General features: G+C 40.0%; 2 protein-coding genes and 1 long non-coding RNA gene across 10 annotated transcripts; 2 read left to right on the top strand and 1 right to left on the bottom strand.

Moving 5' to 3' along the window:
* Window positions 1-3,644: 3,644 nt before the first annotated feature.
* On the top strand, window positions 3,645-65,757 carry LOC123576119. Of its 2 annotated transcripts, none has more exons than XR_006701176.1 (3): window positions 3,645-3,749; window positions 64,236-64,610; window positions 65,560-65,757. It is a non-coding gene; the product is annotated as an uncharacterized LOC123576119 (long non-coding RNA). The 2 variants fall into 2 exon arrangements; XR_006701175.1 differs by having other exon boundaries at window positions 65,455-65,757.
* Window positions 65,758-132,060: 66,303 nt separating this feature from the next.
* On the top strand, window positions 132,061-214,490 carry PLAAT1 (phospholipase A and acyltransferase 1). 7 transcript variants are annotated; one of them, XR_006718423.1, is made up of 7 exons: window positions 132,848-132,865; window positions 133,028-133,146; window positions 141,025-141,163; window positions 146,655-146,923; window positions 164,705-164,881; window positions 166,002-166,132; window positions 214,111-214,490. XR_006718423.1 is itself a non-coding variant. In XM_045502581.1 (6 exons), the coding sequence occupies exons 3-6, from the start codon at window positions 133,831-133,833 to the stop codon at window positions 155,827-155,829; spliced, it is 561 nt and encodes a 186-aa protein (XP_045358537.1). In that variant the 5' UTR covers window positions 132,061-132,221; window positions 133,028-133,146; window positions 133,602-133,830; the 3' UTR covers window positions 155,830-155,976. The 7 variants fall into 7 exon arrangements, 5 of the variants coding, with proteins under 5 accessions (XP_045358537.1, XP_045358538.1, XP_045358536.1 ...); XM_045502581.1 differs by lacking the exons at window positions 132,848-132,865; window positions 164,705-164,881; window positions 166,002-166,132; window positions 214,111-214,490 and adding exons at window positions 132,061-132,221; window positions 133,602-133,881; window positions 155,728-155,976; XR_006718422.1 differs by lacking the exon at window positions 214,111-214,490 and having other exon boundaries at window positions 166,002-166,773.
* On the bottom strand, window positions 159,385-288,125 carry ATP13A5 (ATPase 13A5). The gene is given in 31 exon segments (XM_045502579.1): window positions 159,385-160,082; window positions 162,012-162,092; window positions 164,419-164,507; window positions 170,081-170,283; window positions 172,717-172,891; window positions 181,210-181,282; window positions 183,275-183,371; window positions 186,622-186,731; window positions 188,436-188,478; window positions 196,168-196,247; window positions 197,610-197,686; window positions 197,689-197,728; window positions 199,923-200,083; window positions 200,901-201,025; window positions 204,511-204,628; window positions 206,602-206,758; window positions 207,347-207,430; window positions 209,966-210,116; window positions 211,700-211,761; window positions 215,689-215,877; window positions 218,590-218,747; window positions 220,921-221,091; window positions 228,531-228,659; window positions 229,468-229,540; window positions 238,449-238,583; window positions 256,247-256,316; window positions 260,104-260,184; window positions 260,284-260,354; window positions 260,621-260,767; window positions 261,440-261,613; window positions 285,585-288,125. Coding segments are annotated over 31 exon segments (3,648 nt in total). The 5' UTR covers window positions 285,648-288,125; the 3' UTR covers window positions 159,385-159,821.
* Window positions 288,126-288,358: the final 233 nt, after the last annotated feature.

Below are 288,358 nucleotides of genomic sequence, written 5' to 3'. Positions count from 1 at the left end.
AAATGCTTGTAGCAAATATTAAATTTAATGATGAAATATTAAAAACATTCCCCTTGAGATATAAAACAGCACAAGGATGCTGCTATCACTTCCACTTAACATGGTACCAAAAGTTTTATCCAGGGAAAGACAAGAAAAACATAAAAATTTATATATACCTAATAACATAACTTCAAAATATAGAAAGGAAACTTGATACTACTAGAAGGAAAAATGGAAAAATGCACAATTATAGTTGGTGCTTTTAACATACTTTTCTTAGCAACTAATGGAACAAGCAGATTTATTTTATTTTTAAAAATTTTTTTTTTCAACGTTTATTTATTTTTGGGACAGAGAGAGATAGAGCATGAACGGGGGAGGGTCAGAGAGAGGGAGACACAGAATCGGAAGCAGGCTCCAGGCTCTGAGCTGCCAGCACAGAGCCCGACGCGGGGCTCGAACTTACGGACCGCGAGATCGTGACCTGGCTGAAGTCAGACGCCTAACCGACTGCGCCACCCAGGCGCCCCTGGAACAAGCAGATTTAAAAAAAATAATAGAATAGAAGCGATTTGAACAACATGATTATTTAATCTGATAAAACTGACATTTGTAGAAATTGCATCCATCAACTGAAGATACACATTATTTTTCCATGTGCATGTGACATTCTTACCAGAAAGAGACCATATGTTATGCCCTAAAACAGGTCTTAACAAATTACAAAGGTTTAAAATTAGGTAGAGTATATCTTTAGACAACAGTAGAGTTATAATGAAAATATGATATATCAAAATTTGTGTGACAAAGTAGGAAAATATTTAGAGAGAAATTCATGGTTCTTGATGCATATATTAGAAAAAGATTAAAAATATGTTTTTAGCTTGATAAATCAGGAAAAGAATAGCAAACAAAATAGGGGCACCTGGGTGGTTCAGTCAGTGGAGTGTCCGACTCTTGATTTCAGCTCAGATCATAATCTCATGGTTCGTGATATGGAGCCCTGAGTGGGGGCTCAGTGCTGATAGCTTGGAGCCTGTTTGAGATTCTCTCTCTCCCTCTCTCTCTCTGCCCCTCCCTCACTTGTGTTCCCTCTCTCTCTCTCTCTCTCTCTCTCAAAATAAATAAACTTAAAAAAATACCTAAACAAAATAGAAGGAAGGAAATAATAAAGATGACAGCAGTAATTGATGAAATAGAAAATAGATACACAATAGGAAAAAAAAGCCAGTAAGTTATTAAAAAAAAATGCAACTGATAAACTTCTAACAAGACTGATCAAGAAAAAGGGAGAAAATTCAGGTTACTGATATTAGGAATAAAACATGAGGGCATGGTTATAAATCCTACAGATAGTAAAAAATAGTAAAAATATTATGAACAACTTTATGCTAGTTTGACTATTTCATTGAAATACACAAATTCCTTGAAAAATATAACTTGTCAAAACTAACCCAAGAAAAATGAGAACATATGAATTCTCATATCTGTCAAGAAAATTAAATTCATTTTCAAAAGGTTTCCCACGAAGAAAACTACTAACCCTGATGATTTCTCTGATAAATCTTCCAAACATTTATGAAAGAAATAACAATCCTACTCAGCATCTTCCAGAGAACTGAAAAAGAGGGGATATTTCCTATCTCATTTTAGTGCAAGGATATTACAATCAAAGAAATGTACAGCTAATCTCTCTTATAAATATAGAAACAAAAATCTTAAGTAAATCATTAGCAAGTTGAGAGAAAAAAGATAATCATAACCTAGTAGGATTTATTTCAGGAATGCAAGGGTAGCTTAACAACAGAAAATCAATCGATGCAATTTACTACATTAATACAATCACAGAAGGAGATTTTAATACATTTTAAGAAATCAATAACTCAGAAAGAAAAAAAAATAGTAGCACTGTAGTAATATGAATAATGCATTTAATTAGCTTGATCCAGTACCTATATAGAACTTAGCATCAAATAGAAGACCTGAATTATTTTCAAGTATACACAAAATATATTTTCCCAAATAATAGCACAATGGGACTCCCAAAAGATTCCAAAGAATTGATATCATACATTGTGCATTCAATTACCAAAAACAAATAAGAAATTAATTGAAAAGTTTTAAAAAAGAAATTTATTCATGGAGCGCTTGGGTGGCTCAGTCGGTTGAGCATCCAACTTTAGCTCAGGTCATGATCTCACAGTTCATGAGGTCAAGCCCCACATTGGACTCTGTGCTGACAGCTCAGAGCCTGGAGCCTGCTTCAGATTCTGTGTGTGTGTATCTCTCTCTCTACCTCTTCCTCACTTGTGCTCTGTCTTTCTCTCTCGCTCTCTCTCTTTCTCAAAAACAAATAAACATTAAAAAAATTAAAAAAAAATAAATTTATTCAAAAGCAAGGCGAAACTTAACAACTGATAAGTTAAAGAAGTAATCATAATTGAAAACACAAAATATTTTGTTTTGAATAAAACAGAGGAATTGCATATAAAATTGTGTGATGCTGTATTTATTTAAACAGAATAATGAAAATAAATGGGATAAGGTTTCAAGTCAAAGAGCTGAAAAGAAAAAATTGGGGCAAACAGAGAGAATATAGGAAAAGGATACAAATTAGTGAAATTAGTGAAATAAAGAATAAAAGAGAAATTACCAAAAGTAAAAATCTGATTATTTTGAATAATAAAACAAACAACTCTGAAAAAAATAACTGAGAAGAGAAAGAAAATCACAAGTAAATAGTGAAAGAAATATGAAAGGGAAAACATCACAAATAGAATTGAATTTTTAAGATTCATCAAGAGAATACCATGAGCAATTTTTGCCAATAAACTAAAAAATTTGAATGAGGTGAAAACTATAAGTAAAAAACAAAACAAAACAAAAACAAGACGTTTAAAAAGTAATAGAATGGAAACCTAAAAATTGGATTAATAGTAAAAAATTATGACAACATAAGGCAGTTATATAGGAGAAATAAATCATCTCTTTCATATGCAAACTTTTCAGAGAATAGAAAAAAAGAGGTAAGTTACTGAACTCATTTTTAAGGCTATAATGATAGTCTAATATTGTTAATGAACACAAATACACAAATTATAGATGATATCATATAAACAATTTAACCCAATACTATGCACGCATATATATTTGAACAAATAAAATTTATTCTAAGGAACAAAAATTCAACATAAAGATTTTATTAATGTACTTTATAAGGTAACAGGTTTAATGGGACTGTAGGGAGATGTGGGTAAAAAGGGAAATTCAGTTTTAAAAATAATGTTTAATTTATTTTATTTTTTTTAAAGATCTGAAGCAACTAAGGCAAAATGTTATTCCATCTAGGTGATGAGTGTAATGCCTTTATTATGTTATCCTCTGCACTTTTCTGATTTTGGAATTTTTCACGTAATTCTCTAGTAGATTACAGCCAAGTTTTCTATGTTAGCAATAGATAAAGCTATTTCTTACTGAAAAAAAGCCCATAAAAATCAACCTCCTACTCCTTTGATTTATTCAATTACAGTGGGGCTTTTGCCTTTGCTTATAAAAAAACAAAAGCCATCTGTGTTGCTGTGAAGAAGAAAATCAGATAAACCTCAAAGGTCATGATTGACGTTCTCTAAGGTTTCTTTGTTCTTAACTCTGTTCAGGGATCTGAACTGATGCCTTTCTGGGGGAAGAGCCTATTTTCCATCTGGGAAAGTGCCTCTTTGTGTGGTGTGAGGAAACAGCAGTCCATAGTACCTCAGGCAGCTTGTGAGGTAAGGTGCCCCAGCTTCACGGCATGTAACTCCTGATGCTTTCTCTTTTAATGTATTTGATTCCATTCGAGGCCACTGGCCTCATATAAAGCTGCCTCTGAGCCAGTGTCAGAGAGATTCATCTCCCCATGATCTTCTTTCTCCTGACACACCATCTGTCTCTCTCCTTAGAGAGACACAGAGGAGAAACAGAGGTGGAATTTAATCACCGAGGTCTCTAGGCTACTGAACTCCCGACTTCTAAGCCCTAGCTCAGCTCTTGAATCCCTCTGCTGTGGAAAGGAAGAAAAGAATCATTTTTACACTTAACTAAAACCATACTTTTTAAAGACGATCGATTCTTCTTTCCATCCTTGTCATCATCAAATTAAACCAAAATGATGCCGTTGATGATACTTTCAGCAAACACAAGAGTGCTAGACTCCTTCCTGTCTCCAGACTGCCCAGCTTTGTTTACGTGACTTGGGTTCCTGCCCTTGACAGGAATCGGCCTGAGGGGGTAGAATAAGGTAGAAGCCTTAGCACAGTGCCTGACTCAGAGTAGGTGTTCAGTATATGGCCTCTAGCCTAGCCCCATTCAAATCCTCTTTGATTAGGAGGAAACCACAAAAGGCAAGATAGAGGATTTGTTCCAGGGTCACTGAGGGATTTTGGAGGAGGAGAGTAGACTTTGAATTGTCTCCATGGTAGTTATAGAAGGATCCGGGTAATTTTGCCCTTAGATCAAAGAGAGAAGAAATCCTGCCTTGAGCCTTAGAGTAGGCATAGGCAAAGCTTTTTTTGTAAAGGGCAAAATAGTAAATATTTTGGGGTTTGTGGGCCACGTAGAGTCTCTATCACATACTCTTTCTTTGTAATTTTTACAAGTTTTTAAAACCACGAAACTATTCTTAAAGCCATACAAAAACAAGTTGTGGGCTGTATTTGACCCACAGGCCATAGTTCACTCATCCTGGCCACCAACCTGTGTGAGATTCTCTAGGGCCAGGGAGGGGTCAGAGGATGTTGTCTAAGGGGAGAGAGGTGAGGGCACAGCTTGGTGTGATGGCCGATGTCCACATAAATGTTTGTGAAGCTGTGTGTGGTTAAAGGTCCACACTGCATGGGAAGAGATGAGGCAGGCTGTGGAGGAGGGTCTTGCAGCCAGTTCTCCACATGCTATCTTGCTCTGATGTAGAACTCCAGAGTATCTGAGAATTTTAAATTTAAAACTAGACTTCATGTGGGGTACCTGGGTGGCTCAGTCAGTTAAGCATCTGACTTTGGCTCAGGTCATGATCTCATGGTTCATGAGTTGGAGCACCACATGGGGCTCTGTGCTAACAACTCAGAGCCTAGAGCCTGCTTCAGATTCTGTGTCTCCTTTTTCTCTGCCCCTGCCTACTTATGTGCTCTCTTCCCCCCCCCTTCTCTCTCTCAAAAATAAATAAACTTAAAAAAAAACAAAACTAGACCTCATGTAAGGTGGATACATTTGTCAACAATATAGATTCCCATTTTGCTGAATAGTCTGTGAGCCTAAATTGGGAACTTCTAACAAATTTAGACCTAGGGTACATGGGCCGCTATTTACATTCTTACTCAAGGCCTCACAAATGTGGAGAGCAAATCTGTCCTAGAATACCCAGTGCTCTCTCTTTGAAAACACAAAAACAAACACAAAACAAAACAGAAAACCACCAGTTCCTAAGTATGTCCCTAATAAACCTGTTACTGATAGGCAGTCCCAGCAGATTTTCCTTTGCATAAGTCACATCCAACCAGAAAGGCTAAGAACTGAGCCAGCATCCAGGCTTTACACCTCTGTCTCACAAGTCCCACCTTGATACAGACAATCTACAGAGTCAGCACTGCCCGATCCCCTAGCTCAGTGCACAAACTCAAATGCCTGCGAGGGTCTGGGTAATTAAATGAAAGAGGCAGATCAGGTGCCAGAAAAGAGTACACACTAAAAGAAGGAAAGGCCTTTCTAGACAGGACAGCCACCACTCACCTCTGGGGTGACCGCTGTCATGGAAGAATGCTGACCCAGTGTTGCCACAGTTCTAATTAAAAACAAAAGGGTGGGGGGCAGGAAATCTGAGTTTCCATATAAAATCTCAGACTTTTAAACATTTGGGAACTAATTTAAAATCTTTAAAAAAAATCCATGTTGGTCAAGAAAACGTGTCTGTGGGGCTGCATTTAGTCCATGGAAGGACAGTTTGCCACTTGTGCCCTAATTCTTTCTAACTGAATATGAGGTGTCCTCAGAGTGGAAGCCCCTTTCCTGTTTGTATTTATCCAGAGTGTAACCTCCACGTACATGCTCTGGGCACTATGGAAATAATGCAAAGAGCACGTGATCGTGAGTCAGGAGACCTGGCCTCTGCGTCCTGAATTGCCTTCCCTATTCTGTGAGATTTGGAGCAAGCTGATTATCATAGTCCTTTGTTCCCTCAGCTGGGACAATTAGCTAGATAATATTTTAGTTCCCTTCCAACTTGCATATTTTAGGTTTTTTAACATTGTAATCAGAGATGTGACCTAAGTAAACTTGGTATAACATTGTATCACCACAAGTTATTATAAACCTGTAATCTGTTTCTATTTTTTCAGATCTACACATGGCAAGAGGAATTTATTAAAAATGTGAGTTTTCAAGGCATTTGCAACACAATATTATTTTTATCAAGTGTCAATAGGAAATACTACCTTTATGTTCTCATTTCACACATATGAAATATCCTTTAATATAAGCAGTCTTTAATGCCCAGAAAACATTATCATTATCCTATTTTTTTTTTCTGTCTGATGAGGAAAATGCCCTAAGGATACACAACAGGTAAATTATGACAGTTCATATTTTGTTTCTTGTATTTTGTCCTTGAAAGTAACCCATGCACAACACCTCCTGATTTCTCTGCTTCTAGAATAAATTGTTGAGTTTCAAGTGATCCTGCAAGTGTAATGGGGTTGATTATATTTACGAAAATGTGGTAATGCCTCACAGGGGATGCTGCCGCACTTTTCCCAACAAAGGAGGAGGCACAAGGTACATTTTTAAAATTCTGAGCTAAGTGCCAGGAGATGCCAGAGAACAGCTTGTGAGGTAAGAGATTTTAGCAGACACACACGAGGCCAGTTTCTATCAGTTATGAGTGATGTCACGAGCTAGTTTTTTTCCAAGGAATATTTTTCTAAAAGCAAGTTATTGAGATATAATTTATACCTCATAAAAGTATCCCATTTTTAAATGTACACTTTAATAAATTTTAGTATATTTACAGAGCTGTCTAACCATCACCAAAATCAAATTTTACAACATTTCCAGCAACCAAAAGAGAAACCTCATGCCCATTCACAGTTACTTCCCATTCCAGCTGCAGTCCTAGGCCAACCACAAATCTACTTTCTGTCTCTCTCTATATGCTTTTTCTTGACATGCTATATAAATGACATCATATATGTTCTTTTGTGTTTGGCTTCTTTCACTTAGCATAATATTTTTGAGGTTCAGCCATTTGAACTACTCTGTTCCTTTTTAATCCTGAATAGTGTTCGTGGATATAGTACCATGTGTTGTTCATCCACTCTTCAGTCAAGGGACATTTGGGTTGTTTCCACTTGTTGGCTCTTGAGAATCATGTTGTCAACGTACATGTCCAAATCTTTGTGTGAGAGAAGTCATTCTTGACTTGATAAAAACCTAAGGTTTGCAGCCACACTGCCTTTTTTGGCCATGATGTAATAAATTTGAGGGAAATCAACAGACATCCATGTAACATCGCTCTCACCCAGTTGCATCCTGTTTTGCAAAACTGAATTCCCAGAAATCACACAGGGAATTTAGAGGAGACTTGCGGGTGGTCATGGGAGTTTGCCGGGCACATGAACATCGTTTGTCAAGTGTGTTGTAGAAGGAAAAGGCTCTAGTCTATCACTAACTCTGCTACACCCGTTTCTTTCTTTTTCTTTCTTTCTTTCTTTCTTTCTTTCTTCTTTCTTTCTTTCTTTCTTTCTTTCTTCTCTTTCTTTCTTTCTTTCTTCTCTTTCTTTATTTCTATATGAAATTTATTGTCAAATTGGTTTCCATACAACACCCAGTGCTTATCCCAACAGGTGTCCTCCTCAATACCCATCACCCATCCTCCCCTCCCTCCCACTCCTCATCAGCCCGCAGATTGTTCTTAGTTTTCAAGAGTCTCTTATGGTTTGGCTCCCTCCCTCTCTAACTTTTTTTTTCTCCTTCCCCTCCCCCATGGTCTTCTGTTAAGTTTCTCAGGATCCACATAAGAGTGAAGACATATGGTATCTGTCTTTCTCTGCATGACATATTTCACTTAGCATAACACTCTCCATTTCCATCCACATTGCTAAAAAAGGCCATGTTTCATTCTTTCTCATTGCCAAGTAGTATTCCATTGTGTATATAAACCACAATTTCTTTATCCTTTCATCAGTTAATTGACATTTAGGCTCTTTCCATAATTTGGCTATTGTTGAAGGTGCTGCTATAAATATTGGGGTATACAAGTGCCCCTATGCATCATCAGCACTCCTGTATCTCTTGGGTAAATTCCTAGCAGTGCTACTGCTGGGTCATAGGGTAGATCTATTTTTAATTTTTTGAGGAACCTCCACACTGCTTTCCAGAGCGGCTGCACCAGTTTGCACTCCCACCAACAGTGCAAGAGGGTTTCCATTTCTCCACATCCTCTCCAGCATCTATAGTATCCTGATTTGTTCATTTTAGCCACTCTGACTGGTGTGAGGCATTATCTGAGTGTGGTTTTGATTTGTATTTCCCTGATAAGGAGTGACATTGAACATTTTTTCATGTGCCTGTGGGCATCTGGATGTCTTCTTTAGAAAAGTGTCTATTCGTGTCTTCTGCCCATTTCTCACTGGATTATTTGTTTTTCGGGTGTGGAGTTTGGTGAGTTCTTTATAGATTTTGGACACTAGCCCTTTATCCGATATGTCATTTGCAAATATCTTTTCCCATTCCATCAGTTGCCTTTTAGTTTTGTTGATTGCTTCCTTTGCAGTGCAGAAGCTTTTTATCTTCATGAGGTCCCAATAGTTCATTTTTGCTTTTAATTCCCTTGTCTTTGGAGATGTGTCAAGTAAGAAATAGCTGCAGCTGAGGTCGGAGAGGTTTTTTTCCTGCTTTCTCCTCTAGGGTTTTGATGGTTTCCTGTCTCACATTCAGATCCTTCATCCATTTTGAGTTTATCTTTGTGAATGGTATAAGAAAGTGGTCTAGGGGCGCCTGGGTGGCGCAGTCGGTTAAGCGTCTGACTTCAGCCAGGTCACGATCTCGCGGTCTGTGAGTTCGAGCCCCGCGTTGGGCTCTGGGCTGATGGCTCAGAGCCTGGAGCCTGTTTCCGATTCTGTGTCTCCCTCTCTCTCTGCCCCTCCCCCGTTCATGCTCTGTCTCTCTCTGTCCCAAAAATAAATAAACGTTGAAAAAAATTTTTTTTAAAAAATAAAAATAAAAAAAAAATAAAAAAAAAAAAAAAAAAGAAAGTGGTCTAGTTTCATTCTTCTGCATGTTGCTGTCCAGTTCTCCCAGCACCATTTGTTAATGAGACTGTCTTTTTTCCACTGGATATTCTTCCCTGCTTTGTCAAAGATTAGTTGGCCATGCATTTGTGCTGCACCCATTTCTGCAGGGTTTGTTTCTGAAGGGACAAGGGGATGTTTCAGTGGACCCTACAAGGGAAAGGCCTTGGGCCCCCAAGTTTCTTTGTTTCATTCAAAGCCAGCTCTTTCTACTACCTGTATTTTCTCTTTCTGTATGCTCAAGGGAGCTAGCATTCTGGTCTCTTCTTTCCACAGATAATACCTAGAGATTCCTCTGTCAACCTTCCAGGCCCACCCACGCCCAGAGACAGTGGTGGAACAGTACCAGCTTTACTCCCTCTACTCATAACTTAAGGGCTTTATTACTAACCCCTAGGAGTGAACAGAATGAAAACAAAGCATCATGGGGCAGTGGCAAAACTTCCTCAGACCTCAGAGTTATTCCCTGATCTACAGTGAAATAGAGGGAATCCACTTCCTGTGCTATTTTGAAGTATCCTTGGAGGCTCAGGCAATCAGTCTTTCCTGAGGTGGTGTCTGGCCAGTGTCCTCATTCTTACTCCCTTTTCCTGGAAGTGGAATATCCCCCTCTCCTCCCATTGTTCTTTCAGCCTTTTACTTCCTAATAATTCTTCTCTTTGAGCACTTAAGACTGAAGAAGATAGAAGTAAGGCAGATGTGGGAATCAGTCTGAGACTTCTCACCTCGAATGGATTTTTAGGATCCTAAACCCACTCCTCTGGCTTTATTGTTCCCTCTGCCCATCTCTGCTACCTCTCTGGTGAAATGTAGGAAAAATCAAATAAGGTCATTCTCTGACTGCAATACAAACATCTTTGCCCATCTGGTTAGCAGCCTATATTGTGAATGTTGCTCGAGGTTACAGTGATTTTTTTTTTTACAGTGATTTGAAAAGCTCAGACTGTCCCCTCCAAAGTCCTTTATTAGGAAGGCTTTGAGCAAATACTGAGTACAGCCCTGATGATATGCGGTGTCTGGGGTCACTGCCCGTTGTTTCTACCCTGTGCTCCAAGTCATTCTAGGCACAACACACAAATCAGAGATTTCTCTTTGCCTTGAAGAACATCAACCTGCAAACTTTCCAGATATTAATGGTCATAGTGACATCTTTAATAGGGCAGAGAAGCCAGTTAACTAAGTATATTTGACATGGCAGATTGGATTTCTTTTAAATCTAAACCCAGACCTTAGGAAGAAATTTTACAGTACTATTATCTCATTACGATACAATGGCATCAGCAGAGAGGTTTTATGGTTCCTCCTCTCTTTTTTCTTATTCATTTAATTGTAGTTCTTTGGTTCTTTTTTCAGCCTGATCTGAGTTTGAACCTTGGCTCTACTTAGCTGCTGCATAACCCCTCTAAGATTCACTAATAAATAGGGTAGCCAGCTGTCGTCCCATTTGCTAAGGACTGAGGGGTTTACTGGGACATGGGACTTTTTGTACTAAAAGTGGGAATAACCGGGATGAATTGGTCACACTCTTTTAAGGGTCGACAGGTAGGCTTAAATAATACCTACCTGAAGGTTGCTGTGAAGATTCTGAGTGAGAAGAAGGCCTAATCAAAATAAAATTTAAATAAATGAAAAATATTTGTATTCAGTTCATTTCAACAGTATTCTTAATTGGTTTTGTCTCCACTTGATATCTGCTTCATTTGTTGAATCAGACCTTCCAGAAAACCAGAATCAAATAGGTATGGATTGGTGCTCTACCTCCTCGCCCTCCTCCTCCCCCTCCTCCTCCTCCTCCTTCTTCTTTAGTGAAGTGTTTTTTTAATATGGAAAAATATACATAACATGAAATTTATCATCTTAACCTTTTAAACTTTATAGGTCAGTAAGTTAAGTACATTCACATCATTGTGTAACCAATTTCCAGAACTTTTTCCATTTGAGTTGAAATTTTGTAAACCACAGCTCTTTATTCCCTCTTCCCACTGGCCTCTGGAGGCTACCATCCTACTCTTTGTCTCTGTGATTTGACTCTAGGTCACACAGTATTTGCCCTTTTGTGATGGCTTATTCTACTTAACGTAGTGTCCTCAAATTTCATCCATGTTGTAGAATGTGTCAGAATCTCCTTTTCAAGACTGAATAATATTCCATTTTAAATGTATGTACCACATTTTGTTTATCCATCCCTCCACTAGTGGATGCGTGTTCCCACTTTCCAGCTATTGTGAATAAAGCTGCAATGGACATGGGTCTGCAAATATCTACCCACAAGTAGAATTCTTGGGTGAGTTAGTACTTCTTAAGCTTTAATGCACATACAAATAACTTTGGAATATTGTTGAGCTGCAGATTCTTATTCAGGAGTTCTGAAGAAAGACCTGAGTTTTCAGAGCTGCCAGGTAATGTCAATGCTGCTGGTGGGCATACCACTTTGAAGTACAAGAGCATAGAGAAAAGTGAACTAACTTAGGTGTGAGGGCTGACCATTGGTAAGTTACCTAATTCTCTGGGTCTGATAGGCAATTTTCAAAAAGGGGGGTTGGACTAGATGACTTCTAAGGTCATTTCCTTCTCTGATATTCTGTGTTGTCATGTCTACTTAGGAGAAGTTTATTTCCTCCTACACTGCTTGTGATGGAATATATGGAAACCAGTAACTCCTGTGTTGCAGAACTGGAAGGATTGCCTGCAGGTTTGGAGAGCCATGAAAATTAGACCAATAAATCTAAGAGATCAATAGATCTAGAAATTATCAGAACATTGATCAAATGAGGGTAAATAGACTTGCATAGAAAGTGAAGCCTTCTCCTCAACTCATAAGTAGGCCCCTATTTATGAAAGTATTCATCAACTCTTATGGCAGCAGTAGTACTAGTCTTTTATATTTCTATTAAAAGAAGAGGAAGCAGAGAAATTTCATAGTAAACAATAGGAAAAAAAAACTGTTGAAATGATATTAAAAGGAGAGTGCTTTTAGTTACACAGAATTTGACTCAAGGACAAGGAAGGTGGAAGGGAAATGAACAGAAGGCCAGAGTAGCGGTGTGCTGGTAACAGTTCACGGTCAGCTGGGGAGGGACACCCTGATTTGCAGTATTGGCCAATGTGTACATGCTCCTATGTGACCACTCAGTCTACTAATGTGATACTAACTGGCTAGGAAACTTTCTGAAATTTCGACAGTTTTCTTGAGCTGGTACAAGCCAACTATAGCACACCACAGAAGAGTTAAGTTTCCTATAATTGAGTTATTGGGATTAGATAAAAGAAACTGTTCCAATAATCTCTTCTTTCCCTCTATTGCAGTGGGTTTCAGCTCTAGCTGCATATTAAAATCATCATGGCAACATTTTCACAAACACCAATGGTCAGGCCTCCCAACTCAATTAAGTCAGAAATTCTTGGGATGGCGGCACAGGCACTGCAAAGGTTTTAATGGGGAGCTAGGGACGAAAGCAGCCACATCCTGCTATTGATGCCATGCCAGCAAATGATCTCATTAAATTCAGTATCTCGGGTTCTTCCTCCTGCCAGGAGAGTATTAACAGAGCCAAAGAGTAAAATCTGTAGAGGTGAATGATGCTTTCTCAATCTATCAGCTCAATTTTGTGTAGGCTACAGGGATTTCAAACCCACTGAAGGATGTAATATCTGGATTAAGCCATGGCTGATCAAATGTGCTTGGCCAGGCTGTCAACATTATTTTCAGGCTGAGCAACCAATAGGAACCTGCAGGTCAAAAAAGGTAAGACCCGAAGAGGCTGGTGGCAGTTTTATGTCCATTGAATGTCTACTGGGATTGTCAAGTGAGAGGGGAGGACAAAAGGAGGCTGTGATTAAAGAGGTGGAATTCACAATGACAAATTCTAGAAATCTGTTGCATTCAGGAAATGATTTGGAACTGAGTGGGGGGTGCTAGGGTATGGAGTGAGGGATCACTGGAGTAATAGGGTCATCCAAGGCCAGAGAAGTCGATGGAACAAATGATGTATGAGTGGTGGGCATGGCAGGGGATTGGGTGGAGGAAGGAAGAGGGTGAGAAAGAGAATGATGATACAGTTTGCAGTAAGCAACTACCAGGTGCCAGGTACATCAGGAGGCACTTTGTATTTTCTCATTCAATTCTCGAATCAATCTTATGAAGTAGTGACTAGTATTATCATTTCTGTTTTATAATCGAGAGACTGAGGTTTAGGAGGTTGAGTATCTTACCCAAACGTGATTATATGTTAAAACTGTAAGTTCTTTCCAAAATCAAGTCTCCTGACTCCAGAATCCACTCCTTGAAACCTCCCACACCACTGCCATTTGTTGAACATTGATCATGTACTTGCCATTGTGCTAGGTGGATTATGTCATTGAAATCCTACAAAAATTCCAAAATTTTGTTGTCCTCATTTATCAGAAAGGGAACTGAGGCAGCAGTTAAGTGACTTCCCATGGTTAAAATAAATAGAAATAGTGCTGATATTCAAAGTTAATCATGGCTTTAAAGACGATGTTGAATCCAAAAGTCCTGGTGACAAAGTTTTTGAGGGTTTCAGAGAATGCCACAAAGGTCAGTAGATAATTGTGTTAAAATGGGAAATCTGTGTTTAAAAAATGGATAGTATTGCTTTCAAACAGGGGGAGCTGTCATGGAAATTATTTGTCTGTTGACCCTACACTTTTACTCACCTGAAGACTCTGAAGATCTGAAAACCTCTAAGTTCTTTCTCTGAAGTTCTCTGTTCTCTAGTACTCTGCTTTTTGCACCCTAGCAACCTTAGCCTTCCTATAATCCCAGCCCAGAAAGTTCATGAGACTCTACCTGGATTCACCCACCAGTGCTGCAGTCTGGAAACTCTTTCTGGGTTTCCATTCTGTAAGATGGGGGCTCATCTAATTTTTTTTTCCCATTCTCAGGAATCACTGTCCTTGGTTGCCTGATGTCTAATTACTTGAAAACCATTGCTTCACTTCTTGCACATATTTTTTCCTTTTTCCCCCTTTTTTCCTTTAAAAAACCTTTAAAAATTTTTTATTTATTTATTTTAAGAGGCAGAGAGGGTCAGAGAGAGAGGGAGAGAGAGAGAATCCCAAGCAGGCTCCCTACTGTCAATGCAGAGCCCCATACATGGCTCAAATCCATAAACTGTGAAATCACGACCTGAGTCAAAATCAACAGTTGGTCGCTTATCCCACTGAGCCACCCAGGTGCCCCTTTCTTTCTTTTTTTTTTTTTCTAGGAAAAAGAATAAACTGGTTTCTATTATTTCATCTTGGATGTTAGCAAAGGTCCTCTCAATATGTGCTGGATCAGAATTGGATCTTCTCTAACTTTCCAGCTAAGTCTCAGTTAAGCAACCAAATGACAGTGTTTTCATCCCTGGGGCTTCTCACAATCTTACAGTTTGGTTGAAAGTAATTTTGTTACACAAGCCCCCTGTTCTAAGGTGAGTATGTGTCTGTGAAGGCTCTTCGTTCTGACTGCTCACATGTTGCTTGTAAGTGGTTATGCTTTCTGCCTTGTGTCTGGTACAGCAACAGGGTCTACTCAGCATCAGACTGTGAGTACATGGTCACTGCCTAGTGACTGTGTTCCTGTCCTAGTTTCTAGTTCTAGTTCCAGTCCTGCCTTTAATAAACAGCCTGATCTTCGACATTTTTCTTCGCCTCTCTCAGCCTCAGATTTCTCATTTATAAAATGGCTTGGGATTGGGTGGAGTAATGGACTTGAATTTCCTTCCAAGGATAAGATACTTTATTTCTAATGTGTGTCGTGTCTCAATCATTTTGATGTAGGTTCTGAAAAAATGAGGACCCCAGTCATCTCAATACTCTTATCTGCCATGAGCCCAGGCTGACAGTTTTTGAAGGACGCTGGGTGATTCAATCCATCCTTGTTTCCTGTACTCTCTTCTGCTGTCTGCAAGGAATTGTGGTTTATGGCAGCTTTTATCACCATGGTCCTCTGGGGACAGAAACAGGAGAGGCCAGAGTTATCAGGAAGGATCTCTTTTGTGGCCTGCTTCATTGAGAGTGACGGGCTCTCCATTTGTCTTTGTTGAAAGAGCCAATCAGCAGGCTTAGGACCCTGGGTTTGTTCACATTCTTCCTTGGCTGATTGGTGATTCATAGAGTACATTAAAATGCCTAGATGACCGAGAGCTCAATTTTCCCAGATGAAGCCTGTTTGGCAGCAAAGAGGCTATTTCTCCCCTTTAGCAACCACTGACGAGTCAGCATTTGTAGCCTTGGGGGAAGTACATCTCAGCACACTATATTAACCTCTCTGGCACTGCCTGGTGGCCCAAGTCCAGCCTAGCCAGCCAGCATTAGGGTTTATGATTGCTCAGGCATTGGTAAGTGACCATGCTGATGGTGCAACAGTGCTTATGAAGGAAGCTTATTACTTCTAGGCTCTCTAGGAGAACACGTGAGAGCTATTTGTTGTGGGTCTTTTTCCCACAGGTTGGAAATCTGGGCAACTATATGCTTTCTTTTTCTAATATATGGTTAGAAGTATAGTGAGGTGATTTCTAAAACATGAAGGTTACAAATTTATAGATCAGTGGGGTTTTCTGGTTTTTCCATTTTCTAAATAGTGAGACTGTGGGCATAATATGGTCTTGATGATGGGTCTACCTCACCCCAAATTCACGGTTGTGAATGTGCTATGAACCTGTAAAGTCCTCATGTGAGTGATCAGTGTTACTGCTGACTTCCCTACTTTGCTATATTCCCTAGTTTCTGATTCTGCTAACAAAGAATTTTCATTTTATTATCTTACCATGCCTGGTGCCATATTCAACTCCATTTCTTGATGTTGATTTGATTTCCCCCCTTCTCTGACATTTCCACCCCTGTCACCTCAGGGCTTCGGCTTTAACCTCTCCTTTCTGCCTCTTCTCTGCCTCCATGTAGACAACTCCATCCATCTGTAGAGAGATGGCTTCTGAGAGCTCCCCAACTCCATTGTTCTCTCGTGCTCAGCTGTCACTTGCACAAGAACACCAGCTTCTGGTCTGTCACTGCTGACTTGTTAACAGCTCAATTCTAGCCACATACTGACAACAGCAATAGCTGTTGTTACCTGAGCCCCAACCATGGATCAGATCCATGTGTACCTTCCCTCTAAACCTTACAAACAACACTGTGGGATAGGTACTCTGAGTATAGTCATTGCATAAACCAGAAAACAAAAGCTCGGGAAAGTTAAGTAGCTTTCCTTAGGACACAGAGTTAGTAAACAGCAGAGCCAGAATTCAAGCCAGAATCCATTAGCTTCCAGAGCTTACTGGACTTCCAAAGTGTTTCTGGAGGTGGACATTTTGTATCTCACAGATTAGTAACCAATTATCTACACCATGGTAAATAAGAGTGGGCCAGGGAGAAGGAATTGTAACTAAGAAATATCTTCATAGGGGCGCCTAAGTGGCTCAGTTGGTTGATCGGTTGATCAACCGACTCTTGGTTTAGGATCGGGTCATGATCTCGTGGTTTCTTGAGTTCGAGCCCTGCTTTCCTGCTTGGGATTCTCTGTCTCCCTCTCTCGCTGCCCCTCCCCGACTCATGTTGTCTCTGTCTCTCACAAAGTAAATAAACTTAAAAAAATAAAATAAATATTAAAAAAGAAACAAGTATCTTTGTAATAAAGGTAAAACTATTTTCTGAACAAAGATAGCAGGCCTAAGGAGAATGTTCTGTATAGTGAAGACAAACTGGGATTTACTTCACTTATTTTCGGCATAGTTCTCACCTATTTAAACATAAAGTAAATCCTAACAGAATGTCACTGGCTTCTGTGAGCAAGGCCAACAGTGTGGAGCCTGCTAGGGATTCTCTCTTTCCCTCTCTCTTTCTCTGCCCCTCCCCTGTTTGTACTCTCTCTCTGAAAAGAAATAAATAGATGTTAAAAAAAATATATGTACATAATCAGATGAAAATAGTGCTGTATATGGGACACACAATATCATTCAACAAAGGATACTAATTCAATCATGTTTCAGCAGAAGGTACAGAAAATTTTGGGTGAAAATCCACAAATACAGGAAAGATTTCATCATTTAAATAACAATCACTAAGTAACTTGGTCAAGACACTGAAACCCTGTGACTTTGATGACATGTTTTCTGTTCAATAATTCAAGTAGACTTTAACCTCTATTCTAAATTTTGTATATACATGAAGTGTCTCAGAAATACGCTATTAATAGAGCAAGGGCAATGATAATGAAATCTACATAACTATATTTTTATGGCACCTTTCACAAAGGCATTTTTGTTTTCTTAGAGGAGTGATTATTCAGGCTATTTTGGAATAGGTCAAACTCTCTTCACAAAAGGGCTTCCAGAGGTGAACTCCTCAGTGGAAAAGTTCTGATAAAACTGTGAGTTTCTTTTTGACATAAATTTGACATTATGTTATAACCTTGATTCCTAATGCCACAGGACAAAATTTGCTGAAGAAGGTAAAATGTTTAATGACTAACATAAAGATGTTTACTTATTTGAAGGGTGCATAGTATCTAATAACATAAAGTATTTGCTTTTTCTGTTACTATTATCCAATGGACATTTCCAGAAAGTCATCAATAACATTCAAAGAGCTCTTTTGTACTATTCTCTGTGGATATAAAATAAATGTTTTGGGTTTTGCTACCCTATGCATTGCTTTGCCCTGGATATAGAGCCTAAACAAAGACATTTTTCTTTAACCTTAACCTAGCAACTGTTTAATTAATCAAGTACAATGGTAATATCCAGATAAGATTTTTGAAAAACTTTGATCACTCTATAATCTCTGCCATCTTTCTCAAAGCCATTCTAGAATTAAAATTCTAGGAAAAGTAGTGCGTCTGCTATACAAATTCAACAAGACCAAGATTGAAAAGTCATTTTGTTATGATATAAATTCTGGAACTGCTAGCAGTCAATCATCTCAGATGTATTTATGCTTTTGAAAAGATTATTAACATTAACTTAGTAATAATGTAGTCTTCATTTACAATCAATATGTCTATAGAGACATAGCAGCAAGAGCAGTCTGTAATTCAAAACCAAAATATCCAATGTAGTAAGACAGAAGTCCTAAATCATCATCACCTATACTTTACTCTGGCATTCAAAGCTCTCCACAGCTGACCCCAATCTGGTTTCTAACAACATCACCCATGTTACCACACATCCCACACCCTAGTCATAATAGATTAACTCAGCACTCCAAAAATAGAGCTTATGCCTCCTGACCTCTCAGCTTTCACCATTTCTGTTCTTTCCACCTTTAATATCAGTACCTGTTGAACTCTTGCCAGTTCTCAGGCTCAGTTCCAAATCTACATAAAGTAGCACCCAACCCTCTTCCTCTCTGTGTTCCCTCCCCTAACTTTAGTCTGTTGAAATTAAATGCCTCCTTCCTTGGAGTTTTATTCTTTGCTTGTAACTTATTAATTTCCTTGGGAAAGAAATTAATATGATTTATTTCAGAGTATTTCTACCTCTATCACTAGATAGTAAGTTCATTGAGGGCAAGGAGACTGTCGTGAGAAATCTCTTTATCTCCACCCCCACCCCAGGCCTGAAATCAGCTGGTTAAACTGTGTTGAATTGATATAACTTCCAGTGGAAACAAATTCCTTAAGAAGCACTCACAGATAATAGCACAGAAGTATAAGAGCTTGGCAGATTACCATTGGTGTGTTAGATGCTTTTTTTTTTTTTAAATGTAAACCACAAAATCTGTAAAGTCAGTTTCCTTCCTTTGAAAATTCCATAGTAAATATGATAATCAGATAACTCAAATTGGCCTGTCATCGAAAAGGTCACTTCAAGAAAGGAAACCTTTATCATAATTAACTTTAATGAGGCTTTATTGCCTTCTTCTGATTTGCTCTTTCTTTAATTTGTAATATTATTTAACTCTTAAAAATACAGTTTTAGCTCTGCTGGTCTTTTATAGATGAAAGCTTCTTATTGGCAATACTACTCTTTAACCTAGTTAGAGCTAAAAGGGACTTTAATTCTTACTCTTCTAAGTGGAGCTGTGGTTTGTTGGAGGTTAAGTACCCCATTGTCAGGAATGTTTATTTTGCACTCTCCTTTTAAGATTTAATCATTTTTCTCAGATTCTTCCTTGATTCTCTTGGATCTTTCCTCCAGTTCAGGGGTTCCCAACTGGGAATGATTTTGCCTGGGTTTTACTATCTCTGGGATTTGTTGCAGCCTCTCCTTTCTTCCTCTTCCATGCCTCCATTTTGTCAACTCCATCCACCTACTCACTAGATGGGTGGTTTCCATGAGCTCTCCATCTGAATGTTCTCAGGCAACATTTGGAGACCATTTTGATGGTCATGTTGAAGTAATGTTACTATTGGCATCTCATGCATAAAGACCACAGCCAGCATCCTACAATGTACAGGAAAGCCCTCCGCAACAAAGAATTATCCAGTCCCAAATGTCAATAATCTTGCTCTAATTGGACCTTCTATGATGACAGGAACCATTCAGTCATTATCTGTAAACTTTCTTTACAGTAACTATTTTATGGTGACTATTAGTGTCTGTCTTTCTGTCTGTCCATCTGTTTAATATTCTTAACAGAATTTCTAATAAGGATGACAGCTTCTTATAATTCCTACCTAAAAGTTATGGCTTTGGTCCTATTCTTAATATTTATAACTTTTTTTGTTACAAGTGTTGAGGTTTCTTCCTAATGGGTTCCTTGAAGGTAAAAGTAGCAATCCCATCACATGTCACTTAAACAAGTATACTTCCTACCTAAAAGCAATTTGTTATAGAAATAATACCATATGCTGATAGTTTCTTACTGTTGTCCTTTAGACTCACTATACTTCCAAAGAAATCCCTCTTTTGTTGCCTCTGGGAGCCTATGGCCAGTCTTGCTGTAAGTAATCCCAGTGATGCAATAGCAAATATGTAGCAGGGCAAGAATTTCCTAATGTGTTAGTGGGTATACTGAATGCTGGTACTGCCCTTCCTCACTCTAAGCAGAAGAAAAGTGTCCTCATGCATTGTTGGGCAGGCTCAGGTGCTGAGGTGATTCTCCCTCAGCCCAAAGGGAGAGAGCCAGGTCTCTGAGCAAATCTCGTCCAGCAGATTTCATGTTCTGCATTGGCTGCATTGATCACTGAAGTTGCATGAAAACTAGAGCAGCAATGGAAGCCATGTCCACTCACTTGAATTCACATTTGATCTTTATCCATCACTTGGCTTGTTGTTGGTTCCTGGTACACTGAGACAAATACAATCTCAAACCAAGTCTAGGCCCTCATTTGTTAGATTCTGGGTCCCAGGCCAGGTTTTGCATTCTGTCCTAGACCAGCTGCTCTGCATAGACCACTTGGAATGTACATCTAATCTCCAGAGCACAGCCAAAAAGGACATTCATATTTCTAGCACTTTTATTTAGCGATCCCAACTCCTTCATTTGTATGAGCCAATTTTATAAATTTTGCAGAACTAGTAGTTGGCACTCTACAGGGTCCTGGAATATTTTCTTAATGCCATCTGTTTAATACCAGAAACAAGGTTCATTTCCCTCATTATTAAGTCTCAACTAATAGCATGAAGGCCATGGTGGAGATGCCTGTCGGGATTCATGAAGGGAAATTCCACCCTTGCATGTGTTATGTGTGCTGGTGTGGATGCTTTTGGAGAAGGATTTGAAATAATGTGACTTCTTTTCTCAGGATTACAATAAACAGCTTTAAGTCCACCCCGCCCCCCCCCCCCGCCGCCACACACCGTATCCTTAGAGTTTCTTTACCCACCTGTGCTTTGTTCATAATACTCAGCTACCAGAGAACTACAACAAAATATCCGCAGTGTTCTCCTTGAATCCAACTATCTTTTATTATTCTTGTGTAGAGTAGACTCTTATGAATAAGTTCTAACCTCTGAGTCCAAGGGTAAATCCTATATGATTGAAACTCGATTTCCCTAAAGACTAGTTACTTGTTTAATAATCTTATTTGCTAATTTTGTTTTCATCTTAAAGCATGCCTGTGATTGAACTAAAGAATTTTACTTTCATTTGAGAAAGAAGCAATGACTCATTGGCACTCAAAAGAAAGAGGAATAACCAAGAATTCTATAACTTTACCCCAGCCCTTAATTTCTGCCTCACACCACTTCCCTGCCCAAGTCCTCAGACCCACAGAGACATTATGCATACTTTTAATTCTATATACCAATCTTGTTTTAACTTTCTGTAAACAGAATCATGTAGTATGTATTTATTTGTGCCTGACTTCTCTGACTGAGTCAAATAAAAGAGCCATTCATGTTGTTGTTGCGTGTAGCTGTAGTTCATTTATTTTCATTGGGTGTAATATTCCAAGAAATAATTTATCCCAATGTATTTGTTTGCTCTATTGTAAGTGGACCTTTGCTTTGTTTCCAGTTTTTGTTTCCAGGTATTATGAATAAAGCTGCTATGGTAACAAAGTGGAAGACAGTTATGAAAAGTGCAATAAGTCAGTCATAGAAGAACAAATACTGCCTGATTCCTCTTCTATGAGACATCCAAAATATGCAGAGTTACAGAGATAAACAATAGAATAGTGGTTACCAGGGGGTGTGGAGGAGGGGGACATAGGGATTAAGACCCACCACTGCTGACGTTAACTTGGATCACTTGGTTAAGGTAGTGTTTTCCTGGTGTCTGCAAAGTTCCATGTCTTTCTAGCTTCCGTTGTCTCCACTGAGAAGTCAAATGCTAGTCTTTTTGTAGCTCCTTTGAATGTGATGCTTCCTTTTTCCTTTATTTTGAGGGGTTTCCCTTTGGTTTTCAGCTTTACTTTAATGTATATATGTTTAATCTACAATATATTTAACTTGATTGGGTTTCTTAGTGCTTCTTAATCTATGATTTGATTTTTTATCAATTTCAAAAGTTCCCATTCACTATCTCATAGTTTCTTTGCCTCATTCTCACTCCTTTTCTTCTGGGATTCTTCCCCCCTACTCCTGGCATTTGATAAAACCTTTTTTTTCTAGCTTTGCTGAGAAATAGTTGACATGAATCACTGTATAAATTTAAGGTGTACAGCATGATGTTTTGATTTACACATATTGTGAAGTGATTACCTCAATAGGTTTAATTAACAGCCATCATCTCATATTGACACAAGAAAAAGAAAAGAAAAATTTCTTCCTGTGATGAGAACTATTAGGATCTACTCTCGTAACAACTTTCCTGTATATCATGCAGCAGTGTTAGCTATAGTCACATCTCTACTGCTTAGTTATCTTGTAACTACAAGTTTATACCTTTGGACCACCTCCCTCCAGTCTCCCCTCTCCATAACCCGTACTTCTAGTAACCACAAACTCATCTCTTTTTTTATGAGTTTGGTGGATTTGTTTTTGTTTTTGTTTCTTTAGATTTCACATAAGTGAGATCATACATCATACCGTATTTGTCTTTCTCTGTCTAGCTTATTTCCTTCAGCATAATGCTTTCAAGCTTCATCCATGTTGTCTCAAATGGTAGGATTTCCTCATTTTTAATATTCCTGAGTAATATTTCATTACTTTATTCATTCATCGACTACTGGACACGCTTTTTCCATGTCTTGGCTATTGTTAATAATGCTGCTTTGAATATGGGGGTGCAGATATCTTTTTGAATTAGTGTTTTCATTTCCTTTGGATATAGTCCCAGAGTGGGAACCCTAGGTCATATGTTAGTTCTATTTTTAATTTCTTTAGAAACTTCCATGCTGTTTTCCATAGCGGTTGTACCAATTGACAGTCTTACTAATAGTATACAAGGATCCCTTTGTTCCAATGCTTGTTATCTTTTTGATTACAAATAGGAGACATTTTCCTCTCACAGCTCCAAACAGATCAGCTTCCTTGGATTGGTGCAAGAAGATATTTTAATTCTCATTTCACTGAGAAATAAGTCACCTATGGTGCTATCTTGATCTCAGTTGCAGCTCCCCATCTTCTGCCAGTTTGTTTATAATGAGCATTAAAAACCTATTCCCAAGAAATTACAACTTAAATCAAGATCCAACTTGGAGTTACAGCTCACAAGCTTGCTTTTGACAATATTGAACTTCACCAGAGCCTTGTGCTTGTGAAAAATAGGTAATTGGTAAAGAAATCCCCTCCCATTTGTTTCCTGAGGAATGGCTAATCCACAGAGGATGCCCAGCTCTCCCTCATTTAAAGATTAGACCTAGTCTAAAAGGTGGAGACCGTTTCTCAGTGACTCAGATAAGCCCCATCTTCATCCTTTCTTATCATTCTCATAAGACCCTGGATGACTCCTTTGTTAATCTGTATCTTCCCAAGCCCTCTTTATTTTCTTTGAGGTGATTCTCATTAGTGAACATTCCAACAATTACAATAGCCTGATTAAGATCATCTCCTTAACTGCCAGGTGCATTTTATCTTTGAGAGTTTGGTACTGTGACTCAGATGAGATTGATCCTCACCTTTAGATCCCTGCTTACTCCATCCCTGTAAATGGGTCTTCTCAGAGACCTTGGCATTCCGTTCCTGACTGGTGGTCTGGGCTCTCCTGGTGTCTCTGATATCATAGTAAGGATTTGATTTTTATTTAGAGTACTCACTTGATTTCATGGTCGGACCACTTGGTGATTTCTGTAAATGGATTGATGGTTCATAGAGATCTTGTTTCTTTTATGTGAAAGACAATAAAAAATCTAATTTGTTAATCTCTTTTGTTTGCTTGTCCATTTGTCTATTTTGACCTCCAGTCAATTAAAAATTCATATCCACTAGGAAAAGAAGAGTTTGTTTATATAAAATCATGAACTTTGTCTATGTTTGTTCTTGATCCAGGACTGAAATTTTGTAATGAAAGCATATGCACTTCACCTGTGTATGTCTGTGTGTCTGTATATGAAATTCAGTGATGTCTTTACCTTTCATTGTGTGATTGTGTAATATTTTTCTATCGCTGGATGGTATTAATAAATGAATTAAATCTCTTTACAGAGTTTTATTCTGATAGACTAAAGACAAATAAATTGTATAAATTGAATATGCCCAAAATTACTGTAAGTTAAGAAAATCGAACTTCCAACACTTTTAATGTGCTAAAAAATTCTTATAGAAATCAACGCAAATGTTTTAAGAAATCAAGATTACATAACTCTGGAAAATATTTCCTAATAAACTACTTTAATGATTTGGTTTAATAAAAAAACTACTGATTTATCAGTATATATTATACATCGATATTTTATTCTACTTGGGTATGTTTTCCCTAAACTTTTACAAGTTTACTGGTCAGATAAGGTAACATAACTTCTTTTTAGTGCTTAAGATGATGCAACATGTGTATTTGTGCTTAATCAAATGGAATCATTATTCTGACAAATTTTATTTCCTTTTGTAATTTTTTTAATTTAAATTTCAGTTAGTTAACATACAATGCAATATTGGTTTCAGGTGTAGAATTCAGTGATTCATCACTTATGTACAATACCTAGTGCTCCTCACAAGTGCCCTCCTTAACACACAACACCCATCTAGCCCATCTCCCACACACCTCCCTCTGTCAACCCATAGTTTGTTCTCCATTCTTGAAAGTCTTAAAGTCTCTTATGATTTGTTTCCCTCTCTTCTCTTTTCCTCCCACTTCCCATATGTTCATCTGTTTTGTTTCTTCAATTCCACATATGAGTGAAATCATAAGGTATTTGTCTTCTCTGATTGACTTATTTTGCTTAGCATAATATATTCTAGCTCCATCTGTGTCATTGCAAATAGCAAGATTTCATTCTTTTTGATGGCTGAATAATATTCCATTGTATGTGTATGCCACATCTTCTTTTTTTTTTATTATATAAAATTTATTGTCAAATTGGTTTCCATACAACACCCAGTGCTCATCCCAAAAGGTGCCCTCCTCAATACCCATCACCCACCCTCCCCTCCCTCCCACCCCCCATCAACCCTCAGTTTGTTCTCAGTTTTTAACAGTCTCTTATGCTTTGGCTCTCTCCCACTCTAACCTCTTTTTTTTTTTCCTCCCCCTCCCCCATGGGTTCCTGTTACGTTTCTCAGGATCCACATAAGAGTGAAACCATATGGTATCTGTCTTTCTCTGTATGGCTTATTTCACTTAGCATCACACTCTCCAGTTCCATCCACGTTGCTACAAAAGGCCATATTTCATTCTTTCTCATTGCCACGTAGTATTCCATTGTGTATATAAACCACAATTTCTTTATCCATTCATCAATTGATGGACATTTAGGCTCTTTCCATAATTTGGCTATTGTTGAGAGTGCTGCTATGAACATTGGGGTACAAGTGCCCCTATGCATCAGTACTCCTGTATCCCTTGGATAAATTCCTAGCAGTGCTATTGCTGGGTCATAGGGTAGGTCTATTTTTAATTTTCTGAGGAACCTCCACACTGCTTTCCAGAGCGGCTGCACCAATTTGCATTCCCACCAACAGTGCAAGAGGGTTCCCGTTTCTCCACATCCTCTCCAGCATCTATAGTCTCCTGATTTGTTCATTTTGGCCACTCTGACTGGCGTGAGGTGATACCTGAGTGTGGTTTTGATTTGTATTTCCCTGATAAGGAGCGACGCTGAACATCTTTTCATGTGCCTGTTGGCCATCCGGATGTCTTCTTTAGAGAAGTGTCTATTCATGTTTTCTGCCCATTTCTTCACTGGGTTATTTGTTTTTCGGGTGTGGAGTTTGGTGAGCTCTTTATAGATTTTGGATACTAGCCCTTTGTCCGATATGTCATTTGCAAATATCTTTTCCCATTCCGTTGGTTGCCTTTTAGTTTTGTTGGTTGTTTCCTTTGCTGTTCAGAAGCTTTTTATCTTCATAAGGTCCCAGTAATTCCCTTTTGCTTTTAATTCCCTTGCCTTTGGGGATGTGTCGAGTAAGAGATTGCTACGGCTGAGGTCAGAGAGGTCTTTTCCTGCTTTCTCCTCTAAGGTTTTGATGGTTTCCTGTCTCACATTCAGGTCCTTTATCCATTTCAAGTTTATTTTTGTGAATGGTGTGAGAAAGTGGTTTAGTTTCAACCTTCTGCATGTTGCTGTCCAGTTCTCCCAGCACCATTTGTTAAAGAGACTGTCTTTTTTCCATTGGATGTTCTTTCCTGCTTTGTCAAAGATGAGTTGGCCATACGTTTGTGGGTCTATTTCTGGGGTTTCTATTCTATTCCATTGGTCTATGTGTCTGTTTTTGTGCCAATACCATGCTGTCTTGATGATGACAGCTTTGTAGTAGAGGCTAAAGTCTGGGATTGTGATGCCTCCTGCTTTGGTCTTCTTCTTCAAAATTCCTTTGGCTATTCGGGGCCTTTTGTGGTTCCATATGAATTTTAGGATTGCTTGTTCTAGTTTCAAGAAGAATGCTGGTGCAATTTTGATTGGGATTGCATTGAATGTGTAGATAGCTTTGGGTAGTATTGACATTTTGACAATATTTATTTTTCCAATCCATGAGCAGGGAATGTCTTTCCATTTCTTTAAATCTTCTTCAATTTCCTTCATAAGCTTTCTATAGTTTTCAGCATACAGATCCTTTACATCTTTGGTTAGATTTATTCCTAGGTATTTTATGCTTCTTGGTGCAATTGTGAATGGGATCAGTTTCTTTATTTGTCTTTCTGTTGCTTCATTGTTAGTGTATAAGAATGCAACTGATTTCTGTACATTGATTTTGTATCCTGCGACTTTGCTGAATTCATGTATCAGTTCTAGCAGACTTTTGGTGGAGTCTATCGGATTTCCATGTATAATATCATGTCATCTGCAAAAAGTGAAAGCTTGATTTCATCTTTGCCAATTTTGATGCCTTTGATTTACTTTTGTTGTCTGATTGCTGATGCTAGAACTTCCAGCACTATGTTAAACAACAGCGGTGAGAGTGGGCATCCCTGTCGTGTTCCTGATCTCAGGGAAAAAGCTCTCAGTTTTTCCCCGTTGAGGATGACGTTAGCTGTGGGCTTTTCATAAATGGCTTTTATGATCTTTAAATATGTTCCTTCTATCCCGACTTTCTCAAGGGTTTTTATTAAGAAATGGTGCTGGATTTTGTCAAAGGCCTTTTCTGCATCGATTGACAGGATCATATGATTCTTCTCTTTTTTTTTGTTAATGTGATGTATCACGTTGATTGATTTGCGAATGTTGAACCAGCCCTGCATCCCAGGAATGAATCCCACTTGATCATGGTGAATAATTCTTTTTATATGCCGTTGAATTCGATTTGCTAGTATCTTATTGAGAATTTTTGCATCCATATTCATCAGGGATATTGGCCTGTAGTTCTCTTTTTTTACTGGGTCTCTGTCTGGTTTAGAAATCAAAGTAATACTGGCTTCATAGAATGAGTCTGGAAGTTTTCCTTCCCTTTCTATTTCTTGGAATAGCTTGAGAAGGATAGGTATTATCTCTGCTTTAAACGTCTGGTAGAACTCCCCTGGGAAGCCATCTGGTCCTGGACTCTTATTTGTTGGGAGATTTTTGATAACCGATTCAATTTCTTCGCTGGTTATGGGTCTGTTCAAGGTTTCTATTTCCTCCTGATTGAGTTTTGGAAGAGTGTGGGTGTTCAGGAATTTGTCCATTTCTTCCAGATTGTCCAATTTGTTGGCATATAATTTTTCATAGTATTCCCTGATAATTGTTTGTATCTCTGAGGGATTGGTTGTAATAATTCCATTTTCATTCATGATTTTATCTATTTGGGTCATCTCCCTTTTCTTTTTGAGAAGCCTGGCCAGAGGTTTGTCAATTTTGTTTATTTTTTCAAAAAACCAACTCTTGGTTTCGTTGATCTGCTCTACAGTTTTTTTAGACTCTACATTGTTTATTTCTGCTCTGATTTTTATTATTTCTCTTCTTCTGCTGGGTTTGGGGTGTCTTTGCTGTTCTGCTTCTATTTCCTTTAGGTGTGCTGTTAGATTTTGTATTTGGGATTTTTCTTGTTTCTTGAGATAGGCCTGGATTGCAATGTATTTTCCTCTCAGGACTGCCTTTGCTGCGTCCCAAAGCGTTTGAATTGTTGTATTTTCATTTTCGTTTGTTTCCATATATTTTTTAATTTCTTCTCTAATTGCTTGGTTGACCCACTCATTCGTTAGTAGGGTGTTCTTTAACCTCCATGCTTTTGGAGGTTTTCCAGACTTTTTTCTGTGGTTGATTTCAAGCTTCATAACATTGTGCTCTGAAAGTATGCATGGTATAATTTCAATTCTGGTAAACTTATGAAGGGCTGTCTTGTGACCCAGTATATGATCTATCTTGGAGAATGTTCCATGTGCACTCGAGAAGAAAGTATATTCTGTTGCTTTGGGATGCAGAGTTCTAAATATATCTGTCAAGTCCATCTGATCCAATGTCTCATTCAGGGCCCTTGTTTCTTTATTGACCGTGTGTCTAGATGATCTATCCATTTCTGTAAGTGGGGTGTTAAAGTCCCCTGCAATTACCACATTCTTATCAATAAGGTTGCTTATGTTTATGAGTAGTTGTTTTATATATTTGGGGGCTCCGGTATTCGGCGCATAGACATTTATAATTGTCAGCTCTTCCTGATGAATAGACCCTGTAATTATTATATAATGTCCTTCTTCATCTCTTGTTACAGCCTTTAATTTAAAGTCTAGTTTGTCTGATATAAGTATGGCTACTCCAGCTTTCTTTTGGCTTCCAGTAGCATGATAAATAGTTCTCCATCCCCTCACTCTCAATCTAAAGGTGTCCTCAGGTCTAAAATGAGTCTCTTGTAGACAGCAAATAGATGGGTCTTGTTTTTTTATCCATTCTGATACCCTATGTCTTTTGGTTGGCGCATTTAATCCATTTACATTCAGTGTTATTATAGAAAGATACGGGTTTAGAGTCATTGTGATGTCTGTATGTTTTATGCTTGTAGTGTTGTCTCTGGTACTTTGTCTCACAGGGTCCCCCTTAGGATCTCTTGTAGGGTTGGTTTGGTGGTGACAAATTCCTTCAGTTTTTGTTTGTTTGGGAAGACCTTTATCTCTCCTTCTATTCTAAATGACAGACTTGCTGGATAAAGGATTCTCGGCTGCATATTTTTTCTGTCTAGCACACTGAAAATCTCGTGCCAATTCTTTCTGGCCTGCCAAGTTTCAAAAGAGAGATCAGTCACGAGTCTTATAGGTCTCCCTTTATATGTGAGGGCACGTTTACCCCTTGCTGCTTTCAGAATTTTCTCTTTATCCTTGTATTTTGCCAGTTTCACTATGATATGTCGTGCAGAAGATCGATTCAAGTTACGTCTGAAGGGAGTTCTCTGTGCCTCTTGGATTTCAATGCCTTTTTCCTTCCCCAGTTCAGGGAAGTTCTCAGCTATTATTTCTTCAAGTACCCCTTCAGCACCTTTCCCTCTCTCTTCCTCCTCTGGGATACCAATTATGCATATATTATTTCTTTTTAGTGTATCACTTAGTTCTCTAATTTTCCCCTCATACTCCTGGATTTTTTTATCTCTCTTTTTCTCAGCTTCCTCTTTTTCCATAACTTTATCTTCTAGTTCACCTATTCTCTCCTCTGCCTCTTCAATCCGAGCTGTGGTGGTTTCCATTTTGTTTTGCATTTCATTTAAAGCGTTTTTCAGCTCCTTGTGACTGTTCCTTAGTCCCTTGATCTCTGTAGCAAGAGATTCTCTGCTGTCCTCTATACTGTTTTCAAGCCCAGCGATTAATTTTATGACTATTATTCTAAATTCACTTTCTGTTATATTATTTAAATCCTTTTTGATCAGCTCATTAGCTGTTGTTATTTCCTGGAGATTCTTCTGAGGGGAATTCTTCCGCTTGGTCATTTTGGATAGTCCCTGGAGTGGTGAGGACCTGCAGGGCACTTCCCTTGTGCTGTGGTGTATAACTGGAGTTGGTGGGCGGAGTCGCAGTCAGACCTGATGTCTGCCCCCGGCCCACCGCTGGGGCCACAGTCAGACTGGTGTGTGCCTTCTCTTCCCCTCTCCTAGGGGCGGGATTCACTGTGGGGTGGCGTGGCCCGTCTGGGCTACTTGCACACTGCCAGGCTTGTGGTGCTGGGGATCTGGCGTATTAGCTGGGGTGGGTAGGCAAGGTGCACAGGGGCAGGAGGAGCAGGCTTAGCTCGCTTCTCCTTAGGTGATCCACTTCAGGAGGGGCCCTGTGGCAGTGGGAGGGAGTCAGATCCGCTGCCTGAGGTTTGGCTCCTCTGCAGAAGCACAGAGTTGGGTGTTTGCGTGGAGCGAGGAAGTTCCCTGGCAGGAACTGGTTCTCTTTGGGATTTTGGCTGGGGGATGGGCGGGGGAGATGGCGCTGGCGAGCGCCTTTGTTCCCCACCAAACTGAGCTCTGTCGTCGGGGGACTCAGCAGCTCTCCCTCCCTTTGTCCTCCAGCCTTCCCGCTTTCTGAGCAGAGCTGTTAACTTATGACCTCCCAGACGCTAAGTCGCGCTTGCTGTCGGAACACAGTCCGTCAGGCCCCTCCGCTTTTGCCCGCCAGACTCGGGGGCTCTGCTTATGCCACATCTTCTTTACCCATTCACCAGTCAGTGGACATAATAGCCATAGTTTGGCTACTGTTGATAATACTGGTATAAACATTGGGGTGCATTTTACCCTTCCCAATCTGTATTTTTGTATCCTTTGGGCAAATACCTAATAGTGCAATTGCTGGATCATGGGGAAGTTTTCTTTTAGTGTCTTGAGGAACCTCCATACAGTTCTCCAGGGTGGCTACAGCAGTTTTCATTCCCACCAACAGTGCAAGAGTGTTCCCACTCTTGTGCAAAATGTGTTCTCCACATCCTCACCAGCATCTTTTGTTTCTTGTGTTGTTAATTTTAGCCATTATGACAGGTGTGAGGTGGTATCTCATCATGGTTTTGATATGTTTTTCCCTGATGATGAGTGTTGTGGACCATTTTTTCATGTGTTTGTTATCTACCCAACTGGATGTCTTGTTTAGAAACATGTCTATTCAGGTCTTCTGCTCATTTCTTTACTGTGTTATTTGTTTTTTGGGTTTTGAGTTTGATAAGTTCTTTACAGATTTTGGATACTAACCCTTTATTAGATATGTTGTTCGCAAATATTCTGTAGGCTACCTTTTAGTTTTGTTGATTGCTTCCTTCCCTATGTGGAAGATTTTATCTTGATGAAGTCCCTTCACATTTGCTTTTGTTTCCCTTGCCTTTGGCAACATGTCTAGTAAAAGGTTGTTCCGGCTGGTCAAAGAATTTGCTGCCTCTGTTCTGTGGTTTCCTGTCTCACATTTAGATCTTTCATCCATTTTGAATTTATTTTGGTATGGTGAAAGCATGTGGTCCAGTTTCTTTCTTTTGCACGTTGCTGTCCAGTTTTCCTAACACCATTTGTTGAAGAAACTGTCTTTTTTCCATTGCATATTCTTTCCTGCTTTGTTGAAGATTATTTGACCATACAGTTGTGGTGATAAATTTTCTTTCAACATTAATTATGTTTTATAGCCTGTTAGCTTGAAGATAAGTTCCAAAATCTTTAGGTAATTTAAAGTCTTAGACTGAAACTAAATTGAATTAATTTATCAATATTCTTTACATAGTTGGATCATTTCTAAACAAGATGGAATATTTACTTAAATATATATCAATTCTAAGCATACTTTTGAGCTTATACTTTCTGATTCTTGTTTTTATATGGTTCAGAGAAGACATATATACTTGAATTTGTTAACAAAAGTGTTTATTTTTGCCATCCTGAGAAGTTGTTCTACAAGGGATGTGCATAGAAAGCAGTAGGAGGTTCATGGAAAGAGAACTTTGTTATGGTCAAAGCTAAAATTTGATAAGGTTATTTGTAATAATTTTTATTATTTTTTTACATTTTATTTATTTTTGACAGAGAGAGAGGGAGACAGAGCACAAGTAGGGGAGGGTCAGAGAGAGAGGGAGACACAGAATTCTAAGCAGGTTCCAGGCTCTGAGCTGTCAGCACAGAGCCTGATGCGGGGCTCAAACTCACAAACCAATGGATCGTGACCTGAGCCGAAGTCAGATGCTTAACTGACTAAGCCACCCAGGCGCCCAAGTTTATTTTTAATATTTTCAAAAAAAAAAAAACGATAATAGCAAGTATTACACTACACTAATGGAGTTTGGTTTTCTTTCTCTTGAAGTGATCTTTTCCCTGGAGTGTTGGTCTATTCTTACTGAAAGGTTATAAAAGATTATTTTCTTATTTTCTATAAAATCTGCCTAAAAAGCAAAGATTCTGTGTCTGACTAGGATCATTTCTATGGTCTGTATTGATTTTTTTATGTTCTTGATTATTTAAGAAAGCAAAAATTTTTCATGGTGAAAAAACTAAAATCCTTTATAATCATATTACCTACTGGGTTTACTTTTAAAATATTTGATTGTCACTTAATTTAATAGGTAGCTAAGTATTGTTTCTCAATCATACAGGGTTCTTTTTTTTTTTTACTTTAATTTTTTAAATTTTATTATGAGAAGACCCATGATCCTATCTTCATCAAGCTCAAATAAGCTGACAATCTTGATATTTTGCCTTTACAAAATTGATTCTAACTAATGTCTTTTGGACCTAAAACTGTCTCTGATAGTTTCCAGAAGCTTCCAGAATCACAAAGGATTTGTGCTTCCACCTTATAGAGAGAGAGATGCTAGAAATAATTAGGCTTATTTGGTAAGTTATTATTGATGAGTTTCATGGGAAAAGTTGCCAAATCAGGAGAGATGTTTAGCCCTCCCAAGGTCAAATTTATATGGGGAAAAAATGTTGTTAGTATGAATATTTCAGAAATTGTATGCTGTGTGGTAATTTCCTAGATATTTGTCCATCAGTGATGTGCCATCACTGTGCATGATGTTTCCCTTCATCAGAACCCTAGTGCTGTGTTCTCTGATAACAGACAACAACAATGTAATGAGTCATCATTTTAGTTGTCTTTTAAGATGTTAACTTGATTTCAATTTATTTCATTAATTTGAATATCGCATCTTCCAGGCTAGTGGTTTTCAATTGGAGTTCACAAACTTATTTAATATACAGATGTTTAGGATTCAGTCTAGACTTAGAGAATCTCTTCACTTGACATCCTTGGTATATTCACTTGATATATTTCTTGTGTATTATTTCTCAGGATTATTATATGTTATCTCTGAACCTATTTTTCTCTATAAAAGATTATATTCATCCATTTTAATAAATTAGATGCAATATTCACTCTTCTGTAGAAATAAGGTTAATCATTATGCGTTGATATATTTTGTCCAAACTTTTTATTGATTTTATTATCTTATTTTGCATGCCACAGAAACAACCAATTTTCCTTGCCAGATGCATTATTCTTGAAACGAACACTCATCAGATCTTTTACTTTTGAAAATTGTCAGTAATAAGCACAGCTGTTTTACATCTTTTGTCATCTATGGGCAGTCTTTTGTTTTATTCTGATGCTTCCCTGGAATCACTTGCAATCAGCTACAGGCCAGAGGGCTTTGTCTTCAACAAAGAAAGACTTGCTTAGAGCTAAATGGAAAACGACTATGCCAGAAGATACTTCTGAGTCCAGGATTCTGGTGATATCCTATCACTTAAACAACTTTGGGACCATACCAGTGGACTGAGTCAAGATTTCCAGAACTTTAGTCAAGAAGCAAGTGGGTTCACAAGACTGCTAACCCAAGAATAAGCAGAACAAGAATCAATTCATGTCAGTGAAGTGATAAAGGATGACTATGGGTTTTGTTCGGAATATTGTTGATGTTTTAATGTTTTATTTTCTGGATATATAAGTAATCCTTTAATCTTTTCTCTTTATGTATAATTTATAACAATTCAGTAGACTAAACTTCTATAAACTGAAAGAAATACTTGTAAATGTTATCTTTTTCTCCCTCATTGATACCTCCAGGATTTGGAAGTTTTCATTCAGTATTTTTTTTTCATGGCCAATATACTTATTTGCATAAGTTCTGCAGAAGTCTGATCTCCTTGTTAGCAGGTATTGGAAATACTGGTTTTGCCACCAACGACTTGCTTGAAATATCATAGTTAAGAACCATGCTCATTTAATTAGATATGACCAGTTACTTAGGAACTGAAGTTGACACTATGGAGTCAGTACTTATAAAGCCCCCCTTGGAAAAACTAGACTGGTACCTGACTCACAAAATTTCCTGAGTTATGGATGAATAAGGAAGGCCATTTCCTCAAAAGCTCAGGAATCTTAGGACATGTGGGGGACTTGAAGAAGAGAGGTATATACCCCAATTTATAGGTACCAATGGTGAAATCTGATGATTAAGTTCATGACTTGACTTCATAATCTCAAAAGGCATTTAAAATTCAATTTGAAATTCCTTTATGAACATTTCCAACAAAATCAGCTTAAGATGGTCTATATGCTGCACCTATGTAAATAGTGAAGCCAAACAAAATGAAGCTAGTCTCATTTTGTGACCAAGAATAATCTTTCTTTGACATTATTTTTGATCAAAGGAGGGGAAGCTATGAAGAGAAATTTTGTATTTCAACAGAAAGTTTTCATTAACAGCATTAACAATCTTTCAAGTTGTCAAATTCTAACTGTTCACTCTGAGTATTTTTTGCAACCTTTTTGAAATTATGGTAAATAATGGATGGATGTGTGCATTCTGTCATCTTGTCCAATAAAAATTTATGCCACTTTCCCCACCATGAGAAAACAAATTTTGGCATCTATGTGTAAATTAGACTACATGCACATTGCTCAAATTGTTAATCCTTACCAAATTTTCAATTCTTCACGTTTCCTTCAATAGCTGATCACAGTCCTCCAAGATAACATGTCTAATTTCTTTTCCTCCTGCTTGACCCTATGTCATGGAGGACAAAGACTAAAACATGACTCAGATCCTTCTTGGGACTCTAGATTGTCTTGAAGCTTGCCCTTTTCCCCAGGATCTGAAGAGTCCCTATGAACTGATGTCTGAGAATGGATTATAAACTTCACTCTCACAGCAGGCCTTACATGGGCTGGATGTCCCTTTGAGCAAGCAACTGGCTTAGCCACAAAGGAAGTCCAGTAAAATGCTTGGGGCTTGCAAGCCCTCATGTAAGAGGTAGCCAACATTGTGGACATGGTCAGTGAGAACATGGACTTTTAGCTCAAGAGAGTCAAGAAACTCTGTGATATATATTGCATAAATGAAAGATTTTTCTCCACTGACTTCTTGGAATCCGCTATACCAGTTACCCTCAGGGTTAAACGCCTAGCTCTTACTTTGAAACAACCTTTTATGATAATATTTCTCCTTTCCATTGTGGACATCCTTCTTTTAAGATGCCTGATCAGCAGGACTCTAAAACAACTGACCTTTGCCACAACCTCTAAACAGCTAATTCAACTGATTTGCAGGCACAATGCCAACAGCCAGAGACTATTTGTTAGACCCTACTTCCTGCAATCAGAAGGTTTCTGATTACTTCTGAGTTGTTTGGAAAGGGAGTGCTGACAAGGTTGAAATTTGCCCAGCTCTGAGCTTCCAGAAAATAATTACAGTTAAGAAATCCTCCCAATACTTTTATGTTCTGAGAGAAAAGTCAACCCTAACCAGCTAACCACAAAAGACTGGCAGCAGGTTCTGGCATAGTTCAAGATAAAACCCACCTCCACCTTTCATCAATGATTCAGATTAGAGCAGATTCCACCTTCTCATGACCCCCATAAGACAGGAATAACTCTTTGTTTATGAGCTCTATAAATCCCCGATGTCTTTCCTTTCCTTTCCTTTCCTTTCCTTTCCTTTCCTTTCCCTTCCTTTTTTTTTCCCAAGATGCTTCCCATAAATGAACCTTATTCCTATCACAATAGCCTGAATAAAATTCTCTTCTTAATTGTCTGATACATTTTGTTTTAGATACCCATCTTATTTTAAGTTTTGTCTTTGTTTCTGAATGTTGGAAAGTACACTTTCTTTTTATCAAGTTCAGGTAGATATTAAAAATGTTATAAATTTATATAACATTTTTATATGATTTTAGCAGGAAAGAGGCCCTCAATATCCCAGTCTTTCTTGTGATAGGAAACTGATGCCACCTCTATTCCCTTTTCAGTCTTTTGTTGGTGGATATATTTTGTGCCCAGTTCCATTAGATCTTTGCCTTTTGATTCACAAAAACTTATCTTTCCCTTTAAAATATAAAGAACCAAGCTTTGGCTTTCATAATTATTGCCTCTGAAGTAGGCATCAAGAACCTCTCTTGGAACTCAAAATCTGAGTACCAACTCTCTTTGCATTTCTGTTACAATTATATCAATTTCTCCCCAAAGTAATGGATGCCTCTGGTGAATAAAGGGAAGATTTTGTATGAGGGAATGTAAAGGAAAAACACCTTGATTCATTTCAAGAAGTTATCTCAATATAGTTTCAATCATTCATACCTACCATCCAGCAGAATATGCTCCCTAAAAATGTGGTACTTGGCTTCCCATTGTGTGTGTGTAGCCACAGATCAGGGCTCCCTTTCATACACACTTTTCCACAAGTCCTGAATCTCTTGAACTGACCCACACTTCAGGCTGTGTCTCCTAAGAGTTCATTAACTTTGCTATTTCTGTAGTCTTTGCCTTGTTTGATTCACTGTGTTGCCCCTGTGTTACAATTTTGATTTCTCTCTTATGTTATCCGTCTTTAGACAATACAAATAAGATCAGTCTTTGTTGGCCCACCCCTAGCACAAACAAATCCAAATATTTCCACCGAATTCACCTAATAGTATACCTGGATTAAATAAACAAAAATGTTTAATAGATCCTTTCCAGGGAAAAGATTTTGAATGGCAGAAGGGAAGTGAGATCTAAGGTTAAGAAAGTTGTCTAAATGCACATGTGTCCAGTCTCTCCAGCTCTGGAAACTTTATATGTGTATGTATATGTCTGTGTATACACACATATACAAAATTTTCCAGGCCAAGTGGCAAAAAAAAAAAAAAAAAAAAAAAAAATTGGCGTTTAGCTTTTCTTTAAAAAGACAAATTTTAAGTACACTAACATTTTGCTTACAGGAAATAGACACTGATGAGTCATTTAACATTTCACATAATTTTTTTTGAATCTTACAGCAATCATATAAAGTAAGCAAAAAAACCATAATCAGGGCTAGTTTAAAACCTTTCGGATCACTATGCTCTCCATGATTCAGGTACTTATCAGTCCCTCATCCTCATGTAGCCTTCGATGTGAAAGCATTTCTAAATATAGGCTAGGTATAAGAGAGTCTAACAAGTTCTGAATTGTCTTGTAAGTGCGACAATTTTCTTGATAAAATCAAATATTTAAATTTTCATCTCTCTCTCTCTCTCTCTTTGGCGTTTGGTAACCTGTGAAGGCATCTTTCCTTTGCTGTTATCTCAAGTACACGCAGTATTTGAGTCTGTGCGTGGCACAGAGCCGGCAGTGGGCTATTTTAGAGACTGCCATTTTAGAGACTATCAGAGACTGTGAGAGACCCAAGCCCTAAGCAGACTTGCCCACCTGGCAAGAGGTAAAGTGGAAGCAGATGGGGCTTCCACTTTTCCTTCCCAGGGCCACTCAAAGCCTGTTCTGCAAGTGACAGTAGACAAAGTAGTTGTTCCTGGTCCAGGGTATGTAAGTGTAGAAGTTGAGAGGAAGTGCTCAGAAATGTTTATACCAGTTTGACTTTGCTCTGTTACCCAAGCATATGGGTGTCAATAAAGATATTGATCAGCTGTCCTACTCAGTGGGGAGTCACACAGGTGCAAGCTATTTCTGGCTGTGCACAGTCATTTCATTTCTTCAGGTATTGTTCCATGATGGACTGGGGGTTCCATGATGGACTGGGGGGAGGAAGGGGTTTGTCCCATAAAATTCAGGATGCCCAGTTAAATTTTCATGGCAGATTACAATGAATAACATTTTAATATCATTCTATGTCCCAAGAATTTTTAGAGCCATATTTCTCCTAAAAATTATCTCAGGTTTATCTAAAATTCAAGTTTATTTAAGTGTCCTTCATTTTTATTTGCTAAATCTGGAAACCCTTAATGGGGGTATTTGACAACTGTCCTCCATCACAGCTAATGTGAGAAGCATTGCTCTGCTCTCCTTAGGAGCTCGGGGCCCAGAATGACTCCACATCATCGTGGGTGTAGGCTGAGACTAGATCCTTGGTATCTTCCTCTGCTGCACTCACTTGTTCTATCGCCCTGTGGATTAAACCCATCTGTGCTCTCTTTTGCTAATCCCCTTAGTTTTTCAAATCTAGATATTCACAGTGATACTCTCTTTTTCTTGGCTTTCAGTCGCTTTAGGAAAGTAGATGTTTCTGAGTAACATTTTTGGCCTGTTTTGAGGATTAATAAGTTAATGCCTGACAGCACTTTAAGAGATGCAAAAGTGCTTTCTCCACAGTTCACTAAACAATAAAATTGTTTCTGGTGTGCCTTATTGTTATTGTCACCTAATCTGTTTTGCTGTGTTTTCCATCATTATTCAAATCCACCTTGGAAATTCTCTACTTAAAGATTTATGAAAAAATACCCACTGTACCTTGTCCAGCACTTTGTGTACAGGCAAAATGAGCATGTTTTGCTTAAAAAGGATATTTAAGCCCCTCAAAAGGATGAGTTACCTCAATTTGCTCATTTACAGAATTGGGTTGTTCAGCGAGGTGGTCCCTGGGGTTCTTTGGCCGCTTGAATGTTCTGATTTAAAAAGCCACCAGAGAAAAACAAACCTTTGTAGAAAGGAAGGGCAGTGGATTGCCTACTTCCTTACTGAAGGGAGAAGATGCACAGGCTGATAAATGCCCATGAACATCAGCTGGCAGAGATGCTTCCCTGTCTACTTCGTCTCTAAATCAGCTTCTCAATATAAAGCTCTCCCAGGTTATGGACTGCATCGAGTTGCATTACTGGAAGTATTGGACTGGGAATCAGGAGGACAGAATTTGAACCTTGGCTTTGCCACTTACCAACCATATGATGAGGGAGCAATTCCTACATCAAATGATCCCAAGTACTTCTGCCCTCTACAAGAATGGCACATTCCACGTCAAGATGGATAAATTCTATTGAGGAAAACATCTTGAAGGTCTCAATAGGCCTTTTTGGTTATAAAAGGAGGGGGTGGCTGGTGCTAGTTTGAGGGTTGCCTCAAAAAGAATTACCTGCTCTTCAAGACGGAAGACAGGAATGCTAGATTTGTTTGCCAGAGAAAGAAGGAAACTGGAGAGCAAAATTTATAAGCATTCCTGGAGCCCATGCTGGTACAGAGCTGAGTCAGCTGATGTGTGAGGGGTGATGGCTCTACAGGAGCAAGTCCTGGTGTGGCCACCACTCACTCCAGCCAGTCATCACCATGCTTAGGTGGGACATCAGCAACCTCAGGTCTCCCAGTCTTCCAGGGAAAGTCAGAAATCTGAAAAAAAGCTCCTCCTTTTAAAATGTTGGAAACTAATTAAAATTTTATGTTATTTCTGTCATGGCCAAACAAAACGTGCCCATGGACTGACTGCATTCGGGCCATGAATTGCCTGTCATTTTCGAATATCTTGCCTTGGGAGAGAAAGGGTCTCAATAGAAGAATAAAAAATAATTTTGGTTAAGTCAATCCTTTCCTAAGTGTTTGTCATAAAGATCTTAGGTTGCTTCCAACTTTCAGTAGAATTCGATACATACAATAGCTTGAATTTGTGATCTTTTTAGAGAATAAAGGAAGAAAGGTGTTGCTTACATGGGACAAAGTGGTATAAAAGGGAACAGCGATTGCAGGAGTGATGTAAGATTAATAATTGAGAGTTCAAGGGAAGAAATTCAAAGACATGAAGAAGAGAAAGCCTCCCAAGGACACGGACAGAAACGTAAACCCCTCCTGAGAAGAATATTGGTGTGATGTCCTAGGCTTTCAGAATAAATGGAATGGTGGTCGGGGTACTTGTAGTTTAATGTGAAAAGAAAGAGTGATACCAGAAAGCTGGAGAACTTGTACATATCCAGCGGCAGACCCTTCATTTACCAAAGGAATAAAATGATATAAAACCTCTCAAAGAGTAATGTCATGCACACAAATATATCTGCTGCTGGAATGTTCTGAGGGTGTGGGAGACTAGAAATGAAAGGCCATAAGGTTTGCTTCTGAGAAGCACTGGGGCAGGTAGAAGGAGTTTTGGTGGCACTCCCACTCCCAAGTTGGCTGCCTGAGGGAAAAAGGAGAAGCAGTGTGACTAACAAGGCTGTAGGGCAGTTCCAGAACCGCATGTCCACAGAAGCTCAGAACAGCTAGGGAAAACCTATAGTGATCAGGGCAGAGGCTTGAAGAACCTGGACAGGAGAAATGAGGAAGAGTTACGGAGGCGGGTGAAAAGTCAGGATCTCCAGGGTTTCAAGGCAAATCATTGTCTTTTTGACTGAGAGGTATGTATGCAGAGTTAATCATGTATTCATGACATTCTGGAGAGGTGAGGCTGTGACCTGAATGACTGTAATGAGAATTCATTTCCCTTTCCTTGGGGATTGTTTCAGGTATTCTGCGACTCAGCAGCTGGTTCCTCTCTTTGTTCTCTTTCCTTTTGCGTAGAACCTGGGGCATAACATTATTGACACTCCCAAAGCCAACACGGATTTTTCTTTCTTGTGTGATATGCGTTTCAGCCTAATCAAGCCAGAGTATGTTCATGGCTAACAAATTCAGAGAAAGCAGCATTCCTGTTCCCTGTGCAAGTGTCAGGGGTCGAGATGGTTTATGGAAGTGCTGTGTTGCTCAGCACATTTGTACAGAAGGAGATAAATTTTTCTGCCGCAGTGCCTCACTGCCAGAGAAGAGACTATTGGCCATATCATCTTGCTGGTCATCATGTAATTAGCATGCCCTGAATGGAGGCTGTGTGCTCTGCACCATTCTAGGAAGCTGCAAGAGTGCCCTGCCTGGTCAGGGCCATTTAACTGGACAGACACCAGGAAGAACAAAGGATTGGGATCATTGGAAAGCTAGTACTTTATTGCTAAGATTTATAGAGCACCACACTGAACGCTTGACATGAATTACCTTATTTTTAATTCCCCATATCTCAGTGAGATAGAAATGGTTGCCATCGTCATTTTATGGATGAGGAAACTAAGGTTTGTAGAGATTAGGTAAAATGCCCAAGGCCACACAGCTAGTCAGTGACAGAGCTAGGACTTGAATGCAGGTCTTTCTGACCCAAAGCCCAGGTGCTTAAGTCCCTGGAAATGCCATGGGGGTGACCACTGACCTGTACATGGCTAAGGTTATCGGATTCAAGTCTCTGTGGAAGCAGAGATGCCAAACCCACAAGGCACCACTCTGAGGACAAAGGCTGCTCTCTTAATTGATCAACAGGCCATTAAAATCAACTTCATGAAGCTAGAGCTGGGCCATGACCAAATGACCCAAACCCCCGTGGGTCATTTCTTCATAACTCCTTGCAACCACATGCAGAGTGTTAGGATTGGTGTCCACACTGCCTGGACAGCCAGTCTTGGACTTCTACATGAGCACTGAGATGAACTAGAGCTAGATTATGCCCTCTTCCTAATTTCTGTGTTCCCCACACTGTCTGTGTTATCACCTCTATCTACCCTCTAACCTCTCCGGCCCACATGCTGGGCTGGACTAAGCATACTATGTTAAGAAAAAGGACCTAGAGACATAGGCATTTGGAGAAAAATTCATCTGGTGTAGGTGCCAGTCAGAATTTCCTCCTAAATATTCATCTCTTCTATTTTTTGTATTTTTAAATTACTATTATTAAATTTTGTTTTTACCAAAGAAATCCATGCATCCATTTGAAACAAAAATGAAATAATACTGACATAATCTTGATGAAGAATGCTATCTTCTACCCTATAGCTGCATACTCCCAAAAGGCACCATCTTACTCTTTTTAGTGATTTTTTCTAGTTGTCACCTTTATTTTTGTAAATATGCTGACATTGCATATCTCTTAATTTCTCTATTTTAAACATTAACTCCTGACTTTCTGTTATCATAGATGAGTTTGGTACCGTCTACCTCCTCCCAACCCTATCTTCTTAAGGTAGTTTTATCACTGATTATGGTTAAAAAGTAATCATTATTGGGCACCTGGGTGGCTCGGTTGGCAAAGTGTCTTTCTTCGGCTCAAGTCATGATCTTGTGGCCCATGGGTTCAAGCCCCACATCAGGCTCTGTGCTGACAGCTCAGAACCTGGAGCCTGCTTCAGATTCTGTGTCTCTCCTCTCTCTGTCCCTCCCCCATTAGTGCTCTCTCTCTCTCTCTCTCAAAAGTAAATAAACATTTAAAACAATAATCATTATGACTATTTAAATTTTGATCCATACATTAAAAAAAAAAAGCTTTCAAACATTGTGCTGATCTGACAGTATTCCATTCTAATGAGCCCCAACTCCCTTATTTCCTGCAGACCATCTTCCAGAGCTCTCCTTCCTCCCCCAGCATGGAGCTGCTGGTGCACAAGGCTCGCTACACCACTGTTATCCTTGGACTTTCCTCTGTTCATCTCCTGATTCTTAAGTCTTGCTTATCCTTCTTTCTCAGTGTTCACCCTTGTTTGGTGGTAGACCATCATGCAGTTTCTTAATGCCATCTCAAGAGGAGCATGTAGTCAGACTTTCAAATTTAAGCAAAATACCTCCAGTGACAGGGAACTCACTCACTCTCTGTCACAGAGACATTCTGTTTATTCCACCTAAACACTAAAATGTTATTCATTCATTCATAATACCAAGGCAGTTTAAATCACCAGTTTCCCAGAAATCTGTTCCTATGTGTCCTCAAGTTTTCTAGATTTCATTGTCAACTTTACACATAATATCCAAATGAAAAGGCTGCAGTTCCCATCTGGCATACTGTGGCAAGCCCCTTATGGTCCTTGGCTGCCAATATCCTCCAAGTTAGACTCTGTCTCAGCCTTACACTATCTCAGCTCTGGATAATGAACCTCCGTTCCTCACAGGCTATTCTGATTCCTCACCTGGAGCCAACTGGGGGTCAACAGGTTGGTGTGCCAATAACCTTCCCCCTGTGGATTGGTGGAGTTGCAATTAATCTCAACACATGAAGTTCAGTAGCTCTCTAAAGTAGAAATCTCCCCACTGCTGAAAAATTCCCATGCCTCCTTCTGTTCTAGTCTCTTGGGAATGTGGGTTTTCTCCATTCCCTCCAAAGCACTGGGGCCTAAAATGAAGGACTATCCTCTACCCAGATCAGTTGTTGTGCATCTCTACTTTCACCTTACTCCTAAACCCCAATTCCTATCATCTCCCCTCATGCTTAGATGGAGTCTTTGAGTGAACCAATTTCACCCCATATTCCTGAATGTACATCTTTTATCCCTATCCTCTTCCCATAGGCTAACCTCTTCTTAGTTCTTGCCTCATGCCTTTGAACCAAACAGGATTCATGAACCAATTCTCTTTGAACATGATGTCTGCTCCCTCCTTTAAGATTTGTTCCAGTGCCTACCAATTCTTCCTTGTCCTTGGCCAGGGCCAACTGGTGGAATGCTTTAAGCTCCCTCCTAAAAATCAGCTGTGAATTTAATTCTCTTTCCAGAAACTCCTGAGGATGGAATCAGAAAGTCTCTCATGTTAAATCTTATAGTCTTTCAGCAAAACTTATTTCGATATGAACAAAGTGTATAGTACTAGTTGGTGTGTATAATTTTAGGGGCTCTGGAAGAGCCTTGCCCAAAGGAATGTTAATCATTCAGTATTCACAGTGCTCCAAAACCCAAACAGTTTTTAACCAGACAGTGGTTCCCAACCTGGCTGAAATTCTGAATCTCCTAGAGAGGTTTTAAGCAATGCTAATACCCAATTCCATACCATGAGATTTAGATGTAATGAAACACAATGGGGCCTGTACATCAGTAGAATGATATCTGGTGATTCTAATGCATACTGAGGGCTGTGAACCACCTAACTAAAGGATAAGAGTAAGGCTTAAAATGTCAATCTCTTTTCAATAAAAAAATACCCTTCCAGTGATGCTAAAGTACAAGTAACTGATATCTCTTCTGGCTGAGGGCTACAAAGGAAAAAAAAATGGGAAATATCATGAAGAACAAACTTGGCAAAGGGTGAGTCCTAGTCTCCACCTAGAAATTACACATATTTTCTTAACCATTTTAACTTATATGGCTTCGGGGTACTAGCTTGGGAGGAATCCTGTTATGAAGCCAAGGAAGAGGAGAATGAGTTGGAACTGAGTGAGGGGTAAGCATTGCCTTAGGACTGTCCTTGGGGAGGAGAGGGTCTGGCCAGGAGCTTGAATATAACCTCTGGAGCATGACAACTTGTGTAGAATCTTGACTTGCTTTGTTAACCAATCTGTAGGTGATAAACTATGTTCATCAAGCAGGGCGGCAGAGTCTTGATTTATGATTCTAAGCAATAGAACATTTTTGAAGTAGGATCCTGGCATTGATCATAGATTCTCAGAGCTCCAGCAAGTGGACTGGAGTTTAAAGATGGTGCCAGTCCCAACATGGAAGTGGAGTACAAATGGAGCAGAGCATCCCATTGTCTTATGGATGGGGCAAACCCAGGAAGAGGAAGAGTTACTCTGAGTATAGGATGGTTTGGGGAAGAGGAATAATAGGACGTGGGATGGCAAGACAAACCAGAGTAATACTCTCATAAGCTTCCCCTTACTTTAAAATGTCCATATGTATAGAATGGGTCTCTCCACAGTTTGAAGTTATAGTAGGTCTAGTGGTTTTTTCTGCACTATGTCTCAATTTCCCTCAGCATAAAGTGATGACATATTCAGATAATCTCTAAGACTCTATCAAATATAGCAGTCTCTGAATCTGAGTGTTAGCAAAACAGAATGGCAAATGCATGGAGAAGGTTATAGTCATGATCAGTCCTGGCTGTTCACAGACTTCTCCCATTCAGCTGTAATTCCTTATTATCTATGCTTATAGCTTCTTGCTGGTCCCTTTTTAAACCACATAATGCAATAAAAATACCCATAGTATACATAAATTTTGTTGGAGAGGTATCAAGGACTTTGGCTTCCTAATTCAGGAGAGAAAGCTAAGCAATCAAAAGACCAATGAATCATAGTTAATTGCAAAGAAAAAGAGAGGAATTCTAAGTAGTAAAGGTGATCTTGCCCTCTTCTGGACAAGAGCCACGGGAGTGCTGGGAAGCAGGTTAGGCCAGAAAGAGGAGGGAAACCAATTTCAGAGGAAAGATTTTGCAAGTGAATGTGTGGAGGCAATTAGCTGAAAATAATGAAAGATAATCAGGACAGGTCATTCTTTAACATGCACAAATTAGAGACAACTATGGGACCATATCTGTGTTTTCTCTCTGATGCCTCTGAGGATCACAAAATCTGAATGGCAACAAATAATATTCTTAAAGGGATGAGGCAAGACACAAATTATACTTTCCTGCTTTACCTGCAACACTTTGGGTACAGATGGAACCATTCAGAGGGATCTGTGACCTCTGGCCTGCGATAGCCCTAATATCCCAGGCTATGTGATACTGCCATGCCCACACCTCACCCAACCCATAGCACAGCAGATATTCCATAAATAAATGAATGAATGAATGAATGAAAAACTAATCCCATGAAGTTTGCCTTAGGGAGGGTGAAGAAAAGGGAAAGTTTGACTATAATTATATTATGGGTAATATATGAATGAGCTAGATTTTAGAATATGCTGGAGGCACTTTTTCAATCGTAGCCACATGGGTGGATTACCATCCATCAATTTGCTGTGTGGGGTGGGAGCCCAAGGTAGGAGAAGTTGGAGCAAAGCATGTGACTTGATGACTGTGACACTTCCTCATCCCCTAGTCTTTGGTGTTCACTGGCTACTTTCCCAAAGCAATCTGTCAAGCATGTTAGACTTCAGGAGAAATTCAATAATGCTAAATATTCAATAGTAACTTCAAAAAAATATTTGTCTTAAGGCTAACCCAAAGGCTTTCAAAGATTTAGAGTCTCCTTCCAGATGGGCCCAAATAGTTGTAGGACTTCCCATAACGGGGGAGCTCTTGGGTGCCCCAGGGAACTCATCTACTATACTCATGGGAGTATAATAGTCATCTGCTGCTGTAGTTTCTTCCTTTGTGTGTTTATTTCCAGTTCCACCTTCAGTAGAGACAAAAATAACCCTAGACTAGGACCCTGAAGACTGGAATCTTGCTGCCATATATCCTTAGGTAAATCTCCAAACATCTTCAAGTTTGATGATTTGCAAAACAAAGATAACATCCACCTCACAGGTTATTGTGGGAAATAAAATTTCTTAAAATCCTTCCAAGTCATCCCATAGCAATTAAAATATAATCCGAGCACAGTAGCCTAAAAGGCCCCTTTTGATCTAGCCCTTGCTAGATCAATTGCATCTTCCATATCTCTCTTCCCACTCATTCAGTTCATGTTGTATGGGCTTTCTGTCTATTGCTTACATATCAATATGTCTCTTACATCAGGGCTGGAGTGATCTTCTCTTTGACATCCCTCGCTTCCAAGTCTCAGCTCATATGACATGTTAAAAAAAAAAAAAAAAGCTTTATCCACCTTATCAAATATTTCGTTACCCCCCCCCCATACACTCCATTTCTACCACCAACTGGTCGTGGCCTTTCACTTTATTCTATTTAATTTTCTTGATAGCAATGATCATTATTTGAATTTATTTTATTGATTTGTTTGCTTCATTAGTTGCCTCCCTGCAACCAATAATCTGAACACTAATAGAGCAGGGACCTTATACCACTTGCACTGGGAATAATGTCTGACAGGCACATAGTAGATGGCAATAAATATTTGAATTGAAGTAGAGAATTCAATAAAGGTTTGAGGTCAAATATTTTAGTGAAAGGAATTTATAACTGAAGTGCTGTGCACATATAAGGTGGTATTTACTTCCATTGAGAGGGTACTAGAGGGGAAAGAGCAGAAGGTAAGGGGTCAAAGAATACTAGATTTACATTTCTCCCTTACTGCTTTTTGGTTGTGTAGAGTACAGCTAGTCACTGTTGGGCCTCTTAGTTTGTGGGAGAGGTAGAGCTCCTCCCTAAGGAATGTGGTGGAGGCCTTCTCAGAACAAAGGAAGTCAATGTGGTCCAATCACCTCCTATACACGTATGCATAGCTCTGACAGGGCTCTGTAACTTGGACTGTGTCCAGACTGTATGTCTGTATGTTGCCATGTATGGGAGACAAAGTAGTAGAAATTGTATAAAAGGCTACACCCTGCTGTACTCAGGGCTCAGCCTTTTGGGTCTTAGCCCACTGAGCCTGTGCTAGCATGAATAAAGCTCCTCTCTGGAAAGGAAGACCTCAGTGTCTCGTCCCTCTGTGCGAGAATCCTGCTGCAAGTCCATTGGTTTCCTTATCTGTAAAAGGAGGAAGGTGGCATTTACCTCCTGGGTTGTTCTGAGACCCAGATCTAATGTGGAGAAAATCACTGTGCATACTGAAGATGTTCATGTAACTTTTTTAATCATTCTCCAGGGTAGGATCCTAAACTAGAGGAATGAGAAGTTCTTACCCTTTTTTTTTTTTTAATTTCAAAAAAGCAAGAGTTTGGGGAGGCATTGGTGAGAAATTGTAGAGGGAGTTTATTTTACCCAAACTCTTCCCCAAAGCATCAAAAATCTGTGATCCATGGCTTCATTTGCATAAGTATATTTGCATGTCCTAATTAGAACCTTTGGCAAAAATCCGAGGGAAAGAATTTAGGCTTTTGCCCTCAAGGAAGAAGAAAATTCTTTCCAAAGCAGCCGCCACATTTTCATTCTGCAGAAGATAGGTGGCAAATGCATTAATGTAGCTTACAGAAATTAGACTGAGCAGTCGGATTAACATCAATTTACAAATGAAGCAGGATAAGCCCGTTCAAACAAAGCCCATTATATTTTATTTAGCAACAACTCCTTGCCTCTTCTAGCTCTGTGTAATGGCTGTTCTAATGCTTTCACAAAGAAGCCTGTCTGAACAGAAGGAAGGAAAGAGGATGAATAAACCCATACTTGATCTGAGTATGCACACTGCACTTCTCTGCCAAGGTCCAGAGGCTCTTCAGAGATAGCAAACCCAACAAAAACCTTCAGGTCCACCCTTGACTTGGGAGCAGGGGGTGAAATGAAGGGCTTGATTGACTCACAACCTTCCAAGTACAGGGCGTGGAATCAAAAAGTCTGGGCTTGGGTAGTGAGGCTGCCATTTATTATCTATGTGGGACCTTGGGGCTGACCATTTTACATTCTCTTAGCCTTTAATCCTTCTGCTGCAAAAGGGAGATAAAATTGACATCTGCCTCATGGAGCTGTTGCAGGGATTAAATAGGATCCTACGTGGAGCAAACCCTTTGTAAAGGGCAAAGTGCTATATAAATGTCCCACATTCTAAATCCTGTCCTTCTTCGTCCCTGAACCTTCTGCCACAAGGAATTATTATGTTGTTTCTCTTGGTTGATAAGTTTGAAACATACACGGCCCTGAGTGCTCACCAGAAAGGTATACAAATGGCACAGGTACAGCCTTTCTCCTTCCTGTACCTGTAGCTAGCTTTGCTAATGAAGCACAATTTTTCCTACTGAGTCTGGGCCCAATCTCAAAATCCCCACTGTGACTTCCGAGCAGCTACCATCAACTGTTGGATTTGGGTATGTGACATAAAGCTGATTGTCCATCCCTCCGAAGCCTGTAAGGCCTGTGGCCAAAGCATCCCACACTCTTCTATTGTCCAGATCGAGTTAACACAGAATGCAACACAAGTTCATAGAGATGACATCCCGCGGGGACAGACCCCATTCTTAGTACACACATACACAAAGCAGCACCGGCTCAAACATTCGTTTCTTATGTCTGAGTTAATTTCATAGTGGAAAAGAAAAACAAATGTTTGGGGAAATGTTGGCAACAGTACAATTTGTGATAAATCAAATCGCCTGAAGAGATGAGTAAAAGGATTTTGGAGAGAACAAAGACTCTGAGACTGAACAGCCAATGTCAAGTTAGTTATATAACTGTGTAACTGGATCAATCCCTTAATTGCTCTATGTTTTCCTATCAAATAGGATAATTAGACATTTTGATTCTCAGTTGAATCAATTCTTTCCTTAGGCTTTGAGAAGAAGTGTGTCTTACAGAGACTCCAGGTGTTAATATTGAAATCTCTTCCTTCTGAGATCCTGAAGGAAAGGTGTAGTTTCATTCTGTGGATGTGATCACAGGTCTGTCCTTGATGATCCAGATGTCAGGTGGCAGTCCTAAATGAACCAAAGTGGACCGGAACATATCAAGCTCCCCACTTGCAGACAGAAAACTATTTTTAAAATTCAGTCCCAGCATGAGTTTGCTGGATATGAGCTGACCTGCTCTATTATTTTACCAAGGTCAAGCAGTCTCTCATTCTGTGGGAAGCGGCACTGGTCCATCGCCCAAGCTCTCTGCTTTGTGTCATCAGGGCTTTGGCCAAAGAAAGACATATATAGACATGTTTTCTTAACTAAAATAAGAAAATGAGTTTTGCATGCAGAAATACAACCAAAGTCTTACACCTTCAGCTGCCTAATTTTCAAAAAGGCAATTACGATGCTAACCAATATTTCTTTAAGTCCTAGAAGTAAAAAAAAGTTCATAATAAATCATACTAAGAACAAAAGTGGCAAAATCCTGGTTTTCCTGAGCCTACAGACTGTTGCTTCCATTTGCTTTAAGGGTTTGGCATCAGGGTCCAATTCAAGAAATATATCTTAATGGATCTTTGTTTTAGACAAGGGAGAAGATGATAGCTCCTTTTCTTACTTGCTGACCTTTTTATTAGCCATCTTTCATTTCAGTTTTGAATGGCTAACTTTACCCTTGTAGTTTATATTCTTCTTTTTTGGGGGGCATTTTTTGTGTCTTATTTGATCCTCATATAATAGTTTTAACAATATCAACACCAATTTTCTGAGGAAATACAGAGACTCAACTGGGTTAAGCCACCTAGCCAAGGCCACATAGCTGAAAAATATAAAAATTGGGATTTGAATCCAGATAAGCTGACTCTGGAATGATGTTCTTTACTGCCACATGCATATCTCAGGAATGATTTAGGACAGGGATTATGTTTTCCATGAAGCTAGAACAAGGGATTTTTAATTTATTTTAACCTAATAGAAACTCCTGGGGCTGAGACAGTAAGCCAAGATGAGGTCAACATGAGAAATCTAAGAACTAAATATTAGAGAGAATAAATCCAAAAGAGCCAAAGATGCAAATTTGGGGTTGGGTGAAGGTGACCTGAGAATGAAAGCAGTTGAGAATAAGCAAGACATCAATCTGCATATCAGCTGATATTTGGAAACCAGAAGCTTTGTGATACCTGTGTTAGTTGTTGATTTCACAGGCCAGAAGCAAAAAGCGCAACTTATAGTCTGCCCAGGCTGGTGGAGAAGAAATACCCGAAACCCTTATAGGCTGGACTTCTACTGGTTCTGTGGTTTTCTTATAATGGGCTGGATGACATATGTAAGAAACTGAACAGGTCAAGGGCTGCTGCTGAAGCAAAATGAAAGATGACACATGTTAGTTTGTTGTTTCCAATAATACACTACATATCATCACACTTAAATTCTAGTTGGCAAAGAAATGGGAACTGTCCATCAGGACTGATCATGTTTAAGAATGAAGGGAAAATGTGTACCAGTAGCAGAGGAAAGTAAAATAGTAAAGGAAGCCACTGCCAGGACATGAAACAAAGGGAACAACATATACCTGCAGCTGACTCATGAAGAAAGACAGCCAGAGACTAGCCCAGTAGAAAATGCTCAGGTCCATCATAACAGTAATTGCTATAATTTAGTGTAAACTTACTATGTGTCATGTACATATATAGTGATTTCTAAGTATTCTTTTATTAATTTTCAAAATACCAGGAACTGGTTATTGTTAAGGACATTTTTGTAAATGAGAAAGCAATGATTCAGAGGGAGTTAGTGGCTTGTTCAAGGTCAGAGAGTAGAAAAGCCTATACCCTTAGCCACTATGCTGAACATCCCTACACCTAGTGGTTGGACAGTAAGTTGATTATGGTGAACTGCATTTAATCATTTTGCTCCAAGTCATTTTTAGTTATGTCAACTAGATACATTGGACTTTGCCAAGTGTTTTATGTTTATATATTGCCCTTCTGGGTTTTAGCTCCATTGGCAACAATTGCAAAGCTCCTGTCCTTCCACCCTGAGTTTTAAGGACCTTCACTTAGTAGCTGACAACTCCCTGGGTACCAGTATCTAGCTAGCTTATATAATCTTAGGATATTTTATTGACCTCCTAGTGCTCATTGAGCATCATGAGAACAAGCAGTTCAATGTCTCAAGCATGGATCTAAGGCGAGATCTTTTGTAAAGATTTACATAGGCTATTGTCCACACTAAGACATCTTTAATACTCCTTTCCAACTCATTCCCCTCCCTCAACCACAACTTTCTACATCTCATGAGGGCCCAGACAAAGGAAAAAAAACAGCCTGAAATTTCAGCTGTAATTGATGGCCGGTTGGAAGATAGCTATCTTGGGGGGTCTCATTTTGATCTGTGTATCTTTCTGTGGCTATTTGGCATCACATCCTAAAAAACCTTTAGATGACTCTGCCTGCTTTCCTTACACTGAGGCCAAAGATATACTGCTTCGTTAATGTCTAGTAAACCCTAGGATTATAAAAATGTTAAGGCATTTCTAACTACTCCCCCCTCCCTGCTAAAAGGAGGCTGTAATATATTCTAGTAGAATGGGAATTTGGAGATCATCATCATTTGCAGGATTTTACAATGAAGAGCACAGGGAAGGGCACTACAGGCTGATATGTCCTGTGTCCCCTAGGCTCAGTTTCTAATATAGCTCACTGTAATTCTTTTTGATAAACTCCATCCTACCCCAATAGTAATGTATTTGTGGTTGGAAGAGTTGTTATTAGAGTGTAAGCAGTATTTTAGCATTAGTCAGTGTTTTCAGTTTTAAGTAAGAAAAACTGAATCTGATTTTGAATCTAATTCATAAAAGAAGAAAAATTGGGGGAATTAACAGGAAGTCTGGAGAAGCTGACCCAGAACAAAATGTAGTCTGGTGAGGATACTGCTGCTATGTGGGCCACAGATGGTGCTAGAATTCCTCTTCACTATGGTCACTGGATCCCAGATGCAGCCTCTGGCCAGCCTGCCACTGCCACCTGTGAAATGGATCCTCCCCAGGTTTTACTCTTTGCATCCCTGGTTCCTGATCTGAATTCTCACGTGGGTGAACGTGACTGGCCAGCCTACATTATATGTTCATAGTCTAGCTGCAAAGGAGTCTGGGAAAATTACTCTCTGGTCTTATTGGCTTATATAGAGAAAGGCTAGCTCTGCTTTCCTTCAAAATTCATAAAATGAGAAATCCCCCCAGTCATGGACTTGGAGATGCTATCTAGCCAAAATTGGGACACACTTTGTCTATGCTATCTGCATATTTTCCAAATGACATTATCTTCTTCAAACTCTGACATAGACTTGCATTTAAATATCATTACTTGTTTCTTTAATTTTTTTTCAGGTATTTAAAAAAAGTCTCTAAGATTCAAGATTATTCTTATACCATTCTTAAAATCCATTTAAAGACTTTTTCTGGGTAATCAGCATACTCTTAAAGCTAGGTAAGTCAAACTCCCCACCCAATAAACTTTATTTTTGTTTTGGGGTCATTTCTCTTTTAGCTCAAGCAGTCAGAAAAGTCCACACTTGCTAAAAATAAATAAATAAAAAATAAAAAGAGCAAGCAAGCAGATACAACTGACAAGATACCAACTACTTAAATATCTACTACACAGCTATCCCTTTGTTTTGAATTGCAGCTGTCTTGCAATAAATAGTACAAATATAAACAAATCCAATAGAAATTCCAGAAAGAAATTGCTTAGAATAGCAGACACTGTGCTCTTAAACAATCCCCAAAAGTATCATTCAGAGTATGCTACTTTTTGTTCAACCCCATGGAATCTGTTTAGAATCGAGCTTCTGATTAAACTCCTGATAGAGATCCTGATTCCTCTGCCTAACTGTTTACACTTTGGTGTAGAAAGAATTCTGTTTCTCCCAAGGAGTTAAAATTAGCATACACGTGTGTGTGTGTACAAATAAATACAGGAAGGGAAAGTAGTGGAGAGCAATGGGGCACAGGGTGGTGGGCAAGGAGAGTTGTTTTATATAGCGTATCATGAAAGGATCGAGTCACCTGCATGTACATGTTATTAAAACCAGGAAGTAAATAAGACTACATAAGGAGAGGGAGGTTAGAGAAGAGAAGAGATATTGGGGGGGGGGGGGGCTGAGTCCTGTTTTAAATAGTTAAAAAAAATTTTTTTATGTTTTATTTATTTTGGGGAGAGATAGAGACAGAGTGAGAGCAGAGAGGGTCAGAGAGAGGGAGACATAGAATCTAAAGCAGGATCCAGGCTCTGAACTGTCAGCACAGAGCCCGATTCAGGGCTTGAACTCACAAAACTGTGAGATCATGACCTGAGGCGAAAATCGGATGCTTAACCAACTGAGCCACTCGGGCGCCCCTAGGACTAAATAGTTAGGTGAAACATTTAGACAAAGCAAATAAACAAAACAAAAACATTTAGACAAATAGCTACATGTTTTTAATAGTTAAAATATTTAGAGGTTGAAATGAGAGGTAAAAGAGATGGAGAAGGAGACATTGCATCCAGAAAAAGAAAAGGAAGCTCTAAAGAAAAGAATATACAGAGCATAAAAGTTCTGGTAAAAAGGACTTTTGAAAATTAAAAATTGATAGCAGAAATAAAAAATTCAGTAGAGAAGTGGGAGATAAGGCCGGAGACTGTCAGAGAGGAAAACAAAAAGAAAGAAATAGGAAAATGTGATAGAAAAAATCAGGAATGTAGACAATCAGATCAGTGGCACCAATGTCCATGTGATATAAGTTGCAGAAAAAGAAAGCATAAGACAGACAATAAATAAATAGAAGGAGGAGGAAAATGAAGAGAAGATACAATGAAATGTCCCAGAAGGCAAGACACAGTTTGCAGACTAAAGGGATCCCGGTGGGTTCCCAGCACACTTAATATGTATATCTGGTTGGGAAGGATCTCATCAAAGTAGCAGGGATCAAATGACAGTAATTATCTCAACAACAAACTGGGGAGAAAAGAAAATGGAGTAGTGCCTTCAAAATTCTGAAGGAAACTGAAATGTGAGCTAACCCACCCGTCAAATGTGGGGAGAAGAATAAAGACAATTGTAGCACAGGAAAATTCTTCCTTTCTTCCTTTCTGGCTTCTTTGGCTGGTCTAACCATTAAATTGACATAAGACAGGATCAACAGGGGTAAAAAACCAATTCGACTTTGTATGTATAAGAGCTCATAAAAAGACGAGGCACAAAGAAGTGACCAAAGCAGGCAGCTTCTCTATCTTTTAGACAACGAAACAAGGCATTTATTAAGAATTGACAAGATAAAGTAGCTTGGGCTTGGGGTAGCAACTTAATGAAGTCACAAGGCTTGTTCCTATAGCCATCTTGGCCTTGAATTCCCTATCTCTGGTGATGAGGATGCCTTTTATCCTCCAGGTGTGGAGAGGGTAACCCTTCACATAGGGAATTTATTTCTTGCTTTCAGGGAGAGAAGGGACAGTCAGCGCATCCTTCTTGTATCAGCTATCTCTCATGTAACCTTAATTCCAAATAATATGCCAAAGTGGCACAGTTTGGGGAGGCCTTCCCTGAACCCCATCAATATCATCAGACATGTAAGACCTCAAAAATATTACCTTTTTCACAACACTACTGGCAGATTTGTTCCAACAAAATTGGAACATAAACCATGAAAGTGGAAGACATTGGACTCAGGAAACAGGGACCCATATATAAGAGAATCAAAAGACAATTTCAAAATGATAGTGAAGGGACATTTTGCATACCAGGTGTGAGCAGGTCTAGCAGGCAACATGCAGAGATTAGAGAGAGAGGTCAAAGGGCTCCAAAATAATGTATCTAAAGGGAAAAAATGTGTAATAGAATACCTGATATATAAAACAGATATTAACAATTCTGTCAGAGTTTCGGGATAAGTTAATAATAAGTAAATAAAAAGTAAATTTTCAAAAGAAGGAAAAATTTTAAATTATACAAGAGAATGTAATCTAGAATAATATCAGATACTATTTACTTAGTCTCAAAAATAAAACACTGAATATTGATTGTATGTGACCCAGTTTATACGGCTCTAGATTTGTTCCTCATCTCCTCCCACCCCCATACCCTGGCTCCTTGCTCAGTGGAGAGCACTGGCCACTGGCCACCAGGTTGTCACCTCATCTCAGCCCGCCCCAGGGGGAGAGCTGGGCATCACATACCTCTGTCACATCCCTCCAGGAAGGCCTGAGTAATACAACCTGGCAGCATGGAGTAGTGAAGACCCATCTGCGGAAGCCTCGATGACCCATGAAAAACAGGAGATGAGAAAGAGCTAACAAACTCTTTACCCTTCCTTCTCTAGAACAGACAGTTCTGAGGTTAAGGGGTTCTCGTCAACCATTCTGGAGGGTTTGTATAGGGTCAAGCAATTGGTTAGTGTTCTTGCAAGGCTTAGCTGCTCAGTAATGCACCAGCCCTTATGTTTGCTTCCCTTGTTTGTAACCCTGCCTCCCCACTCTTGCATCTCAGGGTTGTACCTCCAGTAAAGTATTAGCCTATCAACTTTGCTTTAGGTACTGTTTTCTGGGAAATACAGACTGAGACATTTTTTGAACCAAAAGCAAGGTCCTAAAACTAACCATATCAGGGGAGAGAGAGAGAGGAGAAAGAGAGGAGAACAAAGAATAAAATTCTTGTCTTACAGGAAATCAACATATGTTAAAACAGAAATATCAAGAAATAGCACCCTAATCTCATGGTTTAGAAAAATGGAGATATGATCTAAAATAAATATCTAAAAAATTAAAAAAATTGTTCTCTCTGGAGAGTGAGATCAATGTGTGGGGAGGTATTCAGGAAACCGATTTTATATATGTGTGTGTGTGTGTGTGTGTATGAAGGAGGTACATATATACTATTAATTAACTATACATTATTAACTATATGTGTTTATAACTATATATTATACTAATGATATATGATATATATTATATATAAGCTGAGAAAATAAATGGGCAAAGATTATGTTAAAAATGAGACATAAGCTTGTCAAGCTGAAGAACTATCAATGAAATAGAATGATGGATGAAGGGAGTAATGGAATCCTTCACGTCTGTGATTGGTGCCCAGACTTGTTCAGTCAAACATTATTCTGGGTGTGTCAGTGAGGGGGTTTCTGGTTGAGATTAACATTTGAAGTGGTAGGCTGAGTCAAGCCGGTTGCCCTCCTTTTTGTGGGTGGGCCTCAACCAATCAGTTGAAGGCCTAAATGGAACAAGAAGGCTGATCCTCCCATGAATAAGGGGGAACTCCTCTTGTCTGATTGTTGAACTAGGACATTAATCATTTCTTGCCTTTGGACTTGGAGTGGAAAGATCAGCTTTTCTAGGGTCAGTTCTCTGGGTCTCCAGCTTGCTGCCTGCAGATCTGAGGGCTTCTCAGCCTCCATAATCATGTAAGTCAGTTCCTTGTAATAAATCTCTTCCTTCTTCTTTCTCTCTATACATTATTTTGCTTCTAGTTCTCTGGAGAAGCCGGACTAATTTAATGTCTAATGTCTATTGAGTTAAGTCAATATGTATCATTTTCTTTGTGACCCATGGCCACTCATGTGTTCTGGTATACAACCTACTTGTCATTATCATTCTGTCTTTATACATTGTTCTAAACAAAAAAACACAAACTCTAACTTCCTGTATTTTCAAGGGTAACACTATAAAAATACTTCCTGTATTTTCAAGGGTAACATTCACAACTGTGTGAATAAATGTCTCTGACAAACAGATATTATCCTTACCCAAGCTGTCTGGAGAGCAATTTGGACATTGGCAGGATAAATAGCTTTAGTATATCCATTCAATGCATAATCAGACATTTAGCAAGCACCTACTATGTGCAAAGCATTATGCTAGGTTTTTCGGGGAGTTCTGAGATGAATCATCTCCTATGTGTGCCTGTGGGCCACTAAGGCTGAGAATGAAGAATTGGATATTATGATGAGTTATGCTGCACTTATTTTTTTGACATGCCATCTTTATAATCTCTTTTCCAATGCATATGGCTGAGGCATGATTAATAAATGTCTTTCTTCTCCAGAAAAAAAAAAAACAGCCTTTTTGTGAAAGGACAAAGAACTATGAGCATCAGTTTCAAAGTTAAAAATGTAGATATCATGGGCTTGTGACTGCAGTCAATTTTTATTTGCTGGAAAATGTCCTAGTTTCTCCAATAGGCTTATAATAGTTATGAGTAATCAAGGAAAAAAAAAATTTCCCTTAGTTACAATATTTTCCGACACACACAAAAATGAGAACCTTGATTTTGCAATTTAGTAAGTTAGTATCCATCACATAAAATATTGGAAAGTTTACAGTTGTAAATGCAGCCAACCAACCCCCACCCCCACATACAGGTCATGGGCTCATTCTCCATGCCATAATGCATTTTGGAATTTCTTAGGTTCCCAGTCAGAGTAAACAAAGTGATTGTGTGATGGCTAATGTTGGCACCACTTGATATTTTTCTCAGTACCTGAATATTTGGTTAAAATATATACACACTAAAGAAATTTGAGTAAGTCTAATTAAAATAAAAAGCAAACAAAACCAAGAAACATAGATAAAGGAAAATATAACAAAAGAAGCTGAATTCTGTTCTTTATTATGTTTTATTTGGCTTCTGGTGACTTACAGTTGGAGTTCAGTATCTCTTTAACCCAAGGGTATAAAATTGGTACAACCAGAGCACCAAATTCAGGCACTGTTGACCAGTCAGGCTCCAGCCTGGTAACAGAATACAAAGAGAAAACTGAATTAGGGTGGGGAAGTCCCATTTCTATTAGTCACGCTATGTGTATATCCATCTTAACTTTCTCAACCAAGCTGTAGGCCTTTATCTCCCAAATGTAGACATGACAACAAATATTTATCTCTTTTGTTGATTTTTAATTTTAATATGCATTTTATGCACAGGAGGGCAATCAACACAATGAGACATCCCTGGTAATAGTTTTCTAGGTATATTGAAAAATGGATAGAGCTATTTTCTACTTTTTTAGCAAAAGGAATTTTTTTCTTTAATAAATAATATGGGGATAATTCTTGGACAGTGCGTGGCTCTCACTGAATCAATCCTACTAGCATTAATATTTTTGTAAACCACACTCCATGCACAAGGCATCTTAATTATCAGTAGATTTGAACATGAGCATCATTCACTTATATATAATTCTGCATGCAGGTGTTCTGCCTACCTTAAAATAAAATTAAACCTTTACATACACACACACACACACACACACACATATGTATGATATGTGAATATATGTGTAATTTATATAAGATATATGTATATGTGTATATAGACATGTGTATATATGAGAGAGAGAATAAATTGATACAGATTTCCAAAGCCTTAAAGTTTTTATTAATATCCTTAAGAGGGATAAAGAGTGCTAGCAGGAAGAATTAATGACAGGATTCTTTCCATCTCGTGTTGTCGTTCTTGAAAGAAGATTTATGCTACAGTATTGGTTATTTCTTTTGATGCCCTCTAATGTCACACATACAAAGTGTGTCTTCCTTTTCAAATTGTTCATGTCTTATTATTAGTCTGTGTATAATGCCAAGTATGCTAGATTTGCAATCAGAATACTGTGTGACTCTGGAAGAGATCTTTAGCACTTCTATTTCTCTTTCTTTAGGAGCTGGGGATAATAACTCCTAACTTTCAGGGTTGTTATGGGACTTGACTGAGTCCATGAGAGTGCTTTGTACATCTCAAGCAGGTTCTAATATAGTTAGAGATATTACTATGAATTTTCACGGTGGTAAGTCATCTTGATCTATTTATGACCAATAATAGCATTGTGTAGGTTAGCATCTTATGGGCTAGCTATTACCCCAACAAGCATGGAAAATAGCCTTTTGGATATTTGCATCTCTTCACTGTTTGGGGCAGAAGAAAATACAGACAAGCAGTGAAAGGGACTGATTCAGAATCAGAAAATTCTAGGGACCTGAGAGGTTATTGTGTCTTTGGCTCTAGAGTAACAGGCAGATGATTTTGAGAGTGGCTACTTATAAGGCTGTGACTTCAATTCAGATGGAAAGTTTCTAGTCATTGTTATAATATGGGTAAAGAGCCATTTTAAAATATGATTATAATTTTTTCTTCTTTTTTTTTAGATGAAAAAATGTTCTAAGCAAATAGCCTCAAGATGCCTTCGTTTCCACTTTCTCATACCACCTCTGTCATTTTCCTACCCCATCTCACCCCTCTGTATGGAATGTGTTGTATGTTTCTTTACCACTGAAAGAACACTAACGTTGATTCAAATCATAAGTAGCTGGTTGCTGGATCTCATACTTTTCATAAACTTTTCAAGATTATTCTATAATAATGGGTAACTTTTATTTGGAATGAACTTGAGTAAAATTAGTTTCTAAGTAATGAAAAAATGAAGTTTAAATAAAAGTTACAATTTCAAAAATATTTCACAATATAGCTATAGAATTGTACTATAGAAATATTAAAGACCGTGTTGTATCCATCATGAAAAATACAAGAGTGTAGGGAAGCTTTGAGCACCTGGGTTCAAATTATGCCTCTACCAATTCCTAGCTTTGTGACTGTGGTCTCAAGTCTCCTAACCAGTGCCAGTGATAGTTAGTCTTAGAGTCTAACAATATATAGGACCTAACTGACAAAGCCATTGTGAGGACTGACTGGATTAATACAAGCACTAAGAAAATTATAATAATTCGTGGCTATTTACCCTAATCCCCTCCACCTCTTCCTTTTTAGAAAGAAAATTCTTTTTAAATCCCCAAAATATAGGGGTGCCTGGGTGGCTCAGTCGGTTAAGTGGCCGACTTCGGCTCAGGTCATGATCTCACGGTCCGTGAGTTCGAGCCCCGCGTCGGGCTCTGTGCTGACAGCTCAGAGCCTGGAGCCTGTTTCAGATTCTGTGTCTCCCTCTCTCTGACCCTCCCCTGTTCGTGCTCTGTCTCTCCCTGTCTCAAAAATAAATAAAACATTAAAAAAGATTTTAAAAAATAAAAATAAATCCCCAAAATATAGACTAATCGTCTTATTGAAACTTTGGCCAGCTTTTTTTTTTTTTTCCTCCACAAATTGGTTGAGTTTCAACCAAATAACCTTTTATATAAATAAGAAGCCATTTCAGGGGCACCTGGGTAGCTCAGTCCGTTAAGCATTCTCTTGATTTCGGCTCATGTTATGATCTCACGGTTTGTGAGTTTGAGCCCACATCAGACTCTGCACGGACAGTGAGGAATCTGCTTGGGATTCTGCCTCACTCTCTCTCTGCCCCTTCCCAATTCATTCTCTCTCTCTCTCAAAAATATATATAAACATTAAAAAAAAAAAAAAGAGGAAACCAGTTCAATGACAGGAACACACCTACTGATCAGTTGCACTATGTCCCAGCACACTGAGAAAACAGAGTAATGGTCTTGGTTCGTTAATCTAGGCAATGTTTACAAACTCAAAAGCAATATACTGACTTGTCTTCAGCTAACAAAAACATTTATGTAAAGGACTCAGACCAGGAATAGGGCCTAGCAAATAAAAACTGGAGTACCAGGCAGTCTGAGAAGTAAAAACATAAGCAGATACCTTGTACTGTAGGGAAGTCAACAATAGCAACTATAAAGAGGATAGAGTATTGAACATGAGAAGTACATGGATACCAGGGCTCATTCTGGGGGCCCAGAATTTTGGGTCCATCCATGAGGTGCTAGGAGTTTGGGTACACTACCTCAAGTCTGATGGGTCACTAAACAGCCTTACACTTTCCCTCCAGACCTGTCATTCTGTGCTCCTGTGTTCTGTGCTGGAGAGGTAGTCAGCATTGCACTAGATATGGCTAGATATGGCTCTACATCAAATACAGACCTTAGGCTAAATGTCAAAGGCAATATGAACTCTAATCCAAAGCTGAGGCTGCATCACCATCATTAGGGTGACCAACTCATTCCAGAGGGTCCTGGACTTTCCTGATGTTAGCACACAAATCCCATGCCCGGGAACACCCTCATTTGCAGGAAAACCAGCGTATGCTGGTCAACCTAATCATCACAGAATGGATATCATAGAATAATATGTTACAATCAAATCTTATAAAATTTGTAATGGTTCAAACTTTCAGGAGTCAACCTTTAAGGGTGTGGGACCTAGTGTGGGAAAAGCAATTTCTCAGCACAGATGTGTGGTCCCTAAACTGCACATCTGGGCTGTGAACAGATGTTTATTTTCAGTCGAAGTGAGTAGAGGAACAAAGATCTTGGTGGCTAACTCTGCCAGTTTAGGCAACAATTCTAGGTGGCATGACAAGGTGTCCAACTTTATCTATTTTCTTACAGTGATGACAGAAGTGAAGCTTTCCTTCCTCTTCAGCTCCTGCACTTAATAATTTAGTCAAGGATGATGAAGCAATCTCAGTAAGTTAATCCCATGAACTAAATACTTAACTATTTGAAAAACCCTTATTTTATGTATAAAATGAACATGTTGTTCACAATCACCATTCATTATTGCAGCAGCATCCTCTGAACTCATAAATAAATATTTATACTTCAACTGAATCACAAAGAATCTCAGAAACCAAAACACACAAGGAAATTTTAATCGCACTTACATCTAAAATGCTTTACTTGTATGTGAAAGTGAATATTCTGACAATCACAAGCCATCTAAATGACATGCCCCTGTTTATGCAACTGATGTTGATTCATGGATTAGACCCAAGGGTAACTTACCCAATCTCACGGTCACTGATCACACACACATTGTTTCAGAGACACCAGGAATGACACTACAGTTAGGCATTCAGTTATTTGGCCTTCCAAAGGCTGAGGCTGAAGTCAAAGCAAAGAGCAGATATTAGCTAAATTTGGAGATCAAAGTCTAATGTTGCACCTTGCCTATTTGGAGACCACCAAACACAGGCTTAAGGAGGTGCTGAGGCCGAGTGCAATGAGCTTGCATTGGCCCTGGCCACTCTTGATTGCTTCTAGTGTTGCTTCTCCCATTGACTTGTCCACTCACACATCATACCTGAGGGCATGCAATAAGGCATGTCCTTGTCCTCAAGGACAAGGCTAAATGAGCGAAGGCTGTACTAGGTGCAAATTCCTGGGGCTATTAGGATTGAACAATTAGGCAGGAACAATATGCATGTAATGTCTGTGTGTGTGTGTGTCTGTGTATGTGTGGTAAGCATGTTAGCAGGCATTCGAACAGATCAGATAGGGTGCTCTACTCAATACAATAACTTTAGATTATTTGTGGAACCCTTGCACCTATGGCTGGTAGTTTGAGCCAATATTTATAAGGAACTGAACCCTGTTAACTTTCCTCTGTCTTCTTTTGCCCGTCACAACTCGATTCAACAACAGCTTCTGTCTACACTCTCAGGGATGATCTTTTTTCCTTTAGGGGATGGGGTGGATATTAACATCTCTGCAGTCACTCCTCCCACACCCCACCAGTCCCAAGTCACTTTTTTTTCTTTCTTCACTCTTTTTTTTTTAATGTGCTACAATTTGCATAATATAAAAATTTATCAGTTTAACCATTTGCAAGTGTATGGGTCAGTGGCTTTCAGTACAATCACAGTGCTGCATAATCGTCACCATCATGTATCTCCAAGACTTTTTAATCTGCTCTCACTGAAACTCTGTACCCATTAAACAATAACTTTCTTTTTTGTTTTAAGTTTATTTATTTACTTTGAGAAAGAGAGAAAGAGCAAGTAGGGAAGGGGCAGAGAGAGAGAAAGAGAGAATCCCAAGAAGACTCTGTGTGGTCACCACAGAGCCGGAGGCCGGGCTCAAACTCATGAACTATGAGATCATGACCTGAGAAGACGATAGCCGCTTAACCAACTGAGCCACCCAGGTGACCCTAAACAATAACTTTCTTTTTTTTTTTTAATTTTTTATTTTTGAGAGAGAGAGAGAGAGTTAGAGACAGAGCATGAACTGCAGAGGAGCAGAGAGGGAGGGAGGCACAGAATCTGAAGCAGTCTCCAGGTTCTGAGCTTTCAGGACAGAGCCCAATGTGGGGCTCAAACTCACGAACCATGAGAACATGACCTGAGCTGAAGTTGAATGCTTAACTGACTGAGCCACCCAGGCGCCCCTAAACAATAACTTTCTATTCCCCCTCCTCGCAGCCCCTGGCAACAACTCTTCTACTTTCTGTCCCTCTGAATGTGACTATTCTAGGTACCTTATGTAAGTGGAATCATTTGGCATGTGTCCTTTCATAACTGGTTTAGCTCACTTAAAATAATATCTTCAAAGTTCATCCATCTTGTAGAACATGTCGGAATTTCCTTCCTATTTAAGACTGAATAATGTTCCATTGTATGTATTCGGCACCTTTTGTTTATCCATTCATTTGTTGATGGATACTAGGTTGCTTCCACCTTTTGTGAATAATACTGCTATGCTATGAACACGGGTCTAGAAACACCTATTTGAGTCCCTGCTTTTCATTTTTGGGGGAGCATATACCCAGTGGAATTGCTGGATCCTATGGTTCAACTTACCGTTGATGAAACTTAGAATTGTCAGGTTCCTTTACGCCAGGATGTAGGATCCCAGACAGGATTAGTGGGCTCTTGCTCTGCTTTGTCTCTTTTATAGAAGAATCTGCCACGTTCAGGAAGAATTCAGGGGTATCCTTGTGTACCCCAAATTTAACTTTTTTTCCCTTCTCTATGATCTCTCTCCTTGAATCCCATCCACAGGACCAGGCTTCTTAGCAGATCAAGTTTTCACTCCACAGACCTGCCTTTCTGTCAAGGAACCCCTCCAGAGTGGAGCCCCACCCTTCCCAGCTTGGGTTGATTCGTTGCGTGATTCTGCAGGTGGATTAGCAGGAATAATGGACTTAATAGCCACCACCTATGTGCAAGGGTCTTTGGGACTGCGTTGGACTGATTGAAGTGCCTACCTCAATCGGCAAATGCAAATTGCAATCAAGAAAAGAATCCAGAACTCAGGGCAAGAGATGCAGAGACAAACATCAGAACAGAGACATGAGGCAAAACCAGGTATAAGAAATCATTCAAGAAAGAAAAGAGAAATCATTCCGTGTCAGAAGCCAATATCATCAGAAGCAGGTGAGTCAGACGAGTGAGTGATGAGTTGAGACAAAGAACTGAAAGGCCTAACAAAGTCAAGTTTTGGGGGGTCTGGTTTTATTGGGCTCTGCCCCTGTGTCTCAGCTCAGGCTGCTCCTTTGAGCTTTGTGCTTGCTGACATGTCCCATTTCTGTTGTTGGGGGTGGGGGGGATCTTACTACCGTGAATGCAGGGAACTCTCTAGTGACAACTGCTCCCTGCGTGATTCCATTCCACAACTTCAACCACTGCCTGACACTACTGTTTCTGTAGTCGAAGAGTATCATTAACATAACTCAGTGACTAGAAGCATCTATCTTAGGCCTGCTTCTGACTGGAAAGAAGTCTGCCCTAAGCATTAGTAACCAGTGATGTGGACCTTACCTGGTTCAAATGTATGCCACCTCTGTAGTCTGGACACTTTCAACTAAAAACTTAGATTAAAACATTAGTCCGGGCCTATAATTACCCTTTGCAGAAACAAATGCAAAATCTCAACCTGGACTACTCAAGATTCCTCACTGCCAGCAGGTGATGTTCAGTGAGACAGTGGCCTGAGAGATTTCAGGATCTGAAGAAAGCATTTCAGATTCACAAAGAACGATATTTTCCACTGCATTGCTAAATGTGCCACATAAGATTCCCACAAACAAATATAATCACAAGGGGAAAGTCACCACAGACAAGCTTAGAGATCTTTTGTGTCCCCCACCCAAACAACAATGGTTATATTGTCTTTTTGTTTTAGCTACCAATGATTTAAGCCAAACTCTTTTCTCAATTACAGTTATTAACTCCTACCAGGTAATGGTAACATCTATTAATCCTGTTCTTTTCTTCTTAGCTCATATATACTGTGTCGTTTTTCCCAAGGAAGGAACCATGAAGGAAGGGGAATGTCTGCTTGGGATTGGAGCTCTTGATATTCCTGTCCCTTCTCATGTTTAAGGTCCTGGGACTAAGATCTGAGACTGCAGTCCGGGCCTCAGGAAACCTCTCAATATGTGGATGCAGTCCCCACCATGTGTCCTAATTGTCTTGCTCTGGTGACCCTCGTTACCTCTCTGCCTCTTCACTTAGATTCTTCAGGTCAGTTGTCCAGCTGGACTTTCTATGTGGCTTTGTGCATAATAAACATGGTTTGTGTCATATAATTTTGGGATCTCTGATTTAGTATATCCTGCTTCAGCCCAAAAACGCTAATATCTAGGTGTTTATCAAAGAGGAGAGTTAAAGTTATAAAAAAGAAATGACAAAATGAATAGAGGATTGATTACCTCCTTGTTACGTCCTTAAAATGGTTGAATGCATTTGCAGAGTCACACTTGCAGTTATCATGATCAGCGGCAGTTAAAATGGCGTAATGAACCCACAACTTTATGACTGTAGCTCCAGATGAACACGATATATCACCCTACTGTACAAGAAACAGCACCCAATTCAGCTGTGGTTTCCACTTACAGAAATCTTCCTCAGAAAAGGAGCGGAGTCACTGCAGGGAAATGCCATTAATGCTCACCCAAGTGAGAAGAATCTATATCATGGGGAGGGAAATAGCCACAGAACACCAGATGTTTGCTAATTATTTTCAAATGAAATTGACTAGACTAAGTTTTAAACAAAGATAATCTGAGAGGGTAAAATAATGTTATTCTTCCCTTGACTTTTATAAGTAGGGGTAATTAATCTAGCTGCAGTATTGCCTCTGTCCAGTCCTATCTCCAGTAATTAAATCCTTGCTTTTGACACAGGAGTTATATTCAGTGTCTGTATGGCTGGGTACTGGTTAGCTCGGGAGTTTCTGCAAAGCTTCCCTTTTCTACCTCCCCTCTGTTCTCCCTATGTATAAGCTGTTCCCCATCTTACCTCCTTCTTCTTGGCCTGCTATGTTTGAATTCAATGTAAAGTGGCTTAGAACTTCCCACCTCAAGACTGATTGAAGGGCACATCAGATGATGTCTCCAGGAATCTCCAAATTATTTGAGCCTGCAGGCCTCTAAAGGTTTGGGCAAGAACCCAGCAGTTTTGACAGGTGCATCTCTACTCTTCTTGGGTTATAAGCTAATTCTGGAAAGCATAGACCTTCATTCACGAGGAACAATAAGTGAAAACACTGAAGCAGAGCAAAATTAAAGCTGTGTTTCAAAGGAAATGGAGCTCACAGGAGAGTTAAGATGGCTCTCCACCTAAAACACACAAACCGCGAGAAACAGACACATGTAGAAACTATTTTGTTCATGTTCTAAACACAACTCAGAGGGGTGCTCTACTTCTAAATCTAAAACAGACAGGAGTAAAAAGGGAACCACCTGATATAGGTATGGAAGTATAAATATGATTTCCAAATTAAAAACTGTGTTGCAGACAATAATATGAAATGGATCCTGCTAAACATTGCATTTATAAAGTATGAAGACAAATACAAGAATATATTCTCTTGATCTCAAGTATGACTTGGTGTGGCATAGAGTTTGAGGGATATAATATTTTCCCTTATCAACTCTGTTGACATTGTCCCAAAAAGTTAATATCTTTTCTATATAAAACATTCATGGAAAACAATGAAAACAATGACAAAACCAAAAAGGTACATCCAAAGAATGGTTTACAGTTGCCTTAGCCTCTTAAAACAAAGGCAGGAATGGGAATTTTGTGTCCCCAAATAATTTATTTGGGGGAGAGGGGATGAACGCAGAAAAGAGAAGTGAGGAGCTGAGCAGATTAAACTGGGGGAGGAGGAAAAGCTAATACAATGATGTGTGGTTGACTTGGCCACCACCTTGGGCAACTGAGGCTGGATCCCACTGGGATATTCTTAGGAGTACAGAGAACATGCAGAATCACCCACCCAAGGATGGCTGGGGAAAAGCACCCACTCACCTTCTTCCATAGCTCATTGGTTGAAAGTTGTCCCGGGGCTGCTAAATGCCCCACACTTCTGAGCTGGGCAGGCTCAGAGAAGAGAAGAATCCCACCAACACACTGAGAGGACTGCTGGGAACAGGACCACAGCGGGTACTGAGTGCCAGGTGAATTAGTCCCTTGCTTACAACTTCCACATCTGAAGTCAGAGTGAGGCTGAGAGGCATCTGGTACGATACAAGATGGAAATTCTGTGAGAAAAATACACCAGAAAAGTGTTTACCTTCACTACTCATCAAAGGAATGCAAATCACAACAGCAAATCTCTTCCTCAGATGAATTTAAAGTGATTTTTAAAATGATCACTCTTTTTTTACTCAATTTTTTTTAATGTTCACTTTTTTTTTTGAGAAAGAGAGACAGAGTGTGAGCAAGGAAGGGGCAGAGAGAGGGAGACACAGAACTTGAAGCAGGCTTCAGGCTCTGAGCTGTCAGCACAGAACCTGTGTAGGGCTCAAACTCACGAACCGTGAGATCATGACCTGAGCTGAGGTAGGATGCTTAACTGAGCCACCCAGGCACCCCTAAAATTGTCATTCTTAATGTTTTAAAGATGTAGTGACAGAGGAAAATTTTCTCCCCCACAGCTAATAGAAATACATTTTATAAACTTTCTCGGACCAACTTATTGTTATAGATTGTTATGGGCTGAATTGTGTCCCCCCAAATTTCGTGTGTCCTTAACCCCCAGTACCTGAAAATGTGACTATATTTGGACACAGGCCTTTATTTTATTTATTTATTTTTAATGTTCATTTATTTATTTTGAGAGAGAGAGAACGTGAGCAGGGGAGGGGTAGAGAGAGAGAGAGAGAGAAAGAATCCCAAGTAGACTGTGCACTGACAGTGCAGGGCTCAACCTCACAAACCTTGAGATCATGACCTGAGCCAAAATCAAGAGATGGACACTTATTGGACTGAGCCACCCAGGTGCCCCTGGACAGAGGCCTTTAAAGGGATGCTTAATTTAGGAAGGCTGGGTGGCTCAGTTGGTTAAGTGACCGACTACAGTCAGGTCATGATCTCACAGTTTGTGGGTTCGAGCCCCACGTCAGGTTCTGTGCTGAGAGCTCAGAGCCTAGAACCTCTTTCAGATTCTGTGTCTCCCTCTCTCTCTGCCCTCCCCCTGCTCATGCTCTGTCTCTCTCAAAAATAAATAAACATTGGGACGCCTGGGTGGCTCAGTCGTTTAAGCAGCCAACTTCGGCTCAGGTCATGATCTTGCGGTCCGTGAGTTCGAGCCCCGCATCAGGCTCTGTGCTGACAGCTCAGAGCCTGGAGCCTGTTTCAGATTCTGTGTCTCCCTCTCTCTGACCCTCCCCTGATGCTCTGTCTCTCTCTGTCTCAAAAATAAATAAACCTTAAAAAAATAAAATAAAATAAAATAAAATATAAAATAAAATAAAATAAAATAAAATATAAAATAAATAAACATTAAAAAATAAAAGAGAGATGATTAATTTCAGAATCAGTTAGGGTGGCCCTAATCCAATGTGACTCGTGTCCTTATGAAAAGAGGAGACTTGGAGACACAAAGAGACACCAGGGATGGGCACACATGGAGGAAAGACCATGTGAGGACACAGAGAGAAGGCGGCCATCTGTCAAGGAAGGAGGCCTCAGAAGAAACCAAACATGCTGACACCTTAATCTCTGATTTCCAGCCTCCAGAACTGTAAGAGAATAAATGTCTGTTGTTTAAGCCACCCAGTCTGTGGTATTTTCTTATGGCAGCCCTAGGGAACTAACGCATAGATCATAAATTAAAAAAATATCTTCATACATGGTGGCTGCTTCAGTTAGTTCCTTTCAATATGCATTTCCTGCTCCTGACTTTTTTATTTGTTTGGTTTTTTTTGGCGTTGTTTTTTTTGGCAAGTAAAGCATTCTACCCAGCACCTGGACCATGATTGGTCTAAGCCAATTCTGAAAATCCTGTTCTTTGTTTTCCCAGCATCCCCTGAAAGTAGGGTTGAGCACATGACCAAGTTCTGGCCGGTGAGACCAAAAGAAAATCTGCAATTGGGCGTCTGAAAAAGCTTTTGCTTTCATGGTAAAAAAAAAAGACAGGTACGTCCTCACCCCTTCTCCTACGCCTCAGATACAGATGTGATGTATCCACATTTGCAAATCTCCAGCCTTACATTCTGCTAGCTTGGCAATTCCAGTGCGTCAAAGGGGCCTCTCCACAAATGGTTTTGGGCATGTGCCCTTGGAATCAGTCTCACTGGCCTTGTTTAGGTCACATGCAAATAACTAAACCAATCATGAGGACCAGAGGCATGAATTGCTCTGATGGATGGGATCTGAACTATGCTCTGAACCCTGGAGTGTGGAATTGACATCAGCCCTGTCCACACCACATGGTTGGAAAGTGTGGGGGTGGGGAGGTAGTTGCCCAAAGGGAAATCAGGGAGCTGTACCCAAAAATGTAGGAACGGGTGCTGATCGACAAAATGACAACCAACATCCCCTCCACCTTACTCCTGCTTATCCTTCACGTGTCAGCTATGCAATTACTTTTCCTGCAACGCTTTCCTGGCCATGCCCATGCCAGCAACTCTAGACAAGTTGCCCCTATTCTTCATTCCCAGACCATCTGAACTTTCTCTATCACAGGACTTTACATTGTATTGTAATCACCTATGTGCTTCTCTTTATTTCTCATTAGACAACAAATGCCATGAAGACAGGGAACCTGATTCTTTTTTTTAAAATTAATTTATTTTGAGAGAGGGAGAGGGAGACAGAGCACATGAGCAAGGGAGGGGCAGAGAAAGAGGGAGAGGGAGGGAATCCCAAGCAGGCTCCGTACTTCCAGTGCAGAGCCTGACATGGGGCTCAGACCGACAAACCATGAGATAATGACCTGAGCTGAAACCAAGAGTCGGACCCTTAACTGCCTGAGATACCCAGATGTCCCAACATGAAACTTTATTCTTATCCATTATTGCATCCCAGTGTCCACCAGAGTGCCCCCCACATAAACATACTTGATAAATATTTCCTGAGTGAATGAATGAATGAATGAATGGATGAATGAAAACACACATCATGGAAGACAAGTATAATTGAAAATGCTTTCAAGCACATGAATGTGATAAGTACTGTGGAAGTAATAGGCACCTTAGTCTCCTCCTACCACGCCCATATCCTTGTTAACCTCTCTCTTTTGAGGGAAAAAGAGTTGAGACATTGGTTAGAGGCTAGAATGTTCATTCGGCTGCATTTATCTATATTCCTTAAATATTAGCAACTCTGCTGCACTCTATTTTCCTTTGGTGGATATAAAGGGGCTCTGCATCTTTGGTATAGCCCTAAGTAGGTTTCTTTCCTCTTTTCTATCCCTTGGAAATCAGTACCTGAATAGTAAGTATGTCAGGGCTTACCTGCAGATCTCTCCCAGTAAAGTATAAAATTGATCTCAGGGTTTAGAGTGAGGGTAAAGAATTAGAAGCCCCATCCTTATCTGAAAATCAAGATGTCCTCCAGAATAGCTTAGGAGAGGGCCCTGACCTTGGAGACACTGAACTCTCACATATCTGTAAAGAAAGCAATATTTTGTTTTTGATCTGATAATGTTCTTTGTATATACTTTTCTCTTTGGGAAAGCCTGTCAGTAGAAGTAATCATGAAAGAATAGAATTTGGACCGTTCTTTATTTGGGGATGTAATGAGCATTACAAATACCACCCTCACCTCACACTGATTCCTAAGAGGTACCAGCTCACACAGCATTTTTCGTTTCCTCACACAGTCCCAACCAGCACGAACGAAACTCTTCACTGAGCAGTATAGACTAGATGAGTCTGGCCTGAAACAGAGATTATCCTATTTATAGGGCACTGGTTTTCCTTAGTTTATACTGTTGGTGCCCAATACAGCGTTTTTCCTAAGAACCGTGACACTACTCCCATTAACTACCGAGAACAATGTGAGAATCACTTAGCCTTCACAGAGATAACAGATATGATTTTTATTTGAAAAATAATTATTTATTTATTTTGACAGAGAAAGAGAGAGAGAGAGCATGAATGGAGGAGGGGCAGAGAGAGGAGAGACAGAATCCCAAGCAGGCCCTGTGCTATCAGTGCAGAGCCTGGTGTGGGGCTCAAACCCATGAACCATGAGATCATGACCTGAGCTGAAACCAAGAGTCAGACACTCAACCAACTGAGCCATCCTGGTGTCTCTATTTGAATTTTTAATATTTCAACATGGCTTTTGGTATAGCTTTAGTGAAACTTCATTAAGTAACTCCTGTGTAGAGACTCGTGGCATTAAAATTGTGTAGGAGCCTAATAGCTGTCAATTGGTTTATTCAACAAATATTTACTGAGAACTTACAATATACCAGGTCTAAGCTAAAAAACTAATAAGATATGTCGCTCTAATGTTGCAAAATAGGTAAACCATGATCACAGTTCTAGAGGTGCTAATATTCAGATGGAGGAGAAAGACACTCAAAAAAATCATTAACCATACAACGTGACTCTGGGAAATACACTCAAATTTGCCTCCACCGGGATTGCTTGCCTTAAAAAAATCCTGCAAATCCTCTAAATCCAGCTCAAATCCTACTTCCTTCAAGAATCCTTAATCCTTACTCTGTTCGGCCAAAATAGGTCTCTCTTCCATCTCTCTTCTCCTCCAGTTTATGTAGTAACTAATATTTATGTGTGTATCTCTTTCCTCCATTTGATTTCATCTTCTTGAAGGACAGGCGCTGTATCTTATCCATCTCTCTATTCTCCAGTCTGGCTAAGACAGTCATTTTCATGTAGGAAGCACTGAATATGTATTGAATTGAAATAAACTTTACGACATTAATTAGATTAGTTCTCACTGAGTTTCCAAATACAAGTTTCTTCTCTTACAGAACAGGAAGAGTAACAGATGCAATAATAGACTTCTAGTTAATAGTCTTAATTTTGGTGAGATATTATTTGCCTGGACTCTGAGAAAAGATGATATGGAGGTTTTAATTGTAATATTATAGTAAGGGTATCTTATTTCCACTGAAAATGAGGAAAATGTAAAGATTTTTAGACAGGATTCATTGTCACTTGAAACTTAGAGCATGGATTACTCCACACTACCTATAAATAGAGTTCAAACAATACTATAATGTTAACAGAGTATTTTAATTATTTTTTAAGTTTATTTAGTTATTTTGAGAGAGAGATAGAGAGAGAGAAAGCACAAGGAGGGTAGGGGCAAAGAGAGAGGGAGAAAGAATCCCAAGCAGGCTCTGCACTGTCAAAGCAGAGCCTGACAAGGGGCTCAATCTCACCAACTGTGAGATTGTGACCTGAGCCAAGATCAAGAATTGGATGTTTAACCTGAGCCACCGAGATGCCCATCTACAAACTATTTATTACTGGCTGCGTCTGGGGAAGTGTGGGTGGGGTTACAGTATAGAAAAGCAGGAATATCAGGGATAGGAGTTGAGATCATGGGAAGTAAAGATGGAGTAGGAGAGTCGTGAATGGGAGGAAGATTTGGCACTGGATGCAACATAGAACAGGAGCCAGTGCAACTGGTCATTGAAAGGTCTAGCTGTCTGTGGTTACAGCTCTTTCATGTCCCCTTCGTGGGCCATAGTTTGAAGTGAGGTTAGGCTTGGGACAGTGCCATGAAGACTCTACACCGAAATTAATCATTTTCAAAAATAAAATGGTAAAAATATGTTCTGGGAAAACAAATAAGCTAACCAATGGATTAAAAGGAAGAGAGCTTGGGACAAGAAACACAGCTAGGAGCAGCTCTTTCTGTTCCAGTAAGGCGGGGGGGGGGGTGGCAAGGGGGTGAAAGTAGATAGTAGGACAAAAGAAAGGAGAAGGGACGAGAAGTTCAAGCCCCAGACAGCTGAAACTGCTCCATTGGCTGAGAGGTCAAGTGCCCTCTGCAAGCCTTTTCATTTACCAATGACTCTGGTGCTCCTTTGGATGGTAAACATGCTTTGATGGGGAGGGTGCTATTCAGAGTACTGAGGTATGAAAGATTTCTTCAGTACTTTGCAAGAGTTTCCACACAATGACCGGAAAACATGTTTACATGGTGCCCGAGCCAAAGGCTTTTAATCTTTGGCCCAGAAAAGCAAACGAGGGATATCAAATAGTACCTGAAGAACTGGCTCTTCCCTTCTAATGAGGGAGAAGCAATAGAGACCTAAATGTTCTCACCACGTTTTGTAAATTTCACATTTTAGTACCAGATGGCATTAACTTGCTAGAAATGTCTGAGCTAAAGTTCATTTGAGGTAACGTTTTTGGATTTATTTCATTTTAGTCCATTCCTTTGTTTTCAGAAAACAAAAAATATTGAAATACATGGAAAAAAAGAGAGAGAGAATATTCAAGACAACAATAAAAAAAACAAGCAGCTGCATTCAATTTTGGAATTAGGATCTTAAAAAAGACAAGCTGTTAAATTCTAGTTGTTTTTCTAATGTAACATGTTGAGAAATAGAGTCTGGTCATTAAATCCAGAGCTAAAATTATTTTCAAATAATTATTCTTCCACTATACACAGTTCACTGAAAATATGCTTTAAGCCTGATATTTCCCTGGTAACAAAAGGTAAAATGGTAATATTCAATAAAATGTGATCCTGAGGAGTATCTAAACAGAATATATTGGCCTCACCATTGAGGGCTTTTTCTTGCACACCAATACAATTTTCCTCCAGCAAATATCCTTTGTCTGGGTTGATGGAACATCATTCTGCCATTTTTCATGAGTTGCTAGGGAGTCCGTTGAAGCACACAGACTGTATTGTGACAGACTCGTGTGACTTATACAACATATAAATTAGGGAAATTGTAGACTTGGGCATGTTAAGATTCCACAACCCATTACTAATTCATCCTTATTTCTTCTCCATTCCAAAGCCAGTACTTTTCCTTCCACCAAGGTTCAGGCTTAGTTTGTATTCAAATTGTCCCAAATTCATGGGAATTTGCTTTTGTGGAATCGCCTCTTAAAAATCTTGAAGTTTATAAATTTTTCAATGATAAACGGTCCCAGGTCCTGTTCCCTTTGGCTTTCATACACGTTTTTCCTATTCTGAATCTACTATTTCCCTAAAAATGGCAAACATTTTATAAGCTTTCTTATAATTCTCTTGCCAACTCTTCTAATCCCCCATATTGAATACATTTTCCTTAAAAGGACTGTTTGACTTCATCTTGGTAACCTATTATGTTCTTTAGAAGCCAAAGAAACATAAATGTAAGCATCTTAAATTTCAGTTACTGCAACCCAGAGGACTCTGGTGAACTTTATTCCTGCAACTCAGTTTGATCTCACTTGGCATTGCACAGCCCATCCAAAAGCAGGCTAACTGTCCTGTCCACTCTAATAGCGCCAGTTCAGTGTGGGTTAAAATATTATCAGTTCAAGATTCTCCTCTCCTCTCCTCCTCCTATGGGGATGGCATTTGGACTTCAGGAGAAGTTCACTACAAGGAGCACTGAAGGTGAGCTTGTGGTCCGTGACAACATCCCCATGGTATCTTTTACTAACATAACACATAATGTGTCCTCTCCCGCTGGGTCTTTTACGGTGACCACTCTGTGGTGCGTTGATACCTAAAAGATTTCAGCGCCTCTGTACCCAGCCAGTGGCTGAAACCACACCTTTCTTTAGTGTATGTTTCTTCACTTCTTTGAAGGAACTTTTTGGCAGATAATGGCTCTCGCTTTCAATAAATTTCCATATTCTATTCATGAGTATGAAATTTTGGATCTCTTTCTTACTGTTTGTGAGATACCAGGAAAATTTAGGAAGGGGCTGTCCTCAGGAATCTGCTGTCTGTATTCATTTCTGTCACCTTATTGCTCCCTCCCATGGCCAGGTGATAAGGGGACTGTTGCCAGAAAGGAAATTGTTCTCAAAAATCTTCAGCTGGAAGCCGGTCCTGGGATTCCCCAATTTTTAATTTGTTTTTTTTTTTCAATTCTGTTATTTTTAATTCTGTTATTTAAGCACCTAACCCTCTCCTCGACTCTCTGTTAGAAGGTGAGGAAAAAGTAACAGAAAATAATTAGTTCAACTGGATGCAAACTAGTTTAAAATCTCCACCTCACATCAAAATCACGGACTGTTTACCAAAAACTTCTCCTTCCCAAATTTGATGTTTTTGTCATTATTCTTGGCAACTTCGTTGTCATCCATCATAGGGGCCCAAGTGCTTCTGGGTTCAAAGGAGAGAGGTCATAGAGGAGAACTGCATGCTAATTAGTGTAGTCAGAATGTATACTCTGCTCCCAGCTGGGGTTTCTAGTAGAATTAAGGTTGAGGTGCTGGTGGTAACAATGGAGTACCACAGGATTCAACTGAATGTCCGAGAAAGTAAAAGTTTCTCAAGGTGTATGATGAGTTTTGACTGCACTTGGGCCTAATTAGGAGAACATAATTGTTGTTTTGGGGAGCTAAACTGTGTCTCATACTTTAAAATGTCAACCAGTGTAAGCTGTTAATCAGGGAAGTAGGATAGCATTTTGCGTAGAACACCAGAGCAGACTCTAGCCACACAATGGCAGAAAGACTGTTTGCATGAGAGGACATCATAAATCCACTAGGTACTAATAGCATGCGAAAACTCCTTTCAGAAGAGCCATTTTGCACACAAAGAGCCCCGAGGGAAGAGATGGAAATGGAAGCATCCATCAAGTAAGGAAAGGGTGTTTAGAAAATTGCTCTTCCGACTTCATCTATCATACTATCAGAGACTGCTGTGTTAATCCATTTACCACCACTGAGTATGAGCCCAAAGACGAAATGCAGAAATGCTCCTTGGGAAGAGCGTTCAGCAAAACTTCTGCAGAGGCTAATGTGGACAACGGGGATCATCCCCATATCATATCCAAGGAGTATTGACTGCAACTTACACACCAACATGAAGCTGTGGGTGGTTTTTCAAATGAGTCGTTTCTTACTTCTTTGGCTTAGGGAGCATGTTTTTGAATATATGTGAATACATATATTCATGTGAATACATGCTGTAGTTCTATCCCTGACTCTTCAATGGTGTTTGAACTTGTTAATTCTCCAAGGGTTAAAAACCAAATAAGGTCTTATTTCTCTGAATGCTACTGTGATGTATTAGTTCTCCATGTGTATATATATATATATATATATACATATATATATATATATATATATATATAAAAGAGTGTTAATTAGAAATGCTGCAATGATTATGGAGAAACTTTTACAATATTACTCTCTTAGCTTTTATAATTGCCCAGAGGAAGAAAAACAAATGCCGAGTGCTCACTGTGCTGCTATATGTTACCAGTTTCAATATTAACACCTTGATAATGAAAATAATGTCTTTTGTTTTACAGCGCTTTTCTCTTTCTGTAGCGATTTCAGAACTTTTATCACATCTGGTTCATTTTTATGAACATTCTGAAAGCTAAACACTTCCTTACCCTATTAACTATTAGTTCATTCAAATGATTGAAGAAATCCCAGTTTTTGTGAAGATCATGTGAAATTACACGATGGAATCTGTTTTTAGGCCCATTATGCTTTGGTGGTTTCATTGGAGCCTTAGTGACGTGTGATTCTGAATGACAAAGAGGCCATCCCCTGTGGAATGACCAGGAGTTGCAAAGGCAGCTTAAGAGAGCAAACTGTGCAGCCAGTGTTACACTAAGAGGGATCATTCCCTATAGACAATGGTCTAGGAGAGTCATTCATTTATGGTGAGTGTTGATGACCAAAAAGGAGACTTAGCTTTGAATCTCTTCAGGAAATGCATACACTACTACAATTCACTTGTGATAAGTATTACAACACACGTTTATGTTAGTGATTTCAATCTTTTCTGAGTAGAGCCTGTTTTGAACATAAAATATTACACAGATGGGGTGCCTGGGTGGCTCAGTCAGTTAGGCGTCCAACTTCGGCTCAGGTCATGATCACCTTCCTGAGTTCGAACTCCGCGTCGGGGTCTGTGTTGACAGCTCGGAGCCTGGAGCCTGCTTCAGATTCTGTGTCTCCCTCTCTTTGCCCTTCCCCCGCTTGCACTCTGTATCTCTCCAAAATAAATAAACGTTAAAAAAATTTTTTTAAATATTACGCAGATATAATAATGCTTGCATTTATATTATTTGGACCCAAGTCCAACGTTCTCAGGGAGAAGGACCACATCTTTTTAATTCAGCGATCCATACCTTCATAAATATTTGGGTTTTTTAAAATCATCACACCATCATCTACATACACTTTAGGTAAAAGTACCGTGTCTTTGGCTATGCTAGGTTAACATGCAGATTCTTATTATAGATCCAAAGACCTCAGAGATTTTCGACTCATCAGCTCAGAGCCTCTATCGTTCAACATCAAGTTTATATCCACAAATCGCTTCATGTATTTATTAATGTGTTCTTTTCACAATTTTAAAGCATTTCTTTTTTTTTAATTTTTTAGTGTTTATTATTGTCAGAGAGAGAGAGAGAGAGAGACAGAGCATGAGTGGGGGAGGGGCAGAGAGAGAGGGAGACACAGAATCCAAAGCAGGCTCCAGGCTCTGAGCTGTCAGCACAGAGCCTGAGGCGGGGCTCGAACTCACAGAAAGCGAGATCATGACCTGAGCCGAACTCAGACGCTCAACCGACTGAGCAACCCAGGCACCCCATAATCTTAATGTATTTCACATGATATACTTTGCATTGCATGAAATTGGATGCCATGGAGGATAGAAATTGCAGATTTAACATAAATGGGGGGAAAATCAGTAAACAGCAAGTAGAAAAAAATATTCAAATGCTTCTCAGAGAGAAAAATAGAAGTTCTGAGAGTGTGAATAAGTGATATGGAAGAGAGTGAACAATTTGGCATATGTCTACCTGAAGTTATAAAAGAAGAGCATAGACACAGCAGGAGAGAGTCAATATGTGAGGACTTAGTGTCCAAAAGTATTCCAAATGTATTAAAAAACTAGACCTTATTTCAGAAAACTGAACAAATGTTGAGGAGTATAAATAAAGATAAAAAGAAATCCACAAGTAGATGTAGTACAACAGAAGACAAAGACAAAAAGAGAGAAGACAGATTATATCCCTATAGAGAGAAAAGGCAGATTTTCTAAGAGGAATTAGTAGTGAACTGGAAGCAGCTGGAAAATTTATACATATATATATAATATCTTCAAGGTATTGAGAGCAAAAAACCTATCAATCCAGAATTGTATACTTTATAAAAGTATCTTGCAATTTAAGGGGTAAAATTAAATAATTTTAGGAAAAATTCCTGAGAAAAGGTGCCAATAACTGACTCTTACTAAAGACATTCAAAAAGATAGAAAGTTTAAGGTGCAAGAAGGAATAATGAGCAAAGACAGATAAATATATGAGTAAATCTAGACAAAAATCAACAGTATAAAATAATAGTTATAATGTCTATTTTGTTGAGTTAAATAGGTAAAATAGAACCAAAATTCTGTACAATAGTAGCATGTAAATTGGGAGCAGCTGATCAGCGTTAAAGTCATCTGAGGTCCTCGCATTGTTTATGAAGAAGGAAAAAATCATGACTTACTTTAAACTTTGCACATTGAAGTTTTTAGAGTGAGCACTAACAGAATAAAAGTATAACTTTCAATTGCTAGAGGGAGAAGTGAAATGAAAGAAAAAATACAGCAAACCCCAAACATTTGTTACTAGCTATGTAACAAATGATCCCCAAATGTATCCCCTTAAAACAATCATTTATTGTCACTCATGAACCTGTGTATTGCTCATCAGGCAGTTCTGCTAATCGGTGCTAGTTTAATGGTTCTTGGGTGGGATCATATATGTGACATCACTGGGGGCTTGGTCTCTGGGGGCTGGCTAGTGCGAGCTGGACTTATCCAGGACAGTTCATCTCTGCTTCACATGGACGCTCATCTCCCAGTGGACTTACCTGTTCTCATACACATGGCAACTGGACAAGTTCCAATAGAATGAGTGACAGTCCTCTTGAGACCTAGACCACAGGTTGGCACACTTTTTCTGAACAAGTCCACACAGTAAATATCTTAGGCTTTGTGGGCCATACTACTGAAGAGTTGGAACTACTCAACTCTACTATTTTTCAAGAAGCATTCATAACCAATTCGTAAATGGATGAGTGTGGCTATGTTACAATAAATCTTTACCTACAAAAATAGCATGGCAGATCTGTCCTATGGGCTGTAGTTTGCTGACTCCCAGCCTAGACTTAGAACTGGATTAGTTTCTCTTTCACCTCGATGGAAGGAAATACAGTCTTACTGCCAAAGGGATTTGCATACAGGAAGAGAAATAATTGCATCCCATTTTTAACAACAGCAACAACAAAATCCACCATAATGTCAATAAATCAGAAAGAAATCTAGGAAAGAGGGGGAAAGTCCACAGAAAAAGTAAAATAAGACAATATAAGGCAATATAAATAAATCCAAACATCATTATTCACAAATTCACAATGAATGTGAGGGGAATCATCTCTCATTTTCAAGCTATAAAGCGAAAATTGCTAGAACTGCAAAGAGGAATTTTAAAATTCATCATCACTGCGGGAGATTTTAGCTCATTTCTCTCAGTAATTGATTACGCAAATGACATTATGGAGTGCGGCTGAAAACATACACCCTGCATAACTCTGCAGTTCTTGTCCCAGATATATATTCTGAAGTTATTCTTATCTGTGTTCACCAAGATTCATGTACGAGGTGCCCCACAGAATCAGTGCACGTAAAGCAAAATAACTGGAAAGAACCAAAATGTCAGTCGAGAGGAGAAAGAACGAAGAAAATAGGCTTCAGGCCGAAACTAGAATCCTACATGCTAGGAAAAATGAACTTCACCGCACAGATGAGTCTCAGGAACTAAGACTAGAGTGTCCAAAGCACGTTGCAGAAGAACACACACTATCTGACGTCATTTACCTAATGTTCGGAACATGCGAAACCAAACAATGTATCTTTAGAATTAAACACATGTATGACAAGACTATTAAGATGGCGCCTGCCTTTGTAGGTTAGGGATGGGAATGGGATGGGGGGGGGGCATGTAGAAGGCTTCAAATACCTCTTAAGGAGAGGATCCATGTTATATTATCTCTTTCCAATATAAACCAAGTAGGTTTCTCTGAGTTTCCTCTCCTCTCATCCATTACTTCATTTGCATAATACAGACCCTGTGAGGCTGCACTCCTCTTACTGAAGGAGGCAGAGAAAGAGGTTATGTGGCCTGTGACAGATGAGACTATGGGTTTTCATATAAAAAAAATTCTCCTTCACCTTGTAATTACATTATCCAGAAAGTAGAAATTCTGCTAAACAGAAAAACTTTAAATACCGTTTTTCAAATCTCATTACAAATTATATTTACGCTCAGTAAAATATAAGTTGATTTTTATCCGTTGTTACTTCTGGTCTTTATATTTGACTTTAATAAATACGCGTTTATGAATTTTTGTATGACTTAATTTAGACTCTTCAAGCTAAAGTTTACCAACCACGTGTGATTGTTTAATCTACCAGGTAAAGTGTGTTACTGTAAAATTTACTCTGGTGTGGGTATTTTCCCTAACCTGATGCCATTAAATCAAGTGGTCCACCTATGAACCATGAATCCTTTAGGAAATAAAATTGAGTCTTGGGCACGCCAGCCCTCCCCCCTATTGTTTGTCTGGAATCCTCTTACTCACTCACCTATTTGAGTGGGGTGGAAGGAGAGAAGGAAATTTTTCTAATCTCAACCAAGCCCTCCCTGCAGAGGTGACACCTAGGGAACAGAGGGACAGGGACCACTGTCCTGAGAGATGATTGAGTTCACTCCTTCCCTTGTTTTGTCCCTAGTACCGACACAGCTTTATTTTTTTTTTTTAATTTTATTTTTTATTTTTTAAAATTTACATCCAAATTCGTTAGCATATAATGCAACAATGATTTCAGGAGTAGATTCCTTACTGCCCCTTCCCCATTTAGCCCATCCCCCCTCCCACAACCCCTCCAGTAACCCTCAGTTTGTTCTCCATATTTATGAGTCTCTCCTGTTTTGTTCCGCTCCCTGTTTTCATATTATTTTTGTTTCCCTTCCCTTATGTTCATCTGTTTTGTCTCTTCAAGTCCTCATATGAATGAAGTCATATGATTTTTGTCTTTCTCTGACTAATTTCACTTAGCATAATACCCTCCAGTTCCATCCACGTAGTTGCAAATGGCAAGATTTCATTCATTTTGATTGCTGAGTGATACTCCATTGCACATATATATACCACATCTTCTTTATCCATTCATCCCTCGATAGACATTTGGGCTCTTGCCATACTTTGGCTATTGTGGATAGTGCTGCTATAAACATGGGGGTGCATGTGTCCCTTCAAAATAGCACACCTCTATCCCATGGATAAATGCCTAGTAGTGCAATTGTTGGGTCATAGGGTAGTTCTAGTTTTAATTTTTTGAGGAACCTCCATACTGTTTTCCAGAGTGGCTGCACCAGCTTGCATTCCCACCAACAATACAAAAGAGATCCTCTTTCTCCACATCCTCGCCAACCTCTGTTGTTGCCTGAGTTGTTGATGTTAGCCATTCTGACAGGTGTAAGGCAGTATCTCATTGTGGTTTTGATTTGTATTTCCCTGATGGTGAGTGATGTGGAGCATTTTTTCATGTGTCGGTTGGCCATCTGGATGTCCTCTTTGGAGAAGTGTCTATTCATGTCTTTTGCCCATTTCTTCACTGGATTATTTGGTTTTTGGGTGTTGAGTTTGATAAGTTCTTTATAGATTTTGGATACTAACCCTTTACCTGATATGTTATTTGCAAATATCTTCTCCCATTCTATCAGTTGCCTTTTAGTTTTGCTGATTGTTTCCTTCACTGTGCAGGTTTTTATTTTGCACAGCTTTAAACCTTGTGGCCTTGACCCTAGTCCCGATTCATGCTTGCCTGTGGGAGTTGACATCAGAGGTGAATTTCCTGGGCTTGCTGTTCAGCACTCACTAGCCCAAAGTTTTCACCTGCTTCGGGCTCCTTCTGTATGAGATATTTCGAGCACCACCCTGCCTGACATGGATCTCCCAGTGAGTCAGAGCTACTGAGAACCCCTGCAAGTGAAGTTTACATAATATTATGGTTAAATCTTCATTTATTTGTTCACGCATTAAATTACCACGGATGGTTAAGAATGGTGCCTCTAGAGCAAGACTGCCCTTGGGTCCCAATCCTAGCTCTATTACTTATAGCTGCGTGATATGGGACAGGTTTTCATGTCTTTGTGCTTTGGCTTCTTCTTTGTGAAATGGATAGAATAAAAGTACCCATTTCATAGGTTTTTATGAAGGGATTAAACTAGTTAAAATATTGTAAAGCATTTAGGGCGTGCCTAGAATGTAGTAAACACTCAATTAGTGTTCACAATTCTTACCATTGTGTTTTAAAGAAAGTTCTAGGTACAAAGGGGATTTTATATCTAGAGGTCAAGTATGAATTTGAGAGCGTTAACATTAATACTGAGCAGTAGTTCTCAAACTTTTCATCCCAGGATGCTTCACATCCTTAAAAATTATGTAGGATCCAAATAACTTTTGTTTTTGTGAGCTATATCTATTGACACTTATCATTAGAAATCAATACAGAGTGATTTTTAAAATATCTATTATTTAAAATATTAATAATGCCCTTTGTATAAACATAATGTTTATTGGTATAAAGTAATAATAACTGTTTTACAATAATTTTGTAAAAAGTAACTGTTTTACGGGGCGCCTGGGTGGCGCAGTCGGTTAAGCGTCTGACTTCAGCCAGGTCACGATCTCGCGGTCCATGAGTTCGAGCCCCACGTCGGGCTCTGGGCTGATGGCTCAGAGCCTGGAGCCTGTTTCCGATTCTGTGTTTCCCTCTCTCTCTGCCCCTCCCCCGTTCATGCTCTGTCTCTCTCTGTCCCAAAAATAAATAAACGTTGAAAAAAAATTAAAAAAAAAAAAGTAACTGTTTTACAAGGCAAAAATAACACAATGGTAAAAGTGTCATTGCTTCCCATTTTTTTTCAAATCTCTAACATCTGGCTCAGTACAAGACAGCTGGATTCTCATACCGGCTTTGGAATCAGCCTGCTGTCGTATCACAAGTCCTGTCGCCTTTGGAAAACACGGTATACTCGTGAAAGAATTAGTATGAAAAAGAAAAAAATAATGACTCAGCGTTAGTATGAAAAGTGTTAAGACCTTGTGGACTCCCTGAAAGGGTCACAGGGAACTCTGGGGTACACAGATCATACCTTGGAAACTGTTGTGCTAGAGCATGTAAGAGTAGGGAAAACAAAAACAAAACAACAAGCTTAAGGGTTGGTCAGAAGTGCTGTAAATCCTGGGGCTTTTCTGCTTTGCAGCCAAGGGACCTCAGGACTATTGTGCTTACCGGAGCCTCCACCTGGCACATTCCACTCTTGCATCTTTGCATGGAGGTCCCCTTCTCTTTCTTCTTCGTAGCTTAAATACCACCTCCTTAGGGAGATGGTCCCTGACTGCCCTACTGAAAGAGATCCCTTGTTATTTTGTAGCATAGCACTCTGTTGTTTCCTTTTTAGTACCGATCACAAACTGTAATCACGTATATTTGTTTGCTGGTTTATTGGCTGCCTATCCCACCAGTAGATAAACGCCCTAAGGTCAGACCCCTGTCTGTTCTGTTCATCATTATAAGAGACATCTGACCCCTCTCTTTCTTCCATATGTCATATTCAATCCATCAACAAATCCTGTTGACTCCACCATCAAACTATACCCGGAATCAGGTCATTTCTCACCTCCTCCATCCTGCCACCCTAGTCCAAGTCCATGACCTAGTCGTGATCTGTTAAATAGCCTTCTGAATGAACTCGCCCACCCCTTTCCTTGCCCCTTGCTATCTTATCAGCACAGCCAGAATGATCCTTTCTAAACAAAACTCCCTGCTCTGCTTAAATCTCTCCATTACACTTAGAGTCAGATCTAAAATCTGAATCATGTACTATAAAGTCCAACCTGATCTATTTCTCACTTCTTCCTTTACATTAGTCATACGTTTTTCAAACACATCAGGCATACTTGGAGTCATTGTACTTACTGATCCCACTGATAAAAATACCATTCCTCGAAATGACTAATTGCTTCCCTTCCTTTAGGCCTGAGTTCAAACTCAGTCATCTTATTAGAAAGATCTTTCACAGCTACTCTCCATAAAGCAGCAACCCACACTCCCCAACCTTAGTCTATATACCTCTTCACCTGTTTCAGTTTGCTTATTAGCGCTGGACACCCAGCATGTTATTATGCTTTTGTCCAAATCTTTCCTCTCTCATTAAAATGTAAAATCTCTGAGCACAGGAATGTTATCTTTTTTTCATAACTACCTGTTTCCTGTGCCAAGAACAGTGCCTGATTCCAGTAGGCCATCGCATTCTTTCGTTGCATGCATGAGTGAAAAAGAGGTCGCTTGAATGCTATGACACTTGATTTCTTGTTCTACGCGATGCGGGAAGGTCAAAGGGGTCTTGTAGTTTTTGTTGCAGAATCAGGACAGAGAAGTCATTTCGCTCACCTCCAGGTCTGGGTCAGAGGTTCCCCGAAGATCTCCCCCCACATTCTGTTTGTGGTGACATTTGTTACAAAGAGCTTGCTTGCTTTTTTCTGAGGACTGTCATAGCTCCGGTGCCTAGCCCAGGGCCTTAGCACATAGTGGATGCTTAAACAGAGTTTGATAAATGAATTATTGCATGAGCAAATAAATAACATGGAAACCAAGGTTTCTAAAAGTAATACAGGTAGCATCTGACTCTTGATTTCAGCTCAGGTCGTGATCTCACAGTTCATGAGTTTTAGCCGCATATTGGGCTCTGTGCTGACAGTGCGGAGCCTGCTTGGGATTCTCTGCCTTCCTCTCTGTCCGCCTCTCTCTCTCTCTCAAAATAAATAAATAAAGCACTTCAAAAAAAGAAAAGTAATACATGGTTCTATGCATATTTAAGCTGTTGTATGAGGAAAGAGGGCTAACCTCTAAAATCAGACTCAAACTGGGGGAAGTAGAGGAGAAACAGAGACCATAAATAACAGCGGCAGTCGCATTTCAACTGATGAGGACTGGAGTAGAAAACAGAACAAAACACTTAGTAACTACAAACTATTTCTGGTCCCAGTTACATAGCTGATCTATAGCAAGTGCTATCATACCATGAGTCACAATTGTTCTTTTAGGAGCAAATCATATTACAGTTCTTTTAGTTTTTACTTGTTATCGATAAATAACAAATTAAAACCCACAGCAACATCGCTTGCTCTCAGCAATATATATTCTTTCCTAATGAACTGAACTGGCTAAGGAAGACTCTCCCCCCACCCCCCGCCACCCCAACCTGTGCAAGATGGCTCTGTGAACACACTTCAGTGAGAAAAATCTGGCTGGATCCAATGTAATCTACACTTCTTTATTGAGAAGAGATCATACAATGTCCTCAGTCGGCAGTTCTTAGCCTACCAAACATGTCAGATTTGCTTTGATTCTCGTAAAAACAAAAAGGCATTTTAAAAATTTGTAATGGAAAACCTACTAATCCTGGAGAGAATGCTCCTGTCTAGGATCTGCGATTTACTAGCCATGTGACCTTGGTTAAATTATAACCGCTCTGACTGTAATTGCTTCATCCAAAAAAAAAAAAAAAAAAAAAAGAGGAATTGTAAGAGATAACTCCTGTGGGTCTCTGGCCCACCAGTTCCTTTCCCCAGCACCTAGAAAAGTGCCTCAGACCCAGAGCAAGCTTGATGAATGTTTCAAGAGTTAGGACATGTGATACAGAGAAACTGTGATCTTTCATCTTGTGAATTTTCAGAGTATCCACCCCTAGCACATCAGTGGAGCTTAGAACATGTTTATTAAAAAGGAAATGATTTTTTAGTAGTAATAAAAAGATTAAGATGATGCAATTCAAATTGTGGGTAATTGAGCCCAAATCATTTTTAAAATATATTATTTGAAAGAAATAAGTAGATGTAGGCAAGTTGGTAAATGTGACTTGTTCTTTCCCAATCTTCCCTTGAGAAGCCGGCCAGGCAGTTTTCAGTAACATGCCTTAGTAAGGGATTTTCTTCACACAGAGCAGCACCCCAAATGAGCTCAAATCTGAAGATCTCAGGACATAGTTCTCAACATGGAAATTGGTGGGAAAGTGAGGTTTTGGGTCACTTGCTTTCGGATTCAATAATACACGTGTCTCATCCACAAAGAAGCTCTCGCACCAGCAATAGAAGGAAGAAACTCCCTTACGAGGTACTATCCTCCTCCAGGAGAAGAGCGACTCCTGTGGCATTGGTAAAAGGCATCTACTGTCCAGACCAACCAGAAACTTGACAGTCCTTCAGGTAGACACAGCACAGCTAGAAGGTTGTGAGCAGAAGCACTAATTAACAGTGGCTTCGTAGATACAAGACTTTTTCCATATATCTTGATCTCTAGATAAGAAATGAAAACTCTGTTTATGTCAATCTGCTACACAAACGTGTTTTCCCCAAGATGACCTTCTCACTCACAGATATAAACCAGGTGGGATCTATGAGGCCCTCAGCACTAAACCATTCATCTTGCTGAAAAAAGAATACTCCAAGAATGTTCTACAGATGAAGCGTGTCATTCTCATGTATGAGAAAGTCTATTTCTGTGTATCCAACTGCTACTCATCATTCAAGGTCCAGCTCTCTGGTCAACCCTTTCTGTGAATCCTCCCCTAATCTCCCAGCTGAAAATGAGTTGTCTCTTCCCTTAGAACTCTGTTTCTCAGGGCGCCTGGACAGCCCAGTAGGTTAAGCATCCAACTCTTGATTTTGGCTCAGGTCATGATCTCATGGTTCCTGGGATTGAGCCCCGATCGGGCTCTGCACTGACATCATGGAGTCTGCGTGGGATTCTCTCTCTCCCTCTCTACCCTTCCCCCACTCTCTCTTTCTCGCTCTCAAAATAAAAAATTAAACATTAAAAAAAAAAAAAGAACTCTGTTTCTCTCTTGTGGCTTTGAGAATTCCTTCTTTTTATTACAGACACTGTGTTTCCTTTTTCCTTCCAGTTTTACTGAGATATAATGGACACATATATTGTATTAATTTAAGGGGAACAGCATAATGATTCAATATTTGTATATATTGTGAAATAAACACCACAATAAGTCCAGTTAACATCCATCACCTCATAAAGTAACACATTTGTTTTTCTTCTGACGGGAACTTTCAAGATCTACTCTTACAGCAACATTCAAATGTGCAATACAATAGTCTTATCTATAGCCACCATGCTGTACATGACAACCTCAAGATTTATCTTACAACTGGAACTTTGTACATTTTGACCACCCTCACGCATTTTGCCCACTCTCCACCCCCTTCCTTTAGCAATCAGCAATTAATTCTTCAGATTTATGTGTTTGTTTGTTTGTTTGTTTTAGATTCCACATTTAGTGAGATTGGGCCTGTGTTTTTATTCCTCCGCTATACCAAGGAGCCTCCTCAGCAGAGCCAATTGCCTGCCAAAGGCCTGTTTAGCATGCAGTTAATAGTGAAAAGGGAATGAATGAAACATTAATCTAATATTCAGAATTAACTATTGCCTTCTCATTTGGATAGAGTCTATTTGATACAGCTTTAGGAACTAATTATACAGAAGCCCTACGGCTTAGTAGCTGAAGTTAGACCTGGAAGTTGGGAGATAATTCTTACTGCTCATTTACTAAGGACCCTTGAGGAAAATACATTACTTATCATTTCTCTCCTGGAATACTAGAACTGAAGATGTCCATAAAGGTTATTTAGTCTATTTCCTAAGACACCCAGAGGAAGAGAGACTTACACAGATCAGCATTGTATATTAATGATCCAGTCAGAGCAGAAGCCTGCTCCAGACCCTAATCTATGCAATACAAAGTGGAGGTTACTTTGGTGAGGGATTGGCTGGTGAGAGGGGCAAGGAAACTATCTTAGGGGACAGAAATACTCTCTATCTTGATCTGAATGGTGCTTGCTGGAATGTATACACATCCCCACAGTTCTACACTGAAGATTTGTACATTTTACCAAGTGTAACATTATACTTCAGGCAAAAAAAAAAAAAAAAAAAAATAAGCATTTTAATGAAACTGCATAGTTCCTCATCCATTATTTCACTGTTGCTATTTACTTCTTTTTTTAAAACGTTTATTTATTTTTGAGAGAGAAAGAGAGAGACAGAGCGTGAGTGGGGGAGGGGAAGGGGCTTGAACTCGGAACGGTGAGATCATGATCTAGACCAAAGTCAGATGCTTAACCAACTGAGCCACCCAGGCGCCTCCCTCACTATTGCTATTTCTTACATGTCCACAATTTTTTCTGATTACAAAATAATACATATTTGGTAAAAATTCCAATGTATCAGAAATGTAAAAACGTAGAAAATGATTACCTTTCAAAGAACCACTCCCCACAGAAAAAACAGAAAACATTGTGTTTACTATACAACCCAGGTTGTATTTTTATATTAAAAAAAAAAAAAGCAGCTCTTTTGAGAGCTTGAAAGTGCTACATGTTGTCACCTGCTCCATAATCTATAGGACATATTGAATAGTTGTGACATGCTATTATCTGTGACCACACTGTCCCCCTGCTTCTTAAGCTTCTTAAACACAGAGCTCCTTTTAATCCTGGACAAGCTTCGGTTTGCTCGTTAGTTTTTCCCCATTTCCAAGATTTGGGGCTTGTTTACTTTTTGGGTGACCTCTCTAGGCTACCTTTTTGTGTGTGTGCCCACCTCCCCAACTCACATTAGGAAAGTATTAAAATGTCACCAATTCTTTGGTTACAGAAGCTCCTAAAACAGATCCGTGTTACTGCTCTGTTTCACAAATTCATTGCCAAGCCCTACAGAGGAATGAACAAAAGGTATAATATAAGTAATCAACCCAGGAACCAAGGAAGTCTCAGGTAGGTGTAAAGACAAGTCTCCCTGATAATAAACATATGGCGAAGTTTTAATTCCCTCATGCTGCCACTCATATCACAGAGGGGAAGCAATGATTCTGTCTCCTTTTAAGTCCTACACATTGGATAAGAGGTAAGGGATATCAAAATTAACTTGTCTGCTTTAGCTGGAAACTTAGCTCTTCCTCTTCCCTCTCTTGAACATTTCAGCCCTGAAACCATTGGGGGGGGGGGGGGGGTTGCTGAGCACAGTGGGTGGCAAAGCCTGAGGCATCTGGTTTTGCCATAAAGCTAAGAGCTCAAGGCACAGTCATATCAAAAGGACACTGAACATCAAAATAAACAATGATAATAGGGACACAGAGCATCAAAACAAGCAATGATAGCAAAGGATTATTACCCACTGAAAAATAGGAATTTGAGTCAATAAATGAGTAAGCCAAAAGTGTGGGGGAAGAACAGGATATTTACATAGTTTCAAAGTAACTCCCCACACAATACCTGTTAATGAAAAAAGTGGGAAGCAGAACTTTACAGACTTCAACTGAGTGATCAGAGTAAACATCGTCAGTAAGCAAACTGAAAATCATATGCAACCTGATCAGAGGCAATGAGAAGAACACGGCATGACTTCTGTGATCTTTCTGCCAGAGATGAATAACCTGGATCTAATTGTGAGGAAACGTCGGGAAACCGAGATCCAGGAATATTCTACCAAATAACTAAGTGCACTCTTCAGGAGCTTCAAGGCCATGGAAGCATTCCAAATAGAAATAATTAAGGATGCAAGCCCTGTGTGATTCTGAACTGTATCTCTTTGCTATAAAGGACATAATTGTGACAATTGGCAAAATCCAAATGGCGCTGGAGGATGAAATAGAGGCCCTGTATTGATGTAAATCTCCCTATTTTAATGTTTGTGCTGTGGTCCTGGGGGAGGATTTTCTTTCTTTCTTGAAAATATGACATGTTAAAAGTATTTGAAGGTTAAAAGGTATCATGTCAGCAACTCCTTCTCAAATAGTTCAAAGGGGGAGTTCTTGTAGCATATGTGAAACTGTCCTGCAAATTTGAGATTATTTCAAAATTAAAGGGAAAAAAATCTTTTTTCTCTTTTTTTAAGTTATTTTATTTTATTTTAATTACTTTGAGGGGGAGGGCAGCGAGGGGGAAAGAGAGAATCCCAAGCAGGCTCCTCACTGTCAGCTCCGAGCTCAATGCAGGGGTCAGTCCCATGAACTGTGAGATCATGACCTGAGCCGGAATCAACAGTTTGACTCAACCAACTGAGTCACCTAGGCGTCCCAACAACAACAAATCCTAATGTGACACAATGATTTAGGTAGTCCCTTCAGATGACATTCTGCTATAAGGCAAAATACCTTACCTGCATCTCCCTTCTGCTTCTCGAAGATTGTATGGGAGTTTGAAGGGCTTTGTCTGAATGGACGGACCCAGATTATGGGACATCGTGATAGTGAGAAAGGCAGAGAAATCAGATCCACAAGTATTCCTTGGACCATCTGCTGGTCTCTGAGGCATTGTCTCGTCACTGGTTGCAGTTAATGTCTATAGTCATCTGTTCTCTGGGTGTGGTTAAACCTAGTGATGCTGATGAAGAAGCATAAAGCAAGCTGACAACCCCTTCCTTGTCACCCCCACAGTGGGATATGTGTGACATTCCTCAGGCATTGCTGGCTACCCAAGAACAAAGGAAAGGGGAAAACCAATGGTTGACTGATAGAGATCACAGTCATGCAGCACATGAGTCTCCATCAGTTTACATTTGTCTTAGTGAATTACAAGAAAAAGGCAATTTTATCAATAGCTTAATCCCCAGAAACCTATAGACTCAGTTTCCTAGAGCCCTAATGTCACCCTCTCCTCCATAGTGATGTGGAGAACAAAGGCAAGGAGAAAATGTAAATAACATTGCATTTCCTTAACCTGCAGCCCACTGACAAATACTTGAGGCAAATACAGAGTATAATATGTCTCCAGTAACTCTGTACTGACTTAATGTTAATGCCTAACTAGAGGGAATGTAGCCTTAGCTTGAAAGTACAAGACCTCCTATCTTATGAATCCTCTTTAGCATATGGAAGTCCTTCTGGAGGCTTCCCTTTTGCCTTTCTCTCCCCCAACTCCGTAGTATATAACCGTCACTCTTCACTGCCCAGTGCAGCTCTTCCTGCCCACGGATCCTGTCCCCATGCTTTAATAAAATCACCTTTTTGCACCAAAGATGTCTCAAGATTTCTTTCTTGGCCATCAGCTTCGACCTCCACCACTCCAAAACCCCATCAATGGTCCCTGGATGTATCCACCTTATTTGAGCTCTCACTAGTATTTCAGACTCTTCTGGATCTCTCCTCTGCCGTATCTTCTCCCTGGCCTCTGAAACAAGCAGTCCAGCCTCTACTATGGAGTTTCTCCTCCTCTTGCTGTATGTCACGTGCCCTGAGAATCAGCCATTTCTGAGATTTCCCTCTAAGAGGCAGTGCAGGTCTGCATGTGTATGGGCATCTGGCCTTTTGAGCTTCTTCAGATCATCTAAAAGTGCTTAACATTTAGGCAGAAATAATGTGGTGTGTTCTAGACCTGTTTGGGGGAATTTAGAGCTGTTTAGGTACAACAAATATCAAGGCCTCCTCTTATCTAATCACGTTGCCAAATTTATTTTGACATGGTTGGTATGGAGAGTTCAGCCCACTGGAGATCTCTTTCCAGAGTCTTATGTGGGAATGGGCCATTTGCCCTGCTCATCTAATGCACCTCCTTTCTACAGCCTGAAGTCCAGAGTGAGAAGTCAGGACACTTGGCCTGTCCACTACCTCCACCCAACTGTGTCTCTGCCTTGATACCTTCCTTTCCCCCACCATCCCTTTGGCCAGGGAAGAGCAGACTTTCCTCCAGGTCGCATTCTTCAGTCGGCCCACTGTTGCCACAGACTAGCCATTCTTGGGCCAGAATCTTTCATCCATGCAGGAGTCACCCCTGGGTTTAGCTGCTAAACCATTTGGTTATAGAGCTTAATTTCCTGCCCTGGGGCAATTCAACTGCAGCTTGATCTAAGATGTTTAAAGCAGCAAAGGAGAGATACCATATATGAGTCTGTTATCCCTGGATGTCAAATTCTCTGTAATTAAGACTTATGGAAATCAATAATCCTGTTAGAGTCCAGAGTCCAGGTTGACCATATGGTGCAGTAAACAAAGGATGGGCCCCATGTTCTAGTCCCTGTGCTATCATTGAACCTTCTATCCTGTCAAGCTGGTTAACATTCCTGAGCTTTGGTTTTCTTACTGGCTAAATGGGAATATTAAGGATAAAAATCTAGATTTACAAAATACCTTTCTCGATAGTCTCTTGTTAAAAAGAATAATTAACTTGAATAGACATTAAGTGATGTATCATGATTCAGTTAAAAAAAAAACTGAGTTGGGCAGTAGGAGAATCATAGTCACCAACAAACTTTGTGACTTTAAATAATCACTTTCTGGACCTTAGTTTCATCATATGTCAATTGGCAAAATATCCATCTGTGCCTATAAGGATACAATAGGATTATGAGGTTTAAATGAAATGGATTTTTTTTTAACATTTATTTATTTTTGAGACAGAGAGAGACAGAGCATGAATGGGGGAGGGTCACAGAGAGAGGGAGACACAGAATCTGAAACAGGCTCCAGGCTCTGAGGGGTCAGCACAGAGCTCGATGCGGGGCTTGAACTCATGGACCGTGAGATCATGACCTGAGCTGAAGTTGGACGCTTAACCGACTGAGCCACCCAGGCACCCCAAATGAAATGGATTTTAAAATGATTTATTTGCCATAATAATATAACATTATTAAATTTACCAATTTTTTCTACAAAATCATCTTTCGGGTCTATGCATAACACTTTGTCTATTGAGAATGATTAAAAATAGGGCTCTATAATACAGATTAAAGCCCCTGGGTAGAGTCAGACCCTTACTGAAGTCTGCTCTAGAGCTAAGAGTATAAGAGGACTACTGCAAATTGACTCTCAGATGTCTGATTAAATTGAGGATGGCCTATGAAAGTAATAAGCAAAATATTCAGGGAATGGTATATGATGTATGTATGTGGTGTAGGTGCAGAGGTTGGGCAGTGGAAGAATTTTAAGACAATATTCAAACCAACCAGAAGTCATTTTTTATTATTACCATGCACTAATGATGGTAAACCATGTTAATGGGAAGACAGTACACCTTTTAGGATGGACCACGGCTCTCCCCAACCCCCCCCCCCGACTTGTTGTGTCTGTCTGTGTTCAAGAATAAAGATAGAGGGGCGTCTGGGTGGCTCAGTTGGTTAAGTGTCCAACTCTTGACTTCTGCTCCAGTCATGATCTCATGGTTCATGAGTTTGAGCCCCACATCGGTCTCTGTCCTGGAAGTGCAGACTGTGCTTGGGATTGTCTCTCTCCCCATGTCTCTCACTGCCCCTCCCCTCCTTTTCTCTCTCTCTCAAAATAAATAAATAAAAACTTCAAGAAATTTAAAAAAAGAATAAAGATAGGACTTCTTCCTGCGAGGAGAATCCACAGGCTAATGATACAATTGCTCTACAGACACCCACACACACACACACACACACACACACACACACCATTTAGCAATACCTGTTTGACCTTCCTGACCCAAGATTTAGAGGACCTTACAAGATTTCTGATAGAAGCTAGTCCATGAAATTTGGAGCTTCACCATACTGACTTGCGGTGTAATACGGAAAGATTAAATCTAGAGAGACAAACATCTCCTGGAAATGTGAAGAACTGGTTTTGATTGAAGACAAAATTATATAAAACTCCTTTTATGTGGGTGACCATCTTTATGACTTGTGCTTGCTTCATATTTTAGTTTTGAAATATTTTCTCTCATTGCTTCTCACTAAGGAAACTATTCTTTTTGACTTCCCATAGTTGAACCAGCTAATGAATCATTTATAACTTGCCATTAACAGCCAAGTTCTAATTTTTGTATCTGTATATAATTTCTATGTCTTTTCCAGTCACACTTACAGGATTTTTTCACTGCTCTAGGGGTTCTTTCAAATCGTCAGAATCTGCAAAATGCAAGGACAAAACCTAAACATGAAGCTGTAAACTTTCTTATAGAAAGTAATTAATCACTAGATGTTTTTAAAGTATTTTTTGAAAGGAATAATATATATTTGCGTGCTTATTGGAGATTTCTTGGTTTTATGTCAAGTATTATATTTTTCAGTTTTTTCCATTTGTTCACTTATCGTGTCCATCTTCCTTTAAATCTATAAACATATGTATGTTCTATAGCGGTTTTTTCTTTAAAAATTTTTTAACGTGTATTTATTATTGAGAGACAGAGAGAGACAGAGCAGGAGCAGGGGAGGGGCAGAGAGAGGAGGAGACACAGAATCCGAAGCAGGCTCCAGGCTCCGAGCTCTCAACACAGAGCCCAACGCAGGGCTCAAACTCACAAACTACGAGATCATGACCTGAGCCAAAGTTGGACACTTAACTGACTGAGCCACCCAGGCGCCCCTGTTTTATAGCCGCTTTAAGCACTCATTTGCTAATTCCAGCACCTTGGTCATCTCTGGGTCTGTTCCCATTGTTCCCCTCCACACCCACCCCTCCTGTTATGGGTCACATCTTTTGGTTAAAAAAAAAAAAAAATATATATATATATATATATATTTTATATATATATATATATATATATATATGGAGAGAGAGAGAAGAGAAAGACATATATTATATGCTGGACATTGGAAATGCTTCATTTTTAAGAGTCTGGATATTTTTCTTTCTGGAAGGAGTGTTGAATTTTGTTATGGAAGTGACTGAGTGGCAGATCAGCTGGATCCTTTGGAGGCTGTTTTTTAAGCTTTGTTAGGTGGGATTTAGTGCAGCCCTTAGTGGAAAATGAGAGTCTGGCTGGCTCTCAAGGGAGAGCTCACAGCCTGCAGCAGGGTCTCCTCAGAATGGTGGAGCTCTAGTCTCCCAGCACTGTGGGAAATCCAAAACCTTCCAGGAGCTCATAGCCACCCCATACCTCTTTTCTTCTGGGGTGGCACTGAACTCCCCGGTGCATAAGTGTTGGATTTGGCCAAGAAGAGGACTGGCCACTAGGTAGATTTCTGGAGGTCCTTCTCTGTGCAACTCCTTCCTTCTGACACCCTCTCCCACAGTCCAACGTGCCTACCACCAAGTTCAGTCTCTACTCCTCAGCTGAGTGAAACTGCTCTGTTTGGGTTCCCCTCCCTGCACTCTGTCCAAACAGGGTCCCAGCCTAAAGGACAGCTGGCCATGGACTCACTTAAAGTATTTTTCTTCTCTTAGGTGTCATACTCCTAGCTGCCTCTTGTCCTATGTCTGAAAACAGTTATACTTCCTATATTATGCTCACTTTTGTATCTATCGAAAGTAGGAGTCTAGGACTGTCAGTATCAATAACAAAGGCTAGTTTTCTTGCCTTTACCTCCGTTGTTTGAAATGTATGCATATTTTTTTCAATATTTGTTCTTGATTTTTTTTAGAAAGTATTACGTATGACATTGTTTTCCAAAATATGTTTCATGAAAAGTTAAAAAGACTCAGCGTTAAAATAGCTTGGGAATGCATTTGTCTTGACAGCAGGACATCTCAGAACCATAAAAAGCTAATACTGATTGTAAATTTTCAAGGGACTATATTATTTGCATTTTTCAAATTCATTTGACCACAGAATCCATTTTTAACAGATTGTCTTATGGGATTACTAGACAATGGACCACTTTTGGGTAATGCTGCTCTGCAGTTGCTATTTATTAATTTTATCAAAAATGTATATGCTTAACTAAAAAGCAATCATTGGTTACAACTATCTTTTAAATGAATTTTTAGATGGCAAATAAGCTTAGCTTCTCCTTCCTCTCCTAATACCCTTCCATCCAAAATTATTTCTGAAAGTCCTCAAAAAATACGTGGATATGTATGTATACATACACGTAGGTTCCCAGTGGTGAGTTTGCAGGTGGGCCCTCCCATATTTTATGTGTCATGAAAAGAATTTTAAAGGGAGAAGTGAAACTGTACATTATGAAAACATGTATTTCATTTTGACTTTTTCCCCCCCAAAAGATAGAGGCAGATAATTTTTTTTTAGACATGGTAAAATAAAGTCAGCATTTTTCATTCTGCAAAGTTATCATCCTATCATGCTGTTTGATAAATGAGATGTCACTAAAGATGCAAGAATGATTGGCCGTCAGTAGCAGCAGCAGCTGCCAGATCTCGTCTTTACCATTAATAATTCAATTATTTTAAGTGCTTCTCGCGAGCAGTCCTCCTCCTTCAACACACTCACACAAAGCTCTGGGTGCAGCTGGTTGGGGGCAACTGCCCACCACCACATGTCTAAGAATTATACGGAAACAGCAGCGAGGCAACAGAAGGGAAGACAATTGACTCGGTGAGACTCCAGGCGTAGGGTGCCATTTGGCTCTTTCATTAATCTCTGTCCAGCAGCTCCCCTCTCTGGACCCTGGTTTCTCCAATGGGACAATGAGTTCTTTGGACTGAGTGATTTCAGTTTCCTTCTGGCTCAGTTCCTGCATTCTACAGTTCTTGTAGAAGAGCACCCCATTAACCAAAAAGTGGTAAGAATGCCATTTCTGTAAAGCATTGCCTCTCTGGGCTGGGAGAAGAAGAGATGTGTTCTGAAAAACAATAGAAAATATGACTGTCAAGCAATTGATGGGTTTCTTTTAGCTTTAGACCTGGGAACCAAAAAATTCTTACCCTTCAAGTTTGGCCTTCAGGGCTTAAATAACTCCCCTAATCACAATCAATTTGTCATCTGTCAAAGACTCACGTTATAGTTCTGGTTGAGTGACAAAGGTGATGGCTTTTCTCCTGGAACTTTATTCCATGTTAGCTTCCTATGGATGGTAGAAGATTATAAGACAGGAGAGAGACATTCTCACCAGAGATACAATGAAATTTTGCAGAGAACCAGAACAAAAAGATTTTGAATCTCTAAATGAAACCAGGAGAAACAAATTAAGTCATTCTGATTTGGGTTGCTAACAAAGGCAGAAAAAGAAAAAGCCAGTTGCTGTGTTACTTCTCCATAAGCCAGGCTCAACACAAAATCCAAAAAGATTCCCTGACACAGCTCTACATTACCTTCCATCGCATTATTGATTTCGATTATAGCAGGAGGGAAGAACCGAAGATCAAAGGTTTTGTTTTACCTGGAGCTTCAAATGCGTCAGAGAGTGTATCTATCTATAGGACCATTGTATATGGACACCCATGGGATGTTTTGTGCTCTTGTCCTACCCAAGGGCCAGGTGAACCTGAAGAATTGCGGGATGTGGTCCCTGGGGTTGTACTACCTTAGGCAATGTATTTACCTAGAGCTATGGAGAGCAGTAATAGAAGGAGGTCCAGATGGGAAACTGGGGCTCTTAGGTGGAAATACAGCACTAGGTGTAGGCCTGAAGGCAAAGCAAATCCATAAAGAGGAAAGGAGTCTAAAGCAAGGAAGATGGGGGTACTTGGGTGGCTTAGTCAGTTGAGCGTCCAACTTTGGCCCAGGTCATGATCTCATGGTTCCTAAGTTCGAGCCTGGAATCGGCTGGCTGATGGCAGCACAGAGCCTGTTTCGTATCCCCTGTCCCCCTCTCTTTCTGCCCTTCCCTGCTCATGTTCTCTCTCTTAAAAATAAATAAACGTTAAAAAAATAACAAAGCAATAAAGATGAGGGACAGAGTGGAAAACGGAATATGAGGTGGGTTAGGGAAGGAAACTGTGAGGCAGATGCCCATTTTTAAGTATTGTCCCGGTTAACTAGTCATGGGCCTTAAGTGGGACTTCCCACTCTTCCTTCTACTCCTGACTTGCCGACCTCTTACTTAGCCTTAGAAGGGGAAGAAGAGATGCACTTTCCTTTTGCTGGGCGATGGGGTGCAGCTTTCTAGTTGTGCAACTTTTATAGAGTACAGTGGCTCAGCACACAGACGTGACGAGATAGCCACTTCCTAACCACATCATCTGGGACAAGTTGCTTAATTCCTTTGAACTTCAGCTTCTTCCGCTGTAAGATAAGGATCATACATTTAATAAAAATCAAAGAGGGGAGGATAATAACCTTCACTATGGGGTGGTGATGAGTATTAAATTAATGAATAGAAGGAAGGCACTTAGCACCTGGCACACCACAGTTAAATGTTAGAGCTGCTATAATTACCTCCTGCTCCTTGTAGCTCTGCCTATGTCCAGCTATCCTGAGTAGCTCCCAGGATACAAGCTCCAGGAGGGTGCAGATCATGCCTTTCAAGTTCATACCTGCATAGCCAGCCCAACAGCATGCCTGGCACACAGGAGCCCTTTATGAATATTTGTTGAGTGGATAAATGATCAAACAAATAAAAAGAACTTCTGATAAGCACTCCCAGGCAGCCTGGCTCAGTCTCTGTGAGGGAGGTTTGGGCAGCCACCAAGCACTAGGACACTCCAAGGTGAAGGGTCTTGACCCTGCCTGGTTTGGCTGGGGGCACTGACACATGCCTGAACGTTCACTTTCTATGGCTCTCGTTAGGCAGGTACACGTCTTTGCTTTTTGTTACTGTCTCTAGCACCTCAGTTCAAGTCTTTTTTATATGTGTGTGGGAGTGTAGCATGTATCCAGTTTTGGTATTCTCACAGAAACATTTTTAAACTCATGGTGCTGGGTCAATAGAGTAGTAATGTTACTTTGTCCCACCTCCCATGTCATTCCCTAAAGAGAGCAATTACAGCTGGTATTTCACTTCATCTGCTTTTCTATAATTGATAGTATATGTACACAGACAACTCATTATCCCGACACACATTTTTCCATCCTGAGAGTCAGCCTCTCAAAATCTGTTTTAAAGCCCTTCCCATGGAATGACTGACACATTTTAATAGATCTCTTGTGGGGTCTCACTTGGTATGCAAGGAAAAGAGGGAGTAGGTGGGTGGATAAAAGGAGGCCTATCGGTGGTGATGCACACAGCAGGCTCAGGAGCTGTGTTGGGGGAGAATGATGTACAGGATCAGAGGAGTCACAGCAATGAAGGAGATGGGAAGCAAGGCGGCTAGTCGCCAGCCCGCTTTCACAACATGCTGTTTCTACTACTTATTATAGCATACACCACATTTTATGCGATTTTCTTTTTTTAGAAGTTGTTCTCCACCACTATATTGTAGACTTGATGATGTAGACCCTGTCTTATTCCAAGAGTCTAGCAGTCTTTGGCGCATAGTAATTCTTAAAAATTTTGAATGGGCGATTGGCTAAGTTGGTGGATGGTTGGATGGGTCTTAAGAAGAGATTATGAGGGGCGCCTGGGTGGCGCAGTCGGTTAAGCATCCGACTTCAGCCAGGTCACGATCTCGCGGTCCGTGAGTTCGAGCCCCGCGTCGGGCTCTGGGCTGATGGCTCAGAGCCTGGAGCCTGTTTCCGATTCTGTGTCTCCCTCTCTCTCTCTGCCCCTCCCCCGTTCATGCTCTGTCTCTCTCTGTCCCAAAAATAAATAAACATTGAAAAAAAAATTAAAAAAAAAAAAAAAGAAGAGATTATGAGAGGGAGAAGTTATGAGAGAGGGAGAAGAGCGAAGGAAGTTATTAAGCAGGAGTCCTCAAAGTATCGAGTACATCTAGCACTTCCTAGGGCTGAGTCTCCCTGTGATAGGACCGAGAGAACCTCTCCCCTGAGACGCAGAGGTTGGAGGGAGACATAACCTTCCATCGGAAGGCTGAAATCAGTAAGATAGAATAGGCCAAATATATCACTGCTTGGGAACCAGAATCAGCATCTAAACCTGGAATTGGAGGCTGTGGCCTAAAATAAAAGCGGGAAGCAGTTCAGGGTCCTTACTGGAAGCATATTGTTGTCTCCTTAGATCTGATGTGTCTGTCTTAGGGCTTATCTTAGGGCTCTTTTTTATAGTCAGGTATGAGGGAGATGCTCTCATTCCCAGAAGCATCTTTCAGATTCATCCCAGGCATCGGGGATGGGAGGTACCAAATTTCAGAGCACATATCCCATCCCACACATTCTCATGTCTAATTTCTGAGGCTGAACATGATTTTGGCAAGAGTCCAGAGGGTCTTTGACAACATATTCAGGTCACTCATATTAGATTCTGGGATCTAGGAGATGTACAGAACAGAGTCTTGACTAAGCAAATGGACCAGAAAGTGGTAAGAATGGGTGGATAAAAATAATAAGGGAGGGTGGTTAGAGTTGCAAACTGTAAAAACATAAGGTTGACCTCGAAAGACTCAAGGTCACAGGCCTCCAAGATTTAACAGGTCCAAGGGCTTCCTGTGTACCATCTCCCATCCTAGATTCTTTCCTGACACATTCCCTGTTCTGTTGTGCAAAGGAGACTATCTTTTACATCCTCTTAAGACTCTCAGGCTACTCTAGGAAATAGCTACTGAAGAGGTGGTCGTTCTGGGCATAGGGAGTTTGGGGGCAGAATCAGTACTTAGTTTCAAAACAGGTAGTCTGTCTAGAGGAGGCCAAGCATGCACGGTCTGGATTGATTGGCCCATCCCATTATCTGCAATGTTCTAGGGCCCTATTGACCATTCCAAGTTGTTGTTAGCCTAGGAGAGGTATGTGATGGACAGGTTAGTATGAATGCACAAGTCTAAGCATGAAGGACACTTTCCAAACCAAGAATTTAAACTGAGGGACAGTGTCGGAGATCAGATAGCTAGGCAGTCTGTGAACATAGATCGTTTTGATATGTCTTTTTGATATAGATGGGTAAGGATAGGGTTTAATACCTACAAAATATGCCACATTGATGAGAGCATTGAACATTATTAGGAAGGTTTCTTGGCCATTAGGAAGCAGAGTATCTGAAATGTATCTTTTCGACAGGGTCCTAGGATGTTTGAGATGAGGAGAAATGCAGGTCTTCAGGCCTCCCATTCCATCTCTGATCCAAGAGAAACTATTTCAAATACTTGTGTGTTTCTGAAGCATGCTGATAACAAGCTACCAAAAGAACTCAAGATCATATTTATAGCCTTTAATGGATTTTTATGGCCTGACTGGTTAGTACAGTGTCACAGCTTCTAGGTGGGGATATCTCTTATTGCCAGTCTCTCCTGAACCCCATCCTCTGGAGTTGCCTTTAGCAGCTATGCATTTACATCAAATACTGCAATACATATGTACAGTGGTTGTCTACTTTGGATGGTCTTGCTTTTTAGAACTGTCATGGGCTAGATGACTACAGAGTATTCTAGAAAAAAATAATTTCTCTAGGTGTGGCAGTCTCAGTCATCTTCCAGTTTGAGAGTTTTTGTAATGGGGTTTCTGTATAACAGGTTTGCTTTGAACAAAGACAATGGAGAATTTGAATCAAAGAACATGGACTGCTTAGGATAGGTGATTTCCATGGTCAATGCCCTATAGTTAAAGACCACCAGAAGCCTAACTGTAGTTGAACAAGTTGGGTTTATCACTTGAAGTGAGGAGGGCTGCCCACCATGAGGAACTGTGGGATGTCTCAGTAAGAGGGTGTCAGAGAGAACTCATAGGATTTGGGCTTTGGTTAGGCAATCTTGGAAAGAGTTTAAGGAAATGTGGGTTTGCTCTGGATTGTGTGTTGTCAAAGGTGGGCACAATTCTGTTTTTCTCTTTCTCACCAGGCTTGTCACAATGTTGCCACAATGTTGCAGGTTATAAGGGTCTTGTTTGAGTCAGAGAGCATAATTCACTCTGATATTTCCAATGAAGAGACTTTAATGAAGGTACTTCCAGACATATGGGCCAAGTTAAGGAAAAAATCAAGTGATGCACCTGGAGACCAGCAACAATGGCAATCCATTACCACCACCACCACTGCCATCCTCTCCAGAGTTGACAGATACAGGGAGTAATTACTTTCACTGAAACCCCATGAGAACTGGGACCCCAGGAGAGGGACTGACCTCTAGAAAGTAGAGTTTGGGAGACATAAAACAACAGTAAGTAATGCTTTAGTGAAGCAGGAGGGCTGAGGGAAGAAGTATCCAAACTTTTTTCTCTCCAGCAAGTGCCAACCAGTACACCAACGATGCCCATCTGTGGAGGAGCTTAGATTATGAAGCCAGAGCTTCCTAGGGCATGTAGTAGGGCATTAAAAAAGCAGACAATCACTATGGGGGTGGAAATGGATAGTAGAAAACCAGAAGAGCTTCCATACCAAGAGATAGCAAGGTGGTGGATTGGGGTGGGCAAGGAATGATCAAGACATAAGTCAGTTTATAAACCATGGGTGTAGATACTGTGGAAGGACAACAGCAGGTATCCTCAGTTGTTGTAAAGGGATAAAGAGATACAGAGAATTGATGAAGGTCAATTATTCAGGTTCGAATGTATGACCAACACTGCCTTGCCAACCCAATGGAATTTTTAAAACATAAACTTTGGGGTGAGGATCAAGTCTGAATATCATCTCCACAAAGTTCTTTCTTATAGAAAAGCTAGGCCATCGGAAGAGCCGGTTGATTACATTTGAAAGGTGCAGGGGATCGAGGGTTCAATATGGCTTCAAGATCGAATAGGAGTATGGTTAGGCCTCAGAGGGTAACTCTTCTTAGAGAAAGAGAAGCACAAAGTGGATGGTTTTGCCCTCATATTTGGGGTATCACATACCACTGGATTGTTAGTTAAAAATATGAGTCTCAAGGGCAAGAACTAGCACATCAGGGAAAGGGGTAAAAGGTGTTAACCTGTGATAGAAATGACAAGGATTTTTGATTCCAGATCTGAAATGGTTTTCGAGGAACAAAACTTTCACTGTAGGAAAAATACCAGAGCATCTTATTTAAGGATATTTTAGGGACACTTGGGATTTGTTTTAATCAGATACGGTAAGAAACACACACATGGAAACACGAAAGAGGAGATTTATTGTATTCTTAGATCCCTAGCACAGAATGGTTAGGATGCCATGCAGGAGGACCACATGGAGAAGCATCAGGGTTAGTCAAGAGGCAGAGGGAGTGAAGGAAAAATGCAGACAAGAGATTTTAGTGTGATTTCTGTAAGAAGAAACAGGTGAATGAGGGTCAGCAGGCTTAGGCTTGGCTAGTTTGAATTTCAGTGAGCTCTGGGATTTAGGAGATGTTTAGTTACCTGGATGTGATAGTTAATTTCATGTGTCAACTTGGCTGAGTCTTTGTGCCTAAATAGTTGATCAGACATTATTCTGAATGTTTCTTATGGAGGGTTTTTTTTCCCCTTTCCTTTCCTTCCTTCCTTCTTTCTTTTTTGGTGAGATTAACTTTTACATCACTGGATCTTGAGTATAGCAAATTTTTCTCCATAATGTGGGTGGACCTCATCTATCCAGTTGAAGGCTTGAAAGATTGACCCCCCCCCCCCCGAATAATAAGGAATTTGCCCACACACTGCTTTTGGACTCAAACTGCAGCTCGTCCTTAAGGGTTCAGCTTGCCAGCCTGGCCTACAGATTTGGATTACCAAGCCTCCATAATCAAATGAGGCAATACCTTAAAATAAAACAAGTCTCTGCCCCTCCCCTCTCTAATACACACATACATCCTTTGGTTCTCTTTCTAGAGAAGTCTAATTCCCTGGACCTTGGGTAATTAGGGCAGATGGGCAGTGGCCAGGAGTGAGAGAGCTCAATAAAGGAGGAGGTGGGGGATATGAGCTCTGGGTTGGTTGGTTTGCATTTGAAGTTATGGGTGTGAGAGGGAATTGGCTAACCCTGGGAACAGCAGTCCCTTGAGGATCAGCAAGGTCCCAGATGTCACAAAATACCAAAATACGGAGAATAAAGACATACAGTTAATATAAGTGAGAAAGGGGGAAGTTATGGGAAACCGGTAGAATAGATTGGGGACCATACATATCTCTAAACAAAAATGCCTCCAAAGTGGGGACGGAGAAATCTCTACCATGGGCAAGACAGGCAAGGCTCTTGCTCTCAGTGCCCTTACATTAGAATGAAATGAATGCCTGGAGACCAGCAGTGGGCATTTTCAAACGTACGAAGTCTACTAAAAGGGTGGCAGAGAAATAAAATGCCTGATCATGGACTGAGGCTGGTAATTAAAGTAGAAGGAGGCTTGGCCAGAGGGATCTAAGCACTCAAGAACTCTGAGCTTAGACCATTTATTTAGAGCAGACCCTTTCGGGGCAGGTGGGACAAAGCACTCTTGCGTGACTCCCTCAGCACCATGTTTATCCAGACCAAGATGGACTTCCTCCAAATAAGCAGAGGAGCAGAGCACAAAAGAATCCCTTGAGATAATGCTACCAGCACAGGGACCATGTTGTGACCCTAGGAGGAGTGAGCCAGGTGGGTTGGGGGGTTGCACCACTGACTGGACACTTTAAAAATGCACTGCCTTTTAATGAATTTATCAACAGCTTCTATTATTTCATCGTGCTTTGTCTAATCTCTGGTACAGGTGGATAACTGTTTACCAAATTAATTTCCTCTAGCAATTAATATTCCTGGGCAGAGTGTGGCCACATTTTTCAGACTGTTGCAGGTACGTGTACCCATATGACTGAATCAATGGAACGTGAGCACAAGAAATTGGTCTTGTTTCTAGGCAAAGGCTTTTAAGAAACAGGAGTGTTTCCTCCATGTTATTTTCCCATTTTATGGCTAACTGGGATGGCACCCCCCAGGGTCATCCTGTAAACCATAACTTGCAGATGGCGAATGCATTGTCAGCATGGGTCCTTGTATGATTGTGTGGAGGACAGCTGATCTGCAGAACAGGAGCACCTACTCTGGACTATTATGTGAACCAGAAACAAACGTCCACTGTTTTAGAGCCGCTGTTTACATTAGGTCCATTTATTATCATGACCCTAACTGATGTAAGGGTAAATGAAAATTATTTTCTCCATTTATAAAGGGCAGAGAAACCATTTCCCTCTTTCTCTCTTTTCTTAGTATTTCCTCAGAGACATGATAATCTGAGTTTTTGCTCTAACCTTTGGAATAAAGATAAATCTCACTAGGGATTAAGCCCAGTCTCCAGATTTTATACTATAGAGATATTTCTAAGGTCAGGAGCCAAATAACCTCTACTTATGTAAAACCGTACCTTCAGAATTAGCTCAGAGGCCTCACACAAGATGAACAGAGACTGTCACAAGCTTCAGCCCCCTTGTCTCTCAAGGAGATAAAATAAGTCTTAAGTTCTCTTTCTACCACTTTACTGTATAATTTGAGTTAAGTGCTGTCCATATTTGGTGGTCACTTTTCTCTACCATGTGTGCATATAAATCTATCCATGGTTCCTAGGTAATAAATTATGTTTTCTCCCTCTATTCTATATTGGTATAAAAGGGTCTGTTGTTGGCAGGTTGAATTACTTCTCTATCACTAACTAGAAATTGATTCTAGAAGTGGGACTTTGCCATAACAAAGGCCTAAAGTATTTAGATTTGACTTAGTGGTCAAACATCTGCAGGGGAGGAAACAGCAGAGGCTAGAAAGACAAAAACACATGTTACACAACGATGAAACTTTGGTAATATTGTCACCTTCAGTAGCTTGGAAGCCAGAACAAGAGTCTTCTAAATCCGCAGGTTAGAAAAAGCCAGAATGTCTGCACATGCATTGTATGTGTTAGTGCATTTAGCAGGGTATTATAAAGAAGACATAAACATGCAAGGATTGGCTGGGTTGAAAGTACAAATAACAGTGATAGGAATCTAGAAGTTTGGGTCTGAAAAGCCCACTGCTTCTGGACTTTAAACAGCAAGAAATATGGGGGCATTTGGGTGGCCCAGTTGGTTAAGCATCTGCCTCTTGATTTCAGCTGAGGTTGTGATCTCATGGTTTGTGAGATCGAGCCCCGCATTGGTCTCTGCATTGACAGTGCACAGAGTCTGTCTGGGATTCTCTCTCTCTCCATCTCTCTCTCTCTCTCACTATACCCCTCACCCCATTTGCACACTCTCTCTCTTAAAATAAATAAATAAAAAAAAAACAGGAAGAAATAAAAAGGCTTTTAGTGAAGAAATTCTATAAAAATTCTGGCTAATCAAATGAAGAATTTCAGTCCTGTAGCACAGATCATATTAAAGATGTTCCTTTCTTGCCAATGCCTACTGTTTTAGAATGCTATTCTAACTTGAACAAATTCAGCAACATTCTTAGGAAGTAAAGAAACACAGCCAACTGGAAGGAAGAATTTTGGGTTTGGTCCTTAGCATATAGAACTGACAGGCAACAAACAGATCAAAAAGAAACTTATTGTTTGTGAGGAAAATGCTTTGCTAAAAAGAACCCCAGGGGCACCTGGGCACCTGGCTGGCTCAGTCAGTTGAGCGTTTGACTCTTGATTTTGGCTCAGGTCATGATCTTATGGGTTCATGAGATCAAGCCCCACATCAGACTCCTTGCTGACAGCATGGAACCTTCTTGGGATTCTTTCTCTCCCTCTTTATCTGCCCCTCCCCTGTTCAGTTGCACACACACTCCCTCTCAAAATAAACAACTAAACATTACAAAAAAGAGAGAGAGAGAGACAGAGAAATGATAAGCCTAGCTTTAAAAACTCTTTGGCTAGAACTCTTTGAGCCTCCAACTTTCCAGACAGCAAAGCCAGGGCATGGAAAACAATATGTTAGGGAGTTCTTCCCAGAAAGCAGGTCCAAGGTTTATTAAGAATTTCCTCCACGAGAGAACAAGAGTTCTTTATAAGACCCATTCAATCAGTATCTCATCCTGGCCACAGACCACTGCCTCTGGAGTCGGTCATATTTCTTTATCCCAAAGGGGAACTTGTATTAGGATGTCCTGCCCAGGCCTTCCTGTCCAAGCCTATATGGTGGTAGGAATTCGTCACCCAACCACAAGGTGCCATATCCAGAATGGCTGGAGAGCACCACTTATCACTAAGGGATCCTGACCTTGGAGATGGTAAGATGGGACTTTGACTTGTCTCCCTTGGGAAGAAGGCAAGTGGAACTTTGAGGAACAGATGGGTCAAGAAAATTTTAGCAAGTTTTGCTCCATGTGTCCCATTCAATCCTACTTTTTTCCTTCTTCAAGTTTTCACCAAATACTTAGAATATTTTTCAAAACTTGCAGAGATGGCTTTGCTTTTATTTTTATTTTCTTCCCCAAACACAAGTACATTTTAAGGCAAGAACAAAAGTTTGGGATAAACTGAGATCAACACATCACATTTATTTGGGCAACTAAGCACAGCATAGGAAAGACACCACTAGTAAAGCACTCTTTTTAAGTGAGCATCATGCTTTAATTTCTTACAATTGGGATTTGACTCTGAGTCCTAATAGTAACTGATCTATTTTCCCCATTTTCTGCTTCCATGAAGGAATCCAGTTTACTCAGTATATACATAGACTGTTATTTATTTTCAATTCCAGTGTATTTATGCAATCAGCTACAGAGCAAAAGAAAGCCACTGTGTCCTCGCGGAAAATGCATTCTGTTCTTCTTCCACTGTGGGGATGGGGCGATCCACAGTTGTGCTGGCTTAATCGTGCCTGCACCTGGCAATCAATCACTCTTCTGGAGACTGCATCCCATCAGGCATCGGCACAAAGAGGACTCTTGCCAGGTAGAATCAGGGGCAGAAAATGCAATTCCAGTCTCTGACAGTGATTGAACATAGATATGCCAGGGCTTTGCTTGGTATCCCTGGACCCGAAACGTGCACAGAAAAGTTACCAAATGCATGGCTCATACTTCCTTCCGAACAAGACTGACATGCTATTTTAAAGTTCTTACTACACAATTTATCCACAGCTAATACATGGAAAAGAAAACTAGAGTTATATGTTCTCTGGGGGAGGTATATTACAATACGAGAAGTAGACTGCAAGTAGACAGTTCAGTGACAAAGAATTGGGCCCTGAATGCCCCACCCAGTGCAAGAGTTTTCTAAGAGGAGAAAATTTTTCACAAATTTAAGCCTCTCCTCCTGTATGTACATCATCCCTCAACTGCCCACCTCATTTTGTCCCCTCCCCAAAATAATTCATGGAAACCTTGGTCCAATCTAAATAGATCCTTCTTGGCTCACAAAATCACAGGATGTTGGCATAGGAAAGCTCCATGAGCAATTTTACTTCATCCTCTTGTAGGACTGGAAAACTAAGCACAAGAATGGTGAAACTATTTATCCAGGTTCAAACAGCTAGTAAGTATGGGATTCGGGATTAGAACCCCCACCTCACATCTCCTGGTCCAGGGCCTTTCTCTTGTTTACAAACACTTTTCCAGTCATATTCAGATTCCTAAATGTTGGTAGACATTTTATCAACTGAATCCATTAGGTATTAACTACAATTCTAAATTTTAACACTGCTGAAAAGACATGTAAGAGGCAACCTCAGTGCTCTGTTTGAAGAGAAGCAAAGAGTGCTCCTTAATTCTGTTATGAATTGCCTCCTTTATACTTGCAGATCTTCCCCAAGCAAAGATTTGTTGGCTGATAATCTGGAATGAGAAGTATTGCCTTGTCAAAAGAAGAAATTTATCATGGAGAGAGGGATATAGTAATTACAGAGCTACACATAAATGACAGTTGTGTGAAGACTGTTAAGGTTGATAATTATTCACCTAGTTATTTCATTCTTCATTCATTTTATATGTATATACCTGTGATGTTTGCAAGATATTGTGCTAAGTTTTATAGGGAACACAAAAGCAAATAAGGCCATGTCTCCCCTCAATGAGCTAGCTTCTGGTCTGCTAAGAAGAATCAAGTAAAGGATATTAAAACATGGTTTTGATTCTGTAGGAGGAGAGAAAACTCTGATGTTTCTGTAGGAAAAGGTTAACTGGCATGTTTTCCCTATGTATCCCTTTAAAAAATAGCTTTATATATTTTTACAGGAAACAATTTGATACATTTTCACATGTGTAGGCATCCATGAAAACATCACCATATTCAAGAGGAAGAACATATTCATAACTTCGTAAACTCGTTAATGCCTTTTTTAATCCCTCCCTCTTGTCACTCCTTGACCCCATTCCCCAAACCCAGGAAAACCTTGACTGCTTCCTGTCATAGCTATAGATTAAGGTGCATTTTCTATGATTTTATAGATAGATTCCATTTAAAATGGAATCATCAGATTATTTTTTTTCTTTGGCTATTGTCATTCAGCATAATTTTTTTTGAGATCCACCTATATTGTTGTGTGTATCAACTAAGTAATATCACTAAGTAATATTCTACTGAATATGTATATTTATATTATTATATGTAATATTATATAATTATTCAATGCAATGATTCTATATCTACATATCTGCATATCTATCTATATCTATATCTATATCTACCACAATTCGTTTATGCATTCATCTGTTGTTAGAAATTTGGGTAGTTTCCAGTTTGGGGCTATTAAAAATAAAACTGTGACCATTCATGTGTAAGTCTTTATTTATGTGGACATATGCTTTCATTTATATGAAGAAGTGGAATGACTGGGTCATAATGTAGGTGGATGTTTAATTGTTTAAGAAACTGCCAAACCGTTTTCCAGAATGTCTCTGCCATTTTGCATTTTCACAAGCAATGTATGAGAGTTCCAGTTGCTCCACATCCTTGTCAACACTTGGTATGGCGAGTCTTTTTAATTTCAGCTTTTCTAAAAGTACCCATTTATTATCCACTGATTTACAGAAAGGCTGATAGCTTCGTTGGGAAAAAACCTTGAACCCCATCTACCATTTGTGTTCAGAAATATATGCCTGACACTGCATAGTAGAGAAACAAGATGCACCATTGGGGGGAAAATAAACTTAACATAAAGGAAAAAAGAGTGTATCACAGCAAAGCAGACTTAGCAACAGAGTCCAAAGAGACTGGCATTCCTGAGAACTATGTGTTGGTGTGAACAGAACTGATCTTATTCTAGTTTTGCTAACATTATACATATGCACAGGGGAAAGAGTTACTGCTTCCCTGAAGTCTGCAGTACCTGAGGCATGCAAGCCAACTTGTTAAGGGTCTCTCCTGTGCCCAAAAATCACAGAAAAGTGTCCTTTTCCCTTCCTAAAAGTGATAACAGGGATCTCTATGGCTGAGCTCTTCCCATTCCACCATCTTGGATATGGTAGTTTCCCAACTCTGCCAGGTCCCATGTGATGGCAGTGGTGTTGGTAGGAGCAGCATTCCAACTCCAAGTGACACCACTGAAGAACTATCGGGCTCAGGCTGGTTAAGGGGATGATTTCTAATCAAGACCTGATTATGGAAACATGACAACAACCTTGAGGGCAATTGACTGTGATTTTCCTGTTGTGTTTCTAAAACAAAGGAGAGGGTCAGAGTCATTGACATTTGGTAGAATAAATGAGACTACCTTAATACTTACTGGATGTTGAGCCTAAGACACTCAAGTAACACACACAAGTAGCCGTAAAGCCAGGGAGAATTAAAAAGATCCATAAGAGATAGATAATGATAGCAGACACTTTGTGAGAATTTAATGATGTGTCAGGTAACATTCAGAGTGCTTTAAGTAGATGAACTCATTTGGTTTCATAACACAGGGCCTTTATATTATGGGTGGCAAAAGCCAAAAAAAGAAGACAAAGTGTCTTCACAGAAAATCTGTGTTCTTCTTCCAAAACTTTGGGGATGTACTAACACAGAGATGTATTCACTTTATCATGACTGTAATTGTGAGTTGTTGTCAAGATTATCACCATTTTACTGGTGAAGAATCTGAGGCTAACCGGCTTAAGTGAATCGCCTAAGGTTATATAGCTAAGAAGTGGCAGAGCCAAGATTAGGATCAGGGCAGTCTGGCTCCAGAGCCCCTGCTCTTCAGCACTCTGCCACATTGATTCTAGAAAGAAATGCAAAATTCTCCTCTCACTTCAGAGAAACGTAACATTATTTTTTACAGAAGAATAAGAATGGCTTCATGCAAGGTACAATATTCTAAATTATCTCTTTGAAGAATTATGAAAGTAGAGAATTGGAAGTTTGTAAGAATTAGAACAGGATGGAGAGCATTTCTGTCTGACATTTCAATTGTGCCAATGATTTTGTATACATCTTGTTCACTCTGAATTTGACCATAATCACAATGGAAGCAACCTGTACATACAAAGCTGGATTGACTTATTAAGGATACATATGTATTTTATGAACTCTTATATAACACATATTTGAGTTGTACCCTTCTCTCTTCTGGCCATTTGAGCCAGCCATTTCTTTACTACAGCATGGTGGGAGAAAGCACATACTAGGGAATAGAACTCCCTGGGCGGGACCCCTTTCTGGCTCCCCTACTTTTTAGCTGAGAGGCCTTAGATATGCTGTTAATCTCTTATTGGAATTATGAGGAGCCTGAGAATTTACCTACTTGCAAGCTAACAAGTTAGCCTGGGACCATTTCTTGGATTCTAGTAGAACACATGAGACTCATGAGTCAGAGACAAAGGACTTCATTACTCTCAGCAATAGCAGTAGCCAGAGCCTCAGCTTTTGTGCCAGGTCCTGAGACCCAGTCCTTATGGGGTGATGCGTGCTATGGGTTGTTACAGGAAAGCAAGCTTGAGTGTAGAAAACCCAAATGTTTTATAAGGGTCAATAAGCCTGCCTAGCCTTTGCCCTGAAAGGGGAGTTACCTATGTTAAACTGGGCGAAAATAAACCTGCCTTTGCACTTGGAGACACTATCCCTATTTTCCAAGCCTGTTTGCTATACAAACGTCCTTTAAAAGACAGTCTGGAAAAATGGCAGCCACTTCCTCTGTTCACAAGATGTACAGGAACACGAGAGACCCATGGAGAGTTGTCTCCCCATACATCTATGTGCACAATTTATTCCTCTGTAAAAGGGGATAATTACCAATCTCCACAGGGTTGCTGAAGAATGTAATCAGATTATATTTGAAAAGAACTTAGAAGGGTATCTGCCATATTTCAAGCACTCAGTCATTGTAGCTCTTGTTGCTATCCATTAGTATTATTCATTAGTATTCACTAGTATTATTAGTGTTATTCATTAGTATTCATTAGTATTATTTTCTCCTCATCCCTTCAAAAAAAAAAAAAAAAAAAGTTGGCACAATCTCATGTGATTGCAAGAAGTCCTGCAAAGGTTCCTGGGGCTTGTCTGTTATCCACCACTCTAAACTCTTGCTCCCGTTCGATTTTCTATACCTTAAATGTTTCCTTCCATATTCTCCAGCCCTCTGTGGCTTCCTTTGTTCCCAAAACATGACCTAGTCCCATCTCATTTGCTCCCCAAAGAACAACAAATGGAATATTCTCCCCATAACCAACTTCCATTGAAGGTTTGGCTAGAATAAATCCTGCCTAAATTTGACTATTGGTCATTGTCATTCTAAAATTCTTCAGCTGTGCCTTTCATCAGAGGATTACTTTCCTCCAATACCAGCCCCTCCCTATTCTACCACCACCAGTGGAAAACCCTTGCTTTTACTTTATTATGCAGGGTAATTTACTGCCTTTTTGTCCCAAGTCTAGCCTGGGGCCTCCTTTTGTAACTAAAGATCCATTAATGTGTTTTCCATATGAAAAAGTGATTTATTCCTCTCAGTTAAATTCTGCAATTTCCCTAGGACATAGAAGTGGTTAAGGTCAAATTAAAAAAAAACAAACTATTTTTCCTTCTAACTCAAAAAGAAGCCATTTAGAATTGCTGCAACATTTTAAAAACAATTCGGAGAGTTTGTTCAACATGTTTAGTCTCAGTCTTTCAAATAAAAATCCAGGGTTCCAAACATTTAATTGATTTGTTCAAGAAAAGTAGCAAATCATAATGAAACAACACCTGGATGATTCATAGCACATACAACACTTTAACTTTTAAAGTTAAAGGTACATAACTTCTAGTTCATATTTCTTTTTTCTCTTCCTTTCTTTAATTTTTTTTTAACATTTATTTATTTTTGAGAGAGAGAGAGAGAGAGAGAGACAGAGTGCGAGTGGCAGAGGGTCAGAGAGAGGGAGACACAGAATCCGAAGCAGGCTCCAGGCTCTGAGCTGTCAGCACAGAGCCCTACATGGGATTCAAATTCACTAACCTCCTGATCATGACCTGAGCTGAAGTCAGCCACTCAACCCACTGAGCTACTCAGGTGCCCCTCTAGCTTCATATTTCTAAATCTAAATAGGATAGAACAATGTCTTCTCTATTTCTTCTTACAATATAATTGAAAGTAAAAATATTACTATTTGGGAATCAAAGAAGTAAAAACTACTTTTTTTATGTAAGGTACTTCTTTGTTATTATTCTTCAGTTACAACTAACAGAATATTAGTGTCAATTATTACTCATTAGTACACTATTTTAGTTTAGTAAAATGCAACATCCATTACTCTTTAAAACGGAATGCTTTCCTTTTTAACTTTCCTATAAAAGATACTGATATTTATTAAGTAGAGGCATTTATTTTGGCGTATTAAGGTTGGTTGAGTTTCTTCATGAAAATGTTCATACCACCTACTCTTTTGAGTATTTAATGAATAAATTTAATTTTTCCTACTGTTCAAAAGCAATCAAAACAAAACATTTTTTACATCACCATTTTAATGAGCTTTGCTTTAATGATTAGTTCAATGTGAAATTAGTCATACTTAACTGAGTTATGAAAATAGAAAATATTCAGATACCTAAGTTAGGGGTTCACTGGTATTCAGGTAAAACAAGATCCTGTTTAAAAAAACTAATCTAATGGTAACTTTCAATTATTTGGGAATCAAAGTATTCATTATATTTGTTTGTTTTGGAAAATAAGGGGAAGGAAGGAGGGACTATTATCAGGTGACTAGAATAAAACAGTTTTAACCTTTATCTTTTGTCCTAATAAATTCTAGGCCTTCTTTAACTAGTGGCATATATATATATATATATATATATATATATATACACATACATGGAATATATGTATATGGAATATATCTATGGAATATATATATAAGGAATATATCTATGGAATATATCTATGGAATATATCTATGGAATATATATGGAATATATATAGGGAATATATATGGAATATATATAGGGAACGTATATATATGGAATATATATAGGGAACGTATATATATGGAATATATATAGGGAACGTATATATAAGGAATATATATATATGGAACGTATATATAAGGAATATATATATATGGAACGTATATATAAGGAATATATATATATGGAACATATATATAAGGAATATATATATATAGAATATATATAAGGAATACATATAATATATATAAGGAATATATATTATATATAAATAATATATATAATATATATTATAAATAATTATATTTATAATAAATAATTATATATCTATATATAAATATATAAATAATATATAAATAATATATATAAATATTTATATATAATATATATAAATATATATAAATAATTATATATCTATATAATTTATAATATAATTTATATTATATAATATAATATATATTAATATAATATATTATATATATTAATATATATTATATATAACATATATAAATTTATATATTTATTTATATAAATACTTATTATATACATTTATTTATATAAATAAATATATATATATGTATATATAAAAGCCACTACGTAAGGAAGGCCCAGAATATACATACACATACACATGCACATACACATACACATACACATGCATATGTACTTTGATAATTTACGTAGACCAGGACTGGTCTCTTTGGTGCCATATTCCAAAGTGGACAATCCTAACTCACCTAAATTTCACATATCTAATAAGGGGCAAATTAATTGTCTACTTTTCTCCTTTTTTATCTTATTTTTTTTTTAATTCCAGTTGGTTAACATACAGTTTTATATTAGTTTCATTTGAACAATATGGTGATTGAACACTTCCATGCATTACCTGGGCTCATTCCAGCAAGTGCACTCCTTAATCCCCATCACCTATTTTCATTCATTTTTCTACCCACCTCCCCTCTGGTTACCATCAGTTTGTTCTCTGTAGTTAGTCTGTTTCTTGATTTCTCTCTCTCTCTTTTTCTTTCTCTTCCCTTTGCTTGTTCTGTTTATTAAATTTCACATGAGTGAAATCATATAGTATTTTCCTCTCCCTGAATACTTGTTCACTTAGCATTATACTCTCAAGTTCCATCTATGTCGTTGAAAATGGCAAGATTTCACTCTTTTTTTGCGGCTGAGTAATATTCCACTGTATATACACACCACATCTAATTTACCCATTCACCAGTCAATGGACACTTGGGCTCCTTCCATATCTTGGCTATTGTAAATAACACTGCTATAAACTTAGGGGTGCATGTATCCCTTTGAATTTGTGTTTTCGTATTATTTGTGTAAATACCTAGTAGTGCGATTGCTAGAGCCTAGAGTAGTTCTATTTTTAACTTTTTGAGGAAATTCCATACTGTTTTTCACAGTGGTTGTGTCAGTTTGCATTGCCATCAACAGTGCATGAGGGTTCCTTTTTCCTCCACATCTTCGCCAACACCTGTTGTTCTTTGTATTGTTGATTTTAGCCATACTGATAGGTATGTGAGGTGGTATCTCATTGTAGTTTTGATTTGCATTTCCCTGATGATGAGTGATGAGCATCTTTTCATGTGTCTGTTGGCCATCTTTATGTCTTCTGCAGAGAAATGTCTATTCATGTCTTCTGTCCATTTTTAATTGGATGATTTGTTTTTTTGGTGTGGAGTTGTATAAGTCTTTATATATTTTGGATACTAAGTCTTTATCAGATGTGTCATTGGCAAATATCTTCTCTCCTTCTGCAGATTGTGTTTTAGCTTTGTTGATTGTTTCCTTCACTGTGCAGAAGTTTTTTATTTTGATGTAGTCCCAAATAGTTCATTTTTGCTTTTTTTTCCCTTGCCTCAGGAGATGTATCTAGAAGGAAGTTGCTATGGCCTATGTCAAAGAAATTACTTCTTGTGTTTTCTTTTGGATTTTTTATGGTTTTAGGTCTCACATTTAGGTCCTTGATCCATTTTGAAATTATTTTGGTGTAAGAAAGTGGTCCAGGTTCTTTCTTTTCCATGTAGCCATCAAATTTTCCCTACATCATTGGTTAAAGAGATTGCCTTTTTCCATTGGATACATTTCCCTGCTTTCTTGAAGAATAATTGACTGTATTGTTGTGGGTTTATTTCTGAGTTTTCTGTTCTGTTCCATTGATATATGTGTTTTTTGTTTTTTGTTTTTGTTTTTGTTTTTGTTTTTTTTTTTTGCCAGTATCAACTTATTTTGATTACTACAGCTTTGTAATATAACTTAAAGTCTGGAATTGTGATGCCTCCAACTTCACTTTTCTTTTTCAAGATTGCTTTGGCTATTTGGGGTCTTTGTGATTCCATACAAACTTTAGAATTGTTTGTTCTAGTTCTGTGAAAAAATGATGTTGGCATTTTGATAGGGATTGCATTAAATGTGTAGATTGCTTTGGGTAGTATACACATTTTAACAATATCTGTTCTTCGAATCCATAAGCATTAAATGTCTTTCCATTTCTTTGTGCCATGTTCAATTTATTTCATCAGTGTTTTATAGTTTTTAGAGTATAGATCTTTTATCTCTTTGGTTAGGTTTATTCCCACGTATCTTATTTTGGGCACGTTGTAAATGGGATTGTTTTCTTAATTTCTCTTTCTGCTGCTTCATTATCAGTGTATAAACATGCAACATATATACATTGATTTTGCATCCCGTGACTTTAGTGAATTTGTTGATCATCTCTAGCAGTTTTTTGGTGGAGTCTTTTGGGTTTTCCATATATAGTATCAAGTCATCTGTAAATAGTAAAGTTTTTCTTCTTCCTTACTGATTTTGATGCCTTTTATTTCTTTTTGTTGTCTGTTTGCTGTGGCTAGAACTTCCAGTGCTATGTTGAATAAAAGTGGTGAGAATGCACATCTTGTTGCACTTGTTGAGAGGAACATCTTGTTCCTTACCTTAGGGGAAAAGCTCTCAGTTTTTCCCCATTAATGATGATGTGAGCTGTGGGTTTTTCATATATGGCCTTTATTATATTCAGGTATGTTCCCTCTAAACCTACTTTGTTGAGGGTTTTTATCATGAATGGATGTTGTACTTTATCAAATGCTTTTTCTGCATGTACTGAAATGATCATATGGTTCTTATCCTTTCTCTTATTGATGTGATGTATCGCATTGATTGTTCGCAAATATTGAACCACGCTTGCAGCCCAGGTATAAATCCCGTGACATCATGATAAATGATTTTTTTAATGTATCGTTGGATCCAGTTTGCTAGTATTTTGTTGAAGATTTTTGCATCTATGCTCATCAAGGGTGTTGGCCTATAGATCTCTCTTTTAGTGGTCTTTATCTGGTCTTTATGCTGGCCTCATAGAATGAATTTGGAAGTTTTCTTTACTTTTCTATTTTCTTTTTTTTTTTTTTTTTTTTTTGGAATAGCTGGAGAAGAATAGATATTAAGTCTTCTTTAAATGTCTGGTAGAATTTGCCTGTGAATCCATCTGGCCCTGGAATTTTGTTTGTTGGGAGATTTTTTTTTTTTAATGTTGTTTCAGTTCCTTTGCTGGTTATCAGTCTCTTCAAATTTTCTATTTCTTCCTGTTTCAGTTTTGGTAGTTTATATATGTCTCTAGGAATTTATCCATTTCTTCTGGGTGTCCAATTTGTTGGCATATAGTTTTTCATAATATTCTCTTATACTTGTTTGTATTTCTGTAGTATTGGTTGTTTGTCCCCTCTCATTTGTGATTTTATTTATTTGAGTGCTTTTTTTTTTTGATAAGTTTGGCTAAAGGTTTATCAATATTATAGGTTTTTTTCAAAAAGCCAGTTCCTAGTTTCATTGATTTCTTCTATTGTTTATTTACTTTCTGTATCATTTATTTCTGCTCCAATCTTTATTATTTCCTTCCTTCTGCTGGTTTTAGGCTTCATTTGTTTTCTTTTTCTAGCTCCTTTTAGTGTAAGATTAGGTTTTTGAGCCTTTTTCTTGCTTTTTTGAGGTAAGACTGTATGGCTATAAACTTTCCTCTTATCTACTTTTCTCCTTTTAACAGGAAATTGGAAATCACTCCAAGGCCTAATAGATACACCTAACACAATCATCTGGGAATAAAAGGAACAGAAAGGGGGATATTTGCAGCTATTACACTTGACAGCTATGTGAGCTCCTTAGTAAAGTTATTATAACTTTTGGTAATTAATCACAGGCCTCTGTAGTATTCCACAGTGATGTTATTTAACCGTATTTAACTACTTCTTTAAAGAATTTAGGAAGCTTTCAGTTTACACACACACACACACACACACACACACACAGAGAAAGATAAACATAAGCACTCACATGGTTGAATATGCAAACACAAATACCATGGAGCAGCTAAAAATAAATTCAGATTAAAATACCAGAAAGTACTAGATATAAGAAGGCAAAGATGAGGCATCAAGAACATGAGTGGTGGTGGAGGTGACAATGATGATGTACTGATGGGGATGATGGTTGTTACTGTTTAGTTGCTTACCACAGTTGGTCATGATACTCAGAAGTTTACCTCAAAGGGGCTTACTACATTTGAACATTACATTTATTAAGCTCTAAGATTCTTGTATCCAAGTCAAAGGAAGGAAATGAAATAGGCCAAAGGTGAATAGAATTTAGAAATTTAAAAACAGAATTGGAATTTGTGGCAAGAAGCAATCTGCCTAAATGTGATTCAAATACCACAGACTCTCACCTTTGTTACTGAATTTTCATAGATATTCTTGAATAGATAGTTCTTCATTTCTTGTTTTTCCTTACAATCACTTATAGAAGCTTTAGTTTTTTTTGTTTTTTAATAATGTTTACAAATTTCACTGGGAAGTGTATCGCTATAGCTACTCATGTTGTCACACCAGAAGTCTACCTTCTCAGAGCACTTTTTAATGAATATACGGTTGATCCTTAAACAATTAGGGGGTAGGGCCACCAACCTCCCATGCATATAACTTTTGATGCCCTCAGAATTTAACTACTAATAGCCTCACTGTTGACTAGAAGTTGACTGATAACATAAGCAGTCAATTAATGCATATTTTGTATGTTATATGTATTAGATACTATATTCTTACAATAAAGTAAACCAGAGAAAAGAAAATGTTGTAAGAAAATCATAAAGAAGACAAAATACATTTATAGTACTATATTTATAAAAAAACCTCCATATATATGTGCACCCAAGCAGTTCAAAGGTCAACTATATTTTGCAATGTTCTATAACATACAAAAGTTGAAGGTGTTTAAGAAATATACTGGGGTTTTAGAAATGTATTGATTTATTCCAAGCCCAGACAAATTCCAGTTGGACATTTTGGTTTCAGTAATCAATCTACACAATCAGGCTCGGCAAGGGTGATTCAGGTAATTTATTACAATAACACAAATCTCCCACCATGTGCCTATCTTGGAGGGCAATAAAGATGAAAAAAAGAGGTTGCTTCCCTTTCTTTTTGTTCAATTCAAATCCAAATGCTCTTGGCTAGTTTATTTTAATTAAAGCTAGAAAAAAACTCTAAAATCTCCAGATTTCATTTTAATCAATAAACTCAACATTTTTTCTACTTAAAATTTATTTTTCTGAGTTTTATTAAAAATAAAACAAAGTGAATGTAATTAATGACACAACTTTCTGTAGTTGGGACACTAATCTAGAGTAACATGTCTGTGAAACAGAGATGAAACCAAAAAAAAAATTCAAGTAATCTTTATGTCAGTTAGGATTAGTTTTGGCTGCTTATGAGAGGAAAACCAAAATAATATCTACTTAAACACTTGGGATTTGTTTTTTTTTCTAATGCAAAAGAAGGTGGAGGAGGTTATCCAGTGTTGACATGAATGCTCCAAAAATAATTAGGATCTCAGATACCTTCTCTCTCTCTGCATATGGCTCTCATCCTCAAAGCCATTGGTGATCCAATCCAACTACTGGAGCTCCAACCTTGTCCAAAACACACATAAAAGAAAGAGAAAAAGCAAAATGAAAGAAAGGTGCACCTCCCAGTGGTGTGAACTCCCTTTTCTGGAAATACCACAAAATTATAATAGGGTAATGCTTCCATTATCATCATATTGCTCAAAACATAGTTACATAGCTACACATAGCATCAGGGGATGCTGGGAAATGTAAGTTTCAGATGGACATATTTCCAGTTCAAATAAGAGTGGGATTCTTTTACTGAGAAAGAAGTAAAGGTTTTTGGATAGGCAATTAACCACTGTATGACAATCTGAAAAATAGATAATCATCCATACAGAATAAATGTACAGCTGAGGTTTCTTTTACCCAAATAACTCTGTCAATAAACCTCTGGGAATTTTAGCTGCTGGTAGACCTCACACAGGCCAGGGCCCAACTGAGAGTTAAGCAAGCACTCAGGCTGTCGAGTCAGGCAGAGTTGGGTTCGCATTCTCTGTCTATGCTCGGTAGATGTGGGAGTTAATTTTCCTCAACTGTAAAATAGGGCTATCAAGGGAACTTGCCTCAAAGGACTGTTGTGGGTGAAGAGAATGTAGGACAATCCCTGAGGACTGTGCCTAGTATAGGGTGAGCCCTCTAGGTATGTTAGCCACTGTTATTCTCTACTACAGTTTTCTTTGTCATTTAACCCATGTGGCTTTTAATGACTTGAGTCAAAATAGATGTCTAGTCCTAATCTAAGCAGAATAAGACTATGTGTCCTATTCTATGTCTGACATAGAGCCATTGCATTGCTCAAGGGATATAAACAGAAGTGTCCATGCAGGTTAGTTACTCACCTCTCTGAGAGGTGCACAGACATTTCTAGAACATGGTTTCTATTTGGCCTATAGTCAATGCTCAGTAATCCTCATGTGGATAAACAGAGTCCAGACATGTGGTCTCACTTATAAATGGTACCAATGGTAGCAACTGGTCAATACGCTTTGGGGACTAGCTTCGAAATGTCCCCGGTTACTGGCGGTAGAGGTTGGTCTTTCATCTAGAAAACAGACTATGTCTGAAGCATTGCATTTAATTTGATCTTCCTGAAGAGATTCCTCTACTTTAGACATTGTATTTAATTTTAATTTCTGGAAGAAAACACAGTTGTAGAAAACCTGAGACAGCCAGGATTAAGGAATAAATAATGCTGTATTACTACCCTCTATCCTCCCCGGTGAATTTTCTATTTTGGAAAGTGATTTCAAATTCTTTACAGCCTCTGAGCTTCATAAGAATCCAGCAAGTTCGGCAGGGCTGGGGAAAGGATCATTTTCCTTGTTTTGCACACGAGGAAACACTCAGCTCTAAGTGGCCTACATTAAGTCATATGGATTTCAAGCTGCAGAGCCAAGACCAGAATTCAGGCCTTCTGACTGCAAGCCAGTGCCTTTTCAGCTCTGCCAGAAAGCAAATCAGCGGGGAGGCTGCTGAACAGCTTCTGAGTTGTCAGAAAGCAGAGTTTGCAAGTGGCTTCTGAAGCAGTACAGGTGACAGCAGGTGAGACGGGGCAGCTGTTTTTATCAGATTATAATTTTGTGTTAGAAGCAGCCATAGAACATCCTTCATTTGCCCTCGAGGAGTTAGCGAGGTACACCTTCCTTTCATTCCTATCTGAGGTCTTACAGGGACATGGTATCAGAGCAGTGTGAATTGGCACTTGTGATTAGCAAAATGACTCCCAGGTGCGAAGTGCCAAGTGATCATAGGGAGACAGAGAATAAAGCAACGGCGAGCTTGTTCCCTTTTTCATTCCTGCAACAATGAATCCCATATGATTAAATATAACCACCCGATACCTGCAATCCTGAGTCAGCCATTAGGGACAGGAATGTGAATAATAGGCCACAAAAGTATCAACCGTTTCGATACTGAGGAGGCCACAGAAGAGAGAGAAGCACTATGACAAGCATTGTTCTAGAAAGTTACCGATAAAGTGGAATGAAAAGAGAGGGAAATGCTGTTCATGTTCAGAATGGTAATATTCGAACTGGGCCTTGAAATATGAGGAGCTTTTTCCATTGAAACAGGAGGCAAAAGGGCATAATGGACATGGAGACAAGATGACATCTGTCATGGTCAGGGAATTTTAAGTAGTTCAAAGGAGCCTAGAACATATGGTGTAGGACTGGAGGTGGCAGGGGAGGAGACGGGGGAAGAGAGCTGGAAATGGGAGGTGAAGTCTGAAAGCTGTAATGGGATCTAATAGCAAGGCCAAAGTGAAGGGCTGGGGAATTTACACTTTATCTCGCAGGTGGTAGAGAAGTGTTTAATCAGGGGAGGGACGTGATCATAACTGCGTTAGAAACAATTCTAAAAAATGGATGCTTCTTCGGTAGCAAAGCTCTTTTTGTATTTCCTTTCCCTTAAATTTGCTTCTACTTGTTTATGTATTTTTTTCAGTAGTTTCCAGGCATTCTGGAGATACCAGTGCTCTTTCAAACCAGTCAGTGAGTTATCTACAATGGTTAACCTGGATTTTCATGACAGACCATTAAATATCAGTGCAAAGAGCACTGGGCCATGCACTATGCAGTCACTCAAGTGCACATGGAGGGGACTGCTTTGCAGCTGCCATGCCACAAGCCGGAGCACTCTCAGGTATGTCCATGTCCCTGGGCCCTCATGGGCCAATTTACTGCAAATAACCTCGCTGTGCTTTATATGCAAAATCCTAGGCTCTGGCCTCCAAGCTGACAGTATTAGCTGGGTAAGACAGATACTGAGAATCAGTAGCAGAAGGATCCTTAAGACTTCTTATAGCAATAAGCTGCAGAGAATCCCTACTCAAAGTTTAACATTAAGAAGCTGTGCTTCAGATGGCCCTGGGAAGAGTAAAGGTTACTTGTTAGGAAGAGGAGGAGGTGGAGGAGAAAAGAAAAAAGGGCTGCTTTAAGCAGCCTAGAAGATAGAAGATACCTGTTCAACTGGTTCTATGGTCCAATTGAATCAATCAGTTTGAGCAGAGAAAGAAATAAGATCAGCTGAGTTAAAATCTTGGTTTCAATGATTTAGTGTCCTGGATTGAATGACTGATTTCTGGCTAAATTTTCCAGCCAGTTTAGTGATGAGTTGAGTTTTATGTACAGTCCAAACAAGACAGAAGTGGGCATCTGTGATCTGTTTTATGCAAGGCAATGTCTGATTTTTTTTATGTTTACTTATTTTTGAGAAACAGGGAGAGAGAGAAAGAGCACTCATATGTGAGTGGGAGAGGGGCAGAGAGAGAGGGAGACACAGAATTGGAAGCAGGCTCCAGGCTCTGAGCTGTTAGCACAGAACCTGATGCAGTGCTTGAACTCATGAACTGTGAGATCATGACCTGAGCCGAAGTCGGACACTTAACTGACTGAGCAACCCAGGTGCCCCGTAAGGCAATGCCTTTTATATATTTTGAGATAAATCGCATTCTACAATGTCTTACTGACGGGGTTTCCTATCCTCTTTTACTTAGAAAGAAAATATCTACATTTTTTCTATGTCCTCAAATCGACATTGTCAAAGTTTTGTTTCCACGGTGTTCATTCAAGTGTCCACTCACTGACCACTTAATCTACTTTGGGCAACAACAACAATAATAACTAAATCTATATAGCATTTGCCAAGCATTACTCTAAGTATTTATTATTTACTAATTTGTTTAATCCTCCCATTAACCTAGAGGATAGGTTTTCATAGCAAATAGGAAAATTGGGGTACAGGGAGGTGAAGGAACCTGCCCCAGTCACAGTGCTATGCACGGCAGCGCTGCAGTATGAAGCCAGGCATCTGGTTCTTCCAACTTCTCACAGCACATCCTGGTCAAAGGTCAGTACATGACAAGCACTAGAAATTGGTGGAGAATCAATTATCTCAAGGGCAACGTGTTCACCTTTATTGTCCAATCTCTTTTGATTTTCTTTTTTTGATAACTCAACTGAAAGCCCTTTTTTAACAGATTGGAGAAAGTGCCAATTTGATGTTAAGATGCACTATGTGTGAACAAAGGGCAACCAGTCTGTGTCCTTATCCCAGATGTCACACGTGACAAAAGATTTCACAGCCAGGGGTGATTTTCATTAATTCTATTTTACCTGTTTCTCATCCACGCTTTGTTGCAAAAGATATCTAAGTGGCTAAGCATTTAAATGTCGTTTATTTTAAAATGTCTGCCTCACATGTCATCCTAAATGTCATGACAAAGAACGTGAAAAGCTCTTCTTCCTCCTTGAAAGGCTACAGAAGGAAACAGCAGGATCACACACTGTCTGAGCGATCACATCAGGCGGGGTTTACGTGTGAGTCTGCTAGTGCTGGAATCTTCTAGGCTTTCAGACATTCTGATTTTAGGGCTCTGGGACTCTGAGCCATTATTCTTTTCTGTGCCAGAGAACTGGAGTCCCGTGGCACAGAATGATTGAGATTAAAAGGTAGGGAGGCTCTCCTGATCTCCTCTCTCCTGACCTGGAGTCCTGTACATGTGGCTTTCTCATCTGCTGCCCCAGACTTCAAAACTACATTTCTTCACTCTGTGGTTGAGATATTAAGCCACTAATACCTCATGAAAGATGTGAAGAGGGGAGTTTATTCGAGTATGGCAATCTTAGTGTCTCTTCCACATTCCCTTCGAACTAGGAGTACACTGTCCCAGGCCACAGCATCAACCTTCCCAGAACCAGGCTTTGGTAAGCTATTTGAGAAGAAAAATAAATTCCTATGGGAAATTCTGAGTGTACGATTTACAACGTTATGCAAAAAGCCAGTCTTGGTTCTTTTGCAAAGCATGGATCAAGGGAAGTGAAATCGAGTAGGAAATTATCCCCTCTGGCTCCTGTCCTCACCCCAGAAACTCCCTCCCTCCAGCCCCGTTAGCAAACAGCTGTGTCAGTCCCTCAGCACAACGACTTTTTCTCAGCTTTTCTTCTTTCATCCTGTTCTGAGGTATGCATGCCTTTGACCATTTTCCTTCATCTGTCTACCCAGTTCTCTCCTTGGTGTACTCACCCATCATTACATAAGTATTTTTCCCAGTAGAATTACATAAGTGTTTTTCCCCATAATGATTTATAAATGTTGTTGTTAATGAAACAGTGATTAAAATGGAAAGATAAGTCTTATAAATGGCTACACTTTCAAGATGTGAAAGGTGGGGAAAGCAGGAGCATGACACAGTGAAAGTACTCTATTGATTGCCTCTGGATCTCATGGTTTATCAGTCAACCATGTGATATAAGCAGGATGTACTAAGCATGCCATTTTATTGGCCTGGTGATTTTATTAATCATACTGTTCTCCCTTGCCTGTCTCTCTCTCTCTCTCTCTCTCTGAAGGCTAAAAACTCCAAATAGTTTCTCAGTATTTCTCAAGTACTGTAGATTGTGGTAGCCCTTGACCCAATTCTAGTCAGTAAAAGTTGAAGGTAGTCTACTGGAAGATTCTAGAGGAGGTACTTGTCTCCATGTTAAGAAAGAAGTACAGAAAGAAAAAGGTACTGTCCCTACTTCTACCTACTTCTCAAGGTGGTTGTGTGATGACATGATGGTTGGAGCAGCTGCAGCCATCTTGCAGCAAGGAGGAGACCACCAAGGGGATTTCAAGATCACTGACAGAGGAACTTAATATCATTCAGTTGCTGAAGTATTTCTTCAACCACCATTTATTGGATGCTTGTGTGTGTGTGTGTGTGTGTGTGTGTGTGCCAGGCACTGTACTAGTGCTGGGATTCATTTCTTCACATATATGAAATAAACAAAATCCCTGTTTACAGGGAACTTAGATTTTAGTAGGAGAAAAGGCAGCCAATACTAAATACATGTCAGCTGAAGTTAAGAGCTGTAAAATGTTAAGAAGAATAAGGGATCTGGAGAGTGATGGGGGTGAAATTTTAGATAGGTTGATAAAGGAAGGTCTGATAAAGTGACATTTGAGATACCCAAAGGAAGCAAGGGAGGTAGTTATGCAGATATTTGGGGCATAGGAAGGAGTGCTTCAGGAAGAGGGAATAGCCTATGCAAAGGCCCTGAGCAGCAGGAAGACCAGAGAGGCCAGAACTGAGTGAGCAACAGAGAAAATGGAGGAATGAAGTAAGAGATGGCTGGCATCTAGATCACTTAGAGGCTAGGAAACTAAGGTAAAGATTTTAGATTTCATTCTGAAGGACATAAATCTTGGGAAGGTTTTGTGCAGGAAAGCAACATAGTACTTATATTTAAGCCGCTTTTTAATATGGTGTTCTCTTACTTGCAGCTGAAACTCTTTGAAAGTATTCCTGATGTAGCTGGAAGCAAAACTACTATTTCTTCATATGTTCTTTTCTTCCCAGTTTTACAAGTTCAAACAGAGTCATTACAGTCCTGAACCACTGTAAACTCTTAGACAAGGATTTATCTATAAAATTTGCTTAATTATTGAAGTCCATTACAAATAGAATAGACTGAAAGAAAACTGAAGCCCAGAGAGCTTAGATGATTTGACAAAAGTCACACAGCCAGTTGAGTATCGATATTGTAACTCAGGTTGTAATCTGAGTTCAGTTTACAGCAAAAGAAGAAGATAGTAATACAAAATGGCTTCAGCTATTTTTCCATTATAGTTGGAAGTGGCAAAGCCAATTCCTAGATACTTAACAGGCTTTGTCTCGAATCCAGTGTTCTTTCCCTGGCAAACTGTGTATCCTGCATGGTTTACCGGGTCTCACAGCGCGGGTGCTCTGCCTCATTGCCTCTCTGGAAGCCAAGATAAAGAACGGGGTCAATTTACTTACTGGGATTTTGCCATGGAGATTTGGATTGGAGAAAAGGATAGAAATCTGGCCCGGAAAAAGAAGGATAATGTAAAGTGATGAGAAACAGATCCCTTGTGGAGACTGTGGATAGCTTCATTAGAGCAGAGCCATCTAGTAGAAATATAACGCTAGCCACATAAGTAATTTTAAATATTTTTGTAAGCATATTAAAAAAGTACAAAGAAACAGGTGAATTAAAGTCATATACTTAGTTTAACTGAATATATTCAAATATTATCATTTCAAAATGAGACAAACCACATTATAAATGCCCAGCGGTTGCATGTGGCTGAAAGCTACCACACTGGACAGCACATTTTCAGAGAGCTAAACATGAAAATATTTTCTTTTCTTTTTTTTTTTTTTCAACGTTTATTTATTTTTGGGACAGAAAGAGACAGAGCATGAACGGGGGAGGGGCAGAGAGAGAGGGAGACACAGAATCGGAAACAGGCTCCAGGCTCCGAGCCATCAGCCCAGAGCCTGACGCGGGGCTCGAACTCACGGACCGCGAGATCGGGCACCCCAACATGAAAATATTTTAAAAGAGAAAACTTCCGTGATGAAACACAAAGGATAAAACACAAAGTCTTTTTAAGAAGTCAGTAATGCGGGGCACCTTGGTGGCTCAGTTGGTTGAGGGTCCGACTTTGGCTCAGGCCATGTTCTCGCGGGTTCATGAATTTGAACCCCACATCGGGCTTGCTGCTGTTAGCCTGTCAGCAGAGAGCCAGCTTTGGATCTTCTGTTCCCCTCTCTGCTCCTCCCCTACTTGTGCTTTCTCAAAAATAAATAAACATTTAAAAAAACCCTCAATAATGTTACCTGTTTCAATGCATTTCAACAAAAACACAGACCATTTCTAAGTCATTAAAATCTAGAATACTATTCAAGAAAGAATCCAGGACTTGGCAGTGAAGAGGAAATAGGGGCTAATAATAACCCATCAAGGTTGATGTAAGGACCAAATGAGATAATATGGATGTTTTCAAAAATAGAACACTGTAAATATGCCTCCATAAATAGCAAAACTTGCTTTTATTTTATTAGAATATTGGTCTTTGTTTATGTAAACACTTCAAATATCTTTAGATGATTCTTCCCTTCTGATATTTTTATGCTCTTTGCTTTTGAAGCACTTATACATTTGGAAGCATTGACCAGGAACGCATTCAAATTCCCAGGAATAGTCAGTCTGGTAAAAGCTTGTAACATTTTCTCCCACCAATCAAGAAATATCTGAATGTGCACACATGGAAAATCTAGAGACTTTCTGAATGTAGCCAAAAACGTGGAGTGGGGGAGGGAAATGCTAATGGTTTCTCAAGTCTTTTCTGGTCAAATATCTGATTTAAGGACACTGTATTCTGAGAGACAGAAATATAAATATATATGTTTATACATATATAAACATGTTTTTTGTCCATAATGTCTGAGATTCTGCATTTTACTGTAATTACGTTTAGCAAGAGAAAAACATCCATGCGTGTTCTGAGCGGCTCCCAGCAATCTGTCAGCTTTTCACAGCGTAGTAACCTACTGATCGCTTCCTCAGCCCTTCAATAAATACGTAGGCTGCGTGCGTGTGTGCTTACAGAACTTCACAGGTTTCCATGGATACAGGAATTTTAGTGCTAAGGCACATTTACTATCGCTTTTCTTGTCACCAAGAGTCCTGTAAACACTTGTGTTCTAAGATTTTGTGCAGAAATTTAGCATTTTATAGAGGACGAAGTCAGAATTACCTTTTCCCAAATGCATTGTCTGATTTCCCCTTAGGGCAAAGTCCCTGAAATCCTTTATATTTGTGGCCTCTTTTTAGTGATGTGCTTTCATTTATTAGACTAATAAAAGGCAGTAAAGGCTTAACTGCATTGTCAGTATCACTTTTAAGTGGCAGATATTTATACTATGTAAATGTTACAATTAATAAATAAGACAACTGGCTCTGAATTGAAAATGGAAGAGGAAAATAGGGAAAGCAGAAATAGGAATATTATGTATATATTAAGCCATTTCTCTGGCTGAATATGGTGAAATTTAAGTGTCATTTCCAAGGATACCCTGGTATATCTATTCACCAAGCATAGTTTGAATTTACTGTTATTTATATTGTTTTTGTATATTTTAAGACCTTTCCACAGATCTGATGATGGCAAGCTATGTGTTATTTTTCCTGTTTTGCACATGTATAGCTCAGGCTTAGAAAGTTTCAGGAACCTTCTGTGTGTACTATGTCACACAGCTAGCAAGTGGCAGAACTGAGATTAGAACCCAAGACTCTTGTCTTGACTCACCGTCCAGGGCTTTTCCATTGTCTCTTTTCTTGGGTGGAATGCAGGCAGCTTCTTCTAGAAGGCATGCCCATTTACTTCCTTCCTTGACACATGCTGATAGGTTTCTGTGCCTCTGACCTGGTCCCCGTTAAACCATTCTTTTCTCTACCCATCGTCTTGATGTCCCCAGTGACTCAGTTCAGCCTAATTTACCAAGCTTAGTCATTTCAAATGCACACTACCACTCAGAAGCAGTAATCACAGACAGATCACATAGCCTGGATGTGCACTACATGAGGAGTCTTTAGGGAAACAAATCTCTAGATCCATTCATACTGACCAAGAATGTACAAGGCCAACTGGATGAGAGGCTTGGGCAATTTGTGTAAAAATCTAGTCTGAGTAGACACGAGCCTGGATATTCCAGTCAAGAAAAAAGTTTTTACTTTAATAGCATGGGTTTCGGGGCACAGGGTCGAAACTATTTGAGTGACTGTCTCAGCTCTCACTTGCCATGCTCATGTAGCCAACAGCCTCCAATATCATCATCTTAGCAAGTATCTCAGGCAAGGCCACGAGATCTTTTTAAGACCATCTTTTTTGCACCAGGCCTCATTCACCTCGTATTTGTACAGGCCTTTTGGTTTTGTGGGGTTTGGCATGTGGGTTTCTTTCTAATTTTATTTTTTTTAATCTAAAAGGAAAACTCTGCTTTTGCTGTCTAATAAAGAGAAAGTCTGGGTAGAGGAAGACCTCTCCACAAACAGGCCTGATCTTGGTCCAATCCCCACAGACACTGAATGAGGAACTTCATGGCTTAGGTCTCAGGGCAACTGCCAGGACCTGAGTAGTCATGGATTTGTTACGAGGATCAAATGTTACAAAGGATATGAAAGTACTTTGCTGATTGTGTGTGTGTGTGTGTGTGTGTGTGTGTGTGTGTGTAAAATATCCACACAGAAAAAAGTTGTCTCGAGCATTCTGTCTGACATCACACAATGCCAATCGGTTTTAGCCTTTATGTATTACAAACGCAAATAATGATTCGCTTTGTCACAGCTCTTTCCCTGGAATGTGAACTTTATTCAACAACCAACATGACTAAATCATCTTCTTTGTAGTTATTTCAACGTTTTTCAACTCTTCCAACCCAGTTAGGCAACAACTGGGGTGCCGTGCACGTGGTGCCTCACTTAATATAACAGCCAAAATAATGGCAAATGGTCCTTTGGTTGTAATCTGACATCTGTTCCCATCGTACACCACGTGCAGCCCGTGAGATCCCAGGATTACAACCCTAGATTCAGGTAAACTTTGGCTATAACTGCCCACGGTTCATTCCTCATTCTTTCTGACTGGAAATTTGAATTCTGGGCTGCTCATCCATAGAGTACCATTAAGTGATTAACCATCACTCCAATCTGTAGAAATGAAGAGAGAACTCCGGGTTCTCCTGAGCTACAGCGCTTTCTGTTTTTCCTACAAATCTCATTCAGATGTCAAATTGAATTTACCCTAAACCAAATGCATTTTCTCTATACCTGGCAGGGATCTGGAAGTAAAATCATAAGATTTATTTCATTTTAATTCTATTATGATGCATTTAATCATAAATACCCCCAAAATGAAATGATAATTTATCATTTTTCCCTGACTGGAGCAATCCTCCTTGGTTCACACTCATGAATCCATAATACAGAGAGGAGACTGGATGATTAAGTGTCCGATTAGAGAAAACAGATTAACCTGGCAAACATAATAAATTTAACTCATAAGCAGGATGGCTTTATAAATGCTCACAATAACTCTCCTGTAGAAAATCATGAACCACTTCCTTCAGTGATGACTCAATTGAAATAGTTGAGGAACATAAAGTAAATGCATGTTTATGGCTTTCTCTCCGAGACCTTAAACGAGGATTGAAAGGCATATCTGATTCAGTTTAGGACTCTAAAAATATATTAAATAGGGAACATGTAATAAAAATATAAGCTCGAAAAAAACCCACAAAGCCACAACCTCCCAAGTGTTCTAGTTTCCACTTTGCCAGTAATTGTACCCAGATCCCTGATGCTTTCGATATCTTTTTTACCTTCTCTATGTCTCCAAAGTTGCCAAACCCAGACTCACTTTCAAACCATGCAGATTCACCCTTAATCTTGACAGAACCTGATTCCTTTATAAAGGCAGCTGCATCTTTACATAATTCTTATCCCACTGTGGCAACACACACAAAATTAGCAAGCTATTTCAGCCTCTGAATCCTGCCTTTCAGCTGAGATTCCATTTAATTCAGAGTAAAAATCTAGGTTCTGACTTGTTTGCAGCAAAGTCCTGTGCAGAGCTCCAAAAAGTTCATTTAGCAGTCCGCCTGGCTTTCCTTACTTAGCTGGCTAGTATTCCTGGCCTCCCTTTTCTTAGCGGTGAGAAAAGGGATACTCTTCATGCCCAGCTTTATTTTTAACTCACACGGTTTTATTTCTGGAAGCCTCTGCTGGCCTCCCAGGCCTGAAAGAGAGTCAGTTAGGCCCTGCTCTGTCACGTGCACCTAAGTCACGCTGAATAAGGGACTTGCAGAACCAGACCTTTGGTAGGGGAAGGGCAGAAGAGGTGAGGGGGAATGAATGGGCTGCCTGAGAGAGAGAGACACTTCTGTCTTTAAGGAAGGCCCCACCCCATCAGGATCCAGGTAAATTTGCCCCTGGGAGAAACTAATACCTGGCTGTAGCGGGAGGGTACACTCTTCTTTCCTTTCTCCTTTTTCTCCCCTTCCCACTCCGAAGTTGATCCTAGGCTAGAGGGTGGTAACAGGGAGGGGTCCAAAGGGAACGGGGTCCATGTGTGTCCTCACAGGCTTTGGGCTCTGGATCAGGCTCACAAGCGCTCACCGTGTGGGTAGGGGTGTGTGTGTGTGTGTGTGTGTGTGTGTGTGTGTGTGTGTGTGGTGGGAAGCCGGGAGGGAGGGTTTCTAAGGCCACTCCCTTTCCCCACCTTTGCTGAGTTAAAGACCCAGCTGCTTTCTTGGGGCGCAGGGACTATGGGTCCTTTCCTGGGTAAAGGAATTTGTGCCGCGCTAGAAGGGTGTGTACAGCTAGCGGTGAGTGTGCATTCATGACGAGTGTCTCCACAAGTCAAGTTCGCAACTGCAGCCCCTAGCACAGCCCTTGGGACCATCAAAGTTTGATGTAGGAGTGTCCTAGGGGCTGGGAGCGGAGGGCTGCAGTCATTGGTCGGATTCCATGCTGGGGCTGCGCTTTGACCGCTGTGTGCCTGTGAGTTACCGCGCGCTCGCGCGCGTACGTACAGATCAGGTGTTCTGTCGGGCTCCTCCAGGTGAGGGTGGGGACCCAGGCGGTGGCGCGGGCGGGTGCGGAAGACTTGAGCGTGCGCAGCAGTGTCCGAGGCGCCGGGACAGCTCCTCGCGGTGGGGTTGGCGTTGGCGCTGGAGGGCTGGCGCTGAGTGGGGGTGAGCTGCTGTGGCCTTGACCTTCCCAGGGAGCAGATGGAGTGGGCCCGTGGCCAGTAGCCGAAGAGGCAGCAGCTGCGAGGCCAGGGAGACCCCAGGACCCCAGCAGCTGCCGCCGGTGGGAAAAACGACCCGGACCCCAAGCAAGGTGTGCTGGGGGTGGTGGGGAGGACCTCTAGGCTTCCAGACAACCTTGTTTGCACCACCTGTCAAATACCCCTCTTTGTTACAAATTGGAGAACTGAGTCCACAGGGAGAGACTCAGTCTCCGAGTCACACAGTTATTAAGTGTCCGAATCATGACTAGAAAACTGGTCCTGCCCAAAAAGGCTTTTTAATTTATTTTTTTAATTTTTTATATGAAATTTATTGTCAAATTGGTTTCCATCCAAAAGGCTTTTTTAAACCCACCGTCCTCACTGGATGAATATGGATTATAATACAAGTAATTAGCATTATAAGATATTAGGTGATATTACTTTGGCTTTCAAGACTATTAATATGATTTATGTGCTGGAAAAACCCAGCCACTCTGTCCTCCCTGGGCTTGGGCTTCTCATTCCTTCATTCATTAGACATTTACTCAGCAGTTATTTGTGCCAGGCGCTCTGCTAGCAACTGAAGGTATAGAGACAAACGAGAACCAGCAGAAGAAATTATTCCCGGGACACCGGTAACTGACGCAGGTGTGGGAAACACAATGGGTGTTAGATAAAACGCACTGCGAAACTCCCAAGGAGATGTCATTTCTGGCCGACTGCAAGAAGATCTTGGAGAGGAGGTGGCATCTGACCTGGATCCCCAAGAGTGGGGCTTTGGGGGGCATTTGGAAATGGGCACTGCAGTCCAGGTAGAAGGTGCAGTGGTAGCAATGAAATCCCAGGTAAGTGTGAGGAATAATGAATAGTTTGGTTTTCCTGGGATGCAGTGATGAAAATATGGAGGCAAGGTGGGGAGTCAGTAGTGGGGAGCCTTGGAAGGATTCCAGGCAGTGGCTGAGGATAGTTCATCTGGTTGGGAGGATAGGTCACTTGGCAGTGAGGTGGAACCCTCAGCTGCAGAATGAGGATGTCTGACCAAAGATCCTTAGAGCTCTGAGGGGCTGTGAAGTAGTCATTCTGAGGCTGCAGAGCTTCATGGAGCCATTTCAGTGTAGGAGGACCAAGGATGGAAAAAATGCAGCTGAAAGTGTTCAAATCACATTGGGAGACTGTTGGACTAGGGATGGTCTGTGGTAGTATTTCAGACTTCCACAGCATTCTTGGGAGTAGTTTGTGAAAAAGTGCTCTTAGTATTCCTGTAACACAGGTGGCCTCATGGACACGAGCAGAAGTTAATCAGCCTGTCCCTATCTGTTCAGGGGGGCAGTTATATCTTTTGGGACCAACAGGGTGCTATGAACAGGGTAGCCTGTTTCTTGTACAAAGATTACAGACTTACCTTCATGCCCCTCTTGATGATAAACTAGATAAACAAATCTGTGCAGATGAACTGTTAAAGTATTTTTTTATCTTAAAGGTGACACACACAGATCATAGTAGAGGACTTCATAAATGTATCTTTAATGGGTTCTGTGTTAACTCATGTTTATGAAGCACAATATTATCTCGTGCCGAAATGAAATGGGTAGACGTGGTCCCTGCCTATGGACTTACCCAACCAGACGGGTTATAGCCATTTCCCTAACGTCTGAGTCTAGGTACCTTCTAGATGCTTCTAGCCCCACCTTGACACCTCTCCTGCAGGACAAGAGCAGGGATTCCCCAAGGTCCTTTTCCCATTACTCACTAGTTCTGCATATAAATGTTTAAACACTTCCTGTATTGTTACATGAAATGTTTATTCTTTGTGCTTTTGCAACTTCTCTACACAATGGGTTTTTGAGAAGAGGGAAAAATGAAATGTCGTTTAGTAATAATTCCTTTGGTTAGTGATATGAATCAGTGGTATAAAGCAGGAACATGCAGTCTTGAATAAGAAGACAGACCTGGGATTGAGCTCTATCTCTGTCACTTACTACCTTTGTGACTTTAGGCCTGATGGTTAACTCATCGGAGTCTCAGTTTCCTTATCTATAAAATGGTGATCATAATAATTAGCTCACAGTTGTTACCTGGTCCAACAGTGTTCAAAAAAGGGCCACAGATGTGTCAGCAATGGAGGCAATGTAGTAAGAATGGGATTAGGAACCTGGTCTTGGAGGTAGGCTTATCTGAGTCCTGGCCCTTTTCCCCTGTGTGACTTTGGGTAAGTTCCTGAGCTGCTGTAAACATCATATGCCTCATCTGTAAAATGGGGGAAATAATTATCTCTACTTCATGGTGTTAATTTGAGGATCACGCCTTGTACAGTTCCTGGGAAATAGAATGAGAGAACATTAGAGTTTCTAAGGGACCTTACAAGGCCTTCTTACTCTAACTATTGTGCCCGCCCACCACCACCATGGAAATGTTATTTTCATCAACCCTTACTGTATTTAAACATTCCCAGTGACAGCCTGCTATCTGCACAAGGTACTCTATTCCATTGTTGGATCACTTTCAAAGAAGTTTTCCTTATGCACAGCTAAAATCTGCCTCAATATAACTTCCACATATTTATCCTCTTCTATGTTCTATATTAAAAAAAGCATTGGTCTGTTTTTTTAACTAATGTGTATGCTTTTAAGCAATTGTAGATTTACATGCAATTGTAAGAAATACGACAGAGAGCCCTTGTATCTTTAGCCAGTTTCCCCCAATAGTAACAGCGTGCAAAACTATAGTATAATATCACAGACAGGTTATTGAAATTGGCATGATCCAGACGAAAACATTTCCATCATCTCTAGAATCTCTCAGGTTGTCCTTTTATAGCCACACCTACTTCCGTCTCACCACTTTTTTAACCCTTAGCAACAACTATTCTCTATTTCTATAATTTTGTCATCTCGAGAATGTTCTATAAAAAGAATCATAGAGTATGAAACATTTTGGCATTGGCGTTTTTCACTCAGCCTATTTATCTGGGATTCCTTCAGGTTGCTGAATGTATCAATAGTTTGTTGCTTTTTATTCCCTAGTAGTATTCCACGGTATGGCTATACCACAATTTATTTACACATTGAAGGTCACCTGGGCTATTTCCAGTTTTTGACTATTGTGAATAAGCTGCTCTAAATTCTCACATACAGGTTTTTGTGTAAATATAAGTATTTATTGTCTTCAGTCTCTGGGGTACGTGTCCGGGAGTACAATCGCTGGATTGTATGGTAGTTAACAAGTTTTTAAAGAAATCGCTGCATTGCTTCAAGAGTGGCTATACCATTTTATATTCTCACCAGCAAATGGGTGATACACTTAGTGTGCATCCTTGCCAGCATTTTCTGTTGTCACTATTTTTTATTTTAGCGCTTGTGATAAGTGTGGAGCGCTATCCCATTGTGGTTTTAATCTGCACTTCCCAAGTGGTTAATGGTGTTTAACATGGCTTACTTGACATCTGTGTCATTTCTTTGGTGAAACGTCTTTGTGTCTTTTGAACATGCTCTAATTGTATTCTTTGCTCTTTTACTCTTGAGTTTTGAGAGTTCTTTACGTGTTCTCAATACTAGTCCTTTCTCAGATATGTGTTTTGCAAATCTTTTCTCCCATTTTATAGCTTGTCTTTTTGAGCTTTTAACAGGATATTTTGCAGTGCAAAAGTTTTAAACTTTGAGGATGTCAATTTGTCAGTTGTTTTTTTCTTTTATGGGTAGTACTTTTTGTATCAAGACTAAGAACTCTTTGTCTCCTCTAGATCCTGGGGAGTTTTTCCTATGGGCTCCCCCCACCTCTGTGTTTTATAGATTTACATTTAATTCCATGATCTGTTTTGAAATATTTTTTGTATAAGATGTGAGACTTATGTGGAGGTTTTAGTTTAGTTTTTTTTTTTTTTGCAATGAATATTCAATTGCTCTGGCAATTATTATTTTTTAATTTTTTAAAATGTTTTATTTATTTTTGAGACAGAGAGAGACAGAGCATGAGCAGGGGAGGGGCAGAGAGAGAGCAAGACACAGAATCCAAAGCAGCTCCAGGCTCTGAGCTGTCAGCACAGAGCCCGACGTGGGCTCACAAACCGTGAGATCATGACCTGAGCCGAAGTCGGACACTCAACTGACTGAGCCACCCAGGAACCCCTACTCTGGCAACTATTGAAAATCTTTTGTAAAATAGTATATGACCTTTGACAAATCAAATTACCTGCCTGTTTCTATTTCTTCTGTCTTGAAAATGAGGGGCTTCTGCTAGAACTAGATGGGTGTTATTCAAGCTCCATTCCTAGAATTTCTGGGGCCCCAGAAAACCTCAGAAGCAGCCGCAGTGAGGAGCAGATGGGGCTCTCATGCTCTTTCCTGACTTCGTCAAGGGCAGAGCTACTTTTATGTTTTATATTTTTGTGGGCCCATCTGATATTTGGTTTAATTCAGGGCTCTGATGCTAAAAACAAATTTGGAGAGCAGTGGATTAGGTAATGTCTAAAGTACTTTTCTGCAGTAAATTGCTGCGATTCTAAGCACTTGGTGCGGGCACTCACTTTCCCCGTACATCTTAGCCTCCAGTCTCTTCCCTTAGTTTCTTGAATGGTAACTCACAAGAAATATTTTCCTTGTTATCTTGTCATCCTTCATTATAAATAGGATAGGCTTCAGGAAATCAATTAGCTTACATTTCATAAATCGGTTTGCAAACCATATGCCAGAATGGAAAATGTGTTAAATATATTAAAAGTGGGCAGTGGAATTACCCATTCCACAACATTATTGTGGCTGAAAGGCTAAGGAACCAAAATCACACAAAAGCCATGAACCACTGTGGCAACATGTACAAAGAGCCACTGCTGTTTTACCGTCCACCTGTCTAGCTCTGGCCAGTTCACAAAGCACTTGTGACAGCTTTTAGCCCGTCCATTTGGGGTTACTTGCCACAACCTTTTGAGATACACTGATATTCTTATACGTGCCTGCAAGGTGGAGAAACTGATGCAAAATATGTCAGTCAGAGAATACAAATAGTGTATGATTTCACTCGTATGTGGAATTGAAGAAAGAAAACAAAGGGTCATGGGGGGAGAAAGAGAGAGACAAACCAAGAAACAGACTCAACTATAGAGAAAAAGCTGACTGTTACCACAGGGGGATGAGTGAACTAGGTGATGGGGATTAAGGAGACACTTGTCATGATGAGCAACGGGTGAGGTATGGAAGTGCTGAATCACTAAACTGTGCACCTGAAACTAATACTACATTGGATGTTAACTAACTGGAATTTAAATTTTTTTAATGTTTATTTCCGAGACAGAGAGAGACAGAGCATGAGTGGGGGAGGGGCAGAGAGAGAGGGAGACAGAATCCGAAGCAGGCTCCAGGCTCTGAGCTGTCAGCAGCTCCAAGCTCTGAGCTGTCAGCCCGACGCGGGGCTCAAACTCACAGACCGTGAGATCATGACCTGAGCCGAAGTCGGATGCCCAACCGACTGAGCCACGCAGGCGCCCCTAACTGGAATTAAAAAAAAAAAAAAAAAAACAGGAAACTGTGACACAGACATTTTGCCCAACTATTGCTATTTTTTTATAGCAAACAGACGACCTGAGACAAGAGCTCACATCTTTAACACCCGTTTCCATTATTCCCCCTCTGTATTTATAATATAAATGGTCCCTGACTCAGCGATGGTTTGGTTTATGATTTTTTTTTACTTAAAATGGTGCAAAACTAATATGCATTCAGTAGAAACCATACTTTGAATTTTGACTTTGGATCTTTTCCCGGGCTAGTGATACATCCAATCCTGTCTCCGGCCGCTGGGGCAGTGGTGCTGAGCTGTAGCAACTACAACTGATATGCTTAGAACCATTTTGTACCCTTATAGCCATACAACCACATTTTTCATTTTCAGTACAGTTCTCCATACATTACATGAGATGTTCAATACTTTATTATAAAACAGGCTTTGTGATGATTTTGCCAACTGTAGGCTAACATAAGTGCTCTGAGCATGTATAAGGTAGGTTAAGCTAAGCTAAGATGTTTGGTAGGTTAGGTGAATTAAATGCATTTTGACCTATGATATTTTCAACTAACGATGGGTTTATTGTGATGTAACCCCAACATAAGTGATCTGTATGAAGCTTTCAATGGGTATTTTCCAAAAGTTGGCATTAGCTACTATATACTTTTTTCTATACAATGGAACGATAACCTAAGTAGTGGTAGGTTTTAAAGAAGTTAAATAGGGTTAATTGCAATAGTGCATTTGAAAAAAAAAAGTTATACTACAAAGTGCTCTCTGTTAAAAGGGTGATTATTATTGTAAGCTTGGCTAGGTCGCTGAATTCTAGTAAGCAGCTGTGTGTGCTTGCTGAATCCCATTCATGGGAAATGTGTTTGTTTATTTCATAGTATATTATCTATTTTTCCTTTTGGTGCCCATGTGGCCAAATTCTGAACCCCATATTAATAAGACTCAAACATATTTGAGAGAGTGGTTAGACTTAATGGTTCCTATAAAGTTGTTTTAATAGTTATTTTTCAACAGATGGACAGCGTACATTTGGCCAGATTCCGGTGACAGTGTGGTGATTGAAGTTTTCAACAGATGGCATACAAATACTTGGGAAAACACCCTTCCAATATTAAGTGTTGTAAAAAAAGACTTTTAGGGTGCCAGCAAAATGATAGTCTGTATTCCCAAGTCCTTAGCCTGTGCTATTATGAATATAATTTAGATGGTTTGGAAATTTCCCTTTCTGGCACTTGGATTTATTTTGTAATTGAGCGTACATATCTACATTAGAGTGAGAGATGATGAGAAACTCTGCTGTCAATTAGAGATTCAACATGGATATAGCACTAAATCTCCTTTTGAGTATTGATGAATGTCTGTAACTTCTGCCTGCTGAGTCATTCTACTCCCATGCCATATGTATGTAGAAAATGTAACCTTTCATAAAAATCGACCATCAGAGACCTATATGTTCTTTCTGAAAAATAGTGACTTAAAAGGAAAAAAAAAAAAACTCACCAAGCTTAGAATTTTCAGACATATTCATCAACATGATGAACTCCCCAACCTTCCAAGTTGTCTCACTTCTACGGTGGCCACCTTAACACTGTTTCTGGAATCAGTAAGTCAGGAATCAGGCAGTAAATGTGGCAGTAGGGGAGGGGTGGAAATCTGTGTGGATACTTGTGATTGTCACATGTCAAAGAGCATTTACTGATATTTAGTGGGTAGAGACTGAAGTACCTAGATTGCACAGCAGTTTGGCACAAGGAATAAATGTCCCGTGTATTACAGTATGACTGAATATGTGACTGGCCACTCCTCTGAGTCTGGAACTTCTTTCTGCTTAAGTTAAATGAGAGAGTAAGTTTTGCAATACAAGGTTTTTTTTTCACGTAATATCAGTGTCAGTCCTCCCATACCCTGTTCTTTGATTTTACTTATTTGAGAGGCTGAAAGGCTTCTCATCTTCTGCCACTGACTGTTGACTCTTTCATGCTAAGTAAGTGCACACTTATGGACACTTTATTGTATCTTTTTGTATAGTCATGGACCGACTATTTACATAAGTAAAATACGTACTATTGTAAATTTACTTCCCCTTTCTGTTCCAATAGGGCACCGTATTACTATTTTTGAAATTTTGTGTATGGGTAAATCATATTATCTATGAATATCTGGATTTAAAGAGAGAACTATAAGATGCTGATTATCGTAAAGGAGCCCTGGGGTTGATCAGGATGAGAAGCATTGCTATAGAAAATTAAACAATTAGCAGAAAAATTCTTTCCCACTTGTTTTTTCACTTTTGCACACATAATTCAGTGTTGGAATCATACAAAGAATGATCATACAAAGGACAGTGGTGTGAGTTTAAGTCTTTAATAAGGAATGCAATCCCAATAAATTCTGTATCCTTATACTTCTGTGGAGGTCTTAAACTGATTTTCTTTTGGCAAGTCTTGTCAGCTAGATCGTCTTTGTGTCTGTCATTGCAGATGGCGTTTAATGATTGCTTTAGTTTGAGCTATCCTGGTAACCCCCAGCCGGGGGACTTGATTGAAGTGTTTCGTTCTGGCTATCAGCACTGGGCACTGTACCTGGGTGATGGTTATGTTATCAACATAGCACCTCTAGGTAAGTTTTGTTTCCCGCAACTCCTGGAGGTTTTGAACTCTCTTGTTATAAGAAGGAATCATGAATGAAATCATAAAAAAAAAAGAAATAAAATGTAGAGAGTAGATAAATCTATCTGAAATAGGTTTAATGAAGGACATAGTAAGACCAAAGTGGCTTTGGCTAAATCACAAAGACCAAGTAACATTAAAATGTTAACCAATTAACATTAGAATCCAGTAAAATCTCTGGATTAAAAAAACATAATTAAAAAGGAAATAATCCACTGGGGAGAATATGGCTCACAAACATAAGCGTCAGTGTCTTTACCTATCACACAAATCATTTCAATTTGTTCAACATCTATTTATAGATTACCCAGTATGTGCCAAAGGCTATTCTAGATGCTGGGGATACATAAACAGCAAAATCCCAACAAACATATGGGTAAAGAACTATGAACAGTATGTAGAAGAAGAAAAGCAGAAGTCAATACCCATCTTTAAAGGGACTGGTCTAGGAATTGTACAACAGAATAACACATTTTATGCCTATCACATTAGCAAACATTTAAAAGTGATAACAGTCAGTGTTGATAAGGGTATAATGAAACCAAAGCAAGGATATTGTTGAAAGAAATGAAAGTTGATAACATCATTCATGAAAACAATTTAATATGGCACAAAAACAGACACATAGACCAATGGAACAGAATAGAAACCCCAGAACTAGACCCACAAACGTATGGCCAACTCATCTTTGACAAAGCAGGAAAGAATATCCAATGGAAGAAAGACAGTCTCTTTAACAAATGGTGCTGGGAGAACTGGACAGCAACATGCAGAAGATTGAAACTGGACCACTTTCTCACACCATTCACAAAAATAAACTCAAAATGGATAAAGGACCTGAATGTGAGACAGGAAACCATCATCAAAACCCTAGAGGAGAAAGCAGGAAAAGACCTCTCTGACCTCAGTCGTAGACCTCAGTAATTTCTTACTTGACACATTCCCAAAGGCAAGGGAATTAAAAGCAAAAGTGAATTACTGGGACCTTATGAAGATAAAAATCTTCTGCACAGCAAAGGAAACAACCAACAAAACTAAAAGGCAACCAACAGAATGGGAAAAGATATTTTCAAATGACATATCAGACAAAGGGCTAGTATCCAAAATCTATAAAGAGCTCACCAAACTCCACACCCGAAAAACAAATAACCCAGTGAAGAACTGGGCAGAAAACATGAATAGATACTTCTCTAAAGAAAACATCCGGGTGGCCAACGGGCACATGAAAAGATGCTCAACATCGCTCCTCATCAGGGAAATACAAATCAAAACCACACTCAGGTATCACCTCACGCCAGTCAGAGTGGCCAAAATGAACAAATCAGGAGACTATAGATGCTGGCGAGGATGTGGAGAAACGGGAACCCTCTTGCACTGTTGGTGGGAATGCAAATTGGTGCAGCCGCTCTGGAAAGCATTGTGGAGGTTCCTCAAAAAATTAAAAATAGACCTACCCTATGACCCAGCAGTAGCACTGCTAGGAATTTACCCAAGGGATACAGGAGTACTGATGCATAGGGGCACTCGTACCCCAATGTTTCTAGCAGCACTCTCAACAATAGCCCAATTATGGAAAGAGCCTAAATGTCCATCAACTGATGAATGGATAAAGAAATTGTGGTTTATATACACAATGGAATACTACGTGGCAATGAGAAAGAATGAAATATGGCCCTTTGTAGCAACATGGATGGAACTGGAGAGTGTGATGCTAAGTGGAATAAGCCATACAGAGAAAGACAGATACCATATGGTTTCACTCTTCTCTGGATCCTGAGAAACTTAACAGAAACCCATGGGGGAGGAGAAGGGAAAAAAAAAAGAGGTTAGAGTGGAAGAGAGCCAAAGCATAAGAGACTCTTAAAAACTGAGAACAAACTGAGGGTTGATGGGGGGTGGGAGGGAGGGGAGGGTGGGTGATGGGTATCGAGGAGGGCACCTTCGATGAGCACTGGGTGTTGTATGGAAGTGCTTCGATGAGCACTTGGGATGAACACTGGGTGTTGTATGGAAACCAATTTGGCAATAAACTTCATATATTGAAAAAAAAAGAAAACAATTTAATAGTGTGTATGAAGAGTCTTAAAAGAGTTCCTATGCTCTGACCCTGTAATTTTACTTCTCTGAGTCTATTCTTCAGAAATATTTATAAAGATGTAGAATAACATTCAGCATAAAGGTATTCACTTCTATCTCATAACAGTTTAAAAAACAGGCAATGGCAGAATAACAAATGATGGTGAGGATGTGGAGAAAAGAGAATCTTCCTGCACTGTCAGTGGGAATATAAATTGGTGTAGCCATTGTGGAAAACAGTATGATATTTCCACAGAAAATTAAAATTTCCTCAAAAAATACCAATGATCCAATAATTCCACTATTGGATATTTACCCAAAGAAAGTGAAAACACTAATTCGAAAAGATGTATGTACCCCTATGTTTATTGCAGCATTATTTACAAGGGTCAAGATAAGGAAGCAACCTAGGTGTCCACTGAGAGATGAATGGATAAAGAAGATGTAATATATATACTCGCACACACACACACACACATGCACACACACACAAATATATATATATACATAATAAGTGATGTATATGTATATACACATACATATATATACATAATATGTAATATATATATAATGGAATGTTAGCCATAAAAAAGAATGTGATCTTTGCATTTGCCTTAACATAGATGGATCTAGATGGTATTATGCTGTGTGAAATAAGATAAAGACAAATACCATGTGATTTCACTTCTATGTGGAATCTAAAAAAAAAAAAAAAAAAAAAAAAACACCAAAACCCACAAAATCACAAAAGAACAAACAAACCAGAAAGAGACTCACAAATACAGAGAGCAAATGGGTGGTTGCCAGAGGGGAGGGGAGGGATAGGTGAAATATGTGAAGGGGATGAAGAGGTTAAAAAAAAAAAAAGAAGCCAACAATGGCTTAGATTCAATAGTGGACTAGTTAAGTGAATTATGACTTTGTCACAATATTGACAGAATTCTTTAGTTGCAAGTAACAGAAACAAAAGTTAGCATAAGCAAAAAGGCAAATTCATTGCTTCACTGAGGAAAACTACAAAAAGGATAAAGATGGTTGGTGCTGGCTTCAAGGATGCCTGGATGTAGGGGTATAAGCATAAGTATCAAGACTCACATCTGCATTTCCTTTCCAAGTATTGTCTTAATTCTCCCAGACTATGCCTCTCTAGGAGACTTAACTGATAGTCATCAACATCCTTAGGCTCTCATTCTTATAGTCTTGTGATCTAATAAGAGAGGGTCAATCCCTGCCTGTTGCAGTTAGAAATAGCATGGAGAACAATCTGATTTGGGCGAGTGTGGATCCCATGCCCATCACTGCACCATCGTTGTGCCCTGGAGAAGGAGATACTGTGATTAGCCCACACAAAATCATTTCCAGAAAGAAAGAGGCAGAGGTGGGATGGGGTGCTAGATAAGCCAAAACGATAGCTATTTAACGGCCATTAAAAATCATATTTCTGGACATGCTTAATTGCTTGAGAAATAATCTTGCATGGTATTTACTTGAAAAAAATCTAGATTAAAAATGCAGTGTGTCATATTATACCTACTTTGCAAAGAAATAATATATACCCATGTGAATGCACACATAGGCATGCTTCAATATACATGTGTTAATAAAAGACATAATAAAAGGATATGATAATATTATCAAAATAATAACATGATTATGGTTGGGCAGATAATGGGTGATTTAAATTTACACATTTATGTTGTTTTTTTATACATTTCCTAAATATTTAGAAATAAGCACAAATTAATTCATTTTTTAAGAAAAAAATGTATGCAAATAACAAGTAGCGTAAAGATTTTTTTTTTCTTCAAGTTACGTTTAGAAAGAAGTTTTAATAACCTTGGTCTTACTATCTTGGAGATGTCTGAGAATTTTTAATGTACTGACTTTTGCAATATCTTGAGATATTTGCCTCTTGTTCTAGAATATTGGAAATGGAAATGGCAAATAAAGTGACATTTACGATACACACCCATTAGTTTCTGCAGAGTCTAGTGATTAACAGTAAGCAATGCTGCAATATCTCTGCAGTTTTCACGTCTGGAAAACAATAAGAGATTTTTCTGCTCTTCCCTTATTTTCATGTGTTAAGCTCCATTTTAACATGGTTCTAGTACTGAGCTCTGATCCTGTAGACTGAAACGCAGTTTTCTGGTTCTATTGTTAACTACTCAGGTGGTATTTTGCAAGCCAGTTTACCTCTCTAAGCTTCAGTGTCCTCCTCTCTAAATTGATAGCGTCAGACTAGTGTAAATAAAACTTTAGTAATTCTAACTAGGAGACCTCTGCTCTAAGGACTTGTACAAGAACTTCCAATGTGTAAGATATTAACTGGAAATGCTGCTTGAAGGAAAAGGAACTTGGAAGGTGGGGAAAAAAGGGAGTGGAAAAGAAAGTTAGCTTTTAGTTATTACAAAAAGGAAGACTCTCTACCCACCGGTTACATGGAGACTCTCTCTCTCATGATTGACTTGAACACATAGCCAAGCATAGCAGTCTTGGGCAGATGGAGAGGGACCAGGGCCAGGTGTTAGAGCTGAACACTGAGCAATCATCTGTCCAACCTCAGATACTGGCAGTAGCAGACCAGGAGACAAAGGTATCTAGCAGTCTAGGCAACTGTTTGCCAACTGAGGCAGTTAAAAGGGAGTTGCAGGGGTGGGACATGTAACAGGTGGGTGTGGCATTGCATGGGGCTGCATCTGGTGGACAGGGCCTACTAGGTTAGATTCAGTTTCAGGACTTAGTTTCTTGGCCTAAAGGAACTGGCAAGATAAAAGCAGGGCCCCAGCTTGACCCCAGCTGACCCCTTGGAGGGGTTTCAAATTGGAACCAAATTGAAGCCAAGTTGAAAGAACAAGTGTAAAAAGCAGAGAAAGGGGTAAGGAGCACACTTAGACAACTAGGACGAGCTTATCAATCACAATGCACACAGCTGAGGCCCAAAGAGAGTAGTTGGGAAGGGTTCAGATGCTGAAAAAAAAGCATATTTTATAGGAAAAAAAAAAAAGGAGACAATGGTTTTATCTGTACTATGTTAGGAACACATACCAAGATCTCTAATAATAATGCCAATTGATAGAGAACTTGTTCCCCAAGAATGGGTAGTTTTCTCACTCAATTTTCTGTACGGGCAGATACAGGTTTCTCTTCTATTTTCCCTCATATAGTATGAAGTGTTATTGATAAACTACCAAGTGAGTTATTAAGCCTGGTATGATTAAGTAGCTTCTGGTTTGGTGCTAAGTTGGGAACCGAGCTGGGTTCAGTGACTCCATCACTTCCAAACATGTGGCATTGCAATACTCTGGCATTGGGGTTCTCTGAGCCGGGTCATCACATCTTGCTAACCAGAATTCTCCTTATAGAGGATGGCATTCCTGCAGCATTTACAAGTGCCAAGTCTATATTTAGCAGGAAGGCCCTGGTGAAGATGCAGCCCCTGAAGGATGTCGTGGGAAACGACACATACAGAATAAACAATAAATATGATGAAACTTATCCTCCTCTCCCCATGGAGGAAGTCATGCAGCGGTCAGAGATTGTTATTGGACAGGAGGTGGATTATGACATACTTGTCAACAACTGTGAGCATTTTGTGACTTTGCTTCGCTATGGAGAAGGAGTTTCAGAGCAGGTGAGTTTTCTTTAGAATACATAGAAGTTTCTTACCTTGGGAAAATAAGCACTACTGACTCTAAGATTCTCAGGCCTAAAACAAAATGAAAAGAATGGAGAAAAGGTGAGAATCCTGAAGGATAAGGACAGGAATTGAGGTGTCCAAGATCATGTAGCAGTTATGACCACATTAATGCGTGAACGTGGACATTTTGAATTTGGGGCTGGAAGGAGCTTGAAGCCGAATCAAGACCATAGCTTTTCTGTCAGTCCTGTTGTGTTCTGTCCTTCAGGCTTCCTTCCTTCCGTTTTTCTGCCATACAGCAGCCTCACATGCTGAAAGGGACATTCTGAAAAGAATGTTGAAATATTTAAATGGAAGTTCATTTGCCAGAAATAGAGATGGTAACTCTGAGATTCTTCTCCATTACCTGACTGAGAGAGGCCAGCTAATGACAGACATGTTTTGGTGGCTTTGAAAATTGTTTCTGTCTCCTTGCAATGCTAGTTTCAGAGGAATCTTGTGCGTTTAAGCAGATCCTTTGATTGGTTGAGATTTTGGATGATTTCTTAAAATGGATCAATTACTTGATTTTTAAAGTAGCATGCAATGTTGTCGTCTCTCACACTATTTTGTAGCGTGGCAGATTCCTAACTAAAAGCATGCTTGGCTCATTTGCCTTCTTTCTACCTATTGTGGCACCAATCCAATTCCAACATTGATGTTCTAACCTAAAGATTTATTAAAGGGATATTAAAGAATGAATAAAGGCTCCCAGTATCCTGAAATGGTTGAATCAGTTACAGAAACATCTGTTCTAAGGAATTAGTTTCCAATTCCCCTCACGGAAGCTTGGGAAGATGGGACAGGGAACATAATGAAAGGATACATTTGTTTTCATTAGGAAATAATTTAATTGGAAATGCATTTTTATTAGGAAATATATTAACATAATGAATGTGCTATTCACATGTAACAATAAATCGCTTCGGAGCCAGAGCACAGAAGATATCCACACAAATTCCTGTTCACCTTCGCATTAAAAACTAAGGGTGTAACTAGGAAGTGGAGTCCATTCCTCTCCTTTGTAAATGATAAAGTTGTCCACTGTGTTCAAGAAGCAATTTTTTTTTAATGTGGCTAAAAAAAAAAAAAATGGGATCAGAACCATCTTCTTGCTTTGGCTCTAATTAACCATCCCTCATCTTTTCCCCTTTCATACCCAGAATCAAGACCCATGAAAAATTAATCATTCCTCAACAACTAGAACTGTTCTCTAGCTGGTTCTGTTGCAGGAAGTACAGTGACAGCCCTAAGAACTCACCTAAGCTTTGAAATTGTGCTTACCTGAGCTACAACCACATCTTCCCCAGTTATTAGGTTGGTGGCTTGGAGAACATTATCAGTTTCCCAACCTATAAACTGAGGCTCTGTGGGGGATTATACTAGATATTTGAAGTCTCTTAGTGCACTGTATTACATATCATCCATCTCAATAAACAATGTGTCTTAGATGAATGTTATTTTTAATTATAGTAATTAAGAATTTTATAGCTCTGTATTGGTATTCCTCGATAAAATTTATGTTGATCTGATAGAAACTGTAGCACATTATTATTATTTTCATTACTATCAACAATTCATAATATTACTACCAACAATAGCTAGTGTTGGATTAGTTTTGGGGTCTCCTCAGGGATTAAGGGCCTTTTTTTGAAAGTGTCAACAAATTTATTTATTTATGTATTTATTTACTTATTTATTTATTTAAATCTAATTTATTGTCAAGTTAGCTAACATCAGCATATATAGTGTCCTCTTGACTTTGGGAGTAGATTCCCTTGATTCATTGCATACATACAATGCCCAGTGCTCATCCCAACAAGTGCCCTTCTCAATGCCCATCACCCATTTTCCCCTCTCCCCCACACCCCCCGCAAATCAACCCTCAGTTTGTTCTCTGTATTTAAGAGTCTTTTATGGTTTGCCTCTCTCTTTGTTAAAAGCTATTTTTCCCCATTTGCTTTCCCCCATGGTCTTCTCTTAAGTTACTCAAATTCCACATATGAGTGAAAGCATATGGTATCAGTCTTTCTCTGAGTGACTTATTTCACTTAGCATAATACCCTCCAGTTCCATCCACATTGTTGCAAATGGCAAGAGGTTGTTGCCTGTTTTCTCCTCTAGGGTTTTGATGGTTTCCTGTCTCACATTTAGGTCTTTTAATCCATTTCGACTTTATTTTTGTGTATGGTGTAAGAAAGTGGTCCAGTTTCATTCTTCTACATGTTACCGTCCAGTTCTCCCAGCACCATTTGCTGAAGGGACTGTTTTCCATTGGATACCCTTTTCTTGCTTTCTCAAAGATTAGTTGGCTGTACATTTGTGGGTCCCATTCTGAGTTCTCTATTCTATTCCATTGGTTTATGTGTCTGTTTTTGTGCCAATACCATACTGTCTTGATGATTACAGCTTTGTAGTAGAAGCTAAAGTCTGGGATTGTGATGCCTCTGGCTTTGGTTTTCTTTTTCAACATTAGCTTGGCTATTCAGGGTCTTTTGTGGTTCCATACAAATTTTAGGATTGTTTCTTCTAGCTCTGAGAAGAATGCTGGTGCAATTTTGGTATGGAATGTGTAGATTGCTTTGGGTATTATTGACATCTTAACAATATTTGCTCTTCCAATCCATGAGCATGGGAATGTTTTTCCATTTCTTTGTGTCTTCTTCAATTTCTTTCTTAAGTGTTCTATAGTTTTAAGCATACAGATCTTTTACATCCTTGCTTAGGTTTATTCCTAGGTATTTTATGGTTCTTAGTGCTATTGTAAATGGGATCAATTTATTGATTTCTCTTTCTAGTGTTTCATTATTGGCGTATAGAAATGCAACTGATCTCTGTACATTGATTTTATTCCTGCGACTTTGCTGAGTTCATATATCAGTTCTAGCAGCTTTTTGGTGGAGTCTTTTGGGTTTTCCATGTACAGTATCATGTCATCTGCAAAAAGTGAAAGTTTGACTTGTTCTTTGCCAATTCGGATGCCTTTTATTTCATTTTGTTGTCTGATTCCTGAGGCCAGGACTTTCAACACTATGTTAAACAGGGGTGAGAGTGGACATCCCTGTAGTGTTCCTGATCTCAGAGGGAAAGCTCTGAATTTTCCCCCATTGAGGATGATATTAGCTGTGGGCTTTTCATATATGGCTTTATGATGTTAAGCTATGTTCCTTCTATCCCAACTTTCTTGAGGGTTTTTATTAAGAAAGGATGCTGTATTTTGTCAAATGCTTTTTCTGCAACTATTGACAGGATCATATGGCCCTTATCCTTTCTTCTTTTAATGTGATGGATCACACTGATTGATTTGTGAATATTGAGCCAGCCCTGCAGCCCAGGAATGAATCCCACTTGGTCATGGTGAATACTTCTTTTAATATACTGTTGAATTCGATTTGCCAGTATCTTGTTGAGAACTTTTGCATCCATGTTCATCAGGGATATTGGTTTGTAATTCTCCCTTTTAGTGAAGTCTCTGTCTGCTTTGGGAATCAAGGTAATGCTGGCTTCATAGAATGAGTCCAGAAGTTTTCTTTCCATTTCTATTTTTTGGAACAGCTTGAGAAGAATAGGTATTAACTCTGCTTTAAATGTCTGGTCGAATTTCTCTGGGAAGCCATCTGGCCTAGGACTCTTATTTGTTGGGAGATTTTTGATAACTGATTCAGTTTCCTCACTGGTTATGGGTCTGTTCAAATATTTTATTTCTTCCCACTTGAGTTTTGGTAGTGTGTGGGTATCCAGGAATTTGTCCATTTCTTCCAGGTTGTCTAGTTTGTTGGCATATATTTTTTCATAGTATTCTCTAATAATTGTTTGTATTTCTGTGGTATTGGTTGTGATCTCTTCTCTTTCATTCATGATTTTATCTATTTAGGTCCTCTCTCTTTTCTTTTTGAAAAGTCTGGCTAGGGGTTTATCAATTGTGTTTATTCTTTCAGAAAACCAGTTCTTTGACGCGTTGATCTGTTCTACTGTTTTTTTCAGATTCTATAATGTTTATTTCTGCTCCCATCTGTATTATTTCTCTTCTTCTGCTAGATTTGGGGTTTCTTTGCTGCTCTGCTTCTAGTCCCTTTAGGTGTGAGGTTAGGTTGGGGATATTTCTTGTTTCTTGAGATAGGCCTGGATCGCAATGTATTTTCTTCTCAGGACTGCCTTTGCTGCAAGGGATTAGGGGTCTTGAACATAGAACAGTTTTCTTGGGGAATGGCTATGTATTTCTCTGAAATTAAAAAACCTCAACTGCATTTAAAAAGATTAGAAAGGTGGAAGGATCATGGTCCATCTTTTTCTTCTTCGTGCTTTTTTTGTGTTAAAAAAGTTAATAGGCTTCCTTTTTTTTTAGAGTAATCTACAGTTCACAGCAAATGTGATCTGGAATTTTAGAGAGTTCCCACATACCCCCTCCCCATCACCCATATACACGGCCTCCCCCACCATCACCGTTCCATATCAGTGTGGTATATTTGTTACAAACAATGAACCAACACTGACACATTATCCACCAAAATCCATAGTGAAGGAAACTAGAATATCACCTCAAAATATGTGGCATAAGGATTATTATTTATTATCAAGAGCTGAAGGCACTTGAGAAGAAGCAGGCCCTGCTCTCCACATATTTGCCTAAAAGTGGGAGATACATTTTGAAAGGTGTCCCTCTTCCCTTTGCTAGCAGGAAGGACAAAAATTAATCATCACAGACAACCAGTAGAGGAATCTAAATAACAACACTTACTGGGGCACCTGGGTGGCTCAGTCGGTTGAGCGTCCAACTTTGGCTCAGGTCATGATCTCGCGGTTTGTGAGTTCGAGCCCCGTGTCGGGCTCTGTGCTGACAGCTCAGAGCCGGGAGCCTGCTTCGGATTCTGTGTCTCTCCGTCTCTTGGCCCCTCCCCTGCTCATGCTCTGTGTCTCTCTGTCTCTCAATAACAAATAAATGTAAAAAAAAATTTTATATAACAACCCTTACTAACTAGCCTTTGCCATTAATTTCCCATGTTTACCTTACTGTGGTCTGCCATCCTTGGCAGCCTGAAACTGCTTTCTTTTGTCCTGCCATTACTCTATAAATGTATTGATCTTTGCTGAAGATGTGCTATGTAAGCCTGAATTCTAAGCCACCTCTTTGAATTACTCTTCCCTGAGTTTCTCCTGTATATGTTTGAGATGTACATGTTAATAAACCTCTGTTTTTCTCTTGTCAATTTGCCTTTTATTAGTGAGCCTCAGCTGAAAACCTAAGATGCACAAAGGAAAAATTTTGCCTCTCCTAAAATAGTTTACATTAGGGTTTAGTCTTGGTGTTTTGCATTCTATAAATTGTAACTGTATAGTGACATATATCCATTAGTACAGTATCATACAGAATAGTTTCCCTACCCTAAAACTTCTCCGTGCTCTGCTTGCCTATTCGTCTTTCCTCCTCTCAAGTCTCTGGCAACTGCTGAGAAGAATGCATACTAAGCAACATGCATTTAAAATTCCTCCATGTCTTTTCATGATTTGGTAACTCATTTTTCTCTATCACCAAGTAACGCCCCATTGTCTGGATGTACATTCAGCAACTAAAAAACATCTTGGTTGATTCCGAGTTTGGGTAATTATGAATAAAACTGCTAGAAACATTTGTGTGCAGGGTTTTGTGTAAATACCAAAGGGCATGATTACTCGATTTTATGGTAAGAATGTGTTTATTTTTGTTAGAAACCATGGAAGGTCTTACAAAGTGGCTGTGCCCTTTTGCATTCCCACCAACAATGAATGGAGAGTTCCTGTTTTTCCATGTCTTCTTCCACATTTAGTATTGTGAGCATTTTGGGTTTTAGCCATTCTAATAGGTACACAGTGGTGTCTCACTATCTTAATTTGCAATTCCCTAAACATGTATGAAGTTAAGCGTCTTTTCATATGCTCCTTTGTCATTTGCATATTTGACGATGTGTCTCTTGAGATCTTTTGCCCATTTTTAAACTGGGTGGCTTGCTTGTTTTCTTTTTGTTGAGTTTTAAAAGCTTTTTACATATTTCGGATAACAGTTCCTTATAAGATTTGCCTGTTGGAAATGTTTTGTTTTTTTCTAGTATGTGGCTTGTCTTTTCTTTTAAAAAAGATTTTAAGTAGACACGTTCCACTGGTATAGTCTTAACAAGGTATTGAAATGTGCCTAGCTTTGTGGAAGATGGCAGCACTCTTGCATAGGCCTGAACAAGCTGATCTACAATATACCCTGACTGTGCTCCAGTGCATAGCACTGTGAACTTAGAGTCTCGGAGGAAAAGGAATTTTGGTAGACCTTGTGGTCATCTGTGACCCAGCTATGCTATGTTACTATACAGCACTCCAGATTCAACTAATGTTTCCCTGGGCATGTTTAGATCCTCAGAATGAGGCTTTTATTATGGCCCACAGTCAGAAAGCCCTGTAAAGGATAAAAGTATGAAGAGTCAGCTTAGGTGACTTTATAATCCTAAATAAGTTGTGAAATAAAAGCTCGTGTTCATATAGGTTCTGAGAACATTCTGAGATGTTACAATCTTGCAAGTCAGATCCTGTTACTCAAAACGCCAAGGGATTGTTCCAATCACACAGGGTTTTGCCATCTAGAATGTAACTTGAAGTAAGTGTTTGGGATTTGGGAAACCGCGTGCACTATAGGAAATAGTTTCCTTGTAATTGTATCTGGCCTGTGTGCTCTCAGGGGATTTAGGTTTAGGATCACATTGCTTTCCCCAGGCCTCTTAGATTTGTGGGATTTCTTTCATCTCTTGTATTTCTACTGGCTGAAAGATACCCAGTGAGTTAGGTCTGCGTTTAGCAGATCCCATTACACAAAACGCCAAAGGATTGTCACAGGATTTTGCCATCTAGAATATAATTTTAAATAAGTGTTTGGGATTTGGGAAGCCCACAGGATCTTCCCCAGGGCTGTACCCTACTGCCATTTGACTCCTCTCTCGAAAGATACCAATTGCATCTTCCTATTTGTTCATTGCCCCACCACCACCATATTTCCCTGTATCAGATCTTGGGATCTCAGCATCTGCCTGGAATTATATGAGAGTTAGGCTTGATTATCCGATTGACTATCCGATTATTGATTTTGCCTTTCTTTGGAATTTTGTCCTCTGTCTTGTATCTGCCTGTCCCCCTGACTCCCCATGGGTAGTTCTGGACTGCAGCAAATTCTGACTCTTTCCCCGGGAAATAACTTAGGTGGTGACTAATTAAAAATTATGAGTAAAATAATCAAGCAACCAAATAAAGTTAGGATTGTAAAGTAAAATAGCATTTGTCATTTGTTCGCCAGCTGCCACTCTCCCTGGCAGCTGGGGATGGTGGCACAGCAGGGAGTTTTGGTGACTGGCCTTGTCCCTGCAGACCCCAGGGTGATATAAATGGAGTAAATGCTCCTGTCATTGGCCAGGCCCTTGCAGTCTGGTTCCCACAGGGAAGCTGCAGGTAGGGAGGCAGCACTATGTGGCAGTCACGTGGGGGTGGCAGGCTCTGTGGTGGAGACCTGTGGGTTAGAGAGAAAGCATGCTCAAATGTGATCTGGGTCAGGCTTTCCAGCATTTGGGTTGGTCCCTGGAATCATTTGGGGAAAATGTTTTGCTTTATTTGAAAGCCTGATTCTTCAATCCCAGAGAACAACTGTTGTTTTCAGAATGTCTGATGACTCTGAAGCATCTGAATATGACCTTTGGGTCATAAAACTGCACGCAATCTCATGCAGATGGAAGGCAATATTAGCTGAGTGCCATGAAAATCATGAATATTTATTAGATGCCTCATCATGATGATTAATACCCTTAAAGCTACAAACGTCTGAACTCCTTTATGGACAACTGAGCTCGAGAGTAGTTTATTTTAGTTTGTCTACATGAGAAATTAATTTGTGACACAATACTTAACATCAGTAGTGACCTCTTTTGAAGTTTGTTTATCAAAAGAGAAATTGTAGCTACCAAATAAGAGCATATAGGTATTTAGTTTAGATTACATCTGTGAATGGGGCGCCTGGGTGGCGCAGTCGGTTGAGCGTCCGACTTCAGCCAGGTCACGATCTCGCGGTCCGTGAGTTCCAGCCCCGCGTCGGGCTCTGGGCTGATGGCTCAGAGCCTGGAGCCTGTTTCCGATTCTGTGTCTCCCTCTCTCTCTGCCCCTCTCCCGTTCATGCTCTGTCTCTCTCTGTCCCCAAAATAAATAAACGTTGAAAAAAAAAAAAATGTTTAGATTACATCTGTGAATTCTTTCTCTAGTAGACATTCTTGAGTCAGGAACACACACACACACACACACACACACATGATATTCACTCTGGTATAGACCAAACTAGGGTGTATTAAGGAGGTAGGGATTGTTTGGAAGGGAAACACATGGTTCATGGCTCAACCCATATCTAAACATGTTGGTGGTATGACCTCAGGCAAATCACTTAACTTACCAAGTTTTTCCCAAATAGGAGTAGCACTACCTCCCAGACGTACTATGATGATTATTAGGAATTGTGCCATAATGAGTTATAAACTATTGGGGGCCATAAAAATATGAGAAATGTATACCTACGTGTATTTAACTATCTCTTTGTCACAATTATAAAAATTATAAATTTATTTATAGTCACACAGAATTTAATTTGGCATGAAGCTTTAAATTTTTCCGGTGTCATTGAAACGGTCTTCAGTTTGCTTGGATTTAGGACACTGAGGTGCCTTTAGAATAAGCTGTGGTGTTTTTTGTTTCTCATTTCTCTATAGGCCAACCAAGCAATAAGTACCATTGGGTTTGTGACAGCTGCTGCTGGTGTCTTCTCACTCCTGGGCTTGTTTCCAAAAAGACAAAGAGCAAAATACTATTAACAATTTACTGAAGAGATATTGGAACTGAAGGAATTTGTGAGGAGGGAAAAAAAACTGGGAATACTTATTTTCGATGCATCATTATTGTTCAAAATTCCAGTGATGGATGGCAGTCTCTTTAATAAATTGCTTACTGATGTTATCTCATTATTGAGCCGTGGAAATATTTCTCCCTACCAGCAGAGATTTGCCGTGGCAGCTTACACAAGAAGCAGTAGCCTTTTGAGCAAGCCAGCGGAAGATCTTAACACAATCACATCATATTTTATCTTTTACCATAAATATTGGTTTCCTTTCTCCTGAGGGTGGGCTATTTTGTACTTGCCAGAGGAATGAAGAGCCATTTGTATGTGGTTTTAAAAGAAATGTTAAGATTCCCAAATTGTTGAGATTGACATCTAACTGAACAGAAAAGAAACTGGGAAATTGATGGGCATTGAGGTGGCCACCTGTTGGGATGAGCACTGGGTGTTGTATGGAAACCAATTTGACAACAAATTTCATATTAAAAAAAAAAGAAACTGGGAAATTGAGCATTTGGTTAGGCAGTTTGAGGAGCTTTGATTCACAATCCATTTGAGGGTGGACTCCTAGCTCCTAGTTCCTGTGCAGGTGGGGGTGGGGCAGATGGGAGCTAGGATCCTTTGCTCTGGTGTTTGGGATCCAGATTTCCCTGGAAGTCACTCATTTGTCAGGAGTGTGTGTCAGGAGTGAACAGCAAGAGTGGGTTGTTCTGTTCTACGGAGCTACATTGTTTCCTTTGAAGCATTTCGGGGGTTTGACCCTTTTAACCCTAACAAGAGATCATTAAATGTAGGTTTGAAATGCCATTTTTAGAAAACAATATCTCGTGTTACTGTTTAAGGCTTTTACTGTAAGTCAAGGAGTGTCATGATTTTATTCTTGCATTTTGTTGATTATATGTTGAATGAAACAAATTACTTTTTAATATGTTCCCAATGCAATTCCTGTTGGCAGCAGGTGGAAAAAAGTGAATGCAGGTCTCGATACCCTAGGATTGTATCAGACATTGTAACATTACCCTACCAACCACACTGCTAAGCAATGATATCCTTCTTATGTCATAATTAAAAGCATGACATTAAAGAAAAAGTTCAATTAAATGGGGGTGAGAGGGTATGATCAGGGAATAAGGAACGCGGTAGATAAAGTAACTAAACAGAAGACTCAATGAATAGATAGGGTCTATGACCCTATCAATGATAGGGACCCCATCTCTCTTCCTTGTTCCCTGTCTAATCCGTTCCCTTCTTATGACACCAGTTCTGTCTCCAGATAACCCCCAAACTCCCTCTTCCTCCACTTGTCCTCTGGGAGGAGTGGGTGTCTTCTACCGGATACCGTGATCCAAAGTCACCCCTTCATTTTTATTCTACATTAAGTTTCTTCTTCCTTTTATGCTCTCCTTTCAAGTAATAGTGAAAAAAAAAAAAAAGAAAGAAAGGAATTTTTCTAATATTGTCAAATTAGGGTGAGATTGGCATCAGCATAATGTGTTACCTTTCCCAGGGTGTGCTTACCTTTTAATAAAGTATGACTGCAGAGGGCAAATTTTACCCAAAGTAGGAGACTCGGGTGTGGTGGGATTACCACGCCAGCCGATGGGAGAGGGAACGAAAGTGGAGACAGAAAGGACCTCCTGAGGATCTTCAGGTCAAACCTTACTAGTGAATTCTAGACCCCTCCACTCCACAAGGCAGTCCTAGCTATGCTGGGTCACAAATGCACTTCTAAATTGAATTCGATGATACCTTTCCACATAGGTCGTGTTCAGGCTCCAGTGGTGTTCACCCTGAGAGGAAAGCTCACAAAGTTAGTCATCAGTTTTCCCATAAAAATGTCCATTCTTCATGAAGGGCAGCTTAAGACTGTCCAGGGTCATGCTCATTGTGCTTTTATCAAATATTTCTTCCAAGACTATTAAGCTCTTCTCTGAGAGTACTTTCAGCAAAGTCAAGCATAGAGTTCAACTTTGTTATGTGCCCTCCCCACACACACACAAAAAAAGGTCTATGAAATAAATATCATCATCTATCAGATAACTAATAGGTTGTTGGAAAAACTGGGCAAGGGAGGCTGTACATTTATTGAATAAAGATTTTTTTAATCTTTTTATGTTATCTAAATGTCATAGTGTGTCGGTTGAATCTTCTGATTCTGAAGGTCAAATTACTAAATACAAATATGCCAGTTCAAGGAATCTGAGCTGCCATATATTTTAGGTTGGCATACATTTCTTAATCTAGAACTCTGCTTTGTCTTTTCATCTTTCATTGGTAGTCACTAAATTAGACACGTTTTAAAATAATCCCTCTCTGGGCGCCTGGGTGGCGCAGTCGGTTAAGCGTCCGACTTCAGCCAGGTCACGATCTCGCGGTCTGTGAGTTCGAGCCCCGCGTCAGGCTCTGGGCTGATGGCTCAGAGCCTGGAGCCCGTTTCCGATTCTGTGTCTCCCTCTCTCTCTGCCCCTCCCCCGTTCATACTCTGTCTCTCTCTGTCCCAAAAATAAATAAACGTTGAAAAAAAATTTTTTTAAATAATCCCTCTCTAAAGCCATCCACCCAAGAAAAGTTTAAAAAACAAATAAAATGTAAATAAAAAGGGTTTGTTTTTATAGGAATTTGCATTTATGCTGCTGGTGTGTATAACAAAGTATATAGTACTATATACAGCAATGCATTGCTGAAATGTTAAAAACATTTTTTCAGCTCTAAGGATTACAGAATTATAAAGGCATTATTGAATGCATCCATCACAGTATTAGGCACATAACTGGAGCTCGTGGGATAGAACTGGTTAGCTAATTGCCTATGAGCCATTAAAGATCTGTTAAATTAGCAAAACTCAATTTATGGTCACAAGGAAAGCCTACTAGCTAATTTAAAAGGTTCACTAGAGATGTATGTCCTCTCAAGGTCACCGAGAAGTAGATATATATTAAAGGTAATAGCATACAGAATATATTTACAGAGGATATACCTTTTCTTGTGGCCATTAGTGCACACATAATGATTGAGTAAAATAATGAAAAGATGAAATGGGACTTGAGGTCGTTCAGCAGCCTGATGCTTGTCATGCTATAGACACAAACCTTAGGATTCCCTTCCCCAGGGTTGTGTTTTAAGATGAGCAATGCTGAGTTTGAACCAACTTTTTGACTTAGAACCTGAGGGTTTCATCTGTCCATAGCAAAAAATAAACAAAAGTGTCATGCTTCTTTAAGTGAAAAGTATATTATAACATTTATCCCACTATCTTTGTGATCTACCACGGACGTTCAGGCTCACTGCCCCCAAAAACAATATACTTTGGGTGATGCCAACATCAGTGGAGTTGGCTTAGATATAAGCTGTGCCCAAGCCAAGATTATAGGCAGTTAACAGGCACCTCCATCATTCTCTACTTAGAGAGTTAATTTTTCTGAAGGAAATCCCAGTTCTTCTTTCTTTATTAAAGCCATACAAAAGAAGCAAAAAGAGGAATTTTGTGACCTTGGGAAAAGATAGGTACATAAATGGTCTTCGCAAGTGAATATAAGGTTCAGTAAACCTGTGATAATTTATTGACAGAAAGACTTTTTCCCCCCACATTCTTTTATTTGTGAAAATAAAGATATATTGGTGAAACTTTCAAAGACCAAACTCTTCTTGAATTTTCCTTCTACTGATGTTCATACCACTAATTTCACTACCATAAAAGCTTGGGCATTTCAGCCAGGATAATGGTATGCAATATTAAGGAAAAAAAAAAAAGACAATCGAGGAAGTCCATGTTTTTCCTCAGTAGTGGAGGATACAGTCAAAATAAGCATATTTAAGGTTCTTTTTTGCAAGGTTCAGTACATCAAGAAATGCACCTTGAATTCTCTGATGGATAAAGAAAGGTAGAGGTAGACTGTCATCACCTCTCCACAATATGTTAGTTTCTGGGAGCAAGGAAATGCTGTTAACCCCATATGACAATAATTCTGATTACAGCCTGGTCCAAAAATGCTGTTCTGTGGTTTGGCCTTCCAATTCGAGTTTCGCTTTTGGAATCTGTTCAGGGCTTTCATAGCCACGGTTGATGTAGAATCCATTTTCACCATCGCCTGAATAATCCGTTCTGTTTGTGGGAGGCCAGGTGGAATCTTCTGCCAGCGTTTTTTGCCAGTGCCTATATTGACTTTTAGAATAGAATCCAAATTCTTTTTTGATCCATAGCCAGAGCTTTCGATTTTGAAGGATGAAATCCTGAGAAATCAGGTGGAGAAAACAATCAAACCATCTTTCCACATTCCCCTGCAGCCAGGGTGCTCACCGCCCGCCCGGGGCCTGTCTCTCAGATGTACTTATTTAAAGCTGCTTCTGCGGCAACTTTACTCCCTGCTGTCCCCACCAAGTCTAGCAGCTCCCTGGTTCTCTCCCTTGAGAAGGCAGTGTGCTTGTGTTCACACCAAAAGCTTACAGACTTTCATTTCTACAGATTTCCTAGTTAAATCCTGGCTGGTGATTCACTTAGAATTACTTTACTGCCAGACTGAAATGATAACAAAATAACATACTCAAAATCGAGAAAAGAAAAAAAAAAATCACTGCTACCTGCCACAGGCCACTTACAAGGTGCCACCTGATGGTTTGTTGAATGAATGGCGGAACTCTAGAAATCAAATGGGTTTTGCTTTCCGTTTGGGGAGGGTTCTCTTTTTATCTATGTTCACATGCACTCACAATATTTACACATTTATAATAGGAATGGTCAAATTTTGCATTCCACTTCTGGTTATGCTAGACTTTCTGTCACATGTAGCCATAGTCTTCTCAATAATCACTTTTAATGATCCTATACCATTTTTTCAAATTGGTGTATAACGATTGATTTAAACAAACAGCATCTCTACTTCTGAACATATAGGTTGAATCTAGAATTTTACCACCATAGGGGTGCCTGGGTGGCTCAGTTGGTTAAGCGTCCAACTTTGGCTCAGGTCACAATCTCATGGTTCATGAGTTCGAGCCCACATCAGCCTCTGTACTGACAGCTCAGAGCCTGGAGCCTGTTTCCGTTTCTGTGTCTCTTTCCCTCTCTGCCCCTCCCCTGCTCACACTCTGTCTCTCTCTCTCAAAAATAAATAAACATTAAAATGTTTTATAATTAAGATAAAATAAAATTTTACCACCATAGATAATACTACGATGAATACCTTCATACATGTAGGCTTTTTCTCCCCTTTTGGATTATTTAAAAATCTATATAGTCTCAGGCACCTGGGCTACTCAGTTGGTTAAGCATCTGACTCTTGATTTTTGGCTCAGGTAGTGATCTCACAGTTTGTGAGATCGAGCCCTACACTGGGCTCTGTGCTGTCAGCAGAGAGCCTTCTTGGGATTTTCTCTCTCTCCCCATCTCTCTCTGCCTTTCCTCCACTCATGTTCTATCAAAATAAATGAATAAAAACTTTAAAAAAAATAAATACATATAAATATATATAGTCTCAAATGGAATTCCTTAGAGTATGAGAAATTTTACACTCATTGTATACAATGATGTGTGTGTCACACACACACATATATTTATATAGATTTGTTTGAACCCTTTTCCGAAGAGATTTACAATACATGAATCTTTTTTTTTTAAACTGTCCCTTAAAAAAAAATAATACCCAGGACTTTCATTGAGTAGGTAAAGTCATTTAATGACAGTGAATAGAAGAAAAATACTATAGGGGAAGACTTTCAAGAGTAAGAATTGACTAGATGAGCAATGGTTTCCTTCCACTCTTAATTAAGGAAGCCCTTCTGAAGACAGCTCTTCACGCTGAAAGGTCTCATTGAATTTTAGAGCTTGTAAGTCACCTGGTCTAGTCTCTACTAGCTTATTGATAATACTAGAAAAATACACTACGATGCCTTCATGGGAGACAAAAATTAGAGTTAATTTGATGTTTTGCCGTCCATGCTAAACATGGATCCTGAGAACATTTCTATGCAGCCTTTAGAGAAGTTTAAATCACTCTCCAAGAGTTTCCCCCAAAGAGAACATGCACAGTTCTTACAAACCGTTAATAACTATCACTTTGGGAGACAAAAACGGTCCATCTAAAAAACAGGTACCTGTTGAGAATGAGACCCTTTATTTGTTTATTTTCCCGGAAAGAGTGTAAGAGATGTACAGAAATTTACCTCTACGAGAAAGGCCACACAGAATTGGGTGAGGGCTGCCACCAAAATCGAAACCCTCCATGATGTCAGTGTTGGGATGAACTGTTAAAAAAAGAATCTTACCTTTATACCATGCAGACCTTAAATTTTGAAAACACACACACATAAACATTAATTATCTTATTTAATTTATGTATTTGTAACAGCTCTCTGAGCTTGGAGGGTAGGCATTGCTTTCTCCACTTCACAGATGAGGTCAGTGCGTTGCCTAAGGTTGTAAAGCCAATCAATATATAGAGCCAGAATTCAAATGAGAACTGACTGCCTCTTGGCCTGTGTTTCCTCCACTGCCTGAGAGTAAACATTCGGTAAAATGTGCCATGGGTCACAGACATGAGACAAAACACTTTGGAACCTGTGTGTCTCTCTTCATTTTTATCTTTTCAAATGGAGGTAAGAGGATGCAGGATTAAGTCATTCATCTAATAATGCTATCACTTCTAATCCTCCCAAAGTTAAAATCTATTTGGAGTTCATTCATTCAGTGAAATTGGCGTATGAGTAAAACATAAAGGGCACAGAGGTTACCAGTTACTTTTGATACTAGGTGGAAACTTTCCGAACCAAGGTTCCCAGCCTTCAGTCTAATGGCTTGATCAACGTTGAACGCAGACAACCCACCCTCTTTTAAGGATTCAAGGGTACCTATTGGCCACCAATTATGATTAAATGATAGGTATTAACACTACAACTTCCCATGCTGGCATCAGTGGCAAAAGACTACTCCCACAACCCCCTTTCTGATCGCAAAGTCAAACATGGGGGCTGAGCTGTTAGGACTAAAACCACAGATCCTCCACAGCATCTGATGGCCCCCTTGCAATTCTCATCCCCAGTCAATTCGCATCCCCAGCGCGTTATTGTGCTTTATTTTCTCCCCTCATGTAGAGACAGCCTTTCTCAGGGTTGTGAGACAGAGCACCTGGGTGCAGAGCTGTCTGGAGACCGTTGTGAGATCTGGCAGTGGGTCAGAGCGTAGTGGAGAACCTGGTCCTTCCCCTCCCTGCTGCTCCTGCCCTGGTCTGAAAGGACTCCTCTCCATCCCTTGGCCTGGAAAACACTTGTCACACTGCTTTGGAATTATCTGCCCACAGGATTGTCTTCCGTCCTAGCCTCTGAACTACTTGAGAGCTGTGCCCACGCCTTACACATCTTGGGCTCGCTAGTGCCAAGCATGCTCTGGAGCTTCATAATGTCTTATAAGTGACTAAATGGTCTAGGTTCTCATTTCCTAACTGCATCTCCTTCCATAGACTCTCTGCTCAAGCATATAGCATCACGTAATTAGGCTGCCATCACGTAATTAGGCTGTCCTAAAAGCCCTGCTGGAAAGCCTGCTCAGATATCTTCATTGACTCTCTGTTGCTCTCAGGAGAAAGCCCAAACTCCCCTGGCCACCTTTGTCCAGCCACACCACGCCTTCCTCACATTCCGCAGCATGTTGCCTCAGGCTTTGCCAATCTTCCAAGCACTCTGTGAAATAAGTCTTGCTTTCGATTTTTATTTCGGCCACCTTACATTCTTTTGCATTTCCAAGGCAAAAGAGATTCTTGCAGCCCTCTCTGTTTGTGCTCAGGCTGTTGTCCTGGTTTGAAATACCCTTACCTCCTACCTAGCAAAATCCAGCCTATCCTGTGGACCCAGATCAAGTTGAGCCTCCTCCATGAGGCCCTCCATGATGGTACAGCGTACAGGCCCCGTGAGAGCTCCTCCTTCCTGTGTTCTTCCCACTTCTCTCTACACCCTCTACAAGCACAGGTGGTCCCAGGTGGCCATGTCATTTCACTCGCATAGGACACAATGTCCTCAACAAAACTATAGACTGCAAGTCAAGAGTCAATCCCTCTCATTTCTCCCACATGCTGGCTCTAAGAATGGGTTCAATGATGTCTTCTTAAATTTTATTTTAACCCACCACCCCTTGGGTTAAGTGATGCCCACTGAAATAAAACTCCCCATAGTCAATGTCTGACAGAACCTGATTGGCCTACAAGTCTACTTTTTCTTACTCCTTACAACTACATTATAAAGGATTTCTACTATATGTTTAAAAAACGACACTTGAAGAATTACTGAATTAGCACATCAATTTATCATATTAGCATAACATGGATGAATAAAGTATCCAAATAGCATTTTTAGGTGTGAATAGGATAAATGTTCTAGATTGATGATACAGATGATATGGGAACAAGCAGAGGTTAGCATATGTGTGATGAGTTATTTGTTCCTCTAGGAAGTCAGAATAGCCTCGACAACGTGAAATGGTTGGAGAGAATACGGTAATACCTGACTTGCAAATTACAGTGCAAATATGGTCCCATTGCACATATGAGTCACTCCAGAGGTGGAAATGAATACCACTTACCTCCATTCCACGATATATATCTTGAAAGTCAGAAAACAGAATGAAAACTGTGAGGCCCAAGGCAGATATCAGCAGAAATGAGAATATATCTGAAGAAACACCAAACGTTATTTTTAGATGCTAAACGAATGTTTCATATAATTTGGCACACACTGCAGAATCAATTATCTCTGTTGGGCAAATATCGGCTATATCTTCAGATGTTTTGATAGATCCTCATATGTTTTAAAATATGTTCTAATGCTTACCAGACAAAGGTGACAGCTTCACATCTTTCCTTTGAAAGGCGTGCTATGGAAAACTGCTGATCTAATACAGGACACTCCATAAAGGAGTCACGTCAGCTGAGAAGTCCAGGAGGGCCAGGACGCCCTGCAGTGACCAGCCTACGTGAAGGGTCACCAGAGAAGCCCCAATGCTTTATCACTGCGTGTCTGGTGAATTGTGCATGAATGGATGAACGGTCAGTCCTCTTAGTATCATTTCATTCTTTGTTGCCTGGAGAATAAAGTCCAAGGGTCTTCAACTGACATTCAAGGCCTTCCTTGAATGGAATCCAATTTCCATCTGCCTTTCTGTTCTAGTCTCTTATTGCTCTTTCTTATGTGTTGGAGGGGGGTTAAATCACAAACCTGCTACCTCCACGGAGGACTTTGTTCACGAAGTACCCTGTGTAGCGGATATTCTTTATGTCTTGGCAGTTTTTCTTAAATTTTTCTTAAAAAGCCCAATTCAGATACCACGTTCTTTTTAAGGACTACCCAGGCCTCTCTCACAAAGTTTTCTTTCATATGGTTATGTAACGCTCTGCTTTGCAAGATCTTCCTTTATGCATCTACTAGACTGTAACCACTTAAAAGTGACTTTGTATGCCCTTCTGTAGGACTCTGAATTGAAAGAATGAGGAGCTATCATGTACATCTGCTGGGTTCTTTCTCTCCAACCTGCCCGAATGGCTTTGCTTTAGGAAGCTTAAACTTCCCAGGATGCACTGTGCCAACACCACTGTTTTTATCCCTCCGGCCCTACCCACATCTGCATCCACAGAGCTTTTACACACTTTGTAGATGGGCCTTACAAATGTTTTCTGATGAGATTAGCACCTTCGGGCCCAAACAATTGGATTTCATCAGTGTTGCCATGATATAAAGGATCCTAACACGCTCTAAAATTTATAAACAAACAAACAAACTGGATGTTCTCTTGTATTCTCTCTACCTCGTTTATTCCAAGATTTATGGCCTGCCAGCCCCCAACTCTATACAGGTCTATACCAACCAAAAATCGGAGATGACAGTGCCTCTGCAGCTGGCCCTATTTTTGTGAAGACATCAAACTGTTTCACCCCTGTGCACCTACACACCCCCTCACATTCATCCAAGCTTCACTTGATATATACAGCTAGATGCCACACCTCCCAGAAGAAGAGCCAGGCTTGCTTGGGAAGGGTGTGAAGCAGAGAGAAGAAAAAGCAGGGGCACCAGGATCACTTATTTCCCAAAATAATGTGTGCAGCTGGGTAAGAAGAGCCCAGGAGATGGCTGTGTGGATTTTTCATTTATGTCATTGTTTCCAGGTCCCAGGGACCCAGATGTTGGGAAGAAGATGATGCCCCAAGTGTCCATCCTGACGAAGGCCTGGTAGTCACAGCAACTGAGTGGAGTGCTGGACACATCACACCGTCCTTAGACTAATGATCTGAAAAGCAGGCCAGGTGGGCACACGAATGACCAGTGTGGAAGGAACATTATAAGGCCTTCATGTAATTCAGCTTTGATTGGAGAACATAATGATGAACGGAAGTGAATGTTGCCTCCCTAGATCAGTTGCTGTTGATGAGGAAGCTTGAAAGAATGGTACTCTTTTTGCACACGTCATTTGGGAAGATATGTCCTGGGCAAGACACTACAGATTGTTTGCAAGGAAGGGAAGGTTTGCAAATAGTCACATCTGTTTCCATAAAGATTAAGTTTGTATTCTTTCTAGATCGTCTCATTATAAAGTTGATCTGCCAAAGGCTATCAAGAAAGATACAGAGTTGAAAATAAAATTGCTTGATATTGTAATAGAAAGTTCCAAGGACTGTTGAGACTAAATGACTTATTAGGAGATTCTGTTGTTAGAATATTTGTTTATAAAACTTGTTTTTAACTTAAGATTTTCAGTTATTTTCCATGTGGACTTGAGTTTACCCACAAGCTTTAAGTCGCTATGATGTAACTAATTCGGTTCTCACTTAATTCAATGTATGTAAAAAGCTTTGTAGTTACTGTTCAAACTAAAGTACTTGCCAATGTAATATATCATATCCTCCTTGTAAAATACATTCACAATCAAAAAAAGGACTATAAGTGATTTACCTTAAAACATAAAGCAGAATCTTGATTTGTTGTGACAAGAGCCAAGGGCATTATCAAACACTGAATCAAAACTAAAAAATACCATAAGAAAATCAGGAAGAAGTTTATAGAAAATATAAAATGAAAGGAAGGTCTTAGCATGCTCTCAAAACCTTTGAAAAAACAGCTGTACCAAAAAAAAAGGGGGTGTGGTAGTGACAATAGAATGGTAAATAATTACTAAAACTAACATAGTAAAGGTATGTTTCTAATTTAAGAATAGGAATGAGGCTTACTTTTCTAATATCTATGACTTATTTAGAAAATTATAGATTACAGGTTATGCCATAGATGGCAAAACTATAGTAAATTCCCCACAGCAGAAATTTTACAGGCCAGGTTCTCTGATCAGGACAATAAAACTAGAAATTATTAACTAAATTTAATGAAAAATCCCTTCTAACATACAGATTTAACACAAAATTCAAAACATCAGCTGGGACAAAAAAAAGCAAATCAAGTCCATTTGCAGACTGTTGAATAAAGAGGACTAGAGGAATGAAAACGAAATCCCTTTCCACTTGAAAAGGAAACCTCTCTATTCTGAAAACTAGGTGGGTCAGAGAAGAAATCAAGTCATAATTAGAGATGTGAAAATGTAAAGAACGTGGCCCAAACTTTAATTGTTGATCTTGAATGATTTTTTTGTTTCACAAGAATCAAAAGAAAATACTTACATTATAAAGTCAATTCAAACATTACAATGTTTTCAGAGAAAGTAAGAAGGAAGAAAAAAAATGAAAAAAGCAAAAATTAATAAGTTAGAAAAGAGAAAGCATACAGAATTTATTAAATCTGAGAACCGGTCTTTTAAAGAAAACCAGCAAAAATATAGTTCTTGTAAGAATATATGAAAGGTAACACATACAGGATGAGAATATTAGAAGAGTTATAAAAGGCAATAAAATTATGAGAACATACGACTCAAAATCTTATGCTGAGACTCAATAATCTCAATGAACTAGAAATATCTGGGGGGAAATTTGTTATGTGAAAACACAGTTTAAAAAGAGGATAATTTGGGGCACCTGGGTGGGTCAATCAGCTAAGTGTCCGACTTTAACTCAGGTCATGATCTCGCAGTCCCTGAGTTTGAGCTCCCTGTCAGGCTCTGGGCAGACAGCTCAGAGCCTGGAGCCTGCTTTGCATTCTGTGTCTCCCTCTCTGTTCCTCCCCCACTCACACTTTGTCTCTCTCTCTCTCTCTAAAGTAAATAAACATTAAAACATAAAATAAAATAAAATAAAATAAAATAATAGAAAGAGGGTAACAAATCAGTCCTTTAAAAAAAAAAAACAATTCTTTCAAAGGAAGGATTTAGAGCCAGATTATTTTACTGGGTTCTTGCAAATTGTCAAGAATAGACCATTTACATCTATAAAGGTTTTTTTTTTCCCCAGGAAAGAAAAAGCCAGAGTTTTCAAGCCTAATAATAAACCTAACAAAACACTACCCACACACACAAAATCAATCCAACAGGAAATGCAGATATCAAAAAGCTATAAAATTTGGGGGGCCTGGGTGGCTCAGTTGGTTGAGTGTCTGACTTCAGCTCAGGTCATGATCTCACAGTTCCTGAGTTCAAGCCCCATCTAGGGGTTTGTGCTGACAGCACAGAGCCTGGAGCCTGCTTTGGCTTTCTCTTTGCCCTGCCCCCTTCTCTCTCAAGAACAAACATTAAAAAAAATTTTTTTAAATAAAGAATGAACAAATGGAGAAGCATAATATAGTATGTCTTTAAAACTGAGGACTTAATTGTGTAAACATTACAATTTCCCCAAAGTATCAAAATTCAAAAAAGGAATTTTAAAAAAGCCTTACAATTTATTCTAGAGTTTATCTAGAAAGATGAACAAGAAAGAGAAGTAAAAAATGTTTGAAAACTGAAGAGTAATGAAGATACATCCATCTAACTGCTTATTAAAACTTATTATAAAACTATAGCTAAATAAATGAAACTATAATTTTTAAAGTATAGTGACAGACCAAGAATAAGCTGGCATGTTAATGAGACAGAAAAGGTAGTCTAGGAACTAATTAATTGTATATAAATTAATATGTAAGTATATAACAAATATAAAACTCACATAATATAAATTATGTATATAATGAAGCCATAAATATACATGAATATGTAGGTATGATAAAGGTGGCATATAATCAGTTGAGAAATAAATGATGAAAAGAAATATTAAGTAATAAAATCTGCTGGGAAAACGAGCGACTAGTTAGATAAAGTAGTTTGATCTCTACTTCAAACTGTATGATGAAATTAACATTAGATTAAAAAACATTAAAAGAAATTTAAAAAACAAGAGAAATGCTAATCTACCTGATTTTGCAATGGGAAAAACCTCTCTGTGCCTAAAGGCAATGGGAAGAAAATCACAAAGGAATAAACAACTCATACAAATAAATAAGAAATAGAAGAGTGACCCTGTTGGAAAAGGATAGATAAAAATGTACGTAGGCAATTCAGAGAAGAAGAGATGGCTAAAATCATGAAAATGTGTTCATCCTCAGTGGTGATTCAAGAAATGCACAGAATAAAGTAACTTGCCCAATGTTGTGAAGCTACAAAGAGGTCAAGTTGTATCTGAATTGGTTAGAAAAGTCTTTAACAAAGTATCTGGATATATATATATATATATACTCAAAATCATTCTTGATGACTCACAACAGGACAGGACTCGTAACTATTTAATAATGCATGTGTGTATCTGCACATAAGGAGTTTCCTGCCCAGGTTTCTACCACTCATGAAAATTATCCTTCAATACTCCATTAGAAAAAAAACATTTTAAATGGAATTACATTTAAAAAATTTTTTTTAACGTGTATTTATTTTTGGGAGAGAGAGAGTGCAAGTGGGGAGGGGCAGAAAGAAAGGGAGACACAGAATCTGAAACAGACGCCAGGCTCTGAGCTGTCAGCACAGAGCCTGATGTGGGGCTCAAACTCAGGACCTGCAAGATGATGACCTGAGCCGAAGTCACACGCTTAACCTACTGAGCCATCCAGGTGCCCCTCTTTTTTAATTGCAAGATAAAGCTGAGAAAATACAGAAAGTGAAAGAAAATAACAAAAAAAAAAAAATGGTGGATAACTAGAGGGAGAGCTTGTAAGAATGAGAGCAAGTCACAAAAGCATTATACAACCATTTGTAGATACTTCATTCCAGAGTTCAGCCATCACTTTACCACTGAACTGCAACTCTGGGGAGGGTGGGGAAATGGAAGGAAAATTAAACTTCATATACTCACAGTTTGTGTAGATGGGTTTTCGAAATGGCTTTCCCTTAGAGAAGATAAACGCTGCTGTGATACAGTTGATGGTGGTGAGGGGCCACAGTGTGGTACTCTCAAAACTTAAAACTGAACCAGGAATCAGCGTTGCATTTTCAGTCCCATTTCTCTCCAAACTCATATTCATTGAGAAATTACTTTGGTTGTCCAGAAAGCACTTACTACAAGAGAATCGCCAACATTTATGGGATTTTCTATTCTATTTTTAACCAGGTGGCCGGAAAACAAAAAAAGTTTATCACTGCCATGGGGTCTCAGCTTTCAGATTGTCCCAGCCAGTAACTACCAAGACATATTTTGTTCACCTCTTGCAATGACAAAGCAGAAATAATATTTAGAACAAGTCAAAATTATTCTTTGTCTATCATTCCATTTAGAACAAGTGATTTGTGTTGAAAGGGCTTGGATGATAATTTTCTATGAAATTCCTTTCAGTTCAGAACAAATGAACCATGGCTGCCCATGTGTGTGCATTCGTGCATGTTGGGGGAGGGTTGTGGTGGGCACATGTGTGTGTGTGTGTGTGTGTGAGAGAGAGAGAGAGAGAGAGAGTATGTGTGTGTTGTTTTCTCTTCTGAGGACTAATATAAGCCTACTACCTTAGGTCCTGAGTATGAATCTGCCTGCTCCATATCACTCTCTTCCTGAGGATCCAAGAATGACCCTCTCCTGTTTCTGAGTGTCAGTGGCTCTATTTTGCTAATAAATTAATGCCAACTTCTCAGGCAAGCCCAGAAATCTTCGAATCCGGCTTCCTGCCCTTATCTTTTGCCAGCCCTCCTCTGCTCCTTATACTCCAAACACACAGGAAAATTTTCTGTTCCCCAAGTACTACAGTTTGCACATGCCTGGGTCGAATACTCTATTCCGTCTCCATCCCTCTGTTGTCTTTAGTTCACTGGAAAGTTTGCCTACTGCTCTCTGTTCTTGCTTCTAGTGCTGTATTTAGCTCATTGTTCTGCAATTATTCATTCACATGTTTTTATTTTCCACCCCTGGGATGAGAGTTCCTTGAATATGGAATTTCTCTTTTGGGTTTACTTTGTTGTGATTTTAACCAAATCTACAATGCCTTAACACCTAGCACAGAAATGCCACAGAATAGTTGCTCAGAAAAACATTTGTTTAAAAGATGAGCCTTCCCAGTCCAGATTGATCTATTTGCAATGTTTATTTTTTTTAATCTCCAAACTCGCAAATTAGTTTGTATCAGCTTTCTTGTTCAGCTTGAAACTTTTTACTCTTGTAACTGTTTATAGATGAAATTAGTTCCCAATAAATAGACTTAAGTCTTAATATCTTTGGTTCCCTAGGGTCCCGCAATGTGTTTGGCATATGGTAGATGTTCAATTAATGTTTGCTGAGTACATTAATGAAACAAATAATCAGTAGTCACAAAATGTTTTTGCACAAAGGGGACAGATAGACCAGAAGGCCTGAATTATAGAGTTTAACACAAAAATATATTTAATCTGTTATACTTACATTGCAGATAAGAGAGTTAAGGTCTAGTGTTACATGGTTAGTGATAAAGGCAGGACTACCTAGCCATCATCCATTTAGCTATCCCTGCTTGTCTCCCAGATTCAGAATTTTACTTATCTGAATATATGCCTTCCAAGGAGGAGAAAAATCTGGTTTTGAGACAAAAATGAATTCTCTACTCCAAGCAATAATACTTGAATTGCTGAATTTAGGGTATAAATGGCAATCTTAGACATCATTCAGTAGTTTTCAATCTTTCACTGGTTGCTGGGGCTCCGGTGCCTCAGGAGCATCATGGAGTCTGTGAAGGGGAGTTTGTCCAAGCCTTACCTCAAAAAGAGCAGCCCCTTTTCTGCCTTTCCTTTTGGAGGTCAGGCAGGCCTTTTCAGAAGAAAATAGTTTGAATACTTATGGTATAGTTCCCCACATTTTACCCTTAATTTATCCTTACAGAAATTAAAACCCGGGGTGGTAAAGATTTGCCCCGAGTCTAGTGTTCAAAGCAATGAGAACAATGATACCATCAACAAACATTTTAATTTTAACATTCTTTTGAAAAACTCAAGCTAATTTAAGCCAATCTCTCTTGTAAATCAGGGGCCAGCTGACTAAGTCCATAGGCCAAATCCAACTCAACACCTCTTTTTGTAAATAAAGTTTTATTGGAACATAGTCACACCTACTTTTTATTGTCTATGTCTGCTTTTCACTACAACAGTAGTACTGAGTAATTGCAACAGACACTGTCTAGTCCACAGAGCCTAAAGTATTTATTGTCTAGCCCTATGTAAGAAACGTTTGCTGACCTCTGGTCTATATGATATCCAAACCACCAGGGAATGAATGCATTCATTTAGTAAACACATTTAGTCTACACATTAACAACCAATGTGACGATCTCCCCCCCCCCCCCAATGACATGGCTCACCCCAGGACTCCACCTATTAACTGTGTTTGGTGTTCTATCCTGACACTGGTAGCATAGAACCCCGGAGACCCAACTGTTGTTAATTAAAAATTTAGGGTGTATGTTCAACCAAGTTGTACAGTGACATTGGGCACTCGTTGTATCACCTTCAGAAAGGAAAACTAAAAAAACTGAACTTTACCTGTATCTGTAGACCTCACAATACCAGGGCTGCTGCTTCACATAGAGAAATGCACAGATTTGCACAATGCAGGTGAAACAGGTGTTCAAAAAGACTGAGAGCAGCAAAGGGGGAGAGAGGAGCTGTCCTGCCGGTCGGTAAGGAGCCAGTTTGGGGTAGGCATGAGTTGAACTCACTGAAAGACAAATGCATTTTCCCCTATTACAGTTTCATTATTGACAATAGAAGATTGAGATGCCTGTTATATTGAGACTTCCGTTAGGATTCAGATTCAGCAAACATGAACTCAGGGTTTACATCTAGGGAAGCACATGTATATAAGCATTGGTGTATATCCAATGCTACCAGCCTTTGCCTCTTCCATGCTTTTGTTTCACCTTCAGAAACAAAAAGTAATGGGTTTAAAAGCTCTATAAATAATACATTTACCATATTTCATGGTGCATATATTTTCTTCACAAGACGACCAGGAAAGGTATGTAAAATAGAAAAGTGGCCTTCCACATGGATAAGCAGTACTATGATCTCTCAGTGCTGGTAGGAAGGCAGAGAGTTTAAGATAAGGACAGTAAGAAGCATCAGACTAGATTAATCTTCATATGCTGGAGATTATTTTTTAAGTACTGATTTTATTATTCATTCATCCAACATTCTCTGAGCACTTCAGTGTACCAGGATAGATGCTAGAGGTGTGTTCTGTTCCCTGCTGGATAAGTGTGTAAAATGGAGAACTGCTAGAGTGTATTAAGCTTGGTTAGGAAAAATAATTCAAAACAGTCTTGCTTCCAGATGAGGGTATTAAATGTATTATAGCTTTGATCCTAGAGTTTATGTATTTTTTTTTTAATTTAAAGGATAGGTGATAGGCAGAGATTAAACAGAACAACAAAAACAACAGACTGCATCCTTCTTAGGAGCCATATGTTCTAACAAGCTATTGAAAATGGAATGTACTTTACTTCTTAGGGCAGTGCAGGGAAGAAGCATGGAAAAGTCAGGAATTAGATACATTACATCAAAGGTTTACACAAGAGTCGTGTTTCACTTCTTGTCTTCATAGCTGATACCTTTCCCTTTTTCATAGCAAATCATTGGTTTCTTTGATATAAGGAAGAAAGTAGAGTGTGTATGCTGAGGTTTGTGTTCATGAATGAAGGGGTAGGGTGGTAGGAGCAGGTGTCCAGTCTGGGATGATAAAACTCTAAAGTAGGTCTTCAGTTTGCTCGGTGGGTTCTTGGGTAATCACCTGAACCCTCTGGTACTTCATTTTTCTCATGTGTAAAATGAATGTGTTGGAATATCTAAATGATCTCCAAAGTCTCTTCCAACTCTTTTACTCTAAAGCTCTATGACTATCTAAGGATTTACCTTTTTTTTTTTTTGCTTAAGTTTATTTATTTATTTATTTATTTATTTATTCATTTGGAGGCAGAGAGAGTGAGCAGGGAAGGGGCAGAGAGAGAGGGGGAGAGAGAATCCCAAGCAAGTTCTGCACTGTCAGCATGAAGACTGATGCAGGTCTTGAACTCACAAACCGCGAGACCACGACCTGAGCTGAAACCAAGAGTCAGAGGTTTAACTGAATGAGCCACCCAGGTGCACCTAAGGCTTTACCTTTACCAATTTAATCAATATTTCCCTGGGACAGTGCTAGGCTGCAAGCTGTGAAGTATGCACAGATGAGGAGGTCATCTCATCTGCCCCAAAGAACTTGAAGTCTAATGGAAGACAAAGACGGGTTGTAATAAAGAATTTGGTTGGCTTTTATTCCCAGTTCCTGGGATGTATCCTCTAAGTTGTTGGGATTTCCTAAGTTGATAGGAGTGTCTTTATTCATGATAGCAATGATGGTTTATGCAAATAAGATGACAGATGGCAGGCATAAAGAGAGTTGGTGATAAAATGATAATCCAGCATATAGATGCCATGACACCAAAGGTTGAGATCAACTTGGGGCACCGGGATGGCTCAGCTGGTTTAAGCATCCGACTCTTGACTTTAGCTCGGGTCATGATCTCGTGGTTCATGAGTTCAAGCCCCACATCAGGCTCTGTGCGGGCAGTGCAGAGCCTGCTTGGGATTCTCTCTCCCTCTCTCTCTGTCCTTCCCCTGCTTGCCCTCTCTCTCTCTCTCAAAAGTAAAACTCAAAAAAAAGAAATTTGAAAAATAAAAAGATTGAGATCAACTTCATGGCAAATGATTCCACCAATCATGTCTAAACAATGAAACCCCAATAAAAACTCTAGACACCAAAGTTCAGGTGGATTTCCTTGTATGGCAGTCCTCTGCATATTGTCACACATTGATATGCCAGGAGGATAAGGCAAACTGACACCCCAGGAAGAGGACAATGGATGTGTGGGGATCCTCCCACCAGACCTCACTCTTCCTTTGGCTGGTTCTGATTTGTATCCCTTTGCTATAATAAAACTGGAATCATATGTATAGCACTTCCCTGAATTCTTTGAGTTGTTGATATGAATCACTGAACCTATGGGGAGAAGAACCCCCCAATTTTGCAGCCAGCTAATCAGACTTGTGGGTGTCATGGGCCCCCCAAACTTATGGCTGAGGTCTAAAGTAAGGGCAGTCTTGTGGAGGCTGTGCCCTTAAGTTGTAAAGTCTGGGCGGCTCACTCTGGATGGTTGGTGTGAGAAGTCATTGCATGGCACGCAAGGAAGGGGCGCCATGTGGACTGTGGTCAATGCAAGGAGACTGTGCCCTGGGGCCACAGAAGGCAGAGAGGCTACAGTGTTTCTAGTTCTTCCCACCTTCCTGCACTCAAGGAAGAAGATGGCCACCAAATGACTAGGCTGTGGATAATGGAGAGAAGTGTAATTGCATCTCTGTGTATTCTGCTCTCCGGTACTCTCTTTCTCAGATGCTCGCTGAGCTTCTGACTTTTCTTTTACACAGAGACAGTGCTAGATTGAATTATTGGCCTCATTGTGGTAGAGTGCACTTTACCACCCTTTAATTTTGGTTTTGCTTTGTGATTTTCTCTGACCGAAGAGATGTTAGCAGAGGTTTGAGGCCTGCTTGCATGGCAATGCTCACTCTCTGTGATCATGCTCAGGTCTGTTAGGCCAGCCTGGCTCCAGAATTAAAACTGTGGAGCTGACTTGAGTGAAACCCCTAACCTGGGGCAAGACCAACTGATCTACCTCCTAAAACAGATCAGATTCAGCTGACCTAGACCAGCTGACTGACAGTCTATCTACAGAGCAATGGTATTGTAAGCCACCGGGTTTTGGGGAGAAGTTTGTTATACAGTAGTAATGTGGTAATAGCTGATTGATAGAGTCCTAACATAAAGAATATTTTAACTTTTCCCATATTAGAAATCCTAATACTTTCTGATAGAGACTGTGTATATCTGACTATAAAATTAACGACTAGCGTTTAAGGGCCCCTACTATGTTCCAGAGGCTATGCTATGTGTCTTATACACATCATTTCTTTTTTTTTCTTAATGTTTATTTATTTTCAGAGAGGGGGACAGAGACCCAATGGAGGGGGCAGGCAGAGAGAGAGGGAGACTGAAAATCCCAAGCAGGCTCTGCACTGTCAGCGAGGAGCCCGATGCTGGGCTCGAACCCACAAACTGTGACATCATGACATGAACTGAAATTGAGAGTCAGACACTCAACTGACTGAGCCACCCAGGCGCCTCTAAACGTTATTTCTTTAAAAATCAATGCAAAATAGGTATTTCATCTCTATTTTACAGGTGAAGAAACTGAGCTTCAGAGAAGTAGGGCCCCTTATGTAAAGACCCATAGTTTGTGAGCAATAGGGTGGTAAAATAAACTTAAGTCTGTAAAGCCTCCCATTCTCTGCTCTATAGCATATTACAGTAGTGTGGATTTCATGAATCAAAAAGGATAAAAAACTTTTCTGAATTGCCCAGGTTTCTTCAAAATGATGTTGATATATGCAATCATGTTGCATGGAGAGAAATGTAAGCTTGTGAAGTGTTATATTTTATTCAGAATTAATCACCCTCTCCTCTGAGAGTCCACAGCACATTACTCATTTTGCTGCCCCGTAGTGAGGATGTCTCAGATTAAATCTAGTCATTGACACATGCACTCAGCAGACTGTGAGCTCGTTGAGGGAGGAAATCTAGTCTCATACCATTTCCTGTCCCTTAATGAAATTAGTATAGGGCCTGCTATGTGGGAGGACCTAGCAGTTTCAAATTTTTATTTTCAAAGGATACTCATAATTTTTCAGCATTATTTGGATATAATGTGGGTGTGATTCTCCTAAATAGTTGGCTTGCTTTATATTTTTTTTTCAACGGTTGTTTATTTATTTTTTTGGGACAGAGAGAGACAGAGCATGAACGGAGGAGGGGCAGAGAGAGAGGGAGACACAGAATCAGAAACAGGCTCCAGGCTCTGAGCCATCAGCCCATAGCCTGACGCGGGGCTGGAACTCACGGACCGCGAGATCGTGACCTGGCTGAAGTCGGACACTTAACTGACTGCGCCACCCAGGCGCCCCTTGGCTTGCTTTATATTGTGGACATTTCAAGTCATGTAACTCAAATTTCCAGAGCCTCCTGAACCCACCTGAACCACATGCAAGATTTTGAATGTGCCTCATGAGGCTTTTAAGGTGAGAAGATCTCTGTCTTCCATGATATTCTCCAAAGGGACCAAGAACCAAAAAAAAAAAAAAAAAAAAAAAAAAAAAAAAAAAAAAAATTTAGGATTCTTTGAAGCAATGTTGGAATTTATGTAAGAGGTGCATTTACATAATGGATGGAGTCCCTCCTATAGCCTTTTTCTCTGGACAGTACCTCCTTCCACATGCTGAAATGGTTGGCCTAAATGGAGCCAAATTACATGACCTCATTTTCATTCACAGAAATGACTGGCTTAAGGTAGACATCTTACTCAAGTTAGGTCAATGAATTTTCTCTCCAAAATATTTGCAAATGAGACACCGAGAGGCTGAGCTAATTAGCTGTGCAAAGACAAACAGAAAGGTTATGGAGATTCAATAATAGAGACACTAGGGTCATTTGCAAGGTGAATGAGTTTAAGTCAGATAAAAACAGAGTGGAAAGGAGAAGAAAGAGACAAAATGGTTTCTTGGAAATAAAAAAAGTGGCCTCTGTTTTTCACTCTTTGGTGTTCTAGTCCTTCTCTGGACTGGGTGCTTCTGAGTTTCTATTCTCAGATTTTTTTTTTTTTGAGAATTATATTCATAAACATCCCCCTATCTCTATTTTCTTGATCTAATTTGAGTGGGTTTTGTTGAAGAGGATAGAGATGCAGCTAGAACAAATTCCTTTCAAAATGGCTCCTATACCTACTAGGGTCAAATTGAGCTTTAAGACATACATTTTCTTAATTGACTTCTCTGACTTCATTTTACTATTCTGCTTAATTTCCCCTTTAATATAGCTTGTCTTATTAGCTACCTTTGTGTTACCTTAAAATCTTGTAAGAACAAGGCAGTATAGGAAAGCAGGTGCGTAAAAATTAAATATGCAATGGTATTGTCATTGTGCCATACTAATTCAGGCTTGAGGTTAAACACCCTAACCTGGGAACCTGGAAAGAAAAGAACCTTGGTGAGAGTGATTTTATATTAATCATCCAATTGTCAATGACTACTAACATCTGCAGATGAATGTCCACAGTTCTCAACCTGGTAGTCAAGTTCTATGATCTGACCCAACTCATCTTTTCAAATTGTATCTCCTGCTGTTCCTTTTCACATATGCTACAGTGTGGTCAAATTGAAAAACTCATGCCCCAGCTCTCTCTTGCTCATGCTGCCTCATTCTACTTGAAAAGCTCTTCTTTTTGGAAAAGATTTTTGAAATCTGTCCATCCTTTCTATTTTGGTGCAAATGTTACTTCTTCCATGAAGCCATCCTTAGTATTTCTCTCTTTTCTCCATTGCCATCTCTGCCTTAACCCCAGATTATCAGAAATAACCTCTCGTTTCTCTGAACTCCCAAAGCACCTGCTGTGTTCTGGCACTCACTACTTTTGACTTTCATTTCCTTCATACGTTTGTGTGAAGCCCCCTCCCCAACTAACTCTATACTTTAGTGATCAGTCTTTTCATGCCCCAGACACCTATGTACCTAACATGTAGTAGGAGATGAACACATCTAAGAGGATATTGAATGGGGCTTTTCCTCTGAGGAATTTTACTGAATCTCATATTTGATAATGATAAATCCCAACTGAATATAAAGAGAGATCATGCCATATCTCTGTTGTACTCACTCAGAGGTATCCATACTGGTCCTTCAAGTGTAGCCATGCCCCTACCCCCAAGCAATTACCTATGTGCCAAATACATAAGAGAAAACCATGCTTTAAAGGAAATTGTTAAGAGCTGCAAGAATTATGGTTATCTTCCTAGCATCACTCCAATCCAAAATTAGGGGAGGTCATAAGAACTACTCTAGGAGAGACCTGAAGTGTCTTGAGGGGGAAGATTGGCTTGCCACCTTCAGTTGCAATATCAGAGGAGAAGGACAGGGGACAGCAGTGAGAGAAAGCTATATATCTATCCATTAGGTGAAGTGGAAGCTATGGAAATTAGCCAGGCTGGGGCTGTGTTGGAAGGAATCTGCCCAGTGGGGGCAGTCTGCGGGGGCTAGGGAGCCAAGCTGTAGAAAAAGTCTTCGTGGTGTTTACCACCAGCAGGCAATTGCTGAAAGGAATCCTGGGGAGTCAGAGGGAGAGAATACCATCCATGTCAGGAAGGAGTCTAGTCCAGAGCAATTCACAGGAATCTGAAAAACCCCCAAACTCACCAGTGATCCCATACCAATTGCCTGAAGTTTAGATGCCTGCCACATTAGAGGGTACTTGACAGGACAAAACTACAATACCCCCAAGTGTATAAAGGGCCATTTGCTCTTGTTCCAAGGTTCCCTGAGCAAGGGGCCCAAGGAAAGTAGAGAGTATGGCCTTCTCTCCCACTGCTTGCTTCAAGGTCAGGTTTGATCTAGAGGAAGAAAAAGTTTGAACTGGATGCAAACACGAAATGTTAATTTACAATACCTAGACTTTTGATGTCTGAAGATGAAATCATTTTAATACCTGATATTGACCAGGAAGTGATGTGCCCGTGGGATGATTGGGCTTGCAGTGATGGAAAAACAATAGCGTTTGAAGGCAGAGGAGAAAAACACAAACACTACTACTCATGTTTTTGGATTTTGAATCAATCAGCCTAGCTGTACGCATTCTAACTCTGTTCAAGGTCTCACTGAGTTAGCCAGTTTTCAAAAGAAGTAAAAGAGATTAGGTGCAGGGTGGTATTATTCATCTTGCTGTGAGTGCTTACAGTGTGTGACACACTGTCTTGTACCCTTCACATGCATTGTTTTGTCTGATCCTCACAACCGTATGAGAACATTTCATGTCAGAAAATTATTTCGTAAATAATTTGCCAAAGTTCTCAGAGATAGGGAGTGGTGAATAGCCATAGCCTTCACCTTTGTGCTACTGCTGCTGGCTTAGCTCCTGGAAGTTCCTGGTGGTTTCTTCTTCTTCTTCTTCTTCTTCTTCTTCTTTTCTTCTTCTTTTAGCATCATCGACCATGTTCACAAGTAAATCATACAAAGTGCTTAAAAATAGCCAACATTGTAAAGGCAATATCATTGACTCAAAATGTTCCAGTCATGTGACTATTAATAATGCACAGAAAAATAGGCTAATGGACTACAAATACACATTTCCACCCTAAGAATCGAAATTGATGTCACTTATGTTTCTGACACTGGTAAATTTTGCCACAGGGTTGATGTATCCGTTTCATGTTTTAAGATGCTACATGAAATTCTTAAGGTTATTAATATCCTGCATTGTCTGATTTTTTTTATCTGTTTTCATAACAGTCCCATTGTTGAACAAGGAAAAAGAGATGACTATGTCATTCTTTTTCTTTGCTCTCTGTTGAGGCAGTCTCCTTTCTCCCTTATTAACAGTATGAAACCCTGAGTTCTTGGATAAGAAATACTTTATCGCAGTGTCATCGCAAAGGAAGGAAATGAGCACTAGCTGCTGTGAGTCACACCTTGCTTTTGAGAGAATTTCTAGAGTTAAATGCTCGCATTTGTTCTCAACATGTCAAAGACCTAGCAAAAATCTGGTTTCATGTCAATGTGAAACATAGCTGAATAATGGAAAGTGACCTTTGGGTTTTAAACATTTCCCTTTCTAGGTTTCTTGTACAATTTTCTATGTACAAGACACAAACCTACAAGGAACTCAGAATACATTGACCATTTTATGAAGCTAAGACTTATTTGCTATCAGGATGTTTTAGTGCCAAATCTCAGGACTTCAAGCCTCCGCTTACTGCCAACACCTCTTTCAAAAAAATCACAAGTAGAGTGGTTTCAGTAGTAAAGGTGTATCTTTCTCAAAAGCTTTTATTTGTATGAGCATTTCTAGAATGTCATGGGTAAATAAATACAAATAATGCTGTTTACTTTGCTGAAGTACTTACTTGTTAAACAGACCATCAAGGTAATGGCTACGTCTTGCATGAGATACTGGTAATTCCCAAAGAGCTGTAGCTGCTGGAAAGGAAATAAAAGTAAATATAAATGTTGCTTCTGCCATTATAGCATTTTTATTATTGCCAACTCTCTTTCTGAACGTAATCAGGAAGCAACTGTTATTTTTCTCTCCTCTTTAAAAAGAAAGTAACTTACCTATGATCTTTAGCATCTCAGTGTAGATAATGAAGCCAGATCACTATTTTCCCAGTGTTTAACTTAATTCCATGTTAGCAACAAGAGTCAGTCTGTTGGGAAACACCCGGGCTTTGGCCACAGTAATCTGACAGCTGTAGTCTCAGCCTGGACATTTGAATTCTCGACATAAGATACCCGCTGGGAACTTTAAGCTTAAACATTTGAAATCCAAGCCTCAAATCATTCAACAGGTGTTCCTCTCCATCCTATCCATGGATTGAGTTCACAAATAGTTCTCTTGGGGTCCATTCACTTTTACAAACTGAACAACTGCCACTATTCCCAAGGAAGCCCATTACAGACTTCAGTCTGGTATGCTTGACTTTCTAAGGTCTGTGTAGACATAGAAGTTGTTTGAAGTTTACATTTATGGAGTCATATATAAAAGTCAGCATATAACCTCCAGAAATTTGCCTTGCAATACCTTTTGCAACCAGGTCTGTTTATGTGCTTCATAGCTGCTGACTGAGCACTAACTTATAACCTGGTCTGAGCCATTATAGACCAGATTTATGCAAATGAGAAATACTTCTGGATTTTTAGAGTGTGAACCCAAGGCCTTGAAGTTTCTAATTTAAGGTCTCTGGGGGACACTCTTTTCTGGGTCTAAACCATCAGAATGAATGGCTTCAGGCTAGACTATCATTCCAATTCTGTGTGTGAAGACTTTGAACTGAGAAATATTTCAGATTTTTAAGAAGATACAAATGATTCCTCATCCTCCATAAAGGGTTCCCAATGGTTCTCATCCTCTAATTCTCTGTCCTCTTTACATTTCTTTCTCACATCCTTCCTCTTCTTTCCCCCTCAGAATGGTGCAGTTATATATAGGCAGGGTGACATGAAACAGGGAGGAATTTTCACAGGCAGCTTCAGTATTTGTTCCGGAAGCAGTTTTCATAGAACTATGGGGATCTGCCAGCCTGACCTCCCAGAGGCATATAAAGGCTTGGCCAAGGGCAAGATCTAGTATGTTCTTAGTGATAAAGGCAGAATTTGAATCTAGGTTTTCTGACTCCCAGTCCAGTTTCTGTTTCTACCCACCTGGTTGCCCCTTAGCCCTCTGTGTCTGATTCTTGAGCATGATAGCCCACCAGATGCTAGAGACCTGTGGTCTTCATTCATGTCTCAAATGTCCCAGGAAAGCAGTATAGTAATAAGTGCCCTCTGAAGCGCTCCCAGAGTCTGTTGGATCATTTTACTCTAGAGCAAGTTATGACTGAAATAATGAAGATTTTCAACTTATACATATCTCTTCCATATAGCTATTTAATTTGTAAGTGATTATTTTTATCATTTAATTGCAAAAGTCTTTTTTTTTTAATTTTTAAATGCTAATCCTTTACTAATGACATGTCTATGTGTCTAACTTCTGGGCAAGTTCAGAAGTAAAGCTCCAATATGTGAGTTTTTCTAGTTTTTGAGCCCTTTAAGGTCAAATTCCAGAACTTCTCTTTCTTTTTATCTCTTCTTAGTCTTTTGCCCATAGTTGGAGACCGACTTCTTGTTGAGTTGTATTTACGCTGTTCTGAAGTTCTCTTCATACTCCAGGTGGAGAACTAAATGCTTGAAGAGGTCAAGTATCTTAGGTTAACTAGAAGAAAACAGCACTGCTAGAAAACTGATCTCTAGCTACTTATTTCTAGCTCCATGCTGTGTGTGCAGTTATGCCAAGTTCCCAAGTTTGCAGACATCTGTTTTGAGAAATGTCATTTATTTACAAAACATTAAATCCTGTGTAGGAGCCACAGCCCCAAGAACAAACCAAGTATGTAAATGCAATTAAAACTGGGAAGAAATTATTTTGGTTCATACCCAATAGAGCAGTGATGCACCAATAAGTTGGATTATGCCATACATGGTCAAGTATTTAAATACCCCAAAGGATGAAACCAGAGCAGCTCGGCCTTCTCTGTTTAAGAAAAGATAAAAATAACTGGTTATGCATAATATCCCAGTCTTTTACATTTCAAAGGGAGTTCAAATTTAATAGCTTGTTGATATACAATCACTTAATCAATGATTCATCGTCTCAATTATTTGTTGAAACACTCTGTTCATTCATTTTCAGCTTCTATCATGACCTCACTCATTCACTCACTTTTATTTAGGGCTTATAAGGTACCAGCATTGTGCTAAGAGTCATGGAGGATATAAATGAATCAGGCACAGTCTTTATTTTCAGTGAATTAAAGAGATTAACACATATGTTAGAAACACATAACATTATGATGAGATACAAAATGTCAAGCATTGACTCAGCTGTGACTCTTCACATCCTAACAGGCTTCTGAGAACTGAAGTGTGTATGTTTTGGAGTCCGGTGGAGACATTAAGCTAAAGGACAGGTGCTTTTGCATGTTAGGAAGTGTGGGTGTGACTCCAATATGTGAGATGAATTGGGTTTTGTTGGTTTCCATACTCCAGGGAGAACCCATGGTAATAATCTGAGCTGGTGTGCTCTTCAAAAGACAAAAAGACAACAGTAAAAACTGCAGGTTAAAAAGTAAATATCCACCCTGCCTTGAAAAATCCTGTTTGGCTGCTATTCCCTTAACTGAGGCTTGGTGTGGTGGTGGGTTATGACAGGCCAAAGAAGACAACAACACGAGGCAGGAACACGTGATAGAGGGATGGTGAATTTGGCAAACAACCCCTCCTGCAGCCTGCTCTCATCAAAGCAGAAGCGAATTCACATGGGGAGCAACCCATATCACCACCACCACCACCCCACATTGACATGGGCATTAGTGCTACTTGAAGCCTTTGTCAATGAAATGGGGACTCGAGAAGGAAAACCTTAAGAGACAAACTAATAACCACCTGGGCTCAGGCAGAATGAGAATGGGAGGGATGGGCCAAGATGCGTTGGGCAGATGTTCTCCACCAGGCTGTGAGGCACTAACATTTGTTTTCAGCACAGAGGGTGCAGCAGCAGACAAGCTGAGAGTGGGGCTGGCATGTGAAGCCTAGACCGTTTTCTGACATAAACTTGGTGGTTTCATCCTTTTTCTCCTTTTGTGAAAGGCTCAAGAAGCCATTCTAAATAAAGTATGGGTCTCCAAAATTACTCCTATAATTATGAATTTTATCCAGTGCTCTGTTGTGTCCAGGTTAGTGCTGGGCACAATACAGAAATGAATAAGGTGCAGTCCTTATCCTAAAAGGCTTCCACTCTAGCAGCAAGTCAGTCATGTTTCAAAAGATACAAATGAAAACCTGTGGACCTATGCATTTAAAACTGTACCTCGCTGCCCCTCTGGAGGATGTTTTCTCAGAAATAAGCATACATCAAGGATAGCAAGGGTAAAATGAGCCTAACAGAGCTGAACCGTATCTAATTTTTATGAATCTAGGAAATAAAAAAGCAAAGAGCTTCTGCCTTGAGTCTTACTAAACCATCTGCCACTAGAGAAATTTTACACCATGATGTGGATCTTAAAACACTGCATTCCATTCACAAATGAATTGGGCCATGTGTGTGAGACAGCATCTGAAGTTCAAATTGCACTGCCTCTCAGATGGATCAAATAGGCACTTGTGCAACCATCCAAGAGTTTAAACTCCCTCCACACCTGTTGCTCCAGCTTACCCTCCATAACTCCCACCTGAGAAGCCTCCCAACAGGAGGTTTAAGGAGGCTGAGAAGCCTGGGCTATTGGGCTCTACACTCTCCAGTTAAAATCCCATTTCTAAATGTGGCTCTCCACTTCTCCCACTTGGAATGTTCTCCCACCTCCTTCCCGTGTACGTACTTCCTATCCATCCTTCAAGTCCCAATTCCCCTCCTGAAACCTTCCTTCTTGGCTTGAGTTACCAATCGGAACTACTGGAACAATTACCATATTGTTTGAGCATTAATTTTTTTTAAACTAATTTGTTGAGCACTTCTCACTGATCAGGCAGATGATTCTCTGTTTTGTGATTATATTTCTATCTCTCTGTACCTTTACTGGAACATGAGTCTTCCAGGACAAAATCTGTCTCATCCTTTATCCACATTTCCAAGCACAATATTTTAAAAAGCTCCATGAGTTGTATTGACATAGGGACAGGGTCCTGGGCACTCTCATTTCGTAGTCACTGGCTAGGAACCAAATTTAAGGCAGTAGAGAGTAAGGAGAGGACTTGGAGACAGTCTCCCAAAGACAATCCAGTAAACCATAATGCCTGCTTGGCTATGGATGAAGGAAGGAGAGAGTTCAGATTGCTCTGAAGTTCTGAGGGCTCTAAGGATCAGATAGTTCTCAGAAGCAGAGAACATGGGAGTTAGGAAGAGGAGTCTCCTGCTCTGGAGGCAGGAGAGCTGCTGATGTTTGAGGGTGTGGAAGGACACAGGGGCAGGCACCCCGAGTTCAGAGAGATGTGTCAAGCTATTTGCTATGCAACCAGACACGGGCATAGAATTTCAAGCCTAGCACCTTTAGGTGAGTAACTCCTGCTAGTAGGTGCCCATTCAGATGCACAGATGCACCAGGGGACATGCTGGAGAACTTCATGTTCATCCCTTTGGAATAAACTTCAAGTTTCAGGGATGTCTTCACTGGCTGTGAAGATGGCCTAAAGTTACCCCGTGGTGTTATAGGGAGCAACAGAAGAGTACGATTTGTGAACAAAATATAAAACCTAACGTTTTATTCTTAACTACATTTAAACTATGAGTAGAGACAAAAATCAGTAATGAGAGCAGAATGGAGGTGAGGGAGCTATCTTGACAAAAAAATGGTCTTTAATTCCTTCCCCTTCCCTCAATTGTAAAAGTCTTGCGATCATTTTGGATATTTGCTGATTGGTATCTTGGAGAGATAACATTATCTGGGGAGGCTATGTGATGGAGTGTTTTCCTTGTGCTGCCTCACCCTTCCCAATCCCCAGGAGGAAGGTTCCAGTAAGCACCCAACATACAAGATAAGGGAGAGAAGTAAGAGATGCAATCAGTTTTTAAATATCAACTCTACCTTTCAACAGCCTCAGCAAAGGTCACTTTTTGTGGTTTTTACCAGCATTTCCAAGCAGCACAAATGGCCCCTTAACTGGTGCTCGGATAGCACTGTACCCATACCTCTGTGTGACATTTATCACTTTAAATCGTGGTTGAATTCTGTACAGAGCCAGACAATGAGCCCATCGGTCATGAGGGTGGAAGGGAACTAGTGGCTTACCTGATGAGATGAGGCACACACGCGATGTTGGCTATTTTCGAGGTGAAAGGGGAGGCCACAGATGCCTCCTGCTCTGACAGTGAAATGCCCGCATGAGCCATTTTCAAAGCCTAGAAGGATAAATCCACGTTACACCCATAACTCCTCGGGCCATGTTCTAACTATTTGAACACCATGAGCTATTCTTCACATTATTGAGTTTATAACCCTGTAACCTTCCAGCCCTGGGTGTCTGTTTATGCTGTCCCTCCACATGGAGTACTATCCCCCTCCAGATCCAGAAAGTCATCAACCAAAGAGGCGCCAGCTAAACGATGCTCCTGGGGCAAAAGAGTGGTGCGTGCGTTCACATGCATGTGTGTGCATTGCTTGTGCGGATGTAGATGTGATAAGCAAAAGGAAGGAATCATTCAAGAAGTCAACTGAAAAGGTGATAGCATTTGGATGGGTATGTGTGGGGGTCTTCCTCATCACAGTTCTTACACTCAGCAGACCATCTTCACAAACGATAGGAAAAGATATCAAATCCCCACCTATCCCTGGGCTGCCTGATATAGCCAACCAGTTAACTGTTGGGACGAAGTACGGGGCTCACAGCATCTTCACTGGAGACAGGGACCGAATCGTACTTATCACACATCCTTCCAGGACCTGTGTTGCCTCACTAAAATAAAGGCTAACTCATTGTCGCAAGACTCGAAACGGCCCAGAGAGAGCATAGAGCAGACAGTGGCCAATAAGCAGGCCAGAGTCAATTTTTTAATCCCATAAGAATTGTATGAGCATAAAATGAGATTTCGTAGTTCTGTAGTTCTGTAGAACCGCAAAGCATCTGTTTACCGTGGCTGGCACATGCTAAATTCATGTTCAATATACATTAGAATATTTCCTTCTCCCTCTATTCTCTCTTAGTATTTTGTATCTCTATTACATATTTTAAGATCATCTGTTTTATGCTTGGCTTAATATATAGTTTTTAATGTTTATTTATTTTTGAAGGAGACAGAGCATGAGCGGGAGAAAGGCAGAGAGAGAGGGAGACACAGAATCCAAAGCAGGCTCCAGGCTCTGAGCTGTTAGTACAGAGCCTGACACAGGGCTCGAACTCACGAGCTGCAAGAGCATGACCTGAGCCGAAGTCGGATGCTTAACCAACCGAGCCACCCAGGGGCCCCTGTTTGGGTTAATATTATGCATGATTCTTTCCACCACTAGATAATGAATATTAGGGGGCAGAGACTATGTCCTTTTTTAGCACTTATTATTTGTTTTGTTCTAATTTCTACACAATTATGGGAATGGGTTTTCATTTTAGGTTTTGAAGCATAGACTAACAACGAGCGTCTTCTCGTGACGCATAAGGTAGAAAAATTCATAATAGATCTCTAAGCGTGAACACAATTTTTCACAGAACTTAGACGAAAATATTTAAAAAGAGAGGAACACAATTACCCAGATCCTAATGATCTAGTAGGCTTTGGAAATACAAAGCAATCCCGTTCCGTTTTGTGCTGAAGATTTTGTACTGAAAATATTTGCTTATGCACATAAATCTTCAAGGTGGGCTATTATTTCAACCATATCTTCAACACTCAGAGTCTAAAACACGTACTGCTTTCTCTTGTGTATGGGAAGGCATCTGCTGAGAATTATTTAATTTAGGCCTCTCTATAGTTTGTCATAGCCACATAGTTTGGTCTGCGATTTCACTGATATGTTATGCATACATGATTTTATACATAATTCAACACTGTAAACCATCAGTTTCAAACGTTTCCTTCACTCGGCCTTTACTACTCATGTGTTCTACTCACCCCACAGTCATTAGCTCCATCTCCGCACATGCCCACGTAGTAACTGCAGGGGACGGATAAAAAACATTAATGCCTTATCGCCTCTCTTGGGTAATTTTCATCACAACCAACTCACACATGATGTATGTGTGTGTGTTGAACACACGTGGCATCAGGCTCGTGGCAAATGACTTGGAGAGAAATATCCCCAGAGGATAAGGATCCCCTTATCCCAGAGGAATAAGGCTGTTGTATTTAAGTTGTTTCCACCATGTGGAAATGACAGTGATTTTGCCAAGGACGGCCACCAAGAAGATTACACATTTCAAAACAAGTCCTGGGTGATTGTATCCATCAGGGCTCTAAGTGTGCAGCCATAATCACAGCACTTCCCACACCTGATGCACCGAATAACCTGATCCATCTGTGTTTTTTGGTGGCTGATGCCACTGCAAGTTTAGACATTAGGATGAGAAACCTTTGGGAAATGGTTGAACAGATAGAACCAAAAGCGTATACACATAATCTTGAGGCATTCTGGAGTGATATGAGAGCGTATGCTCCTAATCGCTACCAGTTTGGTGTGCAAACACCACAGCATGAATAGAAGAGTAATAACAAAACCAATACAGGCAAAAAATAAAGTTCTTGGACAGTTTCCTTATGATTAGCTGACACATAAGAGATGGTCATTTTTATAAGTCAAAAATGGTCAAAAACAAACTCATAAGATTCAACTCAATATTTGGCAGGTATATACGAAAATATTCTTATAAACACTTCATGGGCTCTCATGCATGTCATTGCTGTGTACATTTGCTGAAGTGGGTCCTTTTCTTCAGGCTCAAATCACATATTTAGTCTTTATATCACACAAAGAATCTTACATCTTCAAGTGCTCCCTGAATTCAGAAGACAACTCAGACAACCTGTGTGCATTGTCAGTGATAAAGTCAGGAGGAATAAGATGGGGAAATCGAGAAGACAGTTCATTCCGAGACAGCATATTTTCCTGAATTGATTTTTCTTTAAGGGACTATAGCTTTTCAAAAGTAAGCATATAAATTGGCAAAATTTCTTAGGCATTGAGATGGGTAAAATTATTTTCTTCGGCTATTATCATATAATGACCATGTAAGTAAAATAGTCACTTAAACACTGGCTACTAACCCAGCCTCAAGGCATTATGGGAGTTGACAGGCATTCTTTTTAAAACTTCCCTAAGAGAACTTGCTCGCTCCGCGCAAACACCCAACTCTGTGCTTCTGCGGAGCCAAACCTCCGGCAGCGGATCTGACTCCCTCCCACTGCCACAGGGCCCCTCCTGAAGTGGATCACCTAAGGAGAAGCGAGCTAAGCCTGCCCCTCCTGCCCCTGTGCACCTTGCCTACCCACCCCAGCTAATACGCCAGAACCCCAGCATCACAAGCCTGGCAGTGTGCAAGTAGCCCAGACGGGCCACGCCACCCCACAGTGAATCCCGCCCCTAGGAGAGGGGAAGAGAAGGCACACACCAGTCTGACTCTGGCCCCAGCGGTAGGCCGGGGGCAGACATCAGGTCTGACTGCGACTCCGCCCACCAACTCCAGTTATACACCACAGCACAGGGGAAGTGCCCTGCAGGTCCTCACCACGCCAGGGACTATCCAAAATGACCAAGCGGAAGAATTCCCCTCAGAAGAATCTCCAGGAAATAACAACAGCTAATGAGCTGATCAAAAAGGATTTAAATAATATAACAGAAAGTGAATTTAGAATAATAGTCATAAAATTAATCGCCGGGCTTGAAAACAGTATACAGGACAGCAGAGAATCCCTTGCTACAGAGATCAAGGGACTAAGGAACAGTCATGAGGAGCTGAAAAATGCTTTAAATGAAATGCAAAACAAAATGGAAACCACCACAGCTCGGATTGAAGAGGCAGAGGAGAGAATAGGTGAACTAGAAGATAAAGTTATGGAAAAAGAGGAAGCTGAGAGAAAGAGAGATAAAAAAATCCAGGAGTATGAGGGGAAAATTAGAGAACTAAGTGATACACTAAAAAGAAATAATATACGCATAATTGGTATCCCAGAGGAGGAAGAGAGAGGGAAAGGTGCTGAAGGGGTACTTGAAGAAATAATAGCTGAGAACTTCCCTGAACTGGGGAAGGAAAAAGGCATTGAAATCCAAGAGGCACAGGAACTCCCTTCAGACGGAACTTGAATCGATCTTCTGCACGACATATCATAGTGAAACTGGCAAAATACAAGGATAAAGAGAAAATTCTGAAAGCAGCAAGGGGTAAACGTGCCCTCACATATAAAGGGAGACCTATAAGACTCGTGACTGATCTCTCTTTTGAAACTTGGCAGGCCAGAAAGAATTGGCACGAGATTTTCAGTGTGCTAGACAGAAAAAATATGCAGCCGAGAATCCTTTATCCAGCAACTCTGTCATTTAGAATAGAAGGAGAGATAAAGGTCTTCCCAAACAAAGAAAAACTGAAGGAATTTGTCACCACTAAACCAGCCCTACAAGAGATCCTAAGGGGGACCCTGTGAGACAAAATACCAGAGACATCACTACAAGCATAAAACATACAGACATCACAATGACTCTAAACCCGTATCTTTCTATAATAACACTGAATGTAAATGGATTAAATGCGCCAACCAAAAGACATAGGGTATCAGAATGGATAAAAAAACAAGACCCATCTATTTGCTGTCTACAAGAGACTCATTTTAGACCTGAGGACACCTTTAGATTGAGAGTGAGGGGATGGAGAACTATTTATCATGCTACTGGAAGCCAAAAGAAAGCTGGAGTAGCCATACTTATATCAGACAAACTAGACTTTAAATTAAAGGCTGTAACAAGAGATGAAGAAGGACATTATATAATAGTTACAGGGTCTATCCATCAGGAAGAGCTAACAATCATAAATGTCTATGCGCCGAATACCGGAGCCCCCAAATATATAAAACAACTACTCATAAACATAAGCAACCTTATTGATAAGAATGTGGTAATTGCAGGGGACTTTAACACCCCACTTACAGAAATGGATAGATCATCTAGACACACGATCAATAAAGAAACAAGGGCCCTGAATGAGACATTGGATCAGATGGACTTGACAGATATATTTAGAACTCTGCATCCCAAAGCAACAGAATATACTTTCTTCTCGAGTGCACATGGAACATTCTCCAAGATAGATCATATACTGGGTCACAAAACAGCCCTTCCTAAGTTTACAAGAATTGAAATTATACCATGCATACTTTCAGACCACAATGCTATGAAGCTTGAAATCAACCACAGAAAAAATTCTGGAAAATCTCCAAAAGCATGGAGGTTAAAGAACACCCTACTAACGAATGAGTGGGTCAACCAGGCAATTAGAGAAGAAATTAAAAAATATATGGAAACGAACGAAAATGAAAATACAACAATCCAAACGCTTTGGGACGCAGCGAAGGCAGTCCTGAGAGGAAAATACATTGCAATCCAGGCCTATCTCAAGAAACAAGAAAAATCCCAAATACAAAATCTAACAGCACACCTAAAGGAAATAGAAGCAGAACAGCAAGGGCAGCCTAAACCCAGCAGAAGAAGAGAAATAATAAAGATCAGAGCAGAAATAAACAATATAGAGTCTAAAAAAACTGTAGAGCAGATCAATGAAACCAAGAGTTGGTTTTTTGAAAAAATAAACAAAATTGACAAACCTCTAGCCAGGCTTCTCAAAAAGAAAAGGGAGATGACCCAAATAGATAAAATCATGAATGAAAATGGAATTATTACAACCAATCCCTCAGAGATACAAATAATTATCAGGGAATACTACGAAAAATTATATGCCAACAAACTGGACAACCTGGAAGAAATGGACAAATTCCTGAACACCCACACTCTTCCAAAACTCAATCAGGAGGAAATAGAAAGCTTGAACAGACCCATAACCAGCGAAGAAATTGAATCGGTTATCAAAAATCTCCCAACAAATAAGAGTCCAGGACCAGATGGCTTCCCAGGGGAGTTCTACCAGACGTTTAAAGCAGAGATAATACCTATCCTTCTCAAGCTATTCCAAGAAATAGAAAGGGAAGGAAAACTTCCAGACTCATTCTATGAAGCCAGTATTACTTTGATTCCTAAACCAGACAGAGACCCAGTAAAAAAAGAGAACTATCGGCCAATATCCCTAATGAATATGGATGCAAAAATTCTCAATAAGATACTAGCAAATCGAATTCAACGGCATATAAAAAGAATTATCCACCATGATCAAGTGGGATTCATTCCTGGGATGCAGGGCTGGTTCAACATTCGCAAATCAATCAACGTGATACATCACATTAACAAAAAAAAAGAGAAGAACCATATGATCCTGTCAATCGATGCAGAAAAGGCCTTTGACAAAATCCAGCACCCTTTCTTAATAAAAACCCTTGAGAAAGTCGGGATAGAAGGAACATACTTAAAGATCATAAAAGCCATTTATGAAAAGCCCACAGCTAACATCATCCTCAACGGGGAAAAACTGAGAGCTTTTTCCCTGAGATCAGGAACACGACAGGGATGCCCACTCTCATGCTGTTGTTTAACATAGTGCTGGAAGTTCTAGCATCAGCAATCAGACAACAAAAGGAAATCAAAGGCATCAAAATTGGCAAAGATGAAGTCAAGCTTTCACTTTTTGCAGATGACATTATATTATACATGGAAAATCCGATAGACTCCACCAAAAGTCTGCTAGAATTGATACATGAATTCAGCAAAGTCGCAGGATACAAAATCAATGTACAGAAATCAGTTGCATTCTTATACACTAACAATGAAGCAACAGAAAGACAAATAAAGAAACTGATCCCATTCACAATTGCACCAAGAAGCATAAAATACCTAGGAATAAATCTAACCAAAGATGTAAAGGATCTGTATGCTGAAAACTATAGAAAGCTTATGAAGGAAATTGAAGAAGAATTAAAGAAATGGAAAGACATTCCCTGCTCATGGATTGGAAAAATAAATATTGTCAAAATGTCAATACTACCCAAAGCTATCTACACATTCAATGCAATCCCAATCAAAATTGCACCAGCATTCTTCTCGAAACTAGAACAAGCAATCCTAAAATTCATATGGAACCACAAAAGGCCCCGAATAGCCAAAGGAATTTTGAAGAAGAAGACCAAAGCAGGAGGCATCACAATCCCAGACTTTAGCCTCTACTACAAAGCTGTCATCATCAAGACAGCATGGTATTGGTGCAAAAACAGACACATAGACCAATGGAATAGAATAGAAACCCCAGAACTAGACCCACAAACGTATGGTCAACTCATCTTTGACAAAGCAGGAAAGAACATCCAATGGAAAAAAGACAGCCTCTTTAACAAATGGTGCTGGGAGAACTGGACAGCAACATGCAGAAGGTTGAAACTAGACCACTTTCTCACACCATTCACAAAAATAAACTCAAAATGGATAAAGGACCTGAATGTGAGACAGGAAACCATCAAAACCTTAGAGGAGAAAGCAGGAAAAGACCTCTCTGACCTCAGCCGTAGCAATCTCTTACTTGACACATCCCCAAAGGCAAGGGAACTAAAAGCAAAAGTGAATTATTGGGACCTTATGAAGATAAAAAGCTTCTGCACAGCAAAGGAAACAACCAACAAAACTAAAAGGCAACCAACGGAATGGGAAAAGATATTTGCAAATGACATATCGGACAAAGGGCTAGTATCCAGAATCTATAAAGAGCTCACCAAACTCCACACCCGAAAAACAAATAACCCAGTGAAGAAATGGGCAGAAAACATGAATAGACACTTCTCTAAAGAAGACATCCGGATGGCCAACAGGCACATGAAAAGATGTTCAGCGTCGCTCCTTATCAGGGAAATACAAATCAAAACCACACTCAGGTATCACCTCACGCCAGTCAGAGTGGCCAAAATGAACAAATCAGGAGACTATAGATGCTGGAGAGGATGTGGAGAAACGGGAACCCTCTTGCACTGTTGGTGGGAATGCAAATTGGTGCAGCCGCTCTGGAAAGCAGTGTGGAGGTTCCTCAGAAAATTAAAAATAGACCTACCCTATGACCAAGCAATAGCACTGCTAGGAATTTATCCAAGGGATACAGGAGTACTGATGCATAGGGGCACTTGTACCCCAATGTTCATAGCAGCACTCTCAATAATAGCCAAATTATGGAAAGAGCCTAAATGTCCATCAACTGATGAATGGATAAAGAAATTGTGGTTTATACACACAATGGAATACTACGTGGCAATGAGAAAAAATGAAATATGGCCTTTTGTAGCAACGTGGATGGAACTGGAGAGTGTGATGCTAAGTGAAATAAGCCATACAGAGAAAGACAGATACCATATGGTTTCACTCTTATGTGGATCCTGAGAAACTTAACAGGAACCCATGGGGGAGGGGGAGGAAAAAAGAAAAAAAAAAAAAAAAAAAAAGAGGTTAGAGTGGGAGAGAGCCAAAGCATAAGAGACTGTTAAAAACTGAGAACAAACTGAGGGTTGATGGGGGGTGGGAGGGAGGAGAGGGTGGGTGATGGGTATTGAGGAGGGCACCTTTTGGGATGAGCACTGGGTGTTTTATGGAAACCAATTTGACAATAAATTTCATATATTATTAAAAAAAAAAAAAAAACTTCCCTAAGAATGTTTTGGCAACACAAAATAATAGTGAAAGGCAGTCTCCTGATTTTAGCTACTACTTGTCAGTAATTATCTGAAGTTCCACTACTCTCTTTCCTTTTCGCTTTCTGGAAATATGTAGCTCAGAAATTATAACATTCCCAGAAAATTGTAGGTAGGTCTGGTCTCAAGAAGAACCATTTCACTCTGATGTACATGGTTATCTATATTTTTGAAGGAGATAAAAAAAGGGACTTTTTTTTTTTTTTTTTTTTTTACTTTGGCCTCCATACCCAAACCATTGCCAGGGCCACATACAGTGAGACTATCATTCCACCTCTTTCCTACTGGTCCTGGAATCATTCACATATCTTCTAATGGACCAACCTCAAATAATTCCAGGGGATGATCCACACACTTCCTCATTTTTCTCATTCTGAGATATATAAGCCCCTATTTTTTCTATTCCCCACATCCAAGCAGAGGATCTTCCTTTAAGTTATGCTGTATGGGCCACAGAAGGAATGCTGTATGGGGTAGGCAGCTTCCAAAATGGCTCTATGATTGCCATCTCCTGGTGTTCATGACGTTATATAAAGCCCTTCCCTGGGTGTGGGCTAGACTCAGTGACGTGCCTCTAATAAAGAGAATACAGCAAAAGTGATGGGATGTCTCTTCTGAGATGAGGATATAAAAAATGGTGATCTCTCTCCATCTCTTTTGCTCACTCTTGTGGATGCTAGCTACCACACTATGAGCTGCCTTATGAAATGATCCATGTAGCAAGGAGCAGAGGGTGGCTTCTGTCCAACAGCTACAGGGAACTAAAAAATCCTGCCAACAGCACGTGAGGGAGGCCAGTGGCGGGTCCCTCCTCCTCCAGCACTGAGGTAGCTGCAGTCCTACCTAACACCCAACTGCAGCCTTGTGAGAGGCCTGAGCCGGAAGACTCAGCTCGGCACACCTGGCTTTCTGACCCGTTGGAATGTAAAATAATAAGTGGTGTTATTCTAAGCCACTAAATGTGGGGTTAATTTGTTACGCAGCAATAGATAATGAATACACTCTCCTTTCGTGCAATAATACCTACTTTAATTTCTGAAATTCTTCAATAAGACTAGATTTCTGCCCAGGAGACATTCTTGCAAAAATGGTTCCATTCACCAGGATCTAAAGAGAAAAACAACTACTGCAATAAGATTAGGATGAAGAACACTTTTTTTTAATTTTTAAAGTTTGTTTATTTCTTTAGAGAGAAAGGGACAGAGCAGGGGAGGGGCAGAAAGGGAAGAGAGAGAGAGAGAGGGAGAGAGAGAATCCCAAGCAGGCTCTCTGCTGTGAGCACGGACCCACCATGGGACTCGATCTTATGAACCACGAGATCATGACCTGAACCAAAATCAAGAGTTGGACACTTAACCACCTGAGCCACCCAGGAGCCCCCGAGGACACTTTTTTAAAAAAAAAGAACAGCCCTGAAAGTCATTCCCAGCCACTGTTTGAATATAGCAATAGGTGGTGTGTCGTTAGCCCAAATGTCAGGACAGGGAGAAAGGGGACTCAATGCTTTAATATTTAACTTTCACTTTCATCTCCCATCACAACTTTATGACTTTTTTCCTGGCCATTTTTCTGAGATTGGATAAGCTCTAGTTAATAATAGCTGAAAAGCAGCAGAGTATATGGGACAAACATGCTTAAGGAAATACAGTTCTTTCTACTAAACACTATCACCACAATTGCAGCATAGATAGAGGAAAAATGATAGGTGAAGAGTGGAGACCAACGTTCCATTCTCAGCTCTGGTCCCACTAGCTGGGCAAAGCTTAGACAAGGGACATAAACTCTCTGAGTCTCAGCTTCCCCATCTCCTCAATTAGGTACTGCACTAACTAAGTACTTCTAGGTACTTTCTAGAAGCCTCTGGGGTCTAGATTCAATGGTCTTGTCTGTTAAGGTGACAGAATTTTCAAGAAACTGCTAACAGGTGGTTGCTTGCCCTCAGCTTGTGCTCCACTTATCTCCTTCACACTGACAGTGCAACCCTGCACAGCACTATTTTTAAATAGACACACAGAGGACAAGGTAACAAATGATTTTGAAAATAAACCACGGGGTCTTTGTTTCCTGCTGCTGCAATTTAAGAATCCAGACAGGAAGGGGAATAGAGCTCAACCTGACATGAGTTGGTGGCTTTCAGAGAGAGGCTGACCCACAAAACAGGCAGCACATTTGGAACTATTTGGAGGTCCTCCCTGCTGGGGAGGGAAAGGAGGAGGGAGACTGGGATTGGGCTGGCCATGGGGGGGGGGTGAAGAGCTGTACCAGAGCTCAGACTCTGAAGAGGGGGTTATGTGCATGTGCAGGATCAGGTAGGGCTGGGGAACTTCTGAAGGAGCACCTTTGGGGGTGTTTATTCCCCAAATCTGAGACAACCTCACTGATCATCACCTTCACTATTCTCTTTTTTTTTTTTTTTTTGCCTCACTAATTTGGGAGCAAAACAAAACACTTCATTTCACCAGTACTTACTTTTGGAAGCAAGCTGTTGAAATGCTGAAATATCACTTGGTAGGATTTCCCACTCATTGCAAAATGGTAACACTTGCTCCATCAGGCACCGAACTGTTCCCAATGTTAACGCAGGCTTCCTAAATTCAAAAGGGCATTGTTTCCACATGGGCTTTTAAAGAATGTCTCTGCTTTCCTATGTTTTATGGAAGTGTATTCAAGTTATGCAATAGTGTGAGGGCCAGCAAATACATAATGTGCAATTTGTCCATGGAACCTAGACTCCGATGAAGAAGACACTCAAAATGTCCTTCCCAAATTATATGAACATATGAGACATTGCCAACACAATGCTCAGGATCATGTCCTAGGAGTTCATACATGTATGTCAGTCTGCTGAGGAAATCCTTCCGAGGTACCCGTTAGTGATTCCAAGGAAGAGTAGAAAACATTCTTCCCTCTTCTTTCCTCTCCTCTTCATGCTGACTTTTATTTCCTAAGATCTTTTACCAGTCATTCACTCACCAATCATTCCCCAATTTCTTCCTTGTGAAATAGGCAGACTCTTTCTTCAGAGCCTAGCTCCTTATAGCACCTGCCTTCTCCCCACCTCAACAGGCAACACGTTCCTTCATGGTGTTCCACTCCTCTTCCATGCCCTATGTTCCATTGCACTGGCTCTTTCTCTCCTGCCCTCCACTTGTCAATGTGCTCCCATCACTGCAATCTAGCTCTACCTGGCTTAGCCCCAAGAGAGAGCACCCGATGAATGCACATGCACTCACAGTGTTGACAGCTCATCATGCTTTTCCATGCAACATTTCTCAGGGGTCCTTACATTAGTGTAGAACTCTGAGTTCAAATAGCATAGAAGGTGAGAACATTCTTTTCACTAGAGGGATTCATCTTAAAATTCTGAATTGGGAGGCAAGGAGATACAGCCCTCTCTTTCCACGCCCCTTCTCCCAACTGCAAAATAGCCAACAAAAATATGCTTAAAGCATTCCACATGAGGCAAGGAAAGAATTCCTTCTGCTTTCAATAGAAAGTTGGATACGGAAAGTGTGGTGGGAGGGAGCCAGACTACCCAGCGATGGCCAAAACTTCAGTAAAGGCATTAAATTAGTGAGTGGGTAGTGTGAGTGGACTGTTTGTTAAAAATTAGTGAAGACCTGATTTTTATCACACAGTGAAATGGAGGCAACATGCATTGACACAGAAGCAAGTGAGTTTGCAAGGATATAAGCACCAGAAATCTGCTGAAAGCGCAGATAGAGCTGTCATCTTTTACAGCCAATATGATGGGGTTTGGCCAAGTAGGGGTAGGGTCACTGTACAGTTGTGCAGTTTGTATACTGTACAAGGCCTACTCTACATTTAACAATCCAAAGGGCTGGTCAGCCTGAAGGAAGGGAGCATTTTTGTAATTTATCACCTGGAGGACCATCTGGAATTCAGACAGGCAGAGGTGCCACATTTAATGATGGATGTCAGGCTGCAGCCCATTTTTTTCACAAAAGCACAGGAACCTTGCTATCTCGAAAAGCTTGACACTTGCTAACTTAATGTCACAAACACAGCACAATCTAAATGGCCATGGATCTGGGGGCTCCTGGGTGGCTCAGTGGGTTAAGCGTCCAACTTCAGCTCAGGTCATGATCTCACAGTCAGTGAGTTTGAGCCCCATGTCGGACTCTGTGCTGACAGCTCAGAGCCTGGAGCCTGCTTCAGATTCTGTCTTCCTCTCTCTCCGCCCTTCCTCAGCTTGCAATCTGTTTCTCTCTCTCTCTCACAAAATAAACATTAAATTTTTTTTAACTTAAAGAAAAAGTATTTCTGAAAAGTCTTTAAAAAAATAAACAAGTAAATGCCCATGGATCTGGGTGCTATCAGACAGACCTAAATTTGATTTCCTGCTCTGCAACTTGCCAGTGGTGTGTCTTGGGCAAGTTTACCTTGTTGGACCTCAGTTTTCACATTTGTGAGTTGAACAGTTTGTCAACTGTATAGGCCAACTATGAGATTCCAATGGGAAATATGGACATAAGTTCCCAGCCACATTGGAATCATGGGCTGATGCCAGCTCCCAACCCAGAGATTTGGATTTAACCAGTAAAACCTTGGCACTGGAAGCTTTAAAACTCTTCCAGGTGATTTCTTCATGCAGCCAAGGCGAGAAGTGCTAGTGGAAATGCTAAATGCTTTGCAAACTTCAGAACCTCCAGCTGTGAAGGGTTTTGACTTTGGTGACTTCTAACGCCCAGAGAAGGCTGCCCAGGCCAGGGCTGTATGCCATCAGCCCAGGCCACCAAGGGGCCTTCTAACTTTGCTCACATTCTTCTCCGGTCCATTCTCCTGGTTCTCAACCAGCTGCCAAGTCACAGAGGCAGGAACAAAATCTTCTGGTTCATTGGCTTCAACAAGGATCACTTGGCTTCCTCCAGGAATCATTTCAGAATTCTTTGCCACAGTAATCGCTGTTTGAAGGTTGTCACCTAGATGACAAAGAGAGTCAGCTTGCTTTCTGTGTAAATCTCTCAGCAGCTCAAATTGAGCTCTGCCTCCTCTGAGTGGGCATACCCCAATATTGGTGCTTTTTGGGGGGCATTTCCCACTTTTGGCCTTATTTGATAAGCATTTGTCTGTCCCTCTTGCCCAAGCCTGTCTGTCTCTAGTGGTCAAAAACAATGTCTGCATCTCCCTGCCACAATGGCAGCATGTCTTCAACACTGAATATTTCCAAAACATGCAAGGATGAATAAGGAAATGGTTATGTGCTTTTTGATGAACCCTCAGAAGACTGAGAGCCCCAAGTGGTGAAGATAACACGGGCCCACTCCGATCGCATGGAACCATTTTGGGGATCTGGATTGCAGTCAAACAGAGACTAGAACACTGAGGGCTGGGCCATGCGTGGACTGGATCAGCATATGCTATGCCTGCCCCACAGCCCTGAAGGACAGCTCAGTAGAGTCTTACACCCTTTACACAGAAGTCTCACTGGGGTTCTTGATGAGCACATATACGTTCTTGTGTTTAAACGTTTACTGTGAGCCTATTAACTCTGGACCAAGCCCAAGTAGGGAGAAGGGGCATTAGACAAAGAGAATGAAGTATGGTCTCTGCTACCAAATCTCGCAGTCATCTTGGGGCTGCTGCACTTGTGCCGCAAGAACAGGAGTCAAAGAACAGTAACACATGACAGCTAAGTATTTTTCCTTCTGCCTCAGCCACATGAACCCACTTAGCTCACATGGTCTTTTTCTGATGCCTGGGATACATTGAATGTGTCAGGCCTCCAGAAGTACACACCAGTAATCATCACGGTCCTGATGCAGGCTTCATGCAGTTCCTTCAAGACTGGCTTGCTTTCTTTTTTCAAGCGATTCTCCATTATGAGAAGTCCCAGAAATGTCAAGTCTGACTCCACCTTCTCTCTTGGGATTCAGGAGAAAATATTAAAGCTTATTTATGGAGTCTTGACGGTTGAATTTATTTCTTCCTTAAAAAACTTTTTCTAAATTTTATCAATGTAATGCATGCATATGTTTTAAAAAGAAAAAAGAAAAAAAAAAAAAAGGAAGAAAAGGGGCGCCTGGGTGGCGCAGTCGGTTAAGCGTCCGACTTCAGCCGGGTCACGATCTCGCGGTCCATGAGTTCGAGCCCCGTGTCAGGCTCTGGGCTGACGGCTCAGAGCCTGGAGCCTGTTTCCGATTCTGTGTCTCCCTCTCTCTCTGCCCCTCCCCCGTTCATGCTCTGTCTCTCTCTGTCCCAAAAATAAATAAAAAAAAGTTGGAAAAAAAAATAAAAAAAAATAATAATAATAATAAAATAAATAAATAAAAATAAAAAAGAACCCAAAAGCTTATGATGAAAACCAATAGTCCCTGTCTCCACCCCTATTCACCCCCTCTCCTTCCCAGAGGCAACCACTTTTATATCTTTTAGCAACTTCTTCCATTTTTCAACTCCATTTTTTAAAAGAATGTGTTTATCTACCAACTCTTCTGTTGGTTTTTAAAATTTTTGTTAATCACACATATTTTGTTTTTAATTTCAAAGACCTTTTTTGTGACCTGGTAATCAGTTTAGTTAAGCATTTAGTAAGTCTATGGGATATTACGGTAACAGTTGAATATGGAATAATTCCTTTCAACCTCCATCTGTAACCTCCAGAAAATATATGATATCAGCTAAGCCCTCAAAAAGTTATCAGAATTTGAAATTGGAAGCTTGGAGTCTAACTGGGTTACACTCATTTTATAGGAACTCACCTCAGGAATGGAATAAATCTCAGGTGACTTTTTAAAAAGTCAACGTGGGGGGCCAAGATCTCTTTCTTATCTCGCATTGTTCCTTTTTCTGCCTAGGGAGGAGTTAAGATTGCAGGAGGAGCTGGAGACCTAGGGACCTAACCTTGTTGGGTACAATCTCCCATGTTCAGTCCTGTCCCACGTCTACCTTCCACAGTACGTGATAGAGCTGAGTCTCTGCCTGTCAGGTTCTACAGGGTGGAGCAACTTCCCTCTCACCATCTCTCTCTCTGGCATGGCGTAGACCACACTTCTTCCATCCCTACTGATTCAGACTCCATTCACCGCCCCCCACCTACTTTTCATCTTACAGAAATGATAGAAATCTGTCTGCACTTAATCACCTCTCTAGTTTTCTTTGATGTTATTTATTTTCTATCATGCTGGTAGGACTTGGGAGATAGAAGAAATAAACACACAGTCAGTAAACCTTCTTCAAGAGAAAGAGCAGAGTTGGATTTCTTGATGAAAAATATTACTCAAACTTAGATGGGAACACAGTGAGGAAACTTCTCTCTGGAGTACAGAACAAGGTACTCCATCTTTCATTCAAAAGTCCACTCACCAAATAATCACTCTGTTTTAGACCTTGTATTGGGCACTTGCTGAGTACTCAGATTATCAGATAGGAATCCTGCCTCAGTGATCTCAGAGAATATTATGAAAGACCTATCTTAATACAGAATGTGTTAAATTTCTATCATTTAACTTCATAGCTGTCTATTATACATTGGATTCATATTTTCCCATTAGCTAGAACTAAAACAAAGAATCGTCCCACCAGTTTCTTCCAGTTTTGGTCTCTATTTGAGGACTCTTCCCTTTTTCACCAATTCAGGCACTTGGGCCTCTTGCTACCTTGCAACATTCCCGGCAAATCCCTGTGTCAGGGCCCTTGCACTCACTCTTCTGACTGCCTGCAATACTCTTCTTCTGGATATCCTCATGCCATATCTCTGTTCAAATGGCACCTCTTCAGAGGACTTTCCCTGATCATTCCATGTAAAATGGTATCATGATCTATCTTTCCCAATTAGGATATAAGCTTCTGAGGGCAAAGATTGTCTCACTTCAGAATCTTCAGTGCCTTAAAGAGTATCTCGTGCACCCTCAAACTCAATAGAAATTTGCTAAACCAATGAAAGGGAGAATTTTGACAAAGTATTTCTTCTGTTTGTTAGTGTGGGGTGTTTTATTTTTTCCAAAAAAAAAAAAAGAGAGAGAGAGAGAGAGACAGAAAGAAACTCTTCTACTTCCCTTTTATGACACACCAGTTTTTAAAGAAGTTTTTGATCTTTCTGATTCGAAAACTTTGCAAAATATAATTTGATTCTAAAAAAAAAAAAACCTGAAAACACTTTTCCCTTACTCTGTTTGAAAATAGTAGTGAAATTTTAAGAAGCATAATAGGATCCTGATATTCTCTGGGAAAATCTGAGATGATTGGAAATCTAGCACATTTGATCATCACTTTCTTATTCTGTTATATTTATAATAATGTCTACTCATCAGTGACTTTTAAATGAGAACATCACAGCTACATTAGTGTGTGGCAGCTGGGTGGTGGCAATATTCCTGGTCAAACTACATGAATTTTTTCTTCACACATAACCTTAGCTTTTGTTATTAAAATTTTTGCCTTGAGAAATTACAAAATCCTGTGTGTTATGGGTCTTCGTGCTTGCTCAAGAATAGCTAACACCTTTAATGTTAAATCTGAGAGTGCCATAATTTATTTCATTGATTTCAAAATGAGCTTTGTGATTCTATTTAGAAGATTAAAATGTCATGGCTGAAAGGCTCCTTAAAGATCATCCAATCCTACACTTGAGAGACGAGGGAAATAGACACAGTGCAAGGAAGGGACAAAGATTCTATTAGAACACATGGACATAGCTTGTAAACAGTAACATTGAACCAAGGATATCCACATCTTATGTGAAGGTGCTAATTGTACATAAGTGAGGGTTTCTCTATCAGCAACACTACATCGAAGATAATGCATAGTTTGTTATTCAATGTTCTGCCGTATTTCACTACTCCTTTGTCTTAGACAATTCAAAAATAACCTTTAAAAACTGAGAAACATTAAAAGAGAAAAGAATTTGCAGATTATACTCTAATGAGGACATCTTATCCATTAATGTAATTAAGAATACTGAATCCTATTTCATATAACTCAACTTAGACTCACTACATCTCCAGGTCTGAAACAAGGTTTAAAGCATACTGGAGGTCAGTGTGTCACAGCGCCCACTCTCTCCTTCTCAACCCGTTTGTACGTGGGACCCCCAAGCCAGTCAGCCACATAATGTTCCAAGATTGAACAAGTGTTGGTTATTTTTGATTGGATGATGGACTGCCGGGCAGAGATAGCTCACTGACAGCTGGGAGTCAAGAGATCTGGACTACCATCTTTGTTCTACCTCCAACCAGTCTTCCCCAGTGTGGCTTACGGTTGCCCGGCTCCAAGTTAGGAGATTGGATGAGACGACTTTCCATCTCCAGGAGGCTTCCTCGTGATTGGAGCTGTCCTTCTGTCCATCTCCAGCATTCATTTACTTCACACACACAGAGCCTGCTCTAGTGTCGATATCTGACTTCCTTACCTGGCTAAATTCTCTACTTCTGAAAGCTTCTTCATCTTCAAGCCTTTATGGGCAAAAGCAATGACATGGAAGCCTTGTATTGTGTATTTCCTGAGTTCCTGTGGGAAATTCTTGGGTACTGTCAGGTGAGAGGAAAGAGGTAAAGGTAAGGTCACACTGAAGGCTGCCCACCTCCTAAGCAAGACTCTGGGATCCAGTCACTGTACCTTGTTTTAAAATTCCAAAAAAAAAAAAAAAAATACTTTAATAGAAAAACTACAGCTCTGGCTAAAAGCCACAACTTCATTAGGGTGCTCTTATTATTCTGACAGAAATGAATGCCAAGGATGCACCGGTCATCCCCTGGGTGTCAACTCCACTGGCTGGCTTTAATAAGGATAGACCTCACGACTATGTCTACAAGGATAAAATGAAAACAGCTGATCCTCTGGATCAGGGGTCAGCAAACTAAAGGCCAAATTTGGTCCATTTCTTGTTTTTGTAAACAGTTTTATTGAAATGCAACCATGTCCATTTGTTTATCATCTATGTCGGGTTTGGGGTCACAATGGCGGGGTTGAGCAGTTGAGACAGACACCATGTGGCCTGCAAAACCAAAGTTATTTTCCACCTAGCTCTTTGCAAAAAAGTTCGCAATCCCTGCTATAGAGGACAGACGACACAATGCCAACGTTTGTGTATTTTGGCATGGTAGTCATTACCAATATTACAATATTTGTGAAATCTTTATGGCTCGTAGGATGCCTCGAAGAGCATTAAAAAGAACAGTGTAATGGAAGTGTAGTGGCTTAGGTAGCAAAACACTTGATTTCTAGTATCCACTCTACTGCCAACTAACTCTCTGACCTTGGGCTTGGTAGGTCTCTCTTCTGGCTCCTCAATTTTCCCATCCATAGAATGAGAGGGTGTGGACCTCAATGTCCCCATTCAGCTCAAGCTTCCTGTAATTCTAAAATGATCCAGAAGGTGGGGATCAAGGCATCTCCTAGCTCTCTATTTCCTAAATACAGGGGGAGAAATCACTGAAGTTATTAGCATATGTCAAAGATCTGAGGTCGGGACAAATAAGAATTGGAAGGGCTACCAGAAGGATGAGAGGTGAGAAGTGACTGGCCCAAACCCTTACCAGGGAGCAAGGGCAATAATCACCAGTTAAAATTTCAAAAAGATACTCACTTGCATCTGTGAGACTGAAAAAAAAAAATGTACAGCAAAATATAGGCCATCAGTCTGTGAGGAATAGAGGGATAGAGGGATAGAGTGTTAGAGGTCATGGGAGTTCTGAGGAAGATCAAGGTTGGAAAAAGGGGCTGCTTCTAAGGTAAAAAAGGCTCTAAGTAGAGGGAGAAGTTAAAGCAATCATTTGCCAAATCTAAAATTGTGTGCACAAGTTGATGGCTATCAGCAATCATAGGGAGAATGTAGATGAAAATCAGGAGAAAAAGGCCAATTTTATCCAAATGAACTCATTTGAATGCAACAATATCCTTACAAATCTGGGCTGCCGCTTAGAGGGTGCATATGTTTGTAAGACAAAGAGACAATACAAATCAGCTCAAAATCTGGCCCAGAAAGATGAAATTGCTGTGAAAATGATCAATTGCATTGCTCTAATACCGTCTAATTTGCTCTAATCACTTTGTGTGTGTGTGAAAGATTTATCTTGTCTGTATTCTCCTTCCATTGACCGGCACGAGGCCCTTACATGGTGCCAGCCCCCAGAGGTGTCAGGCGGAGCGCCCGAGTTTCAGGCTGAGTGCAGGGCCCAGACCTGTCCCATTATTCCCTTCACACGTTCCTGGTTCGCTCACCCTGATGTAGCTTCCTGTTCTGGCTCCTGATATTTGCTTCACATCTCCTTCCCTGATACCCCATTGTGGTTGGACTTTTCTGGATCGATCAAAGCCAGATATTTACTCTCTGCCTCACGGCCTTGAAATGGTCACGTCTGTCTTATCAGATCTCCTGGGCCCACTTCTCACTCACTGAGAAAACAATCACTTCTACATTCATTTAGTCTTGTGTGCTTTGTGTGTTTGGGCTTCTAAAACATTTTTACCTCCTGAAAGAGAGAACAGGGTCAATTAGTACCTGTTTCAGACTTGCAGAACTTGGCCAGCATCTCCGGGGCACCCTTCATATACACATGGAAGTGATCCTCCCCTGCCACCTGAGCGACCACAGACATCCTCTGCAGGCTTGAGGAAAATGGAAACTGGCGCAAAATGGCTATGGCTTCCACGGGACTCTGAGACAGCACCAACAAAGGGGAGCTTAAGATGCTTGTGAAATTTCACAGACACATACCAACAAATAGGACTTGCTCTGCAATGAACCCAGGGATGTCATGAAGTGGTATGTTTGTCACAACATTGATACTTTTCTGTCTGCCTCGACGGCGATTCCCTCATCAAGTTGTCTGGTTCTGCAAGGCCTTTCCCTTTGACTGCCTGGAGAAATCCTAATCATCTTCCAGGCCAAGTTCACAGGTCCCGTCCTCTGTGGCACTTCTCTCTCATAAATAGTATTCACTCTCACCTCTGAACGCCTGCAGCTCTTTCTTCAGCCTTTATTATAGCAGTCGGCCCAGGGTATTGCACTGATTTGCACCTATATGGATTTTTCTACCAGCCTCTGTACTCCTCCAACACAGAGCCCCACACATCTAGCTCTGAAATCACTCTATCCCTTAGCACCTAGCGCAGTGCTCTAGCATAAGACAGGTTCATGAATAAATTTAAAAATAGATTCAGGAATGAAGGGACGAGCAAACCAACTGTGGACACTGTTAGTTTCAAGGAGAAAGAGCTGTCTGATTTGAAAAAGCAAGTCATACCCAACTGGCTTTCGGTCCTGGCTTTATTATGTTTGAACCTGGCATCCCAAATGTGCGGTAGTCTGCATCACAATCTTCCATTATCTGTTTCAAAATGAAAACATTCATGATTCCTTACAGCAAAATAGTAAGAAAGAAATACCTCTCATTTGCATAGCACTTGAACCTTTTCAAAGCCCCTTCCACATATTTTCTCTTGTAGGCCAATTATCTGAATACCATCACTGTCAAATTTCTGTTGCGTTATTAAGGACCTTGTTGGAGAATGTCAAAAAGCCAGAAATATTGTGACTACAGTTTAAGTGGTAATTGATGGAAGAAATGCCGGCTACAGGCCAATGACTCTTCCTGAATGGTATGACTAGTAATTGGATGAGAATTTAATATAGCTGAGCACATTAGCCCTCAGTTGAGTTAGGATCGGGTCTTGAGATAAACCTGGGATTAATTCTTATTCTGTATCTACGTTACTAGCCTAATTGGTTAGCTAAAGAGTTAGCAAGTTAGCTGCTGGCAAATTAGAAAGCATATTTGAAAACAGTTTGCATTCTTTGGAGGTTGCAACAGTATAAGTTACACCATTTGAGAAACCAATATTAACCTAAAATATAGGACAGGCAGTCAGATCTACAAATCAGAAAATAGGAGACAACATTTGGCCTCTGCTCCATCACTTACCTGTTTAACGTTGGGGACAATGCCTCCATTTCTCCAGATCTCAAATTTCTTCTGAAAAATATTCTGACATCCCTTGTAGCACTAAAATTATTAGAGTCTACAAGGATATTTCCCCTCCTCCTTATGTTTCATGACAGGTTCCTATCCACCAAAGGATATTTAATTCGAGACTGTTTCTCACCTAGCTTTAAATTCTGCAAATCACCTTGCACTTCCATACTTTGCTTGGGGTGGATACCACTGCTCTTAAAGACAGTTCTTACAGAGCTAATCCTAGCAATTTATGTTCCTGCACAAGACCCCGAATTGTATGTCATTTGTACACATAGACCAACTCCCCTCGATGGAGAAGAGCCACCGTCAGAACCAGGATCAAAGTCACATATAGTAAGAATGACCCTAAGCAGCTCATCATTGTGTCTATGCGAAGGATGCCGGTGAGGACAATGTGTAATAATTACACTGATTCCTCTCCATTAAGATCCAGGAAAGTGATTATCCCTTTGTGTTTAAGTAGAAGATTTCTCCACAGCAAATGCTTAAATTTTAACTTGCTGATATCAAAAATTTCCATGTTTACCAGGTTTCCTCTTTTATTATTTTGGCTTCTAGAAAGCTACAATTTTGCCAGTACACACTTTTTAAAAAATTTTTTATAAGTTTATTTATTTTAGATAGAAACAGTGTGGGGGGGGGAGGGATGGAGAGAGAGAGGGAGAGGGAATCCCAAGCAGGCTCCACACTGCCAGTGGAGAGCCCAAGTCGGGGCTTGAACTCATGAACCCGTGAGTTCATGACCTGAGTCAAAACCAAGAATTGGACACGTAACCCACTGAGCCACTCAGGTGCCCCTCCCCCCACTATAAATCTATACATCTATAAATTTGCCTTCTTGTGAGGTGTTATTTCATGTCCCTGCAGTCATGTGTTTTCATTCCTTTAACATTCTGTTTAAATGCTGCCCTGTAGTTAAGATATCATTGTCAGTAGCTTGAAAACGTGTTTTGTTTTGGTTTGGCTTTTTGGAGAGCAGAGTAATGTAATTAACTAAATAGTGACTGACTGAATGAATGAATGAATGAATGCTTTTCACTTGGTGGGCACTTTACAATGCAAGCAGCCCCTGTAGGCTCATAGGATCAGTGCTTACCACAAGTCGGTGAGTGAGGCGTTATTATCACCAATGCACACCTGAGGTAACAGACTCAGAATCTTGGTTCTGGATTTGGGGTCACACAGCTAGAAAGTGACGGGGTCGAGAGGTCTGCTCACCATGTCATGACAGCCACGAGAATGGGTTTATACCTTTCAACTGTTCATACTCAGCTCAAAAAATTGATCCAGTTGGACTGGGAAACCTTCAGGCTAGTATCTAGACCTATACTGTCTAATACAGTAGCTACCAGCCACCTGTGGCCATTTATATTTAAATTGATTAAAGTGAATTAAAATGGAAAATTCAGTCCTTGGTTGCATAGCCCAATTTTAAGTACTCGATAACCACATGTCGCCGGCTAGTGGCTACTCTACTGAATAGCACTGCTTTAGACCACTGTTTCTCTGTGTTACAGAGAATGTACCATGTTTTGGCCTGTCAAGGTTTTGTGGTCAAGAAGGTTTGGTAAATGCTGCTTATCCTATTCCTTCTTGAATATTCACAATGCACCACAGTATACTAAAGAAATCTGGTAGCCAAGAAATCAATTTTACTTTCTTAAAACAGCAGGTTCCCAATTTGATCACGGAACCTTATTTCAAGCTGCACTCATTAACAGAGTTCTTGGGAGCAGATACTGGGAAATTCAGGTAGAGTCGAACCTTCCTTCAACGTTGTTACAAATCTTCTCTGAGCTTCAATCAAAGTTAGAAAACTTTTCCACTTTCAGTAAGGATTTCTTCAAGTTTTTCTCATTTAGCCAAAACAAGAAACTATCATCTTACCCAGGCAGTGCCTTCAAACATTTTGAGGTCCAGTGGGTCTCCTTGGATGGTCCCATTGAGAAGGATCAGAGAGTGGCAGCTGGCCATGGCAGCACACAGCGGGCCCCATGGCAAAGCCTTGCCTGAGGCAAAGCTATTCACTTCCTGAAAACTGGGAGAGAAGATGATTAAGAAATGAAAGTCTTCAACAAAATCATTTTACACACTCTGCCCCTTAAATCTTGCCAACACAGAGTTTCAATAATGCTTAACCTTTATGTTCAAATCCTTCCAGAGCTCTTCATGCCCCGTATGATAAAGTCTAAGTGCCTGGATATAATCACAGAGACTTCTGTCAGGTCACTTGAGGTCAGTGCCTAGGGTGGCAGTAAGCTCAGAGCCTGCAGCCTGCTTCAGAATCTCCCTCTCTCTCCACTCCTCCCCCACTCATGCGCTCTCTCTCTCTCTCTCTCTCTCAAAAATAAACATTAAAAAATTTTAAAATAGAAAAGCACACCTGGACTCAAATATTTCTCATGACTCAGTCCTTTGCCCTATTTCTAGAAACTCCTGGCATAGATATCCAGCGTCTCATTTTCCTTTATGATGGTAGACTGGTACAGTTTACCATTCTCATTTCCCATCTAATAGCCAAATGATAATTGTAGACAGTGGTTTCTACACCCCGAAAACCTGAGCATTTGGGGAAAGGAAAAGAGAGGAGGGGTGAAAACTCTAAGCATCCTATTCCCCTTTCACTGGTCTGGCCAATAGAAGACAAAGCAGTGCTTGTCCGGACAAAAGCTTGGCCCGGCCATCTGAGCAACCAGGAGCTGAACCACATGAGTAGGGTTGAACCCAAGTATTTTCTGCAACATCGCACTGCCTGTCTGCTGTTATCTCGTGCCAGAGCTGTGCTTGGCCCCATCACTGTGCTGGAGAGCCCCTGCATGACTCAAAGACAGAGGCTCAACCACTGTTTACAGCCAAGGGGGGATATCTAGAGCTGAAGAGTCAAGGCATCTTGTACTTAGACCGAGAGGGCAGATCTCAGCCCTGTGGGGAAGGGGAGCGAGGGCCCTCTCCTCACTATCCATTCTGGGGTAGCATCTCTGTGATTGTTCTCCCCTCTCCTGTGGCCAGCTTTTCACCTGTGTCTGTAAAAATGGTAGCCATATACCCTTTAACGTTCTATCTCAAGTGCTATCTTTGTCAGGTGTTTTTCCTCATTCTGTTCATTTCCAAAATTAATTTCGACCTTTTATCCACTATGTTATTCCAAAATCCAAGACTGTGTATTATATCAAACAATCATTATTATTTTTTCTTCTCTCTTCTGATATGCGTGCCTTAATCATAGCTCTTTCCATGGGCTGTATTATGCGTAGAAGATGAACGCATTTGTGCCTTCCAATCCCATGAGATGTGAGCTACATGAGGGAAGGGAGGGAACTCTTCCTTTCTGGACTCCCCCCCCCCACCCCGCCCAGTCCAATAACCACCAGCAAATCTTTGTGGTTTTTAATTAAGTACAGTTATGATTTCACCCTTTGCTCCTCTTTTTTATTCACTCAGCCTCTTACTCATCTAGTTCGTTCTATTTTTTCATGTGGAGTTTGAAGGCCTATTTTCCACATCTGATTCTGAACTTAGAACCCATTTAAGTTAGAATAATTGGGACACCAGAAGGAAGGACTTGAATAGCACCAAGGTAGCTATACCAATCCCACATCCCATCTTCACTGACGTGCTTACCAGTTGTCAGCAGTAGGGAGAGTCCCCCAGAGGTCCAGCCCATCTTCCGTAAGAGTGCCAGTCTGGAAGAAGTTAGAATTGGTATTAGCATAAGATTTAGAACTTTTGATTACATCATGATTTAAACAAAACCCAACCTCCCAAAACATTAAAGTAGATCTAGTTGTCCAAAGTCCTTGTTTGTAAGCATTAAATTTTGTTTTCTTATTATTTTTAAAAATATGTTTTTAATGTTTATTTTTGACAGAGAGAGCGAGCATGTGTGCATGCCTTGAGGGGGGGGCGGGGCAGAGAGGGAAACAGAGGATCCAAAGCAGACTCCATGCTGACAGCAGTGAGCTTGATGCTGGGCTCAAACTGTGAGATCATGACATGAGCCAGTCAGACGCTTAACCAACTGAGCCACTCAGGCACTCTTGCAAGCATTGAATTTTAAATCAGAGAAGGGTACCTGAAGGAAGAATTCAGCAGGTGACAAATGATTCCTGAAAAGACTGTGTCGATAATGAAATGATTCTAGATACTAATCATTACAATCAAATGTTAGTGTTTTGCTTTTGTGTGTTTATTTTTGCACTTGCTGTTGTTAAACGAGAAGCATTTAGTGAATGGAAATCCAATAAGGACCAGTACGAGTTTGACTTTATAGTTGGCACCTGCTATCTTTCTAAAGCAGAGTTCAGAATTTTTCTTTCTTTTTAAGACTGATTAGTTCATAGTCTGCCATCTGGCTCACAGCAATTTTCTAAAATATGGGTGACATGATGAATGTCCAGATTGATAATGAAATGTTGATAAAGGGCTTTGAGAATTTAGAGAGAAATGAAGTGCTAATAATAAATACTTATTAATGCCCATGAATGGGTTTTATTGTTAGATCAAGAGGAAAATGGTTGGGAGATTTGATTTGCTATATTATGGGAGAGTATTTATCACATAATGTAACAAAGAAAGCAACATGGAACTAAGTACTATGACAGCACTTTGAATTTGCTTATTGCTTCATAGCCCACCATTAATTACAGACCCCAGTGTCTTTATGCAAGAGGCCAACACCCAGTCAGAGTAACCATGTGGCTCCCACTACTTCAGCACTGTCAAGGCTGAGCAGAACATTCCCAAGTGCTGGGGTGTATCCCTTTTCAATACTGACACCCAGGTCTCTGTCATCATTCTTTTTACAGTCATTTCTGTATAAGACACTGAATTTTCTAGCTTCCTATCAAATGACATTTCTTTCATTACAGCACATTAAATTGGCATAACGCTTTATGATGAAGTGCTTACGATGCTTCTAATTCTTACAATCGACTAAATAGGGAAAGGACATTCTCAGATTAGAAGTTAAAGGAGCAGCCTCAAGGTCCAGTGGCTTGCAGGTTGGAGAGAAAGAACCAGAATCTGGCCCATCTAGAATCTCCCTCTAGATGACAAATGTTAAATAAAATTTGCAAAGCATGCAGAAAGACAGAACCCATACTGGACTTCCAATTAAGGAATGAAGGATTCTTTGTTTCAATTTATTTGGGCTTCACAGAAAGCTAACATGCTTTGTGTGAGTTACTCCTTGAAGAACAATAGAAAAAAACCTATTTGCTTCATTTCCCTCCTGCATTTTATGAGGGTTCCAACCTGTGTGTTTAGATTCCAAATCCTCTTGAGTTATTCCATTTCAAAAAGAGTTAGCAGCTTAATTCAAACTGAAATGTTTCCCTGATGATCAGATTATATTTTTACACATCAATATTTTGAACATGAAAACAGAGATTATATGGCAGCAAACAGAAATGGGACCGTGTCATTTCTCTATGTGAAAATGATTCTTATACTATAAAACTAGCCATGAACAGAAAGAAAACTAAATTATAGTTACAGTTGTAAAGGGAATAAGACAGAAAAAGCCAACTTCTTAGCATAAATACTAGCCCAGGCTTGGGCTGAGCTGAATAGATAAGAGAGAACTGTTTCAGAGAACTTATAACAGACCAACATAAACTAGAAATATATGGTAATAAGAAGCACATGGTGAATGTCTTCTAAGTGGAAATAAAAGTAGATGGGGACCTCGATTAATTGTGGGGTGCTTCATTCCAACACCATATTGGTAGAGTTTTACAATGTACAAGCTATAAAGGCACCGAGAGATCACTGGAGTTCAAATTTCTCTTGATTTCTCATTTTGCCGAATCCCAACCCAGTGTTTTTTGCACGATGACATGTTGTCATGCCACCGAGGGTTTGGCCAAGCGTGCCGAGGAACAGTTCCTCAGTTGGTCTAGCAAAGGAGCACATGAGGACGTGGAGGGGAAAAGCTTTGTATGAGACATAAAATGAACAACTGGAAAAATTAGTTTTAGAAAAAGACAAATATGTAATGAACCTAACTTTATAATCTCCCTCTTATATTACAGGCACCAGTGAGGCTGCTGGGTAAATAATGGGAATCCTTACCAGAAAACTTCCAAGGCCGTGGAACTAAAAGAAGCTACTGTTAACCCTAGTGGTTAACTTGAGGAGTGGTGATTGAGGGTTTTCTTTGCCAGAGGAAACTCAGCCAGAATAGAATGGAACTAATTTTAGGGCTGAGCTGCTTCCAGTGTGGAGCCAAGACTTATCAAGTCTACTCATGGTGTCTCTTCAGTTTGTCCTATACTCTCCATTCTTGCCCTCCTTGCTTAGGACAATGACCCATCTCTTCAGTCTTCCCTAGATAGCTTCCTGTCTCAGTCCTACCTCCCTTTTGTTCCTTCTCACCAATTACCCTCGATGGAATAAACAAAACACACCTATATAAATGTCTTTGATCGTCTTTAAAAAAAAAATGGTAAGGCTCCCATTCTCCTTCACAAGGCCCCACTTCTTAGCTTGACACATCAGGCCCTGAGCAATTGGGCTCTTCCTCTCCAGCTACATTCCCTACCACACAGCCCCTGTTGTAGCCACACCCACATGCCACAGGCCATGACATCCCTGTGCTTCTGAACTGCTCATCTCTGAGCCCATTCTGTCTAACAAGCAAAGCCACAGCTCAGCGGTGACCTCCCATCCATGGCAGGTAACTTAACTTCGATGCTTTTCCATGCCTCTTTGAGCATGCATTTCACTGCATTATCATGGTTTACACTTCCATTGTACCTGCTTCCTCAGCTAAGTCATGAGCTTCTCCAGAGCAAGGACCCTCTTATTAATGGGACTCTTGGCCAAGGTAGGTTAATTAAAAAGTGTCAAAGCCTTAATTAATTATTCTAATACAAAGTGAAGACATGGAGGGACCGGCCAGGCCCACTGTGTTACAACAATTAAATTGGCCTGCCCAAGCAGAGGGCAGGATCTGAACAGCAGGTGGATGAGGCTGAGGTCCCTCCAGAGGGACACAGGACCCCCACAGGAGAGTCACAGAAAGAGGTTTTAGACCTGTCCCAGAGCAGCAATCCTTCCCATTTGGACATACTTCTCCCCTGCTACCTCCAGAACCCCAAGCAGTTACAGGACAACATTCTTCTAGTCCTGAGTCCTGATAACCTGGGGGTCAAAGGAGAAAGGAGGGACTGAGTGCATTAACACAGGCACTGTCCCCTCCCTCCCTTTCCTTAAAAGAAGCAGAGGAGAAAAATGGAATATTTTCAATTAAGCACAGGACAAAGTATTTCAGGGAACAGAAATGTTCCTCACAATTCTTTTTGCCTGAAAAAGCCAGTCAGTCATAGAAGTTATTACAATAAGAGATTGTTTTGAAACCCAATACAGGCACAAAAATATTAAATTTCATAGGGAAGAAATTTATGATGTGATATAGCTAAACCACTTCCTTAGGACTCTGCACAGTGGGCTTGTAGAGCATGGTCTCACACTAGCCCACTGTGTGACCTTCTCTGGCCTCAGTGTTCCTATATGTAAAATGAAAGCAGTGAACCAGGCATTCTTGGAGGCCTTTCCCAGCTCTGCTCTGCCTTGAAATCAACCTCCAACCAGGAAAGTTTAGATCATACTTTGTCAAAGCACACGAGGTTTATTTGTCCACACATATTGATTCTCTGTGGGGAAATACAGAAGATTTTCTTTTTCTTCAGCCTCTTTTGTGCATACACGATTCCTGTGGTCAGGGCAGCTGGTAGCACAGGAGGGACAGTCACGGTGAGGAGAAGCAGGGCCATGGTTGCCGTGTCTCTTGGAGAAACCTAGGGAGGGAGGGACATAGAGGTTAGCCTAGCAGCACAGGGCGGCACCCTTTCTAGCACCGTCTCCTGCAGCACTCCAAGAGTTTTAGAAGCTCAAAATATTTAAAGAGAGCTGCTCTCTCCGTGGGGCAGAGAGATCTCTTGGGTGTGCTTAAGGAACAGACAAGTTGTCTCCCATTGTGCACAAAAGAAACTCTGATCCCTTTTCTATGTCCACCCTGCCCTTTTTGACTCTGTTTCTCTTCGCTTGGCATTCCCTCCACCCAGAGTACCATCCTTCCTCTGCTCATCATAACACACCCTCTTAGACTCCCCAGGCACTGAGACCATTTTTGAGTTGTAACATTTCACGCACGGGCTTGACAGTTGGGTTATAAATCTCCCCCAGTCGCTTCCAAACCGCTTGGGTGCAGCAGCTGTGGCTTATACATCTTTGAAGTCCTTTGCAAGTTCATCTTATTCATCTCTAGATATAGAGCCTAGCACAGTTTCTGACACAGGAACTATTAAATGAAAGGTAACCTGATAAAAATGATGACCAAGAGTCTGCTAAAGTCCATAGTAAAAACAGCTTGTTCTCACTGCACACATTCTGGGGTGAGAGCTGGATTAGGCTACATAAATGATTTAGTTACTTCTCACAACAACCTTAGGAGGTAAACACTGTTATTTTCTCCATTTAACAGATAAAGAAACCAAGGTTTAAAAAATTAAAATAACTTCCCCAAGCCATCTGCTAGTTAAATGGTGAGGATCTGAACCCTAGGCTGTCCCACTCGGGGGGCACAAATATGTGACCAGTGTCTTATAGTATCCAGTCAATTCTCATAGAGTCAAGATCCCAGGCGGGTCCACAGAAATTCACATGGCTGATAAGAATGGGGCCAAGATCAAATCACAGCATGGCTTGTTTTATTTTTCACCTTCTCTAGATATTAATGGCCTTACCCTAGATTTTTATGAAATTAACCGTAATTTTAGCCACTAAAGTCCTCTTCTGAGCACTGGAAATACAGATTCAAGTTCAATATCAAAGGCTGCTAGATACATCATTGGTCCAATCTCAGATTGTCATAAAATCCAGCGTTCTCTGTTTTTCCCAACCACGGCCACAAAGTGTTGACCCCGAGGACTCAGCTCTATCTATTCCTGAGACAGTACAGATGGAGGAAGCCAGCAGGGTCACAGGTTATGACCCACAAGAAGGTGGGGTCTACAATTAGTATCGCTGCTTTGGTGTGTATTAGATGTTGAGTCCTACCCAGGAAACCTTCATTCCTAATCACTGTGGGTGCTTCCTGGTCCACAGAAGAGGGCCTTTTGTTTGTTTTCCTGCTCCCCAGATGAAACTGGCACAGTGCCTCAAGTTCCAGTCCCACTTGCTTTAACAGTCTGCCCAGCTCTTTCCAGGGTCCATTCTAGGGGTGCCAATATGCCCTGGCCTCCTTTGCCTTTTCCTGACCTAGAAATGTTGCCTGAAGGCTTATATCAGACTGGAATGACTACCCAGAGCTCAAGTACGAGCGTGAACATTGCTTGGAAATTCTCGTCACTCTGTCCATCAATATTTACCCCTCTCCCTGACAACACACACATAGAATGCACTAAATTTGGGCATTGTAATTAAGTCACCCATACCCAGTTTCATACCTATGTTTGGACCCTTTTATTTACATTTTTTTTTCTTCTTCCCAATGAGCCCACATTGCTAACATCCCAGTATGTCTTAAAGAAGAGATTACACAGTTCACAAAAGAATCACACTCTCAGGACCAGAAAGGACCTCAGAGGTCATTTGTGAGAACCCTTCCTTCAGCCGTCACAACCATTAAGAGAAATGTTCAAACAAACCAAAACCAGACCACTATGAAGTTTAAAAGGAAGTGGGGATCCGTGCAGCATACAGTTCTGTAAAAGTGGAGAGTCAGTTCTATTTTAGAACCTAACAGAACATAGAAAAACTCACTGGGTACATGGTATGTTGGGTATGCCTTAGACAATGTACACACTCAAATATCTCAGCATTCTCAAATAATCCAAATTTCTAGGCACGGCATTCAAGAACCCTTTCAATGTGACCCATTTTACCTTGCTAGATTTAATCTCTCAGTTGCTTGCTGGTTCCAGAAGACCCATCTGCATTTCTTCCTTTGTCCTTTTCTCACTCCAACTAGCATGCTCTTTCTCCTCCCTGATCTGATTGACTAAATCCTCTCCATTCTATCAGACTTGAGAAACACCTATTTCCTCTGAGGATGTCTGGGCTTCGGTATTACCAATGCCACACATGAAGTAACCTCTTATTCGCATCCAAGTGGTGAAAGAAGTCATGAACTTTTCAACTTTTCATAGCTGTGCCATCCAATACAATTTTCACTAGCTACATATGGTGACTTGAATTTAAATTAACTAAATAATCAAATCACTAAATTACTTAAATTAATTAAAAATAATTAAAATGAAGTAAAACTGAAAATTCATTTCCTTGGTCACACTAGCCACAGTTCAAGTGTTCAATAAGCACATGTGGTTAAGGGCTACCAAATTGGACCATGTAGGTATACAATAGTTCCATCATCTAAGAAAGTTCTATTGGACAGAACTGATCCACGGAATGATGGGGCTAAAAGATGACCTTATCCAACCCTTTTGAGTTAGGTGAGGATCCTTGAAAAAGCTATGTCATTAAAAAGCCTTACCCCCAGTACTTACTCCATGGTACATATATACACCAAGGGCATAGAAGAAACCCACAATGCCAAGGAAGGCCAGGAACACTATAAACTTGAAGGCATCATTGTATAGCTTGAAGTTCAGAGGTCGGGGATAGAGGATGGATCTCACCAAGTCCCCTTTGGCAGTATTGTAACCTGCATGAAGGTAATCACAGGTGGAGTAAGTTCCCTTAATACAGTTTACCACGAAACCCAAAATGATTTGCATTGAATTAAGGATTGGTTAATAGTGTCATTTGAATATGGAATGAAGACATCACTGCAAACAGTATATTTACATTTATTATCCCTACAAGTCACTAGGAACAATAAGTGATATTCACTTAACCTTGTTCAATTTCTCTTGCTCTGGAAGTCAGTGCTACAACGGCTCACACAGTGAAGCTCCTCACTCATGCATAAGATTGAGGAAAAGAAGACTGAGGACTGACAGACACAGTCACCAGAGAAGACGAGCTGCTAAGAGAAGACAATAAAGCTCAAGTATGTGTTGAAAATAATAGAAAATGAAGACAAAAGGAAAGCACAAAACAAGTAATTTCTTAAACACATATACCTCTGATCATGTCGTTCTTATGCCCAAACACCTTCCAGAACCCCTGATTTTTTGCAATAAAGTTAAAATTTCTAGACACGGCATTCTAGATCCTGTCAACCTCAGTATACTCCTATGTTGCTAGACTTATCTCTTTACTGCTCACTGCTCTCAGAAAACCCCAAGGCAGTCCTTCTTTTGTGTTTTGCAGAAATAGATTAGCATGTTTTGTTAGCCTTCTGCTAGGACTGGCTAAAGCTTTCCCATCCAATCAGGCTTGGCTCAAAATGCCGCCTCATCAAATAAATATTTCCAGAGTTCTACTCCCACACTTCTTATCAAAAATAATTTCTCCCCCTCTCTGGGGGTCCCTGTAACACTTAATCATGTGACATCTATCATTGCTCTGTGTTTAGTTAGCTCTAACTCCACACTGTTTCCTGCACCAGACCATAATCTTCTTTAAGGGCAAGGAATGTCTCCTAATTTTTTTCTTTAGCCCTCAAGGCATGGCACTTAGTAGATCTTCATTAAAATCTAAGTTATTGGCAACAAAAGGGGGGCTACTAGATATGAACCACTGTTGTATGAAACACGCCTTAATCCCACTGCTTGGTAAATGTATAGTCTCCTCAAACATGGCTTTGTAGGCTTTGGAGAAAAAGAGCAGAGTTTTCTCTAGCTTGTTGCCTCAGCATTTTACAAGCTCAGATAAGGTGGTTCCCATGATTTCCATTCATTAGCTCATGCCCACTGACCCCTTTGAAGCAAAACTTGATGTTTTTAATTTTAAAAAATTGGGTAGAACAACTGAATCATAGGCTAACACATAGAGACAACAAAGTGCAAGGTGGGTTTTGGATCTGTGCATATGTGGGCTGGCAGAAACACAGGTCAGGGGTAGTGTTGGCTGTGTGATGTCCTGTGAAAGACCGGGAGTAAGATTAGTAGTCTTGAAAACTTTTTGAGCATGGTGTGTGTAAACTGCTTCAAAATCTGCTTTAGAAATATGACTTGGTGGCAGATCCAGGGGGAGGTGGAACAAAAGACAAGGCAAAGTATTTGAGGCAAAAGCTGAAAGGGAACAGTCAAGAGAATATTTCTGTTGCAATGGTTAGACAGGAGATGATGAAAGGCCTGGACAAAACACCAACTGTGGAGATGAAGGAAAGGGAGACAAGACTCAGGAGGTATTTGTAGAATTGACAGGATGTGGTGTTCTACTTGGTACGGGAGAAAGTGGGAAGCTAAAGGTGATGTGGACAGACCGGCTAGATGGTGATGCTGTCAACAGAAAGAGGAGGATAAGTCCTTTCGATGCCTTGACTTTGAAGTGTCTGTAGGGAACCCAGAGGGAGGCATCCAGCGGGGACCTGGAAATAGCCCAGCAAGCAGCAGTTTGAAAGGAGAAAGTCCTCAAGTGATAATGGTTGGAACTTTTTTCTTGGGAATCACTTAGAGTTGGTATAGAGGGAAAAGGAAAGAAGCCTGGGGACATAAAACACAAACAAACAAGAACACAGTCTTGCCTTTGAGGCAATGTATTTCATCTCTGTATCATCAATGTATTTCATCTTAGACAAGGGTTTTAACAATGAACCAGTGAGGTTGGAAATGGTGGCAACTTAGAATAAATAAATAAGGATCTGACTAGAAACAAGTATGACTATTACCAGAAGGTGGCAAACTCCATAAATCCTAAGCCAAATTTCCCCAATCCAACTCCCCCACCTCTAAGCAGGGACTACATTTACAAAAGTGGAATCTACTAACCTGTTTGCAAAACAACTGCTCTCACTGGCCCCTGCCCAGACGGCTTGACCTGGATAACTTCTGTCCCGCAGAAAAGGACATGTTTCCGATAGTCCTCCAAGCTGTGGGATTTCCAGGCCACGGTGTTCTCCGTATGCGGCAGTGGCGTCTTTGTGACAGGTATGCTTTCTCCTAAAGAAGATTGTATTTTGTTGATTCTGTGTGAACTCAGGTAGTTATTCAGAGCTGGTGCTTGACAGTTTTGAGAAAGTATACAAACCGTAGCTATTCAGGTCTTAATGCCCATTTCCTGGGTCAGATGATTTCTCAAGGATGCTGGCGATGCAAGCAGTGGTATACTTGGTTATATTTTACATATTTATTTAAGGTCCACCTATATTTTCCATACCTGGTCTGCATGGTTTGCTGTTGTAATTTAAAAAGCAGGCCATTTTAACAAAGATAGTTGTCACCTAATTGTCCCCTCAAGTGTTCTTTAAGCCCAAATTTATGCTAGGTAATTAAGGAGCTATAAAGCAAGTATATAGCTATTGTTATTTGCCTTTCATTTTACTTGTTTATCAACCCATTCATCCATTCACTTGACAAATATTTTTAAGTGCTTATTTTGTGCCAGGCACTGTTCTAGGTGCTTAAAATAATGAACAAGACAGAAATCCTGCCCTCAGAAAGCCCAGGGAGTCAAGCCAGTAAATAGCAGTAAATAAATGATTAAAGTACAATAAAGTAAGGATTTTGGTAGTATTACTGGGTGATCTGAAGATCTAACCCAAACAGAGGACCAGGAAACATTTCCAGAACAACTAATAAATGACAACTCAAAAGGAAATGAGGCCAACTAGATCAAGGAGGAAAGGAAATTGTTCTTGGAAGAAGTGAGAGAAAGATCATGCTGTGCCCTGGGCACTAAAAATGGTTGAGGATGTTTGGGACATTGAGTGTAAGGGTAGAGGTAAGCAGTCCTAGAAGTACAGAGATGAATGAGAAATTATGCCTTCATAAAACCTCTTAAATGTTCTTCATGATCTTTGTGGACCTTGCAGTGAAAGATAAAAACCAATATAACAAGACAGGGCCTCTCTTTTTTCTTTCTGGATGATCTCAGCTCCATTCTCATTAATACATAATTAATTAATTAACAATTAAAGTGTTAATTAACAATTAATTAAATAGCTAGATCGATAATGTCTAATCTTCATTTCCTCTCTCCTGTGCTTTTGTTCTATGTTTCCAAATGGTGGGCTGTTCATCCCAACCTGGATATCCCACTAGCATCCCTAAGTCTACATACCTAAAATCCATACTAATATTTTGTCCAATTTTTATTTTACTTATTTTTTTTTTTATTTTTTTTTAATTTTTTTTTTTCAACGTTTATTTATTTTTGGGACAGAGAGAGACAGAGCATGAACGGGGGAGGGGCAGAGAGAGAGGGAGACACAGAATCGGAAACAGGCTCCAGGCTCTGAGCCATCAGCCCAGAGCCTGACGCGGGGCTCGAACTCACGGACTGCGAGATCGTGACCTGGCTGAAGTCGGACGCTTAACCGACTGCGCCACCCAGGCGCCCCTATTTTACTTATTTTTGAGAGACAGAGTGGGGGAGGGTCAGAGAGAGAAGGAGAGAGAGAATCCCAAACAGGCTCTGCGCTGAAAGCCCAATGCGGGCCTTGAACTCACAAACCGGGAGATCATGACCTGAGCCACAATCAATAGTCGGATGCTTAACTGACTGAGCCATCCAGGCACCTCCGTACTAATATTTTTACCACTAAACATCCTCCTGACTTTTTCTTTGTGGTATCATCTTTTTGCTGAGGGACAGGTTTACAGTCTCGGAATCACCTTTGATTCCTCCTCTTCCCGTGCTCTGCCCTCTCATGGTCTGATTCCCCAATTCCTACTGCTTTTCTCCATGAGTATGTCTCACCAAGTAACTCTTGGACTCTTGCGTTTGGGTCCCAAGGGCTTCACTAGCAATCACTATCTAGTGGTGGCTGCCTTACCAATGGATTACCTATAATTGTTTAGCTCCTTGACATGAAAACCATTTCAATAATAATAATTTGAGTCTACGGTAGAACTAATATTTCTTTTTTATGAAAAAGTATCTCACCCACAATATGCCTTGACCTCTTGAGTTGGAAAAGACCTCCAGTCCTTCCTCCTATGTGTCTCCTTTGCTATGAGGCTACTACTGCACTCACACACTCTTGATGCCGTATGGGTGGGGGTTTTCCCACAACGAGCAATTCCGTGACACTAGCTGGGTGTCCTACAATTCAATTCAATTCAACTCAATTCAATTCAATTCTGACAGTGTCTACCTAGATATAGCATCAGATCCCACAGGTTAAGGACTCAGTCCCACAGGACTGCTCCCATGCCACCTTAGATGCTAATTGCAAATCCACATTGTCAACTGTGCTTCTAATAAATCCAAGGTTCCCATAATCCCCTTCTTGGGTTCAATTAATTTGCTAGAGCAGCTTATAGAACTCAGGGAAATACTTACATTTACCAGTTTGTTAAAAGATCTGGTAAAGAATATAGGTAAATAGCCGGATGAAGAGATACATAGAGTAAGTTTTGGAGGGGTCTCAAGTGCAAACTCTTTTGGTAGATTTTCAAAGCCACCACAATCTGAGCATCACTGGCTCTTTTTCCTACACACTCCAGCTAATCTAAGCCACTTGCATATCCTGTTATACATATATATATATATATGTATTCTTTGATGGTACCATTCCTCTACTTCCCCTGATGGTGGGAAGACAAGGTATTTAAGATACAAAGAAAATTAGCTCAGAGTTCAAAAGGATACATTTCAGAGATAAAAATAAAAGTGCTAATAACTTCCTCACTCCCAGATTTAAAAAGCATTAGAATGAATTTAACATTCCATCAGTCTTTTGCTAAATGTTCAATTAGCAAAATAACATGTCATATTTCTAATTTGGAAATAGTATTCTATTGATTATAGTTACAAAATCTAGGTTCTATCTCTCCTAGGTAATAACTGGTGGCAAGGACTTTGACATATATAACTTTTTATATTCCTCATTTTCCTTGCTGGTATGCGATAGGTTGAAAAGACTTATTTTTGCTGAATGCCTGGATGAACTGAATAAAAACAATTGCCCAGGTTTTCCTATGATTGGTTTTTCAAAACTAGTTTTCTACATGGTGCATTTTTTATATCCTAAGGTGCAAGAAGCCATACAATTTTTATTAGTGATCTTGAATAATCTCAGGAAATTCCTTTAGCCAGGCATTGTCCCTAACTCATTGTCTTTAAAAATTATGATATTTAGCCTTTGTTTGATATTTATCCTTTGTTTGGATTTACCACTTGTGTTCTAAGTGGCTTTGGAAAAGGGATAGGACATTTTGACAAATCATCATACCAAATTGTTTTGAAATCTACCTTTGTGAAAGCAGATACTTAGAGATAATTTCTAATGTTTTTCTGCCTATGAATCACTGAATATTAATCCATTATATATTCATAGACTAATATTAGTGGATAGTTTCTGCACACACAACCAATGACATTCGTGGCAGGCAGACATTCAATCAACCAGGGATGGAAGCCATTTGGAGATAATGTTCCAAAGATAACATTCAAATCAGATATGATTTTACACAGAAATGACTTTCAAGTCTCTTTTACACTACTCACATATTAATAAGGAGCCTCATGCTTGGCCTTTCTTGGAATCTCAAGAAAGGGCAATTTGCCTACAAATCTATGGAGTTCTAAGTAGCCCGGAGAGTGTTTCACAAGGAAAAACATTCATCATCCACTTCACCTGCCTTCTAGGACCCGGAAGTCCTGGTGCTGTGAAGCGGGATTCTCTCCCTTGTCCCCAGTGAGCCAATGCCTCTGCATGGAAGCAGTGTTTGAAATGCCATGCCCTTCTTTGTTTCTACTTCTGAGGCCATTAGACTGTGAGCTGTGTAAGGGCAGCGGCCATCTCTCATTTGTCTTGGTGACTCCAACACACAACACAGTGCCTGGCGCAGAGGAGGCATTTCTGAACCTTTACTGAATAAGTGGATGGGCAAATGAATAACTGAAAGAAAAGGAGAAGTGAGAGACTGGAGAAAAGGAAAAAGGAAGAGGGAAAAGACTTATTAACTCATTATAAGCTTGTCGGACAGGATGTAAATGGGAAATCACCACTTCGGAAAATTTCCGTGTACCCAACTGGGATCTCTGCATACTTCCCCCCACCGCACACACACGTTTCAAATACATCGCTGATTCTATGAGTAGAGGGAGAAGGAGGGGATTTTGTGGCAGAGTGAATGAATCCTGCCACTCTCCGCCATAGTCACCTCTAAGAGAATGAGGGAGCAGTAGTTTCAAGCATAGGCTCCCAGGTCAAAAGGCCTGGGTTTGAGTGTTTTAGCTTCTTCATAGAATTTATAAGCATTGGAAATTCATGTCATTTACCTACTTTCATGTTTTCTTTGTCCCCACTAGAACATCACCTCTATGAGGACAGAATATTATCTGCCTTGTTCACTGTTGTATCCCTAGCACATAGTAGAGCATTCTGGAATAGGAGCTAATATACATTTGTGGAATGAATGAATGAATAAACAAATGAATCCAAATAGCAACTCTACCACTTTTAAGCTGTGTGACTTTAGGCCAATTACTTATCCTTTCTGGCCTTCAGATTCTCCCACCTTATAGAGTCATAGGTTGAAAGAAATAATATATGTAAAATATTAGCACAGTGCCTAATACATATAAGAAATAAGAAAAATTTAGCTTTTGTGCCAAAAGAAAGTTTCCAGGCATTAACATAATTTCCCCCACAGTATTCCCTTTTGCCTCTTGACCACTTTGTGAGGAGCTAGATCTTGAAGGAGCCCATTGCCTCCAGAGGCAAAAAGGATAGAGAAGTTGATAGCTGGCTTCTGGGTTTTACACATCATTCGTAAGTTTGACCATGAATTTTAGAGACTACATGAGAATAAGAACAAAGCTTTCCCATTCACCTGCCTTCTTCCCTCCACTACTTTTCTAGCTACATAAAAATCCCTAGATTGGGAGTTGGAAGAAAATCCAAAGGAAGCTTAGATGTTGTGTGTACTTGAGAGAAGGGGCCAGCACAAAAGTAAGGTAAGACCCTAGAAGTTTGTGAAAACAGAGCAAGAGGCATCAGTAGGCCTCCTTTTACAGGGAGATAAGCTTGGGACATTTCTCAAGCCCAGAGCAGAGTGGAAGCAACAGAAAGGAGGGCTGCCCTAGACCAGACCCACCTCCCCAGTGCCTTGCACAACTTCAGGTAGCCAGACTTGAGTCAGGAGACCTGCCAACTGGTGGGAACTGTCTGACTTGGACCAGATACTTTGCAACACTGCTTACTTTCAAGGATGGCAAGATTTGGAGCAAAAATTAAAAATTAAGTGTAGTTACACGATTACGTTTCTTGCATAGTTGAGCTTAAGGCAGTAGGACGAGGCTAAGGAGAGGAGGATGAAGAAGACCCTACAATGGATGTGTGTTATAGGCAAGACTACCCAGTGGAGAGAAAAAGATGAGGAGGCACAAGGAATGTCAGCTCTATCCCTCTTAGAATCTGCTTCCTCCTCACTCTGGTGGCCCCTCACGTCTCAGAGCAAAAAATACCACCTCCAGCCCTGATACTGGAGGTATCAGACTGCTAGCTGGGCAGTCTGGTCCCTTCTCACCTGCATTTCCTCATTTGTAAATTGGGCATTATAATAATTCCTAATTTGTTTATCCTATGATGAAGTGAGATACAAAAATTATTTATAAAACATTCATTGCTCTAAAGATGTTTGGAGTATTTGCTATTTCTCTTCTAAATAAAGACTTCTATATATACGAAAGACTGGTTTGCACATGGGACAAAAAAAAAAAAAAAAAACCCGAAAAAACAAACAAAAAACCTGAGTCACATTCTTGGACAAATGCTCGAGGAAGACATATGCAGTTTCAGGAATCTAAGCATAATCTTATTGTTCAATCAGGATCCTTTTTACAAATGTATGCGTGAGTGGGCAGATCTATGTAGACTATGTAATAAAGTATTTAGAGTATGATGGTCTTAGATCTTTCCAAAGAAAACAATGAGAAAGAAATATATTTCTGTTTTATGTGTCTGTCTCTAAAACGGATTTTTACCAGTACATAGTTTACACAGATATTAATGCTGGTGACCTTCTTTTTCTAGAAGTAGACCTAAGAAAAGCCACTCACTACTTAAGATCATTTTAGGTCAGTTTTGCACATTGAAAGGCAGCTTTGTTTGCCATCTCTACCATTTCTTTCTCTGAGTTTTCCTCAGAAGTAAGGCAAGAACCAAGCACCCCAGTCAGTAGACCCAGCGGAGTAAACACTGCGATCTCTCCTTCCCTTTTTTCTCACAGCCATGCTCTGTCACCAATGAGAGAAGCCATTCTTCACTGGCAGGCTGCTGGGAAATGTGAGACAGTTGCTGTCTTTGGTTTAGGAGGCCAGTTTTTCTTGGGCTTGAGGTTTGCACGTTGGGTGCTATGGCAACATTCCGGATGAAAAATATCATCAGTATGCAAATCCTCATCACTATCATTATAAGGCAGTTAGATTTCAACACACTAAAGGGGCATTTTGTAATTATACCGAGCATAGTTATGTTTACTACATTTCCTTGTCTCAATTTTAAATTAAGCAGACCCATTTTTAATGTGAAATCTGCTTGTGTTGAACAATTTAGGAATCGATGATTCTCTTTACATTTAGGTGATATTAGAAAGGTGTGTGTGTGTGTGTTTTCCTGTCTTTAGCAACTTGGGAACAGAAAAATACAACAATTTGTAAGCACGAAAGACACATACTTTCTATTTTTGTGTTATTGTATAGTTTCTTCTCTCATCATGATGTCCCATGTGTTTTGGTTTTTGCCTAAAGAATATTTTATAAATAGTGCCTTACTAATTACACAAATTCAAGTGAACTTTACAAAGCGCAAATGAGAGCAAAGACGACAGTTCAAACCGTTGTTACAAGAAAACTGGCTTTCTGCTTGGTCGGATCAACTGGAAACACAATTCTGAAGAACAGAATGTTACACCGACTTTCCTGAAGGTTCAACTCAATACTCTTCCAGCAAAAACTGGGGCTTCGTTTTCCATCTACAGAGAGCAGGGCTGTATAAAATCTCTGCATCCTGCCAATTATAAGAGTTGGTGGTTTCCGGTTGTGTTCTGTTTGGATAGGTGTGTAAACCATGCTCATGTTTATGAAGACATCGTGCATCAAGTAGTCTAACTCTCTCACCGTCCTCTGAACCAAAGGATCTTATTCACCCCACGCATCAGGAAATTAGCCAATCACATATATTAGACTTTTCTTCTAATTTTGTATTTATTATCATTTGATTCTTATATTACGGGTATACATTATATAAACGGGATACATTTTATCCCGTTTGCATTTATGGAGTCTTCACCTGCATGAATAGCCTAGCCATGTCTACCTCACCTATCTTTCAATATCTTAATATCAGGCAGGTAAGGATATGTTGATCTGCTTTGCTCTTGGCCGAGATGTTGGACAGGAAAGAAGCAGCTCCATGGCAACAGCCTACCTGTGAGCATGCCTTCAGTCACCACACAGCTTCCATCAATCAGGATAGCATCACATGGCAATGAAGTTTTTCCTGGAAGAATAAGAGTATCCCCAGGAACCAAGAGATGGGATTCCAGCTTCTGCAAACCTACACAACAAAGTTCCCGTGACTGGCTGACCTTTTCCTGTTTTTACTTAAGAATGGGGGAAGGGGAAAAAAATAAAAAAGTTACAGAAAGGGAGGGAGGCAAACCACAAGAGACTCTTAAATACTGAGAACAAACTGAGGGTTGATGGGGGTTGCAGGGGAGGGGAAAGTGGGTGATGGGCATTGAGGAGGGCACTTGTTGGGATGAGCACTGGGATGAGAACTGGGAGGAGGGCACTTGGGATGAACCACCCAGCCAGTTTCTGCTACTCTGGGCTGCAGCTCCCTGCTCCTTACAGAGAGCCATGGCCACCCCAACCCAGGGTAAGTCAGAGCAAATACTGAGTCCAGTCAGCCATTTACAAGCATTCTTCGGGCCTGGATTCTGGATAACAGATTGAAGTGTTAGAATTCAAGGTCTGTTTGGGATCATTAGTTGGGGAAATCAAAACGCCTCAAGAAAGCTTACCCAGTAACATTCCAGTGAGTGAAATATGGGAAGCAGAGAGAGTTGAAAGCAACTCAGACACTGGGTCAAAAGGGTTCAATCAGGAGGAGGCATGCAAGGTACTCAGGGTACAAAATTCAGTGAGGTGCTCACCGTCTGGGTCCTGGAAAAGCAGGTCAGCGTTTGCCTGACCTTTCCTCCTTAAGTTTGTCATCTTGAAAGTCTTATTTACCTTACTTTAGCCTCCGTCCTGGGTTTCATCAGAAAAGGTTTTCCCCTCAACTAATAATCAATAACAAATGGGACTGATTCCACTCTGAAATATCAGGATGCTGAAGATGGCAGGAACATATCACGTACCTTTGTCCTTTACCATGACTGTAACCTGGACTTTGTTGTGATCCTCCACAAGGTTGTGCAGCTTCACTGATTGCTACCAATTCAAAGTCAACGTTTAAGTATCAGTCCATAACCGGAAAACCACATGATCTCAATACTGTAAATACCAAGCCTGTCACACAGCAAAACCTCCTTGGGCAAAGGCTCAAGCTCTACTTTAGCGTTTCTGCTTCCCTGCCCCAATCCCTACCGCAGCCAACCCCCGACTTATAGCAACAAATATGGTAATTAGTTTAGTGTTATTTCAATTCCAGGAAACATAATGCACAACCACTGTCCCCAAGGACCAACGCTAAGTCCCCGAGGTTGTACTTCTTAAGGGCGCACGATGACACAAGGGAAGAACAAGACCATGAACAGATTAGGTTCCCTCTCGGTACCCATTTCCCTGTCTATAAAACAACAAAAATGAATTTGATCTTTCCATTGTAAAAGCCTGGGAATATTCGAGTTATGTTTTGATTTTATGTGGAATTTTATCCCCTCCTTTACAAACTGGTGGATTTTCCTATTGGGTCAGTCTGGAGACTGAAACCATGATGTTCCAGAACCCTAGTGCTTCCCCTTAGGCATTATTCAGCTTAGTTAACTCCCTTTTCCTCATCTGAAAGTGGAGATATTAACAGCATCTCTTCTAGAGGGTTTTCAAAATTTAAGTAATGCTTCTCTTAGTTATCCCTTTGGATATTACTCATTACGATGGTAAGAGCTCAGCAAGGGTTAATGATTAATAAGAAAGTTGCTGTTGGAAAAACAGCATTGTTTTGTCTAATGCATCCCCTGGGAAGATTTGCTTAGGGTGGAATTCACTGAGATACCACCCTGTGCTAAGTGGAGGAAATGGAAGCAGCCTGGAGAAGCGAAGGCAGCATCTACTGGGATAACTCAGGAGACAGGAAGGCAGAGGAGTGAGGGCAAATTGTCCACACAGTTGCATACACTGTAGGCAACGCCATTGGCAGAGGCATCCCTGGAAGGCACTGCCTCCTTCTGTGTGGACGTCACTTACTTGGATACGTCTAAGTAGAAGAGATCTGAATACTGTCAACATACTTTAAACATAGCTTAACCTAATTCAAGTATAAAACTTTCCCTTTTAGATGATAGGGTAAATTATTTTTATCTGCTCTCTTGATGATTTTTAAGGTAGCCAATGTCACTAGATAAACATTACACACAATTACACAATTTTCCTCTTGAGAGAAATTAATAAATTTGGTGTTTCTATTTATACAGAACAATTTCTTATTTACTCCATTTTTTTTAGGAAAGGCAACACCTCAATCATTTGGACCAACTGAGTGGAAGAAATAGTACTGCTGTTTGTTAGGTACATAGTCATTGCCCTAACTTGACTTTCTGAGGCTTGCCTATTGGGGCATCCATTTTACTGATGGGTAATAGCGAGAAAGTCAGCCGTGGTTCTGGGACAAGAACACTGGATTCATTCAGGACTCCTGAGTCGTGGGTCAAGTTTACCCACTAACCAGCCATGTACCTGTATATGAGAAATTTCACTTTATGTTACTTGTTCTTTCTGTAAACAAATGACACTGAATTGAATCATTTTCAAGCTCCTTCAAAACTCAACATGTCTGATACGGATATGTTTTGCATATCAGAGATTTAGCCAAAGCCCCTAAGACTTCATAGAAGAAATAACCTGGGGTTTATAAATGGCTCACAGTATTATTATTATTAGACAGTTTAAAACAGTAAGCAACTACTACGTGCCAGGCACTGTTGTAAGCACTTGAAATGTATTGCTTGATTTTTTTTTCTCCTCAAAATAATCCTATGATGATGTTATTGTCTCCAATGTACATATAACAAAATAAAACGACCAAAAAGAAACAAAAAACAAAAAAACAAAAACAAACCAGGGTCTTGGAAATGTTAAAGTAAGTTGTCTTCAATCATTTACTTACTAAGTATTAAGATTGACAGTAAAACCTGGGTTTACCTGACTCTAAAGCCTTTTCTGTTGATGAATATGTTCCCCTAAAGTGCTTGAAAATAGCTTTTTTCCTTTAAGATAAATAACCTTCCTTTGTTATAAATTTCTTTAAGTTACTTTCTTGCTTAGCAAACTTTTCTAGTCACTGCCATGAGAATTTCACCCTAGCTTAAGAGGATGATAATCAACACATTTGGAAGTGGTGAAGTATAAGTTCAAAATGCTCTAACTCTCAAAAATCATTATGGCATCAAGCTGGATTTATTCATCAGGCTTAGCATTCTGCGAAACCTGCCATGCTTCCATGCCTTCGTTCAAGCTATTACCTGGAATGCTCACCCAGGTTTTCTACCAGCAAACTCCTAATCCTTCACATAAAGTCTGGCTCAAACGTCACCTCCACTCCATAAGTCTCTAACATCTCAGAAAGAATTCATTGTTCTGCTCCCTGTGTTTCCGCCTGTATTAGTATATGACCAATTCCATTACAGCCGTTTTCTTGTCAGGTCTCCTGTGTGAGGCAGGTGGTTCAAAGAGCCAAACAGTCATCTATGTACCCCTGGAGTCTGTCACATAGTAGGCCCTCAGCAAACATTTACTTAATAGAACTGAATTATTCCACGTCTCCCAACAACACTGGAGAAGGATAATATAAGCCTCCTCTCTGAGCTAATGTACCCAGAAACTCTACAAACACAGGTTTCTATGACAACCAACCAGCTAGGAGAAAGCAGATGCTATCATGCTTGCCGTGATTTGGAAGCTCGCTGCCTGATTTTCATTAAGCCCCCTCTGGTTTCTCCAGTCCCGGTTTAGTGGGACCAGTATCAGTTTCCAAGACTAATCTGCATATTGTTATTATTCCGGCATCTGTTGCTGTGTGTCTTTGTGTTTGCTGTGGCTGGATTTCCTCCAGAGATGAGTAATGAGGGCACTAACTCAGGTGTCTTTTGAGCCCAGCTCAGTCATGGCTAAAGGCAAGGCACCCATGGGTCAGATACTCTCAGTGCTATTTCTAGCGGCCGCCTGTGGAGCCAGCAATAGAGTATGCAACACGGCTCAGTGTAAATACAGTTGAGTGCCAGCTCAATTTACACTCATAACTGCACCAAACTTGTTTAAAGGGGCTGCCGAGGGTGTTTCTTGGCATAGGCAAGGTGCCTCTCTCTTTGCTGCATGATTTGGAGCCACAGTAGATGCAGAAAGTTTGTTCCACTCCTGCAAACACCTCCCCTCTTGCAATTTTCAAAAGCTGTTATTTCTTTAGCATGATTTGTAAATGACGGTAGATGCTCCTTCCATTTCTAGCAGCCCCTTTCCCAAATATTTTCGTAATAAAATTATCGTTTACTGCTGCAAGGAAACTCATAGGTCTCTTTGAGATTTTGCTCTGTAGGACAGTGTGAAGTTTACTTGATGTAGAATCAGGAAACCCGGGGCTGGGATCTATAGCCACGATTACCGAGCAAGTCACTTCACCTCTCTGATTGTCCCCATCCTTCCGTCTCAGGTGGTGGGAGGACACCACAACCACATGCGTATCATTTTAGAGGCTGCCATGCCCCACACAAGCACATCTGTCACAGATGGGGGAGCCCGTTACAAATTGTGCTAAAGAAATATTGATTGGTGAGCATTTGTGATTTAAACTGCAAAAATAGTTTCAAGAAACTGGCCCATTTTGTATAATGTTACAAGATCCCTTAGAGCTTGGGTCTGATAAGCTTTTGTTAACAAATATTAACTGCAAGGGCACCTGGGTGGCTCAGTCAGTTAACAGTCCGACTCTTGGTTTCGGCTCAGGTTATGATGTCATGGTTTTGTGGGTTCAAGTGCCCCATCAAGCTCTGTGCTGACAGCTTAGACTCTGCTTGGGATTCTCTGTATTTCTCTCTCTCTGTCCCTCCCCCCTCGCACTGTCTCTCTCTCAAAATAAATCAATAAAACTTAAAAAAAAACCCAAATATTAACTGCTAATGGAATTAATGTCTCCTTGTTAAAGCTTTTGCAGTTCTGCCATCAAGTGAAGTTCCCAGGTCAGTTACTATTTTAAACAAAGACATGTAGGGATTTTAAGATGTAGAACCTGAATACTTAAGATTCATTAAAGATTTTAAAATAAATATTGAGAAAATTACAAATAGAACAGAGCATGCCTACTTTTAGAAGAGAACTTGAGAAGCAAAACAAAAAACGCAGAAACCCAGAAAAAGAGAAACATATTTGACTGCACACATTTTAAAATATCTGACAAAAGTCAAGTCAGAGGAAAAATGATAGACTAAGAAATAAAACTTTTCCACATGGATGATGGATATAAAGAGACAATAAATAGAAAACAAAAATGTATATATCTATTGGAGGAAAATGTATCTAATCTCACTAATAATTAGTGGAATATAAATGAAAACATCATTGGGACACAATTTTTTAAAAATACATTAGAATGAAAAAAATTTTAACATCAATATATAACACTGGTGAGGATCTGGAGAAATGGATACTCTCATATGTTGCCGTTATTTTATTTAAGAAAATAATAAATATCGCAGGATCTATTAACATCCAAAATATACATATCTTTGATTCAGCAACCTGGCTTTTGATTATTAAAAACAAATGCAAACACTCATATGTAAGGACACATCTATATTGTAGTTGTGTGTAATTCAGCATATTTGTGGTGGCAAAAATTGTAAAGGAAGCCCCCTATCTTCTAGAAATAAACGAATGGCTGAACAAATTATGATATACCATGGAATTTCACACCGCTATTTTTAAACGTGATTTAGAATTATTTATTTACTTGGTAGATGGCCGTTATATTTATTGTAAAGTGACAAATGCAAGTTCCAGATTAATGTACAAAGTATGTTCCTGTTTTGTTAAATTAATAAATACATAAGTAAACCTCCACATAAACTTGTATTTCTCTGCATCTTATAGAGGAGAAAAAATGAAATATACATTTAGCTAATGATGACATAAATAAATAAATAAATAAATAAATAAATAAATAAAATGTATTGGGGATCTTAGTGCTTGAATTTGTCTTTTGCTGGTCCTCTGGAACAACAGCTCTTAAGCTTTCAGAATGCATGACAAGCACCTGTTATGAAACTGTGAAAAAGCAGATTCCTCTTGTTACCTTGGATATTTTGACTTAATGGGTCAGGAGCTTAGGAATCTTGACTAATTCTCTCACTGAGAACATTGCCCTCTAGAGTATTGAATCAAACCTGTTTTCTCTGTAACCCTTCCCAACTCCCACACAAGAATCTCCATATTTCTTTTCCGTTTCCTTAAAGACAGTTATACCTACGTTCCAAATGAAAAGAAATAGTGTAAAGGAACTTGAGGAGAGACTGAAATTTGTCATAAACATGTAGATGGGAGGTATATATTTAAGTCAGGGGAAATATGTGGAAACTTTGTAAGGGGTGTAACAAGTGGTAACACCACATTTACTTGGGACCCATTGATTACAGGCAACAGAAATTGGTTAAACTGGTTTAAGCAGATGAGAAATTGTGAAGATGCAGGGACATCTCACTAACCTAAGGTGGGAAGTGAAGCCAGAGCTCCCAAGGGCTCCAAACAGGAGCAGGAAATGCTATGAAGAGCAGGTTATTCATTCGCTCTCTGTCTCTCTGCCCTCTCCCTTTCTGCTGGGCTCCATATGGCTCACCTCTGTGCCTCACTGTGTATTTGGTTCATTCTTTGTGCAAGTTTTTTTCTCTGCTTGTCCACACACAAGGATCAAGGGTTGCCACCCTGGTCCTAGCATCACTTTTCAGATCACATTCCTGACAGAGCATGACAGACAGCTTCAAGTCCTTAGGCTTGGATCCCAGGCTAAAAGATATATGGGCATCATTCCTGCTGATGGACTGGCTTCCACTGGGTCAGCTATCCCCTGTTCCAACTATGTGTGCCAGTGGAAAGAGAGAGCCACCTAGAGCAAACTAGTTGCAGGTTGCCAGAGTTCTAAGAGGAGGGGGGGTTGCAGTGCTTGCCCCAAAATATGTGTACTTACTTTCATGCTTGTCAGGGAATAAGAGGCTGGAGAGAGTAACCCAAGTTCATGGGTACAGGCTCCATTAAAGTCCACTGTACTTCATGTCTTTGGGTCCTATGAGCTACTGGTACATATTTATAATACATATCCCTTTGATGATTAGGGTAATTTAGACAGGTTTCTATTCTTCATACACATCCTGACTTGAGTAGTTTAGGACTAAAGTCCAACTGAACACTATTAGGGTCCAATAGGAATTAACTCCAGTTTGCAGCACATGCTCTCAGATTTCCAGTGGCCAGAAAATTTCTTACTAGCGTTCTAAAGTTTTCAAGGGCTTTTTTTCATTCCTTGTCAGTGGCCCTGGCAAAATGATAGAATCCTAAAATGGTGAGACCTAAAAAAGTAGGGTATAACCTCCACCATGTATATAGCTGAGGAAAGTGAGCCCAAAGAAGACAGAGTCCTCGGGCTCATATGAGTGAACCAGCGGTTGTTACCAGCCCTGTCCCGATGGTCCCATGCTGCCTCCTGTTCTCTTCAATCTCTGTATCCCCTCCCCCTCCCATCTGTCCCTTGCCAACTTTCCCTAACTTTTAATAATAAAAATAGCAACAGCAATATCAAGGATAACAAGAACTAACATCTTACTAAGTGCCTACTATGTACCAGAAATATAAGTATTCAAAGTGATTGTTTCATTTAATTCGCTGAACTCTAACACCAACACACACTCACGTGCCCACACACATACACACCTTCTACAGATGAGGAAACTGATTATAACAGCACCAAGTAACACAAACAGGAGAGGTAAGGGGGAGGTTTTCAATCTGACTAGATAAGATCTCCCTCCCAAAAGACCTCAGAGAGTTCTGTGTTATTCCTGAGAACACTTGGATGGTTTATGACGATATATCCGGGTGACTGTGCGTAGATGTCGCCCCAGTGGAAGGAACGACATGCGAGAAGGGCTGTATTCACTGATGTGTGACTTAAGCCAGAAAGTGTATGAATGGCTTGCATGTATCAAATCAGATATTCTATTAAGGAAAGATTTCTCAAAACCCAGAAACTAGAAATTCTATCTGCTGGCTTCACATTACATACCTTTATCAAATGACTAAGGTAAAAGCTTAGGACACTCTACTTTTCTATTGAGACTCAGCAGAATAGTTAGATCTTTATTGTCTTGGTGTCTATGGTCATGCTTTTGCTCAAAGGCCCAGAGTTCACCAGAAAGACAGTTACTCTCCCCCAGGCCTCGGCAGCCAGGCAAGTTGCTGGTCACTCTTAACATCTTTGTGATATAAATTAGTTTGTGAAAAAACACACCTAGGTACTCACTTTTTAAAAAGGCAGAAAACCAGAAACAAAACAAAGTCCTAGTAGCCTGCTCTCCAGCTCAAAGTATCTCCATTCATCTAACTTTTCATTGTTAGATCCTGTTTCCTAACTCTTTACATATCTATTGTCTTTCATTTCTCATCAAAGACTTCATAACTCAAAATTTGTAGGATCTAAAACCAGATAACGAGCCGATATTAGATTTAATATTGTTGAGCCACTGAAATGGAATAGGAATGAAAGCTTCCTTTCAGTTAGGCTTATGTAAAGGCCCCACGTCTGCCTTTCTGATGTGCCCAGAGCTCACTGTGTGGACATAGAGAACTCATCTCCTTTCTCAACACTTGTGTTTGACTTTCATTCCCAGCTGTGACACTACTTTGGAAAGTGCCTTATGCTAAGGAAATATTGCACATGTGGCAGAATTTCATTTTATGAGGAGCCAGAAGCTCTGACTCTGTCACAAAACCACACTCTGATTTGGAACAAGCTCCCTGGATCTTAGTTTTTTTCCCTGGAGATGAAGGATGAAACTTGAGACTAGGCGGTTTCAACAGTGCAGTAGAGTTGACAGGCTGACACAGTGTACCATAACAATGCCCAGCCCCCAGCCCCATCTCTACAAAGCTAATTCCATAGTCAAGTTTTCAAAAACATACAAAAAATAGAGTGAGACATCGTTTTGGGGGTTGCCTCCTGATTTTCAGGCTGATGATTCTTAAGCAAAGTAACCAAACATTTTCTAGAAAAATACTGTGGGGAGCTGAGACTTGCAGGGACTGTGGAGTTATAAGTAATATTCAGCAAAATTCTATTTCAGAATGCACTGCTATCTCATTTAGAAGACTGATTATTTTGGGGCACCTGGATGGCTCAGTCAGCTGCGTCTGAATCTTGATTTCAACTCAGGTCATGATCTAGCATTTCATGAGATCAAGACCCATTGGAATTTTCTCTCTCCCCCTCTCTCTTCCCCTTCCCTGCTCATGCTCACTTGCTCTCTCTCAAAATAAATAAACTTAAAAAAGAAGACTATTTTTAAAAAGGAAGACTTTAAATAGCTATAAGATGGGGCGCCTGGGTGGCTCAGTCGGTTAAGCATCTGACTTCAGCTCAGGTCATGATCTCACAGTCTGTGAGTTCAAGCCCCATGTCGGTCTCTGTGCTGACGGCTCGGAGCCTGGAGTCTGCTTCAGATTCTGTGTCTCCCTCTCTTTCTGACCTTCCCCTGTTCATGCTCTGTCTCTGTCTCAAAAATAAGTTAAAACATTTAAAAAAAATTTAAATAGCTATAAGATGAACAATGATGGAAAGGTATGCTGTCATCATTAATCCATCAAAGCATTCTTTCCCACCATACTCAGATACAGCCTCGGAGTCCTTCTGAACACTGTATGCGGGTCAGCCTTCAGTCGATAAATCCGGGTTTGCAAAGACATTTACATCTACCTGCTATTTCTGAAGATCTCCTCCTGAGTTCTCACATTTAGTAAGCCCTTGTTTTTTGCTTTATGACTTAAGTTTCACAAAGCTACTCCTTGCTGTCAGTGGAAAACCCATAGGCTTTGCTTCTTGTGCACCATAAGCTAAATAGAACCCAACTGTGATTTTAGCTCTTACCTGTCGCAAATCATACACACTTAAGACAATGGAGATAATAGACAAGATGATGATGGCCACAGAGTATTCTATGTAACCTTGAGACAGCCACAAAGTTAGGGTAAAGGCTTGGAACACGTAGAATGGATTTAAAACCTGCAAGTACAAAAACAGCATGTGAGTCACTTGCATGGATCACATCATTTCAAAGAAATTGAAGAAGAAACAAAGAAATGGAGAAAACCTCCATGCTTATGGATTAAAAGAGCAAATCTTGTTAAAATGTCTAAACTACCCAAAGCAATCTGTACATCCAATGCAATCCCTATCAACATACCACCAGCATTTTGTCACAAAGCAAGAACAAACAATTCTAAAATTTGTGTGGAACCACAAAAACCCTGAGTACCAAAAAGTCATGTTGAAAAAGAAAAGTAAAACAATTCCAGACTTCAAGCTATATTACAAAGCTGTAATCATCAAGACAGTATGGTACTGGCACAAAAACAGACACATAGATCAATGGATCAGAAGAGAACCCAGAAATGGACCCACAGCTATAGGTCAGCTAATCTTCAACAAATCAGGAAAGACTATCCAATGGAAAGAAGACAAGCTCTCCAACAAATGGTGTCGGGAAAATTGGATGGCAATAAGCAAAAGAATGAAACTGGACCACTTTCTTACACCACACACAAAAATAAATTCAAAATGGATGAAAGGCCTAACTGTGAGACAGGAAACCATCAAAATTCTAGAGGAGAACATAGGCAGCAACTTCTGTGATCTTGGCCGCGGCAACTTGTTACCAGATACATCTCCAGAGGCAAGGGACGTGAAAGCAAAAAAGAACTATTGGCACTTCATCAAGAAAAAAAGCTTCTGTACACCAAGGGAAATAATCAACAAAACTAAAAGGCAACCTACAGAATGGGAGAAGATATTTGCAAATGACATATAAGACAAAGGGCTAGTATCCAAAGTCTATAAATAACTTATCAAACTCAACCTCCCAAAAATAATCCAGTGAAGAAATGGGCAGAAGACATGAACAGACATTTCTCCAAAGAAGGCATTCAAATGGCTAACAGACACATGAAAAAAATGCTCAACATCACTCATCATCAGGGAAATACAAATCAAAACCACTGCCAGATACCAGGTACCACCTCACACCTGTCAGAATGGCTAAAATTAACAACTCAGGAAACAATGGATGCTAGCAAGGATACAGAGAAGGGGGAAACCTCTTACACTGTTGATGGGAATGCAAACTGGTACAGACACTCTATAAAACAGCATAGAAGCTCCTCAAAAAGTTAAAAATAGAACTATCCTATGATCCAGCAATTGTACTACCAGGTATTCATTCAAAGGATACAAAAAAAAAATACTGATTTGAAGGGGCACATGCAACCCAATATTTACAGCAGCACTATTAACTATAGCCAAATTATATAAATAACCCAAATGTCCATTGACTGATGAATGGATAAAGAACATGGGAGGTGTATGTATATAATGGAACATTACTCAGCCACCAAAAAAGAATGAAATCTTGTCATTTGCAACAACGTGGATGGAGCTAGAGTGTATTATACTAAGCAAATAACTATATGCTTAGAAAGACAAATACCATATGATTTTACTCATATGTGGAATTTAAGAAAGAAAACAGATGAACACAGGGGAAGGGAAGGAAAAATAAAATAAAAACAGAGAGGGAGGCAAACCATGAGAGACTTAATTATAGAGAACAAATGGAGGGTTGCTGAAGGGAGGTATATGGGGGGTTGGGTCGAATGGGTGAAGGGCATCAAGGAGGGCATTTGTGATGAGCGCTGGGTGTTGTATGTAAATGATAAATCACTACATTCTGCTTCTGAAACCAATAATGCAGGACATGTTAACTAACTTGAACTTAAATAAAATCTTGGAAGACAAAACAGATGATGTCATTTTATCGATTTTTTTAATCATTTTTTACAACACACAATGATCTCTAATATTGATGAATTCACTTAGAACTCAGTTTCAGTGGAGTCAGTGTCAAGCACATAGCATGTGCTATGGTGGAAGCAAAATTATTTTAAGCACTCAGAGCCTGTCAAAAATTGATTATTCTTATTTTGAATTTTGAAAAATGTTTTATCAATATCAAAATCTAACGATTTACCTTTCTAAACATTATTTACCTACAATGGAGAATTCAGTCTCTTAAAACACACTTCATCTCTGACCGTTTTTATTGCAGTTTCTTCTTCCCATACTCACATGCTGCAGATTTAGTCAAGTTGTGTGATGAAAATAGAAGACTGCATTTTTATCCAGATTGTTGAAAAATAACATATTCGTCACATCACAGGTTTTTAGCAAGATGCTCTGAGCATCAGGCATGTCAGCATGGGCCCCTCCCTTGAACGGGATGGGGGGGTGGGAGTCATCTTACCCAAAACTGCAGTGAAATTCATGGGAAGAATGTATCACGAGCCCAAAGCTGGCCATCCATGCACATATATTTTGGTCTCTTTATTATACCTTTCACTTTTTTTATTCCCTCAATTGTCCCCATTTTGGTCCTGCTGGCCCCACTGTTAATAATGATAGCAGAGAGGGCAAACAACAGACATAGTGTGAATGAAAAAACCCATCTGACCAAAACAAGGATTATGTTCTTGGTGAAGTGCTCTTTACGATGATTACGAATTAGATGAAATATTTCCTAAAACTAGTGCCGCTCTGTTACCTCTACTTTCTATAATTCTCTAATATATTAAACTTCTACTTTAGTCCTCACAATGAACTGACATCCAGTTAGTAAGTTAATAGGCTGCATTTTAAGAGTTTCTTAAACCCTTGGATATATTTTGTGCATTAACAAAGCTTTTGTTCTTTAATGTTTCTTATTTCCATTGCAACATGCTTTTCTTACAAATTATAGCTCTTCTCTTTGCTTGGCACAAAATGCTCTAATTGCAGATGATACACTAATGATACGATTTTGAGTTTATAGAAACTCAGTAGAAAATGTGGTTAAGTACTTCTTGTATAAGAAACAACACCATCATAATTAATTTAACTCCTTTATTCAATATTCTTTTGAAACCAAAATACAAAGTAGTATTACTTGCTTTTTTCCTACTGAAGGCTTAGTAAATAGATGGAGAACATACTACCACTCCTTTCAAAATAACCAAATTGATACCTGGGAGAATCTTTGACAACCTGAAAATGTATTTGAACAGGAAGTTTAAACAGCAGCTGGCTTTTTGATAGTGGAGGAAACTGCATATGTGGGGGACATGGGGTATGTGGGAAATCTCAGTTCCTGCCAATCAATTTTTCTGCGAACTGAAGACTGCTCTAAATAAAAGCCTAATTATTTTTTAACATGTGACCATGATAAGCAAAGTGACCACTGTTGTGGATTAGAAATAGACTAGAAATGTGCAGTATGGAGTGGATGTTAGCACAATCAGCTCACTGGGCTCCACCTAAGGCCTGGAGAGTGGTGGGCTAGGGGCTCATGCTACAGGGAATATGATTGACAGTGTGCCACAGCGACAGGGGACAAAACCAGCCTTGCTCTCTGACCCAGGAACAGAGGCCAAGGAAAGTCAAAACCAGCAGCTGTTCACTGGCAGAGGGTAAAATGGAAACAAAGTTCATGGTGCCACTGTGATCTTGGCCAAACCCCAGCTGGCTCAAGGCCTGAATCTGCTTGATCCTGGGGAGTAGAGCCCCACCCTACAGGAGTTGGTTCTGAACTGAGGGCCATGGGGACTACCAAGAGGCAAACTCAGAGCCATCCTACAGGGACAGTGGACACAGAGAAAAAGAGAGAAATGTAGACAGGTAAGTACCACTTAAGGGCAGCTCACCAGAGCTGCCTCCATCACTACCAGAGCTTCCATCACCATCACTAATAACTTCAATATTTTCAAATGACATATCAGATAAAGGGTTAGTATCCAAAATATGCAAAGAACTTATCAAACTCAACCCCCAAAAAACAAATAATCCAGTGAAGAAATGGGCAAGAGACATGAATAGACACCTCTCCAAAGAAGACATCCAGATGGCCAACCGACACATGAAAAAATTCTCCACATCACTCATCATCAGGGAAATACAAATCAAAACCACAATGAGATACTGCCTTACACCTGTCAGAATGGCTAACATTAACAACTCAGGCAACAACAGAGGTTGGCAAGGAGAAGAAGGATCTCTTTTGCCTTATTGGGGGGAATGCAAGCTGGTGCAGCCACTCTGGAAAACAGTATGGAGGTTCCCCAAAAAACTAAAAATAGAACTACTCTATGATGCAGCAATTGCACTATTAAGCATTTATCCAAAGGATACAGGTGTGCTGTTTATCCAAGGGATACAGGTGTGCTGTTTTGAAGGGACACATGCACCCCCATGTTGATAGCACTATCAACAATAGCCAAAGTACGGAAAGAGCCAATGCCCATTAATGGATGGATAAAGAAGAAGTGGTATATATATACAATGGAGTATTACTCAGCAATCAAAAAGAATGAAATCTTGCCATTTGCATCCATGTGGATGGAATTATGCTAAATGAAATTAGTCAGAGAAAGACAAAAATCATATGGCTTCACTCATTTGATGACTTTAAGAGAAAAAACAGATGCACATAAAAGAAGGGAAACAAAAATAATATAAAAACACGGAGGGGGACAAAACAAATAGGGGGACTCATAAATATGGAGAACAAACTGAGCGTTGCTGGAGGGGTTGTGGGAAGAGGGTGGGCTAAATGAGTAAGTTGCATTAAGGAATCTACTGAAATCTTTGCTTCACCATATACTAATTTGGATATAAATTTAGAAAAATAAAAAATGTTAAATCAAAAAAAGAAGGAAAAAATTAACTTCAAAGCACACAAAGAAAATATTCTAAAAAATAAAATAAATCCACTAACAAAGAAAGAAGTCATTCCCAAGAAAATTGACATAATAAAGCAACCAGAGAAAGACTAAACTAATATGTTTAAAATCATCAAAAAGAGAATAGGGGCAGGAGATTCTCCAGAAGATGGCGTCATAGGAAGACGCTGGGCTCACTGTGTCCTGCTGATCACTTAGATTCCACCCAAACCTGCCTAAATAACCTAGAAAACCACCAGACTAGCAGAATGGATTCTCCCGAGCCAAGCGTAGACGAGAGGCTCACGGAAGAGGGTAGGAAGGATGCAGAGGTGGTGCGCGCTACACGGACTGGTGGGAGGAGCCCGGCAGAGGGGCAGCCCGCCGGCAAAACAGAGCTCCTGAGTCTGGCCTGCAAAAGCGGAGGGGCCAGATGGAGTGTGTTCTGAGAGCAAAGGGGACTTATCTGGAAGGTTATAAGTTAACAGCTCTGCTCGGAGAGCGGGAAGGCTGAAGGACAACGGGAGGGAGAGTGAGCCTCGGACGACAGAACTCAGCTTGGCGGGGAAACAAAGGCGCTCACCAGAACCATATTCCTCGCCCATCCCCCCGCCATATCCCAAAGGGAATCATTTCCTGACAGGGAATTTCTTGCACTGCGCAAAAACTCAACACTGTGCTTCTGTGGATCCATCCCCTCTGGCAGAGGGTCTGACTTCCTCCCGGTGCTGCAGGGCCCCTCCTGAAGCAGATCACTGAAGGAAAAGCGAGCTGAGCCTACCCTTCCCACCCCTGTGCACCTTGCTGATCCACCCTAGCTAATACGCCAGATCCCCAGCACCACAAGCCTGGCAGTGTGCAAGTAGCCCAGACGGGCCACCCCACTCCATGGTGAATCCCCCCCCAGGTGAGGGGAAGAGAAGGTACACACTGGTCTGACTCTGGCCCCAGCGGTTGGCTGGGAGCAGACATCAGGTCTGACTGCAGCCCCACCCACCAATGCAAGTTATTCAAAACAGCACAGAGGAAGTGCCCTGCAGTTCCCCACCACTGCAGAGATTATCCAGAATGACGAAACGGAAGAATTCCCTTCAAAAGAAACTCTGGGAAATAGCGACAGCTAACAAACTGATCAAAAACGATTTAAACAATATAACAGAAAGTGAATTTAGAGTAATAGTCATAAAATTAATCGCTGGGCTTGAAAACAGTATAGAGGACAGCAGAGAATCTATTGCTACAGAGATCAAGGGACTAAGGAACAGCCAGGAAGAGCTAAAAAAGGCTATTAATGAGCTGCAAAATAAAAGAGGTGACCACAGCTCGGATTGAAGGGACAGAGGAGAGAATAGGGGAACTAGAAGATAAAATTATGGAAAAAGAAGAAGCTGAGAAAAAGAGAGATAAAAAATCCAGGAGTATGAGGGGGAAATTAGAGAACTAAATGATGCACTGAAGAGAAATCATCTACATATAATTGGTATTCCAGAGGAGGAAGAGAGAGGGAAAGGTGCTGAAGGTGTACTTGAAGAAATCATAGCTGAGAAGTTCCCTGATCTAGGGAAGGAAAAAGGCATTGAAATCCAAGACGCACAGAGAACTCCCTTCAGATGTAACTTGAATCGATCTGCACGACATATCATAGTGAAACTGGCAAAATACAAGGATAAAGAGAAAATTTTGAAAGCAGCTGGGATAAACGTGATCTAACATATAAAAGGAGACTGATAAGACTCCTGACGGATCTCTCTACTGAAACTTGGCAGGCCAGAAAGGAATGGCAGGAAATCTTCAATGTGATGAACATAAAAATATGAAGCCAAGGATCCTTTATCCAGCAAGTCTGTCATTTAGAATAGAAGGAGAGATAAAGGTCTTTCCAAACAAAAACTGAGGGAATTCAACACCACTGAACCAGCCCTACAAGAGATCCTAAGGGGGATCCTGTGAGGCAATGTCCAGAGGCATCGCTACAAGCATGAAACCTACAGACATTGCAATGACTCTAAACCCATATCTTTCTATAACACTGAATGTAAATAGACTAAATGCACCAACCAAAAGACATAGGGTATTAGAATGGATAAAAAAACAAGACCCATCTATTTGCTGTCTACAAGAGACTCATTTTAGACCTGAGGACACCTTCAGATTGAAAGTGAGGGGATGGTGAACTATCATGCTACTGGAAGTCAGAAGAAAGCTGGAGTAGCCATATTTATATCAAACTAGACTTTAAATTAAAGGTTGTAACAAGAGATGAAGAAGGACATTATATAATAATTACAGGGTCTATCCATCAGGAAGAACTAAAAATTATAAATGTCTATGTACTGAATATGGGAGCCCCAAATATATAAAACAATTACTCACAAACATAAGCAACCTTATTGACAAGATGTGGTCATTGCAGGGGACTTTAATACCCCACTTACAACAATGGATAGATCATCTAGAGACATGGTCAATAAAGAAACAAGGGCCCTGAATGACACATTGGATCAGATGGACTTGACAGATATATTTAGAACTCTGCATCCCAAAGCAACAGAATATACTTTCTTCTCGAGTGCACATGGAACATTCTCCAGCATAGATCACATACTGGGTCACAAAACAGCCCTTCATAAGTATAAAAGAATTGAGATCATACCATACATATTTTCAGACCACAATGCTATGAAGCTTGAAATCACCACAGGAAAAAGTCTGGAAAACCTCCAAAAGCATGGAGGTTAAAGAACATCTTACTAAAGAATGAATGGGTCAACCAGTCAATTAGAGAAGAAATTAAAAAAATATATGGAAACAAACGAAAATGAAAATACAACAGTCCAAATTCTTTGGAATGCAGGGAAGGCAGTCCTGAGAGGAAAATACATTGCAATCCAGGCCTACCTCCAGAAATAAGAAAAATCCCAAATACAAAAATCTAACAGCACACTTAAAGGAAATAGAAGCAGGACAGCAAAGACACTCTAAACCCAGCAAAAGAAGAAAAATAATAAAGATCAGAACAGAAATAAACAATATAGAATCTAAAAAAACTGTAGAGCAGATCAACGAAACCAAGAGTTGGTTTTTTGAAAAAATAAACAAAATTGATAAACCTCTAGCCAGGCTTCTCAAAAAGAAAAGGGAGATGACCCAAGTAGATAAAATCATGAATGAAGATGGAACGATTACAACCAATCACTCAGGAACACAAGCAATTATCAAGGAATACTATGAAAAATTATATGGCAACAAACTCGACAACCTGGAAGAAATGGACAAATTCCTAAACACCCACACACTTTCAAATCTCAATCAGGAGGAAATAGAAAGCTTGAACAGACCCATAGCCAGTGAAGAAATTTAATCAGTTATCAATAATCTCCCAACAAATAAGAGTCCAGGACCAGACGGCTTCCCAGGGGAGTTCTACCAGACGTTTAAAGCAGAGATAATACCTATACTTAAGCTATTCCAAGAAATAGAAAGGGAAGAAAAACTTCCAGACTCATTCTATGAAGCCAGTATTACTTTGATTCCTAAACCAGACAGAGACCCAGTAAAAAAAGAGAACTACAGGCCAATATCCCTAATGAATATGGATGCAAAAATTCTCAAGATACTAGCAAATCGAATTCAACGGCATATAAAAAGAATTATTCACCATGATCAAGTGGGATTCGTTCCTGGGCTGCAGGGCTGGTTCAACATTCACAAATCAATCAACGTGATACATCACATTAATAAAAGAAAAGAGAAGAACCATAAGATCCTGTCAATTGATGCAGAAAAAGCATTTGACAAAATTCAGCATCCTTTCTCTTTTTTATACATTTTTTTTAACGTTTATTTATTTTTGAGAGAGACAAAGCATGAACGGGGGAGGGTCAGAGAGAGGGAGACACAGAATCTGAGACAGGCTCCAGGCTCTGAGCTGTCAGCACAGAGCCTGACGCGGAGCTTGAGCTCACGGGCCTCGAGATCATGACCTGAGCCGAAGTCAGCCACTTAACCGACGGAGCCACCCAGGTGCCCCTCAGCATCCTTTCTTAATAAAAAACCTCGAGAAAGTCGGGATAGAAGGATTATACTTAAACATCATAAAAGCCATTTATGAAGAGCCCACATCTAACATCATCCTCAATGGGGAAAAACTGAGAGCTTTTCCCCTGAGATCAGGAACACGACAGGGATGTCCACTCTCACCACTGTTGTTTTAACATAGTGTTGGAAATGCTAGCATCATCAATCAGACAACAAAAGGAAATCAAAGGCATCATAACTGGCAAAGATGAAGTTAAGCTTTCACTTTTTGCAAAGGACATGATATTATACATGGAAAATCCGATAGACTCCACCAAAAGTCTGCTAGAACTGATACATGAATTCAGCAAAGTCGCAGGATACAAAATCAATGCACAGAAATCAGTTGCATTCTTATACACGAATAATGAAGCAACAGAAAGACAAAGAAACTGATCCCATTCACAATTGCACCAAGAAGCATAAAATACCTAGGAATAAATCTAACCAAAGATGTAAAAGATATGTATGCTGAAAACTACAGAAAGCTTATGAAGGAAATTGAAGATATAAAGAAACAGAAAAACATTCCATGCTCCTGGGTTGGAAGAATAAATATTGTCAAAATGTCAATACTACCCAAAGCTATCTACACATTCAATGCAATTCCAATCAAAATTGCACCAGCATTCTTCTCGAAGCTAGAACAAGCCATCCTAAAATTCATATGGAACCACAAAAGGCCCCGAATAGCCTAAGTAATTTTGAAGAAGAAGACCAAAGCAGGAGGTATCACAATCCCAGACTTTAGCCTCTACTACAAAGCTGTCATCATCAAGACAGCATGGTATTGGCACAAAACAGACACATAGACCAATGGAATAGAATAGAAACCCCAGAACTAGACCCACAAACGTATGGCCAACTAATCTTTGACAAAGCAGGAAAGAACATCCAATGGAAAAAAGTCTCTTTAACAAATGGTGCTGGGAGAACTGGACAGCAACATGCAGAAGGTTGAAACTAGACCACTTTCTCACATCATTCACAAAAATAAACTCAAATGGATAAAGGACCTGAATGTGAGACAGGAAACCATCAAAACCCTAGAGGAGAAAGCAGGAAAAGCCCTCTCTGACCTCAGCCATAGCAATTTCTTACTTGACACATCCCCAAAGTCAAGGGAATTAAAAGCAAAAATGAACTACTGGGACCTTATGAAGATAAAAACTTCTGCACAGCAAAGGAAACAATCAACAAAACTAAAAGGCAACCAGCAGAATGGGAAAAGATATTTGCAAATGACATATGGGACCAAGGGCTAGTATCCAAAAACTGTAAAGAGCTCCCCAAACTCCACACCCAAAATAAAATTTCCCAGTGAAGAACTGGGCAGAAAACATGAATAGACACTTCTCTAAAGAAGACATCCGGATGGCCAACAGGCTCATGAAAAGATGCTCAACGTCGCTCCTCATCAGGGAAATACAAATCAAAACCACACTCAGATATCACCTCACGCCAGTCAGAGTGGCCAAAATGAACAAATCAGGAGACTATAGATGCTGGAGAGGATGCAGAGAAATGGGAACCCTCTTGCACTGTTGGTGGGAATGCAAACTGGTGCAGCCGCTCTGGAGAACAGTGTGGAGGTTCTTCAAAAAATTAAAAATAGACCTACCCTATGACCCAGCAGTAGCATTGCTAGGAATTTACCCAAGGGATACAGGAGTACTGATGCATAGGGGCACTTGTACCCCAATGTTTCTAGCAGCACTCTCACAATAGCCAAATTGTGGAAAGAGCCTAAATATCCATCAACTGATGAATGGATAAAGAAATTGTGGTTTCCGGAAGGGGAGGGAAGATGGCGGTGTAGGAGGACGCTGGGCTCACCACGCGTCCTGCTGATCAATTAGATTCCACCTACACCTGCCTAAATAACCCAGAAAACCGCCAGAGGATTAGCAGAACGGAGTCGCCGGAGCCAAGGACAGACAAGAGGCCCACGGAAGAGGGTAGGAAGGGCGGCGAGGCGGTGCATGCTCCACGGACTGGCGGGAGGGAGCCGGGGCAGAGGGGCGGCTCGCCGGCCAAGCAGAGCCCCGGAGTCTGGCTTGCAAAAGCGGAGGGGCCTGACGGACTGTGTTCTGACAGCAAGCGCGACTTAGCGTCTGGGAGGTCATAAGTTAACAGCTCTGCTCAGAAAGCGGGAAGGCTGGAGGACAAAGGGAGGGAGAGCTGCTGAGCCCCCGGACGACAGAGCTCAGTTTGGTGGGGAACAAAGGCGCTCGCCAGCGCCATCTCCCCCGCCCATCCCCCAGCCAAAATCCCAAAGAGAACTAGTTCCTGCCAGGGAACTTCCTCGCTCCGCGCAAACACCCAACTCTGTGCTTCTGCGGAGGAGCCAAACCTCCGGCAGTGGATCTGACTCCCTCCCACTGCCACAGGGCCCCTCCCGAAGTGGATCACCTAAGGAGAAGCGAGCTAAGCCTGCCCCTCCTGCCCCTGTGCACCTTGCCTACCCACCCCAGCTAATACACCAGATCCCCAGCATCACAAGCATGGCAGTGTGCAAGTAGCCCAGACGGGCCACCCCACCCCACAGTGAATCCCGCCCCTAGGAGAGGGGAAGAGAAGGCACACACCAGTTTGACTGTGGCCCCAGTGGTGGGCTGGGGGCAGACATCAGGTCGGACTGCGGCCCCGCCCACCAACTCCAGTTATACACCACAGCACAGGGGAAGTGCCCTGCAGGTCCTCACCACGCCAGGGACTATCCAAAATGACCAAGCGGAAGAATTCCCCTCAGAAGAATCTCCAGGAAATAACAACAGCTAATGAACTGATCAAAAAGGATTTAAATAATATAACAGAAAGTGAATTTAGAATAATAGTCATAAAATTAATCGCTGGGCTTGAAAACAGTATAGAGGACAGCAGAGAATCCCTTGCTACAGAGATCAAGGGACTAAGGAACAGTCATGAGGAGCTGAAAAACGCTTTAAATGAAATGCAAAACAAAATGGAAACCACCACAGCTCGGATTGAAGAGGCAGAGGAGAGAATAGGTGAACTAGAAGATAAAGTTATGGAAAAAGAGGAAGCTGAGAGAAAGAGAGATAAAAAAAATCCAGGAGTATGAGGGGAAAATTAGAGAACTAAGTGATACACTAAAAAGAAATAATATACGCATAATTGGTATCCCAGAGGAGGAAGAGAGAGGGAAAGGTGCTGAAGGGGTATTTGAAGAAATAATAGCTGAGAACTTCCCTGAACTGGGGAAGGAAAAAGGCATTGAAATCCAAGAGGCACAGAGAACTCCCTTCAGACGGAACTTGAATCGATCTTCTGCACGACATATCATAGTGAAACTGGCAAAATACAAGGATAAAGAGAAAATTCTGAAAGCAGCAAGGGGTAAACGTGCCCTCCCATATAAAGGGAGACCTATAAGACTCGTGACTGATCTCTCTTTTGAAACTTGGCAGGCCAGAAAGAATTGGCACGAGATTTTCAGTGTGCTAGACAGAAAAAATATGCAGCCGAGAATCCTTTATCCAGCAACTCTGTCATTTAGAATAGAAGGAGAGATAAAGGTCTTCCCAAACAAAGAAAAACTGAAGGAATTTGTCACCACTAAACCAGCCCTACAAGAGATCCTAAGGGGGACCCTGTGAGACAAAATACCAGAGACATCACTACAAGCATAAAACATACAGACATCACAATGACTCTAAACCCGTATCTTTCTATAATAACACTGAATGTAAATGGATTAAATGCGCCAACCAAAAGACATAGGGTATCAGAATGGATAAAAAAAACAAGACCCATCTATTTGCTGTCTACAAGAGACTCATTTTAGACCGGAGGACACCTTTAGATTGAGAGTGAGGGGATGGAGAACTATTTATCATGCTACTGGAAGCCAAAAGAAAGCTAGAGTAGCCATACTTATATCAGACAAACTAGACTTTAAATTAAAGGCTGTAACAAGAGATGAAGAAGGACATTATATAATAGTTACAGGGTCTATCCATCAGGAAGAGCTAACAATTATAAATGTCTATGCGCCAAATACCGGAGCCCCCAAATATATAAAACAACTACTCATAAACATAAGCAACCTTATTGATAAGAATGTGGTATTTTCAGGGGACTTTAACACCCCACTTACAGAAATGGATAGATCATCTAGACACACGATCAATAAAGAAACAAGGGCCCTGAATGAGACATTGGATCAGATGGACTTGACAGATATATTTAGAACTCTGCATCCCAAAGCAACAGAATATACTTTCTTCTCGAGTGCACATGGAACATTCTCCAAGATAGATCATATACTGGGTCACAAAACAGCCCTTCCTAAGTTTACAAGAGTTGAAATTATACCATGCATACTTTCAGACCACAATGCTATGAAGCTTGAAATCAACCACAGAAAAAAGTCTGGAAAACCTCCAAAAGCATGGAGGTTAAAGAACACCCTACTAACGAATGAGTGGGTCAACCAGGCAATTAGAGAAGAAATTAAAAAATATATGGAAACAAACGAAAATGAAAATACAACAATCCAAACGCTTTGGGACGCGGCGAAGGCAGTCCTGAGAGGAAAATACATTGCAATCCAGGCCTACCTCCAGAAATAAGAAAAATCCCAAATACAAAAATCTAACAGCACACTTAAAGGAAATAGAAGCAGGACAGCAAAGGCAGCCTAAACACAGCAGAAGAAGAGAAATAATAAAGATCAGAGCCGAAATAAACAATATAGAGTCTAAAAAAACTGTAGAGCAGATCAATGAAACCAAGAGTTGGTTTTTTGAAAAAATAAACAAAAATGACAAACCTCTAGCCAGGCTTCTCAAAAAGAAAAGGGAGATGACCCAAATAGATAAAATCATGAATGAAAATGGAATTATTACAACCAATTCTTCAGAGATACAAACAATTATCAGGGAATACTATGAAAAATTATATGCCAACAAATTGGACAACCTGGAAGAAATGGACAAATTCCTGAACACCCACACTCTTCCAAAACTCAATCAGGAGGAAAGAGAAAATTGAACAGACCCATAACCAGCGAAGAAATCGAATCGGTTATCAAAAATCTCCCAACAAATAAGAGTCCAGGACCAGATGGCTTCCCAGGGGAGTTCTACCAGACGTTTAAAGCAGAGATAATACCTATCCTTCTCAAGCTATTCCAAGAAATAGAAAGGGAAGGAAAACTTCCAGACTCATTCTATGAAGCCAGTATTACTTGGATTCCTAAACCAGACAGAGACCCAGTAAAAAAAGAAAACTACCGGCCAATATCCCTGATGAATATGGATGCAAAAATTCTCAATAAGATACTAGCAAATCGAATTCAACGGCATATAAAAAGAATTATCCACCATGATCAAGTGGGATTCATTCCTGGGATGCAGGGCTGGTTCAACATTCGCAAATCAATCAACGTGATACATCACATTAACAAAAAAAAAAGAGAAGAACCATATGATCCTGTCAATCGATGCAGAAAAGGCCTTTGACAAAATCCAGCACCCTTTCTTAATAAAAACCCTTGAGAAAGTCAGGATAGAAGGAACATACTTAAAGATCATAAAAGCCATTTATGAAAAGCCCACAGCTAACATCATCCTCAACGGGGAAAAACTGAGACCTTTTTCCCTGAGATCAGGAACTCGACAGGGATGCCCACTCTCACCGCTGTTGTTTAACATAGTGCTGGAAGTTCTAGCATCAGCAATCAGACAACAAAAGGAAATCAAAGGCATCAAAATTGGCAAAGATGAAGTCAAGCTTTCGCTTTTTGCAGATGACATGATATTATACATGGAAAATCCGATAGACTCCACCAAAAGTCTGCTAGAATTGATACATGAATTCAGCAAAGTCGCAGGATACAAAATCAATGTACAGAAATCAGTTGCATTCTTATACACTAACAATGAAGCAACAGAAAGACAAATAAAGAAACTGATCCCATTCACAATTGCACCAAGAAGCATAAAATACCTAGGAATAAATCTAACCAAAGATGTAAAGGATCTGTATGCTGAAAACTATAGAAAGCTTACGAAGGAAATTGAAGAAGATATAGAGAAATGGAAAGACATTCCCTGCTCATGGATTGGAAAAATAAATATTGTCAAAATGTCAATACTACCCAAAGCTATCTACACATTCAATGCAATCCCAATCAAAATTGCACCAGCATTCTTCTCGAAACTAGAACAAGCAATCCTAAAATTCATATGGAACCACAAAAGGCCCCGAATAGCCAAAGGAATTTTGAAGAAGAAGACCAAAGCAGGAGGCATCACAATCCCAGACTTTAGCCTCTACTACAAAGCTGTCATCATCAAGACAGCATGGTATTGGCACAAAAACAGACACATAGACCAAAGGAATAGAATAGAAACCCCAGAACTGGACCCACAAACGTATGGTCAACTCATCTTTGACAAAGCAGGAAAGAACATCCAATGGAAAAAAGACAGCCTCTTTAACAAATGGTGCTGGGAGAACTGGACAGCAACATGCAGAAGGTTGAAACTAGACCACTTTCTCACACCATTCACAAAAATAAACTCAAAATGGATAAAGGACCTGAATGTGAGACAGGAAACCATCAAAACCTTAGAGGAGAAAGCAGGAAAAGACCTCTCTGACCTCAGTCTTAGCAATCTCTTACTCGACACATCCCCAAAGGCAAGGGAATTAAAAGCAAAAGTGAATTACTGGGACCTTATGAAGATAAAAAGCTTCTGCACAGCAAAGGAAACAACCAACAAAACTAAAAGGCAACCAACGGAATGGGAAAAGATATTTGCAAATGACATATCGGACAAAGGGCTAGTATCCAGAATCTATAAAGAGCTCACCAAACTCCACACCCGAAAAACAAATAACCCAGTGAAGAAATGGGCAGAAAACATGAATAGACACTTCTCTAAAGAAGACATCCGGATGGCCAACAGGCACATGAAAAGATGTTCAGCGTCGCTCCTTATCAGGGAAATACAAATCAAAACCACACTCAGGTATCACCTCACGCCAGTCAGAGTGGCCAAAATGAACAAATCAGGAGACTATAGATGCTGGCGAGGATGTGGAGAAACGGGAACCCTCTTGCACTGTTGGTGGGAATGCAAATTGGTGCAGCCGCTCTGGAAAGCAGTGTGGAGGTTCCTCAGAAAATTAAAAATAGACCTACCCTATGACCCAGCAATAGCACTGCTAGGAATTTATCCAAGGGATACAGGAGTACTGATGCATAGGGGCACTTGTACCCCAATGTTCATAGCAGCACTCTCAACAATAGCCAAATTATGGAAAGAGCCTAAATGTCCATCAACTGATGAATGGATAAAGAAATTGTGGTTTATATACACAATGGAATACTACGTGGCAATGAGAAAAAATGAAATATGGCCTTTTGTAGCAACGTGGATGGAACTGGAGAGTGTGATGCTAAGTGAAATAAGCCATACAGAGAAAGACAGATACCATATGGTTTCACTCTTATGTGGATCCTGAGAAACGTAACAGGAACCCATGGGGGAGGGGGAGGAAAAAAGAAAAAAGAAAAAAAAAAAAAAGAGGTTAGAGTGGGAGAGAGCCAAAGCATAAGAGACTGTTAAAAACTGAGAACAAACTGAGGGTTGATGGGGGGTGGGAGGGAGGAGAGGGTGAGTGATGGGTATTGAGGAGGGCACCTTTTGGGATGAGCACTGGGTGTTTTATGGAAACCAATTTGGACAATAAATTTCATATATTATAAAAAAATAATAAAATAAAAAAAAAAAGAAATTGTGGTTTATATACACAATGGAGTACTACGTGGCAATGAGAAAGAATGAAACATGGCCCTTTGTAGCAACATGGATGGAACTGGAGAGTGTGATGCTTAGTGGAATAAGCCATACAGAGAAAGACAGATACCATATGTTTTCACTCTTATGTGGATCCTGAGAAACTTAACAGAAACCCATGAAGGAGGGGAAGGGAAAAAAAAAAAGACAGAGTGGAAGAGAGCCAAAGCATAAGAGACTGTTAAAAACTGAGAACAAACTGAGGGTTGATGGGGGGTGGGAGGGAGGGGAGGGTGGGTGATGGTATTGAAGAGGGCATTTTTTGGGATGAGCACTGGGTGATGTATGGAAACCAATTTGACAATAAATCTCATATATTAAATAAATAAATAAATAAACTTGATACAAAAAATACTAAAGTCATCAAAAAGATCACAGAATTAATAATACCCTACCACCACCATTACAACCCCCATCAAAAACTTAAAATGAAAAAAACAGAAAATAATGAAACACGAATCTGTCTCTCATGGGTAGAGATTTTTTTTAATGGATTTTATTTTATTTTTTTTTTTAATTTTTTTTTTCCAACGTTTTCATTTATTTTTGGGACAGAGACAGAGCATGAACGGGGGAGGGGCAGAGAGAGAGGGAGACACAGAATCGGAAACAGGCTCCAGGCTCTGAGCCATCAGCCCAGAGCCTGACGCGGGGCTCGAACTCCCGGACCGCGAGATCGTGACCTGGCTGAAGTCGGACGCTTAACCGACTGCGCCACCCAGGCGCCCCTAATGGATTTTAATTTAAAACAAGTGGTTATTTAAAGAGGACCAGTTAGAAATCTTGGAATAAAAATATATTTATTGAAATATCAAAAAAATAAATAAATAAATGGAAAAAACTTTCACAGACAGGAAAAGCATAAAAACAGAAGGGAAGAACAAAAAGAAGTTATATGAACCATAGATTTTGTTCATATCCAAGTATCCGTGTGTTGCCTAAAATTTCCTGAATACCAGGAAATAAAAATAAAGAACAAAAATTGTTTTTTTTCAAAGATAGATGAAACAGTTACCTGTTTAATAAGCAGCTTCCATAGGGGCTGGATTTCTACCTCAATGGCATTGGGCCCACACACTAATCTTCTGTAAGAAAGTGATCACCAATTAAGTGCCAAATCTAAAACCTCATTGAAAGGGTGGGTGATGGGTATTGAAGAGGGCATCTTTTGGGATGAGCACTGGGTGTTTTATGGAAATCAGTCTGACAATAAATTTCATATTTTAAAAAAATTAAAAAAATAAAAATAAATAAAAATAAAACCACATTGATAATTGAGTACAACCAAACTAGGCAAAAGTCACTTCTCTACCTTTAAGGCTCTTTGTGCCTTTAATCAAAGAATATTAATGTGCACATCCTAAAATATTAGCATAGTTTTAAAATGAAAGTTCATGACGGACAAAGTTGTTTTTCTATTAAAAAAAATATCTTAATGCAACACAAGAATCAAAATGCAGTTAGAAAGGCATGTTGAGTTATTTTTTAAACAATTCAATCACATTCTGAGAACACCTAACAAGACACAGATGTGACGATGTTTCTAGAATTCTCAGGCATTCTAGATTGCTCTTGATGTTCGAGATCATATATATCTTACCTTGGTCTCCAGCACCTAGGACAGGCCCTTAGTATATGAAAATAAACACATGAATGAATGAGCCAACAAACTAGAAGATGATATATGGTCTTCACATCTAACACTTTGCTAATCCACACATGAGTACATTCCAGTAAGAGGCCCTTATGTTTGTACAGCATTTGACAATCTACAGCGTTCTCACACAAGATTTTCTCGTTTGTCACAACGGTCTAAAGGAAAGGGCTAATATCTCCCATTTTGCCAATGGGAAAAACTATTCATTGTGTGTGTTCTGCCAAAGGTACCCATATCTAGTATTAATCGTGACAATGCAACTCTTAGCCTTTTATACGTATTATCTCCTGTAATCATCACATTACCTCTACGAGGTTTCATATTATCATCTTTATTATAAAGGAAACTGAAGTTCAGATAAACTCAGTAACTCCCCCAGAGCCACAGAGCAGGAAAGAAGCGGATCCAGGTGTCACATCGTGGGCTCCACGACTCCACCTCACACTCCGTGAGCACTGATGGTGCAATGTGCATGACGTGTCCTGAATCTAAGGTGTAACAGAGCTCAGCCCAAGTTTTTCTGATTTCCAAGCCGCGCTTTTCCTGCTGCAATGATTTGCATGGATCCCAGAGGACGCAAAGCAGGGTCTTCTGACTCCATGTGTGAAAACACTGAGGTGCAGAGATGCTGGGAGACAGAGAGGTCAAACAGCGTGTGCTGCTGGGTTTGCTGCCTGTGACTCAAGATTCCTTTCCTCTGGTACTCAGAGGCATGCCCTTTTTTCCCAGTCAGGTGACAGACGTTGAGAATTAAGTTCAGCCCTGAAGTATACCCAAGCTGACAGGGAACATCTCTTCCAATCTCCACATTCAGTGATGTCAGTTGGTGGCTTGAAATCAGCAATAGCTGTTGTTTTTCCCACGATAGAATTTGGCAGACTCTCCCCATCCAAGCTTTTCTTCTTCCAGAGAGCTGGGTTACCGACAGGGTGACTGGTTTGGGACCCACGTTAAGAGCTGTCTTGACCACCAGACATTTCTCCTTCTACTTCAGGAGGGTAAACAAAGGAGGCAGGAGCAGGGCATTAAATGAAAAGAAAATGAGGAGGTGCACAACTTAAAGACTGTCCTCATAAGACTATTAGATGGATGGGGGTAAGGTAGGTGTGGTTTTCCCTGTTTCTGTGAGTTAAGAGAATTGCCTCAAGTCCCTGTGGACCTATCTATGACAGGCAGTGAGAGAGAAAGTGGCATCCAGTTCATGAATGAGTGAAGATAGGAGCGGGGAACCTCCTGGAATATTTTTCTTCCCAAGGCCTTCTGAAAATTTCTCTTCAGGATGTTGTCTCTCCTGATGTCCTGATTTGCTTTTTTGCTACCAAAAAGGTGACCACATAAATGTGTCCATTTTCCCTCTTTGCCTGGTTTCTGGGAAGCCTGAAGAGAAAGTTGTATTTAGACTTTGTGGCTTTTTGTCATCGAGGAGTTCTCAGTATCCTCCTTCATTTCTCATGTTGCATCCTTGCTTTTCATGAAGGCAAACTCATCTCCAGTTAGGAATTTAATCAGATATCACTCAATCAATCATTCACATTTTGAGTTTTGAAAAAAAAAAAAAAGCCCTAGTCTTACATTAAAAAATGATGGGAAAAAAATAATAAAATAAAAAATAAAAAATGATGGGGGCGGGGGGAGGAGAACTTCACATTCTATTCACTCTCTTTACTGTCCACCTAGAAAACCCCATGAGTAAAACCTGCCTGTGTATTTGAAAGTAGATTATCTCCTCTATCCTTCGCATTTGGTAAACTAAACTCTTTGTCTTGCTCATTACATTGTCAAGTTCTTTACGGTGTGGACCAGCTTTAAATTTAATTATGTGTGATATTTAGTAAAGCTTGGCACTCGCTAAGGACAAATGTGAAGGGCAATCCTTCCTGTAGAAATGGTGTCCTAGGAGAAGTAAACTTGCGTTAATCAACTACACTTCCTAACTTAGCTCAATCCTTCACGTGTCTGGTGCTTAATGCTATGAAACCAGTATGCTCTTAATGACTCTGACAACATTTTGTTTCAACGTAATCAGCATTACCTATGAAATCTTATACAGTGATGCTATCTCTAAAACGTTTTGCAAACATTGTCAGAATCTGGATGATGCCTTGTTCATTTTTTCGTCATTTTTCATTCAGCAGGAGAAAAGTTTAAAAACAGATCGGTAATTCTCAGAGTTGGTGCGCATATGAATCGTCGGAGGGGGGGTTTGCTAAAAATGCAGTTTCTGCTCTCACCGCTACCCTTAGTTCCTACTTACTAAATGAAAATTATGAGGGTGGAGCCCAAGAACCTGTATTTTATGTACCAGAATGCTTCTTAGCTGGAGAATTTTTGTTTCTTATAGACTGTGAGGAAGGTCGGGCAGGATAGGTCATGAAAATGGGCAAGAAATGAAGGTAATTATTAGGATTCTGGGGAAGTCTTGCAATGGTTTACGTTCAGACTCACCAGCATTCAGTATTTCAAATTACAGATGAGGAAAGCAGAGACTCAAAATCGTTATGGGTTAATAAGTAGCATAAGCATTTTTATGGTACTACTATACTATTATGTCCTAATCTCTGTGCATTTATAGATATCATTCTCACAGTTGTAGCACTATTCTTTCCCAATAGTCAGTGAATGTCTCTGGGGTAATGAGTAAGCCTTATTTATCCTTAGATCTTTAGTGCTTGCAAAGTGCTTAGCGTAGTAAAGGCATTCGGTCAATAGATTAATGAATGCATTCATGTATTCATTCATTCCACAAATATCTGTTGAGTGTCCACCATGAATCAGGCACTGTTCTAGGTGTTATGAATGACACAACTACCTGAGCAAACAAAATCCTCATCTCCAGGTTGTTTCTTCATAGGAAAATTAATCATAATATTGTCTTTCTGCCTCTCCAAGGATTTAGAGGATGACAAATCAGATGTCTATGAAGTGACTCAAGGCTTTTTAAGGAAAGAATGAAAACAAAAACACAGACAAGACTGTTTTACAATCCTGAAAGAAAACACCAAATATTATATGCCTGCACTGTTCTTTTGGGCTCTTATTTTTAATAAGTTTGCCAGCGATGAAAACAACTTAAAATTTGTCTCTGTTGCTAGTAAATAAACTGGAATTAAATGAAGCTGATGAAGCATTATGCCAATAGCTCACTGATCATAAGCCATTTGATATTTCAATTTCTGCCGGCCGAGTTTACTCTCAGGAAGTATCACAAACCCTACCTGACCTCTTGCTCTTCACTGGTCAGGCCCAGTCCAAATGTGTGGTGGATATCATAGCAGGAATTGCTGTCTTCCAGCAGCCTAGGGTGTGGTCAGGACAAGAAGCATACCTTAGTTCGTGGCACCCAAAAAATCCGGTTCCTCCCTTATATCCTGATGAATGCTGAAAAAAAGACTTACCCGACTTTCTGAAACCTCTTCTCCAAGTAGTCCCAAACATACCTGATTTTCCGCACTTGGATATATCGCAGCTGCAATTACAAATGTGATAGAACAGATGTCATTCACCAAGAAAGCCCATCAGGGGAGGTGAGGGCTTCTTGTTAGGGGTCCCCACGCAGCTCTCACTTGCCTTGATACATTGTTGTAATTCCCAGCCCAGCAGCCTCACTTGCCTTGACACACTGTGGTAATTCCCAGCCCAGCAGCATGACATTCAGAACTTTCCTCCAATAAACATTTGCAGTATTCTTTTTTAGCAAAGACATGCCATAACATTGCGCTCAAAATTGCTTACTTTTAATTCTGGCTTCAATACCGCATTGTTAATGACAGAGTGGCGGTCAGCCACCAGGGGTTCTTCTGGGTTCTTGCTTATAGGAAACTTCGGTGTAGCTAAGTAGAGGCATATAACCTTCTTCCTCGTATATCTTTGGAATTCATCCTAGAGAAATCAATCCAGCCCATGAAATTCTCAAATATTATTTATTCAATAAGTCACTCAATCAACCAAATACCTACCTAGACCAGAGATTCTCGAAGTTTGGGCTACAGAGGATCAGCATTAGCTTGAAACTTGCTAAAAATGCAAATTCTCAGCCCTACCATAAGCCTACTAAATCAAAAATTCTGGGGTGAGGTCAGCAGTCTGTGTTAAGGAGCCCTCCAACTAATTTGAGAACCACTGTGCTAGAGAATAAAAAGACACACTTCACAGGAAAGGTTTTTTTTTTTTATGAAGAAAACAGCTTCTGGCTATCTTAACATGACATTTAAGGGTTTAAAATCTCTACCTCCCCTCAAAATTTGTTTTCTAAAAAAATTGAAAAATATCTAAAAATACATCCTTCCTGTGTTATGTCTTTAAGAGTTGTAATACCAACAGCCACTACTAATGTAATGGCTAAGGAAACTGAAAATTAGCCTGACGTAGTAGTCATTTCCCCAGAGTGACATGGAGGAAATGTCCTTCCTTCCTGAGTCAAAGTAAGAGAGGGCAAGTAAGTTCCAGGATACTATTGCCATCTACTTGGGGACAAGAAAACTCAAGCAAAGATCTCTGGAACACCAGCCAGCCATTGGTGGCACCACCAATGAAATGCTGAAGGGCACGTACCGTTGTTCTTAGCAAAATAGTGTCTGCTTCTTGCAAAGAGCATGGGTTGCAATTAGCCCACACTCTCCACTGGGGCTTCCAGTAGAACACCAGCAGAAGAACCCCACATGTCAGCATGGTTGTTATAAGGCACAGAGCTCTGCGTAGATTCTGGGTCCGGTAACCAAACACCTCCTGGAGAGTAAAGAAAACATGACTCTATTTTTCTTTTTTTACATAAACACATCATTTTGTTCTAAGAAACACAAGCTTTAGATGCAGGGGTGTTGGGAGACAGATCTGGTTTCGGCTGGTTGAAACAGACCGATTGTTCACAGCTGTCAGCTGATACAATTAAAAAAAAAAAGACCCATTTGGCTAACTTGGCATATGGAGCTAAAACAGACGGACAGACCAAAGAATGAGCAGATTTATTTGGTTCTAGTTTTAGGAGTCACCCCATGATTTGGACCAGATTCACTTTTTTTAGGTATAAAGTTTAAAAATATATTAATGTAAATTTACTGGTGGAAGATGAAACAAATGGTGGGATGATACAAATTAAGAGATTATCTGTGAACATGAAAGATTTTCAAAAGACAGCTTATAGGAATTTACCCTGATGGTAACATGCTGAAATATTTCTACTTTTAGTAGTAAGGGAGTTGATATTATCATGAAATGAGTAAAGACTTTGAGACTCGGTTTTAGAAGGAAACAGTCGAAAACAATATATACCTTTATTTCAAACAAATTTCTAATTTCTCTCTTCCACAAAGAAGTGTCACAGCATTGGTTTTTAAATTTCAAAAACTTGATTTTTAGTGTACTTGGGAGACCCAGAAGAATGTTGATTATGAATGACATTATTACTATACTGTTATTTTACCTTCTGCTGTTTTGTGTGTGTGTGTGTTTCTAAGACTCTGACTTCCATGTCCACATCACAGAGATGTAATGTTACGAAATGAGTTTTTACTGAATTTCTATAGCATTTTTAGTGACGAAATCTTCTGGAATTTTATGCCAGTTTAGATCATGTTATAATAAATCTCTTGGCTTAATATTTGGAATAGTTTTCATCTTCAGTTATCATTTTCATTAATTTTTTCTAGTAAAGAACTCTGGTAAATGAAGATTTTAATAACAGTTGTTGAAAGTAATCCTTAAACATGATGGAAAGGTAACAGGTAGCAAAAATGTTTGAGTCACTGCTCTACTGGGTATTAGCTATGTGACCTTAGGTAAATCATATTGTAAGGGTTAAATTGTAGTGTAGGGCTAACAGGAAGCTTGAAAAATAACAGCTTTGTTCTGACACTGAAGGTGAAGGGATAACAGCCTTGCTTTACTCTTGTAAATCACATTTCATACTCTTGTAAATCAGGCTTTATCAGTGAAGGAAAACAAAAGCTCAAAGAAAGCATCAGAGGCAAGGTCAAGGAGATCCACTGGTTGCAACTTAGTGGCAGAAAGTCTAAAATAATCACCTCATTTGGCAACTGTTTCTAACTCATCTGGCAACTGTTTCTAACTCATCTGCAAACTGTTTCTCTGTTCTGTCCCCAGGTAATGATAAAACGATGTGATTGGTTTTAAAAACTCTGTACCCCCGTTGTTCGAGGCCACATTCTTATCGAGTGTTGGTCCCGATCGGTCGGCCTTGCCTCTCATTGTAATAGACTTTGTTGTGACTGTCACTGGTGCCCCTAGCATTCTGTTTCAGGAGTCATGTGGATGCAATATTTGGTGCATTGGCTGGGAAAGTTAAAGGTCTGAAACAGGGTTCTTTCCTCGGATTGCTCCACCAACCCCTGGGAGGAAGCTCGGGATTGGGAGAGGTAAGGGATTCTTGGGGCGCACCATTTGAATGACTCAGGAGGGTCTGTTGGATGCGCCTATAGACCCAGAGTCAGGGATGCTACCAGGACACCAATGGACCCCATTTGATTTGGTTTTTGTCAAGAAAGATCCTATTTTTCAGGTGACTGCCACGGCCTACTGGCCTTGAGATCTCAAACTGTGTTGTCTTCATGTCTTGTCCTCTTCCTGTTGACTGTGCGTCCCTGTCAGTTTTGCCTATCTTTGTCATGGGTCAAAATCAGAGTACCCCCACCCCTCTGAGTCTCATACTAACTCATTTCTAGGACTATAGGAGAGCTGCCTCAGTTTTCGGCTTCCATGTTAAGAAGCCAGTCCTTCGAACTCTCTGTGAGGTGGAATGGACCAGCTTTCAGTTCGAATCGCCTCCACAGTGGACCTTTGACCTTACTTTGGTACATACGGTTCATGATATTGTCTTTTCTAGGCAGGAAGACCACATTCCATACATTGAGGCATGGAGGACCCTCATTGAAAACCCTCCAGATTGGTTAAAACTTCTCCTTCCCCTTCCCCCTTGCCTCCCTAAAGTACAGGCTTTATCACTCAAAGGCTGCCCATTTGGAGCTCAGAATAAGAATCTTGATGGGACTAGGTGGCTGCCCCCTCTATCACCTGCACCAGAGGAAGAAGAAACGACCCGCCGCCCTATAGTTCTCGCTCAAAGAATACAAGTCAAGATGCTTCAGATCAGGAGGCAAGCCCGAGTCGGGACACTCCCCTGAGCCCGTCTCACACCTGGTCAGGGACTCCCGGAATTCCATCCCCGTCCCACTGCCCTGCCCCTTCTTCCAGGGCCACCCCTGCAGGGTGATGTCCGACCCTTTATGACTTATGTACTCTTCTCCACTAGCGACCTTTATAATTGGAAACTTCAAAACCCCTCATTCTCAGAGAAACCCCAAACATTAATTTCTCTTCTTGAAACTATATTTGTGACCCATCAGCCAACCTGGGATGACTGCCAGCAGCTCTTGCAGGTTCTCTTCACCACTGAGGAAAGAGATAAGATCCGTCGTGAGGCCCAGAAATTAGTGATGGGGCCAAACGGGCAACCCACCGAGGATCCCGCTGTACTTGAGGACGTTTTTCCCTCCTCACATCCTGAAAATTGGGACTGAAACATTCCTCACGGTAGGCGATCATTGACCCTATTTCGCCAGACTCTACTGGGAGGTCTCCCAGCGGCCGCCCGCTGGCCCACAAACATGTCTAAGGTAACAGAAGTAGTTCAGGGGACCGAGGAAAGCCCCTCAGCCTTCTTAGAAAGGCTCATGGAGACGTACCGCACATTTACCCCTATTAACCCTGAGGCACCTGAAAATAGAAGGGCATTAAACCTGGCCTTTGTCTTACAAAGGCCCCAGACATCCGGAAAAAGTTACAAAAATTAGATGGGTTTGAAGGAAAAAATTTATCTGAGTTAGTTGAAATAGCCCAAAAAGTTTTTAACAATAGGGATTCTCAGGAAGAAAGACAAAAAAATTGACTAGGGTGGTAGCGGCTGTCCTGGATGCCCGCGGGGAAGAAGACCCAGAACGTCCAAAGAATTCTGGTCTGGGCAAAAGAAAAAAGACAAAGGGTTAAAGCGCCACTAGGGAAAAACCAATGTGCATATTGCAAACAAGAGGGACACTGGAAAAAGGATTGTCCCAACTTAGCCCCACGCAAAACTCGGCCACTCCAGGTATCTGTAATGGGAGTCGATTCCGACTGACAGGGCCGCGGCTTGGTAGCCCACTTCTGAGCCGTTGGTTACTGTTAATATAGGGGGCCAACCTAAGACTTTCTTGGTGGACACTGGGGCAACCTTTTCAGTTCTAAAACAAGATCCTGGCCCCACCAGGCAAGGAGCAACCCTGGTGCAAGGAGCAACTGGGTCCCAGACTTGTAAATGGACCACTGAATGACAAGTAGATTTAGGCCATAAAACCGTTACACATTCTTTCCTAATCATACCTGAATGCCCCTACCCTGGATTGCTAGGTAGAGACCTACTGCAGTTTGAAATTCACTGAAGGGGGTATGCATATTAAAGTTGGCCAGGATGGCCCAACAACAGTAATGGTGACTGTGCCACTTGGGGAAGAGGGCCTGCTCACTCCAGTGCCTGATAAAAATGTCCATGCAGTCGATCCCCTCCTTAAAAGCCTCCAGGCAGAATTCCCCCAGGTATGGGCCGAGACCAATCCACCTGGGCTGGCGATTCATCAAGCTCTGATAATAGTGGAACTTAAGGCATCCGCGCTTTTGGTAAGACTAAAACATTATCCCATGTCCCGGGAGGCTAGGCGGGGAATCGTCATTCACATCAAGTGTTTGTGCGACTCTGGCATTTTGATCCCATGCAAGTCGCCATGGAACACTCTGCTTCTCCCTGTCTGGAAGCCTTATTCATCCGATTTCCAACCAGTTCAGGACCTAACAGCAGTAAACACCAGGGTAATGGACATTCATTCCACTGTACCCAACACTTATAGTCTCCTTAGTTTGCTTTCCCCTTCTCAGGTGTATTATACAGTTCTGGACTTAAAAGATGCCTTCTTTGCCATCCCGCTGGCCCCGCAAAGCCAGCCACTATTTGCATTTGAATGGACTGATCCTGAAGAGGGAAAAGCCAGACAGCTCACTTGGACGCGACACCCCCAGGGATCTAAAAATTCTACTCTTTTTAATGAGGCCCTGCACCAGGATTTAGAGCCATTTCGAATCTCCAACCCCCAGGTAATTCTACTGCAATATGTTGATGATATCTTGTTGGCGGCCCCTTCTCATTTAAAATGCCTGAGAGCCACCAAAGAACTCTTGAGTCTTCTGCAAAAACTGGGGTACCAGGTGCCAGGCAGAAAAGCACAGATCTGTCATATTGCAGTGACCTATTTAGGTCACAACCTTAAAAAAGGCAAGCACTATCTCGGTGAACAAAGAATTCAGGCTATATTCGATATTCCTCAGCCTAAAACTCGCAAAAAAGTTCGCGAGTTCCTGGGGGCAGCAGGCTACTGCAGACTATGGATACCTGGCTTTGCTGAACTGGCAGCCCCTTCATATGCCACTCTCAAGGGGTCTCCAGAGTCCTTCACATGGGGGGAGACTCAAACTAAAGGCGTCCAAGACTTATGAGATGCTCTCATGACCCCACCAGCCTTGGCCCTGCCAGATCCCACCAAGCCATTCCATTTGTTTGTAGCCAAAAAAGGGGGGTAGCCAAGGGAGTTCTGACTCAGCGCCTGGGACCTTGGCCCCGACCAGTGGCCTATTTATCCAAACGGCTGGACCCAGTTGCTTCCGGGTGGCCTCCATGCATTTGACAAATTGCCGCCACCGCACTCCTAAAGACGCAAACTAACCTTGGGGCAAGCATTGTCTGTCATGGGACCCCATGAAGTGGAGTCTTTACTGCGGGCTCCCCCAGAGCGATGGCTGTCAAATGCTCAGATTACCCAATATAAGGCATTGCTACTCGACCAGCCCCAAATACGTTTTTGTGCCCCCACAGCCTTAAACCCAGCCACTTTGCTGCCCAAAGGACAAGGTCCGCCTCTGCACTCTTGCCCAGAAACCTTGGCGACGATCTCATCCCTCTACTCTGATATTACGGATGTTCCCTTACAAGACCCTGATAGCATGTTTTCAGACGGCAGTAGTTTTGTGTTTCAAGTGCAAAGGCATGCCGGCGCTGCAGTGACAACAGACCGCGAGGTTTTATGGCAACAGACCCTTCCCCTGGAAACTTCAGCCCAGGGCACAGAGCTCATCGCGCTAACAAAAGCCTTAAAACTCAGAAGAAACAAGTCAGTTAATATTTATATGGACAGCCGCTATGTTTTTGCAACCACGCGTGTACACGGATCCATTTATCAAGAGCGCGGTCTCCTCATGGCGGAAGGCAAGCACATCAAAAATAAAGCTGAAATTTTAGATCTTCTAGCAGCCATCTGGGAACCTGCGAAGTTGACAATCATTCACTGCCCGGGACATCAAAAAGGCGACTCCCTAGAAGCAGTCGGAAACCTTCTGGCTGATGCAGCAGCCCGAGAAGCTGCCCTAACTAAAAGTAAAAGTGCCTTGGAGACACCGATCTTGACAGAGCCTTTGCTTCCACTGGAGCCCAGTTACACTCCTAAAGATTTGGAGTGGGTTTCAAGAAAAGGGGGAAGTATGATACCAGGACGAAAGTGGTTTCAGCATCCTGAAGGTAAGATACTCTTACCCATGGCACTCGGGTCGCGCATGATGTGTCAACTCCACTAAGGGAATCATCTGGGAAAACCAAGATGGCGGAATTAGTGCAGAAAAATTTCAGGGCGCAAGGGCTGGGAAAAGAGATTGAAGAGATGGTTGAAAGGTGTGTAAGTTGCGCCCAAGTAAATCAGGGTGCAAGTAAGAAGGTTTCAGAAGCTAAAAGAGATAGAGGAACTGAACCAGGCTGGTTTTGGGAAGTAGATTTTACTGAAATTAAACCAGGGAAATATGGATATAAATACCTGCTTGTTTTTGTAGACACCTTCTCCGGGTGGGTCGAGGCGTTCCCAGTTAAGAAAGTATTAAATGAAATAATTCCTAGATTCGGGCTGCCTCTGAGCATAGGATCAGACAATGGCCCAGCCTTCACGGCGCAGGTGTCCCAGGGTCTAGCCCGGGCATTGGGAGTAAATTGGAAAATTACATTGTACGTATAGACCTCAGAGCCCAGCTCAAGTAGAAAAGATGAATCGGACCCTAAAAGAGACCTTAACCAAATTGTCCCCTGAGACAGGCGAAAATTGGGTTGATGTCCTGCCTTTTGCCCTTTTGCGAGCACGTTGTACTCCATTTGTCAAGGGATTTTCCCCTTATGAAATTTTATTTGGCAGACCTCCACCTATCCTGCCGAGGCTAAGAGACGATGTAATGGAACAATTGGAACGGGACCATTTGCTGGCTTCACTAATGGCCCTGCAACATGTACAAAAGGAAATAACCAGGGCCTTGAAAGAAGCCTTTGCTCATCCTCCTGTTCTTCCTCACCCCTTTCAACCAGGAGACTTAGTCTGGGTCAAGAGGCACAAGCCTAAAATCCTGGAGCTGCACTGGAAAGGACCGCACACCATGATCCTGACTATGCCCACGGCCGTGAAGGTAGATGGTGTCCGAACCTGGATTCATCACTCTCAGTTTAAGAAAAACTGCGTAAAGGCGGGAACACCCCAGACTGATATGAAACCAGACAACGAACAGCAATGGAAGGTCCAAAGGCACCCAGAGGATCTTTTAAAGCTAAGACTGATGCAGGCATAATAATAATTGTCTGGGTTTGTATAATGATAAGTGTGCGGGACTGTACGGAATTGCATCCCCTATCTTTTTGGCCATACCAATGGGAACTCAGGGACACTGTCACGGTGAAGGTGATAGCATCTAATACCTCTTCCACTGTGCCTTGTTTTTTGTTTGATTTCTGTGACTTGGCGGAGGACTCCTGGGAGGCTTTAATTACTAATTATAAACAGCCAATGGGCTCCACTCCTCCGGTCCCTGAAAACCCCTATGTGGTTACCTATGGATGTGGACACAGGGATCAAGAACAATAATTGGCTAACCTACCAGGGTTATACAGTTGCCCTGCAAATAGAAAGGTTGAATGTGAAGGAAAAGGCCAATACCATTGTGCAAAACGGGGTTGTGAAACGCTGGCTCCCTGGCTGGCAGGACAGGGCCATGACTGCTTAATCACCCGCCTTAGAATTCCAGATCCCAAACGTAAGACTCAAGGAAAATGTAACCCAACAAAAATATGTTTAAAAAAAAGGTTTCTAGTTCCAGTAATTTTTCCTCTTCCTGGGACACTAGACACACTTGGGGGGGTTCTCAGAATGTATGCTCCAGGAGTTGACAAGGGCATTTCCTTTACAAAGGGTTAAAAGAAAAACTTCACCCAATCTGGTAGGGCCAAACAAGGACATGATTTTACACCCCCCGCTCTTTCCAACTGTCCCTTCCCAACCTACCACTACGATCAGGTGCCCCCACAAAGTCAGAATTACCAACAACAGGTCATATCCAGAACCCGTTCTCCCATGAGACGCATTGGCTAGATGTAGTAGATTCTATGTATGCTTGGCTACATTCATCTCACGCCGAGATTGTACAATATTGTTAGCTGTGTTTAAACCCTAAACCCCCATATTATGTGAGAGTGGCTACAAATGCCAGCATTGGACAAGACATAGAAAAGCATGTCATAAAATTGCTAAATCCAAGCAGGACATTATGCCCTTGGGATTCACGACCAATTTTAACCCTAGGAGACCTCCAAGGGCAGGGTTGGTGCATAGTGTCCCAAGAATATAATTGGCATACCTCCCTTTACAAAAACTCTTGTGCAGAAGTGTATATTCCAAGATCAGATACTGATAGCCCCCAAAAATATAGCATACCAAGCCCTTACTGGAGCCTGGTTTGCTTGCTCATCAGGAATTACCTCCTGCATTGCAGCCACATACATTGGGGTTGGCACCTGAGAGATTTGTATCCTAGTTCATATTCTCCCACAAATATACCTATATAGCGAAGAAGCAGGGAGACAAGAACATTTACTTCTGTTCGAAGGACATTCCAGGGTGAAAAGGGCAGCACCAGTCCTCATTCCACTCCTAGTGGGACTGGGAATTGCAGGATCCACAGCTATTGGAACTGCTGGACTCATTGTGGGGGACCAAAATTTCAAAACTATAAGCGAGCAAGCAGACCGAGACCTAGGCTACTTGGAAATTTCAATTTCTCGGCTGGAACACCAAGTAGACTCTTTAGCCAAGGTTGTATTACAAAACAGAAGAGGACTTGATTTACTCTTCATGAAGGAAGGGGGTTTCTGTGTGGCCCTCGGAGAAACGTGCTGTTTTTATGCCAATTCCGGAGTAATCTGAGACACTCTCCGTTTGGTCAGGGATAATCCTAGGACCAGGGAATGTGCCAGGGAGGCCAGAAATAATTGGTATTGGAGTTTATTCTCTTGGTACCCCTGGCTCACGTCACTGCTCACCGCCATAGCTGGGCCACTGCTATTGTTACTTCTTGGGTTAACCATTGGCCCATGCATAATCAATTGGTTAGTACAGTGTGTCAAGAGGCGAGTTGGTGAAATAAAAATTATGATGATTAGGTCCCACGATGTCACCTTAGGGATTGATTCACTGGCAAAGGATTGATTCACTGGCAAGAAAGGGGGGAAATATAAGGGCTAAATTGTAGTGTAGGGCTAACATGTAGCTTTAAAAATAACAGCTTTGTTCTGACACCGAAGGTCAAGAGAAAACAGCCTTACTTTACTCTTGTAAATCACGTTTCATACTCTTGTAAATCAGGCTTTACCGATGAAGGAGAACAAAAACTCAAAGAAAGCATCAGAGGCAAGGTCAAGGAGATCCACGGGTTGCAACTTAGTGGCAGAAAGTCTAAAATAATCACCTCATTTGGCAACTGTTTCTAACTCATCTGGCAACTGTTTCTCTGTTCTGTTCCCAGGTAATGATAAAACGATGTGATCGGCTTTAAAAGCTCTGTACCCCGGCTGTTCGAGGCCGCACTCTTATCAAGAGTGTTGGTCGTGATCAGTTGGCCTTGCCTCTCATTGTAATAAACTGTTGTGACAGCCACTGGTGCCCTTAGCATTCTGTTTCAGGAGTCGTGTGGATGCAACAATATCACCTCTAGGGAATCCCAATTTATTCCTAAAAAAAAACCCAGAAATGTGGGCCTTACAGGGTACTAGTGCTCAAATGAGATAATGTCTCAAGTGCTCTGCAAAGTAATTACAATTTTAAGAGTTCCTTTCCAGTGCTTCTCAGTTATTATCATCCACCTGGGAAAAAATGTTCATTAAGTTTAGCACTGCAGCCACTCTATTTTGAGATTATTCATGATAAGATTTAAATGTAACTCTACAATGTGTTCACTCTGCCTCTAAGCGTATTTCCAGTTGGGTCTCCTTTCTCTCTTCCTATCTTCTTTTTGATTCCATAAACCTGTTCTAGTTTTATTTGTGAATGATAGTTTTATTAAACTCAAATAAAATGTATATGCCAGTTCACATATTATGTCATAGATATGCATTATTTCACTAAGTTATTCATGTGGGCTTATTGCCAAAGTATTCAAAATAGAAGCAGAATGGTTTGGAATTTTAGGCCAGCTCATAGGTTGAAAAAGCCCATCACAAATGCCTTTCCCTTTTTTGATTCACTTACATACTACAATGGCATTGGTAATCATAATTCTGATACCCCTTCAGTTCTTTTCTTTACATTTTTTAATTAAAAAAAGAACTGACAATGCCAGCAAGATGGCAAAAAAATCACTACAACTACATACTGCTAAAACCTTATAAATTGGAATAATTCTTTAGAGAAAGCAAGGTGACAAATTATATCAAGATTTTATAAAGATGTTTCTATTTCTGGAATCAGTAATTCCACACTTGGAAATATACCCTAAGGAAATAATACACAAAGTAGAAAGTGATGTGTATAACAATGCTCAGTGCAGTATTATCTGTAATAAGAAAAGTTATTGGAAGAACCAATTAATAGCTAATGGCTCCATAAGATGTGGAACATCAAAACAGTGGGCTATAGTGGCACCATTAAAAACAAAATTTATGAAGTCAATACAGAAATGTGAGCCATTATAGCATTAAGTGAAGAAAAAAAAGATAAAGAATAGATAGAATAGATAGAAAACAGTAAATTTAAGCCAACAATATCAGCAATTACATTCAAGATAAATGACATTAATACCGTGATTGAAAACAAAGATTGTCAGAGATAGTAAAAAACCCACTATATGTTGTTTACAAGAGACACCTTTAAATACAAAGAAGCAAATAGTTAAAATAAGAAAGAAAGGGAAATATACAATGCAAAGACTAACAAAAAAGAACTAGTATACTTATGTTAATTTCAGAGAAAATAGACTTTAAAAATAAATAATATAAATATTTAATAAATAATTATAAATAAATAATAAATATGAGAGAAAGGAGGACACTTCATAATCTAAAACAAAATAATCAATTCATCAAGAAGGAATAACAATTTTAACTTTGGGGGCACTTATAAGCTAGGTTTCAAACTTTGTAAAGCAAAATAGCACTCAAAGCCACTGTCATCATGGGAGATGTTAACACCCCTTTCTCACTAACTGATAAGACCAGTACACCAAAAGAACAAAACAAAACAAAAACAAAAACAAAAAACTCACCACCATAAGAATACAGGAAGTATGAACAACCCTATTCACCTAATTAACAAATGAAGAAAATTTTAACCCCAAACTGCATACTTCAAATTTTTCTCAGGTACACATGAACTCTTTACCTAAATAGACCACGTTCTGGAGCATAAAATGTGATGACATTATAATTAAACTAGAAATTAACAACAGAATGGTAACTTAAAAATTCCCAAATGATTTGAAATTTTTTTCAAATAGCGTATTTCTTTAAAAAAAATTTTTTTTTCAATGTTTATTTTTTTGGGGACAGAGAGAGACAGAGCATGAACGGGGGAGGGGCAGAGAGAGAGGGAGACACAGAATCGGAAACAGGCTCCAAGCTCTGAGCCATCAGCCCAGAGCCTGACGCGGGGCTCGAACTCACGGACCGCGAGATCGTGACCTCGCTGAAGTCAGACGCTTCACTGACTGTGCCACCCAGGCACCCCTCAAATAGCGTATTTCTAATAGAGTCAGGTGAAAAATTACAATAGCCATTAAGAAGTATTTTGAACTGAATAAAAATGGAAATTGACAAATAAAAACTTGTGGGATGTACTTAAGACAATGATTAGAGGGAAATATATAATTTTAGATGTGTATGTAAGAAAAGAAAATAAATGTTTGAAATCAATGAAATAAGCTCCCAATCAAGAAGCTGTAGAAAGGAACTGCAAACTAAATCTTAAAAAGTATAAGGAAGGAAATAATAAAGAAAAACAGGAAAAAAAGCAGAAATGAATAAAATAGAAATCAGACCTACAATGGAAAAATTCAATGATGTTGAATTTGTACTTAAAAGTTAACTAAAATTGATAAATTCAGAAATAAATCAGAATATTTTTATGGCTCTTAAAGAAAACTAAAAGCTTTCTACAAAGATATCTTCAAGTCCAAATGGCTTGTGAATGCTTTCAAATATTTAAGGTAGAAGTGATATCAATTTTGCACAAACTCCTTCATAAGTAGAGGAGGTGGAAACGTTCACAACTTGTTTCATGAAGTTAGCATACTCATATACCAAAACCCGATAACGTTTGTTAAAAGAAAGGAAAATTACAGGCTAAGATCTGTAAGAAGCATAGATGAAGTAATCACAAAATATCTTATCCAGCTAAATCAGTGATATATATTAAAAGGTAATATGTTGTTACCAAATGGAGTTTGTTCTAAGATCGCAGGAATTTGAAAATCAATGAATTTTGGTATGTTAACATTCAGGAAGAAATTTATAATGTCATGGCAATTGGTATAGAGAAATACTTTCATAAAGTTCAACACTAATGCATGAGAGAGAAAGAAGGAAACAAACAAGGAAACAAAGAAAGAAGCCTCTCAGCAAACTAGGAATAGACAGAAACATCCTTCAGCTAATATCATGCTTAATAATGAAATATTGAATATCCCCCTATGAAGTTATAACTACTACTTCTGGTAGTTTAACGGTGCAATAAGACAAGAAAAAGTAACAACATTTATAATTGAAACATAAGTAACAGTACTATATTATATACTTGATAGTTTCTAAAAAAGTAGATCTTAAATGTTCTCATCACAAAAAAATAAATAGTAATTATGTGAAGTGATGAAAGTGTTAACTGATACTTTGATGGTGATCATTTCACAGTATTTAAGTGTACCAATCAACTTGTACACCTTAACATGTTACACAATCAACTTGTACACCTTAACATGTTACACAATGTTACATGTCAACTAAGAAAAAAAAAAAGTACAGCTCTCTGTGTGAGTAGATAATATAATTATTAAGAAATCCAAAATAATGTACAAATTATACGAGTTAATAAGTGAATTTGTCAAGGTTGCTGGATACTGGGTCAATATAGAAAAACAACTGTGTTTGTAACAAGCAATTTGAAAATGAAGTTAAATGCCATTTGTAATATCAAAGCCAAAAAAATCAATATACTTATAATAGTCCTAATCAAGTTAGACAAACCTCTAGACTGAAAACTGCACAATATTGCTGAAAGCACAGATCTAAATAAAAGGAGAGATATATTAAGTTTGAGGGTTAGCCAGGAGCAATCCCATTTATACTCACATCAGACATTTTGTGTGTGTGTGTGTGTGTGTGTGTGTGGTAATTGAGGAGCTGATTCTAAAATCGGTATGGAAGTACAAAGGACCTAAAGCAATCAAGACAATTTTCAAAAAGAACAATTGTGGAAGACCTACACTACCAGAAGTGAAGACTTACTACAAATTCCTACTAATTACAAGCCAAAAAGGAAAAAAAATGAAAAACAAAATAGAGAGTCCAGAAAGAGACTCAAAGATATTTCATCGTTTCATTTACAAAAAAAGGAACCATTACAATTCAGTAGGAGAAAGGATGGTTGGCTCAATAGGTAGTTGCTAGAGCAAAATGAACAGTGCTAGAAAAATGAGTTTTCCCCCCATTTTACACCATACACAAATTAATGGTGGCACATGTACTTAAATGTGATAACTAAAACAATAGATCATCTGAAAGAAAACACAGAAAAAATATTTCATGAACTTTAAGTAGGAAAATAGTTCTTAAACAGGAAATAAAAAAAGATAAAAAAAGATATCTTACATTAATGAAACTAAAAGCTTCTGTTTATCCAAAAGTCTCTGAAGAAGATACTAGCTATCTGTACCTATGTATAAAAAAAGAATCATATTTGGAAATATCACAAATGACTACGTCAATAAAAAATGAAATGTATACACAATAAAAAATGAGCAAAAGACTTGAACAATCATTTTACAAAAGAGGATTTCCAGGATAATATTCCACAAGTTGCTCAATATCATGTCATTAAGAAAATGCAAAATAAAACTACAATAACATATCACAGCCAGAATAGCCAAGGCAATCCCAAAAAAAGAACAAAGTTGGAAGACTTAACCAGATTTGAAGACTTACTCTAAAATGACACAATGATAAAATGACACAACAATGTTAAAATGACACAATGACATAGCCACAGTATAGCTAAAATGGAAAAAACTGATTATACCAAGTGTAGATAAAAATGTGAAGCAATGGTACTCATATACATTGTTTTGGGTAGTGTAAATTGGTACGAACGTTTTGAAAAACTGTGTTGCTAAAGATAGGATCACTCTATGAGCTAGTAACTCCATTCTTAGATTTTTACACAGAGAATTGTATATGTTCACCAAAAGATTTGCACAAGAATATTTGTATCAGTTTTATTCATAAAGGTCCCAAATTGGAAATAATCTAAAGGCACATCAACAAGAGAAAGATAAATATTGTGTTTTCACATAATGTAACACTACAAAATAATTTTTTAATGTAACTTTTAATGCGAACAACAATAAATGTGAATTTCACATACGAGTAAATAAAGGATGGTAAATCAAGACACAATTCTATTTATAGGAAATGAGCAAAAATAACTGATAATAGAAGTCATTGAACTGTCTGTTTAAGATCAGTGCACTTTGTTGACACCACTGAATTTATATTTGTCAACAAAAAGTAATAAAGGGAGGGTGTTTATTAGACACTCTGTTCCAAGTTGGTGGAAGTTACTTTAATGGAGTTATATCGAGAAAGAGAAAACAACAGCAAAAAGTCACAGTAACTTTCAGAAATATGTAGCTCCTTGAGCAAAGATGAATAGAAACAATATTTTTGCTTCCTTCATAAATTGGCCTCATAAACCTCGGTAAATTTCCTATCATGTCTGTTTTCCCAAAGGTTATAAGCTAGACGTGGGACTTGAAGTTTCGGTTGAATCATTCTTTCATCTGCCATTCTTTTTAATCAAATCCTCTCAGTCAGCTTGCCAATGTTTGTGTAATTTGAGTTTATCCTAGTGTATGTCTCCATTTTGACCAATTAATCTCAAGTATAATTTCAGTGTTCTCAATGCTTATTCTTCTGATGCAGTTAAGAGTCACTCAGATGTCTCCAAAGTACTGAACACCCGTGGGTAAAATCCACTAAGAAGTGCAGGGTAGAGGAAGGAATATGTGTGCTGTTAAGAGGAAGGTAAGTAGAATCTAGAGGCCTCGTAAATGTAAAGACATTGGGAACAGAGAGAGGAAGGATTGGAACCTCAAACGCACTACATGTAGTTCCTTGCAGTAAAGTGGCTTTTGCCGCCTATAACCTATGTGACCTCAGGACTTACCTTCTCTAAGTCTCAGTTTCCATCTCTGTACGTAGGGGATAATAGCACACACCTGGAAGCATAGTTGTGAAGAGTAATAGAGGTGGAAGGTGTTGAGCACAAAGGAAGCTTTCAATCAATGTTAGCAGGTGATGTGATAATAGGTTAGCCAAAGGTGGAGAGAGTTTCTGGTTTTGAGTTGTGAGATACTGAAACAAGGTTGGTAATGGGAAGTGGCTGTGTTCCACAGGGTGAGGAACCCAGATCTACCACCTACTAGTGAGTTGAATAGCACAAAGGTTGCGCCATCTTCATATAGACTTGATTTCTATTCTCTGTTGCCAGTAATGTTCCCTCACTTTTTTGTTTCCTACTAGAATTCCATGCTCCCAATACCAGGAGAGGTACCACATTTCTAATGGTCTTTTCCTTGGCCCAAAATACAAAAGGAAGCAGCCTGGATTCGGAGTAACAATGAAATATGCACGTGCCTTTCAACAGAGGTTGCTGCTAAAGGGCACAATTTGGAGCCCTATCCAGGTCTATCAGCAGAGCCTCTGTTCTTTATACCCCACCCCATTGCCTTCTAGAAGCTCTCGCTTCTGCTCCTTGCTCCATCACTTACTAGTTAATATGATCTGGGTAAATGATTTAAGGTCACTAAATTTTTAGATTCCTCGTGTGAAACTGTGGCTGCATGAGAAAACTCAGTTCAAATCATCCCTCTACCACTTAACCCCATATAAGTCATTGAGCAACCCACTTTATTTCTTCTGATGACTCACTTTCCCCTTCCATAAAGGAAAATAACAGTATCTTCCGGGTTTGTTCCAAGAAACCAATGAGTTAATGCATGCAAAGCATTTAGCAGGGCTCTTGAAACATTTCAAGTATGTAGTATACATTAACGGTTAATATTAGCTTGAGTAATATACAGGTCAACAAAATGTCAGTAGATTAAAAACGGCTAGTCCCATTGGAGTCATTGTGAAATGATTTGACCACAGGCAATATTCAGAACTAAATGCTATTTGAGAAAACCGTTGTTCTATTTCTAAAAGTGATTGATCCAATGGCTTAAAGTGGAATTTTTGCTTTTCCCACAGAGCACGAATTGTCAAAATTGAAGTCAAACACAGGCCAAAAAGAAAACTGCTCACCTTCGTGATACATGAAACTGGGAAAAGAGCTTTAAGATAAACGCCAAATTGATTGAAAAACTAACTAGCTTAGTAACTAATATATAATATATATATGAATCATGCATTAGAAATTATATGTACATATGTATTATATATGTATATATATGTGTATATATATATATATATATATGAGCATACACACACACACAGTACAATCATCTTCACTCATATAGGAGGAAAACCGTGTAATAGGGGATCCTCCCCCCCCAAGGTAATGTGACTTTGCATATGTTACTTAACTGAGCCTCATTTTCCCAGTATAAAATGTATATTTTTATGTACATCTGTATATCTGTATATATGTATATCTGAGTGGCTAGCTCATGGGGATTAAATGAGAACATACAATATGGAGTTCTAGTGCATAAAAGGCACTTTTAAAATCATTTTCCTTTCTTTTTTAAATAAGTAGGTCTTATAATTACCATCAGAGATGGAACTAAGATTGGCCAAATTCCGCAGGAAAGGAGAGTTACAGGGTGCAGCTTCATCTAAACATTGTCTCTTCCCCCGAGTCCTCTTTTGGAGAGCTCCTCTTAGTTGGGCGCAACCGTCCCCCAGCTCTCTGCTTATTTTTCTTCCTGAATTTTCATTGCATCTAGAGCACTAGCATTTGTGCATGACTGGTGTTGTGAACAGGTCCTTTTGCATTTTTGTAAACGCTCTTATTCTTACGCTCACCTTTCATGTGTTTATCTAAATATTTCTTTTCAGCAATGTTTAAAGTTTATTTTTTATTTATTTTGAGAGAGAAGATAGAAAGAAGTGCAGGAGGGGCAGAGAGAGGGAGGCAGAATCTCAAGTAGGTTCCGCCTTGTCAGCACAGAGCCCGATGCAGGGCTCCGTCTAATGAACCGTGAGATGGTGACTGGAGCTGAAGAGTCGGAAGCTTAACCAACTAAGCCACTCAGGCGCCCCTACTTACCTACATATTTCTTGCGTACTTACCATGCACAGGCACCGTAGTATGTGACTCAACTCTTTTAGAATGGGTCTCTGGGTTACAGTTTGCAAACATTCACTTACTCAAACCCACATTCTCACAGCACCAAGTCAGTATTTACTCAACCAAGACATAACATAAATAATTCTCAGTACGCTAATTACCTCTGGGAATGGCAATGCCAGTTTTATGCTGTGAAGTGTTAAGCCCTTCCATGCAGAGGTGCTCCAATAGCCTTAAAGTAAGTTAGCTTTTTCTGGGCAGGCCTCAAGCTTTCCCTTGAACCATGGCCAAGGAGATGATACCTCTGAGTCCTTTTATGGGCCAAGAATTCATCGTGTTTGTCCTCTTTTTTCTCAAACAGCAATCACAGCACCATGTTTCCATTCATTATTCACAATCTACCCTTTGTCATCTTTATCTGGAGACCCAATTGTGTTCCTTTGTGTGATAGGTGAGTGAAGGTTCTCCTCTGCTCTCTTGTCTCCAACTCTGCCGTGTTCCCAGGTTCTTTTCTTTAATGTTAGGGTAAATGTCTCTGGTTCATGGATCATGTTAAAATTTTTAAGCCTACTTGTTAATTTTGAGAGAGAGACACAGAAAGCATGAGTGGGTTAGTGGCAGAGAGAGAGTGGGAGAGAATCCTAGGTAGGCTCTGCGCGGTCAATGCAGAGCTGGATGAGGGGCTTGAACTCATGAATCGTGAGGTCATGACCCAAGCCGAGATCAAGAGTTGACGCTTAACCAACCGAGCTAGCCGGGTGCCCCAATTAATGGATCATGTCAGTATAGTCATTGTTCCTTACCCCTCTATTACTGCTTTGGTTTGGCTGCATGTAGTAATTTGTGTTAGTCATCACTGATTAACAAGAAATTTTAGTTATAGCTTCATATATCTTGTCCTGTGTTCACGCATGGAGTGTCCCTTGAGCAGGGGGAGACAATGTCTTGGGTCACTTTCTCTTTTGTCTGCATTTGGCAATCAGAGCTAACCTTTCTCAAGCACTTACTCAGGTACCATTCAATCCTCACAACTACTCCATGAAATAGGCGTAATTATTTATGAAAATAGATACTATTATTCACAGTACTTATAAATTATTGTTTGTAGATCAAAAAATTGAGTCTTAAAGATGTTCAAAATAATAATTATTTTTTTTTCAACGTTTATTTATTTTTGGGACAGAGAGAGACAGAGCATGAACGGGGGAGGGGCAGAGAGAGAGGGAGACACAGAATCGGAAACAGGCTCCAGGCTCTGAGCCATCAGCCCAGAGCCTGACGCGGGGCTCGAACTCACGGACCGCGAGATCGTGACCTGGCTGAAGTCGGACGCTTAACCGACTGCGCCACCCAGGCGCCCCCAAAATAATTATTGAAATAGGTCAACCTCTTAAGTTTTTCCTGTACGCTTCTTTCTGGAATAAGAAAGGCCCTTTCCTCTTTAGCAGTGTGAATCAAAACCCAATACCGAAGAGATGAACATATTATCACTCTCAGCTCCAGACAACTACTCTAACAAAAGTGCTACTTCCTGGAAGTAAAAGTGCAAGTAAGGACTTTTGTTTGATGCATCTAACAGTAAAAAAGCAGAAAGCGTGGGTCAAAAAGTAATGAGATGCATGGGCTAATCAGCAGAGGCCATTTCAAGAGCCAGAATTTGCCTTAGACCAGGACATGGGACAACATGGCATGTTCTGTTAAATTTTATTCCTGAAATGAGGGCATCAGTAATACAAGAGGGGTATCTCAGAAATGATATGGTTCAAATTCCTTTCCTGAAAAAAATAGCTATAGACCATCCTTCACAATGAGCATCTAGAGGCTACCAAAGTTAGGCTGCTCACTAATTTATAGGGCTATACCTTCCCTTGTTGGATAGCTGTGGTGTATTAGTTTTTATTGCCACATAACAAACTTAGTGGTTTAAAACAACACAAATCCATTATCTCGCAGTTTCCGTGGGTTAGGGGTCTGACTGTGGATCCTCTGCTCAGTGTCTCACAAAAAGATCAAGGTGTCCTCTGGGCTGTGTTCCTTTCAGAGATCAAGGACCTCTTTCCAGATCACACGGTTATTGGCAGGATTTAGTTGTTTCTTCTAGCACCAAGAGAGAGAGACCACCCCCCCCCCTTCTCTTGCTGGTTGTAAACTAGAAGTTGCTCTCAGTTCTCAGTTCTTAGACACAGAGTTCTTACCACACAGAGCTTTCCATCTTCAAAGATGCAATGGAAAAAGCTCCCTTGGATCAAGCCCCTATCATGCTCTGAATATCCATAATTCCAGAAAGAACGCAAGCTCTTTTCTGTGCTCACCTGATCAGGTCAGACCCACCTAGGCAATCTCTCTTTTGATTAACTCAGCTGAGTCTATGCTGATTACATCTGTAAAATCCATTTTGCCACACAACATAACATAGTCACAGGAGTTACAGCTCATCATATTTATGGGTTCCACCACACTCAACTGAAGGGAATTATACAAGGGGAAGAGTCAATGGAGAGGTATCATGTTAAGATTCTGCCACCACAGATGGTTAGGAAATTGTCCTGTAATGAAAATAAATCAGGCTGGATTCTGCCAACTTATACTCTGTTCTCCACATCAGCCTCTCAACTATTGGAAGACTTGATTATTCTTTGGGTAACTATTCCCAATATCTTTTAAACGATTCTTTTTTTTTTTTTTTTTAATTTAAATCCAAGTTAGTTAACATATAGTGTAACAATGGTTCAGGAGTAGAATTTGGTGATTCCATCACTTACATACACCCAGCACTCATCCCAACAAAAGTGCCATTCCTAATGCCCATCACCCATTTAGCCCATCCCCCCATCCAGCACCCCTCCAGCAATTCTCATTTTATTCTCTGAATTTAAGAGTCTCTTATGGTTTTCCTCCCTCTCTGTTTTTATCTTATTTTTCCTTCCCTTCCCCTGTGCTCATCTGTTTTGTTTCTTAAATTCTACATATGAGTGGAATCATACTGTATTTATCTTTCTCTGACTGACTTATTTTGCTTAGCATAATACATTCTAGTTCCATCCACATTATTGCAGATGGCAAGATTTCATTCTTTTTGATCACTCAGTGATACTCCATTGTGTGTGTGTGTGCGCGTGCACGTGCGCGCGTGTGTGTGTGTGTATACTACATCTTCTTTATCCATTCATCAGTTGATGGATATTTGTGCTCTTTCCATAATTTTAGCTATTTTTGTTAGTGATGCTATAAACATTGGGGTGCATGTGCCCCTTAAAATCAGCCTTTTTGTATCCCTTGGATAAATACCTAGTAGTGCAATTGCTGCATTGTAGGGTAGCTCTATTTTAAATTTTTTGAGGAGCCTCCATACTGTTCTCCAGAGTGGCTACACCATTTTAAATGATTCTTGTTTGTGAAATCCAGATATCCCTCTAAATTTTTTTTTTCAACGTTTATTTTATTTTTGGGACAGAGAGAGACAGAGCATGAACAGGGGAGGGTCAGAGAGAGAGGGAGACACAGAATCGGAAACAGGCTCCAGGCTCTGAGCCATCAGCCCAGAGCCTGACGCGGGGCTCGAACTCACGGACCGCGAGATCGTGACCTGGCTGAAGTCGGACGCTTAACCGACTGCGCCACCCAGGCGCCCCCAGATATCCCTCTAAATACACTATACTTCTTGTTTGAATCTTAGAAGTAAATATAACTCCCTGGAAGTTTCCTAAATATTATAGATTATAATAGAACTGTTATTTCTTCTATTATGCTGAATGGGCTTCTAGTGAGACATCCAAGTACTAATTTTTTATAGCTATATCATAGTGGTAACTAAAAATTCAGCCATGACCAAATAAAGCACTTTAATTACTTTTTCACGCATAGCTACGAAGCCCAAGTCATTGATATCCCCACCTTGTAGTTCGAGAATAACTTTAAACACAAACTCAATACCAAGGCCTGTTACACCACATTGTCAATTTCTCTCTTACAATCAAGTCTAGAAAACTTTTTGAATCTTGGTTCTGTCGCCTATATTGTTACCTTTCCCTCATAGTGGGGCATCAGTCACAGATTAGATAAGCTTGCCTTCATCCCAGCTGTTAACATAAATTTTGACAAAAGACAGGAAAGAGGCCAATAGGGCGTGATTTTTGATTTTCAATTTTAATCCTTTGAGTAGGGTTTGTGTGTGTGTGTGTGTGTGTGTGTGTGTGTGTGTGTCTTTAAATTAAAGATGAGGAGTACATGCTGTTGTTTAAAATAATTCAGGGGCACCTGGGTGGCTCAGTTGGTCAAGCATCCAACTTTTGCTCAGGTCATGATCTCATGGTTCATGGGTTTGAGCCCTGCATTGAGCTCCACACTGGTGTGGAACCTGCTTGGGATTCTCTCTCTTCCTCTCTCTCTGTCCCTCCTCCCACTCATGCTTTCTCTTTCTCTCAAAATAAACAAATAAACTTTAAAAATATATTAAAATAATTCAGACATTCCAAGTTCCTGATTTTTCTTACTAATTCATCACATACTGTTTGGTTTTGTAATGGTAGCTCTCAAACAATTATCACTCCCCAAGTTTAATCAGTGAAAGGGAGGATATTTCCAATACTAATTTCACTTACTATTTGCAAATTTCCCATAGTGAGTCCTGCCTCCTTGGATATAAGTGAACTCCTTATATTTTCACAGCACTTTCCACATTCCATATATGGCACTCGCAAAACTTTCAAATCAGAGGGGTTAACGTGATATTGTTTTCAGGCAACTAGCAAGGCCCCAAAAGGTGTCCACACTCGTGGTTAACAGCAGGTCCTTGACTAAAGCCTAGATCTGTGGTCTTAGAGTCCAGAAATCCTTCACTGTTTCCCAGAAAACAAATTAATGTGAAGTGAAGAGCTCTCCTATCAAAACTGTATCTTCCACACCAAGTAGCCCTTTCCTCCCCTGGAGCTGCTCCCAGTTGTAATGTTGACATTTAGTTGGCAGGCGTCAGTAAAGAGGGGGAGAGCACCAGTGGAAAGATTGGCTTTGCAACTCATGTGAACAAAGCATCTCTTGTGTCTCCGAGGCAGAATCAAGACCACCTTTAGAAAGCAAATGCAGCACGAATGGCCTAAGAGAACCCTGAAACAACGGCTGACATGCACACTGTGTGCCTCAATACATGCCTGGCTAAGGAGAGAGACTTATGCCCCCCACGTGATTCAGAAAATTAAAATACTAGGCTACAGACTTTATAAATACATCACAGAGTTAGAGAAAAAATAAAGAGCAGCCAAAGATTTTCATGAACAGTCATCTACATGTTGGGAAAAAAAACATCAAAACTGGCACAGAGCTGTTTAGTAGTGAATACAGGTAAGCAGGTTTTAGTTCTTTGAATCCCTTCAAGATTTGAAGCATTATACCATTGTCCAGATCAGTGTGGTATGATAATAGAAGTCGCTGATGTGAACCATGTTTGTAATTGAAATTTCCTAGTGGACGCATTAAAGAAGTAAAAAGCAGATGTAATCAATTTTTATAACATATGTTATGTAACCCAACATATCCAAACTATCATTTCAAAGTGTAACCGATATAAAAATTATTAATGAGCTACTTTACTCTTTTTTCTTTCACTATCTTCAAAATCTGGTGTGTATGTTACACATAGAGCACATTTCACTTTGGTCCCACTATTTTGCTAGTATTCAAGAACCATGTATGACCAGGGACTGCCTTCTTGAACAGTGTAGGTGTACATGAAATCACTTATTTTTATTAGGTTAACAAAGAAGGGTGTGGAGAGAGAGTGGGTGTGGATTTCCCACAGATCTCATGGGGAACTGGAAGACCAAGCAGGAAACTGACACCCTTCTGCTATGTGACCCACATCTCATGGGCCCTTTCCATCTCCAGTGTTCCATCTCTGTCTGGGCCCCCATTCTCCTTCTCTCCCTTTCTCATTGCCTACCTGCAGACACTATTGCAGTGTGAATAGCATGGAGTGTGAAGGGGGAAGAAGGGGGCTCGATTTCCAGCCTGTCCCTTGTAGACTGAAGAAGACCTTTTACAAGTTACTTAACCTCCTTGATCTCAGATTTCTTTGTATGAAATAGGATTAAGTCCTTCATCATTGAATTCTAAGGATCAATTAAAATAACAAATGTCAACTTGTCAGTCCCAAACAGACCCTGCAGTTTCTAAGCTTTTAATGATTATTTTTCAAAATGGCTATATGTTTGGTAGAAGGGGCAGTAGGGAAAGAGAACTGGAGAAGTGAAAACTTTTTAAAATATATATATATACTTAATCCCAGGCCACAATGTTCTCTTTTTTTAGTACTTAGTGCTTAAAACCTCTCTATACTTTTAGCATAACTTCAACCCAAAGAACACCGAGCTTCAGTAATACAGATATACCAAAAACATAAGAATTCACAAAAAACTTTCAGGTTTTGCTTGAGTTTGTCCAAGTAGATGGAGACCCAGATGATGAGGGGGAGACCCCTTCCTGAGCACGATGTGGGATATACACTGAATACTCCACAAAATGTCTAAGAAGGAAAGTTCATTCTGTCTGATGCATATGGGGTTGGCAAGAACTCCATCATCTAGAAGACAGTCTTCTCAGCCCCTTCCCCAACTATCAAATTGTGCCCTTGGATCTCAAGGAGCCTTACAATAATTAAATCTCTGCAATTCCTAAAGCCAGTACCACTACAGTTGCACCTACCCATAGCCTCAGATACTTTGAGAAGTCCGTACTCCAAAAAAGGGAAGACTCACCAGTTCATTCTCCTCTCCTTGGTTGAGCAGAGCCCGGTGGTCCTTCTTACTCTTCTCCTCCATCTAAACCAGACTTGTTAGGGTCCCTCCTGACTAACTCTTTAGGGAAAAGTCAAAGCTGCTTGAGACTTATGTGAACTCAGAGCAGTCACTACTTGTCACTGCTTTCTCAGGTGCTTTTAAAATCTCTTACCACAATCCTCACCTATTAGGCTAACAAAGAAAAGAGAGGAAATACTCTCCTCAGCCACAGGATTGGCCCATTCATCTATCCGCTTAGTGTGTTTCTTTTTTTTCCCCCCTCCCTGGTGTTTATTTGCTGATGTGAGATGTGATAGGCTGTAGACTTAAGTTGTTGAACCAGAAAGATTAATAATTTCGTGCACTGCCCGTAAGTATCTCAGCCAATGAATGAGAATGGCCACTTCACTAAAACCCCAAGGCAAAAAGATTAACTAGTTAGAGATGAATAAAAACCCTGTGGAACTTCGGGATATGGATATGTTGGGGTGACAATGAGAATCTAAGGAAGGGGAGTTGGTTCGTGATGGAGAATGTAGCAATCATTTTGGAATCAGGAAAACTTGAACTCTAGTACCTGCTCTACTGATGAGCCTGAGCAGATCACTTAAAATCTGAATTTTAGGTTTCTAATATATAAAGTGTCAATAATAATTAAATAGTTGATATGACGATCTAAGATATTTGTAAAAAATCAACAATAGCACCTGTCACACTCAATAAAAGATAATCATCACCATTATTGTAACTCTAATGAAGAAAAAAGAAGTTTCTAATAATAATTTGACTCCTTTCATTTTCTTTTTTTAGTTTGTAAAAAGTTTTCAGATAAGCATATAATGCAGAAGGAGCTAGAAAGGCTGATTATTGGGGATATCATCTAAATTTCCACAATTGTATAATTACCACTGAACTTGATATTTTTATCAAAAAATAGGTGCACTGGGATCCACTCAAAGTTTAAGTTGTTCATAAGAAAGAATTTTATCTTTTTTTTTTTTCTTTTTATTGCATCTAGTCCACTGAACAAAATCCTTGCCACTTTGGCTATGGAAGAAAACTTACCAGGAGTGAAGACTACAGAGGATGACACTTGACTCTCTCTTCTGCCTAAGAGAGTCATTGGTTGCCTTCAAGGGAACCAGTGCTGCCTTGAAGTTTAGGAGAATCCAACGTGCTCTCTGGCCCAGGAGGAAGTGGTTGATGGAAACAAACAATTACAGCTTTGCATGCCAGAGAGGCTGCTGAAGTGCCCACACTAAAGAGAAATATGTGATCACAAATGTGGCATTTTAAGTGTTACCAATCTGAGGTAGAGCTCAGATTTGGAGAAAGTTGTCCTGGGTTTTAGTAAAATGTAATTAAAGACTTGAGGAGCAGCTGTCACTTACTTCTTATCCATCCACTATTCACTCATATTTCTGCTAAAAGAATAGCTCCTTTGTCTGGGCAGTCTGACTTCAGCTGAAAGCACAAGGATGAGTCACGATTTACCTAAGAGTGGGCATGTGACCCAGTTCTCAACAGTAACGTGCAAAAGAAAGACAACTAGGGACAGAGGTCTTCTGGAAAAGATGAACCTATTGATGAAAAAGAGAAAATAGCTTATTTTCTATCTTTTACTCCCTTCCTTTGAAAGCGATAGGTGAGGATGTGATGCTTGGAGTATGGCAGCCATCTTTCGATCATAAGGAGAATGAAAATCACCATGCCAATGATGGCAGAGCAAAGAGCAGAAGAGCTTAGATCCTTATGATACCACTGAGCCATGGCACTAAGCCTGGGACTACTCGCTCCAGACACCTTGTTCCAAACTTAATGAGATGTTCTTAATAAAGCTGCTGCTGTTTGTGGTTTCTGCTACTTACAGCCCAAAGACACAAAAATGTAACACCTATCACAACTCTGTTCAACACCTACTCAGTAATTACATGTTAAACAACAGATACTCCAGACATTCGTGCTAGGCCTTTGGGATTTAGTGGCAAAAAGGAAAGTCACTATCCTGAGGGAGTTTACGGTTTCTTGGGAGAAACACACAAGTGAGCACCTGCCTAAGTAGAAAGGATCTAGAACTCAGAGTGAATGGGATAACAGCTTCCTGAAGGAAGTGGCATCTGTGCCGACATCGCAAAGATGAGTGGAAGTTAACCAGGTGGAAGGAATGGGGGATAGAAGTGGTGGTGAGCACATGTTAGGCCAGAGAACAGAAGGACAGAATGTGTGAAAAGATTCAAGAGAGGTGAGAAATATAGCCTGTGTGGGGTATCAAGAGAAATCAATGACTTCAGAAGAGAGGCAGAGAAGGGATGCACAGAGCAATGACGATGGAGACGTAAACAGGGGTGCGCCTGGCCTTGAAGAGCTTATAAATCAAGTCAAACTGGTTGGTCCATTCTTTGAGTGGATTGCATGTGTGCCCGTGCATGTGTATGTGTACGTGTGTGGGTTCATTTGTTTTGTTTTGTTTTGTTTTGTTTTTGCTTAGTATGTGGCTAAAGAGTTCTCCTTACTGGCTAGACCTGAGACCTTTCTACTAATGAACATTCTTTCCATTCAACATAAAGTCTTCTTTGTTTTTCATGTTTACTTGCTTATTTTGAGAGAGAGAGAGAGAGAGGAAGAGAGTGCAGGGAGAGGCGGAGGGAGAGAGAGAGAGAAAGAGAAAATCCCAAGCAAACTCTGCACTGTCAGTGCAGAGCCCGTTGTGGGGCTTGAACTCATGAACGGTGAGATCATGACCTGAGCCAAAA

Source organism: Leopardus geoffroyi, chromosome C2 (assembly GCF_018350155.1).
Source record: "Leopardus geoffroyi isolate Oge1 chromosome C2, O.geoffroyi_Oge1_pat1.0, whole genome shotgun sequence".
Lineage (NCBI taxonomy): Eukaryota > Metazoa > Chordata > Mammalia > Carnivora > Felidae > Leopardus > Leopardus geoffroyi.
This window is presented reverse-complemented; position numbering and strand designations above follow the sequence as displayed.

Coding starts and splice junctions, on each gene's coding strand:
- PLAAT1 (XM_045502580.1), top strand. CDS start 132,772: ATGCTGGGGCTGCGCTTTGACCGCTGTGTGCCTGTGAGTTACCGCGCG. Junction 132,866..133,027: donor GTTCTGTCGGGCTCCTCCAG/GTGAGGGTGGGG, acceptor TGACCTTCCCAG/GGAGCAGATGGAGTGGGCCC. Junction 133,147..141,024: donor CGACCCGGACCCCAAGCAAG/GTGTGCTGGGGG, acceptor CTGTCATTGCAG/ATGGCGTTTAATGATTGCTT.